General features: G+C 43.1%; 1 protein-coding gene across 4 annotated transcripts; it reads right to left on the reverse strand.

Annotated features, from left to right (window-relative positions):
• Nucleotides 1-15,521: 15,521 nt before the first annotated feature.
• Nucleotides 15,522-239,680, reverse strand: AFAP1 (actin filament associated protein 1). 4 transcript variants are annotated; one of them, XM_073610710.1, is made up of 18 exons: nucleotides 239,466-239,680; nucleotides 141,303-141,431; nucleotides 135,429-135,526; nucleotides 118,741-118,849; nucleotides 114,519-114,730; nucleotides 113,713-113,892; nucleotides 84,606-84,698; nucleotides 81,874-81,956; nucleotides 57,098-57,249; nucleotides 48,735-48,946; nucleotides 45,243-45,388; nucleotides 36,975-37,092; nucleotides 35,073-35,318; nucleotides 28,400-28,514; nucleotides 26,518-26,682; nucleotides 21,699-21,889; nucleotides 21,426-21,587; nucleotides 15,522-18,844 (listed from the first exon to the last, which is right to left on the reverse strand). In XM_073610710.1, exons 1-18 carry the CDS (start codon nucleotides 239,482-239,484, stop codon nucleotides 18,818-18,820), a joined length of 2,457 nt encoding a protein of 818 aa, XP_073466811.1. In that variant the 5' UTR covers nucleotides 239,485-239,680; the 3' UTR covers nucleotides 15,522-18,817. The 4 variants fall into 4 exon arrangements, with proteins under 4 accessions (XP_073466811.1, XP_073466803.1, XP_073466828.1 ...); XM_073610702.1 differs by having other exon boundaries at nucleotides 135,429-135,529; XM_073610727.1 differs by lacking the exon at nucleotides 35,073-35,318.
• Nucleotides 239,681-243,793: the final 4,113 nt, after the last annotated feature.

A 243,793-nucleotide genomic window follows, 5' to 3' on the forward strand; every position in this document is an offset into this window, starting at 1 on the left:
GAACCTGCATAGGTGTAAAAACAAGACCTTGTGCCAATGTTACATGCACAGCATAAGTTGTTAGGGACACCAGCTGTCCAATACTTGCATGACATTCTATATTTTACATAAAGCAAACTCGAAATGACTGGAAGCTTTTAGTCTGATGGTTCTTTCAAACAATAGTAGGCATTTTTGCAGATGTCTACACATTGGGGTTGATTTACCAAAACAAAGATGAGTGCAAAATCTGGTGCAGCTCTGCATAGAAACCAATCAGCTTTCAATGTTTTTTGTCAAAGCTTAATTGAACAAACTGAAGTTAAAGGCCAATTGGCTACCATGACACCTGAGGTGCTCTAATATGCAAACACTGACTTTCTCTCTGAAGTCAATTCTTGACCCCACCCTTTATTCTTGGTATAGGGTTGCCACATAATCCCTTAAAGCCCAATTATTAATTACACAGGTTCTGATTAAGGTGGTAATTAAACTCACTTAGTGCCTTATCTGCATTAAATTAGCCTCAGAACCGGTGTAATTAATATGTGTTTGGGTTTAAAGGGATGAGGTGGCAAATCTTGGTACAGTATTGGGCAAGGGGTGTTGGGGACAGTACCCGGCAGGGTCAAGAACCGGCTACATAGATAAAAGCAGTATTTTCATTTTTGTACACCCAAAATCTGGCTAGTAACTCACCACAGGCAATTACAACTCCTATTTTCCTATTCTGACAGGTACCTTTGAAAGCAGAACAAAACAAAATGGTAGTAGGCAGAATATTTTGGTTGAAGAGACCTTGGGGTTGATTTACTAAAGGCAAAGCAGTTGCTCCACGGCATAGTAAATAAGCAGATGCTCTGCTGACTTCCATCATACAATCATGTGCAAGCAAAAATTTTTTACATTTTTTTTAATTTTCCTTGCACATGATTGGGTATTCTTTGCAAAGTGAATCTTTACCTCATTTACCAAGCACTAGAACAACTGCTCTTGTACAGTGCAGCTGCACAGTCTATTTGCTTTTAGTAAATGAACCCCTTTGAGTGTCTCTCTTGGCAAAACACCCCATGTTCTTTTTTCCTAGCAATTGTGCATTGTCTGTCGAGCATATGGAGTACAGGGTGAACTCCTGGCATCTGTATAATGGCACACGAGTCGGAGTTGTGATTTTGCTGGCCTCCCGATGCTTGAAACCAGATGCTGGATATGTAAGAAGATGGCAGTACTGTGACTGAAAAAAAGCCCAGAGCTGTAATCACTGAAAGAGTGCAAAGTAATTTTGCCATAATTTGCAATACCTCCATGCCCCCCATCCTCACTTTAGCTTCAAGTAGATTCAGAGATTGTGCAGGAGGGTATTTTGTGAGGCTGCAGACCCACCTGAAGGCCTGTGTACAGTACAGCCCTCTGAATCTGGCGGCAGCTTATTTAAACTTCAGATTAAAGCTAACCATACATGGTACAAATTTCATCTGGTTCCCATGAATTGGACGAAATTTGAGCCTTTGGTGGCCCTACTGACATCACCAGGCTCGATAAACTCAAACTGAAGGAGTCAGGTGGAAAAAAGTTCAGCTCCAGTCACTGGCCAGGAATTCTGACAACCGAGGGTGGCAAGTGGCAGAATACAATAACTGGCAGCGGGAGATTTATGCATCTTCTACACTGTTTAGCGTGATAAGGGAAAATCAGATTTCTCTCATTCAGCCTAGCATAAAATATTTATGTGTATAAGAGAACAAAGGAAAGCGCACAACTAGTGTAGTAAAACACTTTATTAAATTAGAAAGATAAATAAATCAAATACACTCACATTAACCAGGTCAGGTGTCGCCTTTAAACACTCCACATAGATCACAGAAGAATGCTGGTCAGGGATACAATGTGTTTTATAATAGCCTCTCTCACTGTAAGCTTTGCAGGCAGTCAGGGAAAAAGATCACATGCCCTCCCAGCTGGGGTGCGCTCCACAACAAACCACTGTCAACATATGTAGGTTTTCTGACCACTCCTCGATCAAGCTTCCTGGGTTGTCATGACGAAGCACGTTTCGGGGGCGTGTCCTCCTTTCTCAAGTCTCCGGAGAAAGGGGGTGTCTGTGGAGCAGACCTCAGCTGGGAGTGCATGTGATCCTTTCCCCTGCCTGCCTACACAACCTGCAGAAAGAGGCTTTAAGGAAACATGTATCCAGGATTCTTCTCCGACCTGTGCGTGAGGATGAACTTAATAAAGTGTTTTACTACACTAGTTGTGTGCCTCCCTTTGTTCTCTTATGTTTTGAAGCTTGTGCATTCTCTTGTGCATGATTCCAGGGAAAACTAAGGAGAATCAACTAACGTGGAGAGAAGACATCTAATACAGTGCCTTGAAAAAGTATTCACACCCCTTAAATTTTCCACATTTTGTCAATCAAAAACATAAATGTATTTTATTGGGATTTTATGTGATAAACCAGCACAAAGTGGCACATAATTGTAAAGTGGAAGGAAAATGATGAATGGTTTTCAAAAATGTTTACAAATAAATATGTGAAAAGTGTGGCGTGCATTTGTATTCAGCCCCTCTGAGTCAATACTTTGTAGAACCACCTTTCTCTGCAATTACAGCTGCAAGTCTTTTTGGGGATGTCTCTACCAGCTTTGCACATCTAGAGAGTGAATTTTTTGCCCATTCTTCTTTGCAAAATAGCTCAAGCTCTGTCAGATTGGATGGAAAGCGTCTGTGAACAGCAACTTTCCAGTCTTGCCACAGATTCTTAATTGGATTAAGGTCTGGACCTTGACCGGGCCATTCTAACACATGAATATGCTTTGTAGCTCTGGCTGTATATTTAGGGTTGTTGTCCTGATGGATGGTGAACCTCCGCCCTAGTCTCAAGTCTTTTGCAGTTTTCTTCTAAGATTGCCCTGTATTTGGCTCCATCCATCTTCCCATCAACTCTGACCAGCTTCTCTGTCCCTGCTGAAGAAAAGCATCTCCACAACATGATGCTGCCACCACCATGTTGCACGGTGGAGATGTGTTCAGGGTGATGTGCAGTGTTCGTTTTCCAACACACATAGCATTTTGCTTTTAGGCCAAAAAGTTACATTTTGGTCTCATCTGACCAGAGCACCTTCTTCCACATGTTTGCTGTGTCCCCCACGTGGCTTCTCACAAACTGCAAACGGGACTTCTTATGGCTTTCTTTTAACAATGACTTTCTTCTTGCCACTCTTCCATAAAGGCCAGATTTGTGGAGTGCACGACTTATGCCCTGTACACACGGTCGGATTTTCCGACAGAAAATGTGTGATAGGACCTTGTTGTCGGAAATTCCAACCGTGTGTAGGCTTCATCACACATTTTCCATCAGAATTTCCGACACACAAAGTTTGAGAGCTTGCTATAAAATTTTCCGACATCAAAATCCGTTGTCGGAAATTCCGATCATGTGTATAAAAATCCGACACACAAAGTGCCATGCATGCTCAGAATAAATTAAGAGACGAAAGCTATTGGCTACTGCCCCATTTAAAGTCCCAACGTACGTGTTTTACATCACCGCGTTCAGAACGATTGGATTTTCCAACAACTTTGTGTGACCGTGTGTATGCAAGACAAGTTTGAGCCAACATCCGTCGGAAAAAATCCATGGACAGATTCTCCCACCTGAGCTGTGGATCTCTGCAGCTCCTCCAGAGTTACTATGGGCCTCTTGGCTGCTTCTCTTATTAATCAGTTTAGGTGGATGGCCATGTCTTGGTAGGTTTGCAGTTGTGCCATACTCAGTGGCATACTCAGGGGCGCCGCCCCCTCTCTCCAGCCACCCCCCACGATCCCATTGGCTGCCTAGCAGAAGGCAAGAAGAGACACACGGAGGACACAGGAGCCGCCGCCTGACCCACGCTACCCATTCTACAGCTCGCCGCCGTCACACACCGCTGCCTGACCCATTACCACAATGGGGTAAGTGGCGGGCAGACAGCAAGCAAGCGGGCGGGTGTCATAGTGGCTGCATATGATGGGGCACAGTTGGCTGTATATGATGGGCACAGTGGCTGCAAATGATGGGCACAGTTGGCTGCATATCAGTGGCGGTGCGTCCATTAAGGACGCACGGGCGGCGCCCCCTCTCTCCAGCCACCCCCCTATATGTATCATGGATAGGTTCATGCATAGCTTTTGCTGGGCACAGTTTGCTGAATATGATGGGCACAGTTGGCTACATATGATGGGTACAGTGGCTGCATATGATGGCCATAGTTGGCTGCATATCAGCATCCATTAAGGGCGCACGGGCGGCGCCCCCTCACTACACCCACCCCCTTATATCTATCATGGATAGATTCCATGAATCTATCCATGGCCGCCGCTGCCACCCCCTATTCATTTGTCTGACCCCTTTTCGGGCGCAGGTGGCCTGAATTCCAGAGATGGGGGTGTTTTTTTAAAGCACCTGATTAAAGCCATAGGCTCTAATAGACTTCAAAAAAGGTGAACTTGGAGCGCAAAGCATTGCGTTCGCAGTCCACCCAGGTGTGTTAGAAAAGCGAATATTCATTCACTTTTCTAACACTGAACCGCCTCTCAGCCAATCAGGAGGCACGGGACTAATACCTGTCACCTTATTGGCTGAAGGCACAAGGGATCCCATTGGCCACCTAGCGAGTGAGCAGGTGTCACAGTGGCTGCATATGATGGGGCACAGTAGGCTGTATATGATGGGCACAGTGGCTGCATATGATGGGCACAGTTGGCTGCATATGATGGGCACAGTGGCTGCATATGATGGGCACAGTGGCTGCATTTGCTGGTCATAATGGGCTGCATATGATGGCACAGTGAGGCTGCATTTGATGTTTTTGTTTCAGTATTTTTCAGTTCGTTTGTGCCCCCCCCCTCCCCCAAAATTTTGAGCACCAGCAACCACTGCTGCATATGATGGGCACAGTGGCTGCATTTGATGGGCACAGTGGCTGCATTTGATGGGCACAGTGGCTGCATATAATGGCACAATTAAGCTGCATTTGGTGTTTTTGTTTCAGTATTTTAAAGAATTTTTCAGTTAGTTTGCACCCCCCCCCCCAAAAAAAAATTTTGAGCACCAACCGCCACTGCTGCATATGATGGGCACAGTGGCTGAATTTGATGGGCACAGTGGCTGAATTTGATGGGCACAGTGGCTGAATTTGATGGGCACAGTGGCTGAATTTGATGGGCACAGTGGCTGAATTTGATGGGCACAGTGGCTGCATTTGATAGGCACAGTGGCTGCATATGATGGCACAATGAGGCTGCATTTGACGTTTTTGTTTTAGCATTTTTCAGAATTTTTCAGTTCGTTTGCACCCCCAAAAAATGTTGAGCTCCAACCGCCACTGGCTATGATCTTTCCATTTTTGGAGGATGGATTGAACAGTGCTCCGTGAGATGTTCAAAGCTTGGGATATATTTTTATAACCTAACCTTGCATTAAACTTCTCCATAACTTTATCCCTGACCTGTCTGGTGTGTTCCTTGGCATTCATGATGCTGTTTGTTCACTAAGGTTCTCTAAACAAACCTCTGAAGGCTTCACAGAACATCTGTATTTATGCTGACATTAAATTACACAATTATTAAATATTAACAATATTTGCTAATTAGGTGACTTCTGAGGGCAATTGGTTCCACTAGATTTTAGTTATGGGGTAAAGGGGGCTGAATACAAATGCACACCACACTTTTCAGATAATTATTTGTAAAAAATATATAGAAAACCATTTATCATTTTCCTTCCACTTCACAATTATGTGCCACTTTGTGTTGTTTTATCACATATAATCCCAATAAAAGTCATTTACATTTTTGGTTGTAACATGACAAAATGTGGAAAATATCAAGGGGTATGAATACTTTTTCAAGGCACTGCATGTCCGTGACAAAAAGGGGTATAAAAAAGGGGAAAAAACCTCACTTAATGGGTATTTATAGAATACATAACCGACCTACCCCAACTAGGGGGTGGGGTTCCTGGAGCCAAGGTAAGCAACATACAGGAACATTTAAGTTTAAATTTAGATTTAGGTTCAAATGTAAACATTTTTTGTTTTTCTGTATTTTGTGTTGTTTATCCTGCTGTGGATCCCTGCTTTTATGTAGTTCTGGATGGATTGCCCAGTTGAATCAGAGAATAAAAATTGAGCCCTCTTATGAGATGTGCATGTTACTGTATCCATAACGTATTACACTCACGTATTATTATTTGATCCACCTGTTAAATCATGATGTGGGACGTTACTTCTGTGGCAATTAGCAGGGAAATGTTCAAAGGGGAGGTGCCTTCACAACCCATTATAAGCCCCAGTACGAATCTCCACAGTGTCCTGAAGAAGCTCACGTGACCCGGTGAGTGCATAATGCATTGATGTCTTCACATCATGTGACCGAGCTCTCTCGCTCATTCTATGGCTAGTCCATCTGCTACTCCACACCGCTCCATGTGGATCTGACAGCGCCCATGAAGACTTTCTGCAAAGCATCAGCATCCCAGCACTGACATCCGCAGCCACATCGGAGACCACTGAGGGGGAGCTGCACAGGACTTCCCTCACCAGGACACAGCAGGGTCGGTGGAGATTGAGATCTTGCGGAACATTGGTTGAGACCGTTCATGGGACATAGTTCCCAAATCCACTTAACAACTGTTTTACACTCACCAACGCCGTGTGGCTACACCCCAACCTGCATTGCAGCAGTTGTATCACCTTTCTCTCTCCCTTCTGCTCCCCCTGCCATCCATGTACTGGTTGTTGGCTTCGCATCGCTGTCTGTTCCCTGCTCGTCCATGGATTTCAGTGCCTGTTTCAAAGTCAGCTGTCCCAAACCACCTATACTGCCATATCTTCTAGTGGTTCATTTTTACAAGGACTTGCTGACATCCTCGGTCCCCTCTTACCAGTCATCTGTTCTTGGCTCCCTCTTTCATCACGGCCACCGGGGACCGCCCATCATTGCTGTTTTTTGCTCTTATACACTGCTAGCCCTCCTCAGTTCCCTGGTATGTGTGGATTGAATGGCTGAGAGCCCGGGTTGTTTTCAGTATTCGTGACAACGTTGTCATGAATGTTTTACTTGGTGTGGTGAAGGTTTGACTTTTTTCATATTTTTGATATTGTTAAAACTTTTTGCATTAATAAAATCTGCTTATACATATGCTGCAGTGAGTTTCCTTTTGGAGCCTTCCTTCTAGCTCTGGTCCTAACTGAACCACAGCTGAATTTTCCTGTATACTGTATGTCCGTGTTTTGTGAAGCTGATTATAAGGATACCTCAGCGCGATAAGTGGAAAAAACACCTCCTTAATGTGTGTATGACCAATTTAAAGTGGTTGTAAACTCTGTTATACCACTTTTACCTACAGGTAAGCCTACAACAAGGCTTATCTGTAGGTACCATGAATATCTCCTAAACTTGAACACTTTAGGAGATATTCAGTATATGCGCTGTTGCCGACATCATCGGCGCATGCGCGCTGAAGAAACGGCCCACTGTTGCCGTGGTACTCGTGCCATGACCGGCAGCTCCCACGCGCAGGTGCGGGAGTGATGTCATCGTGGCTCTGGCCAATCACAGCAGTGGAAGATGTCGGCCTGTACTTGGAGTACCGACGCCGATTCAGGGCATCATTCTGAGGTATTTCATAATGAGCTAGTATGCAATGTTTTTTTTGTTTTTTTCCCCCGAGGTTTACAACCTCTTTAAGGCAAACTGAGTGGACACTTTGAGATATTAATTGTTTGGACTTTATCATTACATATTTAAGTTGTGCAAACTGTTCACACGTGGTGACATGTTTTATTATTTATTATTTATGTTCTAAATATTCATTCCCGGTTTGGGAATTCCTTTTCTCTTAATTTTTTTGGTTAAATTGAGTGGACTATATTCTGTGTTTCCAGCGAGCAAAAAGATTCCCTGATTGACTATGACTTAGGACAGGAAATTGGGAAAACATTTATTGCAGCAGCACATTAACCAGGACACATTGTTATTTTAAAAGCAAACATCCACTCCAAATTTCTGTAAATTAATTTTATTAGTGCACATTACTGCGTAAGCACTCAAACTAAGTGCAAGTCCATATTAATACAGTGTACAGAAATATTTAAAGAATAGTCTAAAATACAATAATCAGTTGAATCCACTTTCATATCAAGTAGACATGTCTTTTTTTTAAATAAAATATGCATCTTAAAAATTAAATATGTCCCATAAAAATGGATGTATTTACACACACATAAAAGTCTAACCAGGATGCTCAGCAACTCTCTGCACATTATGTAATACCATGGTGTACAAAGGCAGTGCTGTAACCCTTGGCAACTGGAAATCAGTTTTTATTGTGTTACCTGTTGCAAGCCCAATGAAAACTTATTTCTGATAGGTTGCTATGGGTTACTGCACACCAAGGCTCTTTACACCAGGTTATTAAGGAAAGGCCTCTACGACAAAAACACACACAAAGAAGAAATGCATTACATTCATGACAGGAACTGAATAAGATGGCATTATTTGTATTTAACAAACACAAATTGTGGAAATGAATGATATGTTTTTATGGGGATGTAAGCATGGCCACCCTGGGGCAGATTGTAAATAGTCAATCCATACTACAAGAGGAAAGAATGACCACTCAGACACGTAGCAGGTAAAAGAGATGAGGTTTGGTGGGAAAGGGACCACCATGACAAAGGGACACGTAAGAGAAGGTCTTCCAATGTGCAAATAATAGCACCCTTTGGCTGTCCCTGTATAAAGGACAATGAACAACCAAAAATCTAAAAACCAAGCAAAATCAGTAAAGGACCATTCAAAATTATTGCTAAACGGTTAAGCAGAGGAAACTTGTGGTAGTGTCTTGTAATATTGGTAGGTGTTTACTGAAACACAAAGGGCATCTTATATTGGCATTAAACACAAACCTTGATATGTTTCACACCTTTAGTACTTATTCATTGGGTATTATGGGTAAGCACTAAGGGTACAAAGCACATCTAGATTGTCAATTGGTAAGATCTGGTTTGGCATAAAAAAGATCCATGTAAGAGAACTGTTTGCTTGGCCTTATAGCAACCCATCAGCTGGCATGAGAAACAAGACAAGGAGAACCTAGCCGTGATAGAAAATACAGTTCAGACACTTTTGAATACTGATCCAAAATGGCAACCTAACTTGCCTGCCAAAAAGCAATATTCGATAATAGCGGCACTGAATGAAAACAGCATTTGCATTAAAAAAAAACACTATGTACATACAGAGAGCACACTGCATTAACGCCAGCAATAATTTTACATAAAAATATCTACAAAAATCAATAAGCCTTATATAAAAGTTCCTTTAAGAAAAAATCCAGTAGGTAAAAAGAACCAACAAAATAATTATAAAAACATATTCACATAAAAAAAAAAAAAAAAAACAACTTTTGAATGTGTTGCATTTATTTAAGCCACTGGTATAATAAATCCATAAAGCACATATTTTTATGGACCTGTCATATCATATACAAATCACATACTTCCCAGCCACATAGCGACCCCCTTTTTTTTAATACAGTGTCTGAAATAAAAACTCTATGAGGCTGATTTACTAAAGGCAATTATACTGTGTACTGCAAGTAGTTGCGCTAGATCTGAGGGGACGCTCTGAAATGAGGGGAAGCTCTGCTGATTTATATCATCCAATCCTGTGCAATCAAAAATGCTATTTTTTATTTTCCTTGCATGTTCTCCTCGGGTCTAGAAGAACTGCACTTGCAGTGCACAGACTAGCTGCCTTTAGTAAATCAACCCCTATGTATTGCAGCACCAAGAACCAGTCCTATTTGACTCTTCAACTGCCATCTCCCGGCCAGGAGAGCACAGTTACTGGTAGCAGATGGCAGTAATTGTATGTAAAAACCTGACAGGCTGGTTGTATCCAAGCCAAACGATGGATTGACTTAGGTACAATCAGCCTGCCCATACATGGATACATTTCCACCTTTAAATAAACATATAAACTGTACAACTCAATTGAAAAACAAACTGAAATCTTTTAGGGGGGGAGGAGTAAAAATAAAATAATTTGGTTTCATAAGTATGCACACCCGCTTATAACTGGGGATGTAGCTGTGTTCAGAATTAAGCAATCACATCCAAACTAATGTTAAATAAGAGTCATTACACACCTGCCATCATTTAAAGTGCCTCTGATTAACCCCAAATAAAGTTCAGCTGTTCTAGTAGGTCTTTCCTGACATTTTCTTAGTCGCATCCTTCAGTAAAAGCCATGGAGCTTCCAAAGCATCAGAGGGATCTTATTGTTTTAATAGGTATCAGTCAGGAGAAGGGTACAAATGAATTTCCAAGGCATTAAATATACCATGGAACACAGTGAAGACAGTCATCATCAAGTGGAGAAAATATGGCATAACAGTGACATTACCAAGAACTGGACGTCTCTCCAAAATTGATGAAAAGACAAGAAGAAAACTGGTCAGGGAGGCTGCCAAGAGGCCTAGAGCAACATCAACCACTTGACGACCGCCCACCGTCGTTATACGTCGGTTGTTTGAAGTGGAATATCAGCTAGCTGCTGCCATAACCCTGGTATCCACTTCTTCAGCGGGCGGTCGGCTTCCAGATAAAAGTGGTCTCAGCGGCTGATTCGCCGCAAGAACACTTTTATCAATGGCGGTAGAGGGCCCCCTCCGCCGCCGGCAGCGGCGATTGGATCCTTCTCCCTGTGTAGTATGGAGCTGAGTGAGGGGAAGATGGCCCCCACCCAGCTCCATACCATTGCAGGGCGGAATCGACCTCAAAACGTCACTTCTGCCCATAGCTCTTAAAGGAACATTTATTTATTTTTTTAAATTTCAACCAACTTTTTTTTTTTTAATTGCATTTTAGTGTAAATATGAGATCTGAGGTCTTTTTGACCCCAGATCTCATATTTAAGAGGTCCTGTCGTGCTTTTTTTCTATTACAAGGGAGGTTTACATTCCTTGTAATGGCAATAAAAGTGACACATTTTTTTAAAAAAAAGAACAATGTAAAAATAAAGAATAAAAAAAAAAAATTATTTTTAATGCGCTCTGTCCCGCCAAGCTCGCATGCAGAAGCGAACGCATACATGAGTAACGCACGCATATGTAAACGGTGTTCAAACCACACGTGTGAGGTATTACCGCGATCGTTAGAGCGAGACAATAATTCTAGCCCCTACTCTAACTCAAAACATGCATCCTGTAGAAATTTTTCAATTTACTCGGCGTAACATCATCTTTTACAATATAACAAAAATTGGGCTAACTTCTAACAACTAACCGTTGTCTTATTTTTTAATTCAAATAAGTGTATTTTTTCCCAAAAAAGTGCGCTTGTAAGACCGCTGCGCAAATACGGTGTGACAGAAAGTATTGCAACGACCGCCATTTTATTCTCTAGGGTGTTAGAAAAAATATATATAATGTTTGGAGGTTCTAAGTAATTTTCTGGCAAAAAAAAACAGTAAACACCAAATCTCAAAACGAGGCTCTGTCCTTAAGTGGTTAAAGGAGCTACAGGAATATCTGGGAAGTACTGGCTGTGTGGTACATGTGACAACAATCACTTGTATTCTTCATATGTCTGGGCTATGGGGTAGAGTGGCAAGACGGAAGCCTTTTCTTACGAAGAAAATCATCCAAGCCCGGCTAAATGTAGCAAAAACACATCTGAAGTCTCCCAAAAGCATGTGGAAAAATGTGTTATGGTCTGACGAAGCCAAGGTTGAACTTTTTGGCTATAATTCCAAAAAATATGTTTGCCGCAAAAACAACACTACACATCACCAAAAGAACACCATACCCACCGTGAAGCATGGTGGTGGCAGCATCATGCTTTAGGGCTGTTTTTCTTCAGCTGGAACAGGGGCCTTAGTCAAGGTAGAAGGAATTATGAACAGTTCCAAATACCAGTCAATATTGGCACAATTCCTTCAGGCTTCTGCTAGAAAGCTGAACATGAAGAGTAACTTTATCTTTCAGCATGACAACGACCCAAAGCATAAACCCAAATCAACAAAGGAATGGTTTCACCAGAAGAAGATTAAGGCTGGGTTCACACTATTGCGAATTGGATGCTGGGAAATAGCAGGAGATTTTGACCAACTCTCTATGGAGCCAGTTCACATATCTCCGCTGAGGCTCCGGTGCAAATTTGCACAAGAGCCCTGTGCGTCTTTTGGTCTGTTTCAGGTCTGAATTCAGCCCCAAATTTGGGCTGAAATCGGACCTGAAAAGGTGAACCAGGACATACCGGACCCCTGCTGTGAGCCGCATGTGGCGATAGTGTGAACCCAACCTACAGTTTTGGAATGGCCCCGCCAGAGCCCAGACCTGAATCCGATTGAAAATCTGTGGGGTGATCTAAAGAGGGCTGTGCACTGGAGATGCCCTCGCAATCTGACAGATTTGGAGTGTTTTTGCTAAGAAGAGTGGGCAAATATTGCCAAGTCAAGATGTGCCATGCTGATAGACTCTTAGCCCAAAAAGACTGAGTGCTGTAATACAATCAAAAGGTGCTTCAACAGTATAAGTATAAGTTTAAGGGTGTGCAAACTTATGCAACCATATTATTTATTTTATTTTTATTTTTACATCCCTCCACAGTTTATAGGTCACATTAAAGGTGGAAAAAGTTCTGCAATGATTTATCTTTGTCTCATTTTTTTAAATCACAGAAACCTGACATTTTAACAGGTTAGTGAGCTTGTAAAACATAACACATTTACTTTTTTTGTGCATTTATGTTCATTATGCTAAAATACATAGATTTAATAAATGTCTAGTCTGATGGGCTTTTTGTGCTTGGATAATACCATATAGAATAAAAGGTATTCACATTGTATCCACAGATCACAAACAATGGCTTACTCCTATATCTGGGGTAATGGATGGAGACATACAGATTCCTTCTTTTAATCCTGGTGGTCAGCTGCAAATTCATAACCCTCAATTTATAGGGCTCATTAAGCCAACCAAGTACACCAGTTTACCCATCTTATATACAGCTGATCAAAGTTTTATAGGTTTGTAGAATTGTAGTGGAAGATGTTTTTGTGCCAATTATAACTCTTATCACCATAAATATATCAGTTGTACTGTGTTCCAGGATATGAAAGAATAGACTCTCCTACCACAAGACAAAGGATGTCCAATCATGAAGCAGTTTCTGAATTTTGCAATTATTCCTACTCAGCCAGCTCTACTTTCCTGTAACTCCCTGGTGCCCAAAGTGCCGCCGCTGTGCTCCAGAACGCAATGCAGTTTTGTCTCCAGGGGAATGTTGGTACAAATGGGTTTATTTCTCTTCAGACCCATTCATAAATGTTTGAATGGATTCAAAAGGCAAACAAAATGTTGGCAGGTGAAATATGGACAATGGTGACTCACCACTCTACTCACAGCAGAGTAACATAAATGCATTTGTTTACAAATAGAAATCCATCCATAAGGCTCCATTCACACTTGTACGACTCCAAAGTTGTGCCGACTTTGGAGTGCATCTTTGATGCAACTTTGGATGGGTGCAGCTTGGATACAACTTTGGCTTTGACCAGTGATAATGGACAACTGTTGCACACAAGTTACATTGTGTAACATTCAGGTACGACTTTCATGTTAACACTATGGCCCTCAAGTTGCATAAGGCCCCTTTCACACTTGTGCTAATTTTCCTGCGACTTTGTACATCATGACATCAAGACATTATGACAAGTCGTACCCCATGATAACCATTCATATCTGTGTGACTTCAAGTCACACCGACTTCAAACTAGTCCCTGTATTACTTTGGTCCGACTTTGATGTGAGTTGAGGTCCATAGATCTCAAGTTTACACAGGCATTCCCTGAAATCGCGTCAAAATCACGGTAAAATCACGCAACTTTCAAGCTGTGGCAGTGTGAAAGGGACCTAAAAGTCAGATCAAAAGTAGTGCATGAACTACTTTAAGTTTCTGCAACTTTAAGTAGCACATAAATGAATGGTTAAAAAGTGTCAATGGAATCTAAATGTTAAAAGAAAAAAGAAAAAAGAAGTTTATAATATAATAAAAAATAAATTTTTTTTTCAGTTTTTATCTTTTGTTTGGCAGACTTTTGGTGTGTTTTTATAATTGTGTCATTTTACACAACATAGAAGAATAAGTCCAAATAGCTACTTTAACTGCAGATAACAGAAACATTCTCCTAGTGTTAAAAATTTAAAAAAGTTATTTTGAAACCCTCTTTTAATTTTTTTTTTTTAACAGATTTATTCACTACCTCTAATAACAACAAAATACAGCAAATAATATGCGACATAAGGAAAAATATTTCCTTATAAAAAGTGGCATGCAGCTGTGCCAGGTGAAGTTTTTTTTTGTTTTTTGTTTTTTTAATGCAGCTTTGCCTTAAAGTAAAACCTTATCCATGGTACTGTTCCCCACAGACATACTGCTCCAAGGTATAGGACTCTTCCAGGCTGAATGATGACAAGCACCATTAAACTCACTTTCTTTGGGCTCAGGCTGTCATGGACACCCCTCGGGCGTGCTACACTTAAGACACGTCAGAGATGACACTGGAGGCCCTCCTGATGCGTACTAAGTTGACAATTGCTGTTGTAAATTGTCTCATTAAGATACCCCACCGCAATCATCATTGAATTGATCACCTCATGTGGTAAAGAATCCAACAAGTTACTTTTTCAAGAGCAAAAAGGCCCTTTTTTAGTATCTGTGACAAATTATTTACAGATATAAATAAAAGACATTAACAAAATTAGAAGAAATTTACAAATAAATATATTTTTTAAAAACTGTGTTGGTTCTTTGGACTTAAAGAGGTGTTCAATCCATATTTTAATCAAAACTGATCTTGTCAATGATTGAAGATTGGGAAGTTTCGTCTTTAACTGAAGTAAATGTGACCCTAGGAGTGTTGGGTACCTATGACTAGTAAGAATGTTGCTGTAGGACATTCAAAAAATCCAGTGAGCCTGGTATACCTGCTACAGGCACATATCAACTTAGGCATTGAATGCCCCCCACCACATCTCAAAGGGCAATGCCATCTGAGACCTAATATATTGGGAGGCCCCTCCATTACACCATGTCATAATATAGGGGAAGTGCCCAGACTCCAACTTTCTATTATGACAACATTTGAAGGTCGGTTGGGTCTAAAGTCTCTCATCCATGCAACAAAAACTTTACAAGGCATTATTACTAGTCAGCACCTATCGTTCAAAAAAATAAAGTCTTGCGAGCTACCATGTGAAAATCCAAATGATAATTAGAGATGATTAAAGGACAGCTGCTAGCATTGATCACGTCCCATATGCTCGTGCCAAATAAAAATTCATACCAATATAATGCTGCGCTATCCAAATAAAATCATATGGTAATCGTACGAAATCCTAATATTACTGACTACAGTTAAATATCTCACCACCACTATTTAACTGTAGTCAGAAATATTAGGATTTAGTACAATTACCATATGATTTTATTTGGATAGCACAGCATTATATTGGTATACATTTTTATTTAGCACCTATCCTTCAGTTCTAAATTAGCATGGCAATTAGTGCCAGTCCTCAAGTACATTACTATAAAGTTGGGGAGAGTGTGACCCCTCAACAGGGAACCCTGTATCTTTGTGCAGAGAATTGGGTGGCTGTTCTGCAGTTTGCAGAGGATGGTTTGTTATGAGGTAAAGCATGTTGGTGAGTGACAACCAGTTGGCCAGATAGCCTGCCCCATGGATAGGTAGGAGATTGGTGAGCTCTAGCAAAATGCACTGATTATTTGGCAATCAATATATCATTTCTAGAGGTGCATGGTGGTGTGCCATCCAAATTGAACCCTGTAGGTAAAACATTCACAATTCACTCAACCTTAAATGTCTGCTATGTACCAGGAAGGAGGATGGGGGGGGGGGCACGGGACAATCAACCTGCTCCGAGGAAAGGCTTGTTCTCTTCAAATGACTGGGCACCTCCCAGTAACAAGTAAGCTAATTTATAGGAAGATTTCCCATTCCTCATACGCAACACTGAATCTAAAATTGCTGGCAGAGAGCCTCTTCCATATTCTGTTTAGCATTACATAAAAATCAGAGCCACAAATGACCTTAGTGGAATGAATTGTAGATGGGTGCTTAGTTGGCTTAATATTGAATTTTGTGTTGCCTATAGTAGTTCTGGAAAAACACATTTACAGATTCATTATAGAATATCATCTGAAGATTCATCAACGCCTACATTATTATGTAATCTGTGCTCATTTTTCTTCACAAGAGTCCTATGTAAATAAAGTTAGCTTGTATAGAGGAGCTATAGGTAACATTTACAGATACTGTAAGAACATGGGTTCTCTGAGACAGGATCCTGATTGTAAGGAGAGAATTTCCAATGCACAAAAACCCTGTCCAATGACTCATCTGATGAACATAGTAGCTAGACTCTCCCTAGCCTGAAATGTCTGACTTGTAAAAGTGAAGACCAAATGGATCTACACAGCACCTGTGAATATAATGTGGAATGCAAGAAGGTCTGTCTAGTTACGAAAAGGACAATCTCCTACAGAACTGTGGGATGTTAAGCTTTTATCCCTGGCTCAGATCTACTCAGATTTGACTCGCTGAAAAGAAAGAATGGTCAGACATAGTAGATAAAATTACAAAAAGAAAATGTCAGGCCACACACACCGCATAATCAAGGGTAACATTAATAAACAAGTGCCAGGGACCTTCAACTTTACCCTAATGTGTTTTGTCCCTCTAAAGCAGTGCATACATATAAAAAAAAAATTTTGTTCAACAAATGACCCGATTCCCCCATCCACACACTCGATGTGGATGGGGAATCCTTCCTGCTGAGCTGTTGTGTTCTGACAGCGACAAGCCTTCCCCACTGTCAGAATATACTGATCAGTGCTGCAGCAAAAAGCCCATTTGGGAAAAACCCGACAGGCTTGTTGTACAGAAGTCAATCAGTAGATCGACTTCTGTACAAACAGCCTGCACATACATGGATAGAAATCCGGACAGTCCCTGCTAAAACGGCCAAATTTTGATCCATGTAGGGCCACCTTAATTATGTCTCTATGATTCCAGCAGGAGATCAAAACGCATCACCAGAGGAACAGGTTGCCACTGTATAAATAAAGCTGCCCTTGAATACAAAGTGTAAGAGGTGTGCAGCCTCACATTTTCTGGTTCACTATTAGGTGACGGTGCCCAGGTCTAGCCAGCACTTTCCAACTGATGCAAGCAGATCTGGGAGAGGCCCCTAAGCAGTGGCGCAGATCTTACATTTTCTGACATTCCTCAGAAAGACAGACAGTTTTACAAAGTTAGAAAGGGGTTATGTGTGGCCACTTAGGAAACATGGATTACTGTGTTACAAAAAAGTTTAATAAATGGATAGTGATATCATACCCAGCTGTCTTCCCTTTCATTAAAGGCTATCTCCACCCTTAGCAACATCTTATCGCCGTATTTAGGGTGTAACATGTAACATCTTGCTAAGCACCTCAAATGCATTTTTTTTACCTGCATAAACACGTGAATATTTTTATTTTTTTCTGTTAAAGGTGAACTTAGCCTTTAAATTCATTAAAGTTAGATCATTATGCAGCTTCCTGATCAGGAATTATTTTGCTGAAAGGAATATAACAGAAGTCTCCAAACTTGCAACAAGGGGCCAGTTTACCACCCTTCAAACTTTGGGGGAGCTGGACTGTGGTCAGTGAAAGTAGAAAATGCCCCAGTAAACAATGTTATTGGCTTGGTGGTCAGTGGGAATAAAATAATTACACCATTGGTGTCAGTGGGAGGAATAGTGCTCCATAATTGGTGTCAGTTGGAGAATTAGTTCCCCATCTCTGGTGTTCGTGGGAGGGATAGTATCTCATTGCTGGCCTCAGTGGCATGAATAGTGTCTCGTATCAGTAGAAGTAATAGTTCCCCAAGAGCCGGATAAAGGCAAGCAAAGGGCCACATCTGGCCTGCAAGCCTTAGTTTGGAGACCACTGACATATAGCTTACTGCACTAAAGAATATTAACCTTTTATTGAATGAGGCAGATGTCATAGGGTATTAAGCTGCTTTTTACAGCGATATATGTCTGTACAGATGTGGGTCATTCTACTCATACAGTTGTGAATGTTATAAATAGCTACTTCACATAATAAAATGATTGAAATGTTTACATTTTGGGATTCGCAGTGCTTTAAGACATAGTAAGTAGACATAAAAGTAGGGTATTGGTGTGATAATGTCTATAGCTGCCTCTCTGCTATGTGCCAGCAAATTCTCAGGGTATGCCGTACAAATTGGAAGGTGCAAGATTAGGCTGATGGCACTCTGTGACATTTGGCAGTGACCGATGGCAGTCTATCACCGAAAACCTCGGAATATTCCAGTCCTTAACACAAACAGCAAAACAATACAATGAAGACAATTCATGCAGCAGTGGGAGAGTTACTTGTATTTGTGGTATTCCCAGTCATTCCCTGTTATGTGGCAGAAAGTTGTGCATGTAACATTACAGCAACTCGCACGCAGTGGTAATGTCAGCAGAGGTCGGCTGGTCATCAGACCGGCGGCACAGAGAATGGACCTGTCTTCACAAGGCAGAATAATTGGTCCGCTGGGACAACCCCCTTCACAGCTGCTCTGTGATGTGTGGCCGATTCTCCACAACAAAGAAGCAAAGTACATTGTACTCATGTACTGGAAACACTGAGTCGTTTTGTCTCTTGGTCCACGCTGGTTAAGGCTCCTACACGAAAACGTGTTGTGAGGTTTATGTGCCGTTCTTCAGCTCCCATTCCTAAATATAAACACAAAAATTATATATATGATCACAGAGCTAGGTGTGATGCACTCCTTGGTCATTCAGCACCAGAGACCAGCGGTGTAATAAAGCCTACATACACTATATTGACAAAAGTATTGGGACACATGCCTTTACACACACATGAACTTTAACGGCATCCCAATCTTAGGCAGTAGGGTCCAATATTGAGTTGGCCCACCCTTTGCAGCTATAACAGCTTCAACTCTTCTCCACAAGGTTCAGGAGTGTGTCTATGGGAAAGTTTGACCATTCTTCCAGAAATGCATTTGTAAGGTCAGGCAGTGATGTTGGACGAGAGGGCCTGGCTCACAGTTTCCACTCTAATTCATCCCCAAGATGTTCTAACAGGTTGCTGTCAGGACTCTGTGCATACCAGTCAAGTTCCTCCACCCCAAACTCACTCATCCATGTCTTTATGGACCTTGCTTTGTGCACTAGTGCGCAGTTATGTTGGAACAGGAAGGGGCCATCCCCAAACTGTTCCCACAAAGTTGGGAGCATGAAATGTCTTGGTATACTGACGCCTTAACTTCCTTTCACTGCAAGCCCAACCCCTGAAAAACAACCCCACACCATAATCCCCCCTCCACCAAATTGCAGTCACCGCCACTAAACTGCAAATGTGTGAACCAGACATTAGTCTCCAGCAGAAATGTTTGCGACAGGCTGACAACACAGAAGAACAACTTGGAGACTAAAGCCTCGTACACACGATCGGATTTTCCGCAGACAAAGCCTCAGACTTTTGTCCGAAGGGCGTTGGCCAAAAACTTGTCTTGCATACAAACGGCAAGAAACTGTCGGCCAACAAACACGAACATAGTGACGTACTAGACGTACTACGAGACGATAAAGAGGAAGTTCAATTGTCATGCGCCACCCTTTGGGCTCCTTCTGCTAATTTCGTATTAGTAGAAGTTTGGCGAGTGTTGATTCGCGCTTTTCATTTTGCGCTTTTCATTTTGCGCTTTTCAGTTAGTTTCTGAATGGCCGTTCGTCACTCAGCCATGTTGCGGAATCGTAGGAGATAACGTGTTCTTATTGGCCTTTGAGTTATTGCTTTGACCCAAGTCCAGTCCAGAAACAGGAGGAGTTCTTGGACCAAAAATTGGTTGCTTTATTAATTGTGACCAATTATGCCATATGCCTTTGCTGCGGGAGCTCCGGGAGAATAATCTGGATGATTTTCGGAATTATCTCCAGAGGACGGACCCCTGCTTTCACCAACTCTTGGCACTGTTGACCCCCTATATTAAGAAGCAGGACACATGCATGAGGCTTTTATTTTATTTTTTGGTTGAATATTGATTTGATTTGGTATATTTTCTATATTTTTGGATGCATAGAATGCACTTTTTGGTTAATTTCTATTGGCAGATAGCATGTGTAATTTTATTTGTTTTCTTTTTTTAATGCACAATAAAAAAATTGTGGGGAATAATACTTGGCTATGTGTTTTACTTCAAATGACAGTTTGGGAGTAGGCAGTTACATTTTTAAAAAATACAATGTAAAATTAACAAGGGACACCAACATAGTTGTATCTTTGATCTTACAAACTACGGGATAATGGTGTTGTGGTAACTTGCCCTAAACAAAAAATAAAAAAACAAAATAATAAAACAAAATAATAATAAAAAAAAAAAAATCCTTTAAAAATGTGTTTGCAATAACTCCATCAGTATCACCAGCAAAGCAGCTTCAATATTATCCCATTAAAGAAGAAGAGAATTGTGCGCTGCATTTCGAGATTTCATAATTTGCCGCGTCACAAATGTTAATTCTCCATTACCAATGCTAGTTTACAAGACCGACCACTTCTGGCTCGTCCTTGCTTCCGAGCATGCGTTTGTACTTTGGACTTTTGTCCAATGGACTTGTGTACACACGCACGGAAAATCCGACAACAGACATTTGTCCGTGGAAAATTTATAAACCTGCCATCCAACATTTGTCCATGGAAAGTTGGCCAACAATTGTCTGATGGAGCGTACAAACGGTCGAATTTTCCACCAACAGCCTGTCATCACACAATTCCCCTCGGAAAATCCAATCGTGTGTACGAGGCTTAAAGGAATTGTGTGATGGCAGACTGTTGGCGGATAATCCGACAGTTTTCCCGCTCCATCAGACAATTGTTGTTGGATTTTCCGCGGACAAATGTTGGATTCCTAGGCCATAGAGATAAGCAGAGGCCATGTTTCTTTCGCTCATCTCTATACCCGGCTGCTGCTAACGCCGGATCGTTTTTGGACTTCCCAATCTGCCAGGTAAGCCCCAAAACCACCAAAATGCGCGGGGGGGGGGGGGGTGATGACCCCTCCTGCCATTTCTATGAGTGGCCCAACAGTGAAACTGCCACTCGGAGTACTTTTATCTGAAAGATCGGTGCTGAGGGAAAAATGATACTAGGTTATAGCATCTAGCTGCAGCCACAACACTGATATTTAACATCGAAGTAATGATGTATTTTCCTAGTTAGGCAGTCGGCAAGTGGTTAAATCACTCGTTTTACTTAACGATGGGATTTCTGGTCACAAAATACTACTCTCACCTTTGCTTTTCTTAGAACGTGTCCTCGTACCGGGGAGTTTTTTGATGCAGGTTGCCGTTTTAATGCTGAGGCACTATTTACCGGTATAGAACATTCAGCATCACTTGTGTCACAGCTGGAAATTGGAGAGTTCTCCACCGTTCTGTGCCGGAGGCTTGGAGACTAAAGAAAAAACAAGTTGGTTCCTATATTAATAATAGTTCTAGTTGAGGAAAGGTATACAAGATAAAACAGCTTGCTTTCTAAAGAAACTTGTCCATGCAGTGGCCATACCTGTGGCCTTGAGGTCTCATTTTTGGGTTCAATAGCAAGACCCAGTGTAACCCCACCAGACATGGCCTTCTTCAGGCTTTCCTTCACCTCCGTCAGTTCCAATTCGAGATTTACTCGTTCACCCTCCTTCAGTTTACACTCATTCTCCAGCTTCCTCAGCTTTTCCTCCAGCAAGACCTGAGATTTCCTTCCTGTAGAACACAGTTATAATGACATATTGATGGGACACGTGTGTTTTATAACACTTTAATTACATTACTTTCAAACAGAGCAGGTCTAATGTAGAGGAATGACAGAATAACAAGCATTATTTTAAATTTTACATAGAAAAAAGTGGACAGAACCCCAGACCACCAATGGTTATATCTTGATAATTGTGACCATTTTCACCATAACAGAACACTGTAGTGAGTTGTCCCATCCCTGTATATAGAAAGAAATACCCCCTGAATGGGACTTTGAATGGCAACAACACTACAAGGGTCGGATAAAATACAAATATTTTTTGAAAATTGTAAAAAATCAATCACACGTGATGATTAGTAAAACATGTGGACAAAAACAAAAACATACAATTTCTTGCAATCATGAATAAATTTGTACATATAGGTCTGAGTGTTTACTCTCCAATGTCCGAGAACAATCTTTGGTACCCGACGCGTTTCAGGTTCAAGCCCCTTTCATCAGGGGTATTTATGTAGGAGAATCTATGTTCAGATTAAGGTAAATGGGGCAGCACTTAATACGTACAATTATTCAAGCAGAGACTAAATCGTCACTGTCGGTAGATGGCATGGTTGGAGGTTTGGTCTAGCCTCCATTTTAGCCCAAAAAACTCCACGTAAAACGCAGTGTCAGTTTAAACGCACAAATTGCGTATTCGGTTTGATGCCATAAACTCAACTGCTCAAAGAGTAGTCACCCAGTACGAGCCAGGTCAGGCCTTTCCACAATCCTTTGATATGAAAGGGGGGTGTACTGGATATATATTCCTCAGTCTCTTTCCTGTTTACTGTAGATCCGTGGAGCTGGTTATCCGACCCTTGTAGTGTTGTTGGCATTCAAAATCCCATTCAGGGGGGTATTTCTTTCTTTCTAATGGTTGTATCTTATACATTCTATTAGCCTCCACAAATAAAGAGATTAAAAAAAAAAATCCTCTATTCGATTTAATTTCCCTAGCACCAGCAAGAAGTAAGTATAAAGTACAAGACCGTGCTCCATCTGACTGAGAGTCATCCCTTTACATTTCAAAGTGCGACACAGTTTAATGGGATGACTTTCATAGAGTGCGGTCTTCTACTTTATCCTCGCTATACCCGCTGAGCTGGATGAACTTTTTTCTAACTGGCAGCCAGAGCAGTAGAGGACCTGAGAAGCAAGTTGAGGACTTGGAGTGGTGTAATTTCTTTGCCTTTGAACTCCCACCACAAAGAAGCAGGTTTTAGCGGAGAAATACAGTTAGCTCTTCCATCACACACTTAATATACAGTGCAAAGCCCATATACAGTAGAAATACGATACTACTACCACACACAGATCAGTACACTCCATTCTGAGGTTATTCCTAGATATAGACTGGGCTTATATACTATCCTTTATGAGTCTGTTATGAATTTATATGTACTTGACAATGGCAAGGTTTTAATCATTTGTTTTAAGGTGATATTTGGCCTTGTTTGATAATGACGCTATATGGAACATTAATGACAATGTAGAGCAGGGGTCTCCAAACTTTCTAAACAAAGAGCCAGTTTACTGTTTTTCAGACCTTGGGGGGTGGGTGGTCTGTCAGTGTAGGTGGAAAATTTCCTGGCATCAATGGGAGTAAACACTGCACCATCATTGGTATTAGTAGGAGGAACAGTGTCTCACTGTTGGTATCAGGGGAAGGAATAGTGCCCCATCATGGGTGTCAGTGGGAGGAATGGTGCCCCATTACTGGTGTCAGTGGGAGGAATTGTTCCTCATTATTGGTATCAGGGGAAGGAATAATGCTCCACCATTGGTATCAGTGGGAGGAATTGTGCCCCCTTGTTGGTATCACTCAGAAGTATCACTATCATAGAGAAGAAGAGTCAAGCAACTAGTCCTCTGACTGGGTAATTATTATGGTCCATGGAAACAGAACAGGTAAGGTAGGATGGAATCTGCATATCTAATAGTCTAATATGACATACAGTGAGGGAAAAAAGTATTTGATCCCCTGCTAATTTTGTACATTTGCCCACTGACAAAGAAATGATCAGTCTATAATTTTAATGGTAGGTTTATTTTAACAGTAAGAGACAGAATAACAAAAATATCCAGAAAAAAGCATTTCAAAAAAGTTCTAAATTGATTTGCATTTTAATGAGTAAAATAAGTATTTGATCCCCTATCAATCAGCAAGATTTCTGGCTCCCAGGTGTCTTCTATACAGGTAACGAGTATGGGAGCACTCTCTTAAAGAGAGTGCTCCTAATCTCAGCTTGTTACCTGTTCAGAAGACCCCTGTCCACAGAAGCAATCAATCTGATTCCGATCTCTCCACCATGGCCAAGACCAAAGGGCTGTTCAAGGATGTCAGGGACAAGAGTGTAGACCTACACAAGGCTGGAATGGGCTACAAGACCATCGCCAAGCAGCTTGGTGTGAGGGTGACAACAGTTAGTTTATTCGCAAATGGAAGAAACACAAAATAACTGTCACTCTACCTCGGTCTGGGGCTCCATACAAGATCTCACCTCGTGGAATTTCAATGATCATAAGAACGGTGAGGAATCAGCCCAGAACTACATGGGAGAATCTTGTCAATGATCTCAAGGCAGCTAGGACCATATTCACCAAGAAAACAATTGGTAACACACTACGCTGTGAAGGACTGAAATCCTGTAGCGCCTACAAGGCCCACCTGCCCAAGAAAGCACATGTACCGGCCCGTCAGAAGTTTGCTAATGAACATCTAAATGATTCAGAGAACTGGGTGAAAGTGTTGTGGTCAGATGAGACCAAAATCGAGCTCTTTGGCATCAACTCAACTCGCTGTGTTTGGAGAAGGAGAAATGTTGCCCATGACCCCAAGAACACCATCCCCACTGTTAAACATGGAGGAGGAAACATTATGCTTTGGGAGTGTTTTTCTGCTAAGGGGACAAGACAACTTCACCACATCAAAGGGACGATGGACAGGGCCATGTACCATCATATCTTGGGTGAGAACCTCCTTACCTTAGCCAGGGCATTGAAAATGGGTCGTGGATGGGTCTACCAGCATGACAATGACCCAAAACATACAGCCAAGGCAACAAAGGAGTGGCTCGAGGAGAAGCACAGACCTTAATCCCATAGAAAATATGTGGAGGGAGCTGAAGGTTTGAGTTACCAAACGTCAGCCTCGAAACCTTAATGACTTGGAGAGGATCTGCAAAGAGGAGTGGGACAAAATCCCTCCTGAGATGTGTACAAATCTGGTGGCCAACTACAAGAAACGTCTGACTAAGGTGATTGCCAACAAGGGTTTTGCAACCAAGTACTAATTCATGTTTTGCGAAGGGTTCAATTACTTCTTTCACGCATTAAAATGCAAATCAATTTATAGCTTTTTTTAAATGTATTTTCTGGATATTTTTGCTGTTATTCTGTCTCTCACTGTTAAAATAAACATACCGTTAAAATTATAGACTGATCATTTCTTTTCCAGTGGGCAAACGTACAAAATCAGCAGGGAATCAAATATTTTTTCCCTCACTGTATTATTACTGCAGTAGATAAAAATGCTACAGCCTCTATGCTTATTACTAGACTTATTACTATTACTTATCCCATTTTCTTGACAAAGCCAAAACCTCATGGTTGATCAAACAATACTGTACCTATGCACAATCAACCATAGGATTTTTTGTTGGAGGGAGTCTCAGAATTGTTATGTAATTTGTATTGGAAACTCAAAGTTTTTAGTTTTGGAAAGTATACTGTTATCATCCACAATAGATGAAGTACCCTGTACATCTAGTCCTCCAGTTTTGTGATGGATAACCAGGACATACATGGAAATAATTAATAAAACCAGAATTAAGAGTTCAATGGATTTACCGTATATACTTGAGTATAAGCCAACCCGAATATAAGCCGAGGCACCTAATTTTACCACAAAAAACTGGGAAAACTTATTGACTTGAGTATAAACCTAGGGTGAGAAATGCGCAGCTACTGTAAGTGGAAAAGAGGGTCAACAATGCCCATTTGCAGCTTCACTGTGCCCATTTGCAGCCATAGGTCCCCGAATTTCAAACTCGGTAGTTAAGGGTTCCTAGATGCCCCCTACCTGCAGCCAAAATTTGGGGTCTCTGGACCCAAAGAGTCCCGAAATGACATTGCTGCAGATGGACACAGTTAACCGACTTTGGGGCCCCGTATCTTGGGGCCACTTGGTGCTAGGAACCCCAAAGCTGGGGTTCCTAGCACCAAGTGGCCCCGAGATACAGGGCCTCAAATTCGGTTTGTAAAATGTCAAGCACTTTTCTGCAGCAGAGAATTTTCCGAACCAAATTTGGGGTCACGTATCTCGGGGCCACTTGGTGCTAGGAACCCCAGCTTTGGATATGTTGTTCCACTGAGCTAGCACGCCAAATTTGGGGTTCCTAGCACCAAGTAGCCCCGAGATACCGGGCCCCAAAACGTAATTCTCTGCTGCAGAAAAGTGCTTGACTCTAGTATAAACCGAGGGGGGCATTTTCAGCACAAAAAATGTGCTGAAAAACTCGGCTTATACTCGAGTATATACCGTAACTTTTTTTTAACCAGTTTAGGGTTGGCAAGGACAGCCATTAAAAATCACCTGCATTGGCTTCGATTGCCGCCCTGGTGTCTCGTTTTTCTTTGCGGATCTGGGCTAATCTGTTTCGAAGAGCCTCTTTCTTTTTCAATAATTCCTCTTCCTTGAGCTGCAGTTTTTTAGCATCTGCCTCCACCCGATTCTTTCCATATTTATATTGTTCAGCATCTGGATTGTACAGAAAATATCTTGTGAGAGTTTTGTAATTTGCTCAGCCTGATCAATGATCATTGAAAATTCAAGTCTGTTAACACACAAACATTACATTACTAATTAAGCAAATAATGTAGTACAGTACATGACAATATTGTATATACCTTGTCTCTGATTAATTTTAATTATGAATGTGCTGTGCAAGAAGGTTGCATTACAGCTGCTCAATGTAAAGGTAACAAAATTTGCAGTGAAAGCTCTGCTTATTTTGCAAATGCAGATTATGTTACACTCAGTTTAGCAAAAATCTTTTCAAATTGTGAAGCTCCTCACAATATCTAATAACTCCTAATAATATGCACATGTGATTCAAGGGATGGGCACACTCTCTGCCCTCCAAATGCTACAGATTATGCATTACAGTGGTACTAAAGCCTAAGCTTTTTTTACCTTAATGCATTCATTGCATTAAGATAAAAAGTGTTTATGTATCCACCTTGACAAACCCTTTTTTTTGCTTACCTAAGCCTTCATGTGCACCAGTGTTGTGCCCATCTGCAGCACTTCTTTCACTTCCTGGTCTCACTGGCTTTGCTGAGGCAGTGGGGGCGATTGTCTGTTGTCAATCAAAGCCAGTGACCAGAGAGTGGGGAGGTAGGGCCAAAGCACGCTGTCTGTGTCAATAGATGCAGACAGCAAGGCTCGGGAGCAAACCTGCACCAGTGCCTCGATAGAAGTGGCTTTTTATGGGGGCAATCAGGGGAGGAGAGAAGCGCCACTTTGATTTCACAGAGCAGGTAAGTATAAACCTGTTTGTTATTAAAAAAAAAAAGCTAAGAATTTAGAAACACTTTAACCCGCCATGGTGGCCATGGAAATGATGGCAAATCTTGCCTCATTTGCCATGATGAAGGGGACAAAATTGTAGCAGTTGGATGTGAATAGCCTCCTCTTCTCTAATGTAAAAGGTCGACAGAATGAAACACAAGATGTATAGAGATAGTCAAGAGAAGACGGAGAAGACATAGTGGGCAGAAGATGGGGTGAACAGAGTAAGCAGGAAATGAAATGGAGAAGTGGACAGACCAGACTGAGTGGAAGGAAGACAGAGCAAGCATGCTGGGTGGAAAGCAAATTGGCAAGAGTGGGAAAAAATTGACTAGATAGGGTGGGCTGAAGTTAAGTAGCCATAGATGGTGAAATATGGAGTGGGCAGAATGGTTGGAAGATTGAATAGGCAGATTGGGTGGAAGATTGAATAGGCAGATCGGGTGGAAGATGGAGTGGGCAAAATGGGATGAAAATGGAGTTGATGAAGGATTATGTTGGCAGAGGGGAGGGGTGGGAGATAAATCATAATGGGGGGGGGGGGTAAAATAAAGCATAGAAAGAGAGAAGGTGGAGAGGGAAGAGGGAGTGAGAGATGAAGCATGATGGCTGAAAGAAGGAGCGGACAAAGATGGTTGGGAAGTTAAGCACAGTAGGTTGAAAATGGAAGCCTGTAGTGGGAGAAAGTTGAAATGGACATATTAGGCAGAAGATGGAGTAGACAAAAGGAGCAAAAAAATAAGTATAATGGATGGAAGATGGAATAAACCAAGTGAGATTAGATAAATCTTTCTCTGCTTTTTTACCACAGAACCCATGTTTATCCTTGCATGTCAGGCTCCAAAGAAGCTATAAGATTAAATCTACTTGTCATCCGAGAGCTAATGCTTATAGAATTGCTTACTGGAGGCTGTACGTTTTACAGTAGTGGTTGGATTGGGTTTCTTTTGCTGGTTGTTGGTTATTCTGGACTTTGATAGAATTCCATTGGCAGCGGGAGGGGGTTTCTTGCTCTTCAGCTGTATGGAAGAAGCAGATTTAAACAATCATACATTTAATTTGTTTGTTAAAGAGGAACCATTTTACTTACAGCTGTTGAACAGAAAATATTAGCTGGTAAATGCAATTACTTATTTGACACAGGTATCCATGGTGCAGAAAATTCTTTCAAAGAAACCTGTTGTCATTGCTGAACCCCGCTCTTGAAATGGTTAGTTGTCTGACCTAGTTATCTGACCATATGGTGGATATGGATCTGAAGTTCTGACCTCACTCTCACTTTCTACGCTGCATGCTAGTTCCAGGTCAGGGCCTAAGAAAGTATCAAAGTCAGCCAAATAGTAACCTTATAAAGGGAGTTACTGTGGCTTTGATAAAAGGGATCCTCCTGAAACGTGGAAAATTTGTATTTGGATTTATGTTCTGTGGCTGCATAAAACTATTTTTTTTTGTTGAGTAATGTTGAATGCTGGTGACATTCAGATATGATCAGGATTAAGAGCGAGTCACATGATGTACCGCTCCTGGAAACAGCAGCCATGGGAGAGAAGGGAAATATGTATATACAGGGGGCTGGGCAAGAAGGAAGGAAGCACATGAGCAAAACGGGTTCACTTTAAAGTGGACTTGAACTCAAAAGGTAAAGATTTGCTATCTCAAAGGGAAGAGAAAGACATTTATAATCATGCCTAAGCAGTACCCTTTTGAAAAATAGCAGTGCACTTCCTTTACCTACAGTTTCATAGCTGTGTATCTGCAGTGTGAAAGCATCAGTGCCATGAAAAAGTATTCATACCCCTTGAAATTGTCTACATTTTGTCATCTTACAACCAAAAACTTAAATGTATTTTATTGGGATTTTATGTGATAGGCCAACACAAAGTGGCACATACTGTAATTGTGAAGTGGAAGGGAAATGATAAATGGTTTTCACATTTTTTTACAAAAAAATATCTGAAAAGTGTGGCGTGCATTTGTATTCAACCCCCCTGAGTTAATATTTTTTAGAACCACCTTTCACTGCAATTACAGCTGCAAGTCTTTTCGAGTATGTCTCTACCAGCTTTGCACATCTAGAGAGTGACATTTTCTTTTGCAAAATAGCTCAAGCTCTGTCAGATTGGATTGAGAGCATCTGTGAACATCAATTTTCAAGTCTTGCCACAGATTCTCAATTGGATTTAGGTCTGGACTTTGACTGGGCCATTCTAACACATGAATATGCTTTGATCTAAACCATTCCATTGTAGCTCTGGCTGTATGTTTAGGGTCGTTGTCCTGCTGGAAGGTGAACCTCCGCCCCAGTCTCAAGTCTTTTGCAGACTCTAACAGGTTTTTTTCTAAGATTGCCCTGTGTTTGGCTCCATCCATCTTCCCATCAACTCTGACCAGCTTCCCTTTCCCTGCTGAAGAAAAGCATTCCCACAACATGATGCTGCCACCACCAGGTTTCACGGTGGGGATGGTGTGTTCAGGGTGATGTGCAGTGTTAGTTTTCCGCCAAACATAGCATTTTGCTTTTAGGCCAAAAAGTTCAATGTTGGTCTCATCTGACCAGATGTTTGCTGTGTCCCACACATGGCTTCTCGCAAATTGAAAACTGGACTTCTTTTGGCTTCCTTTCAACAATGGCTTTCTTCTTGCCACTTTTTCCATAAAGGCCAGATTTGCGGAGTGCACGACTAATAGTTGTCCTGGGGAGAGATTCTCCCACCTGAGCTGTGGATCTCTGTAGCTCTTCCAGAGTTACCATGGGCCTCTTGGCTGCTTCTCTGATTAATGCTCTTCTTGCCCGGCCTGTCAGTTTAGGTGGACGGCCATTTCTTGGTAGGTTTGCAGTTGTGCCAAACGCTTTCCATTTTCAAATGATGGATTGAACAGTGCTCTGTGAGATGTTCAAAGCTTGGGATATTTTTTCTAACTTAACCCTGCTTTAAACTTCTCCACAGTTTTATCCCTGATCTGTCTGGTGTGTTCATGATGCGATTTTTTCCCCAAGGTTCTCTAACAAACCTCTGGGGGCTTCACAGAACATCTGTATTTATACTGAGATTAAATTACACATAGGTGGACTCTATTTACTAATTAGGTGACTTCTGAAGGCAATTGGCTCCACTAGATTTTAGTTAGGGGTATTAGAGTAAAGGGGGCTGAATACAAACGCATGCCACTTTTCAGAGATTTATTTGTAAAAAAAATTCCATTTATCATTTTCCTTCCACTTCACAATTATGTGTCATTTTGTGTTGGTTCATCACATAAGATTCTAATAAAATACATTTATGTTTTTGGTTGTAACATGACAAAATGTGGAAAATATCAAGGGGTATGAATACTTTTCAAGGCGGACTTTATTTTTATTGGAATGCGTTTGCAGGGATGGAGGGGCACCACTGGGTGCATTTGACTGCATTTTATTAATCTGCTGATATCTAAGGTAGCAGCAGCTCTGACTGCTACTTACAGGAGATTTAGGTCTGGTTCACACCTATGCAGGTTGCAGTTTGCATATTCCAGGTGCATTTTGCGTTTTTCAATACACCTTTTTGATCCATTGAAGTCTATGGAACCAAAAACCATAAAAAAAGTCCCTGGACCTTTCCTTAAAATGCACAGATGTGAACGTGACTCATAGGAAGCCATGTTAAATGGACTGTAGTGTGTTTCTGCAAAACTGAAGATGCACTAAAAACTGCATAGGTGTGAACCAGGCCTTAAAGTGAGATGTGATGATGTCGCAACTGTTCTCCTTGCTGGAGAGGAATCTGTACCCGAGGACCTGCAGTGCAGGAATCTCCCTGCTTCTGCTTCATAAATTGTGTGGATCTGTGATCTCTAAACTTCTCCAGCTACTTTTATCATTTCCCCACCATTTATCAGATTACTGGTCATCAGATGGGCCGCTCTGATATGGGTAAATCCTTGCCTCTACTAAGATGGCCATCCCCACACAAAGACACAGCACAGAACAAGGCAAGCTAGTCAGTAATGGTAAAAGATGAGTTGCGGGGACCCCACAGGCAATATTGGTGTCTAGTCCTTTGTCCTCGTCTTGTTCTTTTTGGGTACAGTTTCCATAGTTTATGTACTTTTTTAATAAAATATCTGAAGTGCAATGTAACTGTTCTTTACAGTAAAAAGTATTTTTGTGGATACTACAAACGAGAGAGCAATTAAGATTTTTTTTCGGTTTCACGGAGCAGGGAAAACATACACGGTTAACAAAAGACGGAGACAAAATTAAATGTTTGATTGAACAAACCATCAGATGTGAAAATTCAGCTTAGGGGGATATAAATAACCCTCAGAGGAAGAAACAAAGGCTAAATTAGAAGTTGTTAAGGGTCATGAAGTAGTAATTAGTTGTTTAAGGACACAATTATATACAGCAACTAGAAAGAGTGTTTAGAAAAGGAATGTTTCCTTTGAGATTATATTGATTAAGACACACTAATACAATAATCTTTTCAAAGTAGACTATATGCTGTAGTCAGCTTTGTTTTCCCCATTGACCTTGTTACCTACAATAAATGTATGAACCTTCCATAGCAATATATGGAGAAGTCACTTACTGTAGGCTTGACAGAGTACATTTGCCCGGGGGGCAGGGTGTGATCTCCTCTTTGGGGTCCCAAAATTACTAAATACCTTGCAAAGAGAACCTGTCTTACTCTACCCACAACAGAAAATCTAATATGGAAGGACTTCTGTAAAGCAGAAAATCCCTGTTTTTGTTTTAAATGAAGGGTAATGGGGGAGCCTGTACATATGGTTTGATTAACGGGTCAGATGGCGATCCAGATTTGGTGAATTTTACCCCTTACTACAGATGTTGCCTTATGGATGTTGAAGATTTCCCATTGGTTGTAAATGGGGATAACACACGGATAGAAGTGGTGAGGGAGGATATCAGTGGAGGAACTTCTTCAAGGTTGGCCAAAAAACTTCAATTAACATTATATATTAACTGTTCATGTGACTTTACGCACAAAACTAACATTAGCAGGCTTAACATACATATTACTATAAATGTATGAACTAATAAATAGCGGTTGTTCTATAACACTGTGGCTGTAAACTTTTTAATAATTTATAGTTGCCCTTGTATTTATTGGAATTTAAATGTCAGTATGCTTTTGTTTTGGTTACTTTAACATCATTCACTTTGAAAGGATAAAATGCTGCATACCACTGTGATACTGTCAATGAAAAATAACTATTGAGGTAGTCTTGCGTTTCATAAAAATCCCTTAATGTCAGCAGTGGTGCTTAGATTCACCACCATGGAATGTTAATCCTGTCTCTGCAAGTCCAACCACCCGGAGGGGGAGATAAAACTTGTGAAAGTAAATGGAGGGTCACTGATGATTCATTGACTGTAGGGAATGCAGGAGGTTTGGTGTAGCTGCTTGGACTGTTTGTATGTTTTGTTAAAGGCAGATATCCTGTATCTGTTGAGTCAGGATACAATGTTTGCTTGGATATCATATAGAATTCTATGGCATCTATCTATCTGAACCAATCTATATCCATCTACCCAGAATTTACACATCTACCTGCCTTCCAGAATCAGTCTGTCCTTCTAACTATATACCGGAGTCTAACTATTTGAGGCTGGGTTCACATCTCCGTGGGGAGCGGCTCACAGTAGGGGTCTGGTGCGTTCCTGTTCATCGTTCCAGGTCCGGTTGCAGTCTGAATTTTTGGCTGAATTGGGACCTGAAATGGACCAGAAGACGCACAGAACTCCTGTGCAATTCGCTCTGCAGCCGTCTCGGAGCTGTGTGAAAAGGCTCCATAGAGAAACTTGTCAGAAGTGGTTCATGCTGATAGCAGAGAAACGAAGCAGCAGACAGAAATGACACTTAGTGCTCTTAATTGAGACAAGTACACGCTATGGGATATGCTTTGTTCATATTTTATGTCTGAGGTTTACAACCACTTTAAGGACAGATGAGCAGCTTTGGACACAGACAGTTTGTTTCCAGGGCCATCCATCTGTCCCTTATTGAAAGTAAATTGATGTGCAGATACATGCAAAAATTCACGCACAACAGCGGCATTTGTCAGCCTGATGTGAAGGGGGACAGTGCTGGGGGGGTGAAGGGGGACAGTGCTGTGGGGGGGATGTGAAGGGGGACAGTGCTGGGGGGGGGGGGGTGTGTGAAGGGGGACAGTGCTGTGGGGAGATGTGAAGGGGGACAGTGCTGTGAGGGAGGGTTAAGGGGTACAGTACTGTGGGGGGATGTGAAGGGGAACAGTGCTTTGGGGGTGATATGTGAAGGGGGATAATGCTGTGGGGGGGATGTGAACGGGGACAGTTCTGTGGGGGGGGGGTGGATGTGAAGTGGACAGTGCAGTGGGGGGGATGTGAAGGGGGACAGTGCTTTGGGGGTGATATGTGAAGGGGTACAATGCTGTGGGAGGATGTCAAGGTGACAGTGCTGTGGGGGGGGGGGGGGGGGGTTAAAGGGTACAGTACTGTGGGGGGGGAGTACTGTGAAGTGGAACAGTGCTTTGGGGGTGATATGTGAAGGGGATAGTGCTGTAGGGGGATGTGAAGGGAGGCAGTGCTGTGGGGGGATGTGAAATGGGAACAGTGCTTTGAGGGTGATATGTGAAGGGGGATAGTGATGTGGGGGGGATGTGAAGGGGCACAGTGATGTTGGGGGGGGGGTTAAGGGGTACAGTGCTGTGGGAGGGATGTGAAGGGGGACAGTGCTGCGGGGGTATGTGAAGGGAGACAGTGCTTTGGGGGTGATATGTAAAGGGGGATGGTGCTGTGGGGGGATGTGAAGGGGGACAGTGCTGCGGGGGTATGTGAAGGGAGACAATGCTGTGGGGGGGATGTGAAGGGTGACAGTGCTGTGGGGGGATGTGAAGGGAGACAGTGCTTTGGGGGTGATATGTAAAGGGGGATGGTGCTGTGGGGGGATGTGAAGGGAGACAGTGCTTTGGGGGTGATATGTAAAGGGGGATGGTGCTGTGGGGGGATGTGAAGGGGGACAGTGCTGTGGGGGGGATGTGAAGGGAGACAGTGCTGTGGGGGGATGTGAAGGGGGACAGAGCTTCTGAGGTGATATATGAAGGGGGACAGTGCTGTGGGGGGGTGAAGGGGAACAGTGCTGTGGGGGGGTGAAGGGGGACAGTGCTGTGGTGGGGTGAAGGGGAACAGTGCTTTGGGGGTGATATGTGAAGGGGATAGTGCTGTGGGGGGATGTGAAGGGGGACAGTGCTGTGGGGGGGGGGGGGGGGGTGAAGGGGAACGGTGCTTTGGGGGTGATATGTGAAGGGGATAGTGCTATGAGGGGGATGTGAAGGGGGATAGTGTTGTGGGGGGGGGGGGTTGTGAAGGGGACAGTTCTGTGGGGGGATGTGAAGGGGACAGTGCTGTGGGGGGCCCTAACCGGCCACAGGGGGTTGGGGTAAAATATTTAAAATGTTTTTTTCATCTTACACAAGACATGTCTGTTCAGCTGCACTGTCAGGATTTTATTTAGGAATTCATCATCCACTGCCCATCAGGATCATAGGAAGGCACATGCAGCGAACACACAGACATAAGCAATCAGGTGTACCTGAGTCGGGGACGCCCTCCCCAGAGAAGAGTTATTAGTGACAGAAGACAGACTGGAGGAGACAGGAGATTTGTAGTGGTTAGGAGACATTTTGTCAGTGGATAACCTATTGGCCTTTGTGTCAGCAGGTGAGTAGCGTGCAAAGATTTTCGGAGACGGTAAGTTATCGTACACATCTGCTTCATCATAAAGCACTTCTTCGTTTTTTCTGTTATAGGACGGAGCAAAGTCCTCATCCGGTCTCCACTGAAATTAAACATACTTGAACTGTTAAAGAACATGCAAAGAATGAAAGGCAGAAAGTCAATAAACAGATCGCAGAGAAAGCCTGATTAGGATGACAGCCCAAGCATGCATCTAGGACAGAATCCAGCCAATAGCCGCACAGAACTGAACAGAGAGTTGGTAAGCATGACAATTATATTAATACAACATGGCTTTTTATTATAAAATATCCAGAAAATATCAACTATAAGAACACCACAGCCAATAACAGTACAGTACACCATTAACTGCACCAGCCTTGGGGTACTAGACAGTGAAGTCGCTCCACATGTGCATGGTTCTGCATGGTGCCGCACACCATTGTTGCTGCAAATCCCAGTGCACATATGCAAATATTTACCTTTGTGAAAATCCAAATTTGCATATTGCTAGGTACTCCTCACCACCACACCAATGTGACACTGTTGGGTGAATGGATGCTCAGGTACCAAATATTACATTATGGAAAGTGGTGGGAAGAGCCGACTTGTGTACCCCATACGTGGAGGTCCAGTGGTCCCATGGGGCTTTCAGGGAAGGATTGAGAAATTCATGTGCATGCTTTAACACAGGTTCCCGTGGCCACGTGTTCATTGTCGTATGCGTACATGTGTGTCGAAACAAGAAAAAAGGAAGGCACATACACTATATTGTCAAAAGTATTGGGACACCTGGCTTTACACACACATGAACTTTAATAGCATCCCAGTCTTAGTCCATAGGGTTCAATATGGAGTTGGCCCACCCTTTGCAGCTATATCAGCTTCAACTCTTCTGGGAAGGCTGTCCACAAGGTTTAGGAGTGTGTCTATGGGAATGTTTGACCATTCTTCCAGAAGGGTATTTGTGAGGTCAGGCACTGATATGGATGAGAAGGCCTGGCTTGCAGTCTCCAGTCTAATTCATTCCAAAGGTGTTATATTGGACACACAAAACAAGGTCCATAAAAACATGAATGAGCGAGTTTTGGGTGGAGGAATTTGACTGGCCTGCACAAAGTCCTGACCATAACCCAATAGAACACCTTTGGGATGAATTAGAGCGGAGACCGTGAGCCAGTCCTTCTCATCCAACATCAGTGTCTGACCTCACAAATGCGCTTTTGGAAGAATGGTCAAACATTCCCATAATTACACTCCTAAACCTTGTGGACAGCCTTCCCAGAATAGTTGAAGCTGTTATAGCTGCAAAGGGTGGGCCAACTCAATATTGAACCCTATGGACTAAGACCGGTATGCTATTAAAGTTAATGTGCATGTAAAGGCAGGTGTCCCAATACTTTTGACAATATAGTGTACACATGTACACATTGGAGCAAAAATACATTGCAGGTAAAATTGTACATCTATACTGCTTGACTATCAGGTGGGTAAGCAGCACCCGAATTCCACCATGCAATGTGGATTGCCCATCAACTCACTGAAACGTGTTATTTTTGCATTCCATTAATTTTCCTTAGTGCAACACGGGACCCCTTATGCCCCAAAATAAGGATGAAGGAATCTAACCCCACTTCCAATGTCTTAGGAGTACGGGAAGCTCTCAGCATGTCACTGTGGTATGTGTAGTATTTTATTAGTGTTGGTATATGTCTATGCCTTACGGAGATAACAAATGTATGTGTGCATTCTTTCTTACCAATCCATTAATACATGGAACATCATCATAATGAAGAGCCAGGCCGCTGGGGCAGGAATAACCATTTGTAGGGGCTTCTCGATAGGGCCTAGTCGATATTACCCTTCTGTTCATAAAACTAAAAGTGCAAAAACAAAGGGAGATGTATTAATGTGACAATAGGAGTATTTCAGTCAAATAATGTTTACATACTTATCCTCACATTTTAGCTGATTAGTCTTTTTATCATGTCCCCATACTTCCCCGTTGGAGAAGTTGGAAAGTTTCTATCATAGAAAAGGCATTCAGTGCATTCCTGAGAATTGAGATGCTAAACATTCATATGTACTGGTTCTATGAATTTGTATTGGGCTTTCTGTACACGGTGCAATGCCCCGTGCACACGATAGGATTTTCCGATGGAAAATGTGTGATAGGACCTTGTTGTCGGAAATTCAGATCGTGTGTGGGCTCCGACACACAAAGTTTGAGAGCTGGATATAAAGCTTTCCAACAACAAAATCCGTTCGCGTAAATTCCGATCGTGTGTACACAATTCCGATGCACAAAGTGCCACGCATGCTCAGAATCAAGCAGAAAAGCAGCACTGGCTATTGGATTTTTCTCGGCTCTTCGTATGCGTTGTACGTCACCACGTTCTTGAGGTTCTGAATTTCCTACCAACTTTGTGTGACTGTGTGTATGCTAGACAAGTTTGAGCCAACATCCGTCAGAAAAAAGCCCATGGATTTTGTTGTTGGAAAATCCTATCGTGTGTACAGGGCATAAGAAGAAAGCCAAACACAACATGCTTTCAGCATTAAAGCTGAATTCCAGAAATTTGGCAAATTTTGCAGGTACACTGAGTTAAGTCCAATTAGATGCATGCCACCTGCAGGACTTATCTCTATTACTTATACGTGAAAGGTTTATAGCACTCCTGGAGGACACACTCCAACTGTGAGAGGAGAGAAGCACACAGATCAGCTATGCCCACCCATCCCCGAAGCTGCCCATTCACAGAAGCCTTTGTATTTTGTGAATGAATCAACATAATACAAAGGCTTCTGTGAATGTGCAGAAGGAAGGGGTGGGTGGGCATAGAAGTTCCAGCGACTCTGACCTTGAAGGAGCTGAGACCACAGGAAGCAGAGTTATCTTCCTGGAGTACAATAAACCTGTCAGATGTAAATAATAGAGATAAGTCTAGGAGGCAGCAGGCACCTCGTTGGACTTAACTTATGGTATGCCTGCAGTTTTTATAAAGCAGCTGAATTCCTGGAGTTCAGCTGTAAATGACTTGCATTCAAAACGTGCTTGAGGTGCTTCTTACTTGCTATTGAGCAACTTTACCAAATCTTCGGCTTGCTTTTGTATAAATTGTACATTTACACATAGTAGGTACAGAAGCAATTTAGATGCAGTAAGACAGGAAATGTTGCATTTACCAGAACATGATGCAAAGCAAGCAGAGTAATAAATATATGCATGAATGCGTTACTCCATAAGATCTAGTTTATCATTTCTGCATCGGGTGTTGATTTACTAAAGGAAAATAGACTGTGCACTCTCCAGCTCAGGTGCACCCATTTTTCTCCAGGGCTTAATAAATGTGGCAATCCAATCCAATCATGTGCAAGCAAAAATACTGTTTTTTTTTAAATTTTCCTTGCACCTGATTGGGTATTCTTTACAAAGTGAAGCTTTACCACATTTACTAAGGAAAATTAGTTTAACTGCACTTGCAGAGTCCAGTCTATGTGCCTTCATTAACCACTTAAGGACCGCCGCACGACGATGTACGTCCAAACTTTGAACGGGGATATCGTTGTTATGGCAGCAGCTAGCTGCCATAACCCCGGTATCCCCGTTTTCGTGCGGTGGCCGGCTTTCAGATAAAAGTGGTCCCTGCGGCGGATTCGCCACGAGATCACTTTTATCGGTGGCGGGAGAGGGCCCCCCCCCCTCCTGCCGCGAACCGGTGCCCTCCGCCGCTTACCGGAGCCGTCGGTAGTGGCGGAGGCGATCTCGTCCTTCCCTGTGGTGTGTCTGGAGACGAGTGAGGCTAAGATGGCGCCCACTCGTCTCCATGACACTGCTGGGCGAAAGCGACGTCAAAACGTCACTTTTGTCCACGCCTTTTTGCATTTTAGTGTAAGTATGAGATCTGAGGTCTTTTTGACCCCAGATCTCATATTTAAGAGGTCCTGCCATGCTTTTTTCTATTACAAGGGATGTTTACATTCCTTGTAATAGGAATAAAAGTGACACCATTTTTTTTTTTAAAACAGTGTAAAAATAAATAAAATATTGTAAAATAAATAATAAAAAAAAAAAAAAAAATTTTTTTTAAACAACCCCCCCCCCCCCCGTCCCGACGAGCTCGCGCTCAGAAGCGAACGCATACGCGAGTAGCGCCTGCATATGAAAACGGTGGTCAAACCACACATGTGAGGTATCTCAGCGACCGGTAGAGCGAGAGCAATAATTCTAGCCCTAGACCTCCTCTGTACCGCAAAATATGCAACCTGTAGAATTTTTTAAACGTCGCCTATGGAGATTTTTGAGGGTAAACGTTTGACGCCATTCCAGGAGCGTGCGCAATTTTCAAGCGTGACATGTTGGGCATCAATTTACTTAGCGTGACATTATATTTCACAATATAAAAAAAAATTGGGCTAACTTTACTGTTGTCTTATTTTTTTATTCAAAAAAGTGAATTTTTTCCCAAAAAAGTGCGCTTTTAAGACCGCTGCGCAAATACGGTGCAAAAAAAAGTTTGGCAACGACCGCCATTTTATTCTCTAGGGTGTTAGAAGAAAAATCATATATAATGTTTGGGGGTTCTAAGTAATTTTCTAGCAGAAAAACCTGTTTTAAACATGTAAACACCTAAAATCCAAAATGAGGCTGGTCCACCCTAAATCCACCCTATTGTGTTCCAAATCCTTCCAGCTTCTTCACAAAGTATCTGACCAAGAAAAATTTTCTTTGATTATTTATTATAGAGTGGTACCAGAATTACAATATAAATCACTACTGTATCTATCTCACAGGGCTATTAATTAAGTCCTATATTTCTGTGTGTTCTCAGTATGTTCCCAGGGTGCTCCTATAAGGTGTGGAAAGGCTGGAAGAGAATCCAGATGATGTCATCTCCCTCCCATCGCATTCATTTTATCAGACACTCCCTCCTCATAAATTATATCATATTCTGGCCATAACTTCCTATATAACTAAAGAAAAACAAATTCCTGAAATGTTAATTGTTGATTTCTATCTATATCTGCTATGTTTACCAGTAATAACTCAGTAATAACTGATACACGTGGGGTAGCTTCTTTGTATTCTGTATCTGCATGTGATTATGCTCACTTTTTGCCATCTTATATCTCTTTTTGGTAACCTCTGTCAGTTTTTGTGTTTTTTTTTATGTGTGCTTTGTATTAAAAACCTAAAACGTTCAATAAAAAAATTATTGAAAAAAAAAAGAAAAGAAAAACAATGTCTTTTAATGAAGGACACTGGTGGAAAACCCATGGTTCTGTAAAACCTGATTCACTACCACAAAGCTTGAGAAATGTTCTGGTCACAAAGAGGGTCCCTGCCAGACATTAAGTTGATAAAACAGGGGCCAAGGGCAGCAATCGTCGACATGGTCCGTGTGCCAGGATGATTGACTCCTGCGTATGCACAGAAGTTATGTCATCCTGCACCAGCCGAAGAAGATGCCTGAAGGCCATCACCTGGGAAGAAGATGGCTACGCCGGGAAGGGACCCCTCATGAACTTTGGGCTGTTATAGGTAAGTATAGGGACTTTAGTTCCACTTTAAAGTAAAACTGAAGCTTTACAAAAGAATACTTTAGTTAGTGTCACACAGTTATTATTGTGGTGACACAAAACACAGTACAACAGAATGAGCCAGTGCTCATTCTGGGCAAGTTACCACAACACCATTATCTTGTAGTTTATAATATCAAAGATACAACTATGTTGGTGTCTGTTGTCAACAGGGGCGTTGCTGGGTCTACAAAAGATCTGGGGCTAGAGCCCATAGCAGCGTAGTAAAGAAAGTCATACGCTTGGGCGGGCATACACCGCCCTTGCATCAGGGTCCCCAGAGAGCCTCCCCCTTAAATCAGGGTCCCAAGAGAGCCTACATCTTAAATCAGGGTCCCCAGAGAGCCTCCCCCTTAAATCAGGGTCCCCAGAGAGCCCCCAACTTACATCAGGGTCCCCAGAGAGCCTCCCCTCCCCTTGGGGACCCCTGCAGAGACTCAAGGCTATGGGCCCCAGATTTGGGGCTATAGCCCCAAAAGCCACCCCCTAGCGACGCCACTGCTTGTCAATTTTACATTGTATTTTTTAAAATGTAACTGCCTACTCCCAAACTGTCATTTGAAGTAAAACACATAGCCAAGTATTATTCTCCACAATTTTTTTATCGTGCATTAAAAAAAAAAAAAAAATTAGACCTGCATTTAAAAATATAGAAAATATACCAAATCATTATTATTCAACCCAAAAAATTATGTCAAAGCAATAACTCCAAAGCCAATAATAAATAACACATTATCTCCTCCGATTCCGCAACATGTCTGGTTGACGAACGGCCGTTCAGAAACGAACTGAAAAGCGATAAATGAAAAACGCAAAGAGAAAAGCGCGAATCAACAGTCACCAACTAACTAACACGAAATTAGCAGAGAGAGCCCAAAGGGTGGTGCTAAAGAGCTGAAAAACAACGTAGTACGTCTAGTATGTCACTACATTCGTAATTGTTGGCCAACATTTGTGTGACCGTGTGTATGCAAGACAAGTTGGAGCCAACACACTTCGGACAAAAGTTCACGGTTTTGTTGTCGGAAAGTCCGATTGTGTGTATGGGGCATTAGGGACCACCTGAAGCTGGTCCACTAAGTACTTGGTTAGGGGCTCCCCCAAAACAGACCCCTCTGGAAGGAGAGAGGCAAAGGACCACGAAGACCATGACGAGCCTTCTAGGCCAGTATAAAAAAAATTGCCCCAGCTAGCTAAAAGGCGCAGTGCAAGAAAAGCATAAAAGTGATGTGACCACGTGCCAGTAAAAAAACACAATGACTGTACCACTTCTGAAAATCTTAAGTTACCATACTGGCACCCCTGGGACACCACCCCTCCCCAGGGGGCACCTCACCGGGAGCTCCTTGCTCCTACCAACCTCAGGCCAGACAAATGCAGCATCCTGTATTCAAATTAAGAAGGCATTAAAACTTAGGAAGAGCCCAGTAAACTAGGCCAGATTAAACCCAGGAGAAAAAAAGATCCCTCCCACCATTCCCACCTTATTACATCAGGAAAATACTAACCAGCACCCCCTGTCTACTCAGGGTGTCGGCTTTCTTCCTCCCAAAAACTGAAAAGAACAGATACTACATTTGATCTTAGCCACAATTCCAAGAGGCTCTGTTTGGTCTGCAGTTTACATCTTATCCACAGGATGGCAGTATGCATAAGAGAGCCAGTTTTTATAAATATTTAAGAGAATAGCATTTTAGTGGAAGGAAGATTATATGTCTATTGACTTTATTTTCTTGAAATGAGACTACAGGAAACAGACGCAGAAATTAAGCCAAAATGTGGTTTAATGCAGGTCTCTACATATAAAGCAAATTAAATAAAACAGAGAAAAATTAAACTAAAGTCTTTATGTATAAACATATCACTTTTAAATGAATCAAACTAGACATTAGAATTTCTACCATAACCCATTAAAGCCTGCTTTAGTAAGTAACTTCCAGTTAAGAGGTAAACTCTTGCCAAACCACTAAATACCCAATTGAAACACCTACACACGTACGGTTTTGCCTTTAAAAAGATTCACAAAAACGCACATAGTCCTGTAATTTATCCACCCCACCCTGTGATATATTGTATCACTGTGAATAAATTACCAAAAGTATTGGGACACCTGCCCTTACACGCACATGAACTTTAATGGCCTTACAGTCGTAGTCCATAGGGTTCAATATTGAGTTGGCCCACCCTTTACAGCTATAACAGCTTCAACTCTTCTGGGAAGGCTGTCCACAAGGTTTAGGAGTGTGTCTATGGGAATGTTTGACCTTTTCTTCCAGAAGCGCATTTGTGAGGTCAGGCACTGAAGAGGACAAGAAGGCCTGGCTTGCAGTCTCCACTCTAATTCATCCCAAAGGTGTTCTATCAGGTTGAGGTCAGGACTCTGTGCAGGCCAGTCAAGTTCCTTCACCCCAAACTCACTTATCCATGTCTTTATAAAAAAAAACTGTATTACTGCAGGTAAATTTGGCATCTGGTGTTGTAGCAAATGATTGCTTTCAATATTCCATTGGTTAAACTTTTAAATATAAAACAGTTAATCTGATTAAAAAACAAAACAAAAACATGGATGCATTTATGTCTAGTATTAACTTGACCAACAACTACGTAGTATGATGTATAATGGTCTACCCAATTCCATGTACAGTAAACAGAATGGGTTATTAGATATGCCCAAGATGTTAGTGTATCTGAAGTTTCTAGTGAATCTGATGAAGTTTGTGCAGAGATTGTACAATCAGTGCCATTGTAATGTCTGTGGCCAGCTTCAGTACCCACCCCACCCCCTCTTTGGAGCCGATCAGCATACTAAACAAGCAATCCTGCTACTAGCTTTCAGCTGTTATCAAGCAACTTGGTAACACATTGCAGGTATTTTTCAACTTAACGGAAAAGTGATTTCAAGACTTTTGTAGGAATACATCTATGAACCAAAGGCAATGTTTACATATACTCCTGGAGTTATTATTCAAGAGTACCTGTCTTCTACACAGCAGAAACTAACTTGTGAATTAAACTAATTGGGCGTTGAAGAAAGTTGAGTTTACATGAAATGATTCCTAAGTGATATTGTGCATTCTGTTTGCACCACGGAGCAAAAAACATGTTTTGGGTTTCTAGTAAGATTTTAGCTGCTTCCATCAAGATGTGAACATTATGTGTTCAGCTAAATATGCAAGACCTTCTATCCACGGGGGGGGACGACATGTGCACATATCCACATACTTATAACAGGGTGGAGAACATTACGTATAATACACTTTCTGCACCAAAATGATGAGATTACATAACCATTTATAGTGTGAGCGAAAAAACTGCCCATTATGGTTTATAATAGTGCCAGGTATACATGCAGGAATCGGAATCCCTACGTGTGGCACTTCTCCCTCCTTAGCATATTAAAATTGACCAGGGATATCACCCATAATGCAACCAACTGTGCGTGTTATGAACCCATAATATCAATCATGACATGGGCACCAACACAAAGTTGCATCAACTGCGGGCGATATAGCTGCCCCTCCAATGCTTATTAAAGCAAGTAAAACCGTTGGAGTGCATCCAAGAAAAACAGGTTTTCATGGGGGTTCCTTGTGTAAAAAATGGCCCCACTTTCTAAATATCCCAACACTGCATCATAAATATGGCTGGACTTATACTTCCTGTTGTCCTAGGCCAACTCTCTCCTCCAACCAGCTAACAATATTATAACCACAATTATCATATGGCATAGTCGTAAACGGCATGCCAAATCTGGTGGCAGCGACGATGTAATAGTCATTACCCCTCTTTTTAGGTGAATGAACACAGAATGGGTGAACTGTTTGTACAAAGAACACTAGTCCTCAAAAACTGTGCAGAAGCAGCAACAACAAGGACCCAGTAATAAGAAGAGCCGGCAAAACTGTAATCCTTGAAGTGTCGTTTATTGGTACATCAGAGTGACAATAAAACAATAAAGCTGACGCGTTTCGGCAATAGCCTTAGTCGTAGCTACGACTAAGGCTAATGCCAAAAATGCGTCAGCTTTATTGTTTTATTGTCACTCTGATGTACCAATATAGCCGCATAAAGAAGCAGTTAACCAACCTGATCACAAAGGAAACACAGGTCAACACAAGTATGATGGAAGATACTGCATATAGCTGCATAAAGAAGCAGTTAACCAACCTGATCACAAAGGAAACACAGGTCAACTCAAGTATGATGGAAGATACTGCATATAGCCGCATAGAGAAGCAGTTAACCAACCTGATCACAAAGGAAACACAGGTCAACTTAAAAATTTGTGAATCAGTACTGCTTGGACCTTGAAGAAGGGGACATACCCCGAAAGCTTGTCCTGAAAAATTGTATGTTAGTGCAAATAAAAAAGTATCACGGACAGTACTCAATTTTCTCTGTCACAATTGCACTAATACGGCTACAATCAAATCAAGTATCAACTTACCAGAAAGACTGTTTAGCAGTTTGTATGACATTGGCAGTGGTGTCCACATCAATGTAGTCATAGTGCAGGGCTCCAGGGTCAGTAGAAGAACCTGTTTCAGCCAATAATATTCCTATCCAACGACCCATGTCTTCTGAAGAAGTCGCCTACAGTGCCAGAAGAGAAAATAAAGGAAAGAAGTGAAGAACACAAAAGTATATAACACATACAGTATACAATTATTATTCAGTAACAAAGAACTTTTTTATAATCTGTATCTCATTCAACACTACAGTTAAAGACCAAAAAATAATGCTCCTACAAAAGTAGGTAATCTGGGATTATTTTATCTCATACAAAAGCCTTTTGAGTCCTTTAGAAAGAAAAAACTATCATTTTCCCTGTTTCTTTAATGGCTAAATTTTGCATTTCTCCGTTGGCACTTCCCCACTGTAAAACCATGGGGTACTCAGGTTTTCAAAGCCAAAGAGTAAAAGCAGTCCAGGTGTAAAGAAAAAAAGCATGCCAAGCCAAATATGTGTACATGACTAAACCCGGCCAAGAAATTCTAAGCAGACAAGTGTAGATAGCCATGCCAATCCTTCTAGTAAATGCTAGAGATGCCAGAGCTCCTGCTAGTAGGCATTGCGGTTTCCACACTTTTTCAGATGCTTGTTGTGGCGGGCCAGTTTTGAACATATAGGGGTTGATTTACTAAAGGCAATTAGGCTCTTCATTTTGCAGGGGAAATAACGTTTTGCAAAGAAATTCTTCCCAGAGCTTGATGAACGAGGTGAAGTTATGCAAGCAAAAATGCTGTTTTTTTTTTGTTTTTTTCCATGCATGTGGTTGGGTATTCTTTACAAAGTGGAATGTTGCCATATTCACTAAGCTCTGGTGCAAATTCCCTTACACTGTGAAAAATCTATTTGCCTTTAGTAAATCAACCTCATAGTTTATTTAGCTTGAAGTGGGTAGATTTTCCTAGCACAAAAAATCTGCTGTTAAATATCACACTTATAGTCTCAGAGGTATCTCAACTCCAGCAGACAGAGAACAACCCTGGAGGAGCTGTGCAGTGCAGCTGACCTTGCTGAAGGATTGTAGAATGATGTCAGAGGGAATCCTGGGTACAGATAGCTCAGGTATTAAGGCCTTTATAATGGAGGGAACAATGTGCTCAAAATTTCTTATGTATAAAATCTCATAAAAATAGTGACAGTAAAAAATGAAAATCTTGTTCGATGTTTTTTGGCTTAATTCACAAAGCTTGTTTTATTCTTTTTTACATAATGGAGATGACAAAGGCTTTGAGCATTATTACATAATGCTACTGGAAATTAATTGAAACTAGAAGCACCCTTCAACAATGTGGATTTACAAACTTCATTCTCTTTCCCCTCATGGCATGAATGAGGAGCTAGACACCCATACCTTCATGGAATGAAACCCCGATCTACTCTCAAGTTATTGCATATGATCGCTAGGATTCGCTAGCATTTACACAATGGGAATGACAAAAGCTTTGAGCATTATTACATAATGCTACTGGAAATTCATTTAAACTAGAAGCACCCTTCAACGATGTGGATTTACAAACTTCATTCTCTCTTTCCTCATGGCTTGAATGAGGAGCTAGACACCCATACCCCGATCTACTCTCATGTTATTGCACATGATCGCTAGGACTCCATCACACTGTTATGCTGTTTTTTGTGTTATTGATTGTTATTAAATTTTTATGGTTTTAGATTATTCATTAATACAATACAGTAAAACCTTGGTTTGAGAGTGTTTTGCAAGACAAGCAACATTTTTTAATAAATTGTAACTTGATATACAAGCGATGTTTTGATATACAAGTAGCGTCTTGTCACAAGTGAGTATAAAAGAGAAAAGAGGCACCTCTAAGTGTAGCAATATGGTTACATTTAATGAAGGTACAACATTTAGCAACTCACATGGTTGATGAAAAAGGCACATCTAAGTATGCAGACATCCGGGGTAAAGCTGTCCACATAGACCATCCTCCGCACAGCCATCTATGTCATCCCTTCCACGCTGCGCTCACCGAGCGGTTTAGGCCTCGTTTTCAGTTCGCTCTACTGCAGGGTAGTCTTCCCGGTCATGATTGCAGACTGACATCAGTGAGAGCCGGCGGTGCAGAGGAAGGTCTATGTGGACAGCTTTACCCCGGATGCCTGCATACTTAGATGGGTCTCTTTGAATCATCAACCATGTGAGTTGCTAAATGTTGTATCTTCGTTAAATGTAACCATAATGCTACACTTAGAGGCGCCTCTCTTCTCTTTTATACTCTGTAGCTCCTGCTGGATTTTGCTTCTAATCCCCTTTCTGGAGGCTTCCATTTGTGGATGGACATTCTATGGTTACACAACCTATCACATTGCTATAATCTTTTTATATGGACTTTAAACTGAAGGACTTATGAATAAATGGTTTTGGAATGAATCATTTGAGTTTCCATTATTTCCTATGGGGAAATTTGCTTTGATATACAAGTGCTTTGGATTACAAGCATGTTTCTGGAACAAATTATGCTCGCAATCCAAGGTTTTACTGTATTGGTATATAACTTCTTAATTCCAATCATTTATTCATGTAATTGCATTTCCATTCTATTATGCATTAGGATCTGATAATGATTTTTACAGTTAGTGTTAGAAATGCTTTTAGTTATCTTTTTATTGCATATACAGAGGGTAACGTGTGTGGGACTTAATGGCTGTCCCACCCCCTAGTATTGGTATTTATATCCCTATCTCTTGCCAGCTCAGATCAGATGACCTGACAAAGGGGTCAATCCCTGAAACATGTAGTCCTTGACTGAGCTCTGGCACTCCACTCTCCCCCTCCCATTGCCCTGTGGACAGATGACCGTCCAGATCCTGCCTCTGATTGCCGCTGCCTTTCGTGTACACGGACCCGAAAGCAAGCTCTTCTGTCTGCTCCTGTCGCCCCCTTGATCAGGACCGATCAGCCCTGCACCATCTCACCGACTATCCGGAGTGTTGCGTGCACCTCCTGGGCTCCCAGCCTCCATCCAGGAGCTCCAAGACTTCCCACAGCCTTACTCCATCTGCCACTGTCTGAGACCTGGGAGCATAGCCTGCACCCTCCGGGGTCACCATCCCTACCACACAGCACAAAGGTATGTGACAGCCATCCATCCCTTCTGGCTCTGTGGAGGACTCCACGGTAGCCGTGAGTCACAGTGCTCACAGGACACCTTCCTTTTCCACTGCATAACACCTGACATTTGTTTTTTGTTATATGAATTGATACCTTTGCAATTAAAGATTGAAACTTTTAATTGTATTGCTTGTTTAACCAATCCACCGAAACAGTGCTCCTTCTGTTGAATCTCCCTATCTATCTCATTTGGTCTCTTGAGTTTGGGAGCAGCGGCCGAAGTCTATTATCTTCCATTTATGGGTATCTTTGATCACATTTATGCGCCTGCCCTCCTTGTTGAATCATGGAGGCGCTCACCTCCACCACGGCCACCTCTTGTCCATTCCGCAGTAGTCGGAATGTCAGTGGATGTTTAGAGTCGAGACCGGTGTTGACTTCACACCCTCGAAGAGGTATGGAGACTATGTGTGTTTTTAGGTCAGTCCGGTCCTTGTGGAAGATGAGTTTGTGGTCCTTCACCCGACACCAGCGTTCTCTCCAGCGGTTGTTGCTTAGAACATTTAGATATCCTAGTATGAAACAACATAATTTATTACATAAAAACAGACAACTACCTTTGTTACCATATGTAGAAGACAGGTATTTATAACTGGATTATAGTCTGAATGTCTAGGCAGTATTTGGAAACTTCTGCAGGGATTTTGGGAAAAAAAGCTATGGGCTGGACTAAAATTTTCAAGAATCAGAGCTCTGTCCCTTATCATATAAGAGGTGCCCATAGTGTCTGCTGGGCACGTAGCAGTAGGCGCCCATAGGACACCAGGTTGATGATACAGAGGAGCTCTGGTTTATACAAAATCTTTTTCTTTTCTCTTAAAGTGGAGTTCCACCCATTTAAAAGTCAGCAGCTACAAAAAGTGTAGCTGCTGACTTTTAATAAACAGCCACTCACCTGTCCCACGGTCCAGTGATGCAGGCGTACGAAGCCCCGCTCCTCTCCCCCTCTTGTCTGCGGCGCTGGCATTGTAACTGTGGGTGCCTGTCTGTGGCTTCACAGCCGGGCACGCACTGCGCATGTGCGAGCAGCACTGAGCGTTGTGAATGGCTGGGCAATCTTCTGGGACCTATGACCTGTCCCAGAAGATTGCAGGGAGGGAGGGGGGAGAGGTAAACTTCTTTCCAGGGCCACGGCACCAGGGGAGGAAGTGGGGGCTGAGTGCCTGTCAAAACTGGGTAACCCCCAAAAAATGACATGCCAAATGTCAAGGGGTCACCAGTACTTAAAACGGAAGTTCAATTTTTGGGTGGAACTCCGCTTTAATACAGCCTATTGCTTTTAACATTAAATATAGTAATATAAAAATGCAACAATATTGTGCATCATAAATACCTGACATTTAGGTTTAACCACTTCTGGAACAGCAACAGGTATCACCTCAGTACCACTTTTTAGAGCCGGCGGTCGTCTCTCTTGTAAAAGCAATCCTAGCAGCTAACTAGCCAGTGGATTGCTTTTACATGCAGCAGGAGGGGTCATTCCCTCCCCCCCACACCCTCGGCCACCTTCTGCAGCTTGCTCAGGCTCTCCTGTCCCAGGAGACCCACATCCGTTGGCTGGTTGGAAAGCCGAACAAAGCCTTGATCAGTTTTGATTGGCTCTCCTCTATGGTACCCCAGAAGTGATGTCAATGGTGACATTTTAAAAAATAAAAAACATTCAAAAATACAGATCTTAGTGTTTTGAATGCTTTTAAGGGCAGAGGAGGGATTATAGACCACAGATCTCTTCATAAAAAACGGAGTTACTTACCGGTAACATCCTTTTCCAGGAATCTTTCAGGACAGCACCATAGAGAGACACCGGCTCCTCCCCTCTTAGGAAACACCGCCTTCCAATTCAATATTTAAATCTCATCCTCCCAACGGCCCCTCAGTTCTTCACGAGTTCCTCCGGCCAGCTGGGGAGACACAAGAATACGTCATACAAATCTTTATCTTACCTGACGTTCTCATGCGATGAGTTCTCATAGATAATCAAAAACCTGGGTGGGTACTAGTGCTGTCCTGAAAGATTCCTGGAAAAGGATGTTACCGGTAAGTAACTCCGTTTTTCCCCATTCATCTTTCAGGACAGCACCATAGAGAGGATAAGCGAGCACCTTACCTTAGGGAGGGACTACTGCCTGCAGCACCTTACGCCCAAAGGCTTGGTCTTTGGCTGACAGCAGGTCCAATCTGTAATGCTTCACAAACGTGGAAAAACTGGACCACGTTGCTGCTCTACAGATCTGCTCCGGAGAAGCACCAGCCCACTCTGCTTGAGAAGTTGCCACTGCCCTGGTGGAATGTGCTTTAATACCCTCCGGGGGCTCCAAACCCCCGATTACATAGGCCTGGCTAATGGCCAACCTTAACCATCTGGCTATTGATCGTCTAGAGCAGTGGTTCTCAACTCCGGTCCTCAGGACCCACTAACAGGCCAGGTTTGCAAGATAACTGAAATACATCACAGGTGATATCATTTGCTGCTCAGTGATTGCAGTATTCTAGTTTGCATCTCCCCCAAGGTAATACTTAAAATCTGGCCTGTTGGTGGGTCCTGAGGACTGGAGTTGAGAACCACTGGTCTAGAGGCTTTGAACCCTTTCCTAGCCCCTGAAAACAATACAAAAAAAGAATCGGATTTCCTAAACTGTTTTGTACTATCTAAGTACTGAAGGACGCACCTTCTAACGTCCAGTTTGTGAAAAATATGCTCCTGTTCCCTCACAGGATTCGAACAGAAGGTAGGTAAAATAATTTCCTGGCCCCTATGAAAACTAGAGGCCACTTTTGGTAAAAAGGCCGGATCCGTTTTAAAAATCAAACGGTCCGGAAAAACCTGAAAAAAAGGCGCCCTAATAGAAAGGGCTTCGAGTTCACTTACTCTCCTTGCTGTGGTGATCGCCACCAAAAACACAGTTTTGAGGGTGATCAACTTCAAGGTACAGGATTCCAATGGCTCAAAAGGATCCCCTGTAAGAGACTGTAAAACTAAGGAAAGATCCCACACTGGGAATGGGGAACTTTTAACAGGCCTCTGTCTGCCTAAAGCTCTAAAAAACCTAGCTACCCAAGGATCTATAGCTAGCGGCTTTTCCAGGAAAACGCTTAGTGCCGATACTTGTCCTTTCAAGGTGCTAAGGGCTAATCCTTTGTCCGCTCCTGCCTGCAGAAACTCTAATATTGCTACAGAACTTCGTACATCGAAGGAGCTTTCTGTGCACCAACTGTTAAAGCGTTTCCACACCTTTAGGTAAATGGCTTGCGTCTCTTTTTTCCTGCAATTTAGGAGAGTTGTCACTAGCCGATCCGAGAAACCTTTGCCCTTTAGCAATTCTTCCTCAGTAGCCACGCTGCGAGGTTCCATCGCTCCACCTGAGGGCAACAGATTGGACCCTGAGAGAGAAGATCCTCCCGGATAGGCAGAATCCAGGGAGGCTCCACTGTCAGACTCTTCAAGAGGGAGAACCACGGCCTCCTTGGCCAGTGTGGTGCGATCAGAATGAGGGTTGTGTCTTCTGACCGAAATTTTCTCAGAACTGCTGGAATCATTACGGGAGGGGGGAAAGCATAACACTTTGAGAAACGCCAGCTCTGAGCTAGTGCATCCACCCCGGCTGCTCCGTCCCATCTGTTTAGGGAAAAGAACAGACGAGCTTTCGTATTCGCCTTTGAGGCGAAGAGATCCACGGAGGGGACCCCCCACTTCCGAGTAATCATCTCGAAGATGTCCTGGTTCAAGACCCAGTCGCCTTCCTTCAGCATTTTTCTGCTCAGAACATCTGCTACGTGGTTCTGCTCCCCCTTCAGATGTATTGCAGAGAGAGAGAGAATGCTCCCTTCGGCCCACCTGAGGATGGATTCTGCCAGACCCCACAAGGATCTGCTCCTGGTTCCCCCTTGCCTGTTGATGTAGGCCACTGCTGATGAGTTGTCCGAACGGACCCTCACATGCTGCCCCAGGAGTTCTCTCTGAAAAGCTCTGAGAGCCAACTCTATTGCTCTCAGTTCCCTCCAGTTCGAGGACTTCTTTGCGTCTTCTTTTTCCCAGGTGCCCTGCATCATCTTGGAATCTAGGTGTGCTCCCCACCCTGTGCCGCTCGCATCGGTCGTAACCGTTATGGACACTGGAAGAACCCACTCCAGGCCCTGTGAGAGATTGGACCCTTTCCTCCACCACCAGAGGGACCTTTTGACCTGACTTGGCACAGATATAAGGGAGTCCAGAGATGCTGGACTGTGGTCCCAGACACTCAGAATAAACAGCTGTAGGGGGCGAAAGTGCAGCCCTGCCCACTGAACTGCCGGAAGCGTGGAAGTCAGTAAGCCCAGTGCTGACATTGCTTTCCTTACTGAGATCTGACTGCTGCCCTGGAGCAGTAATATTGCTCTGTCCACCTTCTGGATTTTTTCTGCTGGAAGGAACACTTTTTGTTTTGTCGAATCCAGTACATAGCCCAGGAAGGTGACCTTTTGGGCCGGAACCAAACTGGATTTTTCCAGGTTCAAGAGCCATCCCAGGTTTTCTAAGCTGTCTCTTGCTACCTGAAGATCCTGGTACAACTGCTCCAGGGAAGGAGCAAACAGGAGTAGGTCGTCCAGGTACGCGACTACAGAGATGACTCTGAGCCGCAAGAAAGCCAGGACCTCCACCATCACTTTGGTGAAGATGCGGGGGGAAGAGGATAGTCCAAAGGGGAGTGCTTTGAACTGTAGATGAAACGTTCCTTCCCCAGTTTTCACCGCCAGTCTGAGAAACCTCTGGTAACTTTCTGCGACTGGAATGTGCAGATAAGCGTCCTTTAAGTCTATTGACGCCATGAAGCAATTTGGGGGAAGAAGCGCTTTCACCGAATAGATAGAATCCATCCGGAATTTCCTGTAGGTAATTGAGACATTCAGAGGCTTCAGATTCATGATAAGCCTGAATTTTCCCGAAGGCTTGCGGACCACAAAAATGTGGGAGTAAAAGCCTCTGCCTATCTCCTCTACAGGAACCCTCACTATCACCTCTTGTTCCTCTAACTCCTGTAGGGAGGATAGAAGAGCTGACGCTTTCTCTGCACACTTTGGCAGCTCGGTGACCAGAAGTCTGTGCTGAGGAGGTTCTGAGAACTCTAGCTGGTAACCTCTTCTTATGATCCCTAACACAAACTGGTTGGAGGTGATCATCTCCCATTGTGGGAGGAAGGCCCCCAATCTTCCTCCCACCGTGGTTACCCCGTCATTGGGTCTTCTTGGGCTGTTCAGGAGGGCGAAAAATCGCCCCTCCCCGCCCCTTGCCCTTCTGCCCCCAAGCTTTTTTCTGCCGCTCTCCTTTTGGGGTTTCAAACTTTCTCTGGGGGCGAAACTTTCTTTTAGCCTGCTCCCCAAACTTCTTTTTAATGGGAAGGGCCTTTTTCTTATCGGCCGTCCGGTCTAAAACGGTCTCTAACCCTGGGCCAAACAAGAGATCTCCTGTGAGGGGAATTCCACAGAGTTTAACTTTAGACGCGCTGTCTCCTTGCCACGTCTTAAGCCATAGGGCCCTTCGAGCCGAATTAGTGAGGGCTGAAGACCTTGCGGACATGCGCACTGATTCGGCGGAAGCGTCCGCAATATACGCTACACCCTTAAGTAGCACGGGAAAGGAAGCCAAAATAGTCTCTTTTGGCGTTCCTGCCTCAATATGCGCCTTTATCTGCGTAAGCCAATATTCCATATTGCGGGCCACTACTGTGACCGCCATGGCAGGCTTAAGGTTTCCCTGTGACGAATCCCAGGACTTCTTTAAGAGAGAGTCCATCCTTCTGTCCATGGGGTCTGCAAGAACCCCCATGTCCTCGAAGGCCAGATCTGTTTGCCTGGAAACCTGAGAAAAAGCAGCATCCAGCCTAGGGGTCTTATTCCAGACTAGAGACTCCCCTTCTGAAAAAGGAAACCTTCGCTTCAAAGCCCTTGAAAAGAAAGGTTTTCTCTCAGGATCTTTCCATTCATTCTTTATGGCCTCAACCAATACATCATGGACTGGGAAATCCTTCCTTTTTTGTTCCCCAAGACCTTTGTACATTTGGTCATGGAGCGATAACACCTTCTTTTCTTCCTGAATTCCCAAAGTGGTGTGAATAGCTCCCAAGAGCTCCTCCACTTCGTCCAGGGAAAGCTTATAGCGAGAGGTTTTTGTGGATTCCCCATCCACCTCCTCCACATCCGATTCCCTTTGAGAATCTGAAGCGGTGCTATCTGGCTCCTCCTCAATTTCCACTCTGGAGCCCCCTGGTCTCTCTCCACTAACAGAGGGAGTATCCACTGGGCTAGGTGTAACACTCTGCTGCACTGGTAAAGGACTGCTTTGGGCTTGCGGCAACTGGAAGCTAGAAAAGAGTGCCTTAAAGGACTGAAAGGTGCTAGAAAGCTCTTTGACGGATGCAGCAAGATCTGTACCCTGTTCTGCTGCCTGTTCCCTGACTAATCCATCAATGCACTCCTTGCAAAGTGCCTTGGTCCAGGATTCCCCCATACTAACTCTAAAAGAGGGGCATTTTTTCTTTGAACCATGAGGCGACTTGCTTTTCTCTGTGGCTTTCTGAAAAAGAAAGAGAGAGAGTCGCCATAAATGCCCAATCCCACCAGTGCTTTTACAGAGGACCACCAGGAGTGCCCCCCCCAGGACCAACCACCACCAGGGTCCCAGACACACTCCCCTTCCCCCCAACCACCAGTGAGGGGAGAACACCCGTGAAGCTATCGGGATTTAGGTAAGGGAACACCACCCCAGGGTTCCACTTACCTTAGCATGGCTGGTGCTACTGTCTCCTGGAGCAGTTCTAGAGACCTCTGTCTCAGACATGTCCGCTGAGGATGGTGGTCGATCGTTTCCCCCGACAGCTGACTCTACAGCAAAGCAAGAGGGTCGCACCAGCCGAACGCTCGTTCCGTTTTCTTTCCCCGCGTCCGGAACCGGAAGACGCGGAATCGTCGGAAGTGCCCGCCCTCGCCGGAACTGACGTCACCCGTCATCCGACCCGGCCATAGAGCTTCAAACGCTGGCTGCTTGAACAAGCAGGAGAGACTCAGGCACTTCCCACAGCGCCCCCCTGGGCAGAAGAAACACGGACCTCCTCAGCTGTCTCTTTCCCCAAGAGAGGCTGAGGCGCGCCAATTCAGTTTTAAAAACAGGTAAGTATGGCTTCCCCAGCCTTTACCTAACTGAATAAACAATAGTAGAGGGAAAGAGCTAGAGAGACCCGACTCCCCCTCTTCCTCACACCAAATCTTTGGCTTCAGTCTCCCTGACTGATCCGCCACGGTTCCCAAGCAGTGTCTCCCCACCGGAGGAAACACCTGAACTGAGGGGCCGTTGGGAGGATGAGATTTAAATATTGAATTGGAAGGCGGTGTTTCCTAAGAGGGGAGGAGCCGGTGTCTCTCTATGGTGCTGTCCTGAAAGATGAATGGGGAAAAGTATGTGTCACAGGCGTTTAAAAAAACGCTGCGCAAATATGGTGTGAAATAAAAAAAATTTGAAAAATTCACCAATTTATGCTCTAGGGCCTCGGCTTTAAAAAAATATATATAATGTTTTTTCTAGCAAAAAATACTGACTGTTACAAGTAAACAAAAAGTGCCAGAAAACGCCTGGTTTGGAAGTGAAACTTTTTTTTTTCACACTTTATTGCATATCAGCTTCTTTGCAGTCACTTCATGTCTACATGCATGCACTCTAACTTTACACTATTTCTCAGTACAGGTTACATGATGGTGGCAATAGTGGACCATGCCTATACAATGCAAACATCATGGAGGCTTGTAGTCGTCATTGGGACAGTGTGCGATAATGCAGGGGCACAATTGGAAGACACAGACAGAGTGTTATCACCTTATAAAAATGCCTTCAAGGCAGGATAATCAAGTGGTTTAATGAAAGCTACAGATTTAAAGCTTAAAATGGATTTTAAGGATTTGAGTTATATATACTCTAAATTTGTACAGGGAAACTAAAATATTCTGTTGTCTGTTTCTTAAGTAAGGCCAATGCTCTTTTAGCCCTACTTCTCCTGTACATCACAGGAGTGCACTTCAAGCTGGTTCTGACTCTGGAGAGATCAAAATTTAATGTCGGGATCCACCCAGATGCCTGAACCTGCAAGTTGGCTCAGCCTCTTAGCGAGCTGCCTCCCCCCACCTGCCCCCTCCACAGCCCAGCGATCCAGTGAGGGTGGGGGACAGAGCACAGAGTGGTGACTGACAGTCACCGGCTCTCTGCTCACTGAAGAGAAATGAGCGATCAGCGGTCTTTGATCGCTCAGTTCTCCTTCTTAGAAGCAGAGGGAGACAGATGCAGCATCGGAGTGATGTTGCATCCACCTAGGTGAGTATAGATTTTTATTATTTTTTTTTTTATTCCAGTACTTTACTTTTAGGATCATTGAGAGGCAATATGCCATTCAGGATACCAAGTTACTTTTGTGTCCATATGTTTGTGAGAAACTTCATGTAGTGGTCCATCAGAGAATAGGCTAAAGGTCCTTTCAAAGTACAGGAAAGTTTAAAGGGGTAAGGAAGGGATCTAGGGTGAAAATATAATTGTAGGATGCAATGTTTTTTAAGTTAGTCAATTGGAACATTCATATGGAACTTTCCTATGCGTAATGTAATGAACCATAAAAGAGAATTTCAATTCTGACTGAAGGACTCACCACAAGTTGGGACGTCCTCTTCTGCCGATGACGTCTGCTCATCTGTACTGGGCTTCTTCTTCCCTAGACCAATTATTTTGGTGATCTTCTTTCCTGTTACTTTCGTTACTGCACTTTTTGGCGGCTCAGCTTTTGAACTTTTTTTTCTTTTCACTAGAGCAGAAAGAAAAAAAATTATAAAAATATTCATCGTTACACAATGTACTCTACAATCTACAAAACAAGTAAGACCTTTTCAACAGTGATCTGTGGTCAGTGTTTTGGGATCGCTCAACCTGATGCTCAATTTAGAGGCTAAAAGTGAACCCCAAGCACTTACCATCAGATGCAGCTGCTGTTCAGGTATTCTGATGTCCAGAGTTAGCTGCTGTTAGAATACAATAGCCTAGCAGGAGGATTCGTCCATCCACACCGTTTAGCATGGATGAATGACTGGCTAGATTTTTTTTGTTCAACCTGCAGGCTGAATGAAGGAATTCGAACAGCTGGAGGTGTGCCTCTGTGTGTCTGTGTAAATCCAGGAAGTGAACAGGCAGCAGCCTCAGCTGCCCACAGTTAAAATGGATGCACTCAGACTCAGTGGAGGGAGATTTCTGCAGCATATTTGGCAAGTACAGAATCACAGTATATAAAAAATAATATGCAAAGTGGTTGGAGGGAAGCTTCAAAATGGCAAAGATGTTTTTACTACAAATAATGTGAGCAGACTGCAGTTCCTCTTTAAGTATATTATATACTTTTTTATATATATTAAGAGTATAAACATTGGAGCTATCCTGTGTGCCCCTCCTGTGGCTCGCCTATACCACCTTGAGGCCATCATGGGTTGTTGCAATTATATGGAGCAAGTTGTTTTTTTTTTTATTTGTGCTATATGCACTTTATGCGTATTTGTATATAACTGGTTGGTGAGATGCCCATCATCACACTCCAGTAAGGCTGGCAATACATTACACAATTTCCTTTAGATTTACCAAAACTATATAATATAAGGTCAAACCTAAACATTTTTAATTTGTATGCAATCAGGCAGGCCCTTGTACTACATAGTTGAAGGTAAATCTAAAGAAAATTGAATAAGAAAAGTGTATGGTGTATGGCCAGCTTTATGATTTTGTAATTTTCTAGCGAAAAAAATTCTAACATATACTGTAGCATATTTTCTTGCTTGTATTTGAATGATCATGTGCTTTCTTGCATTTTCCTATTTAGAATCCATTTGATGCAACCTGTATGTTGTAATATATTCTCCTGAGGAAGCCATATAAAAGGTGAAACATGTCGAGTTGCTTCAAGCAACATACTTGTGGCAACTTTCTATAGCATTAAATAAACTTTGTTGTCTAAACCTTTTAGATTATTTTAAAAGTGTTTCTAAATTTTCTGGAGGTACTAAATAAAATTGTTATAATTTTTTTTTAACAAACCGTGTATTGTTGATATTTGGTACCCTGAAAATCCCAAGAATTTTCTTTGTATTTTTATGTACAGGAATGTGGTGCTTCTGGCTCCCCCCTCTTACCCATAACACTTTTCTTATTTAATGTATACCACCCATCCCCTTCCCTCCCCAACCTCTGTTCAGTTTTAGCTCCCTAGGTCCACTACAACATCAAGAACAATTCAACTGGGTTATATATTTACATTTTTCATACATTTCTTCAAATATATTCAATTCGAAGTCCAAAACAAAATAAGAATTTAGGTCTAATAAAAACCAAGGACACTGCCATTTACTAAACTTTAAGGGTTCGCTTACACTTGTTTTTACCCTCTGAAGAAAGATCTACAGTGGATCATTTTTCAGAATGTTTGACAGGGAGTGTGGTGGCATTATGTCTCCTCATCTCCTCCTGTTTCAGCCTGTAAAAAGCCACGCTGCAACCACAGACAATATACGCAGTTAAAGACAGACTGTGCCACGGTCCCATTCAGTTTTAGCTGTATATGTACACCCATCTGCTGCCTTTGCACCTTAAAGTGGAATTTCACTCTCTCAATCAACATTGATTATTTTTTATCCTAATGCTGCTAACCTTAGTAAATAGATAGGAAAGTATATCATATTGCCTTTTTTTTTACATTTCTTCAGTTACATCCTGGTTTCCATGCCTAGTCAAATGATGTACTACATCACAGGAGTCTTCAGGTGGGGAGGAGGGGTTTTCTCAGCTAAGCACACCCTTCGGTCTAAGTAAAAATCAATACTAAATTTATTAAACCGAGCTCCTTCCCTAATAAAGTGCAAAAATGACGTCAACTGAGCACCAACATATAAATGAATAGCAAAATTGGTAGCCTAGTCCCCAACTAAGCTGCCACAGGAACATGGGGGCAATTGGACTATCACAGTACAGTAAAAGCAATACAATCCCTACTTTGGTAACCCACCATAGAGACCACATTCATTTCCTGAGCACCAACATGATAATATAATAATATGTGTATAAAAAAATCCAAACACAAAATAAGTTCAGTAGTGCAAATAGTGAATATTCAAACAATGTATCAAAGTCTTCAGACTATGTATCAACTTCTTCAGATAGTGTACACAAGGTCGCTAAACGCTGGGATCAACATTGGGATCGTGCACAACTCCTGCTGGATATATCCATATGCGCTTTATGACTACCTGTAATAGGGGTCATGGAAGTCTGGTGAGTAGGATGTGTGACAGGTGATGGTGGTGGAAGATATTTCAGTCAAATTTACCTACTGTCCAGCAGGGATTTGAAGATTGTGTACACTATCTGAAGAAGTTGATACATTGTCTGAAGACTTTGATACATTGTTTGAATACTCACTATTTGTACTACTGAACTTATTTTGTGTTTAGATTTTTTATACACATATTATTATATTGTCATGTTGGTGCTCAGTTGAAATCACTTTTGCATGTTTGCACTTTATTAGGGAAGGAGCGCGGTTTAATCAATTTAGTATTGATTTTTACTTATCCATTTTCTTTTTTACAACGTGCTGCTCCTTACCAACTTTCACCTGTTTAGTTATTCTAGTTGCACTAATTATCTTTCCACTTTGCGCTGGTTCTGGGGTTTTTAACCCCTCATTCACACCCTTCGGTCTGCATGCATGCCTGAGCTAAAGGCAAAGAGATTCGGGGAAGTAAATGCTACATGAATCATCTGCCCTTACCTAAGATGGTCACAGCCAGAAATGCTACAGGGTTGTTTTTCTAAGTGATTTCTCATCAAAATAAAGCATGAAGCCATTGATGATGGGGGAGTTTGCTCTGAATATTAAATGAAAAATGAAGATAGCATTTTTGGTTTGTGGTGTTTAAATGCAGCATAGTTCCACTTTAAGGGGACGCGGTTGGGGGAAACAGTAAAAACTCGCCATGTTTTTATCACCCAACCGCAAGTGTAAACAAGGCCTGATGGTGCTAGAAAGTCGTACCTGATTGCCTGTTATGAAGAACAAAAAAGTTGTCCCTTCTTTTAGATTGTACATAGGAGGCACAAAGCCCTCCATGTGTTTATGTAACTGTTGGAAGGAGAAGAATTTACCATCTGTACTCAAATACTCTGATAATTTAAAACACTTGATTAGGGAGACAAGAATATATAAGCTGCTACATTTTTCCCACAGTAATCTAATTTTCTTGGTTACTTTGTAAAGTGTCCGGTGCCTACAATGTGTGCCATGGACTAGCTCCAGTAATACTGCAATAAAAAGGAATGCCTGGCACCCTCTATTCTTGGCCCACAGACTGTATTACCATAAAAGCAGAACATTTCTGAATGGCTAAACAATGTCACTAGCTGGACCTGTGGACTCTTTGGGGCACAATGCAGTGTACGCCCTACTGCTAGTTTGTAATCTTCTTAAGTCTCAATTAATCCTCATCAAGGAAGAAATTAAAATAAAATCAGAAATTTGTTTTAATAACATTTGTTTTGTAAATTTCTTTTAAACTTGAACTGTGTTGTTAAAAATCATACCAATCTAAAATTTAAAGTAAATCTCTGTGGTGTGGGAGAGTCTGAACTCATGTACACTAACTAGGTGGTTTTCCACTACAAGCTGGAGCTCCAACATGAACTTCCAGAGCATTGACTGCCAATATAAAGGGGGGACATAATAAAGGGTGCCGAGCACATGACCTGGAGATAGAGTGGAGGCCTGCCTGCTGAGTGTGCCTGGACTGGGGGGATCTGTCCCCCAGTAGGAAGGTTTCCCATCACTTCATTTCTCATTGACACAAAAGCAAGTAAGATGGTATTTCTCCAGTGTGGAAATCCAATTTCAGACAACTGTCTCAGAAAAGCTGTGTGTCCGAAGATTTCCCCTCAACTGTTCCAGTGGCAAGTGTAAAATTTCAGAATTCTCATCACTTTCTGTCCTGGGGACAGTGGTCATCAAGACAAATAGAGAGGGTGAATCTCTTCAGCAGGGACAGAGAGCAGTAAAAAACAGGTTTAAAACATCCCCTCTATCAAAAACTATTTTTGACTTTAGATGTAGATTAGGAAGTTATGACATGGGATTTTGTATGATGGTTACTTTACAGCAAACTAATGCCTCGTTTCCACTGAGAGGATTGGTTCGGTACGGTACGCTATTTTGGGTGTTTCCATTATGAAAGCGGCCCATACAACCAAACCGTTCCATTCAGGGTCCTGCTTCAGATGTGAGGCCATAGAAAATGTAACGGTTCGGTTAGGGCGGAGCTACGATACATTCCACTGATTGGTGGACGTGTGACGCCATGACGGCATTTTTTCTAAACCCACGTATGGCCCCTGTCGGTCCGACTTGCAGTGGAAACGCTCGCCTGAATAGGCCAGACCATTCTAGTCCTTCCAAACCGATCCGACCCGAACCGATCCGCTTGGTGGAAACGAGGCATAAGAGGACATTCTGAACCTCGGTTACAATGTCAGAGGGATTGCCTAAGAAGTCCATGGTTCTTCAAGCACTGTAACGAAAGTAATGCAAAAGCGGACAAAACTTTTTTATTAACTTAGGCATTTTTCACACAAACGTTCTGATCCTCCTGCCACCCCTAGAAAAATGGACAGGCGGTCCGTTTTCATCTGACCGTGCATACAGGAGAGCGGTCTGTATCTGTGTCCACTCTGCATAAGCGGCCAGATCCTCTGCTGAGCAAGCCGATCACAGCAGTCTGCCCCTTGTGCATGGCCCTTTACATAGGGTGTTCAAATTTCACATGTTGGTAGATTAACTCTTCCGCTAGAGTATCTTTTCTTCTTTTTGGTAGTAGGTAAATAATGGATTCCAAGCAGCATCATTGAGTCCCTGCCAAAGGAGGAGTGCAAGCTGTCTAACATCCACAGAAGGCTAAAGAATATTCATGACAATGACACTATTGATGAGAGCCACCCATGACAAGACATTGCTTTTGTCAATGATGTCATTTCCATAAACATTCTGTAGCATTCTGTGGATGTCGGACAGCCTGCACCCCTTCTTCATCAAGAACTCAATGATGGCACATTGCTTCTGTTTGGAATCCATTATTTACCTTCAATGAAAAAGAGGGAGAAGAGAGGTTACTATATAGGAAGAGTAACTCTACCAACATGTTAAATTTGAACAAGCTATGTAAGTTAATAAAAAAAAAACTTTTGTCCACTTTTGCATTACTTTCGGTCCTCATATTTTTGCCTGGAGCTGCTCTTTAATAATTTTCTACACAATATTTTGTGTGCCTAAAAACAAAAAATACAGCACTAACAATGGTATCAAATACATATATCATAAATAGTGCTAAAATCAATTATGAAAACATGAACAGTCCAATCTGGATCAATGTGAAAACATGAAAAATCAAAAGGTGTGATGTCTGAAGTTTTCCTCCACCATGTGTCTCTTCAAAAGGTACTCCACAATTTCACCAAAGTGCTCCCTCCACCACACTAAGGGAATGCATTTACCAAACATATATGTATGCCTATCCTGCAATAGATTAGGTAAGTGGAGCTCGTATCAAGAACTTTAGCCACTTTCCACTGCTCTATCCACCTTCACTTCACCAATGCCTCTGATGGACATAGATGTAAAAAAAACAAAACAAAAAAAACACCAATAGTGTAGTATCATCCAGAGAATTTTTTTATTAATAACACTTAAAATATTAAAATATACTCATATATACCAATTAATGAGTTATTATTAAAAATTGTCTGGGTGATACTATACTATGGGAGTTTTTTTCTTTTTTTTGGCATCGATGTCCATCTGAGGAATTGGTGAAGTGAAGGTGGAAAGAGCAGTGGAAACTGGTTTAATTGCTTGACACAAGCTCTGCTCGCCTAATCTGTTGCAGGATATGCATATATGTTTGGTAAGTGCATTCCCTGATTGTGGTGAAGAGAGCACTTTGGTGAAATTTTGGACTAGCTTTTGAAGAGACACATGGTGGAGGAAAACTTTGAACATCACACCTTTGGGCTTTTCATGTTTTCACATTGGACTGTTCCTGTTTTCATTACTGATTTATAATGGATTTTTGAGTGATTTTGACACTATTTAGTAGTTCACTGAATTTTGCAGAGACAACCTAAAATCCAGAAAAAACACATTACACAAATGCTATAAATTGAGTTGCAGTTCAGTGAGTAAAAGAAGTATTTGATCCCCTACCAACCAACGATAATTCTGGCTCCCATAGACTGGCTACAGTATGTGCTCATGCGATACACAGATTAGTCCTGTCAATTTAAGAAGGTGCTCCTAACGAAAAACTTGTTATGTGTATAAAAGACACCTGTCCACAGAATCTCTTTCTTCCAATCACACTTCAACATCATTGGCAAGACCAAAGAGCTGTCAAAGGACGTCAGGGACAAGATTGTAGACCTGCAGAAGGCTGGAATGGGCTACAAGACCATCAGCAACATCCCAGGACCAAAATCGCTCCTGAGATGTGTGCAAACCTGGTAACCAACTACAAGAAACTTCTTTCCTCTGTGCTTGCCAACAAGGGTTTCTCCACCAAGTACTAAGTCATGTTTTGCTTGGGGATCAAATACTTGTTTACTCCCTGAACTGCAACTCAATTTATAACATTTGTATAGTGTTTTTTTCTGGATTTTAGGTTGACATTCTGTCTCTGCAAATTTAAATTACACCTATGATAAAAATTACAGACCCTTCATTTCTTTGTAAGTGGGCAAACTCAAAAAATCTGCAATTATTTTTCCACTGTATATACAGTATATATACAGAAGCAGTTCTAAAAACATGTTTATTTGGGAGCATTGTGACCATAGCGCGGAAGGGTTTAATGAATTTTGTGTGCCTAGTTATTCATATTTATGATTCATGGCTCAGGTCCTGATAGCATATACTGTTACTAGATGCAGCATGCTTCTGGATTCATGGCTCTCCATTGCATTGTAGGCTATAACATCATTCATATAACAGCAATGAAAGTGCCGCCAACAAGCCACAGATTGTTCCCAAGGTCACACTTCCCAGACTAAGAAAACAGAGCTGTGTGATTACTGGTAGAACAGTAACAGAATAAACTGCAGCAAGAAATCAATATGAAGCCCAGTGAGGGTCACTGAGACTGACAGGCCTGAAGGAGATGACAGATTTAACCATGAGCCTAGCCAGCTTGACAAATATTCTAACATCTAAATTCAGAGGATATTTCTTCTCTGTGTATGCTCATGTAAGGTCCTCATGTATAGAGAGGTTGTCTATTTTTTTGTCCTAGATCAACACAATAGATTGTTCCTACAACTTATTTCGGGGATCAAAAATTCCCCCTTTATCACAGCTGGAAACCATGCAGTGAGATTGCTGTGTAGAATATTGTGAGTGGGCTGCAGATGAGCTGGAAAGGTAATCCAGGCTCATGATCTAAATTATGTGGAGGCGGCAACACTATCTTTACTGCAAAGCTTTACTCGCTTTCAAGCTCGTTCCGAGGAATTCAGATTTTCTCTTTGACAACCTTGGCTTGGCTGCCTCAACTATACTGCACCTGAACCTAGGAACTCAAGTCACACATTGGAGCTTCCAACCATTACATCTGATCTACTCATGTGAAACTAGAACAACACAGAAAATATATGATGAAATCTGACTTGCTGCCAAGGTCAATTTGAGGTGAGTCTTTTACCTGTGGGAGAAAACTGGAGCCCTGAAAGAAAAAGTACTAGACCATAAAAACAAGTCCTTGCTGGAAAATGAATCCAGTATTACAGTGATAAGGGGGTCACCAAGCTGCCACGCTTGTCATGAGATTTGTTATCCAATTCAGAGAATGTGGATTGAAAATGTTGCCCTTTAACTACTCCCTGCCCGACCATCATTTTACAATAGCTTCCTTATCCTGGATGCACGTCATCCAGGTGCACAACTCGTGCATGCCCTAGGGGCCATGCAGTGGCGTGAACTGTCACCCGCTGTGTCTACACAGACTGTTACCAGGTGATCGCTGTGACGAATAACAACGATGTCAATACACAATGGCTTTCATTCATAGCCATTGTAGCAGGGTGACCCTGTACTCCTGAGTAAAATGGTGGTTTATGCCAGAATTTGCAGGAAGCAAGCACACTAATGATTCAGGTGTTTGCTGGGTTTATGTTGGAGACAGAGTTAGAGGTCAGGGGCCCACCCTTCCGAGGAAGTCAGTAGAAGGGAGCTGTGAGGTGCATAGTGCACCATACTGTCCAGGTCAGGAGAGACCAAGGCCCAAGCCCGGGAGAGAGTACAGGAGGGACAGGGCAGCTAGGGAGCTATGGGAAAGAAAGACGCAGAGTTGAGGTACGGTGTTCATGCACGACATGTTTGACAGTCAGGAGGACCAATGCGGTGCTACTCGGAGCAGTAAGAATGCCACAAGAGAGCCAGGAGGCTGAATGTTATGTTTGTTGCATTGATGGTGAGAACCCCCTGCATGGGAAGACTTCCATGTGAACTTTTTGCTTTATTTAAAAAAAAAGTGTGAAGAAAAAGCCCTAAAAGGTTCTTCTAGCGTGGAGTAAACTCACTGTTTGGTGCAACCAGTGAGCTACAAATTCCCCATTCACTGTGTACTATTGAGATCTCTGTGATAGGTCACAGTGACCACATGGTACAGGGGCCAAGTACATAGTACACAATGGCATATGAATGTATGAATTCAAAAAAATGATCGCTTATAACAGTGATCAGATCATCACTGTAATAAGCAATCACTATGTCGACACTGTACTGCTCTGGTCACAGTATGTAAAAAATATTGTGAAAAAAATAAAAAAAATTTAAAAAAATTATATATTAAAAAATTACCGTATATACTCGAGTATAAGTCGAATTTTTCAGCCCTTTTTTTTGGGCTGAAAGTGTCCCCTTCGACTTATACTCGAGTCACCGCCGTCTGTCTGCATGATCAGCGTGTCATGCAGGCAGACGGCGGCCGGCGTGTGATGATAGTGTTCGGAGGCTATTCCAGCTTTCAAAAGCTGCGCCTCCTGCTCGTCTGTGATAGGCTGAACAGCTGTCAGTGTACAGCCTATCACGGAAATTCTCTCATCCTCGTCCGTGGTATGAGAATGAGAGAATGTCCATGATAGGCAGTCAGCGGTCAGCCTATCACAGACGAGGAGGAGGCGCGGCTTTTGAACTGTGGAATGGCCGCCGAACAGTATCATCACACGCCGGCTGCCGTCTGAGGATGGAGATCGCCACAGGGAGGATGGAGATCGCCACAGGGAGGCTGCACAGGACACAGGTAGGCTGCACATGCACACAGGACACAGGGACACAGGACACACATGTACAGGACACACATGTACAGGACACAGGACACATGCACAGGGTACAGGTAGGCTGCACAGGACACAGGGAGGCATGCAGCTGCAGATGGGCATTGTTGACCCTCTGCATTTCTCACCCTCGTCTTATACTCGGGTCAATAAGTTTTTCCCAGTTTTTTGTGGTAAATTAGGGGCCTCGACTTATACTCGGAACGACTTATACTCGAGTATATACGGTATTTAAAAAAATGTTTTTTTGTTTTTTTTTTACAAACTGTCACCAGTCAGTGTCCCTGATCACTGCCACACCAGTCATACGATGATGCTGTACTGCTCTGGTGACAGTATGTAAAAAAAAAAAAAAATTAGTAACAAAAAAATTGGCCTGCCAGGAAGAAGGTAAAGTAAAGGGGGCCACAATACCTTAAGAACAATATTTCCAAGTGCGCATGCGCGCGGCGCCGAGGTCGGACATGTACTGACTCCGCTCCGCACACCTCCGGCCATAACAGCCTAAAATCAGCGATAGGGGACGAGCGGACCACCATCAAACCGACATCCCGAAGCCTGGGAGCGGATGATGCAGCGGAGAGGGCCGGGAAACAGCCGAAACCCCCCTCAGCACCTCAGAAACACCCGCGCTTCTAAGGCCCAGCTGCCTCCCTCTCCCAAGATGGCGCCTGGGAAGGGAGACACTACACGCGGCGGAGCCTCAGCACAGCGGCGGACCCCGCAGCCTACCACACAACAGGGAGGGGGTCACACCGAGGGCCACATTACTCAAGCCCTGCACCAGAACTGGGAGACCCAGCAGCAGCCGAAGCTTACAGCACCTGAGAAGGTTAGTCCCCAGACACAGCAGCGGCCCCCCCAGCCCAAGATGGCGCCTGACATGGGAGATTATCCTTATGAGGGAAGCCAGACACAGCAGAAGGAACCAAATCGCCCAGCAATCACCTTCCTAGCTGAGGTACACAGAGATCCCTTCTCATCCCAGTCCCAAGAGGGCCCTATTTCCCCACAGAGCGAACACCCACAGATGTCCCCATTATCGGGCTCCTCGGACAGACCATTATTGTTCACAGATTCCCCAGCCTCCTCCACAGATAGGCAAATGGCTGAAATTGCTGAAATAGCCATGAGTCAAAACAGTGGGCCTTCTTCACAACCATCTGCCCTTGCAGCTGGGTATTCGGGAGACACAGTTCTCCTCGCCAGATTCTCAGCACTCCTGCAGCAGGAACTATCTAAAGCATGCAACATCATCACTACAGGTATGAAGGATGACTTTCAAAATATAGGGGAGAGACTGGATACGATTGAGTCCAAAATGGATGGGACAGTAAAACGGGTAAACCAAAACTCCAAAATGATCACATCCCTGCAGGACCAACAAGACCAGGCAAACGCAAAAATCGAAGACTTGGAAAACAGGTCTAGGAGGTACAACTTCCGCGTACGAGGCCTCCCAGAATCATAACTAGATCTGGAAGATTCGATCCATGATTTAATGAAACAACTGATACCGGACATTTCACCTCACCAATTAGAGTTGGATAGGGTGCACCGGGCCCTGACAGCCCCTAGACAGGATGGACTACCACGCGACGTGATAGTTAAGCCTCATTTTTACCGTATCAAAGAAAAGATCATGCTGGAGGCCAGAAACCATGGAGACATAACTATCTCAGGTCACCCGATCCAGATTTTTGCGGACATAGCCTAGGTAACGATTCAGAAGAGGAGAGCTTTGAAACCGCTACTCAATCAACTCATCAACCGACAGATTAAATATCGGTGGTCGTTTCCATTCTGACTGTCATTCTTTTACAAAGGCAAATCCCACTCATTCACTACCTTTTAGTCGGGCGAGGCCCTACTTCAGGACTTGGGCCTTCTACATACAGAACCACAGGGATCTAGCGCCCTGTTCGATGACAGCCGACCAATTTCCCCCCTATGGTCTCAACAGAGAAGTCCCAGAGCCAGGAAATCTCCGTCAGTCACCTGAATTCTACCCAAGAAGCAGCTCAAAACTTCAGTATTCGTGACCGAGTACTCTGACGATGGTCCAAGACCTACTCTTGATGACCCAGATGCAAGCATCTGACTGTTCCTGCTGATGCCGTTTCCGCGGATGCCATTCCTGTTTGATAAAGACTTAAAAGTTGACACTGTTTCAGGTTATAAGTTACGAGGCCTCAGTTTCCTGAGAGGGAATCCTGCTTTTACCAGCAGAATTGCCTCCACTTTTTTTCCCTCGCCCCTCCCCACCTCTCCATCTTTTTGTTGGATCTAAGTAGTCAATCTTCCCAATTATACAATGGGTGGATCCTGCTCACCCCCTCCTGAAGCTAGTAAATAGTGCCGGAGGTGAACCACATGCCACTAAGAGTGAACTTGTCTCCACCGTAAGCGGAGAGACAACTTCACAACAACAACACAGGGGCTCGCCACCCCTGTCACCACACTGCATTGCAGTGTGCAGGTGCCGTTTTGGTGCCCTTCCTTTTTTTACTTATTCTCTTTTTTTTCCTTTTGTTAACCTCCTTGTTGTTTTTTTTCGGTATAATTAACAGGTTTTACTTAATGTTGCAACAAAAAACCTATTCCCTGGATGCGCACCTGTACAACGTAAGAGCCCGAGAGGATGATCCTACAGACTTCCGAACAACCCCACTGAAACGTCCAAAACGTGAGTACAGCCTTCCAAACCGCTATGACCTGTAGTAATAAACCCACCTACACTATACTGACGCACAATACACCGGGCCTTAATTCCCCAATTAAACGGACCAAGGCTTTCCAGCAATATCATAAATTGGGGGCAGACATTTTGTTCTTACAGGAAACTCACTTTTCACGAACTTCAGCCCCAAAATATCTAAACGCAAAATACCCGGCGGTATACCTGTCTAATGGACCAGATAAAAAGAGGAGTAGCTATATGCATTGCTAAACGGGTCCCCTTTACTCCTACTAATGTGATAAGAGATAAGGAGGGCCGCTATATTATGGTCGCTGGCAAGATCAATGATAGTGTGGTCACCTTTCTTTCTTACTACGCTCCCAACGTAGGACAGATAAACTTTTTCAACACAATGCTGGAGGTTATAACGCCCCATTTAGTGGGTCATGTGATGCTAGGCGGAGACAGCAACACCTCCCTCGATCAAATTTTAGATAAGTCGGACACCCGAAAGACGTTTCTGAAACATACCCCTAAACAAAGCAGTACCTTAGCACGCCTGCTCCATAGCCACGACTTGATAGACCTCTGGAGGGACGCCCACCCTACAGAACGGGACTACACATTTTACTCACATGTACATAAAACATACTCGCGCATTGATCACCTGTTTACGCTATCCCCATTACTCCCATACATTTCATCAACTAAAATAGTACCAATTGCATGGTCGGACCATTCTGCAGTCCTAGTGGTTCTGTCAGACCTATGGTCTAAGTCAAGACAGCCTTCTTGGCGATTGAACGAATCCTTATTGAGCGATCCTATAATGGCCAAGGAAGTTGAAACAGCCATACAACAATATTTCCAAGAAAACACCCTCTCGACCTCTTCCCCAGAGATAGTATGGGCAGCCCATAAGGCTACCTTACGGGGTAAATTAATACAGCTAGCTTCCAAGGTCAAAAGGGAACGAACTCAAACAATTAAACAACAAGAAGGAGAGTTACATAGACTAATACATGAACAAAAATCCAACCCACAAACGGATCTTAGAAACCAGATCGACACAGCAAGAACAGCGTTAAACTTGAGTCTCACTACCAAAGCAGAAAAATATATCAGATGGGCTAAGCACCGCTATTACACAATGGGGGACAAACCAAATAGATTATTAGTGAGAAGACTTAACCCAAGACCTTTCAATCCGGCGCCCCCTAAACTGAGACTGAAGACGGGACAAGTGACACAAAACCCCCAACTTATACTTCAGGAATTCTATACATTTTATTCTAAACTCTACGACTCCCCAACGGGCTTTAACGCAAACAAAGTAGAAGAATTCCTGAGGGACTTACCACTCCTAACTCTGTCCAATGATCATGCTGAGACGATGGAGGCAGAGTTTACGACGAACGAAGTAGCGGCGGCTATTAAATCCCTGAATCCGTCGAAGTCTCCGGGTCCAGATGGATTCTCAGGCCAATATTACCGCAAATACACAGAAATTCTGACTCCTCATCTTTACGCTTTCTATAATTCACTAAGAAAAGGGTCTCCGATACCTCTCCATGAAAATAAGGCCTTCATACATGTTATCCCTAAACCGAATAAAGACCATGGTGACTGTGCGAACTATCGCCCCATTTCGTTGATCAACGTCGACCTCAAAATACTGACTAAGATACTGACCATTCGCATGAACTCGTTCATATCGAAATATATTCACCCTGACCAGACGGGATTTGTCCCGAACAGACAAGCCCCTGACCAAACTAGACGTATTATTGACATAATTTCCGCTTTAAACTCGGGTTGGGACGGAGGGGGCCGGAGAGGAGCACTATTGGTCTCATTAGACCTACACAAAGCGTTCGAATCCCTATCCTGGGACTATCTTTTATTTATTTTAGGAAAATACGGTTTGGTCCTCACTTTCTAACCATACTTAAAACAATTTACAGGCACCCCACAGCAAATCTAGTAATCAAAGGATATAAATCCCAAAACATAAAGATACTTAGAGGAACTAGACAGGGATGTCCCCTATCCCCCCTATTATTTATTTTAGCACTAGAGCCACTGGCCATTAAAATCCGAGAACATCAGGATATACTGGGGGTGAGATGTGGCGACCGCGAGCACAAATGTGCAATGTTCGCGGACGACATCTTACTACTTCTCTCCTCCCCGGTCACCTCCTTACCCAATCTACAAGTAGTACTGCGACACTTCACAGAATTTTCGGGACTCAAAGTGAATCACTCAAAAACTCAGGCGCTTAACGTCTCCCTACAAACACACATAATTCAAGCCTTGCAACAATCCTATCCTTTTAAATGGCAGAAGGAGACAATGCCATATTTGGGCATCTTCCTTACTCCCACCCTTACAACACTGTACAAACATAACTACCCCCCATTATTTCGGAAAATACTAGATGATCTTAAAAAATGGTCGAATAATCCTCCGTCATGGTTTGGAAGGCTGTGTTCAATTAAAATGACGGTCTTACAGAAGGTGCTGTATCTGTTTAGGACTCTCCCAATAGCAATAGTAAGGAAAGACTTACAGATATTCCAGAGGAGATTGCTGGACTATGTGTGGGGACACAGGGGACCTAGAGTGAACAGGCGAACACTATACACACCAAAGCTGAGAGGGGGCCTGGGAATGCCCGATTTACTCAAATATTTCCAAGCAGCACAAATGTCCCAATTAATCAAATTCCACACAAGACAGCCCAGACCGCTCTGGATGTCAATTAAATCTTCTCTGTACCCTGATAGAGAGATTAGTCACTTAATGTGGATGAAGGCGAAGGACAGGCCGGTCATGATGTGCCCGAGCTTGTCGTTCTCCCTGAACTTGTGGGACAGACTGCTGACAACCCACAGGTTTAAGTCCCAACATACCCCATTGGCCCCCCTATTCGGAAATGCACTGTTCACTCCGGGTCTTCAACCCCAAAATTTCTTGTGGTGGACCAACAAAGGTTTAATGCGCATTGCAGATTTTTGTGACCATAGAGGTGCTTTGTCGAAATCAACTTTACAGGAGAAATATAACTTTCCAAATTCAGAACTTTTTCGCTTTACCCAGATAAGGCATTTCTTGGCGACATTGAATCGCACCTCTGATCTTACTACATTCACCCCTATGGAAAGTCTCTGTAGGAATTTTGATAAGCACACTGGTCATATATCACAGATATATAATATTTTGACTTTATCTACCCCAAAACTGTATTATATGCTTGAATGGGAGCAAGACATGGACACGGATCTGGACATGGAAGAATGGAGAAAAATAATACAGAATGCATCTAAGTCAATTGTTAATACCTCCCTGATAGAGGCAAATTATAAAGTAATGATGCGATGGTACATGGTCCCAGAGAGGATAGCAACTTTCGTTCCAGGGGCGTCCCCCCGGTGCTTCAGAGGATGTAATGTAAACGGCACTATGTTCCACACTTGGTGGACGTGCCCCAAAGTGAGGAGATTTTGGATACGCACCTATAATCTCATATACTCCCTCACGCAAGTGAACCTAATTAAATCGCCTCTGCACGCGCTGCTGGGACGCCCAGTGGAGGGGGCATCAAAGTCAATGCGCAGACTAATCACATTTATATTCGTGGCGGCCAGGATTTCAATAACCAAGTCCTGGAAGGCCCACACGGTTCCCTTTTACTTACTAAAAGCCAAACTATCATGGATAATGGTAAATGAACGCCTTACGGCAATCTTGAAGGATAAGATGACTGGATTTAATAAAACATGGATCCCTGGATAAGGTACCTTACTAATACGTAGGATGCCAGATGATTGTGGTATCCACGGCGTGGCAGGAGTGCATCCACACCACCTCCCTACCCCTTACCCCCTCCTACTCTCTTTCTTCACCCTCCTTTTCCTTTCTATTTCTTTTCTCTCTTTCTCTTCTCAGGTTCTTTGTGAAGACTGTTGACGACTCGCTTTGAGCTCATCCCATATAGTTGTGTAAAATATTATATAAGTCGGGTAGTACACATGCTACAATAAAACTATAACTTAACAGTAGAGTCCCACACAGTAATTAAAGTCCTCATACTGGCAATGAACATTGACACTACCATTTCCTAGCTGGTTAGGGGGTTTAGCTGATAATAGGAACAAAGATGTTAGAAGCAACAAATAAATATTGAATTGTAGGGACTGCTCCTCCGCCTAGTCACAGCAAGCTCCCAGGGGGGTGACGGGCGGAGGAAAACAGTGCCATCTGCATAAGGTATAGTTCCCATGAACCAGGCTGGGACGAGGTAACTGTAAGTTAAAATACTACCCTGAGAGTTGTCATTCTCCCCTATAATTTTGTTTTTCTTGTCCCCCCTCCCTTTTTTGTTTTGCTTTCCTTAATTTTTTATTACAGTCAATGATATCAGTAGACGTATGCTAAATAATGTTCCTGGTTTTTGTTTTATTTTCTGTAATTCCAAAAAACTGAATAAACACTATTGTTTAAGAACAATATTTCCAAAACACAGTTAATGCCAAAATAGTCTTAAACTGGCCATACACTGCTGCTGTATTATCCTTTTAATGTTTGTATGGACCTGTGTCCACTATATAAACCTTTCTGGGCTCCTGGCTGGTGAGCTTGTTTATATCTAGTATGGTGATCTGGATGCCGGTTTTACATCTGACTGGTGATATTAACTGAAGACGATACCTATTATGAGGTCCTGAGTATGGATTGATGACTACTATGTTCTTTCATCTGGTGAGTACATGCTATTGGTGGAGGTCCACGTATGAGGTTATCTTCTTGCACCTGATGTTCTCTCTGATACCATATTGTGTCCCGTCATCTGTTACTTCTGGTAAACAGACAACCGCACACTGAAGACATTGCTTCTCACTGGGTGTTTGATTAGTTTTTTTTAAAAAGACTTAGATCATATCCTAACTTTTGAATTTTTTTGAAACTTTTGAATTTCTCCATAAATATATTGTTTACAAGGATTGTACAGTCACCTTGGGTGCTAGCTGCTAAAATCATTTGGTGCAGTCACTATTCCTGATATTTTGGCCATACACTGCTAAAAATTCAGCCGGTTCACCAAAAACGCGGAGAATTTTGATTAGCGTGTGACCAACTGGTCCCGCTTTCAGGATACAATGAGCCATGCGGGAGGATTTCTCCATCCACCTAATTTCTTTGGATGGAGGAATCTGTTATCTTTTTTCCAGTCAGCCCACTGCCTGAAAAAAAAAAAAACTAAAAAAAAAAACAGCTTTATTTGCAATCATGGTTAAACATATAAAGTTTTCAGAAGATGTAAAGATGATGACCCCAAACAGTAACTATTCAAACCTGCGGTGGTCTGCGCATGCATGTAGGAATAGTTATACGGTCTTTATTTTGCCAACTGTTGCCACACTGTGAGAGGAAAGGGAGACAGCTGTTCAAATGCAGCAGGCAAATAGCGTCAAGCATTTTGGGGGGAGCTCAGACATGCCACAGGTCTCTCTGCCAGGTTCCAAAGACCTGGCAATGACCCAGGGTGCATCTAAGCATGTGCAGGTTCAAGATCCAAGATGGCGGCACGGGAGCAGAGGGAAGAAGAAAGAACTTTGGGCTGGATGAAATACACCAGACGTCATGGTCTAGTAAAGAAGTGTTTTACATTTTGTATACAGGGACAGTTCTTTTAACAAGTACAGGTTTGCTTTAAACAGATATTCCACTAGTGTCAGTGAGTTGCCACAATGACATTCTAAATTTTATTTGCAGGACCCCTATAACATTGCTAATAATGTTGTATTATGCTGGGTTGCAATTACTACATCACGTATCCCCCTCATTAGAGAAATAGTTATGATAAGAAGACGGCAAACCCAGTTCAACTCTTATGTCATACACACTGCAATTAGCCAGCAGACTCCCAAAGTCCCTGCTGATAAAGATGTTAGAATTAATTAGTAGTGATGGAAAGTCTTTACTGACTCTGTAGGTTCTACATCACTGTCATTAGCTCACTATGATGGAATTTGTTGTCATTCAGCCCTGCCAGTTCACAAGTGGCTGCTCAGGGACAGAGGACCTTATTAAGTGGTTGGAGAAATGCTTGTTGCTATGTGCCTGCAGCAAGTGATTAGCCATTTCCCTTCATTTCTCACAGTGTGGCAACAGCTGGTAAAAAAAGAGACCATGTAACTGAATGGAGCCGCTGAGAGCTCCCTCTAATGGATAATGTACACATCTCTATACTGAATACAATGACAAACAGATAGTGCTAACTTGTAAATACAGTATGTGAAAGTCATATAAAAATCACTGTAAACCTCACTTAAACAACCAAATACACACAATATACTGTAAATATAAGAGAGCTGCTTAACCTGCCTAAAATTATTTTTACCCATCCAGTCCTGAGATTTTCAAAGCTCTAATAGCTAGCCTGGGGGCTGATCTTTCTCTGCAGCAGTTTTACTTTACCTTTCAGGTCTCCTCTTCACCCCCACCCTGTAACTTGACTATGAAAAGAGAAGCAGCACAAGCTGATCTCTCCTTCACCCTGCTGTCTCCTCCTGTTAGCATGCCCACCACGTGAAATAACTGGCTTCTTGCTTGTCTGCTGCACAGAAGACTGATATCAAGTCAAATTCAGCTACTTACTCGTGCTTGCATTAAAAAAAATACATTTAGTGATGTATTAATGAATAAAGAGTTGTGTTTATTTGTGTCTTTTATATCTGCCTGCAGTTCTAAAATAAAGTCCAACTCCTGGATAGAGACTATAAATCCTTGCAGTGGAGACTTTGAAAGGTCTCGTGCAAGCTGAAGAGGATGCTGAAGGACTTACCTTACCTTACACCCAACTGTAGCAGGCTCCGTGAAAATATATGTGTCACTGGCGCAAAAACTATCCTATCAAAAATAGTGTAAGTGATATTTATAGCTGCTGCATCCAAAAAATATTTTTCAGAGAAAAAATTAAATTAAAAGTGCTATGTGAGTGGATGCGCTGCTCCCATCTGTGCTCTCTATATTGCCTGTGTATGTGCTATCTCAATAGCCTAATTTGGTTCACCATCCACCTAACAGGTTACATCTCATTTATACAATAATCATATGTTTGTATAATTCATCACATGTGAACAACAACTTAATCCAAATACTTTAAATCATATAAAAAGTCCAGTGACATATGTCACATAATGATAGACTCTTCTTCATATGTGTTGCGAATCATCCGTTATAATTGCCGTGGGCGGCGTGCTCTTGTGTGTGGTATTGGATTAAAAGTGATTTAGTGCTTCACCATCACCTGTGAGATTTGCCACTCACCAGATTAATCTTTAAAACTGCACCTTTGGTTCATTAACAGGGATAACCACTCCACTCAAAGGAAACTTTCTTCAATATCTATACCAGGTCCTCAATGTTCCTCATGCAAACGGATAAAAAACCATCATCGCGCAATAACGTTTAAAACCTTTATTCCATACATAAAAAACACTTTGCACTCACATTTCCAAGTGCCATTAGGCCGGCACCGAGCTTTTCCCGCAGTTAAGGACGGGTGGGCACTGCAGCCCGGTTCGTCTAGTGTGTGCTAGATGGTCTCCGTTGCCGCTTACGTTCCCCCCTGTTTGCGTTCGCGTCCTCTCCAAACCCCGTTCGTTCCCGGTCACGTGGGTACGATAATCTCCCAGCAGCCTCTACGCGTTTCGCAATCAAATTTGCGTCATCAGGAAGCTTCCTGATGACGCAAATTTGATTGCGAAACGCGTAGAGGCTGCTGGGAGATTATCGTACCCACGTGACCGGGAACGAACGGGGTTTGGAGAGGACGCGAACGCAAACAGGGGGGAACGTAAGCGGCAACGGAGACCATCTAGCACACACTAGACGAACCGGGCTGCAGTGCCCACCCGTCCTTAACTGCGGGAAAAGCTCGGTGCCGGCCTAATGGCACTTGGAAATGTGAGTGCAAAGTGTTTTTTATGTATGGAATAAAGGTTTTAAACGTTATTGCGCGATGATGGTTTTTTATCCGTTTGCATGAGGAACATTGAGGACCTGGTATAGATATTGAAGAAAGTTTCCTTTGAGTGGAGTGGTTATCCCTGTTAATGAACCAAAGGTGCAGTTTTAAAGATTAATCTGGTGAGTGGCAAATCTCACAGGTGATGGTGAAGCACTAAGTCACTTTTAATCCAATACCACACACAAGAGCACGCCGCCCACGGCAATTATAACGGATGATTCGCAACACATATGAAGAAGAGTCTATCATTATGTGACATATGTCACTGGACTTTTTATATGATTTAAAGTATTTGGATTAAGTTGTTGTTCACATGTGATGAATTATACAAACATATGATTATTGTATAAATGAGATATAACCTGTTAGGTGGATGGTGAACCAAATTAGGCTATTGAGATAGCACATACACAGGCAATATAGAGAGCACAGATGGGAGCAGCGCATCCACTCACATAGCACTTTTAATGTAGCAGGCTCCGGCCTTCTCTTCTCCCCGGCACTCTGAGCTGTGGGTGGGCCTTTGGCACCGTCATCACATACAATGCATGGTTATTAACCCAACATTGTACATAGAGGAGGCAGGCATGCAACGACAGCGGGAGAGACTTTGAGAGGAGGTTTTGTGGAAGCCAGTGCATAGATAGAGCCTACAGGGGCAAGGAGTAAAGGTAAGGAATACTCCTTATCTCTGTACCACTAGACTTAACATACAGCTAACCCTTGCAGTATGGAGAGGCCCACTGTCAGGGTCATTTTTATTATGTGTCCAGAGTTGGTCTTTAAGGTAAGCAATGCAGTATTAGCTCAAATCATGTGCTCAAAGAACATATCCTTTGTTGGCAGGACCAATGATATCAGAAAAGGACAATGCATGATATGTGTTGATGAAACCCTATGCCCCACACTTGCTGGGAATTAGAGAGCAGACATATAGGAACCACAGACTTAGATGAAATACAGCATGGAAGCACTCTGTCTATAAAGGGAAACAAGAGAACAAGGTCTGGAGCTGTAAGGAGACCGGGGTGGTCTACCCAGGGGGAAGATGAGGAAGTAATTCCATCTCACCAGACGTAGAATGTGGCAGAAAGTCCCATTTAAATCATTCAGCACAAGCTGCTAAACACAGACATCTTCACTTAAAAAAAAAGACCTAAAAGGTGAAATGTTTAACACGGTAGAGGAAATCTACATGAGTGGAAATATATTCCATCCATGGAAAATAGAGACTTTCCTACAAGTAAGGAAAACAGTAATTCTGTACTGATGATTACACTGCAAGGGCTACTAGAAAAAAAATACAAAGCCAATGTATCAGTAAAACCAGAACATACAATAAACGCATAAATGAATGCATAAACTATACTTAAGAAGAACCATTTACACATCAACTTCAGGTTATTGGAAAGGAAGGGTATATTGAAATAGCAGAAAACATACAAACTAGCACTTCAGTGCAATAAGCGAACAACTATATGGAGCCCCCAGAAAAGGTTATCCTGCACATGTGTGTGTCCAGATACATTATGCAGTATTCTTTTACAAGCTACTGTAGGTCCCGGGTGTTCAATCTGCGGCCCTTTGGCACTTTCTGTGTGGTCCTTGGGGCCCCTGCAGACACTTATTTGTGTTTTCCTACTGTTATAGCTATGATTTCTAGCAGTCTCTTGTAATATGTCTCCAGTTTATGACTGCCTCTTGAAGCATGTCCTCAGCCTCCAACAACTCATCCAGCATGTTCACAGTCCAACAGTCTCCGACAGCATGTGCGCAGTCTCTGACATTTCTTTTATCATGCCTGCAATCTCTGATCACCTTTTGCAAACTGCCCTCAGTCTCTGACCATTTCTTATATCATGTCTGTAGCCTTTGATCATCCCTCATATTATATCCACAGCCTCGGACCATCTGCAGTCCCTGACCATCTCTTGTATCAAGTCTGCTGTCCCTGACCATCTCTTGTAAAACATCTGCAGTCTCTGATCATCTCTTGTATCACGTTTGCAGTCTCTGACCATCTCGTATTCCATGTCCGCAGCCTCTGACCATCACTTGCATCACATCTGTAGTCTCTGACCATCTCCTGTACCATGTTGACAGCCTCTAACCATCTCACATACCATGCCTGCAGTCTTATACTATGTCTTCCATCATGTCTGCAGTCCCTGGCCATCTACCGTACCATGTCCACAGTCTCGGACTATCTCTTGTATCACGTCTGCAGTCTCTGACCATTTCTTGTATCATGTCTGCAGTCTCCAAACATCTCTTGTATCATGCTCAAAATCTTTGACTGTATCCTGTTGTGTGTCTGCTGTCTCTGACACTGAATATTCACTGAATTTTATGTGGGGCCCTTTGGTGATGTTGAGGGCCCCCCATCTCATGAAAGTTTAGCACCACTGAACTAGTTTGTTCTACTCAGTTTGAATCACTCCCGTAATACCTCGACAGTTCGGGAGCAAATAACACTTAAAGAGATCAAGCCAGTCATCAGATCATTCGTTTAAAAAAACTTCCCATAAGATTATATGTACATTTAACATGTTTTATGCATGTTATGTGCCTGAAAAAGCCTCCCTCGTGTAGACATGAAAAGCCCTGAGACTGTTGCTGGGTGCTGTGATGTGATATCAGCAACCCCAGCAGACTCACAGCTGTCACGTAGAGGTTTGTTTTCTTTTTTTTTTTTTTTTTTTTTTTTTAAAACATGTCATACTTACCTGCTCTGTGCAAGGGTTTTGCACAGAGCAGCCCCAATCCTCCTCTTCCAGGTTGCCCGGCAGTGTTCCTAGCTCCAGCCCCTCTTCGAGTGCCCCCACGTAGAGCAGCTTTCCATGGGGGCACCTGTGCAGGTGCGCTCACGAGTCCCGCTGTGTCCGCTGACAAAGACAGCAGGACTCAGCCCCGCCCCGTCACTGGATTTGATTGACATCTATCAATCTATCCAATGAGGACCCGAGACAGCGGCTGGAGCTGCTGGGCCCGTGCACATCGCTGGAACGATCGGGTTCAGGTAAGAAAAAGGGGGGCTCTGGGGTGCAGCTGCAGCACAGAAGGGTTTTTTACCCTAAGGCATAAAGGTGAAAAACCATGAGACTTTACAACCCCTTTAAGTGACACTCTATAGGTTTCCCATTGGCACCTTCCTGGCTGCTACATAACAAGTTTTCCATTAAACTCTTTGTCTTAAGACCCGTACACACGATACAAAAATCGGAAGAAAAATTTTGTCCGACGAATGATCTGCCAATTTTCGGATCGTTAGTATGGTGCTTTCGACAGCCGATTCCGGTTTTTCGTCCAACAAAAGCTGGATATGCAGAGTTTTAAATTTTTGTCGTACGTGAGCTCAACGTCCGATTTTTGTTTAATCAGTACGGTTTTCGTACGAAAAAAATTGTGAGAGCAAGACTACGCATGCCCGGAAATGAAAGAATACATACAAAATTAGTCAACACATGACATCACTTCTGAAGTTGTATTCTGTCGTACGAGAATTTTCATATTGTGAGTAACCTCTTCACTTCTGACATGAGACTAGCATGCCACAAAAAACGGAGGAACAGTCGTCCGAAAAATCTGATCATGTGTACGAGGCTTTAGAAACACATTGCTCCGCAGACCTTGTCAGCAATCTAGGGTTAAGCAGCTGCACCTGGTGGATCTTATCCTCACAGTGGATGGATGGCAGGTCTCACTAGTGCAGTAATGGATTACTTTCTCTGTGTACATAAAAATATATGTAGGAAGGTAAGGGCAGAGAAGCTGGGCCAGCTCAGACAATAATTAGGCACTGCCGGAAGAGGAGAGGGACTTGCAGGGAAAGAGAGGGGACCGTGCCAGGGAATCAGCTCTCCTGGAGAAGTCACATTTTCTAGTTCAAAGGCACATTGAAAATGAAGAACAAAATAATATGTAAAAAGGTAAAACACTGCAAGTAAGCATTCAAAATAACTGATATTTCTACCCTACAATTTTAGGTTGATGACAGGGTCTCCTTAAAGCTGAATCCCAGGCGTGAATTTTATTGCATCCAGCTTGCACCAATGTAAGTATACATGTGCCATACGTGTACGATCCATGTGGAAGCTGCAACTCACTGTAGTAGTTACCGGTGGCAGCTGTCTTCGCTGCATAGTACCCAAAGGGGGTTGTTTGGCACAGGTGCCATTCACAGAACACCTTGTCTCAATTAATGCAAGGGGTTCTCTGACTGAGATGGTGAAGTGGGGCAATGACACCATGATCGCCACCTCGTCCAATCAAAGAGATATATATTCAGACAACATAACACAGGCATACAGGATCTTTTCCATTGACAACTGCAGTGCCGTTCTCTGCATTACACTCCCCGTCAGAGCTGGGTCTCTCTGTAGACAATTTCTGAAGGGAAAAATATGTATAATATATGCATCACGATCGTTAGGCCTTGTTCACATGGGACATACTAGAGCATTTGCCCATGTGAGGGGCCATGCTTGCCCACAAGGGGATGCACAGGTATTTCTTGCATCCCCATGCAGGCAGTCCTATTCATGTCAGAGTACAGATGCACGGCCCCGGACGCCATGCACAGACACCCATGAGGCTGTCAAATTGCGAGCAGTGTCTGTGTCTGTACATGCAACTGCATCCCAATTGACATGAATGGGACTGCCTGTATGGAGATGCACAGAACACCTATGCATTACAGTGCAGGCAAACATGGCCCTTGCACGTGTTGTAGGCTAAAGTAAGCCTGAGTGAACAAGCCCTTAAATGTATCAAGCCTTAAATAAGCATATAGAGCCATTTACCTAAACTACTTTTATATTATACACATCCACTTAAAAAATGCCCAACTATAATTAAAATGTAATGCATTTGTAATGCATGTGTATGGTGATCGCCATTTATTCCAGCAGATAATTTGTACTGTGCTTGGATAGATACTCTCCACTGAAACAAAAGAGGGTTGCAGCATGCAGGACCTGACAACAATAGATTTAGAAGTGTGTTGTTGATCAGGCCACACAGCAAAGGCTCGCAGAGATGGGAAAGGAGACTTAATTACTTTTTTAGGGGTGATCAGGGAGAGTGTTGGAGCCCACTAAGTGTAATTCCACTTAAAGTGGAAGTAAACCCTCCTATCGTTTTCAGCCAAGGAAGCTGCCATCTTGGCCTCTGTTTAATCTTTAACTGTCATGGTGCTGCACATGTAATCAGTTATTACACCAGTCATTTGATGGTTTGACAGTTTGGGTGAATGCACAAATAAATGTGACAGTTAGCAATCCCAGCATGCCGGCAATGTAAGGCCACTTTCACACTGAGGCTCTTTACAGGCACTATAGAGCTAAAAATAGTGCCTGTAACGCGCCTCTCCTGTCAATCCAGTGTGAAAGCCTGAGTGCTTTCACACTGCAGCGGTGCGTTGTGGAACGTTAAAAAAAAGTCCTGCAAGCAGCATATTGGAGGCGCTGTTGGAGCGGTGTGTACACCGCTCCTACAGCGCCCCTGCCCATTGAAAACAATGGGCAGCGCCGCCAAAGCGCTTCGGCAGTGGCACATTGTGGCGCTTTTAAACCCTTTTTCGGGCACTGGGGGGGGGGGGTAAAAGCGCCCTGCTAGCAGCCGAAAAGCGCTGCTAAAAACGACGGTAAAGTGCTGCTAAAAATAGTGGCGCTTTACCGCCGACGCCCCCAACGCTCCAGTGTGAACGTGCCCTAACTGTTTTCTTAAACCTTTAAATCAATGGGTTTACTTCCGCTTTAAAGCAGAACTAAACCCATAAATTTTATGGTTTCATTAAAAACAGTTATATTTCTAGTAATGCTGGGAATGTAACTGTCACACTTGTGTGTGCTTTCAACCAAACTGTCAAACCATCAAATGGCTGGTGTAATAGCTGATCACATGTGCACCATCATGGCAGTTTCAGATAAAATAGAGGCCAAGTTGGCAGATTCCTTGGCTGAAAAGGATAGGAGGATTTAGTTTCGCTTTAAAGCTGAACACCTACTTAGAGAAAAAGAAACAAATGAAGTGCCCTAACCCCCCCCCCCCCCCCCCCCCCCCCCACTGCTTAAAAGCTCAATTTGTCTAGACTAGAGAATGGTGAATAAGGTAAATTGCCTTATTCCTTGTAAACCCTTCCTTCGCTACATGCGCAGATGTGCTGCAGGTCACTACTAGGTTCCAAGTACTTGGCAGAGGCCGGCAGAGCATTAGCACACAAGCTGGATTTTTTAAGATGGTGGCGTGAAAGAAGCGACTGCTGGAGGGTAAAATCCTGCTTTAAGCTGACCAAAATATGTCCTAAGAAGTGAACAAGTTCATATTACAGTTCATAGGGGTGTTAAGTATAATCGCAGCATCGCGATTTAGACGTTCATGATGCTGCACCGATGCTGAATTGATATCTGATGACGTCTTTCGGAGCTCCATGCGGTGAGAAACACAGAGGCAGAGCCTGCATGGTGGATAAAGCTCCTCCTCTTCACTAAAGCAGGAAGTCAGCTGATGAGCTAACAGCCAGTACAGTGCAGGGGGGGGGGTGAGTTTGAGGAGACCCGACATCAGGAGAGGCTTCACTGGAGGAGGGGGAATCGACTGACACTGAGAGCTGGTGAGTGCCAGTGTCACTGATCCCATCCCTCCACTACCACCACCCCTCTGCCTGATCCCATCTATCCCTCTGCCTCTGATCTCACCATCCCCCTACCCCTGACCCCACCATCCCTCTACCCCTGACCCCACCATCCCACTGCCCCTGACCCCACCATCCCACTGCCCCCGACCCCACCATCCCACTGCCCCTGATCCCACCATCCCTCTGATCCCACCATCCCTCTGCCACTGGAGAAAAAATTAGTTTTTCTGACTGCTTGAATTGTTGGATAAAAACGTTTTAACCACTTGTGCAGTAATCGTGATGTATCGTGGAATCAAATCGAATCGAATCGTGGACAGGATAATCATAATCTAATCCTATCGTGAGACCAGTGAAGATGCGCTCCCCTACAGTTCATATCGCTGAAGTATGCCCTCTACCTTTTCCAGTTCTGTCTTTGGTACGGGAGAGCTTGAAGACTGCCCATCCGAGTCCACAGGCCCACCGCAACTGCTGCACGCTTCTTTTATCACCTACAATAAAAGAGTTGGACAAACATTAGAAACAATGCCAGAGCACAGAGTGAACGTTTTTTACTAAAACCATATAATATGAGGTGAAACCTAAATACCTTCAATTTGTTTGTAATCAGGCAGTAAAGGAAATTGAATAAGAAATGTGTTTAATGTATGGCCAGCTTAAGGATAACCTGTAACCATGGATAATAATAAATTACCATGAAGCCCATTAACATAAGTTTAGAGGTATCTTAAAGGGTAACTCCACGTTTGTGGGAAAAAATACCAAATTAATAAATATATATATATATATATATATATTACAATTTACAATTGCTACACAAGCCATGTTATAATTGAATGTCATGAAAAGTTACCTTTCCTATTCAATCTGCAGCGCTGTCATTTTTTGTAAAATTCTATGTAATATTTCAACCTGGAGGTATTCCATACACCACTGTATAGAACACGCCCAGAAATATAGTTTCCTGCTTGTTCGATTGGCTCACTGATCTTCCCAGAAGTCTGCACTGACACAAGTTGAATTTTAGGCATCCTCTGCAATGGGAATTTCATTTTTGGTGAGATACTCTCAAAGGGTTCATCACTTTTAAAGGGATGGAGACACAGCAACTCTCCTCATTAGAACACAGCAAGTACATCAGCGTATTAATAATAAAACATTCAGATTGACTATGTAGACAACAAACAGCTTTTTCTTCAGAGCAGAAACAAGTAAGATGTCACAACAAAGTTTAATAAAATCCCTGCAATGTACATAGATCACTCTTGAAACTCCAACTTCACCACCAAGTTATACTTACATCTTATTAACTATGCTGGGTAAGAGCTTCTTTGTCATGCCAATTGCTGCCTGATGTTTTACTATTCTACTGAATACTACTTGTATTGTTTAGTTTCAATATCCATTGCAGCAAGTAACAGTAACAGCTAAGACATCAGGTAACAACCTTATAGAGCTGTATCAGCCTCAGTTCACATTGAGAGCCACATGCGAATCGCACAGGAATAGCACTGCGTTCCTGTGCAAATCACATGCAATTTTGTGCAGCGCGATTCAAGCCCATTCATTTTTGATGGCTCAAATCGCACTGCATCCACATCAAAAAGGTGCAGGCACCTTTTTTTTTAGCCGCCGTGGAATCAGATCGTTTGGGTGTTTATACCCATGCGATCCGGTTCAGGCAAACCCACTGCTATTTAGGCACATTTACTGGGCTCACCCCCTAGGCCTCATTCACACCTGAGCGATTTTCCGCTTAAAGCTCTAAAACATTCAACAAGCCAAATCCCATTCATTTCAAAAAATACATGAGCTATTTTTTTAGCAGATCGGGCTCATAGACTTCAATAGGGACGCCTGAAAATGTGCTTTCTATTGGCTAAACAAAAATGCCTGAAGCTGTAAAATGCTTGTAAAACACTTCTGAAAACGCTCAAAAAATAAAAACGCCAGTAAATTGCTGCGCTCAGATAAGCTGATGTTTATTCACTGGGCCTTTGGTGCTTCTCTATACAATGCAAACAGATTGCATCAACCCTGATACAAGCAGTGGGCTGGCACATTGGGAGACGTTATGCAAACTTCAAAATGCCTTGATAGGAGGGTATCAGTCTGGAGGCGTGGACATTCTAAGCGGAATGCATTTGCATGTAGAGTGCCCTAGGTAATGGCCACATGTGAGGCTGAGCCTCAATAACTAAAAATGGTGGGCTAGGGACAGGTCAGTTGGGGAGGAAAGATCTAGATGATGTTGAATTCCTCCAGCCCAAAACGAGGCAGGCTCTTTCTGACTTGATGCAGTTTCTACTGCATACTATGAGAAGCTCACAGTGTGTGGTGACATCAGAGTAAGCATTTTTAGTACAGGAGAGGAGAATGTATAACTGTACAAGACTGAAGGGAAGGCCGGAGTTCAGCTTTAAGTGTTCATGTTCGCCAGTGAAAACAAAAGTGATGGCCTTAATTCTAGTTCCTTTGGTCCTGTTGGTGGCTTGAAAGTTGTCAGAATCTGCTGACATCTAACAAAGGCACACAGCAGTTATGTTTACATGACCAATCTAAACAAAAACACGAGATACCGCAAAAGACAAGATGAACTGGTCTCCATCACACAGGGCTCCGTAATTAGGGGGAACAATGCCCTAAATCAACAAACACACATTGAAGCAACCTCTCACACAGATCATACCGATCTAATTAGTGCAGCCACAATGGTCTGGAAAATGCAGGGAAAACTGTGCACAATGTATACTTTGGCAGATAATGGGATCAAGTGTGGTCAGCAGATGCAGCGTATGGTGAGGGCTACAGGTGTCTAAACATTATCTAGCAGGCTTAGTAATTAGAACATGCCACTTATCATGAAGTCAACATTCTGCTATGTCCCAAATAAAAGTCAATGACTGTACAAGGGGTCACAGCCATAGGGGAAATTTGGAGTTGGAGTCCTCATATTTAACAAGGTTTTGGGAGCGTTTGAAGTCCTTTTTAACAAAAATTATCATGGTCATCACGGTCATGTTTTCTTATTTTTTTTTTTTGAATAGGTCAAACATGCCTACAACTGCTAAACCTCATCCTCAGGACCTGGTGGTATTTTGTATACACAGGCAGCTATTTGCAGGTGCTGATCGCTTCATAGTTAAACCTGGTCTTAGGCTCCTGCACTGACTCCCTTCTTTCCTGCACTGTGATGTATCCACGGGGAGTGACCATAGTTTCCACTTTCTCATATTTCACACCTTTTCTAGCGTTCCCTATCCCCACACTGTATCTTTACCCTCCTTCCCATTTGACCCCCCCCCCCCCCTTTTTTTTCTTCAATATTTTTTTCTCTCCTCTCCCCCCTTATACCTTGTATAATATCCATAGACTTCTTGCCAATTTACAGGGGACCTCTGCCCTGGAAGGGTAACTATAGATAGTAACCCTCTAGGTCAGCCTTTCTCAACCTTTTCAACACAGAGGAACCCTTAAAGTAACTTTCCGGTCTCAGGGAACCCTTGCCAAAAATTACTATATCTACTCATAATACATAATTCATGATACATGATACATTAGTGTGATGGTCAGTGGAAAGAAAACTTCTTACACTTGTGGACAGGGGGAAAAATTGCCCCCTTACAGATAGATAAAAAGGTCAATGGTTTCAGAACTAACTTATCTGAGAGGCAGAAATTGCTCATTGCGCAAGGCACCCCTAGCAACCTCTGGAGGAACCTTTGAGTTCCATGGAACCCTAGTTCAGAAACCTTGGTCTAGACCAAACTTTATCAACCTTTTTAGCCCAGAGGAACCTATTGGTGGTCAATGGGAAGAATGCCCCTACATTGATGGTCAAAAGGCCACCCTTCCCAAGAGTTAAAAAGATCAAAGGTATTACGCTGTTGGCTCTGCCAAGTGGCTTTGGACCAAGGCATCACCAGATGGCAGGTCATTCAGCCACATTGTGCTCAAGGAGCCCCTAGCACCCTCTGGAGGAACCCTTGTTGAGAAACCCTGCTTTAGGTGGTGTTTGCACGTTTTACTGTTAAGCCTCATGTACACAGGGCAGTTGAAAACCTCTTCTGAAGGCTAGAAACTGACTGCTGATAAACGACAGTAAAAAAACTTCCATTTTACAGTTTTTACATACTGAGTTTCTGTAAGTTTAGCAGCAGATATGAGCATTTGAGGTTAGAAGCCTTTTTCAAAGATAACCTGAGGAGACCCTCCCAAATGCCCACAATGCATGAAAAACAAGTAGCATTAACTATTTCAGCCATTCTATGAGAGAAGAGAGAGCAGTATGCTTTACCTATGGATTCTCTCTGTCTGTTTCTCTCTCTCTCTCTCTGTCTGTCCGTTTCCCTTTCTCTTTTTCTGTCTTTCTCTCTCTGTCTGTGTCTGCCTCTCTCTCTCTGTCTCGCTCTCTGTCTGTGTCTGCCTCTGTCTGTCTCTCTCTCCCTGTCTCTCTCTCCCTCTGTCTGTCTCTCTCTCTGTCTCTGCCTCTCGCTCTCTCTGTCTGTGTCTGCTTCTCTTTCTCTGTCTCTCTTTCTCTGTCTGTGTCTGTTTCTCTCTGTCTCTCTCTCTCTGTCTGTGTCTGCTTCTCTCTCTCTGTCTCTCTTTCTCTGTCTGTGTCTGTCTCTCTTTCTCTGTCTGTCTCTCTCTCTCTCTGCCTCTCCCTCTCTCTCTCTCTCTGCCTCTCTCTCTCTCTGTCTCTGCCTCTCTCTCTCTCTGTCTGTGTCTGCTTCTCTCTCTCTGTCTGTGTCTGCTTCTCTCTCTCTGTCTCTCTTTCTCTGTCTGTGTCTGTCTCTCTCTGTCTCTCTTTCTCTGTCTGTCTCTCTCTCTCTTTGTCTCTCTCTGTCTGTTTCTCTCTTTCTGTCTCTGCCTGTCTCTCTGTGTCTGTCTGTCTCTGTCTGTCTGTCTCCCCCTCTCCCCCACTCTTGCTGGCAACAGCATGTGGTGAAAATTTAGTTTTTCCCATATTTGTGATGTTCCTCTTTAAAAACGATTATAAAACAAAAACGCACATAAGCTCGGGTTACAGCTTTTATAAGAGTTTGGCTTCATGTACATGGGACATTGTTTAACCTCTCCTGAGCGATTTAACTTTACAGCTAGAAACCGGTGTCTAAAAACGTCCATTTAGCTGCGTTTACATGCCACGTTTGTTACCGCGTTGACAGACTGTTACAGGCATTTGGCGTTTCAAATGCCTCTGAACATCCGTCTAAACCCGTTTTTTTGCGTTCCAAAAAATGCTTCTAAACTCAACTGCCTAGAAACGACCCTGTGTACATGTACTGATAAGATAACAGAGGAGAGTTCAGGGGCAGCTGAAAATAATGCCCAACTGCTCCTAAACGTCCATTTACCAGCAGCAGTGTACATGAGGCCTTTGTTATACGAGAATTTTCTTACATTATTTCCTTCCTCATTTCCAACTTGCTGTCAAACAAAGAGGAAAATCGGACGATCGTTAACCCAATTTAATCACAGTACCTACAAGCCTTTAGTTGGGTAACATTTCTGTATAGGTCTAAATACTAAGTGTAAGTTTGATGGAGTAATGTACAGAACACGTTTTGTAAATTGATTCTTGCTGATATGTCACCACCTGCTGTTCGTAAGAAGTTTTCTGACGTAAATAAAGATTAAAAAAAAAAAAAAAACCTGATCCCCCTTACCCATAGCTGCCTAACTGCAATGTCGGAGCAGGAAGTCCTCAATGGAAACATATGACCTCAAGAAGATTGAAGAGACACCTGACGCCTGGCAGATCAGTGAATAAATAAATCATTTACAATATTCTTGTAAATTTACAAATCGCATTGCCCCCCGTTTCCCCACTAGTCCCAGTATAAAACAAAAAGATTGTACTATTGAAAGAACAACTGAAATTTTCAGTTTGGTTTGTTTTGCATGTCCCATGCCAGCATGATGTAGAGATGAACCCTCTGCTGTGGAAGCAGTGGTTTCTCTTCAGAGGTCCAACATGCCCCATCATCAGTCAGAGCTAGAGTTCTCCAATCAGCAGGGAGAATGGGTTTGCTGAGCTATAGGTATGACATAGCAGGGGGAGAATCAGACCTTTGTGGAGAGACAGAGACCACCACTGCGTCCACAAAGAGAACAAGGGTCCTTCTCTGCAGCATGCTGGCAGAGAGCAAGCTTTCCACTCAAAACTGTGGCTGCTTTCTGAAGTTCATCAGGGACCGGCCATATTTCAATCCATGTATGGGCAGGCTTGTTGTACACAAGTCAATCCATCAGCCCGTTGGAAAATTCTTTCAATCGGCACTGCCGGCTACAGCTCCCCACTGCCTGAATACAGCTCAGTGGGATAGCTCAGTGGGAAGAATTTCTCCATCCAAAGTGTGTGGATGGGGAAATCTTGTCATTTTCTTTCGTAAAAACCTGCGGATTGCAAGTAAATAATTGATTTCAAGCAGACGCACAGTACCATCATTAGGTTCTTGATGAAGGAGGGGTGAAGGCAGTCCGACATCCACAGAAGGCTACAGGGTGTTTACGGAGATGATACCACTGACAAGAGCAATGTGCATAGATGGTTGAAGAAGTTTAAAGAAATTAGCAATGAAGACAAACCATGCAGTGGAAGACGATCAACTTTAACCCCTGGCATGAATCGTCAGTGAGATGGTACAATGTATCTGCTTAGAATCCATTATTTACCAGCAATGAAAAATAAGAAAACTTGCTATAGAGGAAAGCCGCATACACATGGGCCGAATATTGGCTGAAATTAGCTGGTACAGTAGAAACCGGACGACATTCGGCTAGAGTTGCCACCTCATCCCTTTAAACCTGAACACATATGAATTGCACAGGTTCTAAGGCTAATTAAATCCAGATAAGGCACCAAGTGAGTTTAATTACCACCTTAATCAGCCACAGAACCTGTGTTATTAATACGTGTTCGGTTTTAAAGGGATGAGGTGGTAACTCTACATTCGGCCCATGTGTACAGGTCCCTATAGCTGCAAGGGCTGACCGGTGTGTTCTGGCGCCCACTTTTGCATTACTTTCAGTCAAGCCCTTGATATCAACAAAGCAGCCAGGCGCCTAACTTTTTCAGTAACAGCAGCCTATGTCATGGCTATGGGACACATGCATCTGGCTTTGCAGGCATATAAATATGCAGAGTCAGTACAAAGAGGAATGAAAATGCATTCACACGTTCCTTCCAGTTCAGAAGAAAGCTTTTTCCAGATACTTTACAGAAGATAATCTACTGCATATTTCTGTGCTGGACACAGAGGTCCACTTGGTATCGTTTCATTTTCCCATAGTCGTTCTCATGGAAGCAGCAATAAATAAGATCCTGTGGGGTTTTGAAGACAATTATTTATATGAGCCACATAAGTATTTATTAGATTGTCTTTTTAAATCAGATTAAACATTCTTGAGTTTTTGGCTCAGGTACCGCTGGTGTTTATCTTGCTGACTCAGTGCTCAACTGTGAACTCAGCCATTTCCCCTCTACCCCACAGACAGCTTCAATCTCAGCTCAGCTGGCAACACAAAGCTCATTCTGTGTTAAACTGCACAATGGCTCTGATTAAATATATGTGATGAGCAGGAGATCTAGCTAAGGCACAATATGTTCTATGCACTGTAGAGAGCCAGCATGAATCCTTACTGATCCAAGGAAACTACAGTGTGTCCTCTATTAATTCTAACCGAAAGACATCAAATTGGTTAAAGAATCAGTAAATCACAATTACTGAGCAGCAACTACTAAGCAAAGACACCTTATTATCAAACGCTGGTAAAATTATTTCACTTCAGGGTCTATTTATAAAGCAGAGAATGTGATTTTTACATACATTCTCTGCTGGAGAACCATCCATGGGAGCAATTAAATCTCCACTCCCACTGATTCTCTACCAACGAAAGCAAATTTTGGATACAGTAGAATTTTTTTTTTTTTGCTGTATGTGTTCTATTGGGTGTATTTCCTTTCATTTTCTGTCATATTGACACATTACGAAACTAGGGAAATTCACTAATTCCCCGTACACACGATTGGAAATTCCGCCAGCAAAAGTCCGATGTGAGCTTTTGGTTTGAAATTCCGACCGTGTGTACACTCCATCAGACTTTTGCTGGCGGAATTTCCGCCAGCAAAAGATTGAGAGCAGGTACTCTATTTTTCCGTCGGAAAAAGTTCCTATCGGAAATTCCGTTCGTCTGTATGCAATTCCGACGCGCAAAAAAACACACACGCTCATAAATCATCGCTTCATATGGAACTTCCCTTTTCTAGTGCCGTCGTACATGTTGTACGTCACCGCGTTCTTGACGGTCAAAAATTCAGAGAACTTTTGTGTGACCGGGTGTATGCAAGCCAAGCTTGAGCGGAATTACGTCGGAAAAACCATCCAAGGTTTTTCTGACGAAAATTAGGATCGTGTGTACAGATCATTAGCCAGTTGTCATTCCAACAAGTGTCCCCACTAGCTACTGTCATTCCAGCGACAAGCGAAGATTTTGGCTTTACCCCCACTTTCAGCGCTAGTTACAAAAGTCTAAAAAAGACCAAGACTTTAAAGGAGACTAAAGACCAAGACTTAAGAAATGGTCTTAGATAGACTAAGCTAAAATAAAAATAAAAATAAAATCCAGAAACAGGGTGGCCAACGTGCTATAAAATTATAAATAGCCTCTAACTTTTTTTTTTACCTTTTGCTATTGATGTCAGAGGATGACTTCTCAAAATTGTCTTCTGCTGCCTGCCTTAATTGGAATGACCAGCTGAGTTGTAATTGCGTTTGTTCCTGTTAGTTTGCTTTATGTAATTCATATCTTTAATGTTACCGATATCAAGTTCATTATGCTGTGCCCCCACCCCCAGCAGCAGCAATTTGAAAGAAGTAATTTATGAAAAAAGAATCAATAGATTTCAACAGTTTAAAGCTTTTGCGACATGAGCTCATGTTTTGATCCTATGATTACCAACTTTTTCGATCTGTAATGTTAGTAATGTGAGGTTGTTGATCTGTAACTGCCCCACAAACCCATATGACACCAGAACCTGATCCTCAAATACAAAATACATACATGTAGACCCTTGTGACCTCCGTGATTATTTCAGAACCCAAGAAATACTAAGGCAGATTATTTAAGGCTGGGTTTATATTAGGAAAGTTTGCAGCTATGGCTGACAAGGCCTGGTAGGCTTAGAGCACTGGGCTTGAGTAAAGTGCTTGTAAACCCTTAAACCGGCCATAGACAGTTCAAATCGGGACTAGTTCAGCAGGCAGAGATTCGAACTACGTATGGGCAGACTGAATGTACCCAAGTTGATCGATTAATCCACTTTTGTACAACCGGCCTGTCAGATTTTACATGCGATTATTGCCATCGGCTGTTATAGGAGCTAGCAAAAATCACTGTGTTCTCTCGGCGGGGATGGCCTTCTCCCGCCTCTCATCAGGAGAACACAATGGCTCCGTAGGAGGGATTCCAACAACACTGACTGTGTTGATGGGGAATCGAGCGATTTTCTTTCCTGCAACCACAGACTCATGCAGATAGCAGAGGAACAAAGCAGCAGACAGAAGTTTAGACAGGCAAATATGGTGTAAATGTGGTTGCAGGAAAGAAATTTGCACGATTCCCCCGTCAACACAGACACTGCTGACAGGGGAATACCTCTCGCTGAGCCATTGTCTGCTCCCAGTTTGAGGTAGGGGAAGCCGTCCCCACTGGGAGAAGACAGTGATTATCACTAACAGCTATAGCATCCGCTAGCGATAATTGCAAGAGAATCCAGCATCAACTGATCAACTTGGTACATTCAGCCTGCCCATTAACAGTTCAAGCCGTGTATGGCCGGCCTTACTGCTCCTAACTGAGACAAGTACATGCTATAGAGGGATATGCTTTGTTCAGATTTCATGTCTGAGTTTTAAAACCACTTTAATCTTAAGACCCTCTAATTTCAGAAACTGTCCACTGAAATAATACTTGTGAAAGCTTTACCACTAGTCAATTACATGTATTTATTTAAAATAATACATACCTCAAAGTACAGTATTTACATAAACGTTTTTTCTAAATTTTACTCTTATGCCCCTACACACAGATATTCCGACCCTGTGTATGCTCCCTCCAACTTCTGTCTGAATTTCCGCCAGCAAAATATTGAGAGCTGGTTCTCTATTTTTCCGACAGAAAAAGTTCTTGACGGAAATTTTGTTCGTCTGTATGCAATTCCGACGCATGCTCGGAAACAATTCGACGCATGCTCGGAAACATTAAACTTCATTTTCTTGGCTCGTCGTAGTGTTGTACATAACTGCGTTCTTGATGGTTGAAAGTTCAGAGAACTTTTGTGTGACCGTGTGTATGCAAGGCGAGCTTGAGCGGAATTCCGTCGAAAAAACCATCCAAGATTTTTCAGACGGAAATTCCGCTTGTGTATACGCGGCATTAGCCCTTCCACCATTACTGGTTTCCTCATGTAGATTTTTACGGGGCAATGGTAAAAATGATGGCACTGCCAAACAGCACCACACATGGGAATGGCCTTTAATTCACATGCTAGGCTGTTTTTCCTTTGTCTGTTTTATTTAAACCTTGTACTACACAAACTCTTCCCTCTTGTGTAAAGGAATCCAATTACTCAGCATCCTGGAACTTTTATTTTTACCTCTTGCGTGACATTTGAACTCACTGTGGACTTTTTTTGGCTCCCAACCCAGATTAAGTTATTTTGGCAAGCCTTTCATGTAATGCAAGCTGCAGACAAAACACTGGGAAGTAAACTGGCAAGTGCACAAAGTAGCACATAGGAATGTATGCTCTCAATCAAGCACTCCCCCTGGTCACACCTCCTGCATTATCTAGCCTCCATGTAACATGTCTGTTTATGTGAAAGAACATGTTTAGCCTAAAATCGCTGTGATTAGCAGATATTACAAGGAACAATGAATACTATGAAGAAAATTGCTATTGTTACATAAAGTACAATGTATGGGTTTTGTATTTATTAAAAAGGCTGTGCCATTCATGCTGCAGTGTGAGTTTTATATTCGCTCAGGCTTGAAATTAACTCCTTTAATAATGTTTTCCAGTGGGCAAGAATGTGACAGAGCCATACACTATATGGTCAAACTTTTGAGGGCAGCTGACCACCACACCTACTGAGTATGAGCTTGGTGGACATCCCATTTCAAAACCATGGGTAATAATATGGAACTGGTCCCGCCGTTGCGGCTATAACAGCCACCACTCTTCTAGAAAGGCTTTCCACAAGATTTTTGAGTCTCTATATGGTAAATTAGACACATTCAGGTTCTAATGTTGGATGAGAAGACCTGGCTCACTAAAAGCATTCCAGGTAATCTCACTGATGTTCAAAATGATTGAGGCCAGGGCTCTGTGCAGGCCATTCACATTTCTCCAAACAAAACTCGTCACACCATATGTCTTTATGGAACTGGATTTATGCACAAGGGCTGAGTCATGCTAGAAAAAAGGACTTCCCAAAACTGTTGTTACAAGCTTGGAAGCACTCCGTTGTCTAAAAGGTCTTTATATGCTATAATATACTGTATACAACACTCTTCACTGGAAAAACCTGAACTCAATCATTTGGATGGGTGTCCACACACTTTAGGCCATGTATGATGGTCAAGTAGTCACAAACTTCTGGCCATTTAGCGTTTCTCCACCAAGAATCCTTCATCCACCTAACTACAGGGGCAAACCCAAATGGTTTTACACTCTTCAGGTGTACTGCCAGTAGGAAATAACAATTGAGAGAGTCCATTATCATTAAACTGGCTTTAAGAGAAAATGTTTAACATAAAAAAGGCAATATTATTAAAATTAAACAGTAAATCCAGGCAAAAGTGAAGGCATCTAGAAAACTACTAATGGAACAAAAACCAAGCTAAGGCAAGTGTACTTCATCACATATGGGGGTTGGTTTACTAAATCTAGGGAGTGCACAATTTGGTGCAGCTCTGTATAGAAACCAGTTTCCGGGTTTATTTGTTAAAGCTTAATTGATCAAGCTGAAGTCAGAAGCTGATTAGCTACCATGTACAGCTGCACCAGAGTTTGCACTCTCCAGTTTTAACAAATCAACCCCATGTGGGGCATTATTTCTCTTCTCTCTGCTTCTTGGCTCACCAATCAAATTCAGTCTTCCAAGGCAGATATGATTTTGGTTAGCGGCTGTGAATAACTTCTCAGCACTGACATTGTTTTTTTTACTATCAGACTTTTCTGTATCTGATAGGCAGCAAGGAGAATGCTCCAGCATCACCAGCAGGTGTGTTCCAGGATCACCAGATTACCAACACAATGGAGGGGGCAGGATTTAGTGTACAGCTGTGTCCAAAAGTTTTGAGAATAACACAAATATTAATTTTCACAAAGTCTGCTGCTTCTGTGTTTTTAGATTTTTTTTGTGAGATGTTATTAAGGTATACTGAATTACAAGCATTTCATAAGTGTCAAAGGCTTCTATTGACAATTACATTACATTTATGCAAAGAGTGTTCTTAGGCAAAATTGTGAGTGATCCCACTCCCTTGGCTGAGAAGCAACCCCACACATGAATGGTCTCAGGATGCTTTACTGTTGGCATGACACAGGACTGATGGTAGCGCTCACCCTTTCTTCTCTGGACAAGGTTTTTTCTGGATGCCCTAAACAAACGGGGATTCATCAGAGAAAATGACTTTACCCCAGTCCTCAGCAGTCCAATTCCTGTACCTTTTGCAGAAAATCAGTCTGTCCCTGATGTTTTTCCTGGATAGAATTGGCTTCTTTGCTGCTCTTCTTGACACCAGGACATCCTCCAAAAGTCTTCTCCTCACTGTGCATACAGATGTACTCACCTGTCTGCTGCCATTCCTGAGCAAGCTCTGCACTGGTGATGCTCCGATCCCGCAGCTGAATCAACTGTAGGAGATGGTCCTGGCGCTTGCTGGACTTTCTTGGGCGCCCCGAAGCCTTCTTCACAAATGCAGTGGACATGTTTTTTATGGGATTAAGTTAATTTTCATGGCAAATTGCCATAATAAAACCTGAGAAAGCAGACTTTATGAAAATTAATAGTTGTGTCATTCTCAATACTGGCCACGGCTCTAGTACAGCATTGCAATGTTTAGTCTTCAGTTGTAATCAGAGTATACTTTTATTCACCAAAGTACAGTCATTTTTTGGGGGGAAAATTAAATATGTGCTGCTCTCAGCAGTCCTAATGTGGCCTTTGAAGATTAAATCTACTTAACTTGGCCTTTGGTTGATGGGATTCATATAGTTATTTGAATGGATTATAAAAATATTTTTCAGTGTTCTCTTCAATGAAGTACTAAGTAAAAATAGGGAGACTCTAGAAAAGGAGTATGCATAGAAATGAAACGCAGTGGTACTTGTCAGCATCTGAAGCTTCTTGGAAGGTTCTTTACTGGAGTGCCAAAAAGGGTGTGGGGCATTCACTTGAAAGCTTGGCATGTGTAAATGCCATCCAACCAAAAGCTGTTCTTTAGGACATGTTTATCTGCTCAACATTATATAAAGACAAGGACAAAAGGTAAGACTATACAAATTGTATCCCAGGGAGTCTGCTAATATTTAGGTCATGACCCTTTTCCTGGTTCAAAAACTTAAGTAGTAATCTTGCCGTTTATTACTGAAAGCTGGGCTTTATTTTAAATGACAGTGATTTTACTAGAACATTTCCTCCTAAGCAGCCCCGGGGCCATTTATGTGTTTTACTGTCTAGACGACAGTTTACCTCAGCTCTAGCCTATACTTTATTACTTATTATGGCTTTTGGTGCTTTGTATATCATCTATTGTGCTTTTATCATGTACAAGTAATTTTTTTTTCCTTGCAATCCCTCGAAGGAGGAGCCACCTGACCACAAAACCTGTTTATTGTCTAGAGAGGGCTTCAGGAAAGCTGCCTTTAGAAATAAACATCAAATAAATTAAATACAGAAGTGAAAGTCAGATAATTCAGGTGGCAATGATATGGGAATAGGTTTAAAGCAGCTCAAGCTATTCTAAAGGTAATAAGTTAAGTTAAAAATTTAACATAAAAATAAAATTAATATCTGCCAGGGAAGCCTACTGCGGCGGTGCGCTTGCGGGACGGGAAAAAAGTCCTGCAAGCAGCATCTTTGGAGTGGTGCGAGATCGGTGTATACAGCGCTCCCAAAGTGCCCTGCCCATTGAAATGAATAGGCAGCGTTGTCGAAGGGCCTGCAAAGCGCTTCGGCAGCACCCCAACACAGGCGCTTTTAACCATTTCTTCTGTCGCTAGCGGGGGTTAAAAGCGCTCTGCTAGCAGCCGAAAAGCACCACTATAACAGCGGATAAGCGCTGCTAAAACTAGTGTCAAAGTACCCCTATTGTTTAGTTTACTTTGGAAGTATTAGGTGCAGTGCACACAGCTGCAACCTGAAAGCCGCGCTACTTACAGTGACTTCAATAAGACTTGAAACAACTTTAGGGAATGCCTTGGTAATCATCCTGTAGTAGTGTCATCTCCAAATCACATCAATTAAGATGAGGATTCGACTTGAAGGGGACTTCCATTAAAGTCTATGGGCACATGTCGGATAGAAGCCGCCTTGAAGCAGTACAGGAACCTTTTCTAAAGTCGAAGCGACTTCAGTAGTGCTAATTAAGATCACTCTCATTGACTAAAATGGTATTTCACATGACACAAAATACACTAAGGCTTGGTTCACACTGCCGCGACTTGGGACCCGATCTGTGAGACCCCAAGTCGCGGCAGTGTGAACCAAGCCTTAAAGCGGGGGTCCACCCACACCGCCAAAAAAAAATTAAAAGCCAGCAGCTACCACTACTGCAGCTGCTGACTTTTAATAAATGGCCACTTCACAGTCCCAGGGTCCAGCGATGTCGGCAGGCGACGCCGAGAACCCGCTCGGTTCTCGGCAGCTGCCGCCACCATCCTAGGTGAGGGAATCAGGAAGTGAAGCGTTGCGGCTTCACTTCCTAGTTCCCTACTGCGCATGCGCCAGTCGCGCTGCGCATCGTAAGTGGTCCCCGCTCTCTCCTGGGAGCTGTGTGTTTCCCAGGAGACAGCGCGAAGGGACAGGAAGAGGCATAGACTCCCATGGGAGTCTATGCCGGAAGTGGGTGCAAATACCTGTCTTAGACAGGTATCTGCACCCCCCTCCCCCCTGAAAGGTGCCAAATGTGACACCGGAGGGGGGGGGGGGGGTTCCGAATAGCGGAAGTTCCATTTCTGTGTGGAACTCCGCTTTAAGCCCCGTACACACGGACAGAATGTCGGCAGACATTTAGCGGTACAAAAAATACTGGCCAACACTCTGCTCGTGTGTATGTCCGTCTGTCCAACAGAAGCTGCCATTCGGCCGGCTTCTGTCGGACGTGCATGCTGGAAAACCAGCAATCGATCAACTCCCGATCAGTGCTCTCAATGGCAGTGAGCACTGATCGGAGTGTTCTGGCGGGGGAACACAACAGCTCAGTGGGGAGACCAAAGACGGCAACCCTGCAGTTGTAGGGTGTACCCGGTTTTAGTGTATTTTTTGTCGAAGAAACAAGTACAGCGATTACCTCCCTTAGACCTCATATACAGCATTAGGTTTTCAACTAAAATACATAAAGGAGAAAAGTTTCTCTACTAAAGGATCTGACAGCACAGCAAAAATGGAGGAGGAGTGAAAACTGAGAATGCTGTGAATGCGATGCATACATGCAGGTTCAATTCGCTTTATACACATCCTCCACCCTGTAGAAAAACCTCTGAGCTGTCCAAAGCATTCCTTTCACATCCACCTCCCTTCCTGCTCCTTTCACTTACTCTCATTCAGGACAATGAAAGAAAGCCTTCAGCATACATGGAGCTGTAAGAAAACACAGGGGCCAAATGTGAGGTCTAATATGCCTCTGTGCAACGATATTCTACAGAATCTACTCCAAGCCTCATGCACTATTAATTAACACTGGATGAAGATCATCACTACAGATTTTATTTGGTATACCACTAGGCGTTAACCCTCTGAACTTAGAGAAACCCCAATAGTAAAAAGAGCAAATATTCAAACAGTTCTACCTGTTTAATCTTTTGTAGTGTCTCTGTGCAGCTGTCTCCGGATCTCGCTGTGCCCTCCAGGCTATATACTGAAGTTGTTGTGTGTCAAAGATGTTAACCATATTAACTAAGCCTGCAGATGTATACGCTGGTACTATCTCCTGGTTTAATGCCTGAACTCTAGGGCTCCATTCACACCTGGGCGACTTGAATTGTGGACTGAATCGCCATGATTCGCGGGAAAATGCAGGACGTGTTTATGATACCATTATTTCTCAATGGCACCCCAAACGCAGTTTGATTTTGTCATGTTTGTTACACAACAAATCGCTACAAAATCGTGCAAACAAAATCACGGGCCGCGGGCCACCCAAAAGAAGTCCTTCTTTTGAGTGACACGCATCCCGCGATTTTGTTTGAGTGATTTGTCGTGCGACAATCACAGCAAGATTGCACCTCGTTTGGGGTGCCATTGAGCAAAAATGTCATCGCAAACGCGTCCTGCATTCTGTCACAATTCTGAATTCCGGGCAGAATCGTGGCAATTCCACCCCCGATTCAAATGTGCAATTCTGCTCCAAAAAATGCTCAAAAACGCTTAATTAAAATGCTTGAAAAAACGTCTGAAAACACAATGCTCTAGTGTTAATGTAGACCAAGGGCCAGCTAACACTGTCAAAAAGGTAAATCATAAAGCAGCTGAAGCGATTTACCGCTCTGGCCGCTTTGCGTTGCTAGGCTAGGGGCAGTGTGGTGCACGATTCAGCGCACCACGCGACTTCTTTTTTTTTTTTAAACAAACTTTATGTGAAGTGCACTGCGCCGCCTGACATTGCAGATCGATTCGGGCCGGTGTGCTGCGATAAAATGCAGTTACATAGTCAGGTTGATAAAAAGACACAAGTCCATCCAGTTTAAATCTTTCCTTTAGAATTTCTTAAAAATGTTCTCCTTTTCTCTGAATGCCCCCATAGCAAGTAGTTTGCTATGGGGGCACTCGTGCGGGCTTGATCCCGAGCCGTGCTGTGCGCATCTATTGACACACACAATGCGGCACAGCCCCACCCCCTGCTCTCTGCTCACAGGATTTGTTAGACAGGAGCAGGAGAAATGGCTCCTGCTGCTGCCGAGCTTCCAGTGAGAAGAGGGGAGGCTTGGCTCTCCTAACAAGAAATCCTGTCACTTTGCCCTTAATAGATAAAGTGACAGATTCTACTTATTATTATTATTATTATACAGGATTTATATAGCGCCAACAGTTTATGCAGGTCTTTACAATATAAAAGGGAGACAATACAGTTATAATACAATAAGATACAGGAGGATTAAGAGGGCCCTGCTCAGAAGAGCTTACAGGATGGGAGAGGCTCTGGAGAAATCCTGGAGATGAGAATGAGAGGAGGAGATAAGAGAGCTTGAGAGCAGGAGGTCTTCAGAGGAGCATAGAGGACGGTTTGGATGATATTTGGAGACAAGATTGGTGATGTAGCTCGGGGCAGAGTTGTGAATGGCTTTGTATGTTGTGATTAGTATTTTGAATTTAATTCGCTGGGTGATTGGGAGCCAGTGTAGGGATTGGAGGAGAGGGGTGGCAGACATGAGCGGTTGGTAAGGTGGATAAATTTGGCAGCAGCATTCATGATAGACTGAAGAGGGGATAGCCTATGGAGAAGCAGGTCAATGAGAAGGGAGTTGCAATAGTCAAGGGGAGAGATAACAAGGGAGTGAATGAGGAGCTTGGTGGTTTCATTTGTTAAAAAAGGGGCGAATTTTAGAGATGTTACAGAGGTGAAGTCTACAAACTTTTGACAACGATTGGATTTGAGGCTGAAATGACAAGTCAGAATCTAGGATTACACCTAGTACCCTGGCGTGAGGGGAGGGACTGATGGTTGCATTGTTGATTTTGATGGAAAAGTCATGGAGTGGGTGGGGGAATAATAATAGCTCCGTTTTAGAGAGATTTAGTTTAAGGAAGTGGTGCGACATCCATGCTGATATGTCAGCATGGATTCTATTTGGCTTGCAGTGCCGCTAGATCTTTGCGACTCTAGAAAGAAATGGAGCGAAAAAAATAAAAGACGGGAGAGAGATAGGAGAGCCCTACATAGCCAATGAACACATTATATGGGGTTTTAATGTAACTACAACAATAACAGATTCTATTGTGGACACAAGAGCTCGTCAATTATCTGCTCCATACACAAAATCCACCAATACCAGGCAATCATTCAACACAAGCATTTCAGGACATGCTTTTCTAGTGCATGCACTGTGTCAGCTAGGTGTACAAGAAGAATTCCAGAATAAAAACTTAAGACCTCATGTGGAATATGCAGTTTTGGGCACCAGTTCACAAAAAGGATATCAGAGAACTAGAGAAAGTGCAGAGAAGGGCAACCAAACTGATAAGAGGAATGGTGGAGCTCCGCTATGAGGAAAGATTTGAGAAACTGAATTGTTTTTGTCTTAAGAGGCAATTATAGGGGGGAAATGATCAACATGTACAAATACATAAGGGGTTCATATAGTGAACTTGGTGTTGAGTTATTAACTTTCAGGTCATTACAGAGGACAAGAGGGCACTCTTAACATCTGGAGGAAAAGAGACTTAACCTCCACATATGGAAAGGCTTCCTCACAGTAATGCTGGGTACACCTGGGAAGTTTTTATTTGTTTTTGTTCAAGGCAACGAAAAAAAACAACTAAGGCTGCTTTCACACTGGGGCGGTGGGGGCGTCGGCGGTAAAACAGCGCTATTTTTATTATTGTGTTTTGGCAGGGGCACTGCATTTCCCCCTCCATCCTGCCACACAGAACACAGTGAGACCGGCTACTGTCGGACGCGGAGCTGTACACACCGGCTGAAAATTGGCCGGTTCCTGCCAAACCAGCCATTTTGTGGCCGATTTTTGGCCCATGTGTACCCAGCTTAAGAGCTGTGAAAATGTGGAATAGACTACCTCAAGAACTAGTTCTGGCCAGCTCATGTTTTAAAAAAGAGTGGGAAGCATTTTTAAATGCACAAAATATATAGTTACATAGTAGGCAAGGCTGAATAAAGACAACAGGCCATCCAGTTCAAACTATGTAGGTGTACGTGTGTCAGTGTCATTTCCCATATCCCTGTATGTTGTGTTCTTTAAGGTGCATGTCCAAGAGTCTTTTAAAAATATCAATACTCTCCACTGCCACCACCAATTGTGAAAGAGAGTTCCACATCCTTATCACCATGACAGTGAAAAACCCCCTATGCAGCTTAACCACTTGCTGACCAGCCACCGTCATTATACGGCGGCAGGTCGGCACGTTCCCGCAAATCGGTGTAGGTGTACGTTGGCTCCTTCAAGGAGCTGTACGCGAGCACCCGTTGTATGGCGGGGGACCCGATGCACGTGGCCGGCGGGTGTGATGTCCACCGGCACCTGCGATCGCGGGAACGGGAGCCAGAACGGGGATGTGTCAATGTAAACAGACAGATCCCCGTTCTGACAGGGGAGTTAGAGAGAGATCTGCGGTTCCTATTGATTAGGAACAGCGATCTTTCTCATCCTCCAGTCAGCCAGCCCCAATACAGGTAGAAACACTCCCAGGGAACACACTTAACCCCTTGATCGCCCCCTAGTGTTAACCTCTTCCCTTCTAGTGACATTTATACAGTAATCAGTGGCTATTTTTAGCTCTGATCACTGTATAAATGTCAATGGTCCCAAAAAGGTGTCAAAAGTGTCCGATCTGTCTGCAGTCCCACTAAAAATCGCAGATCACCGCCATTCTTAGTAAAAAAAAAATAATAATAATAATAAAAATGCCATAAATGTATCCTCTATTTTGTAGACGCTATAACTTTTGAGCAAACAAAAGTATATATTATAGCAAAATGTAAAAAATAATGTGTTTTTTTTTTTTTTTTTCAAAATTGACGCTCTTTTTTTGTTTATAGCGAAAAAAAAAAATGGCAGAGGTGATCAAATACCACCAAAAGAAAGCTCTATTTGTGGGGAAAAAAGGACATCCATTTTGTTTGGGTACAGCGTCACATGACTGCGCAATTGTCAGTTAAAGCGGCGCAGAAAAAATGGCCTGGTCATTAAGTGGTTAAAGTGGATGTAAACCCTCACATACCCAGTGAAGTGAACAGCCCCAGATGATACACAGGGATGAAACAAATCTCCCTACATAAGTTTTACATGCATATCTGCTCTGCTGTCTTCAGCTTTATATAGTCTTTAGAAAGTTCAGATTGTGTTAGATTTTCTCTTCCTGTTCACCACTGCAGTGAAGTCTGGGCATACAGCCAAGACAACTGATTGGAGGAAAGACACACACCTCCTCTTCTCATAGGTAGAGAATTTCAGAACTGTCCATTGAATCGTTCATCACATCTATTTATAGCATCCTCCCCAACACAAAACTCAGCCTGCTTTAATCTCAGTTGACTGGAGAACTTATCAGAAGTTATCAGGCTGATAACAGAAGAATGGAGCAGGGGACAGCTACGGGACATAGTGCTTTGAAGAGAGATAAGAAAACACTGTAGATATATGTGCCAGCTCAAATTTCATGAATTGGCTTTACATCCACATTTAGGTTAAACCGCTTCTTTTGCAATCTCATTGTGTGGCCCTGTGTCCGCTTACACTCCTGGGGACTGAATAGTTATTTTCCTATGCTGCGATCACCATTGAGATATTTGTAAATCGCTATCATGTTATCATATCCTCTCTCAAGCGAGAATAAATTTAGTGCTTGTAGTCGTTCCTCATAATTGAGGTCTTCCAGCACCCTTATTAATTTTGTTGCCCTTCTCTGGACTCTCTCCAGCTCCAGCTAATCCCTTCTGAGGACTGGTGACCAGAACTGGATGGAATACTCCAGATGTGGCCAAACCAGAGTTTTATAAAGTGTCAGGATTATACGGTAGCTCTATCTCTGGAGTATATGCCCTTTTTTTAAGCATGCAAAAATGTTGCCGGCTTTGGTAGCTGCAGCTTGACATTGCATGCTATTGCTCAGTCTGTCTTCTACTAGGACCCCCAGATCTTTCTCCATCCTTGTTTCCTCAAGAGGTTCTCCCCCTAGTGAGTAGTTTGCATTTGTTTTAAGCCCCAAGTACATTACCTTACATTTCTCCACATTGAACCTAATTTGCCATGTAGTTGCCCACCCCAGTCATTTATTCAAGTTTTTGTGTAAAATTTCTATATCCTGATGTGAAGTTATTGCCCTGCTTATTTTTGTGTTGCTTGCAAAAACTGAGATTGTGATATTTATCCCATCCTCTATATCATTCATGAATAAATATAACTGCAGATAAATATAAGTGGATATTAATATTTATAGCAAATAAAACCAGAGATTGTTAATCCAGGGAATATCTAACTGCCTTCTGTGGGATACGAAAAGAATGTTTTCCCTCTGTTGCAGCAAACTGGATCATGCTTTATTGTTTTTTTTTTGTTTTTGCCTTCCTCTGGATCAGCTGTGGGTATAGGATTGCGTATACAGAGGTTTTCTATTTATTCATTTTTTTTTCTATTGGTTGCACTAGGACTTTTCATTTTTCAACCTGAATACCTATCTAACTGGAGCTTATTCAAAAACAGGCTGTCCCATTTACATATAAAATGTTCCTGTCTGACAGGAGTGTACAGGAACTTTTACAATACAAATCTCCTTTCAAAACATACGTTTTCTACTGTAAAAAACTTTAGATTTGCGTGCCACAAAATTGTAATTTATTTCAAAATAAATCTAATTTATAGAGCGTTTTATAGGGTTATACATTACATTTTTTTATATCTACAGCTGCTGCAGGCAGAAGCTAGCCCTTTGTCACTTCATCTCCTAGAGAGCGGATCAATGTTCAGATATCATAAAGCTGTCTCAGTGGTAACCTTTGCCGCTTTCCAATTGCGAAGGTCCCCGGAATTCAGCACAGTAACACTCGGCCAGCAACAAGTGCCAGAACGAGATTTTCAAGAGTTTCCCCTCCTTGTTCTGTAGCTTGCTGCAGGTTTATGAAGTAATAGGTTTCATAAAATGTGCAGTCTCGTCCAAACTGGGCTCATATGGAGATTTCACGCATTAATGTGTTGTAGTTGGAAATGTAACTTGAAAGTATTACATGAAATATAGTTCAGTGAGCCAAGCTAGAAAGTCAAAAATTGCTTGAGCTCTACTCACAAAAAGGAGAGGAGAGGAAAAAAAAACAGGGCCTCTTGAATTACTAGCTGGATGAATGAATTGTATTTGGTTAAGACCTCTAGCACATAAGCGCCAAGCAGAAGCACTTCTCAATGTTGATGAATATGAACAGCGTTCAGCTGAAAAGTTTAAAGCAGCCTTTCTCAACCGTTTTACCCCAGAGGAACCCCGAAAATAAATTTTGATGTCTTGGGGAACCCCTACTAAAACCAATTCATTCTGATCCAATGGGAAAAATGCCCCTTATACCGGTAATCAGTAGGAAGAACGCCACCCTAAAGACAACTAAAAGAGATCATTGATGTCATGCAGCTGGCTTAGCCAAGTAGTGTTGGCACTGGAACTATGCAGGCACAATCAAATGGGAGGTCTATCAGTCACAACCCAAGGAACCCCTGGTAACCTCTTGAGAAGTCCTAGGTTTCCACCCTAGTTGAGAATAGCTGGTTTAAAGTCCAATCCCAGCCAAAGCTTTTTATTTCATTTTAGATTAGAGTGGAGAAGGGTTGGAGCCTTTGCCTGGTTTCTAATGATATTTGTGTCCCTATTGCCAAGATTTCCCTTCATTTCCTCTAAGAAGAGGATAAGAAATTGCGCATACGGGAACACAGACAAGAACGTATTTATATAAGAGTGAGGAAGGGTAAGAACAATAATTTTATCACTTTCTGTGCTTTTCTTTTCCAGTGACAAATGTACCAATATTTAGACCCCTTTCACACAGGGGCCGCAGCCGCGTTCGTGGTAAAGCACTGCCCAACCCCAAAAAAGGGATTAAAAACTCCTGTTTTGTGGCGTTTTCATTCATTCCAATGGGCAGGGCGTTTTGGGAACGCTAAATACAGCGCTCCCAACCCGCCCCAAAGATGCTGCTTGCAGGACTTTTCCTAAGATCCCGCAAGCGCACCGCCCGAGTGTGAAAAGTCACACTGGAATTAATGGGAATACTCCAATGAAGACTCTTGTTATGGTGACTGCTTTCATGAGTGGATTTCCCTGACACTGAAAAAACTTCCTCTCATTTCCTGTAGAGTCTACAGGACAGGACATGAAGGGAATCTCTCTAAGGAGACCCATGGGGGCAACTCTTTCTGACACTATCCAAAGCTAAAAAAAAAAAAAAAAAATCTGGATTTAGTCTTTAATACAGAATGGTATAGTATAAGAAACACTGGCCGTTCCAGGTGCACTACTTTTCCTATGAAGAATGATGCAAAATGTCTATTGATCTTACACCATATTACAGGGTTTTTATCAAGGCACAATTAAATCACTGGGTCATAATGCAGTGAATGAGAAATTCACCAAACATTAATTGCAGGTTAATCAATAGACATCCACCAGGAAGATATCCCCACAGTAAGGCCCCTTTCACACTGGGGCGGTAGGGGGCGTCGGCGGTAAAACAGCGCTATATTTAGCGCTGTTTTACCGCGGTATTCGGCCGCTAGCGGTGCGGTTTTAACCCCCCGCTGGCGGACAAAAAAGGGTTAAAACCCCTTGTATAGCGCGGCAATAGCCGCGGTATTACTGCGGTATAGCCGCGCTGTCCCATTGATTTCAATGGGCAGGAGCGGTTTAGGAGCGGTGAATACACCGCTTCTTCACCACTCCAAAGAAGCGGCTGACAGGAGATTTTTTCTTCTCCTGCCAGCGCACCGCTTCAGTGTGAAAGCCTGAGGGCTTTCACACTGAACAAACAGCGGAGGCTGTTTAGGGGCGGTTTGCAGGCGTTATTTTTAGTGCAATAACGCCTGCAAACCGCCCCAGTGTGAAAGGGGTCTTAATGTTTGGTGAGCACTGTATTCACTGCTTTATAAATATTTCCCCCAATTGTCTATTTATTGGAAAAATGTATTTGTATTTCTGAGCTAGCATATCCTAAGCCTTTATAGAGTTTAGGCATTCATTTAGTTCAATCTTAGTTTACTGTATCAAAAATGTGAATACAAACAAATAACCATTATGAATAAGGGTATAAAGCAGATAGCAAGTGTGTACCAAGATCTTCAAAGTAAAGAAAGATTCAAAATAACATGAACACTTATAAGGTATAAAGTGACTACCTAAGTACTGTATTGACATGTTGGATAATAGCAGAGTAGAGATCATTAGACAAAAAGTGCAAATCTTCTAATATTCAGATCTGAAAAGAAAAATTATGAGTATGCTGTAAGGATCACTGTGAAGTAATACACATCTTTGACAATTTTTCACTACAGAGAGAAAAGGAATCAGATATAAAGAGTACAAAGAATGCAAGATAGTGTAGAGGAGCAATGATTTTAGGGAGAGAGGTCATGTTTATGACAAGGCCCGGGGAGGTGGACGCTGAAACTCCCTTGGCCCAAGTAAGAAACTCAGAGGAGTAGCGGAACGTAGACCACGAGGTCCAGGTTAACGGAAACTGCTCTTCCTTGCCTGCTTCTTGAGCCAACAGACATTCAAGGTATCTGATAGAGGTTACCTGCATGGCCTACTCCCCAAGAGAAGGCATTCTGGTCAATTTCCAATGACGGAGAATGTCTCTTTTAATGGATTTAAAGGGTCCAGGGAATATCGACAGGAGGGCTACTTCAGACGAGGCTTGAATAGAGGTCGCCATCAATTTACAGTCTAGGTCAAAGATATGTTGCCAGAAAGACCTAATGAGGGGGCATTCCCACCATATATGGAGACTAGTGCCTGCAAAATTCAGGTGTTGAATGGTTGAAGACAGATGGGAAACACCTTAAACCCTGTTTCTTGATGTTTGGTAGCTAGGGAAAGTTTAAGGACTAGGGTAAAACATTTTAGCCAATCAGATGGGGGAATAGAATGATGAAGCTCAGATTGCCAAACCTGCGCATGGGGGGGGGTAGATTGAGCGAAGATACCGACAAAAGCAGAGAGTACAATTGATAGACTACATGTAACGAAGGATCGTCCTGCAAGAGCAGAGCTTCAAACTCTGATGGTTTAGCTTGTACAACTGCAAGGAAGGCATTCATTTATTTAAAGGAGTTGTACAGTCAGAAGGTTTTTTTATCTTAATGCATTCTATGCATTAAGAGTAAATAAAAGCCTTCTGTGTGCAGAAGCCCCCCTGATACTTATCTGAGGTCCCTCTCTCTCCAGCGATGTCCACAAGTGTCTCAGCCCTCCGAGATTCTCCCTCCTGTTTGGCTGAGACACAGCAGCGGTCAAAGTCAGCTAGACAATCAGAAGAGAGAGAGGGCGGGTCAGGGCTCTGAATGGACACAGGGAGCTGTGACTCGGCTTGGGTGCCCCCATAGCAAGCTGCTTGCTATGGGGGCACTGAACAGGAGGGAGGGGCCAGGATCACAGAAGAGGGACCCGAGGAGGATATGGGCTGCTCTGTGCAAATCCACTGCACAGAGCAGGTAAGTATAACATGTTTGTTATTTTTATAGGGAAAAAAAAACGAGACTTTACAATCACTTTAAAGAGGAACTTCAGTTTGTTTTTTCTTTTTTTAAAGTCAGCAGCTACAAATACTGTAGCTGCTGACTTTTAAAATCAGATATCTACTAATGCCTGGGGTTCAGCATTGTCTTACTGCTGTGGGTCCCCAGTTCCACCACCTTGGCTACAGGAGCTGACTGTGACTTTCTGAGGAACCACAGCAGCTCCCTACTGCGCATGTGCGGACTCGTTGGGTGCTTTGTGAATGGCCCAGCAAACTTCTGTAACATGGAGTGTGTCCCAAGAGTCTGTAGGAGGGGATGGGGCATGGGTTTGAAGAAGTGGGAGTGGATACTGATAAAAATCAGTATACCCCCCCCCCAAAATAAAACCTGCACAGGCTGGGGGGAGGGAGCGAACCAGCGAGACTTCACTTTTTGAATGTTTTAGTTCCGCTTTAACATCAGTCAATACAAGACAAGTCAGCTAGGGCCAATTTGGCCAAAAGGCAATTTATCAGCTAGCAGACTATTCAACTATGGAGGAGAATGGTGCATACATAGAAACCCACACAAAGACTAGGGAGGACAATACAATTCTATGTAGATAAAGCCTTGGTAGAAGTTAAGCCATAAAGCCAGTGCAGTAAGAGGGCTAAATGATAGCTACAAGTGTACTTGGTGGTATGCTGGTAACTAGTACTGACACCAACTGAGCCTAAAACATTCCATTCTGCATTAAGCCCGGGTTCACACCTATGCGAATTAGAGGTGCGTTTCCGCACCTCTAATTCGCATAGCAGGAGAATGTGACTGGCTCCCTATGGAGCCAGTTCACATATCTCTGGGGCGGCTGCGGTGCGCACTGCACAAAAACACTGTGCGTCTTTGGCTGCGTTTCAGGGCCGAATTCAGGCATAGAATCGGCCCTGATTCGTCCCTGAAACGGTGAACAGGGACGCACAGCGCTCCTGTGCGATCCGCAGCCCGTTGTGGTGTGAACCCGGGCTCAATGTCTTTTTGCACTGGTTGCATTTTCAGTTCTGTTTTATATACTCCACATTCCTGAATGTAGCATGAGTCTTAGAGGTATAAAATATGGGGACAGTAGAAAGAACGGAAAGAAATCCTCATTTATCAGAGGAAAGTTCTAAGCAGTCATGTTAAAGTTACACAAGAAGAATACCACCCCCCTTCAGTCTGACAAGTTTCAACATGAGACATTCAAACATGTGGGAAAGAGTTGTGAAGAGTCTGGAGTTCCAATGTGTAAGAAATGAAAAGATCCATTTTCCGTGGGTCACTCCGGGTACAAATAGACACAGAATGAAAAATGCTGACACAGAAAAAGGATGATACAAGCTGCTGGGTCACCATAAGACAGTAAAGTTTTTAGAATCAAATTTAAACGCTTATTTAAAAGAAAATAATAATAATATGGCTTATGCAAGAATCTGATAAGTCACTTTTCAAATAATTTAAATATAATAGTTTGTATTTGGTCCCCCTATTCACCAGTATTTACTGTGTTTGAGGATGGCCCTGGGCATCTGAGGTCCTGAGTCTCAGGTAGTTGTCCTGATGCTGATAATACTCGCTGTATCCAGAGGGTGGTAAACAGTAACACACAGCAGAGCACTGGAGGAATGTAAACTAGGGGACTAAGGGTTTAATATTGTGTTATATATATCGATTTAGGAGAAGGATGGGAGCATGTGTTATCAAAATGTGTTCAATCAGCTAAAACAGCATTACAGGGGCTTTTCATTATATACAGTACACTATTTTGTCAAAAGTATTGGGACGCCTGCCTTTACACACACACATGAACTTTAATGGCATCCCAGTCTAATGCCCCGTACACACGGTCGGATTTTCCGACGGAAAATGTGTGATAGGACCTTGTTGTCGGAAATTCCGATCGTGTGTAGGCTCATCACACATTTTCCATCGGATTTTCCGACACACAAAGTTTGAGAGCAGGCTATAAAATTTTCCGACAACAAAATCCGTTGTCGGAAATTCCGATCGTGTGTACACAAATCCGACGGACAAAGTGCCACGCATGCTCAGAATAAATAAATAGATGAAAGCTATTGGCCACTGCCCCGTTTATAGTCCCGACGTACGTGTTTTACGTCACCGCGTTCAGAACGATCGGATTTTCCGACAACTTTGTGTGACCGTGTGTATGCAAGACTAGTTTGAGCCAACATCCGTCAGAAAAAATCCTAGGATTTTGTTGTCGGAATGTCCGATCATGGTCTTACTGTGTGTACGGGGCATTAGTCTGTAGGGTTCAATATTGAGTTGGCCCACTCTTTGCAGCTATAATAACTTCAACTCTTCTGGGAAGGCTGTCCACAAGGTTTAGGAGTGTGTCTATGGGAATCTTTGACCATTCTCCCAGAAGCGCATTTGTGAGGTCAGGCACTGATGTTGGATGAGAAGGCCTGGTTCGCAGTCTCCGCTCTAATTCATCCCAAAGGTGTTCTATCGGGTTGAGGTCAGGACTCCACGTCTTTATGGACCAGTGCACAAACAAGGTCCATAAAAACATGGATGAGCAAGTTTGGGGTGGAGGAACTTGACTGGTATGCACAGAGTCTTGACCTCAACCTGCTAGAACACCTTTAGGATGAATTAGAGCGGAGACTGCTTGTTCACATCAGTGCCTGACCTCACAAATTCTCTGACACACTCCTAAACCTTGTGAACAGCCTTCCCAGAAGAGTTGAAGCTATTATAGCTGCAAAGGGTAGGCCAACTCAGTATTGAACCCTATGGACTAAAACTGAGATGCCATTAATGTTCACGTGTGTGTAGTCAGGCGTCCCAATACTTTTGGTAATATAGTGTGTGTAATATATATAAATATATATATATATATATATATATATATATATATATATATATATATATATATACACACACACATACACACAGTATCTCACAAAAGTGAGTACACCCCTCACATTTTTGTAAATATTTTATTATATCTTTTCATGTGACAACACTGAAGAAATGACACTTTGCTACAATGTAAAGTAGTGAGTGTACAGCTTGTATAACAGTGTAAATTTGTTGTCCCCTCAAAATAACACAATAGAGGGGGGTGGCTGGGGAGAGGGGGGCGGCGCCTGTGTGCCCTTATGGACGCACCGCCACTGGGTGTACTAACTTTTGTTGCCAGTGGTTTAGACATTAATGGCTGCGTGTTGAATTATTTGGAGGGGACAGCAAATTATTAAGACACTGTTATACAAGCTGTACACTGACTTTACATTGTAGCAAAGTGTAATTTCTTCAGTGTTGCCACATGAAAAGATATAATAAAATAATTACAAAAATGTGAGGGGTGTACTCACTTTTGTGAGATACTGTATACATACATAGACACACACACACACACATACAGAGTATATATATAGAGAGAAAGAGAGAGAGAGAGAGTGTTTGAGGCTAGCATGTTCTGAGCAATCTGCGCAGGTCTGTACCTTGTGATCGCTGGAATGACCAATCCAAGCAATGACAAGGTACAGAGCTGCTTGAATTGGCTCTGTACATTGGATCTTTGATCTAAGTCATTCACTGTCCAATGACAGATCAGATTACAGTCACTCACAGGCGCATTTGGTGCCCTTGAGTGTGTTTTCTGAGGTGACTTTTATAAACAACACTCCACAAATACGCATCGACCATACTTAAACGTAATACGGTAATGGTTAAGGACACCTTTTCTATTTAATAAGCCACATAGATTGTAGACAGTAAGTTATGCAGATCCACAAATCAAACCCTGTAAGACAGGCATGTAAGGAACATTCTACATACCCTCAACCATTGTTCAGCCTGTTCTTCACTTTGGACGGCAAGAACCAAGGCATCTGTCCCAAGATGGGTGATCTTTAGCTCATGCTTCTTCTTTTTACTGTCCTTTGGCACATAAGACACCGAGCAGCCATTCAACGACAGCTCCATCTGAGGTTGCTGGTCCTTGGAAGACTTGTAGCACTGGGAAAAATGATGTTACAGCTATCAATAAAGAAGACCATCGGCAAAACCGATCAAGAACCAGTATTGCTAATGTTAAGAGTGCTGGATAACTAAAGAGAACTGTCTGACACACACGCACACACACACACAGTATTCACTCTGTGTGGAGGCAGTTGTCTCTCTGGAGAGGTCTGACATGCCCCATGTTTAATCAGAACTAGAGCTCTCTAATCAGCAGGCAGCAAATGCAAACATATTTCTCTGCAGTAGGCTGGCAGGGGACAGGCTTTTCTACAAAGGGCTGTGACTACTTTCCAAGAGAAAATGCACAGTATTGTGTGCAAGACATATTGGTGTGTGGTGCTATTAAATCTAAATGGCACCTCAGTGCACCTTGCCAATGGACATGTGTTGCAGCAACAATGCATGTTAATGAGCATGCACTACTGCAGCGCAATAGCATGAATGGGAGGGCCTAAGATTTTTGTCTCAACTGTTGCTTTGATTCACCAGGAATTTAGTTGATTTAAACAGAAAATTCAAATAGGCTTTAAAAATTAAAGTATAACGTTTAGAGTATATTAAAGTGAAAGTAATTTAATATAACATTTTATGTGATTATTATAGCAGTAAAGCTAATTTACCATTAATTTGGTGTCTTTAATAACACACAGCAGCTTGGTCCACTGCCCAAATCTCTTCTTCCTCAGGAGAAATGCACAGATCTTCGCATCTTTCACCAAGTCCATTGACGCTTCCTCTGATGGCCACTGAAGTCTCTTTTTCTTCCCCTTTCCGTCTTCCTCCTCCTCATCATAAGATTCATATGAACTGCTCATAGCATCCGAGTCATAGTCTTTAATAAGATAAAAAAAAAATGAATTTGAAATAAAAAAAAAAATGAATGCTGCAAAATTTTTTTTGGCTGGAGTTTTACTTGAACAATTAACCCTTTTACCTTCTACTTTTGGGAGAGCCGTGATTTTGCTGTACAGTACCCGGCACTAAAAAAGTTTGCAAATGTGTGCACCCCATCTATGAAAACATAAGCTCCGTTTATTAATGTAATAATTTGTCAAGTGAGATTCATTTTCAGCTCCCATTGGTTGCCATTGTTGAAATCAAGCCTCCACATTTTTGACACGCGGAGGAGGGAAAGTCGCTACACAAAAGGTCTTTTTTTTGTTTCTTTAAGTACTTTTACATGTGTATTTACCCTCTCTGTAAACCATATAGGTTTGTTTTCTGCCCCATGGAGCAGTTGGCATTTGGGCAGGGTCACATTCAGCATTGTTAGGAATATAAGGACTCCAAGAACTGCAGGAATTTATCTGGAGACAACGTGAACAATCACCAGGCACCAATACTGTCATGTGTAGCTGGGGACTAAGGCTAGCCATACATTATACAATTTTCTTGTATAATTTTCCTTTAGATGCCCAAACTCGAAAACACTGCTAAACTGACCTAAACTGTTTTGAAAAGCTGCAGCTTAGGGGAGTTTAAAACGCTGATTTTCTCCTTTCAGGATAAACAGCATTTACAAGAAGCCAGTGTGTATGAAGCCTTATCCTTGTGTAAACTCCAAACCAAACGACTTGGAGCATACGCGGGACCTTTTCTTTTCATTACATTGACCAAAAAAGAGGGCAGAGGAGTGAAGATAAGCTGCAAAAAAGAATGTAGCCGTTAAAGCAATGCTAGAATAAAAACCTGAAAAAAGGGGTCCTTCTAACTCTTAGCCAGGATTCCATAGAAACCTGAAGGGTTCCTTCAGAGGTTTCTTGAGGTTCCTTTAACCTCCCATTTCATTGTGCCTGCATAGTTTCGGAACCAGCTGCATTAGACCAATGCTCTTTTCACCTGCCTTTCCAAGCCTCCAAGGTAGGGGGCATTTTTCCCACTAATCTCCAATGAATTGGCTTTAGCAGGGGTCCCCTAGGACCTAAAAACAATTTTAAGGGTTCTTCTGAAGGTTGAGAAAGAATGTTCCTGAAGACAACACTTCATATTTGTTCTGCTGATCTTCAACCTTGGGGAGCTAAGCTTTTGAAGAATCTTCACAAATTGTTGGATGCCTGGCCCCCCCGCTCGGCCTGCAAACACTTATGTCCCTAATGTGTTGTGTAGTGATGTAGGGCTAATGGAAACAACTCAGAGGGGGACCAGGCATCTGACTCACCAGAAGTTCTGGATGTTAAGGATTGAACAGTTCAGTATTAAGGCCCATACATTAAACATTTTTTTTTCGTTTACTCAGCAGGTTGAATGAAAAAAAGAATGTGCCAATTCTTCCATCCACGCATTCGAGGTGAATGGGGGAATCACTTCTGCTGACCTCTTGCGTTCTCAGGGCGGGCCTTTGCCACCGTCCACCGTCAGAACACAATGATCATTGTCAGGTATATGGTTGTTCATGAAAAACCCAACAGGGTGATCATACAGAGGTCGATCAATAGATTGACTTTTGTACAACCAGGATGCCCATACATGCATTGAAATTCGGCTGGTTCCTGTTGAACTGGCCACATTTTTGATCCATGTTTGGCCAGCATGTCTTTTCTTTACAAGGGGATCTTATTTTCAAGTTTTTATCATAGGGACAGAGTCGCTTTAGGTGAACATTTTGCATAGCCCTGCACAGGTTCACTTTAAACCTATCCTTTACTTTCCTTCGGCTTCATCTTTTACACAAACAAGGCCTAAAGCCTGGGCCAAGCCCTCAGCTGAAAGTCTTGGCTTCTTGGTCAAATAAATCATCTTTATGTTGATCTAACAAGCAATATCACAAGATGGAAGACATCCAGCTCAGTCCTATAACAAGCAATACAGATTAAACGCTCCATCCATGCTGGTACCAAACTGTGAATAATGTTCTAGGCCTGTGGAGAGAAAGCACTCATATATTTCTCTGTTTGCTTTCTAGAAGAATGACCCAATCCTTTGGCTCACGCCAAAAATTAAACTGAAAAATCTAATCGTGTTCTGGTTCCTTCCCCTTCCCGTGCTATAGATTTTCTCTTTCTTTCGGGGACAATTTGTTTTACAGCAACATCAACAAAACGACAAAAAAAAAAATCATCTTTTTTTTATCAGTATGGTATTTTGGAGGCGAAAAGGCCATGCTTCACTGTGGTAGAACAAGCTGCGCAATCTTTTTTGCTAAGCCCCGAGAGAATTAGAAGGAGAGACGCCAAAAACATCACAGGGAGGAGGAGAGAATAGCCACTCCAGTCCTGGATTGCATTAACGCTGTCAAGAACTGAGGTCAAAGGGGCTCTGTAGCTGCCAGCATTAACCTACTTTCTCTCCTTCTCCAATGTTCCTTCTAAAATACTGCCTCCAAAGATGAACATTAAAGGAATACTCTAAACAAAAACATACAACGTATAAACTGATTCAGCCAACTTAAGTGGCTCCAATATTCATCTCAGAGGCCATTCATGCCACAGTGCACTGCAATGCGTTAACTTTTTTAAAGTTCTCAGTAGTACTGGTATTGCTATTGCAATGCTATACAGTAGATTGAAACATATTCTCCCCCCCCCCCAAAAAAAAGAAACATGTCCTACCTTTTTTCAGGGCATACCACGCAGTGCTCTGAACTGAACTGAAATAATAGGACTTAAGGCAAGTTGCCTTGTTCTTCCATTCATATTGCCTGCATTGTCTTAATGCTTTCCTTGCATTAAGGTCAAAAATGTTTAGGTGTCAGCATCGCCCCCTCAGCCCCCCTATACTTACCTGAGACCCCTTTCGATCCAGCACCGTGCAAGTCTGCAGATTGTTTCTTCCCTCACTTCCAGGTCTCGCTGGCTTTGCTGGGGTACGGGGAGCCATGGGCTCCCAGTGCTGTCAATCAAAGCCAGTGACAAGGGGTGCAGGGGGGGGGGGGCACGAGTCCCACTGTCTGTGTCAATGGACGCAGCAGAGGGCTCGCACAAGTGCCCCCATGGGAAGCGGCTTCCCATGTGAGCACTGGACAGAGAGGAGGGGACAGAAGCGTCGTTGGGGGACCCGAAAAGAGGAGGTACCTGCCCGCTCTGTGCGAATCCATTGCACAGAGTAGGTAAGTATAGACATGTTTGTTATTTTTTTTAAATCTACCTTTACAAACCCTTTAAGCTGGCAGGAATGACTAAATGAATGAAATTACTCTCTAAGTTAATTCTCATTAGAATTGTGCAGCATAGGTCTTTTTCAGAAGTAGGCCGCACCGTAAGATGCAAACACTTTAATTAATATACAGGATTTATATAGCGCCAACCAGGAACCCTGGTTGGCGCACTACAACCAACCAGGGTTCCCCAGAGGTTGCTAGAAGTTCCTTGAGCCATGAGCAATTTATGCTCCTCAGATAAGTTCCCGCTGACACTGCTGATCTTTTTAGTGATCTGTAAGGAGGTAATTCTTCCCACTGACCACAAGTGTAAGGAGCATTCTTCTCACTGACCAACACACTAACGTATCACGACTTGTAGATATAGCCATTTTTAGCAGGGGTTCCCTGAGATGGGAAATTTATTTCAAGGGTTCCTCTGTGTTGAAAGGGTTGACAAAGGCTGTCCTAGACATAAAAGGAATTGCATCTCTTGTGAGGACCCCCAATTTTGAACAGCAGAATTATTGAACTGAAGGTGAGGACACAACAAATGAAAGTATGAAAAGCACAGTGAAATAAAAGCAACATATACTGTATGTTTGAAGTAGACACTATATAAGCCAATCAGGGTTCATCTTATAATGGCCTGACTGCACTAAACTGCTGAAATTGGTATGTTGGAGGTTAATGCAGCAGATTGTTCTTCACACCAAGTTATTGTCTATTTTAGTTTGATCCCACTTTAACTGGAACGGACAACTCACTGGAGGTGATGTACTCTGGAGCTTTTCCAGGGCCGAGGGGTACAGCTTCTTCATAATACCCTTCTGGAAGTGATGATGTTGGTAATGGCGGAGGCCCGTTGTCTGGAGGCTAAAAAAAAAAAATAGTAATAGTTGTTAACAATGTAAGTCAGATTAAAAAAAAAGTCCATCTAGTTCAACCAATGAAGAAAAAAAAAATATACAATCCCATATACACAATCCTATACCCACAGTTGACCAACAAAGCATGCTCCAATTTGCCCCAGCTGGGAAAAATTTCCTTTCTGATCCCCAAATATATTCCCCTGGATATTCCCTGAATCAACTTTACCTATAAATGTTAGTACCCAACATTACACAATATCTACAGTATAATAATTAGCCCCATAGAAGAGCATAGAAATCTGTAGGTCTGTGGGTCCATGACAGAGCCCCGAAATCTGGGCATACTCATTTGACCAATCTTGACTTTGATCTGACTATAGCCTCACTCCTTGATGATTTTATCAGCCATTGGAAAGACATGCTGATGTGCTATCATTGCATTGCGCCATTGGGTATATGTCTGTCTTTACTGGCCAGTAGTCCTTAGGGGAAGAGATGTGTATTAAGGAGCTCTGAGTTGCAGTAAAGTCAAAGCGGAGCTCCACCCAAAAGGGTAAGCTGTGCTTGTTTGCCCCCCCCCCCCCCCCCCCCCCCGATGCCAGATTTGGCACTTTTAGGGGGGTTTGAAAGGTAACCGCTCCCACTTCCGGCTGATCTTGCCACGAAGAACTCACCTGGCAGTTAGGCCCAACTCCTCCTTCACCCGCCGCTGGGCCATTCACAAAGCGCATGCACGGTAGGGTGAAGACACTGCTGGATCCCTGGACAGGTAAGTGTCCTAATACAGTATTTGTAGCTGCTAACTTTACATTGTTTCTGAAGGTGCCTGGAGCTCTGCTTTAAGGCTTTCTAACTAAGCAGAGATATCTGAGGATCCCAGGAACTAAGATGACTGACATTAAAATTTGAATCATGATCGTAAGTTGTTGCATTTCTACTCTTTGATGACAATGCAGGAGAAGATCGATTTCTTCTGCTGCTGGTCAGAAACACTTACAGGTCTCCTTCCCACCCCACCCTGTGACTGGACAGAGAGAAAGAAGCAGCAAACTGATGATCTAACCTCTGTCATATTGCTCTCTTCTCATTTTCCTTGCACTGCAGCACAACTGACTGGCACCTTGTGCTGCTTCTCCTTCTCACAGTCTGAGCTCTGCTGTGCAATGCACTAGAAGAGGCTGATACAAAGTCAAATGCAAGTACTTACACTGCTTGCAGATGATCCTTTCACTTGACTGCAGCAGGGTGGAATCCACATTCATAAAACTATGTTGCTGTGTAGACCTCCAACATACAAGTCTGTCCCTGTTCAAATTCATATTTGACCACTGAACCAGATATACAAGGGATGTACCAAAAGTAATGCAAACTGGGCAAAACTTTTTATTCACTTACACACAGTGCCTTGAAAAAGTATTCACACCCCTTGAAATTTTCCACATTTTGACCCCTTTCACACTGAGGCGCTTTTCAGGCGTCTTATGCCGTGTACACACGACCGGACTTTTGGTCGGACTGAACTCTGAAGAACTTTTCGACGGAGTTCCAACGAAACGGACTTGCCTAGACATGATCACACCAAAGTCCTTGCGTCCTTTTTTGTCCATCGGACTAGCATACAGACGAACGGATTTTTCAATCGGACTCGAGTCCGTCGGAAAGATTTGAAACATGTTCTATTTGTAAAGTCTGACAGATTTTTCAAAAGAAAAGGTCCAATGAAGCCCACACACGATCGAATTGTCCAACAGATTCATTCCGTCGGACCAGTTCGGTCGAAATGTCCGGTCGTGTGTACACGGCATTAGACTGCATTCACACCTGAGCATTTTCAGCTCGTAAGACACTCGTAAAATGCCCCAAAAAACGCCCAACAAGCAAAATCTCATTTATTAAAATGGCCCCTGTTCACATCTGAGCGTTTTGTAGCCTGAAGCATTTTTCTGCTTTTTACAATGGTGATCTTTTGACCTGTGCAAAACCGCTGCAAAAAATGTGGTAAAAACGTGCAACTTTCTGCCTGAAAACAAAATGCTCAAGTGTGAATGCAGCCTTAGCGCTAAAAATAGCGTCTGAAAGGCGCCTCTCATGCCTCCCCAGTGTGAAAGCCCAAATGCTTTCACACTGGGGTGGTACGCTTGCAGGACGGGAAAAAAAGTCCTGCAAGCAGCATCTTTGAGGCGGTGTGGGAGCTCCTCCACCACTCCTGCCTATTGAAATGAAAAGGCAGCGCTGCAAAGCAGTTTGGCAGCGCTGCAAAATGGGCGTTATTAACCCTTTCCTCGGCCGCTAGCCGGGGTTAAAGGTGCCCTGCTAGCGGCCGAAAAGCGCAGCTAAAACAGCTGTAAAGCCCTGCTAAAACTTGCGGCACTTTACCACTAACGCCTGCACCACCCCAGTGTGAAAGGGGTCTTTGTCATGTTACAACCAAAAACATAAATGTATTTTATTGGGATTTGATGTGATAGACCAACACAAAGTGGGGCATAATTGTGAAGTGGAAGGAAAATGATAAATGGTTTTCAAATTTGTTTACAAATAAATATGTGAAAAGTGTGGCGTGCATTTGTATTCAGCCACCTGAGTCAATACTTTGTAGAACCGTATTTCTCTGCAATTACAGCTACAAGTCTTTTTGGGGATGTCTCTGCCATCTTTGCACATCTAGAGAGTGACATTTTTGCCCATTATTCTTTGCAAAATAGCTCAAGCTCTGTCAGATTGTATGGAGAGTGTCTGTGAACACCAATTTTCAAGTCTTGCCACAGATTCTCAACTGGATTAAGGTCTGGACTTTGACTGGGCCATTCTAAACACATGAATATGCTTTGATCTAAACCATTCCATTGTAGCTCTAGCTGTATGTTTAGGGTTGTTGTCCTGCTGGAAGGTGAACCTCCGCCCCAGTCTCAAGTCTTTTGCAGACTCTAACAGGTTTTCTTCTAAGATTGCCCTGTATTTGGCTCCATCCATCTTCCTATCAACTCTGACCAGCTTCCCTGTCCCTACTGAAGAAAAGCATCCCCACAACATTATGCTGCCACCACCATGTTTCACAGTGGGGATGGTGTATTCAGGGTAATGTGCAATGTTAGTTTTTTGCCACACATGGCGTTTTGCTTTTATGCCAAAAGGTTCAATTTTAGTCTTATCTGACCAGAGTACCTTCTTCCACATGTTTTCTGTGTCCCCCACATAGCTTTTCTTAAACTGCAAACGGGACTTCTTATGGCTTTCTTTCAACAATGACTTTCTTCTTACCACTCTTCTGTAAAGGTCAGATTTGTGGAGTGCAGGACTAATAGTTGTCCTGTGGACAGATTCTCCCACCTGAGCTGTGGATCTCTGCAGCTCCTCCAGAGTCACCATGGACCTCTTGATTGCTTCTCTGATTAATGCTCTCCTTGCCTGGCCTGTCAGTTTAGGTGGACGGCCATGTCTTGGTAGGTTTGCAGTTGTGCCATACTCTTTCCATTTTCGGATGATGGATTGAACAGTGCTCTGTGAGATGTTTAAAGCTTGGGATATTTTTTTATAACCTAACCTGCTTTAAACTTCTCCACAACTTTATCCCTGACCTGTCTGGTGTGTTTCTTGGCCTTCATAATGCTGTTTGTTCACTAAGGTTCTCTAACACAGTGATCATCAAACCTGTCCTCAGGACCCACTAACAGGCCAGGTTTGCAAGATAACTGAAATACATCACAGGTGATATCATTTGCTGTTCAGTGATTGCAGTATTCTAGTCTGCATCTCCCCAAGGTAATACTAAAACCTGGCCTGTTAGTGAGCCCTGAGGACAGGGTTGATGACCACTGTTCTAACAGACCTCTGAGGGCTTCACAGAACAGCTGTATTCATACTGAGATTAAATTACACACAGGTGGACTCTATTTGCCAACAAGTGGAAAATTTCAATGGGTATGAATACTTTTTCAAGGCACTGTAGGTTGCTCATATTTCATGTTGGTAGCATAACTCTTAAGCCTGGCACACATGTACTGAAATTCAGCCGGTTCAGCAGGAACCAGACAAATTTCGATTGTGTGTACCACTGTCTGTTCATAAATCATGCTGTAAAACCAACATTTGATCAGCGCTTACAGCCAATGGCTGCAAGTGCTAATCTGTGTATAATGATAGGAAGGGGCCAGAATAAAATAGAGCAACTGGAGAGATCCCTACATCAACATGGCTTGTGCTGATGGGAGGATCTGTCAGGTTTTTTTTTTCAATCCGCTAGTAGAACGAAAAAAACTCTGCGTGTATACCCTGCTTTACTCTTCTTATCGGAGATAAATAATGGATTCCAAGCAGAAGCAACATACCATCATTGAGTTCTTGATGAAGGAGGGGTGCAGGCAGTCTGACATCCACAGAAGGCTACGGAATGTTTACGGAGGTGGCACCATTGAAAAAAGCAATTACTTGTCATTGGTGACTCTTGTCAGTGGAGTTATCTCCAGAAACATTCTGTAGCCTTCTGTGGATGTTGGACAGCCTTCACCCCTACTTCATCAAAAGCTCGGTCATAGCACGTTGCTTCTGCTTGGAATCCATTAATTACCTGCAAAGAAAAAGAGGGAGGAAGAAGAATAGTTAGGCAGGGTTCACATATATGCAAATTGGATGCGTTTTACACCGCATTCAATTCGCATGACATGTAGATGTGTCTGGCTCTTAATAGAGCCGGTTCACACATGTCCAGGGCGGCCACGGTGCAGTTTGAAAAAAGGTTCTGTGCTTTATGGGTCCGGTTCAGGTGCAAATTGAGGCAAAAATTTGCACCTGAACCGGTGAACAGGAACGCACTGGACCGTGGACTGCAAACCACATCCGAACATATGTGAACCCAGCCTTACTCTACCAACATACGAAGTTTAAAAAACCTACAGTATGTAAGTTAATTAAAAAAAAAAAAAAAAAAAAAGGTTATGCCCACTTTTGCATTACTTTTGGTACAGCCCTCGTATCTAGATTCGATCAATGTGGCAGGCCATCATGAACCTTGGATTGGTTCACTCATCTCTACACAGTTGATAATCCCCCCAATTCTCCTTACAATTCACACTGATGCGATGCATCACTTTGCATGTGATTCATACAGGAATCGCACCGCATTCCTGTGCAAATCGCATGGGATTCTATGAGGTGCAATTAGAACCCATCTTGTATAGCGCAAATTGCACACCATCCGCATAAAAAGGGTACAGGCACTTTTTTTTTTTGCTGCACTAGAATTGGATCGCATGGGTGTTCATACCCATGCAATCTGATTTAAGCAAACTGCATTTAGGGTGTCATTAACGTTTGACACCCGGAGCAGATCACATGAGCACGGTGCGATTGCTTTGCGGGAAATGCTGCGATTCCTGTGCGCTTCCCGCATCTCATCCGTGTGAACCAAGCTAGAGCCTAGGTTCACATTGGAGCGGGTTAGAAATCAGCTGAATTTGCACGATTTCAACCCGGCAATGCAGTCCGACTTCAGGGGCGATTTGATAGACATCTGAGCGGGTTCCCTTTACAGATGTCTATACAAATCGCCCCCAAAGTCCTCAAAAGTAGTACTATAAGTACTTTTGGGAAAGTCGTGGACGGTGCTGTTGCCGGCAATAGCCGCCGATTTGGCATGCAATTTTACATGTCAAATCGCATGCCAAATCGCTTCAATGTGAACGTGGGCTAAAAGAGGACATCAGGCTTCAAGCTGACCCTTCCAGGTGCTCTTTCAATATTTCTAGGGAACGATGTTTCATAAGATAATACAACACACATTTTATAGATCAATCTGAAGCCAGAACCAGAAACACCATATCATGAAGGATTTGTAAAGCAATATTTTAAGTCAATCCCTCCTTGTTTTCTCCTAGGTGGAAGGAAAACAGAAAGCAAGGAAAGAGGGAAATGAAACACAAATGGCTCATGTCTGAGTCAGATACCTTTACAGTAATGGTAACTATCGGGCTGGGCTGAGCCGCTGTCTATGGCCAATGTCAACACAGATGGAATCAATTTACGATTGTACTAGCTGTTCTTTCATGCTGTCTAACAATGTTTCATTGCATGGGAGCTTGTCATGGAAAAGTCCATGTTTCCAGCAACGCTCTGTTTTTGTTCAAATAAAGTTGGACTAAGCAAAAGGAAAAGACCCAGAGGTGGGAAACCCCGAGCAATTCAGCAGTAATGCTAATTAAATACTTTAAACAAGAACACTAATAGGATGATTATATAGTATTTCTAAAACAATTAGTAGGATCACTAAATAAACCTAATGTTACCATTATCACGTGTAGTCCAGGATGTGACACCATAATGGACTCGGTGTCAGTGCCCAATTCCATCATCACTATAGCACCAAGAATACCAGCAGATCCAGAGCAGAAAAATGGAGGCTCCTATCTGCATTTTACTGGTGGAAGTTGTATCCGCTGGTTCAATATACTCAGATATGATATGCTGAGGAGTAGTAACCACCACATAGAAGTCCTAACCTAAATTCTTCCACATGTGCTTGACTGCTAGAAGCACAGCAATGTTTTAATAGGATATGACGTCATATGACATCCTTCAGAACAAGCCAATCATGCATGCCCCTGGGGGTGCGCGGCGATCGGTGGTGCGGTGTATTGCTCGGGCACACCGCATCTCTGATCATGGTAAAGAGCCTATGACATAGGCACTTTACCATGTGATCAGCTGTGTCCAATCCCAGCTGATCACAGTGTAACTAGAAAGTGCTGATTATCGGCATTCCTCTATTCACCTAGGGGGTGCGCAGCGCAGTGATCGGTGGTGCGGTGTATTGCTCGGGCACACCGCACCTCTGATCATGGTAAAGAGCCTATGACATAGGCACTTTACCATGTGATCAGCTGTGTCCAATCCCAGCTGATCACAGTGTAACTAGAAAGTGCTGGTTATCGGCATTCCTCTATTCACCTAGGGGGTGCGCATCGCAGCGATCGGTGGTGCGGTGTATTGCTCGGACACACCGCATCTCTGATCATGGTAAAGAGCCTATGATGTAGGCTCTTTACCATGTGATCAGCTGTGTCCAATCCCAGCTGATCACAGTGTAACTAGAAAGTGCTGGTTATCGACATTCCTCTATTCACGCAAACAGCGCATGAGTAGAGGAGAGCCAAAAAGCAGCTTTCCTGACAGGGGGGGGGCTGCACTGATAATCAGTGCAATGATTTTCAGTGCAGCCCCATCAGCAACACCTGCCAGTGCCCACCACTGGTGCCTTTCTGTGCCCATTAGTGATGCCTGTCAGTGCCATCTATCAGTGCAGCCCATCATTGCCGCCCATCAGTGCACATCATTGCACCCTATCAGTGCAAATTAGTGCTGCATATTAGTGCCGCCTCATCAGTGCACATATGTTTAGCAACAAATTAAAAAAACTCAGTGGTGATTTAATACCAGCAAAAGAAAGCTCTATCTGTCAAAAATTTTGTTTGGGTACGGCATTGCATGACTGCACAATTGTCTTTCAAAATGTGACAGTGCTGAAAGCTGAAAATTGGTCTGGGCAGGAGGAGGGTGAAAGTGCCCGGTACTGAAGTGGTTAAAAAGCAATTGCAGGCAACAAGTGAAAACACTGCTACAACAAGCTACTAATTCTGCCCAGTAAAGATGGCAACTGTGCAGAAGGCATAATGTTTATCTATTTATCTTTATCAGAATTCTCTGTCATCCCCCACAAAATAAAAATATTACCCCATACGGTAAAACAGGAGGACAGTAGGAGTGTACTTCCCTCAAGTATCTACTGTGCCACTTTCTCTTTCTGCTTACTGCACCACCTACCTATCAAACATTCAAGGTAGATCACTCTCTGATTGGTAGTTAAAGGAAACCTCTCAATACCGACATATTTTACTGTGTGTTAAAGGCAGCAAGCAGAGTGTTGTTCCAGCATCACCAGCAGGTGTGTTCCAGGATCACCAGATTACAGTGTAAAGGAATAGTAAAGTACAACAATGCCTGGATAAAAAAAAAAAAAAAACTATTCCTCAGGTAGGCAGTGCTTCTTGTATGTACAGTATCTGCAGGTATAATTTGCAATTACTCCCCAAAAACATCTGTAACTGTACAGTTTCCCTTTAAAATCCTCCCACTCGTACATTTAAGTCCAATACCCTGTACACATGATAGGATTTTCCGACAACAAATGTTGGATGTGAGCTTGTCAGAAAGTCTGACCGTGTGTATCCTTCATAGAACATTTGTTGTCGGAATTTCCACCAACAAATGTTTGAAAGCAGGTTCTCAAATTTTCCAACAACAAAACTTGTTGTCGGAAATTCCGAGTGTGTGTACATAAGTCCAACGCACAAAAGTCCACGCCTGCTCGGAATCAAGCAGAACAGCCGCACTGGCTATTGAACTTCATTTTTCTCGGCTCGTCGTACGTGTTGTACATCACCGCGTTCTTGAAGTTCGGAATTTCCGACAACATTTGTATGACCGTTTGTATGCAAGACAAGTTTGAGCCAACATCCTTCGGAAAAAAATCTGTTGGAAAATCCTATCGTGTGTACAGGGCATTACACTTACTTTTCCACGCTTCTGAGATCTTCCCTGTGTGGGCCACTGGGAGCCACAATGCCCTCATTTCAGAGGCCTACCGGCTGTGTTCCACCTGGACCACAATCTACTGAGACGATTAATGGGAAACTTTTCCATAGGAAAAAATGGAGCTTTGGGGGTTGGGTATGGTTAACTTTCAAGGGATAAGGATACTAAATGTACCACTATTCTTTAGCAGCTGTAAAGCTGGAAAAAAAATAAAAAAAATTTGCACCTGCTTTGGTACTTTCCAAAAATAATATGTTTCAAGGTTTCCCTCTAATAAATGAAAGGTCAAGTAAAATCCCATTTTCGTCATTAGCAACCACAGTACCAGGTTTTTTCTATCTGTCATCCAGAAATGAAAGCCCATTTGGCTGGCTGATGTTTGCTGTCAGCAGCCTTGTGTGAATCCCTGGATCACACCTTCCATTTTTCTGGCTGTCATTAACACACGAGAATCTCAGGCCGCACAGACATGGATGCGGCATGAAGATTTGCTTCAGTTCTGTAAAGAACATACCCGTGGGAATTTTCGTCATGGGAAAAGGCAGTAGCAGGTTACTAAAAAAACACTGAGGATAGCAGAAACAAATTAAAGGAAGTTGCCTGAAAAGTGTTACAATGACAGGGATCCATACCGGTTTAGATGTTTGCAGGTCATCGATCCATTTCTTTGGTGGTTCCACCATCGATAAGCAAGCAAGATGTACAGTATATTTATTAGTGCACTAGCCTTGCAGCACTAAGGTTCTGTTCTAAATTGCCACTGCTGATAAGATTGTAGGGAATTTGCTATATCTTTCGTTTTTGTGTGTACTTTATCCAGCTATTCAGGTTTCCTCCCATAATTCACAAAACATACTGATCTGACTGAGGTGACTTCCATCCAAAACTGACCTCACAGGGTGCAGGTCTCCACGATGGAATTCAGCCACCCATAGATGTATTGAGTCCCAGCAGGTTAAACAGGGACTGGCAGAGACTCGATCCATCTACTATATGAGCAGCAGGATTATACCCAAGTTGATCAATTGATTGACTTGGATACAACCAGCCTGTCGGATTCTTTACACGTGATTACTGTCGGTGGCCATAGACGCTAGCAGTAATCAATACGCTCTGCTGGCCTGAAAGGTTCAACATCCCCCTCCCTTCAAGCAGAATACAATGGCACTGCAGGAGGGGTTCCCCAACAATGACTGTGTTGATAGGAGAAATCAAGTGATTTTCTTTCCTTCCACCCATGTCAGATTGGCATTCATCAACCATACATTACTGCAAACCAGAATATTCCCCTCCACAATCTAAATTATTACCTTGGTCTATTATGCCCTGTATTGTTACCATAATGCTAACTTTCCCAGTATATGCACCTCACTACCAGCCAGTAACCAGCAGCATTTGTAGAACCCTACTGAGTAGTACCAAGATCCTATTGAGTAGTACCAAGATCCCACTGAGTAGTACCAAGATCCCACTGAGTAGTACCAAGATCCCACTGAGTAGTACCAAGATCCCACTGAGTAGTACCAAGATCCCACTGAGTAGTACCAAGATCCCACTGAGTAGTACCAAGATCCCACTGAGTAGTACCAAGATCCTATTGAGTAGTACCAAGATCCTATTGAGTAGTACCAAGATCCTATTGAGTAGTACCAAGCTCCTATTGAGTATTACCAGGATCCTATTGAGTAGTACCAGGATCCTACTGAGGAGTACCAAGATCCCACTGAGTAGTACCAAGATTCTATTGAGGAGTACCAGGATCCTACTGAGGAGTACCAGGATCCTACTGAGTAGTACCAAGATCCCACTGAGTAGTACCAAGATTCTATTGAGGAGTACCAGGATCCTACTGAGGAGTACCAGGATCCTACTGAGGAGTACCAGGATCCTACTGAGGAGTACCAGGATCCTACTGAGTAGTACCAGGATCCTATTGAGTAGTACCAGGATCCTACTGAGTAGTACCAAGATCCTATTGAGTAGTACCAGGATCCTATTGAGTAGTACCAGGATCCTACTGAGTAGTATCAAGATCCAGTTACTGCATCTCTGGACAGTTAATCCATCTTTGATTCACCAGGCCTATGTATAGACTTACTATTCATCCCTCTTTTTTAGTTCCAGATGAAGGTTTATCAGCTTCCCCTCAACCCTGGACACAAGTTTCTCCATCTCCCTTATTCATGCTGGTTATAGGCTTTATAAACCTAATTTACCCTTAAAGTGGTAATAAGCCCAAAAGAAAACATTTATTATATTGCAGCTTACCATTTCTTAGATGTGATGGCTGCATTCATTTTCTTTTTTAGGCTTCCTTTCTTTTAGTTTTACCTGGTGATCCAGGCCGTAAGTCTGTTTTTCAAAAGAACAAGCTCTCCAGCAGAATGTATCAGGTGATACAAACCATTTAACACTGGCAGGGTTGCTTACAATGATCAGCTTTTATTTATTAATGTAAAACCTTTACCCCCCCCCCAAAAAAAGCTTGGTCTATCTTGGCCTGATTGCTGTAACTGCTTATAAAGTATTATCTGGAGTCTGGCTTCGATTTGTAAATGTATTTAAATCTGCCAATACACACCCCTCCCCCCAGAAAGACAATGCTGCTGTCCAAAGGTGCCCCCCGTGCTCATTCATCCAGAGTGGGGGCTCTCTAATACAGGAGGTGTGTTACTGTCCAGATCACCAGGTGAAAACAGAGGGGAAAAAAGTGCTAATCACAAGCAGTGAGACATTTTCCCGATGCACGGCTACAGAGATCAGGAAATGTCTCGCTGCCTGTGATTAGCGCAGTGCAGTGCCGACTTCCTGACGGGCTCTGCACGTGGGCTGGGTTGCAGAACTATAAATCCCATGAGGCATAGCAAGACTCTGACAGCCACAAGCATGACACCTAGAGGTAGAGCATGATGGGACTTGTAGGTTTACAACAGCTGGAGGTCCGCTAATTGCATAGCTCTCTCTAATGCCCCGTACACACGGTCGGATTTTCCGACAGAAAATGTTCGTGGGGAGCTTGTTGTCAGAAATTCCGACCGTGTGTATCGGACATTTTCCATTGGAATTTCCGTCACACAAAATTTGAGATCTGGATCTCAAATTTTCCGACAACAAAATCCGTTGTCGTAAATTCCGAGCGTGTGTACACAATTCCAATTCCAATTCTTGCTCATCCAGGGGCTTATTAAGGTCACCATTCTTGAACTTCATTTTGACTTTCTAACCTGCTTGTTTGTTGGTAGTCAGTGACTCAAAGTGGTTGATTAACTAAAATTGGAGAGTGCAAAATCTGGTGCAGCTGTGCGTGGTGGCCAATCAGCTTCTAACTTACGCTTTGTTTAATTAAGTTTGGACAAAAAAAAACCTGGAGGCAGATTTGGTAAACACCGGTTTTAGTAAATCAACACAAAGCAGCCAGAATTTGTTTTTTAGAAGAAGGTCAACCGCGGCAGTTCCATACTGGACTTCTTATGAACTTCTTATGAACTATTTTTACAGTAACTATCCACATACACAGGGTCTGTTTACCCGTTGGCACCTTCGATCCTTGGATCCAAAGGATTTTGGGTCAACTGTATTTCAGATTACAACCCCAATTCCCAAAAAGCTGGGATCCTGTGTAAAATCTACATAAAAACAGGATGCAATGATTTGCAAATCTCATAAACCCATATTTTATTCACATTAGAAAACATATCAAATGTTTAAACTGAGAAAATGTACCAATTTTAAAGAACAAAAGGTCATTTAGAAATCGATGGCAGCAACAAGTCTCAAAGAAGTTGGGACAGGGCAACAAAAAGCTGTCAAAATAAGTGGTACTAACAAGGAGCTGGGGAAACATTTTGCAACGAATTAGGTTAATTGGCAACAGGTCAGTAATATGATTGGGTATAAAAAGAGCACCTTAGAGAGTCCGAGTGTCTCAAAAGTAAATGGACAGAGCTTCACCAATCTGTGAAAAGCTGCATCTAAAAACTGTCAAACAATTTCAGAATAATGCTCCTCAATGTAAAATTGCAAATACTTTAACCACTTGCCGCCCGCCCTATAGCAATATGACGGCGGCAAAGTGGTTTAGTTATCTTGATCGGATGTCATATGACGTGATCAGGATAACAAGCCGGCGTGCTCCCGCAGGGGCACGCAGCGCGGCGATCGGAGGTGCTGTGTGTCAGTCTGACACACCGCAACTCCGATCGTGGTATGGAGCCTCTGACAGAGGTTTCTTACCACATGATCAGCTGTGACCAATCACAGCTGATCATCGCGTGAACCAGGGAGCTTTCCTCGGTTCATGCTAACAGGGAGAGCCGATCGGCGGCTCTCCCGGTCGGGGGTGTGTGTCTGCGCTGATAATCAGAACATTGATTATCAGTGCAGCCCCCGTCAGATGTGCCAATCACCTGCCAGCGTGTGCCCCATATTAAACGCCTGCCAGTGCCCATAAGAGTGCCAATCAGTGCCCCATCAGTAATGCCTGTCAGTGCCCTTCAGATACCACTCAGTCATGCCTGTCAGTACCTCCTTATCAGTGCTGCCTATTCAGTGCCACCTATCTGTGCCCATCAGTGCTGCCTATCAGTGCAGTCAGTGCACGTGGCCACTCATTAAGATTAGAAGAAAAGATGTTTAACCTTAAACTACATAGAGGGTTATTTACTATAAGAGCGGCAAGGATGTGGAATTTCCTTCCACAGGCGGTGGTCTCAGCGGGGAGCATTGATAGTTTCAAAAAACTATTAGATAAGCACCTGAATGACCACAACATACAGGGATATACAATGTAATACTGACATATAATCACACACATAGGACTTGTGTCTTTTTTCAACCTCACTTCTATGTAACTATGACAGCGCTGAAAGATGAAAATTGTCCTGGACAGGAAGGTGGGAAAGTGCCCAGTATTGAAGTGGTTAAATATATCATCATCTACAGTACATAACATCATCAAAAGATTCCAAAAGTCTGGCGAAATCTCTGTGTGGAAGGGACAAGGCTGAAATGCAATATTGGATACCTGTAATCTTTGGGCTCTCTGTGATGTAAATACTTCCAAAAATCATTGTCTGTGAACACAGTTCACCGTGCCATCCAAAAATGCAAGTTAAAACTCTATCATGCAAAGAACAAGCCATATCTGAACATGATCCAGAAATGCAGTCATCTTCTTGGGGCCAAAGCTCTTTTAAAATGGTCTGTTGCAAAGTGCAAAACTGGTTTGTGGTGAGACGATTAAAAATTTGACATTTTTGGCAACCATGGGCACTGCATCCTCCAGACTAAAGAGAAGAGGGACCTTCCAGCTTGTTATCAGTGCCCAGTTGAAAAGTCTGTATCTTGTATGGAATGGACAGCTCGCACATCTGGAAAGGCACCATCAATGGTGAAAGAGATATTCAGGATTTAGAGCTGCACATGCTTCCATGACGTTTTCAGGGAAAGCCTTGCCCGTTTCAGCAGGACAATACTAAACCACCTACTACATCTATGATAACAGCAAGACTTCGTAGTAGAAGACCGTGTGCTTAACTGGCCTGCCGCAGTCCAGACTTTTCCCAAACTGAAAATATTTTGTGCATAATGAAACTAAAAATATGACACAGACGACATAGGATTTCTTGAGTAGTTAGAATCCTATTTTAGGCAAGAATGGGGCAATATTCCTCTCCCAAACTCCAGCAACTGGTCTCCTCAGTTTGCAGATGTTTACCGTGTTGTTTAAAGAAGAGGGGATGCTACACTGTGGTAGACATCGTCTTGTCCCAATTTTTTTGAGACATGTTGCTGCCATTATATTCAAAATTAACTTTGTTTTCTTAAAATGGTAAATTTTCTCATGACGTTTTGTATTTTCTATTGTGGATAAAATATGGGTGCATGAGACTTGTAAATCATTGCATTCTGTTTTTATGTAGATTTTACACAGCGCCCCAACTTTTTTTGGAATTGGGGTTGTATGGTTTTTAAGCTGTAGTTATATACACTATATTACTGGGCGGCACAGTGGTGTAGTGGATAGCACTCTCGCCTAGCAGTAAAAAGGGTCGCTGGTTCGAATACCAACCACGACACTACCTGCCTGGAGTTTGCATGTTCTCCCTGTGCCTGTGTGGGTTTACTCCCACACTCCAAAGACATGCTGGTAGGTTAATTGGCTTCTGTCTAAATTGGCCCTAGTATAGGAATGTGAGTTAGGGACCTTAGAGTGTAAGCTCCTTGAGGGTAGGGACTGATGTGAATGTACAATGTATATGTAAAGCACTGCATAAATTGACAGCACTATATAATACCTTAAATAATAATAATGATAACATTACCAAAATGAGTAAAAGGGACGCCTGCCTTTACACACACATAAACTTTAATGGCATCCCAGTCTTAGTCCGTAGGGTTCAATATTGAGTTGGCCCACCCTTTGCAGCGTCAGGAGTGTGTTTATGGGAATGTTTGACCATTCTTCCAGATGCGCATTTGTGAGGTCAGGCACTGATGTGGCTCGCAGTCTTCACTCTAATTCATCCCAAAGGTGTTCTATTGGGTTGAGGTCAGGACTCTGTGCAGGCCAGCCAAGTTCCTCCACCCCAAACTAGCTCATCCATGTCTTTATGGACCTTGCTTCGTGTACTGTTCCAAATCATTTGGGGGAGGGGGGATTATTTACTGGAACTAAGGGGCCAAACCCAACCACTGGAAAACAACCCCACCTCCCTCCAAATCATTTGGGGGAGGTGGGGTTGTTTTCCAGGGGTTGGGCTTGGCCCCTTAGTTCCAGAAAAAGGAACACTTAAGGCGACAACATACAAAGACATTTTGGACAATTTCATGATCCCAACTTTGTGGGAACAGTTTGGGGACGGCCCCTTCCTGTTCCAACATGACTGCGCACCAGTGCACAAAGCAATGTCCATAAAGACATGGATGAGTGAGTTTGGGGTGGAGGAACTTGACTGGCCTGCACAGAGTCCTGGCCTCAACCTGATAGAACCCCTTTGGGATGAATTAGAGCGGAGACTGTAAGCCAGGCCTTCTCATCCTCATCAGTGCCTGACCTCACAATAGCGCTTCTGGAAGAATGGTCAAACATTCCCATAGACACACTCCTAAACCTTGTGGACAGCCTTCCTAGAAGCTGTTATAGCTGCAAAGGGTGGTCCAATTCAATATTAAACCCTACAGACTAAGACGCTATTAAAGTTCATGTGCGTGTAAAGGCAGGCGTCCCAATACTTTTGGTAATATAGTGTATATTTTCACACACACACACATTAAAGGGCTCTGCATAGAAACCAAACAGCTTCCAGTGTTTTTTTTTTCTTTGTCAAAGCATAATTGAACAAGCTGAAGTTAGAAGCTGATTGGCTATCATGCACAGCTGTACCAGATTCCGCACTCTTCAGTTTTAGTAAATCAATCCCATAGTATTGCAACCCAGAAACACAGAGAGCTACTTCTTATTGCCAATAACAGATTACAGTTAACAGTTTTGGGCAGCCATGACTTTTTCCCAAAACACAATTTTTGTTTTACATATAACTCTGGTGGTACCAATGCAACCGCCACCAACGCAGAGTATAAAATAACAGAAACATTACTTTTAGGCATTATCCCACTCATTAGGGCAAGCACACACAAATAAATTATGATAAAAGAATAAGAACATAGGCTGCCAAGCTTGTGCGCCAAAGATGAAATCAGTTAATAAAATATTGTGCGTCTCCCACCCTCTTGCTGAGCCTGGCTCAGCCTTGACTGGCTCAGTATTCAGTGAACGTTGGAACCGTTTCACGTTACTTTCGCTTTCCAAGAAAAAGTTGAGCGGAGAGATATTGTACTAAGCTGTGCGGACAGGACTCCATACTCCGTGTTATTGTCTCCACTCGATCTATCCCATGGGCATTGCACGGCTCACAGGAATCAAACGATTATTTACATAAAGCACGTTAATAAGACCTGAAATACTTGGCCTGACCGTGAATAAGCGGAACACTCACCAGCCATTGTTGGGGGATTTCAGGAAGAGGCATTTGCGGTGGGGCCGGCACGCTGCTCAATGTCTCAGCCTTGTGAACATGATTCTTCAGCTCCAATTCTGCTGAAAATAAGAATAATTTAACACATGAGATGCAAGACAATATTTGGGGCTGCTAAAGCAAGACCATAAGGTCCATGGTTCCAATACACTCAGGTGTAAACGGGGGCTAATAGCAAATGGAAGGGAATTTTATATGGGATAACATCCAAAAGAAGGTCACATTGGGGAAGAACAGAGCCACTATCATGCTCCTGGAGCTAAAATGTTTTTGAACACAATCTATAGCAGTGGAGGATCTTTGGTAACAACATACCAAGGCTTATTGCTGCCTTAGACAGTATTGAAAAGGCTACCTAGAAGTTCCCGTTTATTTAGATATTTCCAGCTTTCCCATACTTTTCATGTCCAGTTTCCACAAGATTGTTTAATGATCACACAATCTACTCTAGAATTAGTGCTCATGTCCGGAGAAGCCCCCCTCGAGACTGTATTCTCACCTTACCTTCATTTCTCTCCTGCCATTGGAGGGTCTTAGAGCTAGGTGGACACGAGACATACTGGATCTGGACATGGAAGACTTGAGGAGCGTGTGGGGATTTCCCTCTGCGATCCCTGGTATCATTGAAAGACTGTATGATCCAAATTAAATTGGTACATAGAGCATATATCGTGCCACATAGACTTCAAAGGATAAATCCTGTGGTCTCTTCTGAGTGTTGGCGGTGAGGAGCCGTTCAGGGGGATTTCATACACATCTTCTGGACCTGTCCATATTTAGTTACTTTTTGGGTGGAAGTGGTGGATTTATTGAAATCTATTACTTCTCAATGTCTGTATGTGTGGTTGGATCTTGAATTTGCATTAATATTTTGGTCTAAAGTGTATGATGTTTTGTTTTGTCTTATTTTGTTTGTTTGTTTTATTGAGGAAATAAAGTTTTTTTTTTTTTTTTATAAATAAGAAAATTCTACCTATACGTCCATTATAAAGATCTGTGAACATAGCCCAGCAATTTAAATTCAAAATACTAACCACAACATACAAAGCCATTCACAAGACCTCCTACTCTCAAGCTCCCTTGTCTTCTCCTCCCATGCTCATCTCCAGGATTTCTCTTCAGGGAAGCCTATCACACCTTCAAATAAAATTTTACCACTTCCATCAGCTCACTCCCCACAGTCACAACCTTTTGTACCACCTGCCCCACCCTATTAGATTGTAAGCTCTTCTGAGCAGGGCCCTCTTAATCATCTTGTATTTTATTGTAACTGTATTGTCTCCCTTTTATATTGTAAAGTGCTGCGTAAACTGTTGGCACTATATAATTTCTGTACAATAATAATAATAATAATAATAGCCAGGCTGGATGGCATTTGGCATGCAAAAAAAAAAAAAAAAAGCCACATGATGTAGTTTTCATTAACCTCCTATTGTCTCAGAATGCTGAGGAGCTATGCAGCAGCAAGAGAGAACATCTCATGTGAGGGACAATAAGGTAGGGCAGGGGTAAGACTGGCACGCTAACCTTATCTGTGCCCATCCATTCATGCAGTCTGCCTTTCTGATATACGGTATGTATACAGTACTATGCCAACCCTCCTACAGCATCCATATAGGAAAAGGTCAGGTGGGTACAGCTCTAATATCCAGGGCATAAACCTAAACTATGCCAGATGGCAAGGAGATTGTAAGAATTTAAGATAAACATAAATCTTTCGAAGTTCGAAGTTACGATTTGGAGTTTTATATAGAGCTGAAGTCTCTATCACCATCCCCATGTGACAGCAATGGGTACCCAAGTGGTCAACTTCCAATCATTGGCATTCTCACATAAAAAGATGGGGGGAAAGAAAACACACAATTACCCAAATACAAAGGTTTGCTTTGAATATTAAAAATGAATAAAAAAAGAGTTTTTGGTTTGTAGTGCTCAGATGCAGTGTAGTTCTGCTTTAACCTGTTTGCACTGCACAAGAAAATCACAGGTTCACTTTAAAAGCAAAACTAGAGGAACCCAGGAAAGTCAAACGGCAAAAACAAGGGGTTACTTACAGTGAAAAGACATGTCTAAATCATTAGGGAAAGGCACCTTAAGTTATATCCAATCTCAACATGTTCATGGCAAGCTTGGTCCCATCCCTTAGGCCAGGGATATGCAATTAGCGGACCTCCAGCTGTTGCAAAACTACAAGTCCCATCATGCCTCTGCCACTGGGTGTTATGCTTGTGGCTGTCAGAGTCTTGCTATGCATCATGGGACTTGTAGTTCTGCAACAGCTGGAGGTCTGCTAATTGCATATCCCTGCCTTAGGCCTTAATATCGCCAATACTGGTCAATATGTCCACCTACCACAATAAAATAATGAGACTTAGGAGGGCAAAAGAGGCTGGACCAAGCTTGCAATGACCAGTGCAGTTAGAATTTGCATTAAAAGTTATTTGCCCACATCAATGAATCTACTGTTCCTTGGAAATTTATTTTTTACTGAAGGAACTTCAGCTTCTGCATTTTGTCATCATTGATCAGGCAATTTAATGAATTTTGTAAATAATCAGGTGTACAAAAATCCGCCCACTCATACACCCAAAAACGCTGCGCTGATGGAGAGAAAGTTGAATCTGAGCTGCTGCTTAAATAATAACAAGCATAAATTAAAAATTGATTCACCATAAACTCGCCCCAAGTGAACTCAAATTAGCAGCGCTAAAACAATCCCTAACCATAAAGTGTCATAAAGTGAAAAGTGATAAAAAATTAAATCAACCAAATGATATAATCATAACATCACTCCTCCCCATTAATGTGCATCAAGTGATATGATCAAAAATTCACAAACATTGGTGCGCAAACCAATAAAGTGAATAACATAACTGTGCACACAAAATATGATATATAAACAATAAATTATAAACTGTGTGAATAGATGTGAATCAGTCCACAAAAATATATCAATATATAAAATAATATATAAATATGTGTCCACAAACAATCCAAAAATGAATAATCCAAGAAAATTCCGTGACGTGATATAGTGCAGATCTTCCACTTAATTGAATCTTCCACCGCACCTCTGTGACTGTGAATCCACTCCCCTTAGGTAAATAAACTCACCGGCTCCTTTTGCCCACACTCTCGTGTCAGGGCCACCAAGCCTTTATCCCACACAATAAGGGGAAATATATGATCTCCAATGGTACACCTTTAACTATCCAGAAAAAAAAAAAAAATTTAAATTAATAATCATTGATGAAGCAGTTAAGGTCCAGTTCTATATTGAGACCCCTCGGAAAAAGACTCTTGAGCAGGAATATCCATCGAGTCTCACGTTGGGATAAGTCCCTCACCCGATTTGAACCTCTCCAGGTAGGGTAAACTATATCAATCCCACAAAATTGGAGAAGACTAGGGTCTTGATCATGTTTCTCTTTGAAATGGAGGGACACACTGTGGTATTTGAATCCATTTCTAATGTTAGACATGTGTTCAGATATCCGCACCCTAAGAAGTCGTTTGGTGCGCCCAACATAAAACAGACCGCAGGGGCACCACATTAAGTACACCACATACGATGAGTTGCATGTAATGAACTCCCTTATTTCAAAGGTTTCATTTTCGTAGTTAGTGATACTCTTCATTCCTCTATTAATAATTCTAGCTGTTTTGCAGCATATACACTTCCTACATGGATAGAATCCATTTAAATCTATCTTTATAGACGGGCGCCCAGGGGGATCAAGGATCTTTCTCACCACCCTATCTCCAAAACTGGGGGCCCTTCTATAGATGAACTTAGGGCGTTCAGGCAGAGCGCCACACGAGGAAGTGCGGAAGTTGGTCCTATCTACACCAGGGATCGGGTGAGACGGGTATTTTGAGAGCGCAGTACCTGGGTCCGCCGCGACCACCACACACTGGTTTACTGATTTGAGTTGATGCTGTGACAGTTTGCTGTGCTGTGCTATTTCTGAGCTTGCAATGATTTTTAAAGATGTGAGTTCAATGGTTGAGGAGTTTGTTATTTTAAAATAAATATCAATACGTTATTGCACTATTGGATTATTTTCTTTTTTTCATGCGGAGAGAGCTCTTTGGCATCACACTCTGGATAGTTAAAGGTGTACCATTGGAGATCATATATTTCCCCTTATTGTGTGGGATAAAGGCTTGGTGGCCCTGACACGAGAGTGTGGGCAAAAGGAGCCGGTGAGTTTATTTACCTAAGGGGAGTGGATTCACAGTCACAGAGGTGCGGTGGAAGATTCAATTAAGTGGAAGATCTGCACTATATCACGTCACGGAATTTTCTTGGATTATTCATTTTTGGATTGTTTGTGGACACATATTTATATATTATTTTATATATTGATATATTTTTGTGGACTGATTCACATCTATTCACACAGTTTATAATTTATTGTTTATATATCATATTTTGTGTGCACAGTTATGTTATTCACTTTATTGGTTTGCGCACCAATGTTTGTGAATTTTTGATCATATCACTTGATGCACATTAATGGGGAGGAGTGATGTTATGATTATATCATTTGGTTGATTTAATTTTTTATCACTTTTCACTTTATGACACTTTATGGTTAGGGATTGTTTTAGCGCTGCTAATTTGAGTTCACTTGGGGCGAGTTTATGGTGAATCAATTTTTAATTTATAATTTAATGAATTTGCCCAAGCTTGTGAGTTGTCCAGACTTGTGACAGGTTTATCCCAGTCTTACTCCGTAGGGTTCAATATTGAGTTGGCCCACCCTTTGCAGCTATAACAGCTTCAACTCTTCTGGAAAGGCTGTCCACAAGGGTTAGGAGTGTGTCTATGGGAATGTTTGACCATTCTTCCAGAAACGCATTTGTGAGGTCAGGCACTGATGTTGGAGAGAAGGACTGGCTCACTGTCTGCGCTCTAATTCATCCCAAAGATGTTCTATCAGGTTGAGGTCAGGACTCTGTGCAGGACAGTCAAGTCCCCCCCCCCCCCCCCAAACTCGCTCATCCATGCCTTTGTGGGCCTTGCTTTGTGCACTGATTTGCAGTCATGTTGGAACAGGAAGAGGCCATCCCTAAACTGTTCTCACAAAGTTGGGAGCATGAAATTGCCCAAAATGTCTTGGTATACTGACACCTTAAGAGTTCTTTTCACTGGAACTAAGGGGCCAAGCCCAACCCCTGAAAAACAACCCCACACCATAATCCCCCCTCCACCAAATGGTTTTCAAGTCTCATAAAGATATGGATGAGCGAGTTTGGGGTGGAGGAACTTAACTGGCCTGCACAGAGTCCTGACCTCAACCCGATAGAACACTTTTGGGATGAATTAGATCGGAGACTGTAAGCCAGGCCTTCTCATCCAACATCAGTGCCTGACCTCACAAATGCGCTTCTAGAAGAATGGTCAAACATTCCCATAGACACACTCCTAAAGCTTGTGGGCAGCGTTCCCAAAATAGTTGAAGCTGTTTTATCTGCAAAGGGTGGGCCAACTCATATTGAACCCTACAGACTAAGACTGGGATGCCATTAAAGTTCATGCGGGTGTAAAGGCAGGCATCCCAATCCTCAATCTGTCTAACACAAAGAAAGTCACAAAAATGTAGTAGTTTCTTTAACAGTTCAGTAGACTTTTTATTAAAAATATAATGAAATGTTACACTGCTGGGCTCCAGCTATGCTATGAAACTATCTGCTGATATATCATGGTGATGACATTTATATGAACTGTACATTGTTGTCATAACTGTACTGGCTGTTTCACTTCATCAGCGGACTGGCGGCTTGCTGGGTTTACCATGGCGCAAGCTTCTCTCGGCCTGTCCAACTAACCTTTGGATAACTGTATCCTCTGCAGAATGTTGCTTATCACAGTCTTCTTCTCCTTCACAGTGGTGGTGAGATATTCATGGTCCAGTAGTTGTAGAAACAATCGTAGCTCCACTATCAGCTCTTCCATATCTGCAAACAAAAATAGGGACGTTTATCAAATTTATACTGCAATTTCACACATTTAAGGTAACATTTCATTCAGAACAATCTGCATCTAATCTGACCACATAACATAACTGCAATGCAATTTCAGAAACACAACCACTCTTTGAGGAAGAGGCCCTGGGCAGGGCGCAACGCGTAGAACATGGTTTCGGTGACGTCACATCTGGCCCATGGAACGCACGCTGCGCGGCATTTCCAGGTGAGAATTCTTATCATTGCCTGACACTTTTTTATACCAAATTAGTGTATTGTGTTTACGTGCTATTTTAATAAACAGGTGATAATCTGCTATGTCAGATCCCTCTGTTCTTATAGCATATGGAGTAATATAACCCTGGAAGGTGGTACCAGAGTGGAGACCGGGTGGGAGCCACAGAAGAGCATTTAAAAGATCAGTCCTTTCCTTTCATGACGATGTGGAGTATCAGAAACGGTTATGGTTATAGGGTCAAAACCCTCTGGTGAGTGGGTAAATACATTCAGGGGTGCACAGGGCATGTGTAAAATAGATAAAAAGAGGATGTGGTCGTTCTGCAGAATTCACGTTTGGAGCACAGAGAACACAGATGCACGATCGCAGTATCACTTTATAAACGATTACACAATCCACTTTATAAAGAATGCACAATATATGGATTTTTTCCTTGACAATAGGTGCTAAGCAGAAAGGAAAAGATCGGCTAAGGGTAGAACATATACTTTTGTTAATTATTTTTTCACACATTGTTCTGTCTTGTTGCTGGGACATTGCTAAGACGCTCACCCCCATCAGCAGAAGAGCAAGCTCTATAATCACTGCACATGTGTGATCCCCATCGCCTTCATCACAGCATCACTGAGCTCAGAGCTACTGCAACAGGGGAGACAGAGCACATGCGGGAGGGTTTGAATCGGCTAGGAGAGTCTTAGCAACGTCCAAGCAACAAAGCAGGATGGGATGTTGCAACCTCTGGGAGTTTTTTTGGGAGGTACACACATGTCCTACACCTATAGTAAACAACATTGTTCAACTTTGGTCAAATCTGTAGGCTGTTTTTTGCTACAGGCACCCCTTACCTGCATAGGCAGTTTTTTGGTAATGGTGAACTAACCCTTTACAGGGCTTTTTTCTCAAACAATAGGTGCTGGAACTCAACCATGACTCCCCAAAACCCCTTCCCCCACACACACCCTCCAAATCACATCAAATAGTGGGTGTGGTCAGTCAAATTTCACGAACAGTAGGAGGGTCTTAAAGGGGCATTAAATACCAGGATTGCATTACATACAGAGTGCAGAGCTGTCACTTGTAAACATAGAAACCAGACTTCTGTGTTTACAAGTGATTGTGGAGAGCCCAAGGGTCTGAGCCAGAGGTGGTGGAACTGAGTTCCATCAAGTTCCCCCTGAAAAAAAGCCCTGACCCTTTAAAGATGATTGGATGATATAAGACATATACAATTCTGCATCCCTATAAATAAGGTCCAGTGTATTTTTTTTCTCTGTAATAAAAGGGTTATTGTTATCATGTGTACATACAGAGAAAATCCTAGAAGAACCACTGCAGGCAGGAAGAAGCCGTATGAGTTCAGGCCTAGGTATCCTGAGAGGACCTGCACATAAAGAACTATACAGCTATAACACAATGTCAAAGATACACAGTTATAGGCTAGGATGGACTTGGACAGGTCCCTTGAGTCCCATCCAGGAGACAGCAGATATATTTAGGGTGTAGGCACAGCAAATGCTCATAAAAACTTCAAGAGCAAGAGATGGTGCTATGATACATTTACTTGTATTCAACGCACTGCTGACCTATTATAATTTTTTTTTTTAAATCAATTCAAACACTGCAATCTAAACAAGCCTTGAGATGCAGTATAAAGAACCAAGATACTTTTCCAAGTACACTGTCCACACAGGATCTGCCTAGCCCTGGTTGTAATTGCACATAGGTCTTTGTGCTGCTGTGCGTGTGATAGGTCCTCAAGGAGAATTCTGCAAAATGTGTAATTATTCTTGTCTGAAGTCAGTGGCGTGCTAAATGTCAGACCTTGGCCTCTCTCCCGCTGAATCCCGAACACTTGGTCTTCTGTCTCATCTGCTGGACATGACCAGCCGATCTAGACATCCACTGATTACAAGTCAGGGCTGCTGCAAACGTTCGTTAGGAAACTGCTTCCAATTTTCCATCCAGCGCAGTTGTAATAATACTATCCAGGTGTCGGAAAACCATCCTTGCAAATTACAGCGCCCATATGTTATACATAAAGAGGATTGTCCAAAGGATTAATGCATTAGTGACTGTGCATTACATAAATATGCAAGGTGACAGAGAAGGATTTCTGCTCCTGATGTCATACTGAGAACATGCCGCTTTGGAAAATTAACCCCTAAAACCAAACAGACGACATTCTATAAAAAGCTATCAGTACATGACTTTCTGTTGATGACACAAAAGTGCATAATGCACAAAAAAAATGTAAATGTCTTGTTTTACAAACTCACTATTCTGCAGCACACACAGCGCTCAGCATAAATGAGTACACCCCAACAGATGTCAGAAAACCTTTACTTTCCTTTTTAGAATCAACATATTCTATGGGACACTATACTACAAAATACTCCCACAAATGTGGGCCATTGATCACAACCGAGATTTGTTAATTTGCACAAAACAAAAAAGTATTTTGCCTAACAAATTCATTCAAGACCGTGTTGCAAAAATGAATACACCCCAATGAAAGTCTTAGACCCCTTTCACACTGAGGTGCTTTTCAGGCGCTTTCATGCTAAAAAAAAAAAAGCGTCTGAAAAGCTCACGAAAACCTATTTCCATTAAAATCAATGAATGCTTTCACACTGGGGCAGTGCGGTGAAAAAACGCCCCTCTCCATTGAAATTAATATAAAGCTTTTCAAAAGGCTCACTATTTTACTGGCAGTTTAGAAGCGCCTCAGCGTGAAAGGGGCCACATAATAGCAAAGCTAAATTTGAGACAACAAAATCCTAATTAACAAGAATTCAACTACAGGAGAGTCTAATCATTCATTAAACAGATGTCCAGCAGACAGCTGACTATAAGGCCCCTTTCACACGGTCGGATCGTTCAGGTCCGCCTGTCAGTTTTGACGGCGGACCTGAACGGGCGCTCCATGCTAGTCTATGGATCGACGGATGTCAGCGGTGACATGTCCGCTGACATCCAACCCGGTCCGATCCGCTAAAAGCAGGCGGATGCCTCTACGTTCAGATCTGTCGCTGGCGGATCAAATCGGGTGAGATCTGATGAAAACGGACATGCTGTCCGTTTTCGTCCAATCTCTCCATAGAAACCAGCGGCGCTCGACAAGCCCCTCCCCGTTCAGTGAGCAGAGAGGGACCGGTCATCCGCCGGCTCAGCGGAGATCAACGGAGAGATCTCCCGCTGAGCCGGCGGACTCCGTGGAAGCGGATCCGCCTCGTGAGAATGAGGCCTTAAAGGGCGTTACTTAACAAGGAAAACCCCTTCTTATTTCATGCTGTCAACAATGGCACCACATGGAAGAGAGATGTCACAAGGACTGAGAAAGAAAATTATTTCTTTACACAAGAAAGGTGAAGGCTACAAGAAGATCTGCAAAGCTTTACTTAGAGCCGGTGTCTTGCCGAAAAAGTTCCCCCAGCGGATAATGACCCCCATGTATTGCGCAGGCGCAGCGCTTGCGCAGTACAAAGCACTACCGAGCCAAAAACAGCCGAACATACACATGTGAGTGTCAGCTGTACACCGCGCCTGCGCACATTTAACACTACATTCTACCACACGCTCCCGATGCTACAAGACAATGCCACACGCTCCCGATGCTCGTGCTACTCTGCAAGGGGCGGATAATAAACACATTATCACAGTAATACACCCGCCCCTTGCAGAGTAGCACGAGCATCGGAAGCGTGCAGCAGCGTCGGCCACAATGTCTTGCTCATTGCGCAGGCGTCGTGTACAGCTCACTCACAGCTGTTCAGCTTCGGATATTTTCGGTGGCTCCCTTGCTGTTCGTACTGCGCAAGCGCTGCGCCTGCATAGTACAGGGAGGTCATTATCCGCCGAGGGGAACTTTCTCAGCAGAACACCGGTTCACACAGGGGCAGCGCGACTTGCAGCGCAACTCACAGAGGCGACCTGCATACGACCTCAGCAGCGGCTTGCAAAATGACTTCTGTATAGTAGTCAATGCAAGTCGCCTGAAGTCGCCCCAAAAGTAGTACAGGAACCTTTTTCTAAGTAGGAGCGACTTGACTCGCTCCTATTAGAACGGTTCCATAGTACGGAACGCAACTTGCCAGGCGGCCAGTTGCCTCACAAGTCGCCCCTGTGTGAACCGGGTCTTAGTCAGAATAATGTAGCAAAAGTGATACAAAAATGAAACAAAGATGGAACTGCAACCATCTCACAGAGACGTCCAGGTCGTCCATGGTTGTTAGCACCTCGACAGGAACAACGTCTGATGAGAAGGGTTGAAGAAAATCGCCATGCAAGTTCACTGCAGTTAGCTAAAGAAGTAGAAAGCCAAACTGGGGCGATTGTTTCCCGTGAATCAATACGGCGTACACTGCAGAGGAATGGCATGCATGGGTGTCCTCCACGAAGGAAGCCTCTCCTAAATCCCATGCACAAAAAAGCCAGCATAGAATTTGCCAGGGCCCATGCTGAAAAAGAAGACTACTTGGGACTCTGTACTGGAGTGATGAGACCAAGATAAATGTTTTTGAAACTGATGGCTTCAAAACTGTATGGCATCACAAAGGTGAGGAGTACAAAGAAAAATGCATGGTGCCTACAGTGAAACATGGTGGTGGCAGTGTCCTTCTGTGGGGCTGCATGAGTGCTGCTGGTGTCGGGGAGCTGCATTTCATTGATGGTATCATGAATTCACAGATGTACTGCTCTATATTGAAAGAGAAGATGCTACCATCACTCCATGATGATGACATGACAATGATCCAAAACACACATCTAAGGCCATTGTTGCATCTATGAAGAACAGGGCGAAAGTGATTCAGTGGCCAAGTATGTCTTCTGATCCATGTATGGTGGACTTAACAGTTCTGCACAAATGCCTGTGTTGTACAGCATGTCCAATATTTTACATGTGAGTCCAACAGAAGTAGGACAAGACCAAAATTGATAAAAGTCCAAACAGCTGGTTAAAAAAAAATAAAAAAGCCAACACGTTTCAGGACAAAGCACACCTTCTCTTCACCAGGGCTACAAGATAAATACAAATATTAAATTGCAAATGAAAAAAAAAAAAAAAATGAACACTTTCCAAAACCACAACGAGGAGTAATAAACACATTTGGGCTCCCCATAACATATCTCTATAGTACCATAAGGGTTATCTATATCAATATGTCTTGAATATGATGTTATCTTTAGGTTACCATTAATGTACCTTCTACCTCTATTATTTTCCTTTGATAAACTTTTCGATGATGTACATTCAGATTGCATATGAGATCAGCCTCAGCCACTTGAGTTCCATCACAGGTGCTTTTCTAATCAGGTTTTAGATTCCTATTAACTTCTATGGGAGGAAAAGCAAATCTAACACCAACAAAAGACTGTGTACAGAAGCTCTTATGCTGTGTGAGAGGCACAAGATTAGCACCCCAATGTAGAATAACATTATCTTTATGTTACACGTAATGTACTTCCTACCTCGGTATTATTTTCCTTTAAAAAACCTTTAGCAATACTTAGAATGACAAATGCGCTTGCTTTCAGGTGCATTCATCCTTGCACTTAGGCCACTTTCAGATGGAGTGGATCCGTCTGTTCACTGGGGGGGGGATCTCTCCACTCATCCCTGCTGAATATGCGGATGCCATATCCTGCTGTTCTCTATGGGGCGGTCTGATGGAAACGGACTGCCTGTCTGTTTCCATTTGACTGCCATCCGATCCGATATGCTAGACCAGTGGTTCTCAACTCCTGTCCTCAGGACCCACTAACAGGCCAGATTTTAAGTATTACCTTGGAGAGATGCAGACTAGAATACTGCAATCACTGAGCAGCAAATGATATCACCTGTGCTGTATTTCAGTTATCTTGCAAACCTGGCCTGTTAGTGGGTCCTGAGGACAGGAGTTGGGAACCACTGGTCTAGACGGATTGGGGAATGGATACCCATCCGTCTGTTTTTAGCAGACCAGATAAGAACGGATGCAAGCGACTGTCAGCGAACACCTGTCTACAGAGAACGATGGGGAGTCTGATCGGGTCCGCCTGAATAATGGACAGGCAGACTTGATCAGTTCACTGGTGTGAAAAGGGAGATTGTAAAGAAAATTAAAATAAATAAATAACAAACATACTTACCTGCTCTGTGTAATGGTTTTCACAGAGCAGCCCAATCCCCCTCTTCTCGGGTCCTCTGCTAGAGCTCAGGCCTACCCCTTGCCAAGTGCTCCCATAGCAAGCCGCTTGCTCGCTCCCTAGCCTCCTTATGGACACAGAGAGCGCAGCTCAGCCCTGCCCCTCACTCCCGCCTCATTGGCTGTAATTGACAGCAGTGGGAGCCAATGGCTACTGCATCTCAACCAATGAGGAGGGAGAGAACTGGGAGAGCCTTGGCTCTTGTGCACATCGCTGGATTGAGGTAAGGAATAGGGGAGCGGGGGGGCTGCACGCTGAATATTTTTACCTTCATGCATAGAAAGGTAAAAACTTTCAGCCTTTAGAACAACTTTAAAGTATATGTAAACCATCACCTTGTAAAACAACCCATTCAGTTTGAAAACAGGGGTCTGGGTCCCTGGAGACGGATTGCAGACCAGTGGTTTCTTACTGATTATGTATCTGTGAGCTGTTAATAAGCTAAATAGTTCACTGGTAGTGTTTTTTCATTACATTGTGGAAGGAAGGGATCATCGAAATTGGCATTTCTCTAAATCTAAATGTATTACCAAAAGAATGTGCATAAAATTGATTGTGATCCTTTCTGAACAGGCCTCTTTCAGTCGGAAGTCCATTATCCTCTTAGGCACGAAGTCTTCACTTCCCCACAATGTCCATGTATAATCTTTCATTCTGCTTAACACAGCAAGTCAGGAACAGCTTGGATCACTTCTCGGGCAGCTTTGATGTCATGTTAATCTAGATCTGAACGTTTCACTGCTGTCCACTTTCTTCTACTGGAGATTAATTATGTGGTTTGACCGATTTCCTCTTTATCTTCCTCAGCCAAAACCCTCCGCCATGCAGTAACACATCACTGAAGCTGACCTACTAGATGTAATGCAGAGTGTCAGCCCTGATAGAATCTACCCCGGGTGCTGGAGGGAGATTTTATATCTTCTTTTAGATGAATAAATGTCAGGCAGGAGCAGAGCATGCTAGGATTTCTGCTACAATGGTTTAAAGTGAAACTCCAACCAAACTATAGACTAAGACCCCGTTCACACTGAGGCGCTTTTCAGGCACTTTCACGCTAAAAAAAGGGCCTGAAAAGCTCACGAAAAGTGATTTCCATTCAAATCAATGAATGCTTTCACACTGGAGCAGTGCGCTGGCAGGGAGGTGAAAAAACACCCCTCTCCATTGAAATGAATGGAAAGCTCTTTAAAAGCGCTCAGTGTTTTACTGGCAGTTTACAAGCACCTCGGTGTGAAAGGGGCCTAAACAAGTATTTTCTTTATTCTGGCATGGTCAGCATGGGTGCTGTACTTGTCTTCCTGAAAATATCACAGCACTCTGCTTCAGTATAACTCTCAAAGGCCTTCAGCCCTGATACAAGAAGTGCGCTGGGTCTTGGAGGCGAGTTATGCAAATATGAACATGTCTTGATGGGTGGATGTCAGTCTGGAGCAGTGGACTCCAAACTGTGGTCTGAGAGTCGGATGCAGCCCTTTCCTTGCATTTATCTGGCCCTTGGGGCGCTATCCCTCCCACTAATACAAGACACTATTCCTCCCACTGACACCAATGATGGGGTACTATTCCTCCATTGATATGGGGCACTATTCCCTCCACCAACATCAATCATGGGGCACCATTCCTTCCACCAACACCAATGATGGGGCACTATTCCTCTCACTAATAACAATGAGGCTGCACTATTCCTCCCACTAATACAAGGCACTATTCCTCCCACTCACACCAATGATGGGGTACTATTCCTCCATTGATATGGGGCACTATTCCCTCCACCAACATCAATCATGGGGCACTATTCCTTCCACCAACACCAATGATGGGGCACTATTCCTCTCACTAATAACAATGAGGCTGCACTATTCCTCCCACTAATACAAGGCACTATTCCTCCAACTCACACCAATGATGGGGCACTATTCCTTCCACCAACACCAATGATGACGTACTACTACTCCACTGATACCAACGATGGGGCACTATTCCACCCACGGATACCAATGATGGGGCACTATTCCTCCCACGGATACCAATGATGGGGCACTATTCCTCCCACGGATACCAATGATGGGGCAATGTTCCTCCACTGATACAAGGCACTATTCCATCCACCAACACCACTGATGGGGCACATTTCTCTCACCGATACCAATGAGGCGGCACTATTCCTCCCAGTGACACCAACAATGGGATGCTATTTATCCCAATGACAACAAAGATGGGGCTCTAGTCCTCCACCCACTGACCACCGTGTCTGGGGCATGGTTTACTCCCACTGATTCCGGGACATTTTCTACTTCCACTGGCCACAGTCTGGCTTCCTACAGTCTGAAGGACACTAAACTGTCCCTTTGTTTGGAAATTTTGGAGATCCCTGGTCTGGAGGATTGAGTATTCCTTGACAGACTGCATTTGCATGAGTAGCACCCATATGTGAAGCTGAGCCGCCATGAACTGAACTGATCAGAAATCTAATGAATGAAAGGGGTGGACAAGAGACAGTAAAGCTAGGGAAGAAAGGGCTGGACATCCTCCAGCCAGGAAATGAGGTGAGCTGTATGTTACCTGCTGCAGCTTCTGATGCATCCTGTGAGAAGCTGACAGTGTGCAGTTTAATCACAGTAGGCAATTTTAGTAGAAAGGAGCCTGTATAACCGTACAAGACTGAAAGTACGGGGTGGAGTTCAGATTTAAAATTTTGTGTCAGTCTATGGGTCAAAGTGATCCTTTCCTTTGCCTATGCAGAGGTCATTTAATCCCCACCTCAGCGGCGTGTGCACAGTTTTCTTTTGCTTTCTCTCTGCTCTGGTCAAACACATGAAAGGAAGTGAAATACCCACAAATGAGCATGTGACTCATTCCCCATTTCTCATGTGACAGGGCTGGTACCTCGTGATTGGCTTAGCTCTGTCATATGAGGGTGGATTGGGTAGGTAAGGAAGTTAAAGTGGATCTAAATTCTATTTTTTTGTAGGGTAGGTAAGGAAGTTAAAGTGGATCTAAATTCTATTTTTGTGTAGGGTAGGTAAGGAAGTTAAAGTGGATCTAAATTCTATTTTTGTGTAGGGTAGGTAAGGAAGTTAAAGTGGATCTAAATTCTATTTTTTTTACCTTAATCTATTTTCTGAATTAAGGTAAAAAAAAACTCCTTACTATTTTTTTTTACCACTGTGTCCCTAATAGAGAGATTCCCCTTTACCTTTGGGGACCTATAAAGGTATATAGATCAGTTTGGTCACTTAGTGGAGTAGTCCTTTAAACACTATTGAACATATTTCTCAGTTAGGAGACACAAACATACCACATGCTATAAATATGCAAAAGACTTGACTGGTAATTACAGAGCAGACTTACTTGGCTACCAAAGAATATTATTTCTTCAAGGACAAATGGTGAGATGATGCAAGGCCATGAAATCACTTAATACATAGCAGAGCGAGGGAAGGATCATTTTGCCTGGGATGATAAATGGTTCTCTATGCTCATGACAGTATGTTATTACTGCAGACTGCACAAATCATGTGTAAGGAATTTTACAACCAAGCACAAAATGCAACTAGCTGCCCAAGGTCCCTAATTTTCAGAGACTGTCTCAGCCATGTTCTTTGTATAATTCAGCCGGTTCAGCAGGGACTGGCTAAGAATCGATCCATGTATTTGCAGGTTGATTGTACCAAAGTCGATACATCGATTGACTTGGGTACAAGCAGCCTGTCAGATGTTTTACATTCGATTACTGCCTGTGTTCTATCGAGAAATGCCTCCCGTCGAAAAATGACTCCGTTGGGTCTGCCCATGCGCAGTACCAACTGTTACTCCAGCTGATATGTTGGTAGCATTGTGATGGAAAGAAAAAAAAATCAAGTAATCTATGGGCTGTTTTAAGTTTGCCATAGACGTACTGATATCTGGGAAGATCTAATAAGGAATATTCTTGAATTATTAAAGAGTAATTAATTGCAAATACCATCACATCTTTCTAGGTGTGATCACTGATAGCAGACTAAGTGGGCAATTGCCAAAATTGTTTAAATGTTAAAACCATTTTTTTCATTTAACTGTATTGTCCCCTACAGTGTTGGCATTTAGCAGTTGACAGGCACAATATATGGAGGCATCATTGGTTTAATAGAGCCCTAATGTCTCACCTGCCCTTTGCTCCAGCACAGGATGTGCTCACTACACTGTTTATATGGTTTTGCAGTCAAGATTTGAAAGCTCTAAACATGGAAGTGCTCAGAACTGAGCACTTCCAGGTTCATGCTCTGCAGAGAACATCAGGGAATGGATTGTATTGGAGAATCATGGGGGGAATTCCATCAACTTACCATGAAGGGTGTATGTGTGTATGTAAGCACCATTGTGCCTGCAACATCCATTGAGCCTGCCACTTCCTTCTCTCAGTATCAACCATACTTGCAATCCCCCTTCTCTCATCACCTAATGTGACAATGCCTCTTCTCTCACTTTACATGCCCCCCTTTATCACCACCCACAGAGCCGGCATCCCCTTCTCTGATCACCCACCACACGTCTACAGCCCTCATTCTCACAGTACCCACCACGCCTGCAAACCCCTACATCTTACCCTTCACCACACTAGCACCTCATTTCCAACACTGCACCTATACCCTACTTCTACTGCTACACCTCTACAGGTTTTCCTCCACGTTGGTCCCCCCGGGCCCTTGCACTCTGCTCTTTTTCTCCACAACTCCTGTACATGCTCCCTTCCAACACTCTCAACCAATTCCTGCATGTTCCCCACACTCTTTTCCCAGCATGCATACGCCCTCACCCTTCCTCTCACCACCACCACGACACCACATCTGCAGGACCCCCTTCTCACTAACAGACTCCTATATTCCCCCCAAACAACACTCACTGCAGGAAATGTTGATGTGATACAACCTCTCCACCTACGCCTGTTGGCCTTCACCCACTCTTGCTCCCACCACCCTCTGCTAACCCCTGTACCCTTACATTTCCTTTCAGCAATGTGCTTGTGTAAGCTTTTCTTCATTCTCCCCAACGCGCCTACACCACCACAAACACCACCTTTCCTGTAGGCTCACTATTAGGGTCTCAGCATTTGAAAACTAATGCTGTCACCACCTCTAAGGACTGGTAATCTGAAATCTATAACATTTTTGTTTTTGGGTTTAAATACAATTTAAGGTGACCTTCTTTTCCTTTGGCATAAAGTCTATGAAATTTGCAGAACCCCCCCCCCCCCCCATTAAGAAGTCATCTCTTTTAAGCTAAATAGGTTTTTGCACTCACTGCTGCTTGCGAGGCTCTGTTCAGCAACCATCAATATATTAGATCCCAGAAGAAACCAAATAATAGATATAACAGGAAACTGTACAGAAGCAAATAAAGCGTGAAACGCAGCAGTTACATCTAGCCCACCATAGCCGTAAATTTATGAAAGCCCCTTTCTCAACAATTACTTACCCGTGAAAGACAAGAAGAACTGTATATCCTGCTTGGACGTAACCTGACCCCAAAAAAAGTGTCTGCAAACTCCACAACAAACAATTCGCCTTTCATAGGCCTAATCGCATTCTCGCGGAACCTGCTGTAACTCTAACAAGTTTGGCCATTGTCTGGTGCTTCTGTAGGACTCACTCTCTTGGGTTTGGCTTCAAGGCCGGTGTAGTGATTGAAGTGATTGTGCTGCAGCTGATAAAGCGATACTCCCTCTGAAACAACATGGGAGCTCATTCTAGCCAGAGCTGAGGTGCCGCCACATGCCTGAGGCAGACAGAACGGTCCCTGTGAGGGGAAGTAAACAGTCTGTGCCATGGCCTGGGGGCTTCGGCTTTCTACGAGCAGATGGCAGCCAGCTACAGGGCTGCTCCCTGGGGAAGAGTAGTCAATGGTAATTTCAGTCAATTACTGCATATATTTAGCATGATGAACAAGCAGACACCTTCCCCCATTGAAAGGCCTTTTTGCTGCTCATTTCTTCTCGGTACACAATACCCTGGTTGTACATGAGCATAACAAGAAGCAGGGTTGACCTAGGTGCTATTTTTGTCATGTTTCGATAGCAAAGCATATGTTATAAGAACAGGCTTGATTGTGTCAGAGGCCGAAGAATTCTTTACAGCTGAGACTTTTCCGAACACTGCTTTATTTTTCCTTGAAATAAATCAAATTATAATGCCAAGCAGAATATGTTATTACACTGGGAGGGTGGAACATCAAAAAATCTCCTATAAGTTTTATCATGTTAAGGTCAGGTTCACACAGCTGTGGCATGAAAGTTGCCGACTTTGCCAGGCGGCAAACAACTTTAACCACTTGCCGACCATGCTAAAGCCGAATGAAGGCTACGGTACGGCCAGCTAGTTCTGGATGTCAACAGAAGCCGTTTAGCAGCACTCCTTTCCTCATGCTGACAGCATGAGGATCGGAGAAGAGAGCCGATAACCGGCTTCTCTAAAAGGGACATCTACACTGATTATCAGGGCAGGCCCAGATATGCCCACCAGTGCTTCCAATCAGTACCCATAAGTGCTGCCCATCAGTGTCACCTATCAGTGCCACCTATTAGTGCTGCCCCACCAGTACCGCATATCAGTGCCGTCCATCAGTGCCACCTATTAGTGCCACCTCATCAGTGCCCACCAGTACCGCCACATCAGTGCAGCCTCATCAGTCCACATCAGTGAAGGAGAACTATTACCTGTTTGCAAAATTTCACAACAAACTATGACAAAGTTGGGGGGTTTTTTGTTTTTTTAAATGTCAGTCGTTATTAGTTTATTTAGAAAAAAATAAAAAAACCCAGTAGTGAATAAATAATTACCAAAAGAAAGCTCTATTTGTGTGAAAAAAAAAAATGATAAAAACATTTCTATGGGTACAATGTTGCATGACCGCGCAGTTGTCATTTAAAGTGAGACAGCGCTGAAAGCTGAAATTGGCCTGGCCAGGGAGGGGGTAAAAGTGGTTAAAAAAGAATTTTGAAAAAAAAAAAAAAAAAAAAAAAAACTTTCTTAGTTTTGCAAACATATAATTTTTCTTCACAAATTTAGGCCAAAATGTAGTCTTCTACAGTTCTTTGTTAAAAATAAGTCAAATCTCTGTATGTTATTTAGTCTGTCTGAAAGCTATAAAGTCTGCAAACTATGGTATACATATATTTGAAAACTGATAAGTCCTGATATACTGACAGCCTATCTAATTTCTTGAGGCCCTAAAATGGCAAGACAGTATAAATACCCCCCAAATTGGCTACAGCTAATCACATGGTTAAAGGTGTCAGGTACCATGTGATAGCTGTGGGCCAATCACAGCATCACAATAGTAAGCAAGCTGTCAAGCAATCAGAACTGGAAACCTTTGCCCATTTATCAGTGACACCATGCAACTTATGGTGTCGCTGGCAAATGGGCAGCAGTTTCTAATGCTAGACAACCAAAGCGCGGACAGAAGTAAAACATGCATCTATCAGGGTACATGTGTCATACAGCTGTTTAATGTTCATAAAGTGATTCTAGGGTTAAGTTTCACTTTAATGCAATTTCAGAAGTAAATATAATTCAATAGATTTACATATACAGCTTTTAATAAAATAACAGCTGGTGATCCTGTCATGAAGGTCATTGCACGGACTTCCTTTTATAGGGTGGGAATTTCACCTTGTCACACAGGCTTCCAATGGAGACAAGTGGGTCTTTTAACACACATTTTGAAGGCATGGTCCATATAATACACATCTGTACAATTTTCCATTCCAGTTCTGTGTGTTCTATTTCCATTGCTTTTTTAGGTTAAATAAAAAAGAAGCAATTTGGGCCCATTTGAAAATTTTTAATTACTTTCAGGAGGCTTTAAAGCGGGGGTCCACCTATCTATGGTTTTTTTTTTTTTTGAGTTCATTCACAAACTTTTCTTCTCAGCATTACATACTCACATATTGTGTGTAATATGTCCGCCTGTGTCAGATTTCGTCGGAAAGAATAACTTATATTATTCACTGCAGGCGGTTTCCATCTTCATTGTGGGCATTTGAAGCCCACAAGCATTTATTTCCTGGATGTGGTGAATGCTGTGCTCCCAGCATTCACCGCTCGTTCCCGCACATGCTCAGTGGCATCCTGGGAAGCCTGAGACTAGCTCCCAGGAGTCTGGGAGAGGCTAGAAACACGCCTACTCCCACGGGAGGAGAACCAGGAAGTGCAAAGAAGAATAGAAAAATAAAAGGTAATTATGGCGATTTAAATTTTTTTAAACGGCATGTCAGCATCTAGGCAAGGAAGAGAATACATACAGATATTGTTCAAAATTTGGGTGGAACCCCGCTTTAAAGAGTAAACTATGGGAAAAAAGTTAAGCCACACAGTAAACTACTGATCCAGCAAAAAATGCAGCTGTGCTATAGGGAGAAGGTCCATTCTGTTAAAGAGGTTGTCAATTCGAGAAAAAAAAACCTGTAAGACAAAGGCATAATGAGCTAGTATGCATCACATACTAGCTCATTATACTTACCTTATAAGGAAGCCCTGCAGCAGCGCCCGCACACCGCTGATACGGCTGACATCTTCCCCAGCATTTCTTTTGGGTTTGCGGGCTCCGGCGCTGTGATTGGCTGGAGCCGCGATGACGTCACTCCCGCGCATGCCCGCAGGAGCCGCCGGTCCCAGCACAGGGCCCTAAAGAAACAGCACGGGGGGGCGTTCCTTCAGAGCGCATGTACAATGACATCATCAGTGGTGTGTATAGTAAATATCCTAAACTGTGCAAGTTTAGGAGATATTTACAGTACCTACAGGCAGTGTTAATTTCATCGACTAAAATATGTTAGTCGACTAAATGAATACTATTTTAATCTACTAACTACGACTAAAACTAAAATGGCATTTTGGTCAAAAGACTATAACTAAAACGAAATTTGATGTCAAAATTACCACTGCCTACACTCAAGCCTTATTATAGGCTTACCTGTAGGTACAATTAAACAAGAAGACTTTACTTCCTCTTTAAATCTCAATTGTCTAATCCAATGCAGCCACATTTAACAGAGGTCTCTTGGGTGGAACTACTACCTAGAGCATGCTTTCGCCAACTTCCTCCCTCTCTGCTTTATGGACCTGGTTTTTATAGGAATCGCCTACATTTATATATTTCTCAATTACAGCCCCTATGTACCCCCAACAGGTCATTTTTGAGACTTTCAGCTGTGGATTACCAAATCAACATTACAGTAATACCTTGGACTGCAAGCATAATTCGTTCCGGAAACATGTTTGTAATCCAAAGCACTTGTATATCAAAGCAAGTTTCCCCATACGAAATAATGGAAACTCAGATGATTTGTACCACAACCATTTATTCATAAGTCCTTCAGTTTATAGTCCATATAAAAAGATTATAGCAATGTGATAGGTTGTATAACCATAAAATGTCCATCCACAATTGGAAGCCTCCACAAGGGATTAGAAGCAAAATCCAGCAGGAGCTACAAAGTATAAAAGAGAAGAGAGGCGGCTCTAAGTGTAGCAATATAGTTACATTTAATGAAGGTACAACATTTAGCAACTCATATGGTTGACGATTAACCACTTGGGGACCGGCTCATGCCGATATACGTCAGCAAAGTGGCACGGGTGTGCATAATCACGTACCTGTACTTTGCTCGCGGTGATCGGATTCATAGCAAAACACTCTCAATCCAAGGTTTTACCGTATTTGCTAAATGCCCCTCAAGTTGAAGAAAGTCCTGAAAACATGGCGTGTTGGGAGTCGAGGAATTCTGGCCTACAATGAGTCACTGCCTTGGGTGGAACGTATCATGGATATAATCAGCTTCAAACCCCTCAGTATACCCAAGTGATCACTACTAACATAACAATCTCAGATTTTTTTTCTTTTGTACAGAACATCTAATACACAACCACAAACCTGAAATCAGTTTAATACCAAAACCCTTCATTACAGCGAGCAGTCAGTACAAGTAATAAGCAGATATGGCTGTTTCTGTAAAAAAATAAAATGACACACTATATAATAATTCAAGGTCCTAAATGGGTCAGTCCACCCAAACTAATTACTGTATACAGCAGAGATCTCGCTGTCTGAGTATTCGAGAAACGCCAGGGGCCAACTCAGCCCAACTCAGCCCACTGGGTTCCACCCAAAACAAACTCTGGTCATAGGCGGATCAAAATTTGGCAGCTTCAGCAAGGACTAGTAGAGTTGTGATCCATGTGTGGGCATCCTTGCTTGACAGAAGTAGATCGTTTTTTTTCATTTTTTTGTCAAATAGGAATGTTGGAAAACCTTTGCAGATCTACAGCTACAGCCACTGATCAGTGTATTACTCAGCAAGGGGGGATTCCTCCATCCACCTCGCTTGTTTGGATGGAGGAATCAGTTTGTTTTTTCATTCAGCCCACTGGTTGATCAAGTAAAAAAAACAAAACAAAAAAAAAAAAAAAAAAACGACCCAAATATATGGCTGGCTTAGAATATCACTTTTTGGGTGGATTGACCTTTTAATACACATTGAAAAGATCGTTTACCTAACCTCTTCACGCCTAATGCCGCGTACACACGAGCGGAATTTCCGTCGGAAAAATCTTGGATGGTTTTTCCGACGGAATTCCGCTCAAGCTTGTCTTGCATACACACAGTCACACAAAAGTTCTCTGAACTTTCAACCGACAAGAACGTGGTGACTAGGGTTGTCCCGATACCACTTTTTTAAGACCGAGTACAAGTACCGATACTTTTTTTCAAGTACTCGCCGATACCGATTATCAATACTTTTTTTTTAATGTCATGTGACAGTTTGACTGATGGGCACTGATAGGTGGCACTGACTGATGGCTAGCACTGACTGATGGGCACTGATAGGTGGCACTGACTGATGGCTAGTACTGACTGATGGGCACTGATAGGTGGCACTGATAGATGGCACTGATAGACGGCACTTATGGGCACTAATAGGTGGCACTGACAGGTGGCTGGCACTGATAGACGGCACTTATGGGCACTGATAGGTGGCACTGACAAGTGGCTGGCTTTAATTATTGCAGGCTGACATTCAGGCTGGAAATAAATTCTACTCAGTTTAACCCTCACTAAGCTAATTTAGATGACTGGTGGACTAATGGGTGATTATTATTTATACTAGAGGATAATGTTTTTGTCATTATCTTATATTATTTTATTTCTCTCATCTGTCGCTATATATTTTTCATCAAATTGGTAGTTGAATGCTGATATTATTACACTACAATTTAAAAAGTAAACTCAGCTTCAAGCTGTCACAGCGAGGTACAGGGCAGCAGAAGATACACACCCTTCTCACACGCCCCCTTGTAATGTGTCTTATTACACAGGCTGACTCCGCCCGCCCTCTCCGTCCACCAGCTGACTCCGCCCGCCCTCTCCTTCCACCAGCTGACTCCGCCCGCCCTCTCCATCCATCAGCTGACTCTGCCCGCCCTCTCCCTCCATCAGCTAACTCCGCCCGCCCTCTCTGTCCATCAGCTGACTCCGCCCGCCTTCTCCGTCCACCAGCTGACTCTGTCCGCCCTCTCCCTCCAACAGCTGACTTCACCCGCCCTCTCCGTCCATCAGCTGACTCCGCCCGCCCTCTCCGTCCACCAGCTGACTCCGCCCGCCCTCTCCGTCCACCAGCTGACTCCGCCCGCCCTCTACATCCACCAGCTGACTCCGCCCGCCCTCTACATCCACCAGCTGACTCCGCCCACCCTCTACGTCCACACGCTGACTTCGCCGATGCCTTATCCGACCAGGTATCGTATAAGGCATCGGGAGCATTTGTGCGAGTACAAGTACTTGCGCAAATGCTTGGTATCGGTATCGGGACAACCCTAACGGTGACATACAACACTACGATGAGCCGAGAAAATTAAGTTCAATGCTTCCGAGCATGCGTCGAATTGTTTCCGAGCATGCGTAGGAATTTTGCGCGCCAGAATTGGTACAGACGATCGGAATTTCCGATCTGAACTTTTTCCGACCAAAAAATTGAGAACATGCTCTTAAACTTTTGCTGGCTGGAATTCCGCCAGCAAAAGTCCGATGAAGCACACACACGGTTGCATTTTCCAACCAAAAGCTAACATCGGTCTTTTGCTTGACGAATTTCCGATGGTGTGTACGGGGCATAAGCCTTTTTCTGACACTTGTTGCTTACAAGTTAAAATCTGCATTTTTTTGCTAGAAAATTACTTAGAACCCTCAAACATTATATATATTTTTTAGCAGAGACCCTAGAGAAAAAAATGGCAATCGTTACAATATTTTATGTCACACTGTATTTGCACAGTGGTCTTTCAAATGCAATTTTTTTGGGAAGAAATACACTTTCATGAAATAAAAAAAAAAAACAGTTAAGATAGCATAAATTTTGTATAATGTGAAAGATGATGTTACACCGAGTAAATAGACAGCTAAGATGTCATGCTTTAAAATTGCACATACTCGTGGAATGGCTACAAACGACGGTACTTAAAAATCCCCATAGGTGACGCTTTAAAAATGTATACAGGTTACCCGTTCAGAGTTACAGAGGAGGTCTTGTGCTAGAATTATTGCTCTCACTCTGATGATCGTGGCCATACCTCACATGTGTGGTTTGAACACCGTTTACATTTGCAGGTGCGACCTACCTATGAGTTCGCTCCTGCGCGTGAGCACGGAGGAATGGGGTGCTTTAAATTTTTTTTTTAATTATTTATTTTATTTTTACACTGTCCCTTTACATTTTTTTTTCTGATCACTTTTATTGCTGTCACAAGGAATGTAAACATCCCTTGTGACAGTAATAGGCAGTGACAGGTACTCTTTATGGAGGGATCTGGGGTCTATAAGACCCCAAATCTGCCCTTTGCACTTAAAAGCATTCAAAACGCCAAGTTTGGCTGTTTTGAATACTGTAATTTTTTTTTAATTTGGCACCTTTGAACTGAAGTCTGCTCACATAATTTGTAATAAAAACATCTATGCCATTCTGAAGCTTCCCTCCAACCACTTTGCATACTATTTTATATATACTGTGATTCTGTACTTGCCAAATATGCTACAGAAATCTCTTTCCACTGAGTCTGGCTGCAACCATTTTAACTGTGGGCAGCTGAAGCTGCTGCCTGTTCACTTCCTAGATTTACACAGACACACAGAGGCACACCTCCAGCTCTGCAGCCCTCATTGGCCCTCTTATGACTCATCCCCCATCCCTTCCTGGCAAACTCTCACGAGAGTGAGAGAGAGAGAGAGAGAGAGCTGTGCATGATGTCATAAGCCTAGGCTAATGACCAGACAAGAAACGGGAAGTGGGCTGTATAAGGTATTTACTGGCAGGAAAAAAAAATATGTTTTACTATCCAAAGTTAAAACAACAAGGGCAGAAGATTTAATGGATGGAAAGATTAAAAAAAAAAATGACTGAAGGTCCGCTTTAAAGGGGTTGTAAACCCTCGTGTTTTTTCACCTTAATACCTCCTATGCATTAAGGTGAAAAAACATCTGGCAGTGACTGGCCCCCCCAGCCCCCCGTTTTACTTTCCTGAGCCCCGTATTTCCCTCGGTGAGGATGCGCTGTCCCTCTCGCCACGGGGTCCCGGCTCTTGATTGGATAGATTGATAGCAGCGCAGCCACTGGCTCTCGCTGCTGTCAATCAAATCCAATAATGTGGGCACCAGGGGGCGGGGCCAAGTCCGGCATTCGTGTCTATGGACGCAAATGCTGGACTCTAGCGCTTCTCCTAGGGGGTTATATGATGCGGGGAGGAGCCGCGAAAGGCACTGGGGGACCCCAGAACTGGACGATCGGGGCCACTCTGTGCAAAACAAGCTGCACAGTGGAGGTAAGTATCATATGTTTGTAAAGGCTCATTTTTTATTTTTTTGAAATAACAATCACTTTAAGTCTTCAGCAAACCGGAAGTGATGTCATGACATCGCTTCTGTGTTACAAGATCCCAGACCCAATGATAGCCGATTGCAGCTTCGTTCGGGACTCTGGCCAGCCGGCGGACGTGCTGGCTGGTCGCTCAGGCCTCCCAGTGGGACAGGAGAGCCCGGGTAAGCCGCATAATAACTGCTTGTAACAGCTGAGAGGCTGCTTAGCCGCATTGGTTGTCATCACAAGAAAGCAGACCGTTGGCTCTAAAAAACGGTACCGTGGTGATGTGTGCAGTTGTATGCATCAACCCGGTACAATCCCTTCAACCCGAAAGCTACATATTTGCGTTATGTCGGCGGGAAGGGGTTAAGCTGAACTCTTTAACACGACTTCCAAAAATACGGTAAAGTGTCATTTAATCTACATCAATAAAAACTATCAATAAATGGTGTATTGCACGCTGTTCATACTCACTCCGTCATTATGAGATTTGTTTTCTGCAAAAAACCCGGCTGATCCTGCTGTTCTCTATCTCCCCCTCCTGTCCATGTCCCCATTGCAATTGGTCACACGTGTGGGTGTATACACAGTGGTAAATGACAGCCCACTCCCTCCCTCCTCCTTTATGCCCACTAATAAGCTAAACAAAATGGAAGTGGAATATTACATGTACATTGATGGAGGCTTCACCTCCCTGTTATTCTAAGACACAGGCTGGAGGGGCGTGACACAGCCTGTGACTGCCAGAAATCTGCCTATTTTATTGCCAAAAAATAATAAAGATTTAATTTCAAATATATAATTGTATAACCATTTAAAACAGTTCATTGATATTAATAATTTATTTTTACTGAGCATCAAAAAGGCTGTTTTTATTTTATTTTGAACATGTGAGCAGCAGGACTAGAAGCTCTTCCTGCCACTGTTTCCCTGCACACAGGCTGGGAAAGAGCTGGGTCATGTGACAGCTGTATATGGACTAGAAAAAAAAGGTACTTAGATGCTTTTTTTTTTTTACTATTAAAATAATTACAGCACCATCATCCACATACAAAAAAATGAAGGGATAATGTAAATGAAAGTGTGTTTTTAGTATCACTTTAAAAAGATTGGAGCTCCCATTTACGAGAACAGGAATGTTTCAAATATTAGCCTTTATAGTTTTCTGAGGACGAGGGCATGCATGTTGGAAAGGAAACATTGTCAGGATCTCCTGTGCTATAAGGATCTGCACTAGCCAGACCGGCCTGAAGGATTACTGGACCGTTTCCAGCAGGGTTATCAGACGGAGGAAAGTGACAATGCAAAATATTTACATAATCAGATTAGTACATTTACTCCATTACTCTGATAATCTGATTTAACACAGTTTTATTAGAAAAGGAGAGGACCATAAATCCTTTCATTTAGCAGCAGCAGTTTATTGATTTTTTTTCCCCTGTAACCGACATTTAATAACGGGATCTCTTCTGTCGCATCTGTAGCCCAATTCACAGGCAAGGTGATATTTAATCTCTCTACTTCATTTAACCTACCGTGGTTGTGCATTGCCTCCTATTTTACAGCCCGAGATGAGCAAACTAATGCTGGACTTACACCTGTAGAATTTTGTTTGAATGTTCAGAAGAAAAAGTATAAAAAAAATCGCTTGTCTGGCCAAATCGCTTTTGAGTGACTTTTCGTTTGAGTACCATGTCAACGTCTTGATTTTCGTAAAACAAACGTTCTACTTCTGGATTAAAGAAGAACTATAAGCAAAACTTTTTTTATCTCATTTTGGATAACGTAAGGAAGGGTTACAAACACCTGTCAGATTACTTTTCCTCTATCTGTGTCTCATTGCGGAGATTTCCCGTCACTTCCTGTCCCATAGCCAAACAGAAAGTGAGAGGAAATCCCTGCATATAAGGGGAATTCTTTGGGGACCCCAAGGTCACCAGAAGTAGTGTCGCCATTGGAAGATTTCACCCCTTTTACTCTTTTGGGGACAACCCAAAATTTGGGATTTTCAAGAGGGTCCTGTGCGTTTTGGCTCCGATTCAGGTGCAAATTCAGGCAAAAATTCGGACCTGAATCGCACCTGAACCAGTGAACAGAAATGGACCGGACCCCAGGCTGGAAACAACAGCTGCACATATGTGAACCCGGCCTAAGTAACGAAGTCTAAACAGGGGTATTGTACATTGAGTCTGTACAAGTGATTGACAACACATTAAAATTTAAACAAGCATTAGGTACTCAGAACAGATGCCTGCTGGTGTGTTCTGTGCACTGCAATGGAATTTTAAAAGGCATCCCCCCCCCCCCCATGGGCATACTTAAGCATATATCCATGTTTGCTGGGCCGTGTTTGCACCTACAGGATGCACAGGGGTTCCCTGCAGACAGTCCCACTCATGTCTAGTGGGATGCAGTGGCTGCAAGGATCGAGCCACCATTGGGTTGATTTACTAAAGCTGGAGAGTACAAAATCTGGTGCAACTCTGCATAGAAACTAATCAGCTTTCAGGTTTTATTGCCAAAGCTTAATTGATCACGCTGAGATTAGAAGCCGATTGGTTACCATGCACAGCTGCACCAGGTTCTGAGTGTACCAGCTTTAGGAAATCCCTCACCATGTAACAGGAAGCAACTGAACAAAGTGGCAGCTGAATGTAATGCTGCCGACTTAAGGCTGGGTTCACACTGCCGCACGGAGCGGCTCACAGGGGGGGTCCGGTGCCTCCCTGTTCACCGTTTCACTCCAAATTTTTGGCTGAATTCGGACCTGAAACGGACCAGAAGACACACAGGACTCCCGTGCAATTCACTCCGGAGCAGCTCCGGAGATGTATGTACCGGCTCCATTGAAAGCCGGAGGCGATCTCCTGACATGCGAATTGGATGCAGAGAAACCCGCATCCAATTCACAATAGTGTGAACCCAGCCTAAAAGTTTTAAAAATATCTTTTGAAGTGACATGAACATGTTAAGAGTGCGGGTCTTAAGGCTCCATTCACACCTGAGCGATCCAGATCGGGGGCGGAATTGGCGCGATTCCAGAATCACATCAAAATGTGGAACGGGTTTGCGATGACCTTATTTCTTAATGGCACCCCAAAAGCAAGGCAATTTTGCCACGATTTTTGAGTGACAAATCATGCTACAATTGCAATGCCAAATGCTCCTGGCTCTGTGCCAAGATTTGGTACATAAGCTTCTTTGGAGCTTTTTTGGAGCAGAGGGAGGCCCATTGAGATGAATGGTGCCGCTCCAAAACTGATCCACTAAAAAACACAAAAACGTGCTGCAGCAGCTGTCGCTGTTCTACGCTCGGGTGTAAATGGAGCCTAATGCCACTTACACACGATCGGTTAGATATGATGGCTTTTCCGACAGGATTCCGCTCAAGTTTGCCTTGCATACACACGTTCACACAAAAGTTTGCTGAAATTACGACCGTCAAGAATGCGATGATGTACAACACTACGACGAGCCGTGAAAATGAAGTTCAATGCTTCCGAGCATGCGTTGAATTGTTTCAGAGCATGCGTAAGGATTTTGGGCGTCGGAATTGCTACAGACGATCGCATTTTTGGATAGGAACTTTTCCCGACCGAAAAATTAAGAACATGCTCTCAATCTTTTGCTGGCTGGAATTCGGCCAACAAAAGACCGATGGAGCATACACACGGTCGCATTTTCCGACGAGAAACTCTTATCGGTCTTTTGCGGGCCAAAATTCCGATCGTGTGTATGCGGCATTAGAGATACGTCTTCTGCCTGACTTCCTTCAAGTGTTACTAAACCCAGGACCCTGCATTCACTATATCTGGTCTCCTGCAGTACACAGTACACAAAACTGCTAAATACCTTTTCTCATCAGCAGTTAGAGCAGTCTTGTGACTTCTATCAGTGTCTGGTTAAAGCTTGTGGAGGAGTTTTCATTCTCCTCTGACTGTCCTATAAGACTGCAGGACCCCTGACCCTCTGTCTGGACAGTGCTGATTGGCCCTGTGCTGATCACATGCACTCTCCCCCAAGAAAAAAAAAACAAACTCTCTAGCAATACACACTAAACTGAGCATGTGCAGCTTGTCCCCTACCCTCTGTTCTATCAGGAGAAGGATTGGGGACGGTGGAAGAAGAAGGGGACAGGATCAAACATCCTTTTTACACAATGCAGAGGATTAACCCCTTAGGTTCCACAGTGAGTATAACAAGCATGCTTACTGCATATATAGAATGATTTTACTGTTGTGGGTTTAGTAAAACTTTCATATTAATGAAACACTTTCATACAGGCATATACAATAACGGACAATGACAGCAATGAAGCAATTCTTACCAAAAATAGATCCTTATCACACATGCTGCCATGTAAGTATCCTTTACCTAAAATCGAACGAGTTGTAAACTGTTCAGTCACACTATCCATACACATACATGAACAGACGCTGCCGCTTTTTAAACAGACTACCTTAGTGTTTACCTTTAAAGCAGTCAATCTATAATAAATCAAAGTGAATAATAATAAAAAGGTGATGGTAGGTGATGTATTCATATCCGTGGTACAAACACAGACCTCTGTACTGTAAACCTGACTCACAAAAGAGCAGACAGGATTCAATGTAAACCAATGACGCAAATGGCGTACAATCTACTCAGTATGTGTAATGTGCCAAGATTTATAAACTGGGACACCCAGAGTGTTCCTACCACAATAATGCAGCCACATGTCATTTGTGACTATATAAGGGACTCAGCCCAATGTACAAGAATATTACAGAACATCAAGGAGCTAAGGAGCTTGATGACCCTACTACAGCACAAGGCCTTTCTTACAGGCGAAGACATTGCAAGAACCTTACCCTTAGGCCTGGTTCACAACTGTGCATTTTTTAGTGCGTTTTCAGTTTTGCAGAAACACATTACAGTCCAGTTAACATGGTTTCCTATGGATGTAGTTCACATCTGTGTATTTTATGGAAAGGGTCAGGGACTTGTTTCTGGTTTTTGGTTCCATAGACTTTAATGGATCAAAAATGTGTATTGAAAAACCCAAAATGCACCTGGAATATGCAAACTGCAATCTGCATAGGTGAATCAGGCCTTAGGTAAATTATTTCCTGACTTTTCCTAAAAATTTTTTTTTACTATTGTTGGATGTTCTCTGCCTCTAACATCATTGGTATCAAGTCAGATTTTACAGGCCATGCCAATAAAATACCCCACAGAGCCAATATGTCTTCGGTTACTCTAGTGGAGACATCGCTCTCCGGAAATCCCAGGTCCAGTCAACCGAGTAACCATCACAAAATCAAATTGTGTCATCTACCTCTAGCTTCCTACATGTAAAATACACAAATAACTGCAGGAACACGTCATCATTGTGGCCAGACACAAACGAATTCTGCCAAATCTAACCTCTGGAGAAGCAGAGGAGCCTGCAAGGAAGTCTACCTGAGCCAACACTCTTGAATGGAACTGGCTTAAAGTATATGTATAGACAAAACTTTTTTTTTGTTGACTTTTGGCTACAGTAGGAAAAGTTTAAAACGCATGCGACATAATTGTTTTGCTGTATGTTTACTACCTTAGGAAAAATATACCCTTCACGTCCTGTCCTAGAGAAGCAAAAAGTTAGAGAAATTCTGTGAAGGGAATTTCCAATTTGGATTGTTGTTCTTGCATTACATGTCCTCACTGGAAGTTTTCCCTCACCTCTTGTTAGTACAACTTGAAAATGTTAGATGTCCCCTCACCTTTTTTCTTTTTGACGGTTGTCCCCCATACAAATAGAGGGGTGAATCTCCCCAATGGTTACACAGACAGCAATAAAAACTTGACAGGTGGTCTAAACATCCCCCCCCCCCCAAAAAAAAAAAGTTTCGCCTATAGATACACTCCACATGACAAGGATATAAACTAGGGTTACACTGATACTAGTATTGGTATCGGTGCCAATACCGAGTATTTGCACAAGTATCGGTACTCGTACAAATGCACCGATACCTGAAACCGATACTTTCAGGCTCGGTTCTTTGAGCTGTCAGTGAGTCTCCCCTGTTGACAGCTGAAGTGTTAAAGAAGTCCGGTAATTGGAAGTGTCAAAAAAAAAGCAGCCGGCAATGTTTATTAACCTCCCTGGCGGTATTCCCGAGTCTGGCTCGGGGTGGAATTTCAGAACCAAAAGCGGTAACCCCGAGCCAGACTCGGGATCGCATCGCAGGATCCAGGAAGAGCTTACTTACATTGTCCCCTGGATCCTGCGATGTCTCCCTGCAGTGTGAGCGGCTCGTCCTCCGCTCGATTCATCACGGAGCCGAGCTCCGTTCCCTGCGAGCGTTGCGACGCATGGGGACAGAGAACGGCGCCAAATTCAAAAAGTGAAACACACACCATACATACAGTATTATAGATTACAGTATACTGTATGAAATTATTTCACATTCCTTTTGTCCCTAGTGGTCTGTCCAGTGCCCTGCATGTAGTTTTATATTATAAAAACTGTTTTCTGCCTGGAAACTGGAGATTGTCCATAGCAACCAAAACTGTCCCTTTAAATCAAAAGTGGTTTTAGACCAGCTAGAAAACAGCGATAATAAATTAGAATCACTCGCAGAATTGAGCGATAGTGATTTGTGGGGAGATCCGTCATCAAACACTCAAACGTAATGACAGCGACAATTCTGCAAATGAGCAAATTTCAGTGTTTTGATTACATTATTGAATCATTTTTATTATTATTATATTATTATTTGGTATAATTATTTATAGTTATTTATTATATTATAATTTATGATTTCGTTTTTCAAACTTTATCATACCCGGGATGTCTACTAGACTCTGGTTTGGACAGAATTACAGGCCTACAATATAAAACGCCAAATTTCCATGCAAAATAATTGTACCGCTTTCAGCATCAAAAATCTGAAATAATCATACCGCCAGGGAGGTTAACAACATTGCTCAGCCGCTGAAACACTAAAATAAAAAGAAACATTGTTTCTTTTTGAATCTTTCTGTTTCTTCACCTGCAGATCAAAGGGATGAACAAATGTTCCTCTGTTTAACCCCTTATAAACCCTTAATTTACTCTTTAATCAGCCGTAATTAACTCCCTATTCTCCATTTAATTATTTTCCTGCTTTTTTTTTTTGTTCACGTCTATTTTATAAACGATAAACAATTAAAACTTTTTTTGTTTGCTTTATTAGTGAATATCTTTACACATATATATTAACATATATTTACACATTTCACTTTGAAAAAGCGCAAAATTAAAAAAAAAAATCTATTTATTTCATTTGTAAATAACTTTCCAATGCTTTGTACCATTGCTGACAACTGAAGTGAAAACAAAACAGTTGCGGTAGGTATCGGTAATTGGTATCGGTGAGCACTAAAAAAAAAAGTATCGGTACTCTTTGTAAAAAAAATGATAACGGTGCATCCCTAATATAAACCAAGGATTCCAACCTTTTGACCTTCCCGGGCCACATTGGAAGAAGAGGATATGTCTTGGGCCACACATAACATAAGGAGTTAATATAAAAATACTGCGCTATACATACACATAAACAATAGCAGCCAGCACTACAATCTTTGTGTGAATGAATAAAGTGAAAACAATGCAGCGCTAAGAATTAAATACTGAGTATTGACATATCAACATACTGCGATATACAAAATAAATTGTAATTAGCATATACAAAAAACTCTAACACCATCATCTGATTGATAGTGTCTCTAAATAAAGTGCATTGTGCAAATAGTAAATCAACATTGGTAGTATAGTCCCATTGGCGATTAAAACATGAATCCATTAGTATATATTGCTGGGAAGGAATCCAGGAGTGTAGGACTAAAGGAGTCACCGCCGCGCGTGCATCCACCACCCAGGGGAGCAGATTAAATACACTTACCAGAAGGTAATATCAATCAGGCATGTGATATCAAAGCTCTGGAGAGCAAGTGGTGCAATTCCTCCTCCTCAGCTCAGCCACCTCAAGCACTCAGTTTCTTATTATGAAGAAAAATTATTAGGCCAGTGATATTGAGCAAGGGGTGGTGCCACATCCAGTATTAAAAGAGAAAGGAAAAAAATCCCCCATGCGGTGGACTTTTAAAAAAAAAAAAAAAAACTAGCGTGCCTTAAAAGTCCACCACATAGGGGATTTTTTTCCTTTCTCAGTTTCTTATTATAGACAAATAAATATATCCCACAGAGGAAATATTTTACTTGATGCAATACATCTTGGAATCTATGTAAAGCCTTTTTATTCCAAATAAACCCGTAACCATACGATTTTTCACTGTGGAGGCTTTCTGTTGTTTTTTTGGATGCTGTTAACCATAAACCCACCAAACTGTTCTGTGGTGGAAGGAGGTTTTTAACCATCTGATCCATATTCTCACATGCCGTCGAGGTTGCCTGAGGTGGCTCGAGCCCACCCTTTTTTAAAGCCAATTAGAGCATTCGGCTCTAATCACATGCTTCTAAAAAAAATAAATAAAAGAAAAACCCCATCGGAATCCATGCGTCCGGTGCCCTGCATGTAAATTAGGTGCCGGGCGCATGGATGGGGGGGCGGCGCCCCTGCACCCTCTATGGATGGGCCGCCACTGAGCTCTCCCCACAGCCCAGGTGAAATATACACTTACCAGAAGCAAGTGTTTTATACACTGTGACCCCCGCTGCTGGATCTCTTATTCTTGTAATCGCCACAGTATTTTCTCTCCAATATAATAGGAGTTAAAAGGATACCAGAGAGTGTAACATAGTGCAGTAAGTTTTATTAAAAAGATTGCTAACAATAAAACGCATCCGAGTACTACTCAGATGTTGCGGGTAACTACAAGGTACCGACACAATCAGCTCAGCTGTAATGCTCCGCTGTTCGTGGCCACCCAACCGGCGTGCGTTCCAAACTTGGAGGAGTAGGGTGAATGACAGACCAGATATGATGTCAACGGCTAAGACTCAATGCATACATTGAGGCTTAGCTGTTGACGTCATATCTGGTCTGTCATCCACCCTACTCCTCCAAGCTTGGAATGCACGTTGGTTCACTGGCCATGAATGGTGCAGCATTACAGCTGAGCTGATTGTGTTGGTGCCTCGCATCTGTCATGCATTGATCTGGATTTGTCTGACCTTGAAAGAGACAATAACTAGAATCTATGTATTTATAGTACATGATATTTTGGGTTCCACACAGGGCCGTCTTTAAGTCAGGGCAAAAGGGGCAGCTACCCTGGGCCCAGTCATTGTTGTGGGGCCCAAAGCAGCTGCCTCATACTTGCCAACTATCCCAATTTAAATGTCCTTGTCCTTTGAAGTTTTAGTCCTGTGCTGTGTCCCAATATCTCAGTATGAAGTGCTGGTAGTAATGCTGCCCAGCTCTGCCTTATTGTTGCGTACAGATGACTCACCTGAAGACCCTATGTTTACATGTATATAACCGGCATTCATATGTAAATAGCAGTGGCATTCATAAGCGAATAAACAGAAAAAGAAGGAGGGCGCACTAACCTAGTGCATTACCACTATAAAACTTTATTGCAGCATAAAAACAGCAAAGATTATACTCACAAACGAGCTATCGAAGCCAGCTTTAAAAAGGGCGCAAAAGCGCTGTTCTATGGATCGACACACCAGGACCTATTGCCAAGACAGATGTGGGAGCAACATTTGTGGGAACTGCGTGCATATGTGCCATAGAAAGAAAGAAGTTGTTGGAACAGACGGTAGGATCCACAAGATTAAGCAGTTCATTAACTGCGGTACCCCGTATGTCATCTATGGCCTTCTGTGTCCTTGTGGCCTCCTTTATGTAGGACGGACGTCAAGACCTATGAGGACCAGAATGAATGAGCACAGGAGCAGTATCCTTACGGAGAAGGACAATTATTCAATACCAAAACACTTCAAAGAAACCCATAGTAGCAGTACAGACGGCCTCAAAGTGTTCGGTATAGAAGCGATGCCGAGCGACTTGGATAGCGGCAAAAAACATCAAATGCTATGTAATAGAGAGGCCTTCTGGATTTTTTCCCTAGGAACTCTGGCCCCAAAAGGCCTGAATGAGGAAATCGAACTGCACAATGTTGTCTAACTTCTTCAGTTCCCGAAAAAGCCCCCGAGTCATTGGTGGCACTAGCCAGGTCAATTGGGGTTTGACCTTTCAAGTGTGCGTATTGCCACCAATGTGCAGGTTGGGGCTCAGCTTTGGGTCATATGGGGTACACTAGGTGTAGTGACCAGGATTTGGGGCAGATAGGTTTTTCAGATGTAGTAGTAGTCATACAGTTTTCAGTTCAATGTGTAGAAGCTAGTTACCAGGCTGTGGTTGGTGTTTAGACAGTAGCTAATTTGATAACAATATGTAGTCCATGTCATTTTATGTACTTCACCGCCATCGGGGTATAGTGTTCATTTTCCATTAGGTGCAAACGGGCAATGGTCTCTCTCGTTTTTGGTACGCTAGTCCGCAGAGGTATCCTCCACGGCATTTGCTAGGGGGACGGTCACTATGGCCATTTGACATAGTATGTTATATCCTGCCATAGGTTATTTATTTTACTATATTTATTATATTTGTATCTATATAGAGTGGTGCGTAGTCTCTTAGCCGGTATTCTCTATTACTGTTTTTTAACGGTGTTATCAATGTTTTAGGCCGATGAGCATTTGTTTTTAGATCTTCTATTTATTGTTATTATATAATTTTTTTGATCAGTATTATTCAGGTACCATGGTGCACGGATCTCTTTTTGATTTTAATTTTGCTATGGATTTTCATGTTTTGACCGTTTCAAGATACTATATTTTATGGAAATATATATATTATATGCTGTCTAATCAACTGTGTTTCAAATTTATGAACCATACATATATTATGTGTTGTATTAACCTATTGCACCTTGGTAAGGATACCTCTGCGGATCACACCAACGGAATATTATCTATTAGTAATTTCATTTGGTATCGATTTTGATCCCCTCACCAACCTCTCCATTTGAGATTAATCTCTATTTTTTAGCAAATATATGTGCCGTCTACCTATTACATCTTTACCCTCTATTCTCATCCCATGAATGGTCCTTGTAGAGAGATTTGGGCTGCGAGCTGCCTGTGGCTGTAATTTGAATGCTGCCATACTGTGCAGGCATTATCAGCCTAGGAGTTATTGGTGGGAGGCGCGCGGACCAACGGGGATGCGCGCGCACCGACTTTCCTGGCCACTCACAGGCAGCTCCATGACGGCCGGAAGCAGCGGGTGAAACGCAAACATACCCGCGCTTCCGGGCCGTGTCTCCTGCACGCAGCGTCCTCTGACGCTTGTAGAAGGGGAACTGACGTCACGATCGGCCGGAAGTTGCGGGTGGAACGCAGGAACGCCCGCACTTCCTGGTCCTTCGGGCGGCATGCGTTCCACACGCTGTGTGCAGTGTTCATATGGCTCCTGGGAGCCAGAGAAGTCCCGTAGTATTTACTGCGGTTTGTCCACGGCATGGGGTTACCTATGGAGCTGTTTGTGGGATGAAAGGTATGTGTGGTCGGCGCCCCCCCACCACCACCCCCCCTTTTTGGTGTTTTTTTTTTTTTTTTTTTTTTTTTTTTTTTGTTTGTGGTCCATACTGATTTTGCTACAGTTTTTGCTAGCTCCAAATACAGCAAGCGACATAGAGGGAGGCCTGTCGCTTGTTTTTTATCAGTACTATGTTTTGGCTGCAAATGGGGCTTGTACATAGAGGGAGGGGTGCAGGGAGAGTAAGCCCAAATGGGTAGGTGTTGCTGTTTGTGAGGGGGCGTCGCTACCAATTGGGTGTGGCAAACACAGGTACTTATGCACACACACATATATATATCTATAGAGAGGCAATTTCGAGAGACTAGCCATTGCCCGTTCAGGCTCTGAAGAAGGGGGTGCTCCCCTGAAACGCGTTAGCCATTGGCCATTTGCACCGGTCTGATTCTCTTGGCAATAGGTCCTGGTGTGTCGATCCATAGAACAGCGCTTTTGCGCCCTTTTTAAAGCTGGCTTCGATAGCTCGTTTGTGAGTATAATCTTTGCTGTTTTTATGCTGCAATAAAGTTTTATAGTGGTAATGCACTAGGTTAGTGCGCCCTCCTTCTTTTTCTGTTTTTTCTAGCATGAATACCCATTGTTCAGAGGAGGGCTGCAAGACGCTAGGCAATACCTTGGTATAGGTGGTCGCACCACATGTTCAGTTCCTGGACACCTGAGCGCAGGAGAGATTTGTTTTGTATTCATAAGCGAATAGCCGTGTCCGGTGGCATTGATATGTAAATAAAGACGGCATTCACATGTATATCATGCCCCCCTGCAGTGAGGAGATGATGTGCTGTAACCTCTAGCAACCAATCAGTGAGCAGTAATACTGTACAGTAATCTCTAGCAACCAATTAACAAGCAGAAATCATTTGCTGTAACCTCTAGCAACTAATCAGTGAGACATAATGTGTGCTGTAACCTCTAGCAACCAGTCAGTAAGCAGTAAAGATATGCTGTAACCGCTGGCAACCAATCGCAATTGCTGCCTGATCTGATATAGTAAACTGATTTTAAGTCTAAATAAATAAATATGATGCGCTAGAGTGTGCTAACCGTGCCCTAATCCTGGCACACAGATATACAGTGCATATACAACAGAGTATAAAATAATTTAACCCCAATATGTGCTATATCCCCCAAGATAAACAAACTTAATGTGCACAAATAAACAGTGCAGTGAGCATGTGAAATGGTAATATCAACAAAAATGCTCCAAAATGAATCCGTGCAAAACAGGTGCTAAAAGTACAATAAACAAATAATAAAATAAACAATGTTAATTCATAAATGAATCATATATGCAAACAAAAGCTGAAAAATGATATGTGCCATAATGAAAGTGATGACAACTGTGCTTCAGTGATGATGTTTTCAAACGTGCTGCGATTCCATGCGCCACATATCATGCGATGGTGAAACAAAAGGTGACCCCCCCCAAGGTAAAGCGCTCATCTTAGGGAATGTGACTAAGTCGCTAGACAGAGTCAGGAAACGCTTATGAGCTACCCAGGGCTCAGTATGGATCACAGGAAAACAGGCTCCAGCATAGGCTCAAATCATAGGTAAAAAGAGAAAGGAACCATATGGTGTGATAACTTTTAAAAAGTGTTTATTAGCAAGGTCAGATAAAAAACTCTCCCCAGAAGGGGGTACTCACATTTTGAGGGTGCGTCAGTGCACCACTCAGAAGAGGCATAAAATCTGGATAAAACAATAGGTAATGGATGTAGCAGTGAGGTTATGGAGACCGTCCCAGCACAGACAGCTGCTGCTGCCTAACACTCCGTCCTGGCCCCTCCCCTACGCGTTTTCGACACAGGGAATACGTGTCATCATCAGGGGGAATGTGATTAAATGTATTGTGTGACACTCTGCACTTTTTGGCTGGCACATGTCATTTTTCAGCTTTTATTTGCATATATGAATCATTTATGAATTAACGTTATTTATTTTATTATTTGTTTATTGCACTTTTAGCACCTGTTTTGCATGGATTAATTTTGGAGCATTTTTGTTGATATTACCATTTCACATGCTCACTGCACTGTTTATTTGTGCACATTAAGTTTGTTTATCTTGGGGGATATAGCACATATTGGGGTTAAATTATTTTATACTCTGTTGTATATGCACTGTATCTCTGTGTGCCAGGATTAGGGCACGGTTAGCACAATCTAGCGCAGCATATTTATCTATTTAATATTTCACACGCGTTACAAGGCGTGATTCATGTATGCGGCTGTGTAGTGCTTACTTTTAGCACTAGGTTCATTTTGGCTCGTAGGAATTTCTCTTTGTTCATTTGATTTTAAGTCTAGCTGCTATTTATTGTATGTCTCAGAGCAGGTGGAGAGCGAAATTGAATTGGGGGGGTGGATTTTTGCCCAGGGTCCAATCAATATTAAAGACGGCCCCGGTTCCACAAGGACTTGTTTCCAAAGTGTTCAACCAGACCCTACCTGGTCCGCTTCAAAAAATGGTCAGCAAGAGTGGTGGCAGTAAATAAATGGAAAGCAAAATTCTCCTGCTCCCTCTATCCAGGCTGATAAGAAATGAGAATATGTACAGCTCACAAGGCAAAGTAATAATCTGTATCTTAAAGAAAACAGATGCAGCGTTAGTGTCTGAATCCAAGAGCCACCCTATTCATTCCTAAGGGTTGAGCTGATGGCGAGGTGGGGGGCATTCAGTGCCAGGCCATTGCTATCTGCTAACCTTTGCACAATAAATCTGGAATTGCAAAAGGCTGATTCAGCGGGAGACTGATTTCCAGCAAGCCTGCAGCCAGCTGGGGATCTGGCATTTCTTACTCAAGTCTTTCTGCTTCCATAACATCAGCGCAATGAAGGAGAAAGACACATTTTACTAAATAAAAGCCTGTAAGCTGGAAGATAAAAGAGACATTAGAGCCGATATTTGCAAGCCTCCAATTTCTCATATACCTCATCAGGCTTAATTACAGCGTCTTTGCCCCAGACCTCCTCCGCCACAGGGTAGTCATTTTCTACTGGTGACATCTAAAGCACAGAAAGGATATTGTGTTGAAGAGTCTGAATAACGATTGATGGGTTAGAGTTTGTTGTCCCCTAGGGGACCATAATAAGGCCTCCCACCTATTTCCAGCTGTAGAATTCTCTGTGGGAAGGAGGAGTATCCCAAAATGCAATGCAGGTTGTCATCGGGAAAGAGTTTTTTTGGGAGTAGAAGGTGAGTGAATGAGTGATGTTGAATGGAATAGTGTGACATTGCCTGTGTAGGAGCAGAGTGACACTGCATTGGCTAACAATGGGCTGGATTTACTAAAGGCAAATAGACTGGGCACTTTGCAAGTGAAGCTGCACTCTTTTTTCTTAGTAAATGTCAACGTGGTAAAGCTTTGCTTTGTAAAGAATACCCAAGGTGCAAGGAAAAAAAATTTGGCTTGCATATGATTGGATGATGAATATCAGCAGCATATTTGGGGCGGTTTGGGAGCGCTGTATACAGTGAATGAATTCAATTCATGGGCAGCGTTTCCAAAGCGCCTGAAAATCATTTCGGAAGCACCGCAACACGGGTGCTTTTAACCCCTTCTTCAACCGCTAGTGGTGGTTAAAAGCGCCACGCTAGCGGCCGAAAAGCACCGCAGAAGCATCGCTAAAGCACTGCAAAAATGAGCAGCACTTTAGCGCTATTGCTCGGTGGCCCAAGTGTGAAAGTAGCCTAAGGCAGGCCATACACTGAGCTCATTTCTTTCATGCAACCACGAGTTGCGATAATCCCAAATCCAGCAGGCTGGTTGTACCCAAGTTGATCAACCAACTTAGCACATTCAGCCTGCCCATACATGGTTTTAATCTCAAGCGCTTTTAGCACATCTGAAAGTTTTTTGAATTTATCTACACTCCCACTGAAGGGACTTCCATATCCTTATTGCTTTAACAGTATGGAACTCCTTACTTTAAGATTGAGCTGCTTCTTGTCCTAATTCATTATGTGGCCGCCTGTCTTCTTTAGAAACTTTAGGTCAAATAGTTTCCTACCAATTTTAGAGTCACCATTCAAAGATTTGTATATGGAGATCATTTCTGCTCTTCAGCGCCCCATTTTCAGGGGGAATAAGCTCAATATTTGTAGTTGTTCCTCATAACTGAGGCCCCCTTATTAGCTCTGCTGCCCTTCTCTGGACTTTCTCCAGTTCAAGTCCATTCTTCTTGAAAACTAGTGACCAGAACTGGACAGAATACTCAAGATGTGGCCTAACCAGAGTTTTGTAGGCATGAGTTTATGTATTGTGTATTAACTTTAGATATGAATTCACTGGTAGGGGAGGCCAATGCCAGCACATGGACATAGTGAGACTGCAGTGGGCAGCAGAGATTATACAGATACTTATAACACTTCTATAGGCACAGTAACACTATACATGTACCAGGAACTGTGTATGGGCACAGAAATAGTTTAGAGAGGAACCCCAGGCAAACAGTCTTCTGAATCAACCACCATTGCCACACTGAACAAAATGACAGGAGATACTCCTATTTCATACATAGTGGGTATATGCCATGGCATATAACTAGCTAAGAAGGTCCACATTAGGCACAGAAAAGCTCTAATATACCAAATGGGAGCTTTTAACCTGATGCTTCATGTGTCAGTAATGATGAGGTAATGGAAGAGGTGGGCACAGCATGGGCCTCAATGACCCAAATGATCTTAATGTAGGTTCGTTACACACAATTTACTCAGCTAACTAGCAGCCCTCCTAGCTTTAGAAATTGCATTGCCAACAGATTTTAGTTCAAGTGGATCTAAACCCTAACTGGACATCATTCAGTTCACTAAAGCCCCGTACACACGGGCCAAATGCTGGGCGACATCAGCTAGTTCAATAAAAAACGACAAACATTCGGCTTGTCGTGTGTATGCCAGATGGTCTGACAGAAGCCGGCCGTTTGACCATCTTATTTCAGACGCGCATGCTGGAAAGCCAGCAGCTGACCAATGTCTAAGAATGCTGACCAGAGTGTACTTGGGGGGGGGGGGAGCCCCCCTGTCAGAACACAACAGCTCAGAGGGGGGAGATCGCTGTTCTAACGTTGGATCGTTAGTACAGTAGCTCCAACCGGAGCGAACAGGTCTTTTTTTTGTTCAACCCGCTGGGTTGATCGGAAAAAACTCATAGTGTCTACCAGGCTTAAAGTGGATGTAAACCGGATTCATGAAATTTGACCCTAAGCACATATATCTGTAGTGTTTACTTATCTCTCTCCAAAGCCCTGAGTTCCTTCCTCTGGTATCAGCATGATAACTTCTGACAAGTTCTCCAAGATGTGAGATAAAAGCAGCCTCAAATTTGTGTCGGGGTGGGTGCTAGAAACAGATTAGCAGAGAGCTTATCTTGTCACACCACAGCTCTGAATGCATCTTCATTCTTCTGCCTATGTGAAGGGGGGGTGTGCGCCTTTCCCCCAATCAGCTCTCACACAGTGTATGCCAAGAATCCACTCCTACTGCTGAATGAGGAAGAAAACAATTTGAACACGATGTAAGAATTCTAAAGAATATAGCAAGCTGAAGACAGCAGATATGCATGTAAAACTTATGTGGGGAGATTTATTTAATCCCTGTGTATCGTCTGAGGCTCTTCACTTCACTGGGTATAGGAGAGGGTTTACATCCACTGGATTCTTACCAATACATTTTTTCCCTAACCGTTTCTAAAAGATATTGCAATGTACTTTGCATTGAACATCAGCGTGCATCGTAATGCACATCAACACACATTGAAGCAAGTTGACACACGTCATGATGTATTTATGAGCACTAGGATGTGTCAACGTGGGTCATACCTGGTATCTTTAACACATATGTTGACATGGGCTTTGATGTAAAACCAGCCTCACACATGGTCTATTATAAAAGATTTGCTTTTATTTATATATTAAGTACGGTTTACACCTTTTTTTTTTATCTCAATGCTGCTGATCTCCACTGTTTTTTTTGACGGAGTTCCGCTAAAACGGACTTGCCTACACAAGATCAAAGTCTGATCGTTTAGAACGCAATGAGGTACGATGGGATTAGAAAAAGAAAGTTCAATAGCCAGTAGCCAATAGCTGCCCTTGCGTCGTTTTTTTGGTCCATCGGAATAGCATACAGACAAATGGTTTTCCCGATAGGAACTGATTCCGTCGGAAAGACTTAAGACATGTTCTATTTCTAGGTCCGTCAGAATTTTCGAAAGAAAAAGTCCGATGAAGCCCACACATGATCGGAATGTCCGATGGAATGATTCCGTCGGACCTTTTCTGCCGGAAAGTCCGGTCGTGTGTACGCGGCATAAGCCATGTTGACACTACCAGTTGCAGCCTCAACTACAGGAACTTGAGATAGAGTGACAATGCAGAGGCACAGCTAGGATACAGTTGTCATCCAATAACAGGAATAACCTTCATGGCAGGATCACCAGGTACTTTTTAATAAAATCTGCAGATGTAAAGGACTGATAAAGACTTATGCCGCGTACACACGGTCGGACTTTTCAGCTACAAAAGTCTGACAGCCTGTCCGACGGACTTTTGGCGGACTTTCGACTGACTTTCTAACGACCGGACTTGCCTACACACGATCACACCAAAGTCCAACGGATTCGTACGTGATGACGTACACCGGACTAAAATAAGGAAGTTGATAGCCAGTAACCAATAGCTGCCCTAGCGTCGGTTTTTGTCCGTCGGACTAGCATACAGACGAGCGGATTTCTGGGTCCGGCGGAGTTACGACGTAAAGATTTGAAGCAAGTTCCAAATCTAAAGTCCGTCATATTTGTGACTGGAAAAGTCCACTGAAGGTCCGGTGAAGCCCACACACGATCGGATTGTCCGCCGGATTTGGTCCAGGTCCGACCGTGTGTACGCGGCATAACAGCTATTCTAATAACTGGGATTAGATCTATTTTAAAGACTTAAATATCATTGACAATGGGACTGGAGATGTAATAAGTTACACACTGGTTGTTGGCAAAACTAAATTACACACCCAACGGTTGTGTTTTCACTGTTGAATGAAGAAAATTAGGAAAATTGCTATTAAAACAAGTGTTGCTCTAACACCACAGTGCACACCAGCAGGCCTATATTTGGCTGCCAACTGGGCATCAAAGACTGGTGCCATGCATGCCTCTGCATCTTCATATTAATTTTCCTAAAATCACTGCAATAGGATATGCGGAATAGGCATGTACCATGCTAACATGATATCATGCTCCAGTGTCAGTTACTTTGGAGGGGTGAACGCTGACAGCACTAGTGGGAATTCAGTACTTGAGTTGATTACATCAGTGTGAAGCACATTAAGTGGTGAGCTCATTGTTTCCCCTGCAGCTGACCCGATCCCAGATTATTGCCGCCCTCAGCATCTGGCAGAGTCAACTGACGCTGGTTCCGGCCTCCTCGGATTTATGGGGTCCTGCAGTCATTTCAGGGGGACGTGTCGTCTATTATTCTGTCAACGATAGCATTTGATGAAGGGCAATATGTCCTTTATTCAAGAAAAACCAGCATTTCATAGTGATGTACTGACTTAGGCCATAGACCTCCCTCAGGCGTGTGGCTGGTGGCCCTTCCGAAAACACAAAGACGTAACTCAGCCGAATGTTCAAGTTCAGGCAGTGCAGAGAGAGGAGAAGAATGTCTAGAATCATCAACATCCGCTCTCAGAATAGGTTTTCCAATCTGTTCTATTAATCTTCCCTAAGAATGGATGGTCAGTCGGTATCTCTCTGCCTAATAAGCCAACTACACACATTACAATGTCCCTTAGGCCTCATTCACATGTGCTTTGGTCTCCGCAGAGCAATCCAAACGCAGATCGCTCTGCGGAGACCAAAATACATGTGAATGGCTAATGCCTGGTACACAGGATGAGATTATCGGATGAATGATCGTCCGTTTTTTTGTTGCATGCTAGCCTAAGATCGAACCTGAAGAGTTTACTAAAGTCACGAAAATTCTCGTACGACAAAATAAAAATTTGGAAGTGATGTCATTATTATTATTATACAGTATTAATATAGCGCCAACAGTTTACGTAGCGCTTTACAACTTGAGGGTAAACAGTACAAATACAATACAATTTGATACAGTAGGAATCAGAGGGCCCTGCTCCTTAGAGCTTACAATCATGTGTTCTAGTGTATTTGTATTGCATTTACGAGCGACAACTGTACTGATTAAACAAAAATTATACGATCTGGAATTGTGCGAAAAATAATTTGTGCATGTCCGATCAAATAATATCGAATGAACTGTCCTGATCGGCTCTCAAAAGCACCGTACAAATGATCAGATTATCGTACGATTGCTCCGAAATCGGTACTTTTCATACAATTTTCTGATCCTGTGTACGGGGCTTAAGGAAGATTGCTTCAGAGAGCATTTGACAAGCTGTGAGAAGACAATGGGGGTTATTTATGAAAGGCAAATCCACTTTGCACTACAAGTGCAAACTACAAGTGCAAAGTGCACTTGAAATTGCACTGAAAGTGCACTTGGAAGTGCAGTCGCTGTAAATCTGAGGGGTAGATCTGAGATGAGGGGAAGCTCTGCTGTTTTTTTTATCCAATCATGTGCAAGATAAAATTCATTTTTTTTTTTACTTGCATGTCCCCCTCAGATCTACAGCGACTGCACTTCTAAGTGCACTTTCAGTGTAATTTCAAGTGCCTTTGCACTTGTAGCTTGCACTTGTACTGCAAAGTGGATTTGCCTTTAGTAAATAACCCCCATTGGATCACTTGCTAACCACCTGCTTTAACCCCTTGGACCCTACACTGGCGCACCACAACTGCATGCATTGCAAACACCCCCATTCAATTAAAGCAAAACATTGCAGTCATAGCATGTGTACACCCCTGGCCACTGCCTCTATAGCTAAATAGGGAGCACTTGGGGAACAGAGCAGCCCCAATCCTCTTTTTCTGGGGTCCCCGCCAGCACTCCTGGCTCCTCCTCTTCAACGAGGGCCTTCATAGAAATCCTCTTTCTATGGGGGCACTCATGTGGGCTCGATTACAAGACACAGACAGCACAGCTTAGCCCTGCCCCCCATCACAGAATTTGATTGACAGCCATTGACTTCTGATGCCATCAATCTGACCTGTGAGAAAGGAAAAAGCAGAGAGCCACTGATCGTGGGCACCACGCTGGATTGAGATCAGGTTCAGGTAAATATAAAGATAGGTCAGGGGGATATCCTCTAGCACAAAAGGCTTTTTACCTCAATGCAGAAAATGTATTAAGATAAAAACATTCAGGCTTTAGAACCACTTCAAAATCCTATGGAAAATTATTTTAAAAATTGAATGAAAAATGTAATATATTGCGGCTTATCGGTCCTTAGATGTGGTTGTTTTCTTTTTTTTTAAAGCTTCTTTATTTTCACCTGGTAATGCTATGCATAAAACACTTCACTGTATGGTTGTCACCCAGGCTGGTGTGCCATTTCCTTCTTCTTTACATAGGGATTGTGGGGATTAGTAGTTTACAGAAGTCAGATGACATTCTTTGTCATTTCAGTTCAGCTTACAAGTGATGAGGACATTGGATTTCTGATAAGCTCAACAGGTATTGTGTGTACTTGCTGATAAGGTTCTTGGCCTAAAGATTATAAACCAATGCAGCCACCATATCTAACTGGTAGGCTGCAATGTATTACATATGTATGTTCTTGTGTTTAGACATTCTTTAACATGTCCTCTGCAAATCTTTGTTTTGGCCATGTATTCTAGGGCAGATGCAGATCTCCTTTAAGCATCATCTCTATGACAATCACAAAAGTTCATTCTGCTGGTCAGTTGACGCTACATCATGGCAGATCACAATTTCCAGCAGTAATTCCCACAAAGTGTCCACAGCTGCATTTCCTCATACTCCCTTTATCCAATCAAACTGAAACACTTGTGTGTCCCCAAGAAATCCTAATGCAGGAATGCAGAGCTGTCGTTAGAAATCACACATAATCACGTATTGTGCTTTGAAGAAGGCCGTCATGGTCAACACATGTTAGCTACTTCATACCTCCCAACCGTCCTGGATTCCACCGGATTTTCCCGCGATTTGCGGTAAGTTCCGGGTCCCGCAGATCTGGGCTGGAGTCCCGGGTCCCAGTGCCAAAACAATTTCTGACACTGGGCTCTACTCAGTGGGAGTATCCTCACTGCAGCCAGCCCCCTCCCTGATGTCCTGGCAACCGATGACAGCTTAGCGGGTGCGCACAGTGGAGAAAAGTACCTAGCTTTTTGGCCACAACCATAAACGCTTCATTTGAAGAGTCAACAAGGCCTATGATGATACACCATTCCTACTGTGAAACACGGAGGTGGGTCGCTGATGTTTTGGGGATGTGTGAGCTACAAAGGCACAGGAAATTTGGTCAAAATTGATGGCAAGATGAATGCAGTATGTTATCAAAAAATACTGGAGGAACATTTGCATTCATCAGCCAGGAAGCTGCACATGGGATGTCCTCGGACATTCCAACATGACAATGATCCAAAACACAAGGCCAAGTCAACCTGTCATTGGCTACAGCAGAATAAAGTTAATTTTTCTGGAGTGGCCATCTAAGTCTCCTGATCTCAATATCATTGAGCCACTCTGGGGAGAACTCAAACGTGCAGTTCATGCAAGACAACCCAAGAATTTACAGGAACTGGAGGCTTTTTGCCAAGAGGAATGGGCAGCTTTACCATCTGAGAAAATAAAGAGCCTCATCCACAAATACCACAAAAGACTTCAAGCCTTCATTGACGTTAAAGGGGGCAATACATGGTATTAAAAACTGGGGTATGTAAACTTTTGATCAGGGTAATTTGGGTAGTTTCTGTTGTCACTATGATTGGAAAAGAGTAAACACAGTTGATTGGTAATAAATGGCTTCAGCCAAACACTAACCATGAGTGAAAGAAAAGTTTTTGTGTTATTCATATTCTCTGAAAAACGGCCAAGAAATCATAAATTCTGCCAGGGTATGTAAACTTTTGAGCACTACCGTACACCCGCAGGTGCTGCCTCTGTAGGTAAAGGGGATATTGATAGAGGCACAAAGGGGATGCCAGATTATCCCCTCCCAGCCAGCATAGTTTAAGTACACCCACTTTTTGCTGCGGCACGCTACGCTTGCTACAGGTCAATCTCCCCCTAAATGTCCCTCATTCTCAACTTCAGAAGTTAGGAGGTATGCTATTTTAGGCGCTTTTAATGTAGCCTAATAAAGAATTTGGAACTTGGAACGTACTCGGTTTCTGGTTAATTTCTTCTATACATCTGACCTCTACCTTTAAAAGGGGTTGTAAACCTTCGTGTTTTGTCACCTTAATGCATCCTATGCATTAAGGTGAAAAAACACCTGTCAGTGACGGACCCCCAGCCCCCCCCCCCCCCCCCCCCCCCCGTTTTACTTACCTGAGCCCTGAACTTGACCCTGCGGGGAGGAGCTTGTCCCTCTGCCCCGGGTTCTCGGCTCTTGATTGGATAAATTGATAGCAGCGCAGCCATTGGCTCACGCTGCTGTCAACCAAATCCAATGACACGGAGTCATAAATTTGGCGGCTATGGACGCCGAATGATGGACTCGGGAGCGCGCCCGCAAGGTAACCCCCCCCCCCCCCCCGGGAGAATGCTTCTCCTAGGGGGTTATCTGATGTGGGGAAGAGCCGCCGGGGGGACCCCAGAAGACGAGGTTCAGGGCCACACTGTGCAAAATGAGCTGCACAGTGGAGGTAAGTATGACATGTTTGTTATTTAAAAAAAAAAAACCTTACAATCACTTTAACTAAAGTAATGAAGTCATATCTAGATATAACAAAGTTGGATTAAAGCTGACATATCTGGTTGCCCTTCAGAGGACTTCAAGATAGAAATCCATTATGTACTTCATTAGCTTAAAAGCCCTGACAGATAAAGCACCTTAACAGAAATCTGATATACAACATTGCATGTGCATTATGTTTATGTTGGCAAGATCATGAAAGCTAAAGGGCAATGCTTTGCAATTAACCCCGGATTCAGATCTCTGACAACTATACATTGTAAAGTAGAGCACAGAAACAAATCTGATGGACAAATCCTGGCAGTAAGGTAGTCTATCTGTCCAACCACTTCTGAACTATTCCAATGACAGCCAGCTGAAACGCCTTCTTCGGCCCCTTTCACACTTGTGAAACTTGTCCTGCGACTTGGGACTGCAAAGTCGCATGCCAAGTCATACCCCATGATTTTCAATGAGTACCATTCATATCTGTGCGACTTCAAAGTAATCCCTGAACTACTTTGGTCCGACTTTGATGCGACTTGAGGTCCATAGACCTCAACATTACACAGGCTTTGCTTCAAGTCACGTCAAAATTGTGGCAAAATCACGTCAAACTCACTGCAAAATCGTGCAACTTTCAGGTCGCACAAGTGTGAAAGAGGCCTTACTGGTTGTTAGAAATAAACACGACATTTAAAAAAAAAATCAGAGCCTGGAAGGGGCACATACACCATTTTTTTTTCCATTAAATGAATCCTTAGTGACAAGACCATTCCAGGAGCCTCTACAGAGGTTCCCATATTGTACTGTTTGGCGCCAAGAGAGCATGAGAGCTCTTTTCACTGCTTTCTAAGGGCTCCTTTACATGTGTGTTGTCTGTGAAAAGCAATCTGCAGCAGATTACATTTCACAGAGCAATAGGGAAGCAGCTGACAAACCTTTGTCAGGATACAAAATAAAACACTACAAAAACTGAGGCCCTACCTATTAACACTTTACAGCTCACAAGTCTGCACTGCAGGCAAATTATCCATATCATTGGTGTCATCACTCTATAAAATATTTGGGGGTCCATATTACAGCCTCCTTTGCAGGCTTATTTAAAGCAAACTTCCCTCCTTTATTTGGGGAAATTCACAAAAATGCTTAGACAACAGGACATTTACAACACATCCATGCTGGGTAGGATCAATGTACTTAAAGCGGAGTTCCACCCAAAAGTGGAACTTCCACTTAATTGCTTCGTCCCCCCTCCGGTGTCACATTTGGCAACTTTCAGTGGGGCACAGGGACCTGTTTTTGACAGGTCCCCTTCCCCACTTCCAGAGAGACCAGTCCATGGCCCAACCTCCTGGAAGTTCCACCCCCTCTTCTGCCGCTGGGCCAATCAAAAAGCGCAGCGTGCTTTGCGCATGTGCAGTAGGGAACTGGACGTGAAGCCGAAAGGCTGCACCGCCGGGTTACCTTACCTGGAATGGTGGCAGCGACAGTCGATCCGAATATCGGCTGGAGTGCCGACATCGTGGGCTCCCTGGACAGGTAAGTGTCCAAATAGTAAAAGTCAGCAGCTGCAGTATTTGTAGCTGCTGACTTTTAATTTTTTCCCCAAGGCGGAATTCCTCGTGTGTACGCAGCCTTAGAGGCATTTTAAAATCTTCCAAAAAATTATCCAAGCATATTCTTACTGCCGCCAGGAGGCTCATACACTTACAAGAGCAGTCTAGTAGAACTTCACTTCAGACCAGGGTGGATAAAAATCAATGAATTTGTTAAACAAATAAAAAAAAATCAGATTTTTTTAAAATATCTCACCGACTTTGGCTGTCAGGAATATCTGACAGCCAAAGTCGGTGGTCATCTTGAGATGTTTAACTGCTTGCTGCCCGCCCACTGTCAAATGACGGCGGGGCGGTACGGCTCTCGTTCTGGGACGACCTCATATGATGGCATCCCAGAACGCCCGCTCTCGCGCTCCCGGCAATCGCTGCCGCAATCACTGTAAAGAGCTGCGTCCGCGGCTCTTTAACCATGTGATCAGCTGTGTCCAATCACAGCCGGTCACATGTAAACAAGGAAATGCCGGTAATCGGCTCTCCTCGCCTCACCCTGACAGAGTGTGTGGTGAGGAGAGCCGATCAGAGGCATCTCCTCACATGGGGACATCTAGGGATGTAATCAGGGCACTGATTACAATAAATAAATACAGTGTCACAAATCAGTGCCCACCATTGCCCACCAATGCCAGCATACAGTGCCCACCAGTGGCAATCAGTGCCCACCACTGCCCACAAGTGCCACCAATCAGTGCCCCTTAGCAATGCCAGTCAGTGCTGGCAATCAGTGCCGCATCTCAGTGCTGCCCATCACTGCTGTCGATCAATGCCAATCAGTGTCGCCCATCAGTGCCACCCATCAATGCCCATCAGTACCCATCTGTACCGCCTATCCGTGCCCACCAGTGACGTCTAACAGTGCCCACCAGTGCCACCTATTAGTACTCAGCAGTGCCACATATAAGTGCGGCATATTAGTGCCACCTCATCAGTGCCCATAAGTGCCACCTCATCAATGCCCACCAGTTCAGCCTATTAGTGCCCATCAGTGCCGCCTCATCAGCGCACATCAGCGAAGGCGAAAAATTACTCAGTTACAAAATTTACTGACTTTTTTTTTCTAAATTGTTGATCTTTTTTTTTTCTGTAAAAAATAAAAAACCCAGCAGTGATTAAATACCACCAAAAGAAAGCTCTATTTGTGTGAAGAAAATGATTAAAAAAATTTGTTTGGTTACAGTGTTGTATGACCGCACAATTGTCATTCAAAGTGTGACAGCGCTGAAAGCTGAAAAATGGCCTGGGCAGGAAGGGGGTGAATGTGCCCGGTAGGCAAGTGGTTAATAAAGTCTAGACCCTATGGGACCAATCTTCTTCATACTCACTTTCTACTTGACACTTGTACCTGACTACAGTATGTAATACATGTTACTAATAGCCCAACTATGTAAGATGTATGATGTGTATTTCTGGCATGTTTGGATTGTAATATCAACACTGTATTTTTTTCTGATAAGTCTGGGATGTGTCCTTGTCCTTCTTCTCCACTGATTTGAATCCTGGGGGGCAGCAGAGACCAGAGTTGGGTTTTAACCTGGGTATATACTCACTACTTTATTTTTTTTTTTTCAACCAGCAAGTTGACTAAAAAAAATTTTAAAAAAATGACAGATCACCGCATCCACATCGCTTGTGAATCTCCCCCACCACAATATTGTATTCTTACAGCTTCTGATGAACAGATAGGGGAACAAAATATCAAAATTCAGGCGGTTCCTGATAAACTGGACAAATTATGGTGCATGTATACCCCACTTTAGACTCAAATGAACTTTTCTGGCCAAAAACTATTGTTCTTCTAAGTACAGGACAAAAGTGGACATTTATTCCACTATCATTTCAAGGAACATTCAAACAGTCAAATCTTCTGCCCTCCACCTCCATGGATGACCTTAGTGAATGGCCACAAAGATTTTCTCAGCTCTCAGCAGACCACTGATATGACATGGAGTTTGATGGAGTAGAATTAGCTCCTCTCACCAACTTCATCTGTCAGAGTTAAGCAGCTGTAGAAACCCGTGGAATAACTCCTTCACACATTTATCATGTAGGACTCAACTTCACAACCGGAGGGTGAGAAACAGAGCTCTGAGATGGAGATAAAGAAATGTTAGCCTCGAGGGTAAGAACAGGAAACGCTCTATCTAAGACAGCACATGAAGAGCACACCAAGCCCCACGCACATCAAGATGAATGATCCTCCTTTTATTTACAAGCACCAGAAACTTATTTTAAGTGAGCCAGCTACAAGTTTATGAAATCTGAGCAAAGAAAAGTGCATTAAAAAAGTGGGTCAGCTAACATAGCAAGCATGTCTCCAGGGCAAGGATCAGCTAAGTACAATTTTTTCCATTGACAAGGCAAAGTGGTAACAACAACTGTAGAAAGGAATCCGGAACCAAACTGAACAGCAGCAGCATAAAGCTTACAGTGTATGTCCAGACAGCAAAAGAAAGCAATCAGGAAGATGTTACTACTACACTGCACTGTGCTAAAGCAGAAAGTCCACTCAAATCTCATTCAAGAGGACATTAACCTTGGAAGTGGTGTCCAAAAAAAAGGAAAAGGGCTAGTCATCAGTATTGCCTGCGGTCCTCCTACAGTTAATCATTCCCCATTAGTAACTTTCCAATGCTCATTGACAGCCAGCTTGGTAGAGGATCAGGGCATTTCTTTCTCATGTCAAAGATGCTGATGACTGGTGATCTGATGCCTGATGAATGAAAAAATTAAGGATCAGCAGGAGAGGAGCAGGGAACACATATCCACAGAATGAAAGAAGCAAAAGCAGGGAGATGCTTGCAGTGCAGATCCTCAGATACAGCTTCCTCTCCAGCAAAAGAGAAAAGAGAGCAGGACAGCATTAACATCACTACATCTCACTACAAATCCAATGAGATTAGCAATGAGAGGCAGCAGTGTCTTAGATCTTACACTGCAGGCATACAGCTATGATGGTGTAGCTTTAAATCTGGACACGGTGAAGCAACTGACACTTTGACACATCAGGCTACAAGTTTGCAAAACAGGAGTTCTAACTTGAAAATATATGTGAACCCTTAGCTTGTAAGACAACCTTTTTAGTTTAAAATTAAAATGAAAGTCAAACCGTTTGTGTATGTATATGTATTTATGTATGTATGTATGTATGTATTTTATTTTTTTTATATACACCTATACATATACACACACATACACACACATACATATATACATATACATATATAATTTTTTTTTAATGAAAAAATATAAGTAGCTTTTTTATCGCATAATCTCTGCTCCCAGCTGCATAGAGGGCTGGTTTAGACTACAAAACACCTTTCCCCTCTCCTCATCATCATAACACAGGGGAACAATGTAACTGTTATGCTGCGTACACACGACTGGACTTTACGGCATACTTTGACCTGCGGACTTTTCGACGGACTTTACAACGGACTTTCCGAATGAACGGACTTGCCTACACACGATCAACCAAAGTCCGACGGATTCGTACGTGATGACGTACGACCGGACTAAAATAAGGAAGTTCATAGCCAGTAGCCAATAGCTGCCCTAGCGTCGGTTTTTGTCCGTCGGACTAGCATACAGACGAGCGGACTTTTCGACCAGACTCGAGTCTGTCAAAAAGATTTGAAACAGGTTTCATTTCTAGGTCCGTCAAACTTTTGGGGAAAAAAAGTCCGCTGGAGCCCACACACGATCGAATTGTCCGACGGACTCCGGTTCGCCAGACCAAGTATGCCGTAAAGTCCGATCGTGTGTATGCGGCATTAGGGGTTATGCCCTGTACACACGGTCGGACTTTCCGACGGAATATATGTGATCAGAGCTTGTTGTCGGAAATTCTGACCGTGTGTGGGCTCCATTGGACTTTTTCCATCGGAATTTCCGTCACACAAAGTTTGAGAGCAGGCTATAAAATTACAGCACCCTGGTAATTCATTGAGAACTACAATCTGACAGCCATAAAGGGTGTTGGTAATTGCAGTTTTCCCATTCATAGAACAGTGGGGGTTTTTTTAGATGGTGACAGCGGGTGCGGGGGCCGGTGCATGTGCAACATGCTACATGTTACACTATGAATATGGAACATGTAACATCATATCCTTTAAACAGAAATAACACAACACTTTAAATGGTAAATTTATTATAAAAGGGAATAAAAGAAGTTTGTCATTATGGTTTAAATACACTTTAAAAAAGCCCCATTATTCAAAGAGTTTTTTTTATTTATTTTTTTTTATTTGATGCAATTAAAAATTGAAGGAAAAGGAGAAGAGAAAAAAGAAAAAAAAAAAAAAAATCGGCTAACCTAACATGCCACAAGGTCATTTCAGCCAGACAAATTTTCCTTTTATTCTCCCCTTAAATTACACACTAAAACGTTCCAAAATCATGTGCATCCAGTAGGTTTGGTTCTCCGGCAGACACGACTCTTTCAAGGTCTGAAGATCACAGCTGCCTCTACCATGCCCTAATAGAGCCAAGTCAAGTTATTGTAGCTTAAATATTGCTGCAATCTGGCATTGTCTCGTGGTTCTTTTTATAGGCTGGAAAGCATACTTCTGGCCTGAAAGCTCATAATCACAAAGAATTAGGATGGCAGCTAAGCAAAAATAGGACAGAATGAGTAAAAAATACAAAATAAAAGAGCAATTAGGTTCCCTACAACCTTCAGCCCCCATTCCCATAAATCTTTCAGCTATGAATGTCAGAAAATGTAGACAAGAAACATAAAGCTTATGGTTATTTTTTTATCCACACATGGGACAAACCTACATTGAATAAGATGCACCTCTTTTGCTGGTGGCTGCTCTTCATTCCTCTGCCCCCATAAGCATGCAGTGGTAATCTTCTGGTGCTGCGATGGTTATTACAAGTCGCTGGACCTGTCATAGGCACTCATCAAGAGCCGCCCTTTCTGCCCCCCTCATCCATTCATAGAAGCTATACAATGGCTTCCAATAATGAAAAGCAATCTATGAATGGAGGACGAGTGGATGAATGAAAGGTCCATCTCCTCCATTCATAGAACACTTTTCTGTGTGAATTAGGCTCTAACAGTCCTTGAGATACAGGAAAAATGTCTGTCTGGCTCCTCCTACACCATGTGGTCAAAAGTATGTAAAGATCCGAATACCAGTGTTTCTTATGAAGGGTACTGTTGATTCTAAAGCATACATGGACATTTTTTGACAATGGTGCTCTTCCAACCTGGTGTAAACAGTTTGGGGAGGAGTATTTTCTGTTCCAGCACAACGGTGCCCCAGTGTGCAAAGCCAGCTCCACAGAGACATGGTTTGTGAATGTGATGTGAAGAAAGTCCAGTAGTACAGGGCCCTGACCTCAACCCTACTGAACACTGTTGGGATGAATTGGAATGCCAGGTCTTCTCATCTCGCATCAGTACCAGACCTCACAAATTGTTCTTTTTTTTAAATACGAATACACTTCAAAATCTTGTGGTCCTGGCAGAGCTCGTCAGTGCATCTGCACATTTGTCGTGGAAATGTTGCGCATGCACAAAGACGCTGTCAGGGATCAGCAGCAAAGATGGACAGATCTGTGTGGCTACACCCCGGAAACTGGGACCAGACTGTGTATGCTGTGTGAGATTTATTGACAGTGAAACAAAATATTCCAAACACCAGTACACAACAAACATGAAGATATAAGTGAACCAAAAAACTTTGTGACAGAATACCGGACTAATACCTAATTATATACAATATATAACAAATGGGGAACATAGAAAAAGCAGCAAAAAAACTGGAGGTGCCAGGAGCAGATGGAGGGGTAACAAAACTGGGATCCGGACAAGGGGGAGCACGTACAAGGCAGCAGGGTACAGTGAACAGGGCAGGAGCAGGAACAGGATAATGGCTAGCAGTATCTGGCAGTAAGCAAAACACTGGAGGGAGTGCCACTTAGTATGGGAAGACATAAATACCCTCCCAGTAGCCAGAATTAGGTGGAATCTGATTAGTGGTGTCTGCTGGCTGCTGGGAGACACTCACTGGTAGACACTGGAATTACAACCCTCCGCCCAAGGAACCACAGTGCCACCAGGTGTTTCAAGTCCTGACAGACAGGGAAGGTTTCAGACAGGAACGGTTTCTAACTTTCCTATTAGTGGTCTTTGCCTATGCGCAGATACTGGGTACTCCGATGGATATGTGCCGCATAACTCTCCCAGAGAGGGTAACAAAGTTTTGCCCAGACAACTAAAGCAGAAATACCCAAATAAAGAACTTAAACCTAAAAAAAAAACAAAAAAAAAAACCCAGAGTGTCCATTGCTAAGAGAAAGGGGTGGGGGGTTTGGGAGGAGATAAGTTCAGAGGAAGTTCACAGGTAGGGTGAAGCTCATGTAACACCTCACACGTAAGCTGGCTGAAAAGGATTAAGGCCTGGTTCACACTTGTGCGATGCGAGAACACCGCAAATCCACTGCGGGTTCCCGCATCGCACCGACTCGCATGTCAGTTCACACTGCCATATGCGAATCGCCGGGGAGTGTCAATACATTATTAACGACACCCCCAGTTCAGCTTGCATATCGCACTGCGAACTGACAGTTCGGACATGAATCGGATCGCATATGTGTGAACACACATGCGATCCGATTCTGGTCTGAACAGAAAAAAGGGTCCTGTGTGTGTTTGGATAGCCATACTATCTGTATGGCTGATATCGCACAGACATTGCATGTAATGTGAACAGCAGTGCGCTGCGAATTACATGCGATGTCTAGCATCGCACAAGTGTGAACCGGGCCTAAGAGACTCTTACTAGTCTTAGCCCACTTATATTTAGCTTTACAAAGCTGCCGCTGCTACTCTGTTCCTCTGATGAGACCAAACCCTGTGTAGGCTTTGCACAGAGGGCATCAGTGCTTACAAAGGGCTGAAGACATAGCTGTGAATTAGTGTATATAAACCCCTAACGATGAACTTCTCTTCTTTGGTCCCTTTTGGTCTATTAAATATACCACTGAAAGCATTTTCTTATATCTATCTAATAATTGCAAAAAAATTCCCGTTGATCTTGCCGTAAATCTTGTTAACTGATAATTTCCTGTGCTCTCTGCCTGTGTTGAGGACTACAGAACCATGCCCCCCTATGCTATAGGCAATAGGAGAGGGGAGGTGGTTCTGTTTTTGTTTTCGTTGTTCTGATATAGTAGGGTGAGGGAGTGTTGTCAGTTTAGCACAGGAAGTATATTAACAGCAAAAGAATAAAAATCTTAAGATTAAAGTGACACTAAAGGTGCAGGTTTTTTTTTTTTTCAAATAACAAAACATATCATACTTACCTCCACTGTGCAGCTCGTTTTGCACAAAGTGGCCCCGAACTTCGTCTTCTGGGGTCCCTTGGCGGCTCTCTCGACTCCTCCCCACATCAGATAACCCCCTAGAAGAAGCGCTCTCCCGGGGGGCTACCTTAGGGCGTGCTCCCGAGTCCAGCTTCCCATAGAGGCCGAATGCAGGACTCGGCTCTGCCCCCCAGCGCCCGCGTCATTGGATTTGATTGACAGCAGCGGGAGCCAATGGCTGCGCTGCTATCAATCTATCCAATCAAGAGCCAGGAACCCCGGGCAGAGAGAGAGCGCTTTCCCGTGGGACAAGTTTGAGGGTTCAGGTAAGTAAAATGGGGGGGCTGGGGGGCCGGTCACTGACAGGTGTTTTTTCACCTTAATGCATAGAATGCATTAAGGTGAAAAAACACGAACCTTTACAACCCCCTTAAAATCGAATGCAACCACCACATCCAAGGACTCGTAAGCTGAAATATATATTTTTGGGAGGTTTACATATGCTTTAAGGAAACTAGGGTCCTAGGCAAGGCAACAGCTTTGCCCCCCATCCTCTTGAGTTGAAAATGAAAAGACTGCAACGTCCATTCTTCTGCATAGTATACAGAACATTAGCAGAACTAAACACTAAGTCCGCCAGGCGGTGTGGACCGGGGTTTCTTCTGATCTAACGTAAGAGACTACTATACTGATATACGGAAAGGAAAGGATTTAACGTGATTTTAGGATAACAATACACTTACCCTTTAAATGTGTGTGCTAGGCTCAGACTCCCTAACTGGCTACTGAACTAATATTAAAGTCGGTAAAATTAAATTCTCCCCAGATTCAAGCCAGATGTCTCCCGGATGGTAGATTTCGCCTAAGAGTACAAAGAAATTGTCTTCAATTATGATGTTGGGTTGCTGTGGTTTTCTGTTAGATCCCATAACATGTTATCAAGGTAGAGACACCGTGTGCTTCTGCTCTGGGCGTCCACATTTTATGAATTAGGTTGAAAGAACGTTATACTTAGGGGAGGATTTGTTCTCAGGAAATAAAGAACTGATCTTCAGGCCTTGGAAGATTCTACAGAAGGAGTTCAGGGAGATTACTGCCTACATTACAAGACAGCCATGGAAAACATACCTGCTGGTAGGAAATCATCTCCAATGGAGAGTTTCTTGATACTTCTTCAAATAATATTCAAATAAAGATTTTAACTAAATATGACACATCCGCATTGTTAGTGCTGCCGCCTGATTCAGACATTTCTTGCATTTATCGTGAAAGAGTATATATTCTGATGTTGCCATACTTGAGTACCAATATACAGTATAGGATTGCCTAAAGCTACTCTGTGGGCTGCTCATTCCATCCCTCACTCCTTCCTAAAACGAATGCCCTGTACACACGACCGGTTTTGCTGTCGGAATAAACTCTGAAGGTTTTTCTGACAGAGTTCCGACGGAATTCCGCTCAAGCTGTCTTGGGTACATACAGTCACACCAAATTCCAACCGTCCAGAACGCAGTGAAGTACAACACGTACGACGGGACTAAAAGAAGGAAGTTCAATGGCCAGTAGCCAATAGCTTCCATCTCGTACTTGCTTCAGAGCATGCGTCGTTTTTGGTACATCGGAACAGCATACAGACGATCGGTTTTCCCGATAGTAATTAGTTCCGTCGGAAAAATTTAGAACGTGTTCTCTATTTTCCGTCGAATTTTCAACGGAAAAAGTCAGATGGGGCATAGACACGGTCGGAATATACGATGAAAAGCTCCCATCGGACTTTTTCTGACAGACATTCCGCTCGTGTGTACGCGGCATAACTGTTGGCATGAAATGAAAAAACCTAAATGACCCGTTTACTCACCGAATGGACACCATTCGCAGCTCGATTTTCTCTCTTTAGCCTGCAAAATCAATAGATTGGCCCATATACACACTAACAGAGGTGTCTCCACTGCAGGCTATAGATTACCTGAACGGTAACTGCATCTGACAGAACACAGTCACTGTTCAGTGATTTTCCACCCGGCTATGTTTATTTATACATTGAATTTTGTCAAACCGGATGGTGCTTGCATGGACAGCCACAGCTCACATTTTGATCTTTAATCTGCGGTCACCATGGACACTTCTTATTGGCTGTCCAGTCAGGGCCAGGACAAGGGGTGGGCAAGAGGGGCAGCTGCCCTGGGTGCAGTAAAGGAAGGGGGGGGGGGGATAGGTATACCCAATATTAGAAGCACATTGTAGACTCCTGACCATAGATGTTTTATTCTGTATGCAAACTTTTAGCAGGCCTTCGTGATTGCCATCAGTTTCAGTCATGGCCAGGACTAGGGGTTGGCAGGAGGGGCAGCTGCCCCAGGGGCAGTGAAGCAAGGGGGCAAAGAACAGACGAAGGGTGGTACACCTATTCTACAGAATGCATTAACAGTGGAGGAAGGGATGCAATTCTGGATCCTTGCTCTGAGTGCTGGACCACCCTGTCTTGGTATTGTGTCAAGTGCTGGGGTCCTCTCAGGATTCAGAGGAGAGCTTGTAGGCAATGACATCAGCACATGAGAACCGAAGCATGCACATCCACAGCTCTGGATCATTAGTCCCCAGCACCCAGAAATGGCACCAGAGCGAAGAACCCAAACCCTAGATTTAGCAGATTATAAAACTTTTTTTTTTTTTTTTTAAAGTTGCTAACTTTTATCTGGAGATAGACTTTAAAGTGTTACTAAACCCAGGACCCTGCATTCACTATATCTGGTCTCCCATATCACACAGAACATGGATAAATACCTTTCCTCATCAGCAGTATATAGCAGTCTTGTGACTTCTATCAGTGTCTGGTTAAAGCTTATAGAAGGTGTTTTTATTCTCCCCCTATGAGGCTGCAGGGCCCCTGACCCTCTGTCTGTACAGTGCTGATTGGCCCTGTGCTGATCACATGCAATCTCCCAAGAAAAAAAAAAAAACTACTCTCTAGCAATACACACCCAAATGAGCATGTGCAGAGTGCCCCCAAGGCTCTGTACTATCTTGGACCGAGTACAAGTACCAATACTTTTTTTCAAGTACTCGCCGATACCGATACTTTTTTTTAATGTCATGTAACAGTGGCACTAATATTCAGCACTGATGACATGTGGACTGTGTCAGTATTTTTTTTTTTTTTACAATGCTTTCTTTTTTTTTGGGGGGGGGGGGGAGTGGATGGTGTCAGTTTGTTTTTTATTTTCTTTTTTATTATTTTTACAATTTAACCTCTTTAATATCTATTTATTACAATCCTTTTTTTTTTTTATTAGCCCTGTTGAGACCCCTGATATTTCCCTTTTGAGACAGAGGACAGATTCCCCACTCCCTTTCTCTGCAGCCCCAGCTGCACTGAAGATGAATGGACAGGGGATAGCGGCTCTCTCCATTCATAAACTGAAGCATCGTAAGCGCATTGCGTTTACGATGCTCAGTGACAGTTATGGAATGGACAGTCAGTGATCACTGACTCTGTGCATTTGGAAAAGGAAGGAGCTGGTAAATGACATATTTACCGGCTCCTTCCTCCACTCTCCATCCTGACAGATTGAGGACAGAGGGGGCGGAGGAGCACGGAGTGCGGCTGAGGAGCATGGAGGGGGACCGGAACACGGAGGGGGACTGGAGGAGGATATGGGGGACAGTCAGGGGTGATCGATGTGGCGATGGGGAGGAGTCTATCTCCCTGTATAGATTTCAATAAAGCAGCTGAAAGCCACGGGAGGGAGAGGAGGAAAAGTGGCTGTCAGCTGCTTTATTGAAATTTATACAGGGAGATCAGTGCTTGTAACTCCTCCCCAGTGCCGCGCCGGTCACCCGTGACTGTCCTGGTATCGGATTAAGCATCGGAGCATTTGCCGAGTACAAGTACTCGGGAAAGTGCTCGGTATCGGCACCGATACTAGTATCGGTACTGGGACAGCCCTAGTACTATCAGGAGATGGATTGAGGACAGTGGGAGAAGGGGAGGATCAGAGAAGACAGGATCAACAGCCTTTTTATACAATGCAGAGGATTAACCCCTTAGGTTCCACAGTGAGTATAACAAGCATGCTTTACTGCATATACGGACTGATTTTACTGTTTTGGGTTTAGTAACACTTTAAATAAGCCCATATGTACAAAAACAGGGTGGTCCCTACCAACACCACGAGGAATAAACAGCTCAAAGACTGAGCTCCAAGGCCTTTAATTTTACTCTTAGCCTGATTACTATGTGAACCCAACCACACAATGTATTCACAGAGGAACTACAGAGGAGTAATATTACAAGTATGATTTATGACTCTGTCTAATCACTGCAACAATGACCAACAATACTGTGGTCATGCCGGGTGAATTTTCTCTAAAAACGTCTCATTTCTGTGAAGGAGCACAAGTTGTGATTACACAGTGACAACCCACGGGCTGCTCTGCGATACACAATACTGAAGACGACACAGACACAAAAAACGCTGATTAAGTAAAAATCCCGCTCTGGCAGCCGTTCATCTATGAGGTGGTCTGCAGAAAAATGTGCTAAATATGATGTGTGGCAATAATGGAAAAACCAGGAAAAGTCTGAATATCTGTGCTAATGAAAAAATCTCATATCTTTAAAGGGTAAGTTCACCTTTACAGGAAAATCTGTAAGGTGAACTTAAACAGGACCCCCTCCTCGCCCCCCATTGGTCCCGCTGACCTAGACCGCGGAAATCTCCCGTTCTGAGCCCCGGTATATCCGCGTCAGGAGTCCGGGGCTTAGAAATCCCCTAAGCTGAATGTCCAAAACTTACCTCAACAGGAGGTATGTTTAAGAGCATTCTAATTGGTCAATGCCATCACATGGGCGGTGCCAACCAATCAGCAGTCGCATGGCCCGTCCTGTCAGCTATGAAGAAGATGAGTGGATGTCGAGGCGATTTCTAAGCCTCCTGACACGGACATACCGGGGCTCAGAGCGGGAGATTTCCGCGGTCCAGATCAGCGGGACACGGGGGGGGGGGGCGAGGAGGGGGTCCTGTGTAAGTTCACTTGACAGATTTTTCTGTAAAGGTGAACTTACACTTTAAGCTACCCATACACTGGTAGATTTTCACACAAACATTTATACGAAAATTCTCATCAGTACATTCAATGTCATAGCGATAGTTAGGACTTAGCCTTAGAGTAACTAAATCTCCTCTACTAGCTGATCTACAAATCTCTACATTCAAAACAGTATCCAATAGAAATGCACCAAAATTTCAGTGGCCGAAAAATATCGGGTGAAAATTGTGTTTTTGGAAAAGGGTGCAGATAATGGCACAGAAAACGCGATTTTTGCCGCGTTTTTACCACAATTTTACTACAATTTTATTGTGCTTATGCTATGTTTTTCATAGATCATGTGACTCAAAAACCGCATCAAGAACATAACACGGGTGCGTCATTGATGCGCCCTTGCTCCATTTTTAATGCATTTCAAGCGGGGAGGTGCGTTTTTGGTGGGTTTTTGCAGCAAGCAGGATTTTTAACACCACCACGGAAGAGCAAGGGACCAGCGTGAAGACATAAATAGAATTTAAAGGGAAGTATTTTTCATGAGCTTTTCTTGTGCTAAATTCATGATATTCATTAAAAAGTCAAATATATTACAATTATATATAAAAATATATATTTTTTTAAAAAACTGTCATTTTCAGTTTCGGTTAAAGCGGAGTTCCACCCAAAAGTGGAGCTTCCGCTTTAAATACTTCTTACCCCCGGCATGCCACATTTGGCATGTCATTTTTTTTTGGGAGGGGGGGAGAGCGGGTACCTGGTTTTGACAGGTACCCAGCTCCCACTTCTGCCTCGGCCACCTAGGCGACGCCTCCTCTCCCCGTAGACTAAATGGCTCAGACGATCTGCGCATGACGTCATGCCAGCCGACCGACATATCAGCGGGAGCGACGTTTGGTACTGCGCATGCGCAGACCCATCGGAGGCATTTTTCGATGGGAGGCACTTCTCGATAGAACACCAGTGCCACGGACCGGCGGGGGAGAGGAGCGAGGCTTTGGGCGCCCGCATGGCTGGATCATGGGACAGGCGAGTGTGTGTTTATTATACACTTTTTGTAGCTGCTGACTTTTAATAAAACACAGAACCGAGTGGAACTCCGCTTTAAGTGCATCCTGAATTTTCGATACCAAAAATTTCTATTCTGTGCACCTCTAGTAACCAATATATGAAAGAGCAAAAAAGTGAAAGTCCCAGAAAAAACTTACTGTAAATAATGCAATGATACCCCAAATCCCACCACACTTTCCCCAAGCAACGGCTGTCACCTGAAACTATATATATATATATATATATATATATATATATATATATATATATATATATATATATATATATATATATATATATATATATATATATATATATATATATATATATATATATATATATATATATATATATATATATATATATAAATACTTTTTAAACCGCATAACAATCATATGTAAGGGGGATGCAGAACATCAAAGGGCCTCTTATCTCTGGAAACATGTCTGAAAATGCACCGACAGGTTTCTGTACTCATCCATACTCTGGGAATTCTCACTCTTCTCCAGTGATAACAGACATCATTCCTTACGCATTTTTTTCTACAAGAAAGCTACATCATATTCCCAGCACTACATACAATGGCCGGACCTCTTTTTCCAGGCCTTTTCAGGCCATTTATATTACTACCAGTCCTTAGATGTGTTGGTTGCTTACGTTTTTAGGCTAATAATATTTTCAGCAAATACAGAAATCACCAGAAATGCAGTGCCCTTGTCACCTCCTGTGAGCTGACATAAGTATCATCGTGCTTTAAAGTGACACTAATGCCGCGTACACACGACGGGGTTTTCCATCAGAATAAACTCTGACGATTTTTCTGACGGAGTTCTGACAGAGTTCCGCTGAAACGGACTTGCGTACACACGATCACACCAAAGTCCGATCGTTTAGAACGCGGTGACGTATGACGGGACTAGAAAAAGGAAGTTAAATAGCCATTAGCCAATAGCTGCCCTTACGTCGTTTTTGGTCCGTTGGAATAGCATACAGACGAACGGTTTTACCGATAGGAATTGATTCCGTCGGAAAGATTTAAAACATGTTCTATTTTTTAGGTCCGTCAGAATTTTCTAAAGGAAAAGTCAGGTGAAGCCCACACATGATCGGAATATCAGATGAAACGATTCCATCTGACCTTTTTTTGCCGGAAAGTCCGGTCGTGGGTACGCGGCATAAGCCCTGGTTCACACTGATGCGTTTTGGCATGCAATTTGACATGTGTCTTTGAAGACCAGAAGTTGAGGGAAGCAGCACTGAAAGAGCAGGAGCCAGCAACATTGAAAGTTGCAAACTGCAAGTGGCGGGGTAAGTATTTTAACAAATACGGTAGTTTACTGGGGATTATTTTTTTTTTCTTATGATCAATTTGTTAAACTAAAAAACACAGAGGGTTTATACTAATTTAACAGAATGATACACAAGTTTAAAGACAAGGGAGGATTTTCTGCAATGTGATCACGCTGTCCTCTCCCGTTACTTCACTGTTAATTGAAGTCAGATTTACCAAGCGCACCCTGGGATATGAGAGCAGACATCCCAGCAGGGAGTTATCATTAAATCCAATGAGGGAAAGAAAATAAGGGAGAACATTTTGTTCTATTTTTATGTGAGACAGGACAAATCTAATAAGTGTAAATGGACATTTGTAAAAAGGTAAAGAAGAGAAAAAAAAAAGAAAAGTTACAAAGTATATAATGAAGACCAATTATTAGCTTTTCTGATTTTGTCAAATTGTTTTGGAGTTTTGTTTAAAACAGTTCTAAAGTATCAGCTCCCTCTGAAAAAGTCCCTGAGGACGAAACATGTTGGCATTATTAAAAACTATTTTTAACAGATTATATGTTTGTTTGTAAGCACTTCAAAAGTCCCAGACTTACTCTCCTTGGAAAATTTTCTCTAATAGGGACGTGCTGCAGATGTATTGTTATCAACTACCCACACCATAAACAAGTAGACCAATAGTAAACACTGTAAGGCACAATGATAAAGCACAAACAAATACAGATATTTGGTTGGATGAGGTGCATATCAATCAAAACTACGTTACCTGCCATGCAACATAGGCCAATACCTTGGAACTTCAACCAAAAAGGAAAATTCTGCTCTTCTTCCTCCCTCCCTAAAGTGGAGTTCCACCCACTTTTAAAACTCTTCAGCATCCCTCACTAAACTGTGCACTGTAAACGAATTGGATATTTTTACATTTTTTTCTCAGCACCTACTGTATATCTGCTGTATTCATTTTTCACTTCCTCCTCCCTTGCCATGGCCCATCGCATCATTTCCTGTTTGCAATGCCTTCTAGGAAGGGGCGGCAACTTCCTCTGACACTGACGTTGCTATGGAAACCTTACCTGAAACCTATTACACTGCTTGTGCTGCACTGAGCATGTGCGAGATCTGCAAGGATGAGATCCAGGAAGAAATGCAGTCTGGCTTCAGATGCCCACACTTAAGATGGCCACGGCCTGCTGTAAGTTTATAAAATAACAAACTACTGCTATAAACTAACAAAACAGACCTTAGTTTACAGACTAACTTTACTAGAATACATTAAGCTTGTGTATTATGGGGGTATTTTTATTTAAAATGTATGATTTCGGCCGGAACACCACTTTAAACACATTTGGTACATATTATTGTTTGGAGGGGAGACGACAGGTACCTGGTTTTGACAGGTACCCCCTTCGACTTCGCCTAGGGAAAGTTGTCATTTACCCCTCCCTGCCCGCAGCCTTCTGGGACTCATCACATGTCCCAGGAGATTGCGGAACCATTCATGTCCACAGTTACGATGTCGGCACCGAGGACTGAAGACTGGTAAAGAAACTTATTTGGGTGAGCACAGCACTGGATCCTGGGACAGGTAAGTGTCTGTTTATTACACTTTTTGTAGTTGCTGACGTTTCATTTTCCCACAGGTGACTGACGCTCCCCTTTAGGCTGGCTATAGATGAATCGAATTTCGCTTGGTTCAGCAAGGACTGGCCAAATTTTTATCCACCCATGGTCGTTCCCAACAGAGCACGCAACAGAAGAGTCAATCTAATGACTCACTTATCAAAAAAGAATAAAAAAGTATTTTTATACACACACATTATATATATATATATATATATATATATATATATATATATAAAATATATATATATATATATATATATATATATATATATATATATATATATATATATATATATATATACACACACATACACACACTGTACATCTATGGCCAGCCTTAGGCTCAGCAGATGTATGTGTGTGAATGTGGCAATACCTTTTCCCCACACACTCACTTTCTTGGAACAAACGCCATTCAGAGAAAGCTTTGTATCTTCTCAATGAATGCAAGGCACACTTTGGGCGAGGTGGAGAAACAGAGTTGTGACGCCATGATTTCCACCTCGCCCAATCAGAGAATGCCTTGCATTTTTTGAGAAAAATACAAGGCATTCTCTGGATGGCTCTCATGCAAGCTACCCCCTGTGGTAACTTTGCAGAAGGCAACTAGATCCAGAGGACAGCGATGATCACCGTAGTAGAGGCAACTACTACAGTAGTTCTCCAATTCCACATGGATCAGCCACGTGGAAGCACACTTTACATAGGTCCAATCTCCCTATGAAAAAGAAAAAAATGATACCCTGAATTCAGCTTTACAATTATTTAAAATAGAAAAAAAAACTGCATACAACACAGCTCTAAGTGCTTAGTGCTTTTGAAATGGAGACAGAACTTCTGAAACAATGTGTAAGAGTGATAACATAATCTTCATAGCTGCAATATGAGATCATCTGATTTGGCCCGCACAAATGGCTGATCTGTCATACAGTAACATCAGAGAGAAAACACTGACATTCCAAGATAAATCTTCCCTATTCCTTCCACACTGCCTTGTGTTTGCAGCTGCTAACCAGTCGCATTTATAAAGGGAACCCATGACTGCCATCTCCAGCACAGCCCGGGGGCAGCTGTTCCCTCAGCGCCTGTGCTGTCATCCCTCATTCTCTACACAACGACTCTACCGTCACATGCCAGACTAAGGGCACCACATGATGGCTCCTACTATTAACACTATGCATATGTATCAACATCCCCACAGATCAACTTTAGCCTGAGAACTCACTGATGAGTCCCATATCGAATCTGGCTTCACATCTGGGTCAAAAGCACTTAAATATTGTGCAGGGGCTGCCGATAACCTAAGCCACATAATTTACTATTATTCAGGATTTATATAGCAACAACAGAATGCGTGGCGCTTTACAAAGGGCGACAGTACAGGCAAAATACAATCCAAGTCAAGAGGGTTAGGAGGGTCCTGCTCCTGAGAGCTTACAATCTAAAGGGAGGGGCAAGTGATACAAAAGGTAATAACTGCGAGGGATGAGCAGATGGACTAATGAAAATTTCCAGTTGTTAGGTAATGATGAGTTTTTAGGGATCGTATAAAAGTGGACAGAGTAGGAGATAGAAGGACAGACTGGGGTAGGGCAGCCATTCTCAACCAAGGCTTCGTGGTACCCTACGGTTCTTCCGGAGGTTCTTGAGCAAAGAGCAGCCTCTGCCTCTGAGATTAGTAACCACTGACTTAAGTGATTTTTTTAGCGACCATCACACTAATGCATAGCTCCCAACTGTCCCTGATTTGGAACAAAGTACCTCTGTCCCTCCTCGTTTGTCCCTGATTTTGGTCTGATGTACATCAGTGGTTCGCAACCCTGTCCTCAAGTACCCCTAACAGGCCACATTTTTGGGAATTTCTGTTAGATAAAATATCTGTCCAAAATACCAACCCATAGACTCTGATTTAAAGCACCTGTGCAAAACAAAGGAAAACCTGCAAACATGGCCTGTTGAGGGTACTTGAGGACAGGGTTGAGAACCACTGATCTACAGTATATAGGTGTATACAACATGCACTTTTTAATCTTTCAAAAAGTGTTTCTCAGTGCTAAACCTTTCATTCAATTTCTAAATTGCAGCATTTGTAAATTTCAAATGCCAGTAAAAAGGAATAGCAGTGGTAAAAAAAAAAAAAAGCTTTTGTGGGTTTAACTAACCTTTTTTTTTTTTTTATAATAAGTAGGCGTGGCAGGGGCGTGTCCTATGCCTATATATTTTGCTAATAGGTGTCCCTCATTCCCATCTCATAAAGTTTGGAGGTATGCTGATGTACAGTGAACTAAGTGTAGATATACTAATAAGGGCTCCTCCATGTTAAAAAAAGGTTGAGAAAGGCTAAGGTAGGTAGTTCCAAAGGATGGGAGAAGCTCGGGAGAAGTCCCGGGGGACAGCATGTGAGGAGGTGACGGGGCCATTAGAGCAGGAGGTCTTGGGAGAAATGAAGAGGACAGTTTGGGTGATATTTTAAGACAAGGTTGGTGATATAACTGGGGCAGTGTTGTGGATCACTTTGTATGATGTATTTTGAATTTTATTTGTTGGGCAAGCAGAAGCCAGTGGAGGGGTTGGCAGAGAGGTGTGGGAGACGCTGAGAGGTTTATAGTTTTTACATTTTTTTTCCCCTAGATAAAATCACATTGGAACAAATAATCAATATTTAAACCAGTGTTTCTCAACTCCAGTCCTCAAGGCGCCCCAACTATGGTTGCCCCCTCATCCCTTTAAACCCGAACACATAATAATTACAGGTTCTGTGGCTGATTAAGGTGGTAATTAAACTCAATTTGTGCCTTATCTGCATTTAATTAGCCTCAGAACCTGTGTAATTCATATGTGTTAGGGTTTAAAGGGATGAGGTGGCAACTCTAGTCCCAACAGGTCATGTTTTCAGGCTTCCCATTATTTTGCACAGGTGATTTGATCGGGTTTCACTGCCTTAGTAATTACCACAACCGTTTCATCTGAGGGAAATCCTGAAAACATGACCTGTTGGGGCGCCTTGAGGACTGGACTTGAGAAACACCGATTTAAACCATATACATGTACAGATGAGCAGCCATATTTGCTCATTTCATACACAGGCTCTTTACAAGTTGACTTGATAGTTGGTCCTTACTGCTCCTTCTCACAATGCAAGTCTACAAGGTAGCCAACTCATTGAACACCATGTACTCCCTTGTGTGAAGGATACACTTTACGCCACTGAGAACGCCCTGGGCTGTCTCTAATGGCAAATGAACCAATGGTAAACATATAACATGAAAACATTACATCAAATATTACTTTAGCCCTTTAGCCCTACAATATTACAGTGCTGCCAAAGGCGCCAGTATGTGAACATTGTCACGTCACTTGCTGGGCAATATATGACTGTGCAAATAAAATATCCTCACTCGTTCATTGGTGCGCCCCCACCAGGCATTTATTAATTTCATTGGCCAGAATTATTTATTTATTCTGGCTTATCAGAGGAAATAGGGAGTCCGCGCTAATGGGTGTAATTAGAAGCCTAGGTGGGAAGTATATTCCTAAATTGATAGACTGCTGCCCTCACATACGCTGACTCCACAGGGGGTGGAATGAGCGGAAAAAGTGAAAAAAGAAAAGTGTGTGAGTGTGGCGCTGTCCCAAAGTTGCAGAAGAAATGTCTGCATATATACAGTTTTATCAAAAGTGTCACGTGTGTATTCCTTTAAGTGAAATATGTATGGCAGTTATTACCACTCCTGTGGGTTAAAGTGACTGGTGATTTAAACATGAGAAGCATAATGAGTGCAATAAATCGCATCCAAGGTGTCTAGTGCTATATTCCCTCAAAAGGAAAAAACAGTATTAACCACTGCTAAGAGCATGAAGCGGTCTGTGTCTAAACACTAGAAAACACAAAGTTGCAATAAATACATCACACGTGACATGCAAAAAATTCTAAAGTGTCTAGTGCTAAATAAATAAATATTAAAATGTTGTTCTACAAACGTTGCAAATAACAAAGTGACAAGTGCCCTATGAAGAGGTCACTCTGAAAAGTGCTAAACACACGTGCCATGCAAATGGTTCTATGATAGTAAACAGTTCATATGGGTAAGTCCCCGGTGCACTATAAGTGAAAAAAGGCGTCCTTTGTGGGATTCCTCAAAGCATACAACAGGTGTTAATCCAGTGCTGGTGTCTCGCGTTGTGATTGTGCAGAGACTCACCAGCTGTATATCCCCTGCAGGGGTAACGAGTAGTCACAGTATGTGCCACTGTGCAGCAGTGCTTGGCAAGACCAGGACCAGGATGATATCATAAGGACATAAGAAGAAAGGATTCCATAGTGTGAAACCGTTTAAAACCACTATTTATTAGGTCAGATAAAAAGGGTACTCACATTGTAATGGAAAAAATGAGCGGTGTACAATGCTTACAAAGATGTTCCTAAGCGTCAGCTTTGCAGGGAGATGTCAGCAAGGCGTTCAGTCAAAGGCCACGCCCTACGTACGTTTCGTCACTCGGACTTCTACGGGACGATTTTTATCCACCCTGGCTATAAAAACGTCCAGTGTGCATGAGGCCTTAATATTCAGATCATATAAAAATGTATATACGAACAAAGGAATATTCTGAATATTTCCCAGGAGCAATTCTAGAGCAAATATAAAAATCTGCAATACCTCCAAGACAAAGGGCAGCACAGAAGGAAGAAAACTGCCAGAACAAGATCATAAGAGCGTTAGACCAAACAACCCATAAAATATCAGAATATGTACAATTGTTACTTCAACTTCCTAAAATAGTATAACCGTTCCCCAAAAATAAAAAAAATAAATAAAAAAGGAAGAAGAAGAAATACAGTATACCGTGAGTTGTGCACCGAGTTCCATGCATTTTCTTCATTCTTTTCTCTTTCGCCCTCCAGTATAAAGGCTTCTCTTCAAATCCCTTCTGTTCTTCTACAGTTCATCGTCTATTTATAAGCCATAATCACAGGTTCCCTTTGTGAACGTCCTCTGTAGATAAAACATTTCCTGAATTGTAAACCTTCTGCAGATGTTTCTTCACCAGTCGCAGATCGGTCTTTCCTTACTTGGAAATAATTTGCTTTAGTATTATTGTAACGGGTCCTAACCGCTGGGGTAAGGGGGATTAGGGAAGAATGAGGAAGGTAAAAAAGGCATCGGGTAGAGCTGCACGATTCTGGCCAAAATGAGAATCACCATTTTTTTGCTTAGAATAAAGATCACGATTCTCACGGCGTAACATCATCTTTCACATTATACAAAAAAATTGGACTAACTTTACTGTTTCGTTTTTTTTATTCATTAAAGTGGAGTTCCGCCAAATTTTTTTTTTAAGTCAGCAGCTACTAATACTGCAGCTGCTGACTTTTAAAATAAGGACACTTATCTGTCCAGGGCGCCCGCGATGTCGGCACCCGAAGCCAATTTCTCCCTCGGCTCTCGGGTGCTGCCACCGTCATCTTTAGTAAGGGAATCAGGAAGTGAAGCCTTGTGGCTTCACTTCCTGGTTCCCTACTGCGCATGCGCGACTCGCGCTGCGCAATCCTACTGGTCCCTGCTGTCTTCTGGGACCTGTGTGTCTCCCAGTAGACAGCAGGAGGGGACGGAGAAGGCGCCGGAAGTGGCGTAGATACCCGCGGGTGGCTCGGGTATCAGTGCCCGAAAGTGGGAGCAAAATATCTGTATTAGACTGGTATCTGCTCCCCCCTGAAAGGTGCCAAATGTGACACCGGAGGGGGGGGGGGGGGGGATTCCGAAAAGCAAAAGTTCCATTTTTGGGTGGAACTCCGCTTTAATGTGTTTTTTTTTCAAAAAACTTGCATCTAAAAAGACCGCTGCACAAATACAGTGTGACATAAAATATTGCAACAACCGCCATTTTATCCTCTAGGGCAGGGGTAGGTAACCTTGGCCTTCCAGCTGTGGTGAAACTACAAATCTCATCATGCCTCTGCCTCTAGGAGTCATGCCTGTGATTGTCAGGGTCTTGCCATGATTCATGGGGACTTGTAGTTTCAAAACAGCTGGAGGGTCGAGGTTGCCTACCCCTGCTCTAGGGTCTCTGCTAAAAAAATATATATATAATGTTTGGAGGTTCTAAGTAATTTTCTAGCAAAAAATACTGATTATAACTTGTAAGCAACACGTGTCAGATAAAGGTTTGGTCTTTAAGTGGTTAAACTGACCTCATTTACAGATCGAAGTTCATCCCTTTGATCTAAAAGAACTAAATGATACTTTGTTTATAGTTATCTCCCATCGCTGACAGTGTTGTGATAAACTTGGCAGGCTGCCTGTTTTTTTTGTTTTTGTTTTTTTTTTATGACAGCTGTCAGCTGTGAGAAGAGAACTCTGCACTAAATCGAGGAAATGCTGTATTAAGATCGTGAGGGGGATTGAATCGAGATCGCGATTTTTTTAACGATTAATCGTGCAGCTCTAGCATCGGGAGCCTTCCACAACTACTACGAATCGCCCAGACCTTACAGTGGTTCTAAGCCTTACTTTAAAGCTGAACTCCAGACGGCCAAATACACAGATGAAATGCATACTGTATATGAACTTTTTTTTTTTGGGGTGGGGGGGGGTGGGACCATGAAAATTCCCCTGTGCCCTTTGAATTGTTGGCATTATTTTGATATGGGGACTTCAGTAAACTTTTTTGGAAAGTTTACTGAAGTCCCCCATAGCAAAATAATGCCACCAATTCAAGGGCACAGGGGCACCTTTATTAAGGTGATAGAGCATGTGAGCATACAATGAAACTATATATATATGGTTGGCTGTTGTGAATATCTTGCGGCTTTTGCGGGGCCATCAACTCCTTTGACTCATGCCTCATGACTACCGGAAACCAGTTTCAGTCAAGCTTATAAAAGTCCATTTCTGATCATTGCTCTAGGCTTGTACTCAGTTGCCTACTTAATTCACTATTCTAAAAAGCACATTAAAAAAAACATGATTGTGAATATAGTCATATATTTATATCTTTGGCAAAGACTCATCCGGATATGGTGCTCACTACTTATACCTCCAGTCCAAGAAAGATTTCCTGGATGAATCAACGCTCAAGGAGCCAGTCTCTCTAAAAATGATTTAGACTGAGGTCATTGTATTTAAAATAGAGGAACAATTCTGAAAAGGAATATTTTTCTAAAGAGTTATACCAGTGGTTGAAGAGAGTCATTATTAGTAATAATTTATTACCCACTATCACTACATTAGAAGCTTCGCTGAGTTTCCTTCCTGGAAGAGTAGAATGCTGCAGGTGTTCCAAGAGACTGAGTTCCAACTGAGTAGCTACAGCATAAAACTTCATAAGGAGGTGAGAGCCATAAAGATTCATGAGCAGCTGGTTGAGGAGCACGATACTAAAACATATTGGCAAACTAACCAAAAGGCAACGGCAGATATTAGGACTTTTCCATTAAGAGGCCAGAGGAGAACATACGTTGCAAGCACACTATGGATCCTTAACATATAGTCCAAACATATATTGAAGCAAAATCTTTACAATCAGTTTAACATTTGAAAGTCACACAGGGCACCTTCATCAAGCAGAGGTCCTACATGGCATCAGAATATTGCACTGAAATGAAATTTGATGTGATTGCTTCAATATATGTTTGCATTATAGGTTAAGGATCCATGGTGTCCTGCCAACATACACTGTATTGTCAAAAGTATTGAGATGCCTGCCTTTACATGCACATGAACAATAGCATTCCAGTCTTATGCCCCGTACACAAAGGATTTTTTCCGACGGATGTTGGCTCAAACTTGTCTTGCATACACACAGTTGTTGGAAAATCCGATCGTTCTGAACGCGGTGACGTAAAACACGTACGTCGGGACTATAAACGGGGCAGTGGCCAACAGCTTTCATCTCTTTATTTATTCTGAGCATGCATGGCACTTTGTGCGTCGGATTTGTGTACACACGATCGGAATTTCCAACAACGGATTTTGTTGTCGGAAAATTTTATATCCTGCTCTCAAACTTTGTGTGTCGGAAAATCCGATGGAAAATGTGTGATGGAGCCCACACACGGTCAGAATTTCCGACAACAAGGTCCTATCACACATTTTCCGTTGGAAAATTTGACCGTGTGTACGGGGCATTAGTCCATAGGGTTCAATTTTGAGCTGGCCCACCTTATAACAGCTTCAACTCTTCTGGGAAGGCTGTCCACAAGGTTTAGGAGTGTGTCTATGGGAATGTTTGACCATTCTTCCAGAAGCGCATTTGTGAGGTCAGGCACTGATGTGGACAAGAAGGCCTGGCTCGCAGTCTACGCTCTAATTCATTCCAAAGGTGTTCTATCTGGTTGAGGTCAGGACTCTGTGCAGGCTAGTCAATTATGGAAAAGAAGAAAGGTACAGTGCACTCTGCAGGGACAACTCAAGCCATACACCAGGTCCACTCACAAGTGCCGAGGCTCGATGTGTCCCAACACACTCCAATGCAACAGTAGTAAGAAGACCTGGCTCTTCTTACTACCAGGTCAGTCAAGTAACACAAAGCATGCACCGCTCAGGACAACGAGGTGCAATACCACTCCAGGTGCTCGCCCCGGCCAAGCCCAACCCCTGAAAACCGACCCCACACCATAATCTCCCCTCCACCAAATGATTTGGACCAGTGCAAATCAGTGTGGGCTGTCTGTCTGTGTATAATCCATTCCCGGAGTTCAAGTGTTTCTTTGGGTTGAAGATTTTTGCATTTTCTACATTAAGGTAAAAAACCTTCTGAGTGCAGCCCCCCCCCATACTTACTTGAGCCCGATCTTGACCCAGCACTGTGCACGAGAGCAGCGGCTCTCTCCCTCCTCAAAGGCTCAGAGACAGCAGCGGGAGCCACTGACTCCTGCTGCTGTAAATCACAGCCAGTGTGGAGGAATCAGGAGCAGTTTCAAGCCGTGCTCAGTATCAATGGAGCCAAAGAGCGCGGCTCAGGAGTTCGCGTGAGTGCCCCAATAGCATGCGGCTTGTCACAGTGGGAACTCGCGCCAGCGGTGGACCCAACAAGAAGAGGATCGGGGCTGCTGTGTGCAAAACCTCCGTACAGAGCATATGAAATGTTTGTTTGTAAGCTTTTTTAAAAAAAAATAAATAGCTTACAATCACTTTCATCTTTAAAATTATTTTTTTTCTGCCGAAGTTAACTTTTTATAAATACACTTTAAAAATCTCTTACGCCCAATGAACCTATTGAGAGAACCGGGTTATAATATACAGTTTTCTCATACATATATTACATGTTCAGATAAATATGAGAACACTCTACATTCTAAGTGCAGTCACCACTTTAATGTTTAACAAGCTTACGTATTTCTTCATATACAATGATGGCCTTGGTCTAAGAGCACACTAAGATCTAAATGTGGATAGGACATTCTTTGTGCTGCTAAAAATATCTTAACGGGAAAAAAAAAAAGCTTTTTAATGATTTTTGGACACAGGCTGTGTGTGTATATACGTATAAATAGACCTACCCGACACACACAGGAAAGGGAACTCCTCACCCCCTCCATACTAAGCAGCTGCTGCTGAAATAATTAGCTCTGGCTGGTTTCAGTCCACCTTCAATTATGGAGGCCTCAATGATAGGATGTGTATATGACCCAAATCTTCTGCTTGCCTCAGCCTAATGCCTCTCTTTAATGTGGACAGGTAATCCTTTAAAAAGAAAATGACCAAGGATAGCTATGAAACCCCGACACTCCCATGGGAAAAGACCAGGAACAAGGTGGTAAACCAAGTGGGTTTCTGGCTTTAGAGTGCCATGTTTGTAGAGCTATGAGGAATGCCGACTGGGCAGATTCTTCTGACGCTGACCAGTGCGGTGACTCCGGGTAACAGTACCTACTAAATGGAATGCTAGCTTTGCAATTTATAATTGTGATGTGAAGTCAAGGAAAACAATTAGGAGACATGAGTTCCAGACACTGGGTGGTCTATCATCCCTTTTAATAAAGAAATATACAGTCTGGGGAAACAATACTCTGGTAGGGTAAGGAGGCCTTTCTTACTTTTCCTCCTGCTGCTTCAGTCCCCTAGGGGAAAATGCAAAATGCACTTTGTTTCATCGTTCTATGTGCTGTACAAGCCAAGATCGCCTGGTCAACAGCTCGCTCCTCTCCCCATCAATGCTGTCCAACCATACAGGAATGAACAAACATCTAATGAGGCTTGATTGAAAGCGCTTGTCTCTAGCACTATTATGCATTAGCACAAGACGAGTGTCGTCACTAAGAATACAGGGGAAAGGGCAGGTCAGACACTTCACAACACAGTCCAGCTCACAGCAGAGCTCTGCCTGTGCAGCTCAAACGTGCAGGAGAGCTTCCGCTACTGGGGTATGTGACTGATATCTGCTAAGGGCCACACTGAGCACTGACCGGCCCACAAATCGGGCTTCAATCAGAGGAGGAGCAATGAGCTGGAAGATAGTAACCAAAGAAAAGATTTTCTGTTTTTTACAGTAGAGGATCAATGAAGGTGCAAAAGGTGGCAATACATGTACTGACTGGCAATTAGAACTCTCATGGTGATGTAAAAACTATGTAAAGTCCTCTCTTCCTGGTTCATGCACAACTAATTTGATTTATTCTCTTCCTCCTGCCTTATTTAAATAATGAAGGTTTGCTTTTGGCTTTAGTACTGGTTTAACTCTTTCCTGTGTATACAGGAAGTTCAGGGAAGCAGCACTAAGAGAGCAGGAGTCAGCAGCATTAAAATGTCACTAAACCCACAACAGTAAAATTAGGCTGTATGTGCAGTAAAGCATGCTTGTTATACTCACTGTGGAACCTATGGGGTTAATCCTCTGCATTGTGTAAAAAGGCTGTTTGAGCCTGTATGCTCATATCCTCCTCTTCTTCTACTGACTCCAGAACATGTCCGGATAATACAGAGCCTTTGAGTCAGGCTGCACATGCTCAGTTTGGTGTGTATTGCTAGAGAGGTTTTTTTTCCCTGGGAGAGTGCATGTGATCAGCACTGTCTAGAGACCAGGAGTCTCAAACTGGCGGCCCTCCAGCTGTTGCAAATCTACAATTCCCATGAGGCATTGGGAAGCTGAAAGTTACAAGCATGACTCCCACAAGCAGAGGCATGATGGGACTTGTAGTTTCGCAACAGCTGGAGGGCCACCAGTTTGAGACTCCTGGTCTAGACAGAGGATCAGGGGTCCTGGATCCTGATAAGACACCCAGTGCAAAATTAAAACCTTCTCCTACAAGCTTTACCAGGAACTGATAGAAGCCACAAGATCAGCACAGGGCCAATCAGCACTGTCCAGACAGAGGGTCAGGAGCCCTGCAGCCTCATAGGACAGCTCAGTGCCGTATGAAAACTCCTCCTACAAGCTTCACCGGGTACTGATAGAAATCACAAGACTGCTATACACTGCTGATGAGAAAAGGTATTTAGCAGTTTATATTTAGTAAAAAAATTGCATTTCCATGTTCTGTGTACTGTAGGAGACCAGATATAGTGAATGCAGGGTCCTGGGTTTAGTAACACTTTAAACTCAGGGCATTATTGCTCTGCAATTAGCATGCAATGTGGGAATCAGACGATGGCGTCTTCTTCAACTAGATCTTAGCTAGATGATGAACACCCTTTAAAAGTGCAGCTTTTATGTCTACACGTGTTCTCATCTCTACATTGGTACACAATTCCTGAACCTGAATTATTGATTGCTTTATTGAGTTCCACTAAAACTTATTTTTAGAGCAAGTTCAGTCTGACATGATGGGAATGGGGTTATTACCGGCAAAGACAAACGACCTGTAATTACATTTCTGGAACAGTATTGCTCCGAGGACTTTCTATGGACCAAAAAATAAGACATACATTCACGTATATGATTAATGACACCACATTTGTTGTTTATCAGGCACACAAGTTTGTTATGGCACTCATATTAAACGGTATCTTTGAACAAATAAACATGCGTTACCACTACAAACAAACCGAAACAAACGCACGAACGCAGAGTTGTCCTGTACCATTTATCTAAGAAAAATAAACCAGGCAATTTGTGAAATACACTACAGGAAAGAATAATTGCTAACGATAATTGGCCTCAGTGCTTCAGGATAGTGCAGGCCACAGCTGGCAGGACCAACGGAGATGGTAGAAAAAACACATCATTGGGAGCCATAGATATCACTGTGCCTTCATAATGAACAAAACTGGAAGTAAAGCTGGCCACATATTTGAGGAGGCAGTCACCTGAGCTAACGGTGCAAATTGTCCAACAGACAAATTAACACTGCTGATTGATGTATGTGTGCAAAGCAGGTCCTGATTGCGAGTGCTGCCCCTCTTCCTAATAAAAGGAGGCTAATATCAAGTAAGGTTTAGGTATTAGCTTAGGTGCTAGTTTAGTGTAAATTACATTTAAGACAAAGTTTGCTTATCCTTTTTCCCCCTTTGCCCTGGTCTAAACGAATCCCCTCTTCTGCTTCACAGATGCATTATTACCTAGATCCGGGGGCCGTATCCCCTGGTGATTGTTTATATCCTGGCCACACCTGTACAACTCTATAGACATCTATAAAGCTGTTGTAGGCCTTGAGACACAGCCCCAATGGAAGTGTATTGGACTGTAGAGTGCTGGCGTGGCCACTTCTCACTCAATACATTGCCAGGTGCATGAAGGACCTATCCCTAGACACTGTCCCATGGGCAAGGGGGCTACTGAATTATTCAAATAGTTATTTTGTGAATTAGTAAGCCCAGCCAGAAAACACATGCTGTTAGCTGCAATTTATTTTATGGGCCCACAGGTTTACTTTAAGCGCTCATGAGCCCTAAATTACAAGGTGTTGCAGCCCAATCAGAACTGCTATGCTTTAAAACAATGCTGAAAATGTTTTTTTATTGCTTCTTCAATGCTGAGGCTGGCCACAGACAACTTGATTTTCTCTCATTCAGCCCACTGCCTCGGTGACAGAAAGCCAATGGATTCCCCCTTCCATGCTAAAATGAATTGCCACTAACGGCTATTGTATTAATGAAGCTGCTGCACCCAAGGCTACCTGAATATAACTTCGAACTGTGACTGCATCCTATATCAGCCGATCGCTTTCAACCCAGCATTTTTAAATTGACTTTTGTTAGGCCAGGTGGTGTTGGTAGGGCCATGTGTTAGATTTTTATTCAAATGCTCGTACAGAAATTTGTTACAATATCATTCCTTGCCATCATTGAATTACCTAATTTAGCTTGAAAGCCCTTAAAAGTTCATCCAGACCTGCTATTTGAATGGCATCCCAGACACATTAAACAGGTTTCATTACAAAGATTTTTTTCAAACAAAAAACTAATTCGCAAATTTTGTTTTACAATTTTCTATCCTCCTTTGAATTGCCTTCTCACAACAGTTGAAAATGAACATCGACTTCACCCAACTAACCATTAGAAAATTGAACCAAAATTTTCTATCCTCCTCCTTCAAATTGTCTTCTCACTACAGTCAAAAACAAACATCAACTTTACCCAACTAACCATTAGAAAATTGAACCAACATTCCAAAAAAGGAAAACATTTTTGAGCAAAATTTTACTGGCCAGCTTAAGACACCTTTATGATGTGATTATTACGACAGATAATTGTATACATATACCGAGTAGGGACATGGATAAGAAAAGAAAAACCATGAAAACATCTATAAAATTGGAGGCTGTGCTTACAAATGTTCGCCGGCTACAATGCATATATTTACAAAGCAGTTCTCTTCAGTCCATGCATGTCAAGTATAGAGCAGACCCTGTTCAGAGGCTGGAAAATGTGTGCATTGCTAGGTAACACCTGGACATGTGCAGCTCAAGAAAAAGGCAGATTTTCCCCGATGTCAGCAGTTGTTATCACCAAAGATGTTCTTTTCTGACTCCATTCATTTGACTAGAAGCTCCACGCGTTGCCTTTTCTAAAAGGTGTCAACACAGTGAAAGGCTTTGTGAGTGACTGATCAATATAAGGAAACACTCTTTGGTGACAGAGTGAACAAATGTTTTTGTGCTTTGTGTGAAAGGCAGCTAATGAGCACCCTTTCATTAACATACCGGATTCCTGTCAATTGCCGTTATTGTGTCTTTAGTGAGACGTGTGCCTTGACAGAGGTGGAACATGGCACAGCAACAAATGTTCGTAAGCACTCAATAGACAAGAACTCCGCTCTTTGGACTTCTCTTGAGCTGCTCCCCCATCTCTAGAAGGCCTTTTTGCAAACCATTTGAAGAAAAAAAACTCAGTAGGAATGAGTAAAGATTGTGTAGACCAGCATAGATGTTTTTGATAAATGGTAATGAGGAGGCCACACAGCTGAGAGCTCCCTGCATCTGGGAGAAGCAAGAATATGAAAGAAAAGCTTAAAGAGTAACTCCACTTTTGCAGGGATTTTAACAAATTCCGGGTAAGATTGCTGATCGATGATCTACAAGCATTTCTGGCCCCTCCTCCTTCCCCCCACTGCCTTCTGGGACACACACAGGTCCTAGAAGATGGCAGGACCATTCATAAAGCGCAGCGCGACACGCACAGTAGGAAAACGGCTGTGAAGTCTGAAGGCTTCACTGCTGGTTTCCCTTACTTACAAGGCTGGCACCTGCAGCCAAAGCCGACATCACGGCCAAAGCTCAAAGTGCCGACATCACGGTATCCCTGGACAGGTAAGTGTTCTTATATTAAAAGTCTGCAGCTACAATATTTCTAGCTGCTGACTTTTAACGTTTTTTTTCCAGACTGGAGCTTCTCTTTAAAGCGGAGTTCCACCGTCAAATCAATGTTTTTTTTCTAAATTGCTAAGTTCATATAATGTAAATGTCCCACTAACATGTTTTTTCAAAATTACCCCCTGATGTCCCGTTTCGTATATAAAAATAACTTATATTATGTGTTACTGGCAGTTGTCATCTTGCCTGTGGGCATGTGAAGCCCACAAGCAGACAGTTCCGGGATATGGTGCATGCTGAGCTACCAGCATGCACCGCCCGTTCCCACGCATTATTTACACGTCGCAGCGCCGTAAGCTTCCGACGTTGCCATCACAATGGGCGGCATCGTCGGAAGTGCCCACGCCATTGTGATGGTAAGGAAGAACAAAACAACAAACAAAAGCACAGGCTAGCCACACTGACTCCTGGGAAGATTGATTCATAGCATAGGAGACAGTGCGCCGCCCCAGGAGACAATGCGCCGCCGGATATGATGGCGATACCCGCGGGTGGCTCATACAGGAAACGCAGCATAAATAAAGCATAAAAAGGTAACCCTTAGGGGAAAAAAAAAAATGTATTGCCATTTGATAATGTTTATTATGCCAGCTTGCTAATAAGCTGAATATAGGAAATTGTGTGGAACTCCGCTTTAAACATAAGGGAAGTTAATAATTCAGAAGAATAAAAGTGAGCCAGATAAGAAGTGGTGGGATATGGAATGCGAGGGGGGGGGGGGGGGAATAGCCTGTCATACATGGATCGAAATTCGGCTGGTTCAGCAGGGACCGGCCGAGATTCTAACCATGTATGGGCATGCTTATTGTACCCAAATCAATCCTTTGATCAACTTGGGTAATACCAAGCCTGTTGGTTGTCATTTACATTCGCTTACTGCCAGTGGTTATAGTCGCTAGCAGTAATCATTATGTTCTGCTAGTCAGGAAGGCTCCCAGCTGGCAGAACACAATAGTGCTGTGGGAGGGATTCCCCCATCAACAATGACTGTTTAGATGGGGGAATCTTTTCTGCAATCCGATTGGACCAGAAGAAGCTTGTCCTAAAATCTGGACTGTCAGGGCAACTAAGAAAAAGAAGTATTGGGTACAGGATTCTGCTTTGTTGTTACAAGTACACTAATACAGATATAAACTATAATCTCCTTACTAATAGGGCTATTAGGGTTTATAGGGTTCAAACAAGATTTCCATCAAGAGAAATTAGCCTTGCTTCCTGTCACTAAGGGGGAGTATTCACAACAGGGACATAGCAATACCACCCTGACCATTTCCCATTCCATGGAAAAAATGCTTTATTGTTGTCTGTATTTCCATTAAAGAGACTTCCTGTTACTTCTTACCCTGATGACAAGGTAGGATAAACCGACAAAGGGCCTAAGCCTTTTTCCAATTTATCAAAAAAAAAAAAAAGAAGAAGATTTCAGTGAGAGTGGAGAGTGGTGATCTGATGACTGCCAGGGTAATGTTCAAAAAGCAACAAAAAAAGTAGAGAAAGCAGAGACCCACAGAAAGTATGAAGCAGAAGCACAGAGACCCTTGCACTGCATGTCCTCAGGAACAGCTTCCTCTCCAGCAAGGAGAACACTGAGCAGTACATCTTCAATTTGCAATGCAAATCTCATTAGACTAGAGAGAGAGACACAGGGTGGATTTACTAAAGACAAATCGACTGTGCACTTTGCTTTGCCTGCAATGGGACCTACTGCATCTAAAAACAACTCTCATCTAAAATGAGCCCTTAATAAATCTTTTTTTGTTTTTATGGACTGAAAATTTCTAAACACTTCCACATCCATGCACAGTAAATGTCAATGTATTTAACAGAGAAATCAGTCTTCTAGACACAGAATAGATCAGTATGTAGGATTTAGGGACTCACAAGAACAGCTGTAGACACTTCATAGTCAGCCTACAGAACGTGGTGAGAACAATATAGAACACTACTTAACACAAATAACACTGGCAATGACAGGACCAAGCATGCAGGTGCTTGTAATCAAGGTCAATTATGTGCAATCTGATGTAATAACAAGTGACTAACTGCATGTTGTTGTAAGTGAAGCCAAGAACATATTTATATGGAATGTTTGGCACGTAGGCTTAATAGACAATAAGTGAAATTAAATGACACTGCAAATCATTAAGGAAAACCGTTGAAGCTGCCCATAGCAACTAGGCACTTCCATTCATTAGAATTAAAGCCTCATCATTGGTATTCATGGGAGGAATGGTGCCCCATCGTTGCTATCCTTGGAAGGAATAGTGGCCCATCATTGGTATCATTAGGAGGTATAGTGCTCCATGATTGCTGTCAGTGGGAAGAATAATGCCCTATAGTTGGTCCTATTGGTGAAGGAATAGTGCTTGATCATTGGGGTCAGTGGGAGAATTAGTTACCCATCATTGGTATCAGTGGAAGGAATGGTGCCCCATCATTGGTGTCAGTGAGAGGAATGGTGTCCCATCCTTGGTATCAAAGGGAGGAATGGTGCCCCATCATTGGTATCAGTAGGAGGAATGGTGACCCATCATTGGTATCAGTGGGAGGAATGGTGACCCATCATTGGTATCAGTGGGAGGAATGGTGACCCATCATTGGAATCAGTGGGAGGAATGGTGACCCATCATTGGTATCAGTGGGGGGGAATGGTGCCCCATCACTGGTATCAGTGGCGGGGATGGTGCCCCATCACTGGTATCAGTGGCGGGAATGGTACCCCATCACTGGTATCAGTGGCGGGAATGGGGCCCCATCACTGGTATCAGTGGCGGGAATGGGGCCCCATCACTGGTATCAGTGGCGGGAATGTGGCCCCATCACTGGTATCAGTGGCGGGAATGATGCCCCATCATTGGTATCAGTGGGAGGAATGGTGCCCCATCATTGGTATCAGTGGGAGGAATGGTGCCCCATCATTGGTATCAGTGGGGAGGAATGGTGCCCCATCATTGGTATCAGTGGTGAGGAATGGTGCCCCATCATTGGTATCAGTGGGGTAAATGGTGCCCCATCATTGGTATCAATGGGGGAAATGGTGCCCCATCATTGGTATCAATGGGGGAAATGGTGCCCCATCATTGGTATCAGTGGGAGGAATGGTACCCCATCATTGGTATCAGTGGGAGGAATGGTGCCCCATTATTGGTGTCAGGAAAAGGAATAATGCCCCATAAACTGGTGTCAGTGGAAGGAATTGTGCCCCCTTGTTGGTGTCACTGGGAGTAATAGTGTCCCAAGGTCCAGATATACACTAGGCAGGCAAAAGGCCGCATCCATCCCTCAGGCCACAGTTTAAAGACTACTGCAGAATAGAAGCAAAGATTCACAGCAAAACTACCTTTTAGTAGAAATATTGTAATATATTATAGAGTCCAGAAATAAGAGACCAAGGTGTGCATTTGACATCGGGTAGAGCCAAACCAAACGTTAACAATAAATCAAACAACAGTTTCATCCAAAAGACTTTGTTCCATTTTCTGGAGCAGTTGGAAAGGAGGCTACTTCTTGGTGGATCTCCTTCCACACCTGGTGCAACTGGGACTGACTCAGAGGCCTGTAAAACCTGAGCTACTGTTGTCATTGGCCTCTATGACAGTATATTACTGTGACTAAGCAATGTGAAGATCAATGGATAAGGCCATTCAATTCTTAACTAGGTTTCCATGGAACTCTAAGGTTCCTCCAGAGGTTGCTAGTGGTCCTTGAGCTGTAGTTGATTGACCTCTGATTTGATGGTGACAGCATAGTTCCAGGACTAAAAGGACCAATGCCACTTGGCAAAGCCAGCTGCATGACACCAATTATCTTTTCAGTTGCCTAAAATTTATTTTAGGTAAAAGGTAGACTAAGGCTGGGTTAGGCAATGTGAGGATGACGGGCACTGGTTACACGTTTTCACAAGGTGAAGATTTAGTAGAAAGACTGAATCTTGACTTACCCAACCCAAACACATACCTTTTGGTTGGCCTTTATTTTCTATGACTAGCAACTGTTACTTGTTGCACCTTCCATAGCTATGGGCACAGCCCTCCTCAGTTCACACCTAAATAAATCTTTCTGTAAATGTCTGACATGGAAACTCTAGTCAAATTGAGTAAGTAAGTTTTATTATAATGATGTCTTTGTAAACCACTTACACCACATGTCCTCCACCCCAACACAAAGATGTATGAAATCTCCAAGCAGCTGTTATGGAGCACAGATGCTTATGCAGAATTTGGGATATGCACCACTACAAATTTTCGACGATGCCTTCTCCTGAACACAATCTACCTTTTCTTTATACAGAACAAACATAGAGGCTTGCATGTAGAAATCCCTAGGGACAGTACAGATCCTTTTACCCTCCAGCATTAGGCTTTGTGTTTCTCTAACATGCTGCACACGTGGTTAAAGGGGGTCCATGCAGGATGCCTTACATTTAGGGTTACCACCTGTCTGATATTTTACCAGCCTGATCAGTAAATGGCACTGATTGCCAATATTATTAGGATTTCTTTTTTCTTTTTGCCATAAAATCAAATGTTACTCACATTGCAGATAACTCAGAACATATCTAGGCAACTCAGTTTCTACACATGGATCGAAATTTCCTGTTAACCGCCTGCTTAGCGGGGATCACCGGAGCTATCCCCACTGAGCAAGCAGAATCTGCTACATGGAGGCGCCCTTGTGAAAGGGGTCTTAGTATTTAGCACTTCTGCCCTTGCAGCAGAACTTTTACCTGATTTAATTTGTAACCTGACAGGATCGCTTTATGCTATGGAACTGTGTGGCAATATATTTTGTTACCTGATAAAAAAAAAAAAAAGAAGATGTTAAAATATAACAATGCACTGAATTCAAATGAACATTGATAAGTACAGTGATACCTTGGTTCACGGACTTAAAGGGGTTGTAAAGGTAAAAATTTTTTCACCTTAATGCATTCTATGCATTAAGGTGAAAAAACTTTTAAAAGTACCGCCGCCCCCAGGCCCCCCCGTTTTACTTACCTGACGCCTCGAATCTTCGCTGCTCGTCCTCGTCATCTTCATTGCAGCTCAGCCTGGTCGCTGAGTGGCTGCAGTGGATGGATTGAAAGCAGCGCAGCCATTGGCTCGCGCTGCTGTCAATCACATCCGATGACGCGGCGCGCCGGGGGGCGGGGCCGAGTGATACAGCGAGCGGCTATAGCCGCCGGCTGTATCACGGGAGCGCGCCCGCAAGCACTCACCACCGTGCGAGAGAGCTCGCATGAAGGTGGTAAATGCTTGCGGGGAGGAGCTGAAACAGCCGCCGAGGGACCCCAGAAGACCAGGTTCGGGGCCACTCTGTGCAGAACGAGCTGCACAGTGAAGGTAAGTATAACATGTTTGTTATTTAAAAAAAAAATAAATAAATAACTTTACAACCCCTTTAATTCGTGAAACGACTCTGATTACGAACCAAATTGGTTGCAAATCGAATTGGTTGTGAAGCGGGGCAAATCTGCCCATAGTGTTCTATGTAAATCAGGTTAATCCGTTCTGAACCTTTTTTTTGTTTATATATAAAATTATGAAATGTATGTACAAAAAAGGGATTTTTAAACATATATTACATACAGTCTTTTACATTAAGCTGACCTCTTTCATCTAAAAAAAAAAAAAAAAAAAAAAAAACTATAGCTCCTCTTTAATCCTTGTTTGAAACAATCCCAAACCCCAATTGAAATGACTAATCTAGGGGCCAGAAAACAGCACTGTGCTTCCAACAAAAGATCATCTGAGGGCATTATAAAGTTGTAGAATTCATATGAACTGTTTTTCCATGATTCCCAATCAAGTGAGCCCACCCTCATGGTAGTCAGGGGGCAGAAACCACTATCTGAGTGGACTGTTTCTCCTAATGCCGTGTACACACGGGAGGGGTTTTCGACTGGACTGGTCCGACAGACTTTCCAGCGGACTTTCAACTGACTTTTTAACGAACGGACTTGCATACACACGATCACACCAAAGTCCGACGGATTCGTACGTGATGACGTACACCGGACTAAAATAAGGAAGTTGATAGCCAGTAGCCAATAGCTGTCCTAGCGTCGTTTTTTTGTCCGTTGGACTAGCATACAGACGAGTGGATTTCTGGATCCAGCGGAGTTACGACTTAAAGATTTTTTTAGCATGTTCCAAATCTAAAGTCCGTCAGATTTGCGACTGGAAAAGTCCGCTGAAGGTCCGGTGAAGCCCACACACGATCGGATTGTCCGCCCGATTTGGTCCGTCGGGCAAGTCCGGTCAAAAAGTCTGGCAGTGTGTACGCTGCATAAGACTCTCATCTTGCACTGCTCTTCTCAATATGAATGTTTCAGGGCAGTGAATATGCCCGCGGTTCATGTTCGTGATCCAAAGCAGAGTTCATGTACCGAAGCAAATTTTTGTGAACTCTTTTGTTCGTGAACCGAGTTGTCCATGAACAGAAGCATTCATGAACCGAGGTATCACTGTAAATGTTTTGAAATCAGAAGTCTTTCAGGCCTCTCTATCAAGTCCGGCCTAGAAGCCTAAAAACCGACATAAAGAACGCCTTGGTTGTAGAGTCCTGGTTATACTAAAACTGGCTATATACTAGTAGAGTCTCGGTACATTCAATAACTTGATAAATGTTGTTTGAAAGTGCTTCAAAATATTATTTGCTTTTCACATTCTATTTTAGAATGAATGGTATTTCCCAAACAAAAAACACATTTCGTTTGTTCCAAGAAAAAATTTCCATCCTGCTCCTTTAAATTTTCTCATCATTGTGGTCAAAAATTACCATCGATTTGACCCCACTAAAGATTAGAAAAAAAAAATGTTCTTAAAACAGAAAATTTCAAATAAAAATGTTTTACTGCAGTATGGCCAGGATAAGGATCAGCTTAGCAGAGAGCAGTCACAAGTGTACAGACTCCACAATATTCCTCCACAAGTGTACAGACGCCACAATATTCCTCATTGTACAAACAAACTGCACCAGGAAGGATCCTGTGTTGTTTCAGCAGTGCACATTTCTGGATTAAGATGCTTATCATGCCTTGCAGACAGCCGTAATAACACTCCCCATTGTTCCTCATTCCCAGTCTTGCCTTTAGGCAGGTGATTTCTCCTCTGGGTTGAAGGTTAAACTCTTTTCACTGCCATTCCTTCCCAAACCACCCTCCAATCACTGAATTACAGAAACTGGAGCCTTCAACGTCTAGGAGTGTATTGGCAGGACCAGGGAGACACAGAATGTTTTCAAGTATAGCCCTCAGCCATGATGAAAAAGGGTGCAGATGCTGTGCCAGCCAGACCAAAAGGACTAGGGCCTAGTGACATTGCCTTAGCCTGAAACCAGTTTTCTATAGATTTGTTCAGCTTGTGAAATACATGATCAGAATCATGGTGGCTAAAGTGGATGACATTCTGCCCTGCTGAACTGTGGTCTTGGGTTCAAGCTAGGTCACCATCTGTATACTGGTCAACGTCTGCATGCATTTTATAAGAGCCATCAAAGCCTTTCAAAATCAAGATATTATATTAAAGGGAACTTGTAAGGGCAGAAATATAGGAGTTGTCATTCCCAACTACGTTGTAGAGCAGTTGTCATCAACCCTGTCCTCAGGGCCCACTAACAGGCCAGGTTTTATGTATTACCTTGAGGAGATGCAGACTAGAATACTGCAATCACTGAGCAGCAAATGATATCACCTGTGATGTATTTCAGTTATCTTGTAAACCTGGCCTGTTAGTGGGCCCTGAGGACAGGGTTGATGACCACTGTTGTAGAGGACCTCCACCAAATACGCATATTGTGAGTCCCAATTTTACCACATGCCAGCCTTTCTCAACTCTTTTACCCCAGAGGAGCCCTTGTAATAAATGTTAGCTCCCTGGGATTCCCTTCAAAAAATTAGTTGATCGGGGGTCATAATGCCCCCCCTTAGGGCTCATTTACACTTGCTTCAAAACATGACATCGGACAGGCTTTGTTAAAGCTCTCTGAACACTAGTCAAAGCCCCTGTCACTAAATAAAACGGTTAGCTTACAGTCCTGTTTACACCTTGTTTTTGCTTCGCTTCAAAAATTACACCCCATGTCGCTTTAGTGGTGCTTCAAAGCGTCTTCAATGCCTGCATAGAAGTCTATGACAAAGCTCACTTGAAGCACCTTTACAGGTTGAGAGGTCTTTTTTTTTTAGAGATTTTAATTCAGCTTTAGGGCTCCTGTACACAGGGCATTTAAAAAAACGACAGCGCTGCTGCCAGGAAAAAGCAGATGTAAAAATGCGCTTTTAGCCACATTTTTGACTAGCGCTTATGTACATTCTTTGTCGTTAGCGTCTTTTGATGTTTTTACAGTAAAACACTCCCTATAAATGTAAAAACGCCTAAAAACACCAAAAGCAGCTAAATGCAACTAAAAGCTCGTTACAGTGTTTAGAAGCATTTTGGGTGTTTTGCGTTTTAACAGCCAAACAGCCTCTGCTTCTGGACGCAATGGCAGGAGTTTTTTTTTTTCTTTTTACTGCCCCTAAACGCTTATGCCTCCAAACTCCTCTGAAAGTTTATGTGTACATGGACACATAGGCTAATATGGAGGAGAGTTCAGAGGCAGTAAAAAAGCAGCTGCAAAAACATCCTGTGTGCATGAGCCCTTAGCTTCACTTTGTTTTGAAGGTATTGCAGGTATGAGATGTCAACACACACACACAGAGCGTCTGCTAAGGTTCATTAAAGCTTCAAAAAAAGAACAACTGAAGCATCATCGAAGCACCACCAAAGCATCATCGAAGCTCCACCAAAGCACCATCGAAGCACCATCAAAGGACCATCAAAGCACCATCAAAGCATCAAAGCATCATCGAAACACCACTAAAGCATCATCAAAGCATCGCAGAAGCATCAAAAACACATCAAAAAAGCATGTTGAAGTGGTAGGCGCTTTAATGTGTGTGAAAGTTGAAGCAAGTGTAAATGAGCCCTTACAGTGGTGGTCAGAGGCAGGCACCATCAGATGGGAGGTCATTCAGGCACAGCTCAGGAAACTCCTAGCAACCTCTGGAGGACCTTTAGGCACTTTAGACACTACCTGCATGGAGTGTACATGTTCTCCCTGTGCCTTTATGGGCTTCCTCCGGGTACTCTGGTTTCCTCCCACACTCTAAGGCATGCTGGTAGGTTAATTGGCTCCTATCTAAATTAGCCCTAGTACGCGTATGTGAGTTTTGGACTGTAGGCCCCTTGAGAGCAGGCACTGATGTGAATGTACAATATATTACCAAAAGTATTGGGATGCCTGCCTTTACACGCACATGAACCATGAACTTTAATGGCGTCTTCGTCCATAGGGTTCAATATTGAGTTGGCCCACTCTTTGCAGCTATAACAGCTTCAACTCTTCCGGGAAGGCTGTCCACAAGGGTTAGGGGGTGTGTCTATGGCAGTGATGGTGAACCTTGGCACCCCAGATGTTTTGAAACTACATTTTCCATGATGCTCATGCATTCTGCAGTGTAGCTGAGCATCATGGGAAATGTAGTTCCAAAACATCTGGGGTGCCAAGGTTCACCATCACTGGTCTATGGGAATGTTTGACCATTCTTCCAGAATCGCATTTGTGAGGTCAGGCACTGATGTGGTCGAGAAGGCCTGGCTTGCAGTCTCCGCTCTTATTCATCCCAAAGGTGTTCTATCGGGTTGAGGTCCGGACTGTGCAGACCAATCAAGTTCCTCCACCCCCAAACTCACTCATCCATGTCTTTATCGACATTGCACCCACTGTTGTCAATCACAGCCAGTGAGCCAATCAGCAGATGGATGGGGCGGGGCCACACAGCGGCTCCGTGTGTTAATGGACACACACAGCTGCTGATTGGAAACACGTCTGCTTGGATGCCCCAATTGCAAGCTGGGGACACCTGGCAGGAGGGAGGAACCAGGAGCGCAGGTGTGGGACCTGAGAAGAGGAGGATCAAAACCATTACACAGAGCAGGCAAGTATAACGTTTGCTATTTAAAAAAAAAAAAAAAGAAGGACTATACAATCACTTTAAGGGGGAGTGATTAGGAGGGAGTAAAAACGTGACTCAACTGCGTGTTCGTGGTATGGGTACACCACCATCCTCAAGTGTAAATGAAGCCTAAAACTGTTGCAATGCTTTTATGCATTTGGAGCTGGACATTTTAAACTGACCATCCTGCCAGAAAAGTGTTGAAAATTCTCCCAACTATGTCCTGACCAGATTCCAGCATCAATATGATAACATAGAAAGCACCAAGGGGGTGCAAAAAAACATTGGTGTCATTCCCAATCATCTTCAGTAATGATGAAACATATTCGCCAATTAAGGATCTTTTACTTCATCCCAGAGAAAAGTGAATAATGCATTACCTGTGACTGCAGCAAAATGGTACATCTCCGGAGGGCTCAGATGTGTAGTGATCAATTAATTGGACAATATGAGTAGAAATGAATGAGAAATCAACCCATATATGGCCAAATGAATGCTCTGTGGAGTAGGCTGGCACTGTATGAATAACAGGTACTAAATAAATAATAGAATCAAAGAATAAAAGACATAATAATGCCATAAAACAACAATGTGCATATAAACAAACACTCAATGAAATATTCAGCACACACTATTACACCCCAGGCAGCAGTAGGCCTCTGGTATTAAGGGGGATGTTGTGATTTTGTTCAGTCAATCCTCCGGTTGGCAGACATGGACTTTTATTGTCCTCAAGACAATCACAACCCAAGCAGACCCCAAGGGATGACATATGTTAGTGTGGGAATAATGGCCTATCCTATATTACCATATGGATCAGCCCATGAATTAGTTAGTTATTCAACTCTAATGGCCACAGAAACCTAGTAAACTATATATATATATATATATATATATATATATATATATATATATATATATATATATATATATATACACACATATACATATACACATTATATATATATATATATATATATATATATATATATATATATATATATATATAATTTTTGCTGCATTTACATTATTTTTAATGTCACCTGCAAATTTGGATTTCTCTCCTGTCCCTGTACCTTTTGGCCCCCTCCAGACCCATGTGCTGCATTAACACATACCAGCTGGCACAGTGCATTGACATTCATTTGCAATGCCACCTCGACTCTCAACAGAAACCAACACACCTGCACTCCCGGCCTGTGACAGGTACACTTCACTACAAAAGAGGGTCACGTCCGGTTCTAAATAAATGATCTGCATCAATGCATAATGCCGCATGAAATACAGCCTTTTAACGAGCATCCATTTAACACACTTCAATGGATCAGATCATAAGGGACCTTTAACCACTCAAGGACTGGGCCTCTTTCTGAGATTTGTTGTTTACAAGTTAAAAACAGTTCTTTTTTTTGCTAGACAATCACTTGAACCCCCAAATATTATATTTATTTTTTTCTAACACCCTAGAGAATAAAATGGCGGTCTTGCAATACTTTCTGTCACATCGTATTTGCGCAGCGGTCTTACAAGCGCACTTTTTTGGGAAAAAATACACTTTTTTGAATTAAAAAAATAAGACAACAGTAAAGTTAGCCCAATTTTTTTTATATTGTGAAAGATATTGTTACGCCGAGTAAATTGATACCCAACATGTCACACTCGTAGAATGGCGACAAACTTTTACCCTTAAAAATCTCCATAGGCGACGTTTAAAAAAATTCTACAGGTTGCATATTTTGAGTTACAGAGGAGGTCTAGGGCTAGAATTATTGCTCTCGCTCTACCGATCACGGCGATATCTCACATGTGTGGTTTGAACATCGTTTTCATATGCGGGCGCTACTCACGTATCACGTCTGCACGCAAAGTTGGCAGGACGTGGCGCATTTTAAAAAATGTTTTTTTTTTTCTTATTTATTTTACCTTTTATTTTTACACTGTTCTTTTTTTTTTTAAAAAAAAGTGTCACTTTTATTCCTATTACAAGGAATGTACAGGACCTCTTAAATATGAGATCTGGGGTCAAAAAGACCTCAGATCTCATATTTACACTAAAATGCAATAAAAAAAAAAAAAAAAAAATGTTGTCATGTAAAAAATGAAAAAAAAAAAAAATGACCTTTTAAGAGCTATGGGCAGAAGTGAAGTTTTGACATTGCTTCCGCCCTGCAATGATATGGAGAGGGGTGGGGGCCATCTTCCCCTCACTCGTCTCCATGTCTGGCCAGGAGAAGGATCCGACCACCTCCGCCGCTGCCGACAGGTCCGGTAAGCGGTGGAGGGCACCTGAGCGCGGCGGGAGGGGGGCACCTCTCCCACCGCCGATAAAAGTGATCTTGCGGTGAATCCGCCACAGAGACCACTTTTATCTTAAAGCAGACCGCCCGCTGAAGAAGAGGATACCAGGGTTAGGGCAGCTAGCTGCTGCCATAACAACGATATTCCTCTTCAAAATACCGACGTATAACGCCGGTGGGCGGTCCTGAAGTGGTTAAAAAGACTAAAAATTATGGCATTTACCTGTAAACATCCAAAAGCCCAGAGACTGTCACTGGGTGCTGCCATCTTGGATGTGATGTCAGCAGCCCCAGCAGTACCTCAATTGAAACTTTATAGCCCTGGTGCCCAACCTGTGGCACAAGGGCTGCATGCGGCCCTTTGGTATATGATGTGTGGCCCTTGGTCCTGAGCAGTCTGTAGTGGGAACATTGATTAGGGTAATAGCATTGATCTCTACAAGCCTCGTGTAACATGTTCCCAGTTTCCTATTGTCTTCTGCAGCATATTCCCAGCCAAAAAAGTAGGATGTCTTCACTCTCTGACCCTCATTTCCTCTATTAGGTCTGCAGTTTCAGACAGTCCTTTCCAGCATCATAAATATTGAACATTATGTGTGGCCCTTTGGTGATCTCAGGGGCCACATTTGAGCCCCCCTTTAGCTCATACGTTGACAACCACTGCTCTATAGTATTCCCCTTTGCCGCTTCCACGGCTGCTACATAAAAGGTAGGGAAGGAAGAGGAGCTGGGCCAGCACAGACAGTATATAGACACTTCCAGACGAGGAGAGGGCTATGATAAACAAGGTGTGGGTAGTCTGCTCTAGAGAATTGACTCTTTTTTAAAAAGTATAAGTAGTTCGGAGCCACATTTCAAGTCAATAAAAAGTCAATTACGAAAAGGAAAAGCGGTCTGAGTAGAGTATCTACACGATTGATTTTCTGTACTTTTTAAGCTGGCCGTAGAGTGGAGACCGGCCATACTTTGATCCGTCTTTGGCCGTTCCCATTTGAGGGACATCAGCTGCGGTGATGATCAGTGTATTCTGACAGCAGAGAGTCCCCACTGTCACAATACAATGGCAACAATCCTTGTACGGCCAGCTGTACCTGCAATTTTTATAAGTTGGTGACAAGGTCTCTTTAAGGGGTCTGTTAGTATATACAATGCTACACTATATTACCAAAAGTATTGGGACGCCTGCCTTTACACGCACGTGAACTTTAAAGCGGAGTTCCAACGTATAAAAACTTTTTTTTTTTTTTTTCTAAACTCCTAAATTCCTAAAAGCAACTTATATAATTTCTTTGTGGAAGTTCTCATCTTGCCTGTTGGCATGTAAAGCCCACACTTCTAAAGCAGACACTTCCGGGATACGGTGAAGCTGAGCTACCAGCATGCACCGCCCGTTTCCGCGCATTGAGTCCACGCCGCAGCGGCGTAAGCTTCCGACGTTGCCATCACAACAGGCGGCGGCGTCGGAAGTGCCCGCCCCGTTGTGATGGTTTCGGGATCTCGCGATGATTAGCGGCGGCTAGCCACACTGACTCCTGGGAAGATTGATTCATAGCTCCCAGGAGTCGGTGTGCCGCCCCAGCAGACACTGCACCGCCTGATCTGACGCCAATACCCGCAGGTGGCTAGAACAGGAAGCGCCACTTCAGCAATCAATAACAAGGTAACCCTTATGCCACGTACACACGACAGAAGTTTCCAGCAGAAAAGGTCCAACGGAATCATTCCATTGGACATTCCGATCGTGTGTGGGCTTCATCGGACTTCTCCTTTCGAAAATTCTGACGGACCCAGAAATGGAACATGTTCTAAATATTTCCGACAGAATCAGTTCCTATCGGGAAATCCGCTCGTCTGAATGCTATTCCGACGGACCAAAAAACGACGCAAGGGCAGCTATTGGCTACTGGCTATTGAACTTCCTTTTTCTAGTCCCGTCGTACGTAATCGCGTTCTAAACGATCAGACTTTGCTGTGATCGTGTGTAGGCAAGTCCGTTTCAGCGGAACTCTGTCAAAAAAACCGTCAGAGTTTATTCTGCCGGAAAGTCCGGTCGTGTGTACGCGGCATAAGGGAAAAAAAAAACTTCTTTCCTTTTGTCAATGTCTATAATGCCTGCTTGTGAATCAGCTTGATTTGTGAAAGAGCGTGGAACTCCGCTTGACATGGCCGCTTGAATTCCAATGGCATCCCAGTCTTAGTCTGTAGGGTACAATATTAAGTTGGCCCACCCTTTGCAGCTATAACAGCTTCAACTCTTCTGGGAAGGCTGTCCACAAGGTTTAGGAGTGTGTCTATGGGAATGTTTGACCATTCTTCCAGAAGCGCATTTGTGAGGTCAGGAACTGATGTTGGATGAGAAGGCCTGGCTCACAGTCTCTGCTCTAATTCATCCCAAAGGTGTTCTATCAGATTAAGGTCAGTCAAGTTCCTCCACCCCAAACTCGCTCATCCAGGTCTTTATGGACCTTGCTTTGTGCACTGGTGCAAATCGTTTGGTGGAGGGGGGATTATGGTGTGGGGTTGGTTTTAAAGCGTGGGTCCACCTATCTATCGTTTTTTTTTTTTTGGAGTTCATTCACAAACTTTTCTTCTCATGATTATCTACTCACATGTTCTGTGTAATAAGTCCGCCTGTGTCCGATTTCGTTGTAAATAATAACTTATAAAATTGACTGAAGGCGGTTTCCATCTTCATTGTGGGCATTTGAAGCCCACAAGCATGTATTTCCTGGATGCGGTGAATGCTGGGAGCAGAGATGTTGTGATGACGCTGTTGCACAATGCATGCTGGGAAGCCAGAGACTAGCTCCCAGGGGACTGTGGGAGGTCTGGGAGAGGCTAGAAACACGCCTACTCCCATGGGAGGAAAACCAGGAAGTGCTAAGAAGATTAGAAAAAAAAAGTATTTACGGCGATTTAAATTTTTTTACACAGCATGTCAGCATCTAGGCAAGGAAGAGAATGCAAAGAGATAATGTTCAAAATTTGGGTGGAACCCCGCTTTAAGGGGTTGGGCTTGGCTTCTTAGTTCCAGTGAAGGGAACTCTCAAAGTGGATGTAAACCCAAATTTTTTTATTTTTTTTTTTGATGTCATAATGTAGAGTATAAGATTTCCTATCATTTGAGCCCAGTCTTGCCACACAGAGTTAATCCAGCTCTGAGCAATCCTCTTTTATTGTTCAGTGAGAAAAATCTTGACAAACTGAGAAAAACTTTGTCAAATCCTCCCCCTTGCTGTGAGTGACAGGTGATTTACATATCTCGTGCACTAGCCTAAGACATGCATTATTTTTTAATTCCCTCCCCCACTCCTTTCTTCAGCAGCTCTGCAAGGATTGGCTGTTCCACACCTCAGCATGATTTGGCATGCTGAAGTCATGTGGTTACTTTCCTGTCTTTTCACTGGATGTTAGAGATCATAGCAGAAGTTCAGTGTAAGAAATACACAGGAGAAAATGCATATTGACAAGGGGAGTGTAGAGGTGGGCGGGGAGTCTACTGACATCACGACTCCACCCACCGAGCTCCAGACAACAGACCCCACCCACAGAATCTGCAGTTTTTCGGGTCTCATAACAGACAGAGGGGAGACATTTGACAGGTAAAGATACATGCAGGAGACATGTATATCCTTATAGATAACCCCTATGGCAGTAGTTTAGAAAGGATGACATTGGGTTTACATCCACTTTAAGGCATCAGCATACCAAGATATTTTGGACAATTTCATGCTCCGAACTATGTAGGAACAGTTTGGGGATGGCCCTTCTTGTTCCAACATGACTGCGCACTAGAGCTGCAAGATTAATCGTTAAGAAATCAAAATCGCAATCTTTTTCCCTTCTCGATCTTCAAAAAAGCATGTCACAATTCTTTTTAAAAAGTGTAGAGAGTTCTCACAGCTGGGAAAAAAAAAAATTAAAAATCCAGGCAGTCTGCCAAGTTTAATCACAACACTTGAATAAGTAGAAACAAAGCATCTTTTTGTTCTTTCATCAAAGGAAAGAACTCCAGTATGTAAATGAAGGAAGTTTAACCATTTAAAGACCAAACCTTTTCTGACATTTGCTGCTTACAAGTAAAAATCATTATTTTCTGCTAGAAAATTACTTGGAACACCCAAACATGATATTTTTTTAAGCAAAGACCCTAGAGAATAAAATGGTTTTTGAAATATTTTATGTCACACCGTATTTGCGCAGCAGTCTTTCAAACGTATTTTTTTTTTTTTTAAATAAACTTTAATGAATTAAAAAAAAAAACAGTAAAGTTAGCCCAATTTTTTTGTATAATCTGATGTTATACAGCTAGACTCAAGATCTTTATTCTAAGCAAAAAAATAGTGATTCTCGTTTTAGCCAAAATCGTGCAGCTCTACTGCGCACCAGTGCACAAAGCTAGGTCCATAAAAAACATGGATGAGCGAGTTTGGTGTGGAGGAACTTTACTGGCCTGCACAGAGTCCTGACCTCAACCCCATAGAACACCTTTGGGATGAATTAGAACATTCCCATAGACACACACTCCTAAACCTTGTGGAAAGCCTTCCCAGAAGTGTTGAAGCTGTTATAGCTGCAAAGGGTGGGCCAACTCAATATTGAACCCTACAGACTAAGACTGGGATGCCATTAAAATTCATGTGCGTGTAAAGGCAGGTGTCCCAATAATTTTGACAATATAGTGTAAGTCTCTATTATATTGTTCCATAGATTACAGCAATGGTTGTCAACTTATGAACTAAAGAAGGCCTCAAATGACATCACCAAAGGGTCACTGTTCATTATATATAATTCTTGAGAGGTCTGTCAGAAACTGCAGACCTAATAGAGGAAATGGGGGTCAGAGAGTGAGGACAGGATACATTGTTGGCTGGGAATATGCTGTAGAAGGTAACATGAAACTGGAAACATGCAACATGAGGTTAGTAGAAATCAATGCTATTACCTAATCAATGTTCCCACTACAGACTGCTGAGGTCTGAGGGCTGCACATCATATACCAAAGGGCCGCAGGTTGGGCACCAGGGGATTCAAGTACCAATGGTGGCTGAGGGCTGTGCACAGGAGGGCCCTAGCAAGCAAAGGGATACTCATGTATGCCTCATTCACATAGGCACACAGGTCAACACGCTGCCAGGAATCAGTGTATTTGCAGAAGCCAGCAGTCTGTACATGTCATTGACAGGCTGACATATGCCGCAGTTGTACGCATGTAAACGCACATCCGAGCAGTTACATGCGGCTAGTAACAGATGAGTGGTCCTGGTGGATAGGAACAGAGGAGCAGCACTGGCTGCAGACTGTCTGCTTTGAGGACCGTTCATCTGTCCCTATTTGCATGAAACCGCTCATTTTTTTGCATTTACAGCTAGGGTGTGACTGAGGCTGCTGGCCGCGGCTGAATGCCGGCACCTGCGACTCCTGGCCGCATAAATCCGCAGATTCCTGGCCATATACTGCCCTATGTGATGAGGCCTTATGGTCCAGTGAGCAGGCTGGAGGTGACACAGGCAAACTGCAGACTCTGAATGGTGTTGTCACCCTGTGCCTGGTAATCACAGTAGTGAACGAAGAGATATGAATGTGGAATATATATGTAAAGCGCTGTGTAAATTGGTGGCACTATATAAGCACCTGTAATAAATAAAATGAATACATTTGTGAATGTTCTGGAAGTGAACACTTCACATGTGTGGATTTCAATGGCATCTTTAGCTTTTGGCTGAATTTCCACATTTAATGTACCACAAAGGAACTCTGACATGTCCTTTCCTGTGACTCCACAGAAAACAAAGATGGCTGCCTGGAATAAATAACTGTTGTGAGGCACAAGGTTGAGCGGAGAATACTAATGACCAGAAATATCATTCAGCGGAAAACTCAGACAGGATAAAGCACTTTATTAAACGGCAACAATATTCTCGGCGACCAGCGTCCATGTAATGGAAGAAATGAAATGTGAGGTAAACGCAGAAGCTGCTAATGACATTAGACACCACATATTGGGTTAACCGCTTGGCTGCCAGACCTGTGCAGGACATGGCTTGGCGGCAGAGCGCCGTCACACAATTCATTCAGTTGCTGTTTTCTGGTTTGAAAACGAGGAGAAAATTCCCACAGGAAGAAATTGAATTACGTTTTAGTGAGCTAAGCCCCGGCCTCCACCAATCAGAGGGGACGGCCGCGTTCACAGGAAAAATAAGAACGTTACAGTGTGAGAGCAACTGAAGCCGCTCACAGAGCTGACTGTGCCAGGGAGCTGGGGCGGCACGCCGGGCGTGAAGGATGGGGGAGATAATTAGCTGCAGGCTCGTGTACAGAATCTTATGTTTATTTAAAGGAACAGTCCTTGTTGTTGGATAAGATATCATAGCATTACGTTTGTACACTACATACAGACACACACACACTATCAAGCATTAGGACTGATTCAGACGCAACTAAATGCCGAATCCGACTGCAGAATATTATGACCACTTACAAACTAAATATTTAGCTGCGTCCAGTTTGCGTGCGTTTAGTTTTTTTTCTGTATTTAGCACATTTTGCGGGCAAGCAGCAGGGTTCACTGTAGAAGCATTTGGGCGGCTCTGCTGCCACCCAATTGCTTCTACACACTTTGGTAATTTGCCCCCCCCCCCATGTATCCCAGGCTCCGCTTGCCCATCTGCAAACCCACAAACCCAGGACCGGCATAGCAGGCGACGAAGGGTAGAGGGGGAGGGAGGAGCGTGTGTCTGCTCTCCTCCCCATCTTGTTTCTGACCCGGAAGTGACGTGTATGATGTGACTTCTGGGTTCTTGTTGTCAATTTCCACGGGCATGGCTGGTGTTCTGCCGGAAAAACTCCAAACCACGTCACTTCCGGTGATTTTCCAGCAGTGATTGGAGATTTGGACGAGGTAGCTGTTTTCAGTGGACGATATAATGAGTGGACATAGTTAGTCCGCCCGCTAATAACCAACAACATGGCCGCCTCCATGGTGGTGACAACATTTTTCCTCCTTACCCGGTGTTCTGTCAAAACAGACATGTACCATAGTGTATATCCTGCCGGTGTTCTGTGAAAACAGCCAACTCGTCAAATTCTCCAATTATTGCTGCTGGAGAGTCACTGGAAGTGACATGATTGGAGATTTTGGCTAGTTGGGAGTTTTCGGCAGAACACCAGGAAAGAATGTAATGCAGTGCGATGTGCGATGTGCCTTGCACTCCATTCAGTGGAGCACATAAGAGACATGCAAGGTCTTTAAGACCCTGCATGTCTCATTAAAGAGAACCGGTCACCCAAAAAATCATTACATAGGGGACTTTTTGTCCCCTATGTGATGGAAAACATCACCCCCAAATACATGCACATACAAACCTGAACACACGCATTGGGGCACCTACGCATGAAAACATCAATTGCAATACACGTTACATATCGCCACGCACATGTAAAAACTGGCTCCTAAGTTCAAAGCAAATTTGTCATGTCCTGCCTTACACCATTGACAAAAATTATTATTATTATTATACAGAATTTATATAGCGCCGCCGCCAACAGTTTACGCAGCGCTTTACAACATGAGGGCAGACAGTACAGTTACAATACAAATCAATACAGGAGGGATCAGAGGGCTCTGCTCATTAGAGCTTACAATCTAGAAACCATCACATACATTTAGAAACGTCCTATGAACGCATGTGAATGAGGCCTAATAGAAGACATCAGCAAAATCCTCCAAACGATTGTTTTCTATACATAGCATCCTCCGCCTTTCTATAACATCCGTGATTGTAGATTGCAGGGCATACCCCAATCCCATGAAGCCGCCCATACAATGACAGATGGTAAAGAAAGCAATACGAGGGATGGTGACAACGTATGACACCGCCTGCTGACAACCACATCTGAGAAAGTCTTGAAGAACAAAGGTGGGAGATTTCCCTATTCTGAGCATTGTGCGCTCATATAACTAGATATCATCTATATACCTCGGGGGGGGGGGGGGGGGGGGGGGGACCGACATAATCTGCAGAATATAGGAGGGTTGTTGTCACCCTATGATCATGTGATCTGGAACACTCACAATGTAGCAATGTGGAACGTACAATGTATGAATGAAGAGCGGAAATGTACCCACAGGATCTAGTCTCTCATCTCTCTTCAATCATCAATATTTGTGTGTTTGAAATTCCTGAGCGGCCATACATGGAATGATTTTCTATAGGATTGTATTGACAATCGATTTACTGTTTGGGGATAACATAGAATCTGAAGATTGTTCAATACACTAAATGCTAAATGGTCATATGGATGTATCTAGCTTCCTACGATCGGATTTCCATCCAGACAGATCAGAATCATTTTGATGAAATCAATCGGCTTTGATCAGAATCGATTGATGACAGTAGAGAATTGATTGATGACAGTAGAGATCTTTCTGATCATATTGTGAAGAATCGTCTGATCGGATCATTAGGTGTGTGGCCACCATTAGGCTAAATCCACACTTTGCTTCTGGGGGTGTTGTTATAACAACGTACATGTGTGTTGGTGTGAGTCGTTTTTTCACATTGCACTAGGCGGTCCATTCAAAATGAATGGGATGGCAGTGCAGCTCAACGTCCCTAAAAAATGACTGCCATCCTTTCTGGCAGCACAGCTCCAATCCACGTCTGCCGGTAAGGTGTATATAGTGTGCTGGGATGGAAGTCATTGTAACACACCCAACCTGGGACAACGCATGGTACTGACATCAGAGCAATGCAAGACACAAGGCATCAATGTCAGGTCATGTGACCCGAGCCCTACAGTCCCTGACATGTCCTGTCACTGATCACTGTCATTCCATCCTCCCTGACCTCTGCCTGAATGATATCCTATATCTGAGGATCAGTCCCTTCCAGGAACTAATGTAGCTGGACCATCCTGGGACTATCCCGGGACTTCACTGGACATAATACTGGACCATCCTGGGACAATCCTGGGACTATCCTGGGACTATTCTGGGACAATCCTGGGACTATCCTGGGACTATTCTGGGACTATTCTGGGACAACTACACTGGCCATAATACTGGACCATCCTGGGACGATCTTAGGAATAATGCTGGGACTATATTGGGACAATGCTGGGACTATAGAAGAACTATACTCTAACAATGCTGGGACTATAGTAGGACTATATTGGCACAATGCTGGGACTATAGTAGGACTATGCTAGAACTATATTGGGATTATGCTGGACCACCCTGGGTCTATTTTGAGAATAATCCTAGGACTATGCTGTGATGAGGACAGTCCTGTAGGTGATGGTGTAGGAGCCATGTGGTGACCCGGATGAATGTTGTCCCCCCGGGTGATGATCGGACACACCGGGGATCTCCTCTCTCTTACCTCTGCAGTACTTCTGCATGATTGCTCCGCTTCATCCAGCCGTCCGCCCGGGGAGGAGAGAAGAGGTGGTCCCGGAGAGGAGAGGGGGTCCCTGGAAGAAGAAGAGGTCCCGGAGCCGCTAACAAAGCCCGCAGATCCGGAGAGCCGAGCGACAGCTGTGATCCCAACCCAGCAATCCTACATAGAGCCCGCATGTCCCACTCCGGCCTGGACTGACACCCTCAGTGGCCAATCACAGCCCGGCACAGCCAGGGGGCGGGCCTTCAGGAACAAAGAGGAGACAGAGGCTGACAGTCAGAGAATGCTGTGTGTATACAAACAAAGGGGCTCTGATCTATGACACCCATCACCTCTACACCCTGACACCCATCATCCCTGATCTATGACACCCATCACCTCTACACCCATCACCTCTACACCCTGACACCCATCACTCTACACCCTGACACCCATCATCCCTGATCTATAACACCCATCACCTCTACACCCATCACTTCTACACCCTGACACCCTTCACCTCTACACCCTGACACTGATCATCCCTGATCTCTGACACCCATCACTTCTACACCCTGACACCCATCACCTCTACACCCTGACACCCATCACCTCTACACCCTGACACCCATCACCTCTACACCCTGACACTGATCATCCCTGATCTATGACACCCATCACCCCTGATCTATGACACCCATCACCCCTGATCTATGACACCCATCATCCCTACACTCTGACACCCATCATCCCTGATCTATGACACCCATCATCCCTGATCTATGACACCCATCACCTCTACACCCATCACCTCTACACCCTGACACCCATCACCTCTACACCCTGACACCCATCATCCCTGATCTATAACACCCATCACCTCTACACCCATCACTTCTACACCCTGACACCCTTCACCTCTACACCCTGACACTGATCATCCCTGATCTCTGACACCCATCACTTCTACACCCTGACACCCATCACCTCTACACCCTGACACCCATCACCTCTACACCCTGACACCCATCACCTCTACACCCTGACACCCATCACCTCTACACCCTGACACTGATCATCCCTGATCTATGACACCCATCACCCCTGATCTATGACACCCATCACCCCTGATCTATGACACCCATCATCCCTACACTCTGACACCCATCATCCCTGATCTATGACACCCATCATCCCTGATCTATGACACCCATCATCCCTACACTCTGACACCCATCATCCCTAAATCCTGACACCCATCACCTCTACACCCTGACACCCATCATCCCTGATCTATGACACCCATCACCTCTACACCCATCACCTCTACACCCTGACACCCATCACCTCTACACCCTGACACCCATCATCCCTGATCTATGACACCCATCACCTCTACACCCATCACCTCTACACCCTGACACCCATCACCTCTACACCCATCACCTCTACACCCTGACACCCATCACCTCTACACCCTGACACCCATCATCCCTGATCTATGACACCCATCACCTCTACACCCATCACCTCTACACCCTGACACCCATCACCTCTACACCCTGACACCCATCATCCCTGATCTATGACACCCATCACCTCTACACCCATCACCTCTACACCCTGACACCCATCACCTCTACACCCTGACACCCATCATCCCTGATCTCTGACACCCATCACCTCTACACCCATCACCTCTACACCCTGACACCCATCATCCCTGATCTATGACACCCATCACCTCTACACCCATCACCTCTACACCCTGACACCCATCACCTCTACACCCTGACACCCATCATCCCTGATCTATGACACCCATCACCTCTACACCCATCACCTCTACACCCTGACACCCATCACCTCTACACCCTGACACCCATCATCCCTGATCTCTGACACCCATCACCTCTACACCCTGACACCCATCATCCCTGATCTCTGACACCCATCACCTCTACACCCTGACACCCATCATCCCTACACTCTGACACCCATCATCCCTGATCTATGACACCCATCACCTCTACACCCTGACACCCATCATCCCTGATGTATAACACCCATCACCTCTACACCCTGACACCCATCATCCCTGATCTATGACACCCATCACCTCTACACCCTGACACCCATCATCCCTGATCTATGACACCCATCACCTCTACACCCTGACACCCATCATCCCTGATGTATAACACCCATCACCTCTACACCCTGACACCCATCATCCCTGATCTATAACACCCATCACCTCTACACCCATCACTTCTACACCCTGACACCCTTCACCTCTACACCCTGACACTGATCATCCCTGATCTCTGACACCCATCACTTCTACACCCTGACACCCATCACCTCTACACCCTGACACCCATCACCTCTACACCCTGACACCCATCACCTCTACACCCTGACACTGATCATCCCTGATCTATGACACCCATCACCCCTGATCTATGACACCCATCATCCCTACACTCTGACACCCATCATCCCTGATCTATGACACCCATCACCTCTACACCCTGACACCCATCATCCCTGATGTATAACACCCATCACCTCTACACCCTGACACCCATCATCCCTGATCTATAACACCCATCACCTCTACACCCATCACTTCTACACCCTGACACCCTTCACCTCTACACCCTGACACTGATCATCCCTGATCTCTGACACCCATCACTTCTACACCCTGACACCCATCACCTCTACACCCTGACACCCATCACCTCTACACCCTGACACCCATCACCTCTACACCCTGACACTGATCATCCCTGATCTATGACACCCATCACCCCTGATCTATGACACCCATCATCCCTACACTCTGACACCCATCATCCCTGATCTATGACACCCATCATCCCTGATCTATGACACCCATCATCCCTACACTCTGACACCCATCATCCCTGATCTATGACACCCATCATCCCTGATCTATGACACCCATCATCCCTACACTCTGACACCCATCATCCCTAAATCCTGACACCCATCACCTCTACACCCTGACACCCATCATCCCTGATCTATAACACCCATCACCTCTACACCCATCACCTCTACACCCTGACACCCATCACTTCTACACCCTGACACCCATCACCTCTACACCCTGACACTGATCATCCCTGATCTATGACACCCATCACCCCTGATCTATGACACCCATCATCCCTACACCCTGACACCCATCATCCCTACACTCTAACACCCATCATCCCTGATCTATGACACCCATCATCCCTGATCTATGACACCCATCATCCCTAAACCCTGACACCCATCATCCCTACACTCTGACACCCATCATCCCTGATCTATGACACCCATCATCCCTGATCTATGACACCCATCATCCCTACACTCTGACACCCATCATCCCTAAATCCTGACACCCATCACCTCTACACCCTGACACCCATCACCCCTGATCTATGACACCCATAATCCCTAGACCCTGAAACCCATCATCCCTGAGCTCAATGATCTCTGATCCCTGAGATCCAAGATCCATGCACCCTGCTGGACACCTGAGATCCGTGATCCCTGCACCCTGATCTCTGATCCTTGTGATCCCTAATCTCTCCTCAATTCCCAAGATTCATGATCCATGACCTCTGTGATCTATGGACCCTGTGATTTCTCATCTCTGCACTCTGCAGATCCATGTTCCCTGATCCATGCACCTTCCTGTGATCCATGTAAACTCTGATTCCTGTGAGCTATGATCCCCTGAGAGCCATGATCCCTGATCTCTGCTTCCTATGAGCCCTAATTCTTGTGTGCCCTGCACCCTGATCTCTGATTCCTCTCCTGAGATCCCTGATATCTGATGCCCATTGATATCTGATAGCTATGAGCTATACACCCTAATCTCTGATTCCTGTGAGCTCACCCTGTAAGCTCTGGTCCCCTGAGTTCCCTGCACCCTAATTTCTGATTCCTGTGAGCTCTGACCCCCTGAGATCCCTGATGCCCGCACCCTGATCTCTGACACCTGTGAGCTCTGCATCCTGATCTCTGACACCTGTGAGCTCTGCACCCTGATCTCTGACTCCTATGAGCTCTGCACCCTGATCTCTGACTCCTATGAGCTCTGCACCCTGATCTCTGACTCCTATGAGCTCTGCACCCTGGTCTCTGATTCCTATGAGCTCTGCACCCTGATCTCTTATTCCTATGAGCTCTGCACCCTGGTCTCTGATTCCTATGAGCTCTGCACCCTGATCTCTGATTCTATGAGCTCTGCACCCTGGTCTCTGATTCCTATGAGCTCTGCACCCTGATCTCTGATTCCTATGAGC

This window comes from Aquarana catesbeiana, linkage group LG01, assembly GCF_042186555.1.
Source record: "Aquarana catesbeiana isolate 2022-GZ linkage group LG01, ASM4218655v1, whole genome shotgun sequence".
NCBI lineage: Eukaryota > Metazoa > Chordata > Amphibia > Anura > Ranidae > Aquarana > Aquarana catesbeiana.

Coding starts and splice junctions, on each gene's coding strand:
- AFAP1 (XM_073610702.1), bottom strand. Junction 81,957..84,605: donor CAAAGACAGAACTGGAAAAG/GTAGAGGGCATA, acceptor TTTTCCCTTCAG/AAATTGTCTACAGAGAGACC. Junction 37,093..45,242: donor ACTGCTAAACAGTCTTTCTG/GTAAGTTGATAC, acceptor TTGCACTTTTAG/TTTTATGAACAGAAGGGTAA.